Here is a 288,358-nt window from a genome sequence, read left to right as displayed (position 1 = left end):
CACAGAGCTCAGTCTTGGAGTGAATGAATTCATGAATGAAGTTCAGTTTTTAGTGCCAGGAGATTTCATACATTTAAATACCTCTGGGGACAATTTCTTCCCTTGTTTTTGTTTTCTCTCCTATTATAAAGGGCTCTTCACACATTTCTCTGTGCTGCTGACATCCAGTGTGTCCCAATGTGCTCAGCTACGGCAATAGAGCCTTTGTATAACACACAACCTGAGATCCTTTGTACATTTAGCTGCCAGCTTTCCACCCGTGCCCAACTTCCATTTCCCTCAGTCAAATATCAGTAAAAATTCATTGTTTCAGAACAGTTCATCTTACAGCGAGCTCAATTCTGCTTTCCAAGTCCATTTCATTAGTTTAATCTGCACACGTGTGCTTTAAAATGACCCATTAAGGAGCGAGCTACTAGGAAGTGCTTTTTTCACTCCAAATAGGTGTGTATGTTGCTCACAAGCATGCTCCTCTTTAGCTGATGGAAATTTTGTTCAACTAGTGCTGCACCTGAATCTTAACTACTCGAGGCTTTTAAAGTGTTGTAGAGACAAAAGATGAAGTAAAACCAGTCAGCGGGGCTTTTCCCTTCTGGATTACACAAGAACTGAGGCCTCTTCTGTAATAAATTTACTTTGACAGCTGCTAAAAAATTTACCAAGCTTGACAACATGCGCAGAAAGCAAAATAGGACAGAGAATTCAGTGGGCTTTCCTGCCGACCCCAGGAAAATCACTACTTTAAGGAAACACGTACTTATATTTCTGTGGTCAATGATAGATTTGTTAGCCATATTCTACTCTCCTACAGATGCTAGTTTATGTATTCATTTTGTAGACAATGTATTTTTCCCCCATATATAACTCCGAGGAATAAATGAGCTCAGTTTGAGCAAATGCTGGATTGCAGTTGGAATATAAAACACACTGCCTTGTCAGGAAAAGTAACTTCTCCTCTTCAGACTAAGATAAAGCAGAAAAACAGTGCTTTGATGATTTCTACAATGAATTTGGAGAAACGACTTTGAAGAATTCTGAGCTTCTCAGAATTTCACATTCAGCTACAAAAGAAGCTTACTTTGATTTTTTACCTATATGGATTTGAATCCATCTCACTTTCCTTCTTAATGCTTCCAGAGTGCTAATGGCAGCGCAAAAGACTTCAGTGGTTCAACACAAATGAAAACAAATCTCAGGAACTGTGGCCAACAGAAGTGCTGGGACTGCTGCATGTCAGATGAGCGTCAACTGTTTACTCTGCCGGCATTCAGTGCGGAGTGCTGCATCGATTTGTCCTTGGCTCCATCAAATTTTGAAGGCGATAACCCACTATATTATAGGAAGAACATGTGCTTTCAAGTAGAGCTTTAAATGTGATTGACTGAAATACATTGATTTTGCATGGTTGGGCTTGAAATGTAATTTTGAGCCGAAGAAAAAGGGACATAGATCACTTCTGCTGCAAAGATCACATGTGAAGCAACACTTGCTGCTCTTGGATACATTAAATACACCTTTCCAAAATGTTAACCACCTTGGAAACGTCCCTTTCTTTTGGTGTTTCTTTGTATTTCTACACACACAAAGTGTGTAACATGATAAATAAATTATGGCTAGAAAGAAGTTCCCAAGCAATATTTATGTCATACCTTAGGAGGGCACTGCAGAACGCAGAGGGACGCAGGAGAAATGTAGGATGTTAGCACTTTCTCTATGGAGTTTACAGGTAAAATTAGCATTTAATCTTAGATTATTCTTTTCCTGGCTGATAGGAGATAAGCCATACCCAAGTACAGCAGGTAGACACACCCCAGCCAGGTGATCTAAGGATCTAAAATACCCCTCACCTAATTTCAGAAACTGATGATTAATGATACACTGAAGTCACTTTGCTACATGTGTAAGAACCATATATTCACTTCGGTTCACTGTGAAATGTTATTGATTGCAGCACCCCTTCGAGATCGTATCAGTAGAACCAGGAGCTTCTCCTCCTGACTGAACCCACGTCAGGAATTTCTCCCATCCCCACACAAATCAAATCAGGAATGTGGGCTGTTCTGCAAAACTGACAGCTTGGAATGAGAAAATGACAACAGGATAAGGGTTTTAAATTAATTTCTACAAAGAAGTAAGTGAACAGAAATGGGTGGTTTTTTATCTTCTTTCCTCTCAATTCATGTGAAATATCTGAAATAAAAGCATTCCCACCAGCTGGATTCTCAGTGGAACGTACTGAATAGAATTTAAGAACATTGGGAGTTACTTTAATGTACCAAGTAGGACAAGTTCACTTTTTTCCCCACCCTTTTCTCTTTCCCCACCGCAGCTCCCTGGACTTGATGAATAAATTTCCAGCCACAAAGCCAATTTCTGAGTGCCATTTTGTGACACATTTTCACATCTGCTTTCTGAATTAAAGACACTGAACAGTTTTTGTCACACTGCTGAGAAGTCAACAGGAGCTGATACTGACGTGCTGCCATCCAGAACTGGAAAAGAGGCAACATAAATCACTGAAGTTTTCATTTTTTTTTCCACCTTTTTTAAACCCATCTATGCCAGATACATTCGCTGCTGTCCTCCAAAATTATTCCACATTGTCTTTTTTTCATCCTTCACATGCAGCAAACTATAGCTCAGAAGATTAAAAATACTCCTAGGATTAAGGATGCTGTCTGTACTCTTGCCTAATTTAGTTATTCTGTTCTTTCACCAGCTAAAAGCTGGCTCACAGTTAGTTCATTCATCCTCTAGCACAATGGAAAATAATATTTTAAAGATTAATTCCTTCCCTTTACGAATACAGCATGTTTAAGTTTGTTTTGACCTCACATTGCTATCCAATCAATTACAGATTCACTTCTTGCCCCAAAGCTTTTCAGATTCCTTAGAATATTTCATGATCTCAGTGTGGATGCAGTCATTATTGGGCTGTTACAAAGACATTGGTTAGATTGCAAAAAGAAAAGAAAGAAAACTTGCTTATGCAAGGTGTCACTCTCATTATGGCATTAACCAGTTTTGCATTTACTTATGGTTTTGCAACCTACCTGTGCTTAAAGGAACACCAATCCATTATTCATACTGACTGCTGTGTTTAAGACGTGTCCATGAACATCCATCAGACCCCTAGAGGTTAGTATGCACAAGGGTTCCCTGATTGATCGTTTTGATTCTGACAGTTGTCAGAGTTTAGTCAGCTTATCCCAATATCTCTCCTTTCAATACTTCAGCCTCACAACCCCATAGAGAGTATGCATTATCTCCTATCTGAAGTGTGTGTAGGGAGAGTAAGGAGGAGATGATGCTTTTCACCACCAGAGGAAAAAGTTGTTCTTTATGATTTGCTTAGGTTGTGTGAAGAGAAGTAACACCTCAAAGGCATGGTAGTTCCTGTGTTTTTAATGTAAAGATGTGTTTTTCTGTAATCCAATGTACTACTAGTGCATGCAGGAAAACCCATGCTAAATACATTACCATCTTTCTCCATACCATTTCATATTTCATTAGGCAACCAAATAACACAGAAAGGGGAGCAAATTGAATAGAAATTCAAGATGTTTTTTTTTTCCACTGTACTATATAGGACACTGATCTCTGCTACTCAGGCTAAAAGCCTCTGCTACAAGTCATTTGGTGAGCTAGTTCCGAGGAACAGCTGTCTGGAATTAAAGGAAGGTATTATGTCAAGGTGTATTACATTTCATAGGAACGTGTCCCTAAAGCACCAGGTTTTCATCTACCAGACAGAATTGGATTCTAACACAGCATATGCTTGTCCTTTCATCTTGTTTGCCACCAAGTCAAGGGCTGGCTGGCAGATGACCATTGCCCCAAGTGTGCCACATGGCTCCAGCACAGGTGGATGGAGCCCAGCACTCAGCTCAGTTACCTACAGTAACAGTAACACCTATGAAAGGGAACTTCTCAGAAGGCTCCTTATTTCCTCTACAGATACCACTGGATCGGCACAGTTGCCAAGTACTGGGTTCTGTGCTACTAGGCTGAAGGACTTTTTTTTCCCCCTTCTTCATCAGGTCTGGTTGTTTTTGTGCAAACTGTTTTCCATTTAGAGATTCAGCCATTAAAGGTGCTGCTGGGAGCATCTTTTTAGCTCTACCACAGCATCTTCTGAGCTCTAAGTGTATTACAAACTATGTAGTGGGGGCAGACTACTTTTTCCCAAGTAAAAGCATATTTCAATAGCAGATTCTTGCTGGTGACATACTCTGAAATTATGAACTCCAAAACGTACCCTTTTTTAATGTGGGTAGAGTTATAATTATGGGACTGAGCCAAAAAACACCTACGCAGCGTAAGCAGAAAAGCTGAAACTGGTGGGTTATCTAAATAACAAGGAACAGCAGTAAAAAATACCAAGCGAATCAAGGAAACCAACATTAAAAAGTGTAATAAAAGGAAAGTGACACTTGAATTGACACTAACAAAGAAGCCACAATGAATGACCACAATTTTTGAAATGAAAATGCATGGTCAGTGTGAAGGGATTTGATCCTATCAGACAACTGTGGACAACTGACCACACCACCAATGGCAGGAACTGACACTAGGATATCTCTTGTGTATTTCTTTTGACTGCCAAGGCATCTGTTGTGTGTACAGACCACCCTAAACCACTTCAAGTACTGCTGTCTGAGCAGCACCAGGCACTGTAGCATTTTGCACATGATCCAAGATCTGTGTGAGTCAACTGCAAGGCCTAAAGCAGTCCTCAGGTAAGGACAGCTTCTCACACATAGAATAGCTCCCCCTTGTTGAGTCACAGTAAGGTTAGCACTGGGAGGCTTATAGCAAAGCTCATCTCCAGACGTTCCTGCAGCAATTTTCCACCTTGACATCACGTCAAGCAAACTGAGCTCCTGAGCACCTGTATCACTACTCAGAATTACACAGGTCTTTCTGGGCATTAAAACAAGCACGGCAGCAGCAGTAGCACAGCAAGGTTTGTTAATGTATGCCTTTAGCTTTCAGATGGCAGCCCTAACTTGAAATCACCTCTTGAGAGCACAATCTTGTAAACCTTAGGTACCCCCAAGTGCACCTTGCTCAAGGATGCTGCCTGCATCCAGGCTGGGCAGCAGCAGCAGGAGATGTGAACAGTAGCCCAGAGCTGGGCTCTGACAACAGGAAGGTTGTTCAGCAGCACCCAGGGAGACGTCTTTGTACATCCTGCGTAACAGCCTGAACAGAGCCCCACAAGCCAAGACACAATCAAGCAGTGCTACCAAACAGAAGTCTTGCTCTGTTAAGCACATCTAGATTATAGAGCTGTGACTGGAAGAAAATCGATGATACGCACATTAGGTAATTTAAACTTTCTCTGAGTTGAGCATGTTATTTCCAATGAGCAGTTTCCCTGTGAAAACAACTGCTTTTTGTCAGCTAGGAATTTTTCCACATCTATTCACTTTTCTGGTTCTTCTCTCGCACTGTCTATGCATATGACCCATACAGAGAAAAGAAAAACTAAAAATAGACTATATTCCACATCTATTGTCTTATTTTATTGCTCACATAGTTCCCAAAGAGAAGGAAATGTTTTGAGTGCTTTTAACTTGCTTTGACATCAACTTCTATTTAGTTCAGATGGGGGTCAACAGGAAGGCACGTGCCTTTAGCAACCCGAGATAGACATTTAGCATCTTGCACAGCTGTAACTTGTAGTTATTTATATAATTTTGCTAGCTAAGAGCTATAAACTCAGGTGATACAAAAAGAGTCTGCTCTTGAAAGATGCTGAGCATACTTACTGCTAGGGAGACCCTGGCCTCATGCCCATGCAGGGCAGCACAGGTACTTCTACTAGATTCATACCAGTACAGTATTCTCTCTTTCTCTGTCACCGCTAATACATTAAGATTACAAGCTCAAGGATCTGCCAAATGTACCAGAGTGACTTCTTCTCTAAATCCAATAAAATTAAACAGAGGTTTTAAGAGAAAAGCCATTTCTAACCATTGGCATTAGGTTGAGCACCAGTTCCTTCTGAAAACATGGCCATTGCTATGCCTCTGGTGCTCTGATGCTTGCTGCACGTCACAGTTCCATCTGATTCTGCACTCAGACCCCGTGGATCCTTGTGTTCCTGAAAGGCAGGGAAAGCTCTCCCACATTCAAAGAACAGAATATGACTTAGACACCTCTCTGCTGTTTATCTCCCTTGGCTCATAAAATGTACATGGGATGCTATAAGCACAAAAGAAATTCTTCCATTTTATGGTCACATAAGACCTTCATTTTGAAAGAACAATTCTTAAGTGACAGTGCATACAGGAATCATATTCCAGCACCATGCATCTTAAATTAAAAGGAAGGCTCATGGGTAGCTGTCAATCACAAGCACTGCTTCTACCCATACGCTACAGGCTTCTTTATGGCCACTGAGCAATAGAAGGACTATGAAGGATCCCTGGGCAAACGTCTGGAAATTGAATTTTTGTCCTAATAAAAGTCCACAGATCTGAGAAAGCAATTCTGTTCATTCCAGACGGGAGCAGTTTCTCTGTCAGGCACCTCTTCTTCCAGAGACGGAGCTTTCATGGAAGGTTTAGCTACGTTGTCAATGATGAAAAATGGCAAAATAGCTGTTCTGCTTTTAGTGTGTTGTGTCTATCCCGCTTCTGAACAAGTAGCTGAAAGGGATGTGTCAGGCAGCAACATGGCAATATTCAAATAGTTGCTTTCTTAATAAAAGGGAAAAATATTTTGAGGACACAGCTTATCTAAATGATTATTTTGGTTTAGACAGCCTCACATTTGACTGTCAATTACATGCAAATTTTTAACAGGCTACAAATACCAAATCAGCAAAGGAAAGAAGCACTATGGAATAGTTCCCTCTGTTTAAAGATGAGAATGATTGAATAACGAGGCTGACGCCTACCTCATCCACAGAAAGGCTTTAAATACGAGGCTGCAGAGGGGAATTAAAGGAACATGAACAGTAGGGAAGGCACTGATATTAAACCAGTATTAAATGCATGTGTTGAAAATGTGCTGTTTTACAGTGCTGTGAAAAGCCACCAAGGTAAGGATTAGGGGTTGCCTCAGCTCTGAATCTCTCTTTCTCAGTGCCTTAACTTTGCAAGTTGTTTTTGCAGAGGGACCAACTGGGGTTCACTTCACACTATTCATTTCAAGAGGAAGTATAACTCATATCTCAGAGCCTCACAGAAGCAATCGGAACACTGCTGCTAATGAGATTTTATAGTCCATGCCAAATACCCTCACATCAGTTTTCTTATTTCTACCATGAAATTATGAATAATGTATTTTGCTCCGCATCTCAAACTAATTCTCTTTCACGGGGACAAATGCGAAAAAAAATCCTAATGTTAATTATTTAAAATTTCTATTTATTTTTACATGCAAAAATGATAGCATTGACTTCATTACGTGTCCCTACAGTAAGATTTCGTTCTCTATTGGAAGAAAAATTGCGTCTTTAATTTCCATTTATAAATATTTAGATAATGAGCAAAACTTACTGGTTGCATAAGCTTGATCTAAAGGTACATTGAACTTCTACATATGGGCTCCTAAGGGAAAGCACACCACAGGAGTTTGGCCAGCACAGGAACAACACAAATAGGTCTCAGCACTGCAGAAATGAAGTCTTTTCTAAGTAACAGAGAAGGATCCATTAGAAAGTCAGGTTCTGTCCACTTGCAATGACAGACTGACACACAAGTTACATGACGACTCTCATCTCTGCATACTGTACTCTACAGCCAACTTTTACTGTAATTTCAGTGCTGTTCTCACACAGAAATCAGCCACTTCATCATCTGTAGCTGTATTACGAGCAGCACTCCTTAACAACTCTCCATAGACGTACAAACAGAATAAATGAGCTTCACCCTGCTCTCCTCATTTGTACCCTCAACATCCCCTTCCAAGATGTGGACCCAACAAAGATCAATGCTTGTAAGGGCTGGCAAAGAAGAAAATCTGGTATTGCCTTGAGGAAGTCCTGCAGCGGCTCATTCCCAATCCATACCTTTAATTGGGGAACTTCCTCTGTCAGCTCCTCAGGATTAAATGGGGGGAAAAAATGTACCAATGTGAACACTTTGAACTGGGAAGCAGATTTAATGAGGTCTCAGTTGGCCTTAATTCAAACTTCTTCTGAATGCAGAAGCTTGAATCCACAGGCTCATTTCTGGACAAACATTTAACAGAGAATGGCACTGTTCTAGTTAGAGGTGATAGCACTGGGTTTCTATAGTTCTCTTTTCCGTTACTTTGTTTTTCCATATATGTATAAGTGCATATATATGTGTGTGTACGTATAGGCTTATTACGTCAACCTTATTACAACATTATTACCTTATTACGACAACCTCTTGGCAGTTTTTCTCCTCCTCCACATGGGAAAGGCAGCAATAAACCCAAACACCAACATGTTATTGAGGATAACAAATCCCTTGCCTAGCTATGAAAATAAGTTCAGTTTGAAATTTGTTGCCCTTCTCCAGCAAAGCATTCCTACATGATTCAACTCACATTCATTTACAGAAACAATTATAAAAGCAATAGCATATAAATCTCTTGGACCCCAGCGTATCTTCCAATCCTGATGTAAAAAAACAAATGCCTGCCTTGTGAAAACCATGTTTAATAATCTTTGTGGGCACCGTGCAGGGAACTGCAAGCACTGTAGCTTAAGGCACATTTTGCACACAGATGTTTTTACTGGTCTCCCTGAACAGGAGTTTAAAACTGCTAGAAATAAAACCAACATCTGCATTTTCTCCCACTTCAAATTCTATAACTGGCAGAGGGCCGCATTTTGTTCAGGCATGTCATCAAGGGAGAGGGGGGGGGAAAACTGACCTTTGAAGCAGCAACAAAATCTTATTAAAAGTAGTAAGACGTACAAGAGATAAGCCTGAAACCATCCAATGTGCTGTTGTGCTTAAAAATAAAGAATAAAAAAACCCCTATCAGGCCTTCAGGAGGGTGGGAAAGGTAAATATTCCACCTTCAGTTCTCAGCTGCAAAATTCTGGTCCTTTCCTTTGAATGCTGAAGCTTTTGTTCTAATGAGAACACAGCCGAGTTCTGCCATCGTGCAGTACTGATTTATCACGGGAAGCACAGGACAGTTATCTTCATAGGTCATTTGGAGCTATTAGAGACACTTTCTATACTAAAAGCCATTCCCAAAAATAGCCTTTGACCCACCACACCTAACCTTTTATGACAGAAATTACTAACCCCACTCCTCCTCTACATTCAAGAGCCTACAGAGTCTGAAAATAGGCACTTTCAGGCAATCAAAATACATCCTAAAGGGAAGGAAAACTGCATGGCTGCCTTCAGGCAGTGAGAGATGGGGACTGCAGCCGAAGATACAATTCAGGAAAGCTGGCACAACTTTGCAGACTACAGCAGAACTGCCAGAGCAATGGTTCTATAGACAAGGCCATTAAAATGCCTTCACTGTCCAGACTGTCCATCCCCTGGCTCCTGGGATCCTGAAGATGGACACCTCAAAACCCAGGATTCAGTCCAGATTTACATTCAGAAGTGATGCTCACCTTGGAATGCTTTTACTCAGCACTCAGATTACAGAACTGTTGCTGAAGTGCATTCATCTTGGTACTACATAAATACACCTAGTTTTCAAGACACAAATTGCTTTCTTTAAAATTATCTTCTAGTATAGTTATTCAGGACATATTTAAGTCAAATAGAGTGCTTGTTCTGAAGAAGATTGTTTCCCAGTACTATGGGGACAATGTTTTCTGTCAGAGAAGAGAGAACTGAAGCACAGGCAACGCATGCACAAAAACAAGCCAGGGCTCTGGGAGGTTTCCCTGTGCCCAGCAAGTTCCTAACTCTGCTCCAGGATTTAACCGCAGCAGATTCCTCATCAGACACCACTGCAGGAGCAAGCACACCAAACAAATGCTGCAACCCCACTTATGCAATCAAGTTCTAAGAACTTAAACCAGAAGGGGCAATCTAGGCACCCGTGGTCATAAAATGGCTTTGAGAAAAGGTGTCTTTTCTATTTCATAGTGCTACTGAAATGGCACGGCGTGCATCTCATCTTGCATGTATGCGAGCAGCACCAGCAGTTTCTGACAGAGTCAGGTGCTTCTGTTGGGAGCCTCATTACCATTTCCCAGGATTTACCTGCAAGTATTTCTTCAGTCTCATCATTAAATATACAGCTTACACTATTCAGTGTATTTCATATGCGCAGCATAAATGCCACTTAAAAATCACATCAAGGGTGTGGGATGAGACTTTCAAGGTGAGACTGAGAACTCTAATGGAAGTAGAAAAAGAATTTAATAAGTCACAACAAACCTGTCAAACTTTCTATTTCACTGTCTGCCAAGTGCAAATATGCATAATAACCATTGCTTAGTAGATGAACTCTAACAGACATTAAAAATCAACTATTGGAATAGCTGCACACACACTTAAGGTAAAATTGGTAGAGTATGTGCCTCTGAAGGCTTATCCTTACGAGGCTGTTTTAATACTCACATGAAGGACTCTTGTTGCTTTCAATTCTCTATTTATTCATAATGTACTGAAACAAGAAAGACTCATTTCAGTTTCCAGATCCATTACTTCAGGCAAGCAGAATCAGTTTAGTCCATGTTTCTTTCCCCTGTACTTAATTAAAACTCCACGGCAAAGGGAATTATTTTCTCTGCAATATTAATCTTGTTTTTCTCCTTCTTTTTAAATGGGAATAAACATAACAAAGCATATCATTAACTAAATTCTTAAGTTAAACCTCGTGCCTGCATGGGATCTCACTGGCAAGCGGCACTTTATGTTCATTTTGTTTTGACAGCTGTGCTTCAGCTGTGATTATACACAGTTCTGTACCAAGAGCTGCTGTCTGCCATGCTATGAGCTCTGGATAATCAAGCCGCTCAACATCAGACTCAGTAGCTAAATATTTTCAGGAGGATGGACTGAGAGCACTAAAGCACGCGCAGGTTCTTAAAACACAGATATTGCTGCAGCACTGAGCAGGCCTCATGGTGTTACTTGGTGACTGACTGGACCAGAAGAAACCAGAACATCTGTGTTAAAAAACAAAGGACCTCAGAAGGCGAAGCTCAGAGCAGCTCTGCTGCAGCTCGCTGAGAACATGAACAACAAGCTAAGTAGTAAAAATACACAACCCGTCCCCCTCCCAAACAGTGATCATCATTCACCCAAAATGTTATTTCCGCACTGAAATCCTGACCTCCAGCTCCAGTTGCTTGACTGATGGTGCTGGCAGAGGTGGCAGCTGATGAATTGAGCCATCAGAATATTCCCAGCCTGAGGGCAATTCTCGGAGCATGTTGATCCGCTACAGCAACTGTTATGCTTCAGCAACACTTCCCAGTATTTCTGGAGAGGGGCTGTAAGCAGGACTCTGAAAAGAGCTGAGATAGAAATGTCACAGCCCAGCAGCAGAGGAATGAGTAGTTTGGAGTGCGAGAGGTGTTAAAACAAAACCAGGATCCAGTGCACAGCATTTAAGGACATCCAGTTTTGTGAGGGGTATTAGTGATGGTAATTGGGGCAGAATGTTGCACACTGTCATTTCTACATTCTTGACTCATTTTAGGAGGGTGCAACTGTCCCACAAACAGCTTTACAAATGGGTCTCCTTCATTCTACTGAAATCAAGGCTTCCCATTGAGCTGTTGGGATGCCATCACCACAAGAGTGGGACGGACCAACACCAGAGTGGGGAGGTCAGCGTGAGAAAGATCAGCGTAAACCATTCACCTTCTTTAGTAATTCATCCCTCCAGTGTTGTCATGCTCAGGTATTAAAATCTAACTTGCTAACATGAGCATTGCAGCGTTCCTCAGCTGTCATAATCTATTGTCCCTAGCCCAAGAGGCAAATAAACCCTTTTCAAATAAATTTCAATTAGCCAGTCTTTCCTACTGTTAAAGATCAAGGAAAAACCCTGGAGAACCCCATTAACATGCAAATGAGTAGGTACACAAACACAGCTCCTATGTGAGCCTGTATCAGCAGAAACACAATTAATTCTAAATACAGATACATCCAGTGAGATTAACATTGGACAGCTTTGTAACAGACTCTCATAACCTATTAATTTATACCCATTGCTACCACTGAGCCCTCTCAAGAGACAGAAAAGCCTCCCCATATCTTTGCTGCCAAAAACATCAAATCCTTACAGGTAAGTGACACCAGTTCTGCTGCTGCCAGCCCCAGTGGAGACTGGGATTGTAGTTTCTACCATAATGCAGCTATGGGATTTGCTTTGCAGAAATGATATAGAGCCCCCTTGCTTTGGAAGTTGAAGTTTATGCCAGTGCTGTGTCTCCATTAGGATTTCTTACTGAGATTCACCATCTCACCATGAAACTACACTGCAATTTTCTCTGCTTTGTGCCATTCCCCCCAGCTAAGCTGACAATGTCTTTATGGCCTTTCCTGAAGAGTATTTCCTGTGTGCAAAGCCACCACCAAGCCCCAGCCTTCTGGACAGTACAGGAGCAGAGAGTTAGCAACTTCACCGCAACTCAAAACATCATTTACTTCTTCCTTTTGCAGTAATAAACCTGACCTGACCCTGTGGTTTGTTGTTTTTTTTATTCCCACTGGCTTTAGACAAGTTATTTAACATTGCAATTTCTCGAGGCAATAATACTTTCCTTCCTGAAAGAAGAATTTTGATAATTCTTAATATTTGCAAAATGCTTTTTAGAATTATTATGATTATTTCCATACTGAAATGCAAGAATAATCCAAGTCCTTTATCACATTTTGCCAGAACAGCGTGAGTAAGGCCCCCTGTACACTTCGTACACCCAAACAACTGCTGCAAAGCACTTTTCATTAGAAATCATTCAGGTCTTTAAACAAATTTATGTTGCTCAAGATTGCTTGCCTGCAGCCTTCCCAAGACGTGTGGTCACTTGTTCATTTTTTTGCCACTTTTTTGTCCTTCTTAATATATATATATAAGTTGAGACAATCTACAACTTGCTCAGCGTATATTTCAACATCTATTTCCACAAGATTTGGCCCCTGCATTAGTGGTGGGTTTATTCAGCCAGGAAGGAGGAAGAGCATGAGTGTAAGTGAGCCACAGAGCACAGGTTCAGCTTTCTGAATAGAGCTGTACAGATTAAGCATCTTTTTAAATAAAAGCAGCATATCAGCTGAAAAAACGAACAGCAGCACAAAGAAAGCCAAATCGATGAGCAGCATCAGCTTGTGCATTTCCTCAGCTCTGAAATTATGTCATTCCTCCCTGACAGGGAACTAAGTTGTGCCATACCACAGAGTTTCACAGTTATCACACAGAGCTGTAGCACTGAGATGTACCGGCTCTCACAAACCAGATCACTGTATGGCCAAGAGACAGCACAACAACACTTGTAGGCAGTCCTGTGTAAGATAAGAGTGTGCCATTCTAAAAGCTGGTGCATCTCTCATATCCACAGCAAAACTCATATGATGCAATTACATGTCAGGCAGAGCTGGTCAGAATGCTCAGTTTAATGGCAAATGAGCTGCCTGAGAATTGCTTGTGCCACTTGGTGTGAGCTGATGTCCACTGGGGGACACTGCTTACTGAACCCTGTATGATACGAGGCAGGAGAGCATTCTGATAGCCTCTGTCGTGGAAACACTGAGCAGACTCCTGACACCATATTAACGATGTTTTCCTTGCCAAAGATCTGCAGTATGAAGACACTGATAGCCTTGTGAGCCCTTTGACACAACAGCTTTGCAAGGCAAAGCTTCCCAGTACAATTGTATAACTTTGCTTTCCTGGAGACACAGAACAGCTCTGGGGTCAGTTTTTCTCCCCATCACCCTTTTGTTTTTCCCTAAAGAGCTCCCCAAATGACATTCCCAGTGAAGCTACAGGTCCGACAGAGTTCTGCTTTGCAGTAACACCCTTGTATCTGAGGAGTCAGTGCTCTGGCAATTGAAATTCCCTGCTGTACAGGATAGCACACTTGAGACCTATTTTCAGGATTTAAGAGGCACATAGATCTTGAGCCAGCCCACTGCACAAGGATGTATTTCTTTCCCAGAGCCGAAGGTCTCAGAATAATGGCCCATTACCTAGATACATTGAGAGAATTACTCAATGAGTGCTCTAGGAAGGGAGTGGTCCTGATAGCTAGAGCAAGGGGTAGAATATAGAATCAATAGGTTTAGGGTCAATTCCTCAAATTGAAACGTAGAGAAAAAGGGTTTTCTTCGAATTTCCTGTCTAAAAAAAAAGAAAAAGAAAAAAAAGAAAAAGGAGAGTGGGTAGAAAATTCAAACAGAGGATTTGAATACCTGCATACTGAGAAGGAATAGCTTTTTTACAGCCTTAAAACTGCACATTTAGATAGAGCTTTGCCCCAAATTCTCAGCCTGGTTTCTACTACATTTTAGTTTCCCTCCTCCTGCCTATATATAATTAACTGGTAATTTACACCTACATTCCAAAAGCACTCTGAGAAAGGCCTTAAAGTCGCATTCTACACGGTTAAACTATTGTGAAAACAACTGAAAACAAACATAAAACTGAACTCCCCTCCCCACCAGGTTTCCCATTCAGGGCTTTTTCTTATTTATTTCCATGCTGAAAGGAAGTGCAGTATAACACAACTTTCATCAGATTCATGATTACGTCTCCAAGTATAATTCCAGATAGCTGTGATTCAAAGATAGCAGTTCTGTGTAGTTCTAGTGTTCATTACCCATATTTCTATACAGTGATTGATTACAGCAGGGAAGGAAGTTGTTTTAGTGCTTTGGGGTTATTCTACAACAAATAGATAACCTTGTCCTTTGCACAAAGAACTTCAGCTGGTATTGATTATATCAGGGTGAACACGAGAAGAAGAGCGAACAGCCGCACTCTCCAGAGATGCAGCACATGTCAGAATTATCACGCCAAGACATGCACAGGCCTTTCAAGCTGCTTGAATCAAACTCTGTGACATAAAGTCTGTTTGATCCCGTTATTTCCCCTATTGGACCATACAGAAAATATTCTCATCTTTATGGCAGTCTGACACCAGGATGATGCAATGGAGGCCAGAGCTTGATTTTGTACATTTAAAAGCCCAAAGAGATACCAGTGCAGGTTGGATTACTGGCAGCAGCTGGGAGCAGTCATGGAAGGACATGCCTCAGAGTCATGCAGGCCGCTGTGCTATCACAACAAATGAGTCAGTTAGCTGAATCTATCCTCATCATGTTAATTGTCAGTGCGAAAGTACAAGCACATTTACAGCAGGGTGCACCAGGCAGCCTGGCTCGATGTACACTCGCACTCCCAGAAGCCTGCCCTAACTCCATGTACAGCACTTTGCACACTACCACTCAGATTTCCTACTTCTCAGTTTAGTGTCACTGAAGCCCAGTTATCAAGCCCAATTATTATCCAGAAAGCTGATGTATTTCCTGTCTGAAATGATACTGCATGTCCATGTGAGAGAGGTGACAAATGTGGTTTGCTCCTCACAGCTTGTTTGGTGGCACATGGCTGACGCCTGTCGACTCAGCTGTGTGGTCAGCCATGCCACGCTGGCAGTTTGCATGGGATTAACCACAACACTTGTGGGATATTTCTCTATTTGCTGGCTACTTTTTAATTACTGCTTGTGAAGTATTTTGAAGAAAAGAGAAAAAAACAACATGCTGGATAAATGCTGCAGATTATTGCTGTCTTTGCTCAGTGGCTCTTGTTGTGAGATATTTGTTCCTAGGTTGCCCAGTTAAGTAACCAGAAAAAATTACCCATTTTTTACTGATCAAAGAACACCATCACCACCAAAAAAAGCAACACCTGGCATAGAACTGAGGGGATACAAGTTTCTGCTGACACCCTGCTGTGAATGAAAGGAGCCCAGGACTAACAAAGAAGCTCAAAATATTCATCTTTGCAACACAGCTCTTAGAGGCTTTGCCCCTCATCTCACTGCTAAGATACAGAAAAATCCTGTATTTTATGTACTTGCCCAGCTTGTGGTGGATGTCATATCCAGAAGGATGCTGAAAGAGGATGCTTAGCATCAGAAGGATGCCATAGCATCAGAAGGATGCTGAAAGAAAGATGTGGCACAACTCAGACAAAAATGAAAACAGCCCTTTCTGTTGCCCCACAGTATGAACTGTTTTTTAGTTATAAATGCATAGTCTAGGAATCTCCAAAATGCATCAACCACTGGAGTGACCAGCTGCAGGCTCTTAGCAAACACAAACAGAACAGAGAGGATGGGAGAAGTCAGTCTTCACTAATTCTATCCCGTTTCTACTGCAATGGGAACTCCAGCCGTGACCAAACTTAGAAAAAAGATGAAATCTGAAGTTACAAACATGAAAATGCTACAAAACCAAAAGAGAACACAGACTTTCAGCCCAAAAAATACTTTAAAGGAAATATACAATAATAATGAAAGTGGTGTCTTCTCAGAGAAGGGTGGAACACAGACTGCACATTTCTCCAGTGTAAAAGGTTGCAAAGCAACTCTCTACAGAGAGCTTGCAGAAGTGTCTCAGAAATGCAAAACTCCATGCAAATGCAAAGAAAGGGAGAAAGAGATCTCATTAGCTACGTGGGTCACGCCACACTGACTATAGCTGTACCTTAAGAAATCACCTTTGGTAGAAGTAATATCATAGTTTGAATGGCTCAGATTTTCATTACGCAGGAGCTTTGCTGCAGCAATATAAAGGCCTTATAAGAAGTAAAGAATGGCACCATACTTAGAAAGAGCTACTCTTGCTATCCCTCCAATTATATATATAAAAAAAAAAGAACCCTCAAATTATATGCAAGAGGTATTCCACAATGCATAGAAAAGTTCATTACATAAACCAACCAAATCAGTGTCTAGACAGGAAATATGTTTGGGGCATCTATGTACTATTTTCATTTCATGACTTTCATCAGGGACGCCAGACATGCCTTGTATGGTATCACACACAACATTAGTTGTAATTATCTGAACACAAAGATAATCAATAATCCATCTCTTCTTGGGAAATCTCTAGAAGCTGTGAGGTCTGGGTTTGAATGCCGGTTGTGTTCAAGTTTCCTGCACAACTCTCAGCAAGTCATTCACTATGCAGCATCTCCCTTTAAAAAAAGTTGTTATACTCTGCATTAGAAATGGCTTTATGGATACTGCGTATTATTTGGATGAGCTGAGGAAGTGCCTAGTCTTCACTTATGGAACAGGACTTTATTGTGCTAGGCACTGTAGATCACTGATGATTTTTTTTGTCCCTGCTGTCTCTTGATGGTTTCTCATCATAGCCATGTTGGGTGGCAAGAAACTCACTCAAGGCCTCTTCTACTTTAAATGGGGCAGAACTGTTGTTTTTTTTAACTCTCTCACTCTCCAGCATGGGTCTTCCTGGTCTAACTTAACAGCAACACAGAGCATCTAATTAAGGATTTAATATTTAATTCCAACATTACAATGTCAGTTGCAGTTTCAACAGCACTGAAAGTTTCTGGGCTAGGTAAAACTCTCCCAGGGAACATTTGAGGAATATACCCCTCAACAAACACTTTCCTTCAAGGCAATTATTTTGTAGATGTGGCATACTGAGCTCTGGTTGGGGAACCATAAACATTACTGAAACAAGAAACAGGCTGTCAACTGAACAGAAATGTAGCTCTGGTGGTTATTTCAATGATACCATCAGACACCTCACAATAGTGTTTCAGGAGAGAATATGCCAACAATGATGAACATAGTTTTTTTGAAGTCTTCATCCCCCATTCACAAAGAACTGGCACATCCCATTCACAAAGAGTGGATGTGATTCCTACTTGCAGTCTTGGGAACCCCAGTTGTTTTGTTCCAAGCTGTTATATCATCTAGAGATGATGAAAGAGAAAGGGCACACCGGTAGTAACACATGTTTGAAGCAGAAGAACATTATGAAGAGAGCAAGGTTCAAATTAGAAAACAACTTGTTTGGAGGATGTGATGAAGTGAATGGTTTTGACCTGACCTCCAGTGAAAGTGATTTCCAATGAAACACCACAACAAGTAACATTTATTACAAATAAGAGGTATGATGTTAGCCTCTGAATTAGGTAAGACCACAGCCATAAATCTCTCAATGCCTGCCTATCATATTCAATTATAAACATGGACTGAAATCTTAAAGTAATTACAGTAAAAATCTCTAAATGCAAAATATATGTTAGCACACCTTGATGAACACTTGAAATCCTCACCCTCATTAAACATCTGAAAGCAGCCGACCATCAGGTTCCTATATTTGGTTAAAAGCCCCATGAAGGAGGCAGGCAGCGGTCACTTATTTCTGTCTTCAGAACAAACCTGGGATATCTGAGCACCATTCAGGACATAGTTCTCTAGGTCACACTGCCTCCCCTTTAGCCAGCCACTTATTCAAACCTGTGCTGTAACCTCCTTCTACAGTCCCTCCAACAGTGACATCTCAGGTCGTAATTACTGCGCTGCCTCTGCAATAAGCAGAGTATTCATGATTTCTATTAACGTAATGGACACCTCGGACAGGCTTTTTTTTTCCTTATGGAAACACATGCTATTCTGCTGTCTTCAGGGAATGTACTGGGCAAGCTGAGACTGCATCAGTCAAAAAATATGTCCTTCACAGGGAGCTGTTTGGAAGCAACAATACAGGTGCTGTGTCCTTGACAGATTTTAGGTGCAATCTCTGCTGTAGTTTCGAAGAAATATTGAAGGTCAGAAGCACTTAGTAACTGTGGGAGAGTTAGCAATTGCTCAGTGGCTAGGAAAAAAATAATTAGGCTTGCCAGGGATTTCTGAGGTAATCCTGATGTGCTACGGGACCTATTTTACATCCTGCCTGCTAACAGGATTATATCATCTATCAGAGGTGGCTGCTCTACAAACTCGCTTTTATCATACACACACCAAAGATCAGGTGAGAGGTTTAATAAAACACTAAGTGGAACAAAATGCTGAAGAAATAGGTATAATTACCTTTGAAGCTTTTTTTCTTGCCTAAGGACGTATTTTCGTTACACAGCCTGAATTTTGGTGTCACCGAGTCCTTCCTTGGACGGTGTCAACTGAAAAATAATAAAAGATACCACAAGTTTAATGTGCAAAGGTAAGACAAAGCCATCTCATCAAGCTGCTGATACCCTCAAACAGCAGGGTGGAGAGAAGTAGAAATATCTTAGTCTGAAAAATAGGCTGTTATCCCTCCCTCATGGCAAGGGTAGACCAAATCTTTACATGGGGAACATTAACATAATTTCTTTCCAGTCAACCAATTAAAAAAAAGAAAGAAAAAAAGAAGAAGAAAAAAGGAGAGCTTTGGAGTCCCAGCGGCTCTGATTAATTTATGCTGAGCTACCACAGCCATTTCTGCCACCGTGGGGTAAAGTTACCATGATGCATGTCGTTCTAGATATATTAATAGTGAAACACTAGTCCTACAATTTAATAGGATTAGCTGAAATTGCTGTAATACATTTTACAGATGGGGAAACTGGGACACAGGCAGACTTAATTTTAAGCAACTAAATCCGTATTTTGGCACCAAAGCAACCTGAATCTCAGTAGTGCAGAACACTTAACTCCCACATAACAAAAGAGCTACAGTTTCCACTGTTCATTTTTCCTGGGGGCAACCACACATCTCGCTAACTCACCACATCACTGGAAGGTGATTCAACCAGGGCCAAAAGGATCTCAAGACCAGAGGCTGTGAACATCACAACAGACCCAAACTAAGGCATGGACCTGCTTCTCAGATTCTTCCCACAGCTGCTTTATACACTCTCATGCCCTGCATCCCATCCTTGATACCACCTCTTTTTCCCTCCTTCTAATCTGTAGAGGAGCATCTTTCCCCACACTTTCTTCAGAATCCATGTCCAAATTCTCTCATCTATACCAAAGCCGAAGTCACTACAGAGTAAAATTTGTCTGCCTGCTGTGGGCTGCTTTTATTAACTTAGTTTTCCCCCCCTTCCTTCCCCACACACACCCCATCAATTCCTTGATTCCTTTGTTTTTATTCACTATGAGAAAGCAGCACCAATTCTCAGCCTTGCTATTGTAGATCTATACAGCTCAGCAAAGAAACCCACCAGCAGCACAGGGAGTGGCCTAGTTTCCGCTACCACAAATCTAAAGCATTTTTTCATTACTATAAAACAAGGCTTACCATCCTCATTACATTACTGCTGGAGCTGTAGTACCTTAAGCTGTCACAGTTTGTGCTGGTCTTCTTGCATTCTTATTTACTAAACTGGAGAAGGAATCCTGCCTATTTCCTGGTGCAGCTTCAGGACACAGCACCTGCACTGCCTGCTGCCCACTCCTGGTATCCGGGGTTCTGATACCCCCTTCCTCTATTTCAATAGGCCAGATCAGCATTTTACTTCTCACCTACCAAAGCTATTATAAATCTGTTCAGCTGCAGAACATCCACGTTACCCACTAGACCAAATTTGCCCACTGCAGTTCTATATGTGGAGGATAAAGTGCTGCATCTCTCCTCATTACCAGCCACCAAAGTGGGGCTCCAGCATCTTCCCTTCCATAGCTCCCAGCAGCTGGATCAGGGAAGAATCTGTCACACTTTGGTGACCTCCTCCCCTGCCCTCCATCAGAAGTCCTGCTGACCATTGGTGACATCTGTCAGTGCTCAGCTCCTGTGACAGTGAGGATATACCAAGTAAAACACTGCATCAGTACCACTTTTTGTCCAGTGTTGTTACAAGACTGATCACCTGCTGAAACAAACCAGAACCAAATCTCTTGCTTACGGAGGGTTAAACTAGAATGGAATTTGATCACTCCTTTGCTTTAGAGGTTTTCTACACCAGATGGTTAACAAACACAGTAAATAAGCTTACAATTGCACTTTTTCTTTCAACTGTCATTTCTAACTCCCCTCAAGATTAAGAAGCAGGAGGTTAATTGTATATTCATTTGTTACCATCTCCTCTTCTCCAACCAATATTGTGGGGTAAGAACAGGTCTTACAACTCCTCCATTCCTGCCAGCTCCTGCCAACACAAATACCTTACTCTAGTGCAAACAACCTGGAAGAACACTGCACGCAACTGTATCCTCCACAGGCTTCTCCCAACCAGAGCAGACACAGTCCCCAAAGGCAAGCATTCCAGATGGCTGAAGGCAGTGCTGCTCACACCAACCAGCACACCGCAGAGCAGCCTGCTGAGTCCTGCAGAGAGCTTCACATCCTCCGTCAGTAACTCAGCTCCAATGTGTCAACATATTTAGTCATGAATAGTGTGCATTAAATGAACACACTCTCTTGTCAAGCAGTTAAGAGAGCTAATCCTCCTACAAAGTAACAGCAGTTCATGCAAATACATATAAAGCTAAATGACATTTTTTTGCACTCGTGTAATAAGTATAGAGAAAAGAGAAAGTGGGATCCTTCCTTGTAAGTGGCAATTAATACAATTATTGCAGATAACCTGTCAGGAAAACCAAAAGCAAATAAACACACCCCAGCAGTGATTATTAAAATCACCATGCCTTACATGCACTGGCCTTGCAAAGAGGAGCCAGCAGGTGCTCCAGGTTACAGCCCCAAAGTCAGAATCATTGGAGCTCCCATGGATGGAGGGATTTAACATCACAGCAAGGTTCCTCCCAGAACAGACCCCAGGGAAGGGCTTTTCACCAGATGAGAAATCTGAGCTGGATGAACTTTCTCTAACCCTCACAGAAAATTCCCTATTCCAACACAACGTACTGCATTATCAGTTTCATCTGGCATTTCAGCACAGCTTCCATCCTACTTAAATTAAACCCCCACTCATGTATGTAAAGTCAGGTTCTTCACATGTAATTTACAAAGTAGTCATTATAGGAAATATGCATCATCAAATAAACTGATCTGTAATTGCAGATTTACCTACCAATAAGTCCTTATTATACTTATGAAAAATCAAATCTGAAATGCAAACTCCAAAAGAGAATAAGAGGATATACTATATAAGAAAACAACCTATTAACAGAACAAATATAAAGTAGAACAACACAGAGGAATAAAAGCTCTCATAAGCTTCCATTTTACCATTAGCATTTTAATAAGCAAAATATCCAATTTTAGAAGAGCACCATAACATTGAGTTTTCCAGTAATGTTATTCAGCAATTTAAATTGTTCCTTACAGTTTTAGAAAGAAATCAGCTGGAATTTGGTTCTGAACTTAACGTGATTCAAAACACTCCCATTAAGAACAGAGGATCAGCCCAGACTCCTGGAAGCACAAAACTATTTGGATCCACCTTCATACTACAAAGCAAATGCCACTGATGTTGTAGAGTCCAACAGCAACCTCAAACTCTGCTGCAAAGTAGCAGTGATCAAATCTGTGCAAACAGTACATTTTATGGAAGGTCAAAGCTTCCAACAAGAACTCTGAACTTTTATTAGAAATGAAGGTGAGACATCATGGGGATACTGTCTTACACTGCAGTATTTAGACTCTCCTTGTATTTTGCCACCAATTCTACAAATCACTTTGTTTTAAACACGGTGATGGTCTCCAGCACCTAAAGCACACACTGACAGCCCACCTGATGCCAAAGCACTTGGCTGAACAGCACAACACAAGCAGATTAGCTTACAGCATTAGCGTGTGAATTGCTGCATGTTTCCTCAGGGCTGTGCAGCCCTGTTAGAGATGCACTCAGCAGCATGGGCACTCACATACTGAAGAGCAAGTGCTCATCATTTAAGGAATCTTTTTTTTGTGTGGGTTCTTTTTTTGGCCTTTTTTAAAAAACCAAATCAGTATTACTTTAGATAAACACTCACAGAAAGATAGCTGTAGCAGACAAAATAAACCTGTTAAATGTGATAGTGATGCAGTCCCCTGCCACGCTTACTCATGCCAGCAAGTCCAATTGAAGCCCACAGACATTGCTGTGTTGTCCATTACAATAGATGGACAGACACATCCCTTAATCTTTTGAAAAACTGTTTTGTTTTTTTATCCTGTAAAATGGCTGCCCAGCCTTCAGCTCAGGCTTTTCTTTAAGTGAGTTACTGCTGTTCTAATTGCAGCTGTTCCTATTAGATCAAGTGAAGTGCTGTTACAGTTATAAAGAGAGCCTGGGCATAAGGACTACTGATTTGAATCTCATGATGTGCGCGCTATTACCCAGATCTGAAAAATTATAAGAACATATATATATATATATATATATACATACATATTCACCTTTCTCAGTTTGGGTTCTCTGATTTTCTGGAGACACTCTTTGATGCTGAAATTCAGTTTGGTTTGAGTTACGTTTCTCACTTGCTAATATGGCAAAAAGAACAGCAGTAGCAATGAAAGCAGCACCCAGTCTTCTTGATTGTTCCATGTACTCACTGATCTCTTAGCTCGTTACCAACAAACCAATGCAATCACAAATGTGCCCCCTTCTCCCTCCATTCTCCCCTATGTGTTACTAGAGTTTGTCATTACATGTTTACAAAACCCTGCTCCCACAAATCCTGTTCACAATGCACGCAAATCCTAAAGGATTTGAAGTAGACAACACTTTACTGATATCAATGGAAGAATGCTCTACTTTCCTTCTACAGCAAACCCTGATTTCTCAGTGCACCTAATTAACAAAGTACATAATTACATAAGGCTCCAATAAAACACTGGTTTCAGAGTCGAACGAGGAACCTGATTAATAAAGTACCACTGCATCACAGAACAGCTGCAGCTGGAAAAGCCCTCTTGAGGTCACCTGGCCCAACATCTCTGCTCCAGCTCGGCACCCTGGAGCTGCTCTTGTGTTTGCTTTTGAATTTCTCCAAGGTTACTGCATACCTTCTGAGAACTTCTGCCTGTTTAAGAACTGCCTGCATTTCAGAGGGAACAATGCATATCAGATTTCTACAGACTTTGCTGGGTCATCTTTTGATTTCTCTTTTCTCACACAAGAAAGGCAGTTTGCAAGTTACCATTACAACATCATCGGAAATTAATCTTTTAGAAAGAGTACAGTCTAAGCACCGAAAACTCTCAAATAGGTGCAAGGAGGCACAAGCTGCATATCAGAATGCACTGGGAGAAATCCCAGTATTTTAAACCAGACTGCTTCAGAATGAACAGTGCCTCAGGATGTTTGCATCACACCGGGCTCTGGTTCTGAAGTTCTATTTTTATGGATTTTTTTCATTGCTTGCCTCAGCCTTGAGATTCTGCAAAGGAACTTGGTAGAAACTGAATTTTAAGCCTTTATGACCCCCCTCTTTAAAACTTCTGAAACTCAGATCTCCTTAATACTGGTATATGATTTATGTATAATTTATGTGTGCAAACTCAAGTCACATCTACTCATTTCTATGCTTAAGGCCAGAGCAGTAACAACATTACTTTCATTTGTAATCTAGTAACAGAGAGAAACAAGGAAGAAATGGGGTCTGATAGCACTGCACAATGCAGCTGTGCAGACAGCCCTTTCTTTTGATTCCCATCCATCAGGCGACAGAGAAAAAGCCTATTAATGCTTTCAGAATAAAGCAAACATGACTGTTACAGTCCTCAGAACTACCTCCAGTATAATAATGACCAGAAGAAAAATGCATAGGTTCATTCACACCACTGTGGTGACAATGCAGGTGCTACCTATGCAAGGATTCACCATCTCTATAGATTGTTCATATATAAAACTTAAGAACTCATACCTGCAAAATCCACCTGATGCTTGTCTGGATTTACCATGTCCTTAATTGGATTACAATCATTTCTCCTCTCTTATTAAAAAAAGACTTAAGATTTGCAAGCTGCAGATGAACAATGGATTTAGCTGGGGAAAAGCCACAGCGCCAAAGTTATTCTCTTTGAATTCCAAATACAGATCAGGTTCTTTGCTAATTCTGCTTGTCACTATAGTACCAAAAATAGCCCATGGAATACTTCAGACATATGCACAATGACATCTTTGAACGCATATCATTTCCATTCAATTGCAGCTGGATTAACATACCTGTAGTGGCTGCAAATTCTTTCTTAATCCAGTTAAGCTTCACTGTCTAAGACCACATAAAATAGGAGAGATTAAATGGTACAAAAGCATAGGGTTATATTCACAAGGTAGTCAATGCAGCAACAGAGACCACGCCAGTGATACTGCACCACGTGCGTCTTAAGGAATTCCAGCAGAACACATTGAAATATCAGCGAGAGTTCAAATACTCAAAGCAGAGCACAGATCTATTGGCCCAGGGACTGCATTTGCAAAATACCCATTCACAACTGCAGGGGAATCACGGTGGATGATCCAACAGTGATGGAACTGAATGCTGAAGAAACATGCAAAGTTCTGCTGCAACTCCAGTGTTCTTCAACACTTACCAATAGGCTACACAGGCCAGAGAAGCATTCTTTCCTCAAGGCACAAAATCAGAAATGCAGCAAAACAGCTTAAGTTTGCAAAGGCACATTAAAGCAGAGCTCACAAGCTGTCTGTCAGAATCAAAATGCACAGATGTGGGCAAAGGCCACAAATCAATCTAGACTGCACTACCTAAAGAAGAGTTTTGAAGGAATAGGAGAAACAAGGTGGGTCATTAATCTTGCATGTGCTAGGCTAGAGAAGTGCTTGTGATTCTGATTCATATTAACAAGGTGATAGAGGCTGCTGTGTCCACACGGCTGCAAAGACTGGGTCCCTAAAACTCTAGTTCCTGTGTCAAGAACTGCTTGAACATTTTACATAAAAGAGGACTTTTAGTGTAAGCAGCAAGAGGAACAGAACAGTGGTCGGTTGTTACTGCCCTTGTCCTCACATGAGCACTCTACTCACCCAGCTGCAGGGCCACTGCCTGCTTTGTGCAGTCCAAGGAACTTCAGCTTTGGCCACTGCCTCAGCTTGCTGTTTTCCACAGTGGAACTGGGTGAAAAGAGCTGAAGTGGGAAATGAAAGAGCAGCGACATGCAGGGAAAAAAGGCTGAAAAAAAGCTATAATGGCCAAACAGGAAGGTTTTGAACAATGCAGAGGACCCTTCAGGGCAAGGGCAAGAGAAGTTGTAGGCTAGTCTGCTAAAGAATCTGGCTTTCTAAAAGAGGTGAGCCCAGGCTGTCAGATGTCAGTAGTGACTTGGTTACCAACAGCTCATCTGAAAACCCCACTGCTTCCTTGAACTACAGGTGATTTTCTCCAGAGCTCACAGGTCAATACACTGTCTTGCAGATTCTTATACTTTTACAACAACAACAAATTTAAAAACAGTTAGTGGTGCACAGCTTAAGTGACAGATGAGTATGAGGAGATGATTTCATAAATCATTTATGATACATTACGGTCATTCTTACGCTGCCACAGATTGCAAAAATGTTAACAATAAGTTAATGTTGATAGAAAGGTTGTGGGCACATTTGAGTGATTTTATTGTCTTTATAATACACAGCAGTAGTAACATGAAACCAGCTATCAATGTTTAATAAATGTTTTAGCAACATGTTATAAATGATAAATGAGTGACTATATATGCCATATAAAATATGCATAATGTTTTCTGATGTTTGCTAATCGTATGCTACAACTGTTTTAAAAAACTATTAATAACGAGGTGAGCAGAGATAAAAGTTCCCAGATATGTTCAGGAAGTAATTTCTAATTAAACAAGTAAATCTTAAAAAAGCAAATGCAATTATATTGGTCTCTGGCATACTGTAATTGTTTAATAAGTCTTACACTCTAAGCTGCACACAGAACCCACACGCTGTAAGGGCTGGATTCTGAAACACTGCATAGAAGATTTCCAATTCCTATTCTCTGCTGCTGAGTGGCTTCTCATTCCACATATAGCATCTTAAAAATAGATTTTTCCAAGCATTTTATTGAAAGGATGCCATGATTCTTCTCCAGTCTTTGTAGGACAAGATCTTAACTGCTTCTGAATGCTCAGGAAGCAGCAATACTTTTGTATTGTAGATGAATGCCTCTGCATTATTACCACTTGTTCTGAGTGCGTGTGTTTGTGTATGATGTGTTTGATACATACATATGGATGTACAATGATATCTGAAAGGAGGTCAAGTCTGAAGTATTAGTTTAAAATCATCCCTGCAATGTACCAGTAAAGAAGTCCTGATCTTCATAGCTGGTAGCACTGTTGATCTCAACTCCAATGTGGCTAATGAAGAAAGTCAAGTACACAAACATGAGGTAACTTATTAAAAGCAAACAACTTGCATTCTTTTTCTATTAGGTTAGTGACTTGATTGCTGGTATTTTCAGTCCATGGGAACACACTGTGTTCATTGCTGCTGGTTCAGGTAGCCAAGGGGAATAAAAAGAAGTTATGACTGTGGACGAATGGACCAAACTGTGTTTTTATTCCCTAAAATCTGTCCTCTTTGGACATCAGTATTTTTCTGAAAAATCACAAACAAACAAGCCAAAAATAAAGGAGAACATTTCATTTCTCTAATGTGGAACATGAATATGTGCACCTGCACACAGCTCTCTCCAAGCCCTCACAGCAAATAGACTTGCTATTCAAAAATGGAACTTGAATCCCCGTACAGCTCATGCATCATTTTACTTCATAATAATTCAAGCTTGTTACAGCAAAGCACAGATTCAAGTCTTTCAAAATAATTTTGATTGCTCTCTATAAAGTTCCAACCTCTGCAAGGCATTATTAGTAAATGGTTATGTGTGCCTTTGTCAGCCCCATCCATTTGGCTCAGTTTGAACTGTCAGCAGCAGAAGAAAAATTAATCAAGAGGCCCAAGGCCTTTGAATTTACCTCAGAAAAATATGAGTCATTCTCAAGGATGCTTTCTTCTGCCTGCTCTCTCGTGATATTATTGCAGAAGTTTGGACCCGCAGGTAAGAATTGGAGTAACTTCACAAAATAGACCTTAAAGTAGCTGAATTCAAACATATGGAGTAATGTAGACATTGTTTGCAAGCATGAAATTTCATTTTACTCTGATCTACTGATTGTGCACTTGCTCCAATTTTCAATTAACCTGCTGCCTGCAATGGCACTACAGAAGTACGTAAAACCAAGCACGTCCGTAATCGTTTGTGAGATCAGGTCAGAGATTCATCTGTATTATTAAGCTGCTCACCACTGAAAAGGCTGCACATGTATTAATTCAAAGGCTTTACACCTCCCGTATATAATCACCATTGACGCCTCCCGGTTTGCCTTCACTTGTTCAGTGAAGAACATGCATATTTACATAATTTAAATGGAAGCTAATGCATCTTACACATTAAAATTATACCGGCTCTGTATCCTCCCATCTGGGTTAGAGCAGGCAACTCCATTCATGTTCTATTTATATAAAACCTGCTCAGGAAAATGTCAGGAAGAGAACCAAAAAGGGAAGGGATTGTACAACAGGAACTTTTTGCACCTGCTCCATCCCAGAAAAGATTACAGATGACTGAATGACTGCTTTAGACTAGCAGAGTTTTATTTGGTTACCTTCCCACCACTAATATTACACCTGGAAACAGCAACATGAACTCTTCAAAACAAAACAAAAGCTGAAAGTGAGGAGTTAAGGCTGTGGTCTCCTTTCTGTACATATCATGAAGGAAAATGTTCCCTCTGCTCATTTACCTGACCATCTCTTTGCACCATCAAAATGATCTGAGATCTTTGTCTATACAGTATGAGAGTGTTCAGCCCTCACACTGCAGCACTGATCAACTCCTGGGCAAAGAACATCAAAAACTCCAGACCACGAGGCTAAGTGAAGTGCAGACTTCTGCCACTGCTATACCAGTGGACACTCAGCTGCGGATGTACCTGCAGCAGAGCCACTGCTATGAATGAGCAGCAGTTCCTAACAACCACATTAACAGAGTAACTATGAGAACACCACTCACTTTCTCCTGAAACAAACAAAAATTGGATGAAGATGGTTTTCAGACTGCTGACGTGTCTGCACTTACATGCATTCCATTTAGAAGAGTTCTACGGCACGCAAACATATCAGCATATTGCAGAGGAATCAAATCAGAGCATCCTGTATCTACAATTTGTATCAGACAATGAATAATCCAAGAGGAATCCGCATTTACTTGCTCAGAGATATAAACATCATACAGCCTTTTCCTAAGTTAAAGCTTTGCGAGTCTGTCATCTTAATGTGGTCTGAGAGAATCAAGCCAGATGCATGTGATTGCTTATTATCATTATTAAATACACGAATTTTAATAGACTGAATATTCTACTTTAATACTCAGGACCAGTAAACAAACAGTGATTACTGCTTATTGCAGTGGCAATTCCTAAACCGGTAAGAGAATTTCTACCTAATTTCAGTATACGTTTATTGCTTGTATCACCACTCATCTAATCAGAACTGGGAAACATTTGATTCGAAGAACACCACAAGAAAGAGAAGATAAATATCCAAGTGGGATGACTATAAGAATCAGCACAGCTCCAAGAATATACCCCACAGCTTCTGGATAAGTAACTCCCACAGTTATATCCGCATCCCATTGGTAGCACAGCCACCTTGCAGCTCCCATGTCTCACCTTTTCCTTCAGAGGACAGCAGGGCATCTACTCTGTCTCAGACTGTGACCTTCTGCAGTGTGAACAGAACTCAAAGCAGATGGTGATAAAGTCACAGAGAACATCTAAGTTACACCCTGATCTGGAGGTCAATCTTATTTTCAGTAGCTGTCTCAGCTTCTCACGAGGAAAAAATTCCACTTCTCACAGAAGCTAATGGAAATATTTCCACTTGTCTCCACAGGGGCAGGGCTGTCCACAGTTTACTTATTTGTTGCAACACAAAAGGCATCTGTAGCATGCTGTAAGTTAAATGATCTTCAATATACATCAAAAAACATGCAGTAAGCAGTGCTATCTTTTGCTGGTGCAGTACATAGATCCAGGTACTGCAATGAGAAATGTGTCTAAAGTAGCTGAATGCCAAGCCAGGCAGCTACAAGAACACCTCCAAATGCAGCATTCTCACTAAGAAAGGTGACTAGGAATAAATTGCCAGAAATGAATAGATGAAAGCGACCCCCTAAGAAACTTTTGTGATGGAAGGAGCCAAGCCTTTAACTTGGTTTTACCTGTGACATTGACACAGGAAGGCAAAGTCAGCCTGAGTTGCTAAAACCACTGCCACAGACTGGAGCAGCCAGGCAGGGACCTGTGTGTGACTGTCATGGTTAAGAGACAGAACATGAGTATCAGGAAATGGCTCAGGCCAGATGTTAGGGTAAGAAAACCAAAACCAGAATGCAAAGATGTGAACAGTCTACTGCACACACGTATCACATTCAACCATTATCAACCTTGTTTAATTCCTCCCTCATCCACTGTATCCATTTATCTTTTCTGTTTGAAACAAGATAGCTTGTCTATCATTCTTTCAAGCACAAAAGCACACCACCACCACCAGCAGCAGCATAGCTGTGAGTAACAGAAACTGGATGCTGGAAAATTGCTGCAGGCCTTTAGTTCCCCAGCACCCAAATTTTCTTGAGATATCCTGTGTGAGCAGCTAAGATCTGCTTCCACCAGCCATCCACAGCCTCCTGATCCCAAACCAGACATAGTAATCATGCAAATCTTATTGTCAATTTCTCAACACAAAACCTTTCCATAAAGGCAACAGTATGTACAATATTTAGAACACGTCACTAGAAAACATTTGTTACTGATCTCAAGTTTATAACAAAGGAACATTTTTTTCAGTTAAAATGCTTGTGATCAATGATTCATCTTTGGTTTTGGAACAGGTACATTTTACACTTATCTGAAACAATGGATAGCTTTATAAAACATATTCATTTATCTTGTATTCAGTATTTGCTTAGAAAATCTTCTTTATACAATACAAATTCTTCCTGCATATCCGCTAAGTATCATCCCGTGTCTGATCTGAAAACACACTTTCCTGTTTATACCAGGTGAAAACAAGAGCTGTGCAAACTAAATCTTCCAAACTTACTCAAATCAGTGCAACTGGTGTTCTGGGGAAATCTGCCTGCATAAACAAGATTGAAAGGTCAGCAGCAAATATTCCTGGAATACAAGGCAAAGAACTTTGCAATAGCTTTGGCTTCAACAGCCTCTTTCTAGTCATTTAAGTCATCTAATAGCCAGTCTTTAAACAGTCTTTAATCCTCCTTTTCCCCCCCTTTTACCATACACTGTGACAAAATACACTTTTGTGAGTACAATGCCAAGGTCCAAGTTTCCCCAAGTAACAGCCATTCCTCAGACCTGACCACTTGTTTTCCTTCCATCACACAGGGCTAAAACCAGGATGGCTTTTATGCTCTCCATAACGCAGTTCCAAACTCCACACAAATCTATGCCTTTCACCAGTACTAATCAATACAACACTAAAAGGCATCACTGCTCATATACTTGTGCAATCCTCTGCTGACCTCCTTGTTATTCCATTCTCCTTTGCTTGAAGAACAGTCCCCTTAAATCCATTATTTATCAGGCCCACAAGGACTTCAGTAATAAGTGCACCAAGATTTGTGCCTTCTGGGCCAACATGAAATCCCATAACACAAAAAGTTTTCTGTTCACACCTCATTTTCCAGTTTCTTTTGAAGTCCTTACAAAACATCCAAAGCTTTGGGTGAGCTCTTTGTCAACACTTAACTGAAACTGTCCCATTCAAAATAAAAAATCCATTGTTAAAGGCAATAAGATGGCTTTGTCTCTTCCATTAGTGCCAAGCTGCACTAGCTAGCACCTAAACCTCAGAGGTTTATTTTCAACCAGCTGCAACACCTCTATCTAATTATATCCAGCTCCACAAGAATCTTCACACACCATTTCTAATGTGCTGTAAGTTCATCTCCAGAAATGAACTAAGTTATCGACACTGGACAAAACACTTTGTATTCGATCCTTCAGAAGTGTTAGCAGAGCTCAACATTTCTGGAAGGAAAAGTAATTCAATAGAGAAACTTTAGTAGTGGGAATGAGGAGGCTTTTAAAAGATTCAAGATAGCAAGACAGATTCCCCATTGTATTCTTCCATTTCTCTCTGGTTGCAGTAGCAAAGAAAACGGTCTCTGTGGTGAATTAGGACTCTTATCTGTACAACCCCTATGTGAGAAATGTATTTTTTTATCAAAGCCTCTTTGGCACTGCTGTGCTAGCTTCGAGCAGCCTCCAGGTGCAAACAACACAATTAGTCAACAGGTTGTCTACAGCAGATATCCGTGAGCAGTCCGACAGCAGACAGAAAACTATGATTCCTGCATTGCCTATTAAAGCAGCAAACTTTTCCCACTTAGTTCAAGAGCTTTGACACATTAGAAATTATGAAAGGGAATCTACTGGGGAAAAAAGAAACAAGCAGCAAAATAAAGCCAAGCAAAATCTGCAAATATGTCTTTTTTGGTTGGTTTTTGCTTGTTTGTTTGTTTTTTTGGTGCCCCACTGAAGGTGTGATAGCCTAAAGAATTGAGGCCGTGCCAATCCCTCCTGCAACTCTCTGTCTCAAAAACCAAAAAAAAAGGCAAAAAATCCACAACCAAGCACATTTTGCAAGCAAATAAACCCAAGAGCATTAACATAAGCAGTAACCAAATAAAAACCTTCAAGGGCTGCAATGGAGAGCTCACGTACAACTCTGCTGAGATTGCGGTTAGAAGCTTGCTTATTTACAAAACATTTTTGTGTTTCAGCTAGAGTACGAGTGCTGGCAGGGAACAGGCTTAAGGATCAAGTGGATGCTCAACTCAGTTCCAAGCAACTTAGTGTGTTTCTTCTCCAATGCCAATGTTGCAAAAACATGTTTACTGTATACATTTCCAGCACGGTAATGTTTCTAGGAGAAAGCAGGGCAATTATGCCCTCAAGCAGTTTTGCAATTTCATATTTAATCTTATGAAATACACTCATTCAGTTTAACAAATCAGCTCTAAATTGCCAATCAAATCACTCCAGGAAACAAGGCTCTACATCTCAGACTTGCAAGAAGTAATTTACCAATTAAAGCCAAAGAGTGACAAAAATAATGCAGGGAAGCTTTCTTGGAATATATTCTTTTGACTGTGCAAAAATCAAGGAAAGAACCATCACCATTTTTCGCTGAATCTCCTATGAAAACACTATGCAAATAAGTGTTTAAATAGCACAATCAAGACTGCAAAGCCAAGCTGTCCAAGCTACAAAAAGCCAGAAGCAAGCTGATCTGAGCAGCCATAGCTCAGGCCCTTTGTGATACAGGAAACACTTGCAGTTTAGGAGGACCCTGCTGCTCTAATACTTAATGCCCAGCCCTTCAAGCACTGACATGGGCAGCAGTGCTGCTGATTGGAGAAACCTGTGGCCATGGTTGTGCAAGAGTCAACTGGTGGGCACCACTCCAGTTCACTACAACTTTAAAGAGAGTAAACTTCTTGCTTTGACTTAGAAAACTAGGATGACCGAAAGCCTGTTTTTTGGGCTATACAATACACTCCTCCAGCCATTACCAAAGATTTGCTCTAGAGACTGCACTGACATAACTACAGCTGCCTAAAAAAGCAGCTAAAAATAACCCCATTCTCAAAGTTAAAATTTCTCTGTAATGGAAAAATAAAGATAACATTAGCAGCGTTACTCTTGACCTTTTACATTATGTGCCTGAAGGGCACATGTTACCTCACTCTTCAAAAGAAGAAATTTTTCAGCCTCCTCATTTGCAGGTCTCTGAGCACAACCTGCAACCTGATGACTGAACAAGTCAGGAGGCAGAGTGACCAGGCACTATGGGACATGCAAACCACTTTCAGACTGGGACTTCATCTGAAGAATTCCTCTCACTCCTCACAGAGGCCATACAAGGACCACCCTTCAGTGTTTTGCCTGAAAGATGGAAATTCATATTCTTTATTTCCTTGGTATTTAATATGTCTCAAACCACTATGAACAGAAGTCCTTGATACTGCTTAACGTCACACATTTTCATGACGGCAGAAAATCTTTAAAAGGATCACAAAGGGAAGAAGGGGCTGTGTTGGTGCAGAGAAAAATGAACAAATGGGATGCAGACTGAGCACAAAAGAGGCACTGCCCCCCACACCCTGCACAGAGGATACAGTTAAGAACTCCTCACCATAGGACACCATCAAGCATCCATTAAAATCTTAGATGAAGTGAAGGCTCCAATTTAAATCTAACCAGAGTCCAGAAGTCATTTACCATCCATGAGGTTTGAGTTCCAGCTAATTAAACCTATTGTTATTGATGCCATGATTGAGCATACTGCCAGTACCGTCAGGTTGCTGCTGCTGGTAACTGCAACATTAATCTGCCTGGGTAGCTTAAAATGATTGAGCTCTGAAACACGTCATATGCGTGTCAAAGCAGAAAAAGTAAAGGAGATTAATCCTTTACCAAAACACACACAAAAAGCTTCCACGCAAAATCATAACATTTTTTTTTATTATTATTCTTAACTGAAAGCACTAAAAAGGCAGATATTTATTCAGGCCATTTCAGAGATGACTAACAGCACTCCAGCGCTTTTATTCATCCTTGCTAGGCATCGCTGTATATTTCCACATTCAGGTTACAGCTAAAAGAGAAGTCTGACAAACGTCTGTTATGACAGAAAATAAGTTTGACAGAACATCCCTGATCATGGTAATTTCTCCATAGCCAAGAAAAATAAAGGGTCAATCCTTCAGAAAGGTTTATTTGATTATTATTACTTTTTTTATTTTTATTTTTAAATCTAAAAAGCTTGACAGCCTTTCAAGTATTTATGCAGGTACAGTTTACGGGTTACAACACACGACAGTACCGATGTGTTCTGCCCTTTGAAAGAACTCTGCCTTATTTTTACAATTTAGTATTCACTGCTGTGGTGTTATTGCTTGTAAAGGATTGTCAGGTTCAAATGAGGAACTAGATGGTCCAAGACAACCTGTCTCTGGTGAATAGAAGTTCTGAAATATTGAAGCCTCCAGAAGAGTATTAAAGATGCACATTCTGTATCTGCAGACTATTATCTATATTTCAGTGTTATGTGAACTGCAATTTTTACATGCGGGATTGGTCTTTCTTAGCCTAAAAAAGGCAACAAAGTATTTCTATTTATTATTCCAGTTCCTGTGTATAAGATTGATTTTAAATGTTATTAGCAATAATTAATGCACAGAGCTGAAAAAAAGGATCGCAAATTATGCCTAGTTATAACATTCCCATACCAATTATTGTTCAGTGGCGTTACCATGGGCAGCTGAAAATGCCAAGAATAATAATGCTGTGTCAATGAAAGTGTTGGATGGAAGTGAAGAATAAAAATTAGCTACATAACATGGATTAAATGACAGTGAAATAAAGATTTTCAGTTTCACAAAGCTCCCAGAACTCTGGGAACTTCTTGTATATTTAAACAAATACTCCTGGTACCTGACAGCGAGCTACCCCCTACTTCATCTCGATATTCACTGAGAGAAGAGAAGCATCGTTCACATCAGCTATTCCACTGTAAAATTCTATCAGAAACTCTGGTGTAACCACAGCGAACACAGATGAGAAACCCTGTGCTGATAGAGCATCAGTCTCAGCAGAAAACTTCTGGGAATGGAGTCAGCACGAGAAGAACAACTTTGTTACGTGCCTGAATTTTCAAGCATGCCCAGCACCAGCCTTTTAACGGGTATACTGCAAAATTTATTAAGCACCATCACTCGCTTAACAGGAGTTCGAGAGACATAGAGGGTCCTTGCAACGTTTTCCTTCTGGCCATTTCCCTTTTGCCACACTCTATGTTCTGTTCCTGTTACTTGACTTAAGGACAAAAGTGATAGAGATTTTAATTCTTACATTGTTGAAAATACATTACGTGTTCCTACCAATGCACTCTGTAATGGGTGACTTCTGTTACACTTATGGAGAGCTTAAAGCTACCCATTTCATTCCTCCTGCACCATTACCTTAAACAGCTTCCTTCCCCTGCCAGCCAAAGCAGTCCCAACCTGTTTACCTCACTGTCTCCATCTGTTTGCACAGACACTTCCAGATTTCCCATTCACCTGCTAAATCTACACAGCATTTGCACAGAGAAGAGCAAACATGGGAAGCAGGAATCAACATCAGCTTTACTGATGTTTTCCAAGTTTGTGTTTGTCAGAAGCACTTTGGGTAATGCATTTTTTTCAGTCTCATCAATGTCTTGTAAGTACAAAAACTGTTACCTGAAAATTGCTCACTTTGAATCCAGCTTTCATGCAGAAATGAACATCTTCAGACACAATTCAAAAAGCTGTGCAAGATCTTCTCAAAACTTATTTGTTTAGTTCTTATTAGTAATGGAGCCATCTCTGCAATACCCACCTTGCAAGAAGGCAGCTAAAACCCACAGTGATATCCAGCATCCATTTCCACACACTGCCCAAGTTTGAAATGAATAACCAAGATGGTGGTGAAGCAATACAGTTAGGACTTCATAATAAGACAAGAGTAAGACATCTTTATTTGAAGTGTTTTGATTTTGAAGGAACTATACTAAAAACCATTGATAGGTAAATAAACATTCAGAATTCTGCAACAATAAAAGTCATTAAGAGTAGCTGAAGTACTGAGCAAGATGTAGAAGCTTATGATACTGCTTCAGTTCCTCTGAAGCTCCTTAAGCCATTAAACTTACTTAATGCAGAGAATAAGCATGCCATGAATTATATATGTTTAGGGAAAATTTAATTACGGTTGCCAATACACAGATGTAGGAGAACTTCATGCCCTTTTTCATGTAAGTGGAAGTGTTGCACAAGCTCAGACCTTTGAACACTCTGAACTCAGATTTGGAAACCTGTACACTGATCAAGAGCAAAGATGGAAGCCACGCACCCCTGAGAAGGGAAACATGAGATTGCCCAGTCGGTGCTTGTGACATTCCAACCACTTCAGCACTGTCAGTCATCAAACGTATCCCAAAAGTCTGAAAGATATCTTGGCAGATTTTCTACCAAAACACTTAAAAGAAAATCAGTTTGGCTGCTTACAGAAAAACTTACTGGAAATCTGAGGAAGAAACACAACCCCCAGTGCTAAAATAATGAAGCCAAAGACATGTGGAAGGGTTAGAGGGAGAAACAACGATCCCATTTTCAGTGTTTACCATTTGAGCCTTGCTCTGCTGTATTGATTTTATGTTGCAACAATTTAAAACAAATAGCCTAAAAGTCAATGGTTGCAAAATAATGGTCACTCTGGAATAGATGTTCAGCATGGGACTGAATGCAATATTATTGACTGGATCTCAACTATAAGATGGTATAGCTCTATTGATAGGAAAGTTGCTAGGCCTCCTGCACTAGTGGACAGGTATTCTCAACAGGAAAATCACACACAGCTTTAAAGACTGCTAGTGATAGAAACTCCTTGCAGTTAGATTTGATAGTGCACTAAGACATGCTTGTCAGAAATTGATAGATGTGAATTAAATATGTGTATTAGCTCCATGACGGAACTCTCATTGACATAAATCCAGTTTTGGTCTTCCAGTTGAGTTGTTCCAACAGCAGGGATTAAGACATATGCACTTTCTCTGTCCTTGCTGTTTGTTCCATCTCTATGCTGCAGTGAGCTGCCCCCTTAGAGTTATCCTTAGAAATATTGGGACCTGGGAGGCTGTGCTGGTAAACAGGGTGAGGAGGAGAGAAGGGCAGGGAAGAAACTGACCCCTGTGCTGACAGTTCTCATGGCACAACAAGGTGCAGGAGTGACAGGACTGATATTCACTGACACGTGAAGGAGGAAACAAATGGAAACCACATTTCTTAAACTGCATTTTCTAGTAGGAAAAAAAACACTTCCTAAACTACTCTGGGCATGCCGGTGTTAACTATCATTCTGAACTCTTTCTTAACACTCAGCACATCTCTTCCTAATACTGCTATTGTTCATTTCATTAAGGTTAAAGTAATTATGGATTTGCATGCTTTTCTCCTTACCTTTATTCACAATTCTAGCAGTTACTATGAGGTGCCAAACCACCACTAATTGAAAATTGATTTTAGGTTCAATTAAATGGCTAGCCCAGGAGGTGAGCCTACATGGAGAAATCTCATCAGCTGACTCCTTCCTGGGAGCACCCATACTGAATTTCACTGACACAGTCAGTATCTATAATAGGAACAGTAGCAGCTGTAGATAATGTCTAAGGAATGCACATAATGAAAACTTCAGCATTTAATTGTTAAAGAACAGAAGATACACTAACATAATCTCAGGCATTACTTAACATTGTGAAGGCAACATTCATGATGGTCAAGCAGTGTTAGACTTGGAAGATGAGACCAAACTCAGACTTGCCTGCTGCTTTAACAGACAAGAGATAGAAAAGTGATGTATGTTCCATAGGGAGGAATGCAGTTCACCTTTTAATGAAGTTACACAATACTGCTGTATATTCTGATAAAACTGCTGGTAACTCTGCGTACTTTAATTATGTACTGTACCATCAGCGGTGCTCAGTAGCTCTATTGTGAAGAAATGAACGTGGTTTACAGCCCAAGGCAAGTCACTGAAAATTCTGTAATATTCATCCTTTAACATGTGGAATAAGGTTAATGTATGTAGCTCTTTAGACACTGGGGAAGCCGCTCTGCTCCCAGAATGATATGGAGATAAGTATTCTCATGAGCAGTAGTAAATACTTGGAAACCAACTACAGAAAAGCCTAATCAAGGCACCCTTAGTGGTGAAATTAAAGCTATTGTCATACTACTCTCTGTCTTATGCCAGCATCTCTTCACTTATGAATTATAGCACCATAAGGATGGAAAAGGCTCATCACCAGATGAACTTGAGATTCTGCATTTGATTATAGGGAGTAATTACATTAATCAGTTCTAGACATTATACACGACAATGGAGAGCTGTAGAGGAATTCTGGACACCTACATGAATGGACAGTTCAGAGCAGAACGACATGTGAATTCCAGCTTCTGTAACCGGAAGGCCAAGTAGCTTAACTTGAGCACCTAAGTTAGGTTTCTTTGCACTACTGCCATTATTAGACATTTAGAAAATAAAAAAGGAAATTTATCTCCTTAGGAAACAAACAAACAAACAAACAAACACAAAACACAGCCTAAGCCTCCTTGTTTTTTTGCATGTCCTGGTTTTTAGCTGAATCTTCCTTTTCGCATAGTGTCTATAGTATAACCCATCCCATAGTTATGCAGCACCTAACACAAGAGGTGAGATGAGTTGGAGGTCTCCCAGTGCTACTGCAAAATCAAATGAAGTTGCAGGGGAAGGAAAGCAGATCAGACACGCAGCTTCTATCACAGCACTAGCACCAGTAGGATCCGTTGCAATTTATTACAATGGAATGAACGACATTCATAATGTCTTAACCACTTGCCTGCTGTAAAGCTGCTCTTCATCTACATTCAAGTCAATTGCAATTCACATAATTTCTAAATCTCACATTTCCCAGAGTAGCTGTGCATTAATAACCTCTGTGTTCTCTTCAGCTGCATTCCCCAGTCTGCTGTTTTTGCGTAGTGCCAACCACCCTCCCTTTATACTGAAGTAAGGGAAAGTATAAATGCAGGAGAGTGGGAGTTTTCAATTGACATGGGCTGGGATTCAGGACAGCTGGCTGCAGAAGGTGATAAAGCAGTCAGAGGAAAGAAGCGAGCATGGAGAATTCTTTGCTCAGCAGAAAAAGGGAAGAACAAGTCAACTGCAAAAAGCTTTTGCACCATTCCCAGTGCCCACAGCCCTCCCTGAGCTGAGATCCACATATACACATCATACCTTGATATATACATGTCAAATCTTTGTGAAACCATTCGTACCAGGTACTGGCTTTATGTTTAATGACTTCACCACAAGTGTCAAAGTATCAATCTGTCTCTCTGTAGAGGATTGTGTTGTAAAGCTTAATCAAGTCTAACTGCCCTTCTTGAGTTAACATCCATATAGAGCTCCATTGTGGGATGAGCTCCTGTACACAGATTCATAGCTGGCATTATAGGTAGTCACTTGTCTATGACTGAGAATATAAAATGGAACAGCCATTGGACAGAAGAATCTTTCTGAAAAAATACAGGAGAAACAAGAAAAAAATAGATAAAATCAGAGTACTTCAGTGCACCTCAGTACTACAAATAATTACTTTATCTGAAAACTAAATAACATTTGGCAAATTACTGAAGTCATTCAGTGGATGCCTCTGATAATTGCCCTGGGCTCTCTGTGTGGCACAGAAAGCTGCGTACACAGCAGAGTATGCCAAATTGCAACAAGCTCATTTCTATAAAAATAGAACAGATTCCCAACTTTCAAGACAGAGATGTACTCTCTAACATGGCTTAAATGGATATAATAGCTGATGCTAGGAAAGCTGTGTGCCCTAATGTACTTATTTCCCAGAGTAGTGCTCTCTCATATCCATGATGCAAAATCTGACTTGTCCATGCCTACCTTTCTGTGGCAATGATGTACTCACATCATATACTTTGACCAGTGAGGAACCCTTCATTTTCCTCAGTTTTCCTCAGTACTGCCCTTCAGTTCTATTTCTCAGTTGTTTGTGCTTTTCAAACCATCTAACAAATGTTGGAATTACATATTAAGACTCTGATGAATAAAAATGCTTTCTGATTTCCACTTGAAATGGGAGTACAGACAAAATTGTGACAATAGCATTTTATTGATAGCACTGCTTAAAACCTATAAGGGTGTATTTCCACAAGTTTGAGGATGAGGACATTGCCTCTAATTTCACAATCAGAGCTTTGCACACCAGCTTAAATTTTCCTTTCATGTATACTTGGAGACTACAGGATTTGTGAGGAATGTAAGAAAAGGAAGAGCGCAAAGCCTGCCAAAAATTACACAGGAAGCCCAAAATCAAATGGGGGTCTTGAAAGATCTTTGCAACTGACAAAGTGATTGCATTGTTCGCTTACATCAAGATACAGCTGTTGCTTCAGTATATCTGTAGATTTATTCTTGTAGAACAGTAAACAACTGAAAGAACACCCAGGCTAACCAACAACTCTTAAGGCAATAAAGTCACTGTGCAGGTTGCCTCTTGTTAAGGGCCTGAGTCCCACATCAAGCCAAATTTGTCAAAATAATAAAACCTGGCACCACCACAAGGCGTTATTCCACCTACTCACTTCATATGGGTTTCCCACTCTTCAGGTTAATTGCATTGAATAATGTTATATAACAAATCAGATTCCCCTAATAATTTAAGATACCTCGCTGCTGGAAATTCCAATTTAAATTAATAGAAACTGTGTATCTTAATCCTCTTGAGACCACTTCAAGTACCTCAGAACGAATCAATGAAATCAAAGTCCTCTATCTGCAAAATTTTGAGAGGCTGTCAGTAGTACATTCTGCAATTTCCACAGTAGCAGAAATGTTTCTCCCATAGGTACAAGCAAGTCCTTTCCCAGCTGTGTGCACCTCACTTCAGAGAGAAGTTTGTCTCATTCTGACACAAGAGCCAGGAAGCCTCCTTTGACTAATTACTGCACACAACTGTGACTACTGATTAAAACAGCCCAGCATGGAAGAAACTTAGCTGGATGTATAGAATCCCTACAGGAATGTGCTTGTTTGAATTAAATCATCAAGTTAAAATGTTGAGACACAAACTTCCTTCCTAGATCATGAAAAAGACCAGCTACGCTCAGAGATCCTAACTACAAAAGCTGGGGGACAGCAAACTCAGAAGGCCTCGAAGACCTCAAGCAAAGGTCAAGATTCTACTTAATAATTTGATATTTGCGTCAGAGCCTCATTTCCTACAAACACATGAAATCTTTGCACATTGTGAGACATTGATTGTATGATATCAAGAGAACTCCAGCAGCCAACAGTTATGCTTTCAACAGTTATGCTTTCCTGAAGTGTAAACTGTTACTCCATCTAAAGAAAGATGAGAAGCAGCATAGATTAATGATGCAGAGCTAATTAAAGAAGTAAATAATAGTGGTGGCGTACCCTGAGCCAAAGTGGTAACAAATAATGCAGCAGGAAATAAGAAATATGAGGTCTTGATTAATTAAACTACATTTCTAAAGGTAGGTAGGACTATAAAATGTCAAATATGATATTAATGTAGAGTAGGTTTATTAGAAAAATAAATTATAGCTTAATATAAATTGCATTAAGAGTTTGTTTTCCTTAGCCTTACAACTGTGGTACTTAATTGTTATAGCTTACTTCTGCAGAGGGGGAGAAGCTGCCCATGACTAAGGAGAAGACTGATAGTGTTCTACAAAGATGAGATGCTGAGTTGAAGAATACAACTCAAAAGAACCCATATTCAGGAATGGGACTGACTGACATCCTTGAGCAGCACGCACCTTGCTTAAAGCTACTTCATATACCATTATGGCTCTGAAAGAAAGATGCCCATCAAACACCAGAGGTCAGTGTGTGTGCTGAAGACATAATTGGAGTAAGATATATCCCATAGAAAATGGTGCAGTTGCCCTGAACTATATGGGCTGAAGAAGCTGCAAAGTGCTACAGGAGGTAAGTTTGGGGAAGCACATGCTGTGGGCTGAACATACAGCACTCGATGCCTTCCACCATCAAATGGTGGGGAGTAGGATTAAGAGAAAGGTGGAAAAGAACCTTTGTAAACATTCTTTTCTACACTTGGGTGCTTTACGTAGCTTTTTAATCTACAAAACATGGCATACCTGATAGTATCTCAGGAATATTTGTTAGAAATTAACCTAATATTCTAAGACTAATTCCAAGTCGTTACATCAATCCTAACTTAACAGCATTACCATGGTTACATTATTATTACAGCTTAGCCTTGTAGGTATCTTATCAAGATGCCTGGTAACAAAACAATTCCAGTATTCTTTGTATATGTTCCAGACAATCTAGTTATATCTACTCTATTAACATAAGGCCACAATCTCTATGCCTTAATTAACACAGAACCACAACACTATAGTCTGAGTAAAAAGTAAGCTATTGTATAACATCCTTCCTACAGTCCAACTCCCAGTACAAAACAGCAAAGCTCCTAATTAGCTGCCCATCTTAGGGAGCTGGTTCCCCTCAGCTCACATTCATGAATTACTAAAACCGTTTTCCTCATCAACATGGCCATTAAAGATATAAAAACATCCACAACTCCATTGTAGAAAAAAAAGAATTAGTTTTAAAGAGCTTTGTCAAAGAGGCAAAGATATACTTCAGAAGTTATTCTAAAAATAAGGAATAGCCTTCAAATACTAACAAGGGTTTATAATCCCAACGGAGGCAACGTTCTGTTAGTTTCCATGCTCTAACACCACACATCTTCCTGCGCCATTCCTGCCTTCTTATTTCTGTTGCTCTTTCCAAAAAGCTGAGCATATTTCCAGGATATACCATTCTGTGTTCCGGAGAAATACAATGATTACAGCCACCACAGTATATTTAAAAAGTCATTATCAGAAATATTTTTGTAGCTCATTAAGAATAATTATTTCTAAGCCAATTTTACTCACAGTATATAGTAGATATTGCCATTTCTGTACTAATGAGACAAACAAATTATTCATAATGACAATATCCCTTCAGAAACGACAGTGTTTTGCTTTTTAATTGTACCTGAATAGAGCTGATTTTCTGCAATTTATTTCTTATTCAAAATGAAATTCATTTGTTACATCATTTGCAGAGTAGAAATAAGACTGTGATCCATAAACAGGGTTACTTTTCACTGAAATTTAGCTATGTGACACCCTAACCCAAAATATTGCTGTTGAATCAAAGGGGAAACAGATTCAGCCCCCTTAATTAGCCTTGGGACTTTGACATGCTGAGAAGGTACGGAAGGAGCTTCCTAATCACAAAACACAGCACGTATCCTGCAGTATGAAAAAGAGAACCGGCTTCTTGTCTCCACGCTACAGGAGAACTTGGACACCAGCTATATGTTACAACTTGGCAGTATCATCTTTGAGACCAAATTCAAATATTGCTTTAGTCATGGCAATATCTTTCATTAACTGCAGCTGATATCAGTGGGAATGGCAGCATTTCCTTTCAAGAATAAGTTGGTCGCCGTGACTCAGTCTTGCCATTCCCCATTATCCTCAGTCTTGTGTAACTATATGTGCCGTTTTAAGGATAATACTAAGTTCAGTGGAATGGTAACACTTATGCAAATGAGGGTACAAAGAACAGGGCAGCACAGATCTATTTCAAGCCATCAGAACTGTTCTACCCTCTATGGATGATAATTTCCTTTATGTGTCCTGATGGCAGGATCAGACTATTAACTTCTGCCATCTGTGCTCAGCTCATTCCTCCCCACAGAATTTTGACTAAAGGCTGTAAACCTCTGACTCAGGGATAATACTTGCTTTCTTGTGTCAGCAATGGGAGTAAATGGTTTTCTTTCTGTGTATACACAGTGGGTCAACTTGCATTCAAGATAATAGAGAAGCAGCTTTCCCTTTTTAATAAAAGTCAGTATTTTGTATATTCTCATAGGCAGTACACAAGGGTAATTTAAGATAATACAGGGAGCAAGAGAAAATACTCTCATTGCCACTTAGCACAGTTTGGCTGAGGGGCCTCTCTTGAACTCATCTTCCATAAATCCTTTGTAGCCTTATATCTCAGCCTCAGGTAAAGATTTTTTATTTATTTATTTATTTATTTTGCACAAATACTTGATAATCCTTGAATCTTTTCTAATGCAGTCCCTAAATCTGAGGCTTGAGCTTGTAATCTCAGATTTACTCGCCTACAGAAAGAGTATCACAACAATCACTACAACAGAGCATGTATTAACACCTTTTTAAGTTTAAAACCAACAGAAAGAGATCAACCACCTTTTCTGGTCAGGTTCAAACAGAAAAGTTCTTTGTTTCAGATGATATAACCATCTAAGTGCTTTTCTGTATTCTAGCCTCAACTAACAAACCCTGCTATGTCATTTACAGACACCTGATGTCTTTCTTCGACTCTGGGTCCTGCAAATGCTTACTTACAACCTTAAGTGCTAAACAAGTGGATTCCAAATTATCTGATCTGACTGATAATGGAATGGAAGTAATGGAAAATTCCAGTGCATGGGTCATCTGCACAGCCCGTACAGAAGCTCCAAACCTCAGTTTGGCTTTGGCAGCACGTTCCACAGATAAGAAGGTCTCAAATAATAACCATCACAACACCCAAGTGGCAAAAGCTGACATCTATCGTAAGGGAAAGTAACAAGCCACAGAAATTCCATGGGCAGCACCCTGCCCTGCCCGCAGCCCATCCATCTCAGTACCCACACTGCATTATAACAACACCAAGCTGGCCCAGGGGAGCTCATCTGTCACCCTTCCATTTGCACCTCAGAAAGCCTGGGATGCATTAGGCTCATCCATAAAGCTTGCTGCTTGTCAGATTTCCAGCTGAATGTAGCAGCATAACAGCTGCATTCATTTTGCTTATTACATTGTTTAAAATCATGGTTCATTTCTATTTTCTCCCAAATTAGCTTCAATGACAGCATGGCATTTAACTTCCATTGATAACCAGACAGTATTTAGCCACTGTTTCTTTCAAAATTTCCCTTTCCTATTTTCTATACTTCTTACTGAATTTGGAAAAGCTATACATTTATTCTCGTAGGTCACTAGTGCAAATGCAACTCCTACTCTAGTTACTTCAATGAAGTAGAAGCCATTGGGCCATTTACCTAAAGAGAGGAAGCAGCATTTGCCCAACTGTTAAAATTAAGCAAGGTTAATAAAATTCAGCTCTGACTGGCTATTAATTCAGGGAGCTGTGACAACACATCAACTGATTTAGAGCTCAGTAGTGCAAGGTTCTCCATGCCTAAGACATGAAGCCAGTGGGAGGTGAAAACATTTGGTAGTTTAAGCATATGCAGTTTGTCAGCACTGAGCCCTGCAGGCTTCTCGCATAGGGGCTAGGAAGGACTGCAGTACCAGGCATGTTGAACTGAGGACATAAGTTCCACTCATCCTAATCTCTCAGGTTAGATTCCTACCTCTCCATAAGGAAACAAGCTAGCAGTCAAATGTATAGCCTGTTTTCACCGCAACATAGTGTAAGAATGTCCATTTTTACTACTTTGCTTTCTACAGCAATGCCCGGAATGGCAGCTGAGCACCAATCAGGGCAAAAAGGTAGCAGGCAGCCCTCCCCTCACTTGAAATGGACTTCATCATCCAAGTGTCAGTAATTGAACTCAGACGGAGCAAACAGGCAATTTCCCAGGTAATTCAACTTAAGTGCCCAATTAAGTAGCCTCATCATTGTTGTGCATATTTGACAGCATGTTAAGGATTCATTTGAAGATAGAAAGGGCTCCACTTCACTGTTGGATTCCTGTGCCTCTTTCTTTCACCCCTGAAATCAACATGTGCCATTTCAATATCCTTCATACTATTTGAAGGCTACATCTATCTGCAAAGAAAGAGGCACCAGAAGATATTTCTGAATCCTTATGCACCTTTTCATATATTTTTTCTTTGTTTCATTACTCCCCACTGTTTCCTTCAAAAAATAAAATCAGAAAATCCTCCCCTTTGGCTTGGATCCCTTTGAATCTGTGAGGCACGTGATAGGAGCAGCATCCCACCCGAGAAAACAATAGATCAAACTCATCCATTTACTTGATGAATGGCCAATAACTGGAAAGTCAAAACCAGAGTCTGTGCCAGCACTAAATCAGACCTGAAGGACATTACAGGACTTGGGTCACACCATAAATCAGGAAAAATCATTCTTTGCTCCACTCAGATTTGTATTTACATAGGAGCCAAGTTTTACGAAAGAGCTGACCTTGTCTTCTATCAAGATAGAATGTCTGCCCTTCTATCAGTAGACTAAGGAAGTTCAGAGCATGGATTGATCTGCAGTTTTGGGTATTATGCCAACCTGGCAAGAATAAGGGTAAAAAGTTATTTCTTCTTAAAATAAACATCCTTAAATCATATGAAGAATTTTCAAACAGTTAACAGCAGTCAATTCTTCTTAAAATTGAACTGGTGAATATAGCAGTCCTCACTTGGCATGAGAGTGACTGTATGGGGAGCAGGGTACAGCACTAGAAAAGCTGAAAGAAAGCTGAACCCTTTATTAGAGATCCTGTCACTTTGAAGCTCTTTCAAACAAAGCCTTCTTACTTACTGGACTCAAATACAAAGCCTGTTTTATTTCTGATCCCCCAAAGGATAGGACGCCTAGTCAAAAGTTTCCAAAAGTTGATTATTATGAATGTTTGTTTCAAGGCATAAGGATCAAGTCTTCAAAACTCATAAAGGAGCTACAACCCAAATGATGTGGGAATCAATCTCTCTCTTGTCTCTGTCAAACAGCTGACATTAAAAAGCAGAGTTTCAACTAGGAACACTTGAGAATGACAACACATGGGTGTACAAAGGTGTACACAAACCAAACTCACAAGTATTTTGTACTGTCTACCTTCAGAGAATTTCCTGATAGCTTCAAGTCAGGCTTGAAGACATGCAGATGTGCAGCTCATGAAGCCATGTAGCAGGAAGACTTCGTAGTAGTGAACATCTCTTCAATTGTCAGATTAAATGCATTCCAACTAAGAATTTACTAGATAAATTAACTCTGAGCAATTACCTCTGGGCTCCTGAGATACTTCGGTTTAAGGGAAAGTATATAAAATGTTTTCACAGTAGTGGTTCCCAGCTATATTGAGATGTAGTTCAAAAATAAGCAGTAGCACATACAGTTCCCCTGTTCCTGTTCCCCAATTGTTCAACAAAGAAATCAAATTTTCTTTGTCATGAAAATACCAGTCTGCCTCATTTTTCTTGACTGTTATTGAGAAACATCAAGACAACCAAATGACAAACGTTACAAGTCCCCAACCAACCAGATTCTGGCAGCACTTTCATATGTTTCTCTTGAATCGCACCTTCTGGCAAAAGGTGAATGCATTCTGACATTTGCTCCATTACTGATCCTGCTGTACCAACCGCCAAGCACGCCTTGCATTCTTCATGTCTGTTGCACATCTACATACATCAATACAAGGAGCAGACCACCAGGAGGAAGGTATTTTTAGAACCATTTTCCCTTGCTGGGATCTCTAAGATATCCTCACTCAGACTCAAGCCAAGGAGCATCGAACAGAGCAGGCAGAAACCTCCGCAAAGGTATCACTGTGCAGCTTTTTAGTGGCACTTGGGAAACCTTCAGGTGTGACACCCCAGTCAATAGCAATGCTCAGTTACCTTTGCAATAGCAAAGGCTTTGCTCACAGCATCTCAAGTGCTTACAGCCATCCCTTTCACTCTGTCTTTTATGCAGCCTTTAGGGAGAACGGGTTTATGTAAAGTTACCATTTCTGAATACAAAACATTACCAATAATTGCAGCCACGATTCAGCTTATAATTTTATAAACCAGAGAATTATTTCAGTAAACTCCTCTCCAAACTAATCACTACTGGAATTAGACTCCTTGGGTACCACGGAACAGCATTCAGATACGTAACTGAAAATCAACATGAGAACAGGGGCGCAAAGCTGAGCTTGGACAAAGCTACAGTAAGGAGGGCATAATCCAAGGGAAATCTTAATCCAAATAAAGAAAAATAGTCTGTTCATGGTACATTTGTGAATTCTACTGAACTCTGTGTTAGTACTTCTTAATAAAAAAGTATTGTTGTGTGAAGTGTGAGAAGTAGACAGAGAAAATAGACGTAATATTCTAGCTTCTATGGCTGTTATTCTAGGAAGAATACTTCCACGTGCAATTAACTGTGTTGCAATATGCTGGAGATAAACAAAGGTAAATTGAAAAAAAAATCCAATTAAATTACAGAAGCACAAAGGACACATTTAGTGGCCAATAAATAACCCATAAAGCACTGCTGGTTATCAAACGTGGAAGGGAATTCCTGGAATAGTAAGAGGAGAAATGTAATACTCTGATTCATTGGGGGGTTGCAGACAGGACAAACAAGGGACTAACAGCAGCTTGGTGACACGTGTTTCGGATGTTACTTAGAGCAGCTGTGCTCAGGTCCAGGTTGCTGCATTTCAGTTGCTCAGCTGAACAGTAGGGATAAACTCATAAAATCCTGGGGTTAACAAATGCTATTAACTCACAAACTAGTTTCCAAGAAACCCTTTCTATGCAAAAAATCACCTTCAAGTGCAGTTAGGACTCTGCAGAGCTACTGCTTCATGTCAACTAGACAGGGCTCGGTTGCAGCTGCAGGTTTGCACGCGTTGCCTCTGCGTGGTGAGAAAGCAGGATCCCAATCATTCACATACAGCACAGGATTGTTAATGTTTAATGCTACAAAAAGCCTATGCTGAAACAGAATTAGTAGCTGTGTTTCTTGTAGCTTTAAAATAGAAAATAACATTATCACACAAGTCTCTCTCCAAAGTCTCCTGTGTACAGCAAAGTAGCACCAACCGCAGCCATCCCAGAAAGTAGCAGAAAGAAGAAAGGATTCTCAGAATTCCACTAAAGCACTTTTTCAAGATCTGATTGGATTTCCCCCATCAAAAGGACTCTGCCTATAGCAGATAGCTTTTACTATGACTCTGCCTCTAAAAAAACACGTTCTTCTAAAGGAGCAGAGCAGATTATTAGTTGTTAAAAATATTCTGCTATCTCCAAACTAGCAGGCAGTCTAGACAGAATTTCAGAAACAAGCACAAGACTTTTTAGAAGTCAGGAGAACTGAAATCTACGGAACCAACTGGTGTGATGAGGAGTGTGGGGAAGCTGGGTGTGGTAAGATAGTTCTGTTCTTAGAACTGCTACTGAAAACCCACGTTAGTCCAGGTTGGCAGCTGGTTAGTGCTTGAAAGATGCTCGTTCCCTTTATAACATAAAGTCAGTTGGAGTTTTTAATTTTTTTTAATCACAGAACCACATGCAGACTGGGATTTATCCTCTGTGAAATCTTTCCAACAGCTGTGGTTGCACACCTTAGTATAAATGGGCAATACTAAAAGGTGCCCTCAGGCATAGCCCTAAGCTACGGGAAATAGAATACTGCTTTTTGAGCAGCCTGTGGCAGAAGGGAAAGGGGCAAAAGAGAGCGGCCTAAAATCCGGGCTGACTGCCTCCCTGGTTTTGCCCAGCTGTCACAAGGACAAAACAGACATGATGCAGAGTGCAAAGAGCCACTCATCTTCAGCTCCTAGGCTAACTTCAGATTGCTGGTTTTAGGACACAAAATATTTAGCTTTGTTACCCCTAAAGCTTGACAGAGGATTCTTTAAAATTTTAAAGAAAGAGCATAAGATTTTATGAGATAGTTTCCTTTCAAATGAGTTTTTTTTTAATACATATTAGAATGATACAGCCTAGACATTCTATTAATATATTTTATGAGATTTAAAATACCTAAGATGTTGTTTTAATTTAAATCCCAAAGAATTTTTCCATTAAAAAAGTCTGTGCGTGGCAGGAGAGGAAGACAGAACAAAATTGCTATCTCCTTCCTGCTGCCTCACCACTCTCTAACTGGAACAGGAGGCATCTGAAAATGTATCTGGCTCATTTATTTTCTCACCAAATTTTCTCAACATATTGTAATATTTCATTTTCACTTGTTCAACAAAGAAAAGGAACCCATAAAAAGATGATAGGAGAGAATTCTATGCAAGTCTTTGAAGTAATGGTGATAATATATTCCCAAGAAACTGAATTTCCATTTGCATAATTAAATTGGCCAGAACTATCTTACTGTCCAGCTTGCAGGAGTTCAACTTCTCAGAAATGCAGAATCTATACTCTTGAGACGTTGGTCAATTACACAGGTGAATTGATAGAAGAATTCAAGGTGCAGCATGCTTGATACACATTAATAGGAAGTCTAATGCAAGTTACACACTATGAAGCAGCAATATTTAATTATTTCAGTAAACAGCATACAGCTGCAGGGGACACAGAACTGTGACACTGCAAAATCAGACTCAATAAGGAGCTTTTTTTGTCCTGTATTTTTAAGTCATGTATGAGGCAGGCTTAAAGATGTGTTGAAATGAGTTTTTTAAGAAGTTGACTTGATCTCCCTATCCATAAGTAGTATTTTTTCATGCAAAGTATTGCTCCCACATTTTTGTATTTCCAAATCACAGAAAACATAGATCTCTACATGCTGGTTTACTGGAAGCCTAATTTCCATGTACTTTACTACAATAACTAGAGGACTTGTGTTGAATTGCAAAGAATGAAACTACTGCCTGGTGGGTGATTGCTGACCTCTTGACACATCAATTTGGATAAAGAAAAGCTGCTATGTTCAATGACTGCCTTTCCAAACTTGCAGCAATAACTCAGCCATGCATTACATCAACACAAAGTAAGGTTGAGAATGGAGAGGAAAGGATATCATGGGACACATGGGACAAGCCTTTGTTGTATCAGTATTAGCACCTGATATCCAGCCAACTAATTTTCACTTCCCTTCTGTTACTTGGTTATGCAAACATTTTTCCTAATCATTACTCCCCAAGAAAAATTAAATTGTTCCTGCTCCTAGAAAACATGAATCTGGCTGTCTCAGTCCTCAGAGACACCACAGCATTTCCTCAAAGGTCCTGAGCACAAAGAACTTCCCTTGAGAAAACAGTGCTTGCAGTAGGAATCTTGAAGTACCAACAATCCTATTGGTATGAAAATGACAGTGCTCTGTAGTGAGCATTAGACTTCAATTCCAACTATAGTTTCTGTGGAAAGACACTTCATTTCTCAGTTCAGGAAACAAACGTGGAGTTTAAGATGTACTAATAACTTCCAAAAAACAAAACACTACCATTACTACTAATGAGTTTAATCAGTCATGAAGCGGAAGAAATCTATTAAAAGTATTCTGCTTGACCATAATCAAAAGGTGACCCATACACTGCCTGAATATCAATTTATCATTGTATCCATTTATCAAAGACAGTTTTCTGTGAGTAATACAGCACAGTGAACCTAAAAAAGATTATGGACCATCTGTCTGCCTCCTTAGTCATTAACATTCACCTTCAGTATATTCTTGGCTTGTTTTATAACTACTTGAGTGACAGGAGAATTAGTTCATTCCCGTGGATTGCTTCTTGTTTGTTTGTGTTGTGGTTTGGGTGATGTTTTTTTGTAGACTTTGTTTTTTCTATCATCTATGCATGCATTTGTTAAACAGAAGGTGGGGGGGAGAGTATGTGAAATCTAAACTAATTGGAGAAGCCAGCAAAGCTTCTGCTTGCAGATGTCGTGGTGTTGGCATCTTACATATTCATTGCAATGATTCTCCCTTTTCAGTGGTAATGAAAATGTATTTTTACACTGCCCTTGAGTTCCAGGTACACCCTCCTCAAACTGTAAACATTTTCAAGTTTTCCTTTGTTTTGAAACTGTTCCAAAACAGATCCAGCCTTCACCACTTTCAGTACAGCTACTTCCTTGTGGCTCAGCTTGCATTTCCTTGCTGAATACTATGAAGCACAGAAACTAAACGCAGTAGTCAAACAAAGTCAGTGAAATCAAATAATTGAGCTATCACATTCATTACTATTGATTAGTAATTCTCTGCCACCTGAATAAAGCAGGAAAATTCAGTGAAAAAATACAATGAATTGCTGTTTAGACTTGAAGTTCAAATGCAAAAGGAAACAGTGTTTCATGTGGTATCAATGACAACATTTTAGTGATCTTTCATTCTTCATTTGAAAATGAACAGTGTCAGTGACAAGCACCAGCTGAGAAAAAGCCTGAAAACTCTTCTGGTATTTCTCAAGATTTCCCATATCATCTGTTTGGTTTATTGGATCTTCCATACTTGTTCCTCTTACTGTCACCTCCTCTCCTGCAGTATGGCATGCAAAGGGAATGCCATAATTAGTTGTTTTATGTGTTTTTGCCAGTTGGTTATAAAGGAGCCATTAGAAATCTATGTTTTCCTTCCAGTGGCACAGAGCACCTTTACTTACAGCAGTCAGTCGCTTTTAAATAATGAACTGAATACAGCTCGGAGGAAGAAATGACACCTCAGAAAAAATAAAAAAAAAAATGAACAATTAAAAGATGGTGATTAAATACTGGAGTGAGATTCACAAAGGAAAATTCTTTTTTAGAGACCATCCATTCAGAGCTGACTGTAGAATGGTAGCCAATACAGTAAAATCATATTGCTGTAGGTTTCGATCTTGCTTCAGTACACTTACACTGACACTACCCCACATTCTTGTCAGCTTAGAATAGTCATACAGGTCATAGGAGTCATAGAATTCACTCTTTTAGAAGCTCCAGGAAAATCATGCATTGTTGTCTATCCGCTGTCTCAAAGTTTGAGCAGCACAGCTGAAACATTTACAGTGTGCTTTATCAACCTGCTGTGTACGTCTCTCCCTCAAGATGTATGCATGTACATCTCTAAACCTTCCTGTCACACAGCGTCCACTAATAGGCAGTTTTACATGTAAACTCTCTAACACACACAAGTAAATCCGAAAGAGAAATAAAAGCCCTTGACAACAGTGTTCTTGATCCTTTGCAAATCCCTGTGGATGTATGGTACACAATAAGTCAAAAATAATTAATAGGGTCAGCTCCAAAAGATGTCAGGTTTACTGAAGCGTTGTGTGTTTCTTTGAAAGAGAAACAATGCTGACACATTTTTAAAACTTAGGGTGAACTCAGTATTATCTCAGGAGATTGGCACTTCCATAGTGCTTCTATAACTTCCTCTCATTGCTACCTGTGTTTATTTCCTCTTAATCACATTGGTGTAATGCTTGGCTTCTTTCAAGGATGTGGGAAATTAAACGTAGAATTCAGTGGGAAAAAAAAAGTCTGCTAGGAGTGTTATCAAATTGTCAGCTCTGGAAGTATAAATGTGATGAACAACATAGTTTTAATCCATTTCTTTAGTTTTTTCACCACGCCAAGAGCTTACTGAAAAAAGGAAGAACCTGGCCAAAATCCAGTGAACGCTCCAGAATTTAAACCTATGTCAAAAATCTGATTCAGCAAAGATTTGGTATTTGTCTACTTGAAAACAACAAAACCAAGCACCAACTGCCCTCAAAGAGTGGAAGTCAAAGCATGTCATAAATCCCATTATTTGGGAAGCCATAATATCCCACACAGACAACAACGTCGTATGATGCCATTGACGTGCTACCCTGATAACTTGGCCAGCTTAGGAACTTCCCTTCCCAACACTGAAAATTCTTCCCCTAGAACACTACAACATCAATCATAATAGTTTCTCTTGTCAATCTGGAACTTAAAACAATCCCTAAAGATCAGTTCATTTGTGTTCGGAATCTACAGAGGGTGCAGCCAACTGAAGTTCCTTTTTATTTTTATTTTTTTTGGCCATGGTAAGTTGGTTTATTGGTAAACATGAATTTTAACTAGCAAATAGTAGCTTTGGTTTGCAGTTTTGAGAGTCACAGGCAGGACTCTTAACTTCTTAGCGACACTCTGGAGGCTTGGAACAAAGGCAGGAATCATTAGGCAGAGCACTGTCAGTTCCAGCAGCAGCTTTCTCTCGTGGCTCTGACAAGTGACCTCTGCCAAGGCAGGTCGCTGCTGCGCGAGAAGCCGTACAGCAAGAAGAGTAAGAAAAGGCAAAAGAAACTAGTAGACTAATGTAGCATGATTTAAAAGCTGACCCCATACACTAAGGCTAATGGAACTAAACAACTGTAATCCTGAAAAGAAAATGGAACGTTATTGAGAAGGTAGGTATGGTACTTGAAATCCAATTAGTTGTTATATCTCCCTAAAGATTTGAGTCACGCTTCTTTCTTTCATGAAGTAAAATCTGTTTTTTCTTCAATTAAGTTTAATATTAAATATGAATGAAACCAAACAAAACAGCACAGTAATCAAAAATACGTATTGTCATTTGCATGGTACTTCAGCTGTGCTAGACTCACTTGGAAGTAGCCTGTCAATTAGCAAAGTCCTCCTCAAAACCAAAGCTTCTGCAGCTCCATGCTGAGTGTATTTCTGCCTTCTACTGTGTTTTGACACATTAAACAGAGAGGACTCAAATGACCTTTCAAGCATATCCAAAATCCAAACTTACACCAGATATAACATATCTGAGAGTAATTGTTATTGATACAATTAACCTTTTAATCCGTGATACAGTTGGGTTAAATTTTCTGCAGTGAAATAAAATGAAACAGCAGTAGACAGACTTTTCTTTTTACCTTATTAAAAAAAGAAGTCGTCTTAATGTCTGGGTTTGATTTGGTTTTGGTTCTGTTTTTATTTGAAGAAAGCCAGAATTAGACCACTGGGTACCTTCAGAACAAGAGAAGTGCCAACACATTCAGTGGTCATAAAAGAAATGAGGTATGTGGAGAAGTATCTCAGCAAGTAATGAAGGACAGACATTTTCTCAGACCCCTCTGATGTACTTAGGAAAGGTACCAAATCTCAAGTAAACCCCGTGGATTCTGACAGTGCACGTCTTCTGTATTTCACAACAAATTCCCAAACCAAACTGTAAAGGCATTAAAGAAAGCAAGATCAACATTTCTCATCCTACTTCTGTTCTCCCCCCTAAACCTCAGGGCCAAACAGCAGTCCCACTGCTCCCTCATTGCAGCCACCATCATCCCCATGCCCTGGGTGCACAAAATTAAGTAAAGTAACTTCTGAAGCTGAAAATAGGATAGGCAAGATTGTTTCCATTTTCACAGCCTGAGAGATGCAGAGCTGGCTTATCCAGCAGCATCTTACTGTTCTCATGCAGTTGCACAAATGAGTGAACTAGGAATACTCCTGCAGACAGACATCAATTTCTGCTAAGAAGCAGCAGCTTCCCTTCTCTCAGCTAATGATGGCCATTTCTAAGCTAAAAGAAGTGCCTCACCATGTGAGTGCTGCTTTATAGTATAAAAGAACTTAGCTTAAATCACCAGTGGAACAGATATCCAGAACTAAAATTGCCAGCCTGTAACTTCAGATAAAATTCCGCTGTTGATGTGAAAACTATAATTCTGAAGATGGTTGCAGAGCTACGTAGAGAGAAACTATCATAATTCTGGAGACAGGCACAAAGCAAGGAAGAGATGGGACCAATTAGCATATGCTTGACTTGGAGTGCAAGGCTCCAGGGAGAACCAGTGGTCCCATTCCACACAGCTCCCTGTGTATCAGTCAGGATTCTACAACCAGGTTCTACCCTTAGCTTCAGCATCACGTACCTAATTCAGCTCAATTAGCTGTGGCTGCTACTGTATAACTAAAGACAGGTTTTGCTGAGATTACTACTCTGTACCCACCTGTGGAAATAACACCTATAGGTAAAAGACTGTTAATCTCCACGTCTGTTTGTTACTTAGATACAAGATGAGCCAAAACACAATGCATTCATGCTTTTGTAAGAGGGTTCTGTGCATAATGTAAGTGATTTTGAAGCATTTTATGAGAAAATTCATTATTTTAGTAAATTCTTACTTGGTCTTCTATCAGCGAGATTATGGAAAGGAGATGATTTCTCTTCTTCTAAACAAGAATAAGGAGACAGCAAAGACTTGCTGATTACATTTGAGTTCTGTGCTGCTCCTTTTTAAGAAACAAATAGCTGGATTTATTAGGTAAGCAAAAAAATTGTTATTTTTTTAGAAAAAAAAAATCAAAAGCTTATAACAGAAACTCCTTAAATAGTCTGAGTAGGTCAAAAGCTGTGGCTGTGTCATTCCTGAGCATGCCTCAGCAGTCAGTCATGCTTTGGTCCTTCTAGCAAAATAAGCGGAACTGTGCTGGTGCTAAGCAACTTGTAGTCAGAAATGCATTTGAGCTGGGCCAAAGCTGGAATGTGTCAGCTTCCTTTCTAACAATAAATTCCACACAGCACATTTGAGGCTCTGTTGTGAAATTTTGGCAATTCAACCTCATATCAAAATGATCGAGCACAGGAATATTTGAAGCCCAAGAGTGCAAGTGAAATCTGGAAGCTAATTTAGTATAAGATCACAACCTCCAAATTAAATAATAGATGTAGTCTGCCTGCTGTAACATCAAATTTTAATTACAGTCTTTGCAGCTGTAGAACTTTGATCTCAGCTAAATAAATCATAGCTGTGTTGTGGTTTTTTTGCTCATTTTTTGTGTCATGCTAAATTCACATATGAAGCAGAAGAGTGTGCTCAATCCACATTGTTACAGGGAGCGAAGGAGAATTCTCCCTGACACTTTACCAAAAGCACCGAATAACTTCAATGCCTGCTTTTATCTTCATCCTTGTTTTTGGAATTAGGTACAATTCATACTTATTTTTTTCTCAAATAGCAGCACCACAGTCCAACAACTGCACTGCTGCAGTCTGTAATGAGAAAACAGAAGTTGACTCCAAGAGTCATAAGGGCACCTACTGAACTGAAATATGAAACCCCTTTTTTTCTTGACATGGTGAGATACTGACATGCTTTTTTGGTTTGACAATTCCAGTCTGAGTTCTTCAGGTTTTTTTTTCTATGCAGACAAACTGAACCAACAGCACAGAAGAACAAAACATGTAGAAGTTCACAGTCCCAGTCCTATAACCAACCATTGCTAACAATTAGGGCAATTTGACTATATGAACTACAAAGAAAAAATAGTAGGCCAAATCCTGAATTACAGGTAAGGGCACTCAATAATTTATCTGAGGAGAGAATGGCTTTTACTGCTGGTAACTTGCAGTAGGCTTTGGATTTTGAGCATCACAAGATTTCCAAGAGCTCTGAACACATATACACACCCTTAACCTATTTCCAAATGAGATAAAACGAAATCCCTGCAGGAGCTGCTGCTGGGGCTGCAGGTTCCGAGAGCTGCACTTAAAGGCACAGAGATTCCAGAGCACTTTTTAGGCTCTGTGTGGCTCCTGGTCTAATAACAAGAACTGATTAAAATTCAACCCAATTAAAATGCAACCTTACTGAAAGAATATATGATTGCATGAGATAAGCTTCATCTGCTAATCTATTGCATGTCAGAGGTCAGTAACAATCCAAAAACAATGAAGGAAATCATTACAAGGTCAGATTCTCTTCATAGTTATTAGTGTTTATGATGAAGTTGCTTGTTTTAAAAAATTCAAATTACTTCCTGAAACAACTGAAATCAGTTACGTCTGACCCACAATTTATTAGCAGCACTGACATTGTTAGCCTCATAAATACAAAATACAAACCACAGCCCCACTATAATGAAGGCAATTTAATTCTTTTATTGCTCATCTGTGCAGTTATGCTTCAAAAAATACTAATATTCCAGCAGTCAAAACGCTGTCCTATGATAGCTAAAAACTCTCAATCCGCACATATATATAATTCCTAAGGGAATGTACTGAAGTTATTTTACATATAAAAATATACCAATAAAAGATAACTAATCCAATTACTACAAATTTCTGCACTGAAGAGAAACTGTCATTTCAACTCGGTGGCAGCCATTTCAACAAACCCGCTAGGAAGAAACATGCTCCCTTTGCTGTTCCCCACAGAGAAAGTTTCAAGGAACACTCTTCTAACTCAGGTAATCAATCTTTGCATTTCTTTCTTGAACAGAATGGGTATCCACTCATTTTATTTACTGCTACTCTACATTCCTCACAATGGTTGCAATATAAGTTTTCTGTTACTTCATTTAATGAAGGATATTTTCTCAAATTAGATTTGCAAACAGTGAACAAAGTGACATTGATGTGGCGGTCAACCTTCCCCCAATCTCCATCCCTTGCCATTCACTGGAACCAGTTCCTTACAGCAGAAGGACAAAATCCTTTCAGGGAGGTTAAGATGGGGTTGGTTTACTTGTTAAAATGTTGCACATCCATTCACACACTGCACTTCTGCTTTGTTGTTTTACTCACTTCCTCCTTCCAACACACACACACACACACCAGTGCAGACAGCAGTATGTTCCAGCAGCCTGGTGCCATGCATACAGGGGATAAGGACAGAACATAACGATTTCGATACACACAAACACCAGGAGATTTATTTGGTTCAGAGCATCTTCCTTGGTGAGCTGCCTAGATTTGATATCAAGTGGTTAGGCATAGACCATTTGTACAATTTAACCTTCTGCATTTGTACAACTCTAAAGGGAATATGGTGTATTTTAATGTCCCACAGCAGTACATAAAAGGAATAAAAAAATGCAGAGTGGATAGAAAAGCTTTCAAAAAAAAAATTTAGACCCTGTTCTTATGTTACTGCATAATGGTGTGTAAAATGTACTCTGATTTTTTTGGTCACAGGACACAGAGTGTAGGATGACAGCAAGAATATTAATCACTTAAATTTTGCCTATCACTTGCCTTGAAACCTTCCTATGTCAGGCAGAAATTTAATGTTCTCTCTGGACTAATTCTTTCTATTCTTTTCTCTCTTGAAACAAAGCACTTTGCATAGAAGAGTATCTTGATTACCTACTCCTGTGGAAAAAAAGCACGCCTGCAGGCATGTTTAGTTAAACTAATGCACTGGATTCATTTTTGGCTTTAGAGCTCTGTCATCATCTCTGCCTTCTCCAATAGCTTCTCTTAAAGCTATTAAAGCACAGAGTGCAGTCTAAAAATGCCGGAGTCAATCCATCTTTGGTAAAGAGAATAACCATGACTGGCTAAGATACTGAGCTGTTTATTATAAAACACTTTATTTCTCCCTTTGTTTTGCTTTTTGAAGCTGGCTATTAACTGTAATTCATTCCTTTACACAGGAACATGGAGCAGAGCTCCACGCAGGTTATCACACCCCTATGCTGCAGCTGCCTTGAGTGTTACTTCAGAGCCCTGTGCCACATGGACTACCCTGTAGGCTGTGTTCAAAATGGGAAAAGTGGGACGTTTTGAAGATAAACACATTGAGAGGCACTCAGGAGCAGCCCGAAGCTTCTTGTTCCATCCTCTGACCAACAGGCACAAGGCACACAGGCACACACAGAAGAAGCAACAATTTGCTACTCCCCCCCTCTTTCAGATGGATAGCAGAGACACAAGATGAGAGTGACTTCCCTTGCTGCAGCATTCTCCAGGAGCTGATTTACAAAGCAGTCCCTCACCACTCTTTGCTAAGATTAGATTGCAAACTAGCCACCAGTCCCCGAATAGGACTGCACACCTGCTTTCTGTCCAGCTGTTACTGACCAAACACAGTCAAAAAGCAAAACAGTTCACGCAGAAAATCCAAAGTATGAAACTCTTTGTTCATCTCAAAGCTTGTTTGAATTACAACTTCTTCAAATAGAAAGTAGGCTTCTAATCAGGTTGCAGAGAATTTTTCATTTCCTGGACTCCTAGCATTTAGGAGACAAAAATCTCTTTTTATTATGTGTGTCACATACACTGCCATATTTTCTGAGCACCTCAGAAGTATTCTTCAGGGCAACCCGGGTCAATTAACATAGTCAACACTTACATAAATGTCACTTACAGTTCAGGTCTCAGTCCTTACCCTGAGAACCAGACGATGCCCATGTTACCATGAGTGCATGACTGGGGAGACTGAAATCATGACTGTTATCTGGGGAAGGAAAGTAACGACATGAAAGGGGAAACAAAACTATATTCAAAAGATCTAAAATTAAAAGAATCAATTATCTGTTGTTTTGGCCTTATGTGCTCTTTAATATAAAGATCTTTTGTAAAGAAGGTGTTGGAGGTTGTCACAAATAACATTTAGAAGGTGCAATTTATGTTTTATAATGTAAGGGTAGTCAATGCTGGCACATGTATTCTGTATGAGCTGGAAAACAAAAGAATGCTTTTATAGTTGATTGCAGCCAATTTTCTCAGTCTGAAAGGGTCTATTATTCCTCCGTGTTGTAACTCCTCAAGACCCTGAGTCATTCTTGAGTCACATGTTTTCAAAGTAGGGCATGCAAGATAAGATGGCTCAAACCATTTGGAGAACAGATTCTGGGAAGCCTAAAATAGACACTTCAGTCATAGAGGTGAAACGAGGACAGGTATTAAATAAACAATGCACGGAAGAGTACAGGCCATGTTAAAGATGACACAAGAAGGACAGAAAGAAAACAATTCTGCAAAACTTTCCAATAGACACGGAACACTGAAGATTTACAACAATACTTTAATCTCTATTTTCACCTCCAAGTACTTCACAAAGGTGAGGACCAGAGGGACATATATGGAACCATTGATTACAGAAGTTTTGTTCAGCTTTGCCAGCTGGATTATGAATAAATCTTGTTTTACAGCTGACAAGAACATCTTCCTATGGATATCAAGAGTACGAGTTACACTGCCTGCATTCCTCCCCAGCTGAAATACAAAGAAGTCATTTCTATTTTGGAAGAGTCTGGCTTAGAGTATTTGAAGATACTCTCTCAGTAGTAATACTTGGGTGGCTAATGCAGCCAAATTACATCCTATTTCATGGATAATGGAGGAAACATTAACAAATTAGTCCATACATGGAGCTCAGCAAGATTTGCTGAAGATAAGCAGCAACTTTCAAGACCAGGAAAGCCTTGCAGAGATTCAGCCTTCACAGCTAAGGTTCACATGAACAGAAGTTTATCAACAGCAACAGTATCAACAGCTGCTGACACTGGGGGTTGCCATTTGTGTCTCAGCATGACTTCAGCTGGAGCACCATCTTGCTACTTTCTGTGGTAAACTAGGAGTAATTCAGCCATAAATCTAACACCAAGAGGCACTGGACTAAGAGGACACTGGCAGGACATTCAGTATCTACCTCACAGAAGCAGGTTCAGAACATAGTGAGCAAGGCTTTTACAGAATCAAGCAGAGCTCTATGTTGGTTTTGTATTTAGCACTGTGACAGATAATACCCACGAGGGGCATATTTCAGTTTCCTTGTAATCAAGCTGAACAACAGCACTTAACTTAATTCATGCAACTGCCATACCCCGATAGGAGATGTCACAACAATATGAAAATGGAAAACGTGATTGCTGAAAAGAACAGTTCGCAATAGCTTTCCAAAAATAATACCACATTTTTAATTGTACTCTCATTTAGAAAAAGCTAATAGAGATGAAATAAATTAGTGTTCAACATCTTCACTATCCTAAGGCTCATAAAAATTAGCTGTCTAATTCTGGAAAGGCATGTTCTCTTGTTGGGAGCTGGCATTACAGGTCTGTCTATAAATCTCATACTTAAAGAAAATCACTTCTGAATGTCTATAACACTTTTATGTCAGTTTAAGACTATAATTATGTTTACATTCACACATTCTATACACAGCAAGCTTTATCCACGTGGTTAAGGAAAGTTCATCCTCAATAATAAGTCAACTGTCAGTACTGAAATGTGCCTTCTGAGACACAGAATTTGAGGAGCATCCCAGGAACTATCCATGAAAACAGGAAGAATAGGGAGCTGAAGACTGGGTTCCCAGTGCAGCACCAACTATTTGGTTTTTTTTAGTCAGTAGGGTGTTTAAACTCCTATTGAACCCAGGCCTTAAGCACTGATTTTCATAATTATCTCTTGCATTGAAAATGATAATTTGTGTACAAATTGCCTGCAAGTAAAGCAAGATCACACAGAAATGAAAGGCAGGGTTACATCCCATGCAGTTATTCTCATGGAAGGCATCATACAACAAATATTATCAGTAAAGCATAATTGGGATAATCTCACTCAGCTAAGCAGTGTGTCAAAACATCCCTTTGACAAAACAAGAGCCCAAGGAAACAAACCAATTTACAACCAGGAATAAAAAAGATTAATCACTCAAAGACAGAGGAAGAACTAGGTAGGCAAATATTGTGCAGTTGTCATAAAATATATGTATAATGATGCCATGAAATAGAAAATGACTACATTTATAATCTTTTTTTCCAGGAGCTCTTCTGTTCATTGAAAACAGAGTTCCCATTATTCTGCATGCAAGAGAAAGCAGAGAAAATTGGTTTTAAAAGGTTCCCCACAACCACCAATTTCTACAGCAGCAGATGTAAAAATTTACCTTCTGCAAGCCCTACCTTGCTGACTCCTGATAATTAGCGTAAGCTGATTTTCTCTCTCCCTGGCCACTAAGCTTCTGGTTATTTGCATAAATACAAGTGTTTTCAATCCTGTACCCACTCAACAATAATTCAGGTAGCTAACTATGGATGCTGGAAAAGGAAATAAATGCTGTAGTGCACATCACAGCCTCTAATGCAATCTAAGTAGAGAAAATCCAGATTCTATGTCAGTTTCTGCACAGTATCAGCTATCAGTATCTATTATACACCGGTAATACACCCCATCCACTGTCTTCTCTATTTCCAGTGGATAAATATGGCTCAAAAACACAGGCTGCACTTTTACTTCCCCTTGCTGTGGAATGCTGAGATAAAGCTTGTTCCATGGTTTTGAAGAAGAGTGAATTTCGCTTTCATCCTCTTTTCTTCCATCCCCAAACATTACCAGGGTATCACTGGATCCTTGTGCCCAAGATCTTGGGGCTTATTTCTTGACTAACTTGCAACAAAATGTAGCTCACAAGAAAAAAGTAAAATAAAATGAAAATGGCAATTACTTACGTATGTGGGTATAAATATATGCAATTTCTTGCTGAACAGAATTACTACAAGGAAGTTTTCAAGAACTCATATTGTCAAAATGTTTTAGTTTAATTACACAGAAATTAGCACAGGAAGCAATAAAATCCCAGCCTTCCTCCTGGGGCTACACAAAAGTCTAGAAGCTGGAGAAACGGTTCCTGTTTCTATCAAAGGACTTGGATTAATCAATTCATTTCTCTGCGCCCAAAATTATTCTTTGGTACTTGCATCTCTATTATCAGACGTCCACAGATAAGACACAGTGCAAGGATTAAATATTATTAGCAGAAATGAAGAAATTGCACAGTGCTTCCACTCTGTCCCTCTTCTCCTTCCCTCCAGAAGTGTCAGGGTTTTTTTCACCTGGCATTTATCAGAAATTACTATTAGCAGACACGCTTCTCTCTAGCCATAATTCTTAGACTCAATACTGGGCACTTGAAACTCCCATTCAACACACAGGGAGTTTGGAGACAGCAAGTGTTATGACCTTTATTATGGTCTGTCAGTATGCCAGAAATACTACCCTGTGCTGCAGACACTGAAAAAATAACTCCATTACCTGAGAGCAACAGTAGGATTTCATTCTTTTTAAGCTTCGGAAAGAGATCTCAGCATTCATTTAGTACATTCTGAGGACTACAGAAGAAAGTGGCTTATTTATATATGTTATTCATACAATGTTTCAAAATTTACATAAAAATAAGGATCTTATAACACAAGGTGCTAAACAGCAACCTCCCATTTCAAATATACTTTTTGAAGATGGGGAAATAGATTTATTTCTTTAGATAAGATCTCCCCTGAGAGTAACTGTAGCATCTGATTTGATGAGAATGGGCAATACCTGATAACAATCCCCCAAGGGACTTCACACTTCCTGTGCAATTCCATTACACAACAAGAAATCCCTTCAAGTGCTGCCGATCAACGTGCTGTGATCATCAGTGACTCTTGGCAAGGATGGTTCTGATTTCCATCCATAGACTGATGCTTTGCAAATTCTGACTCCTAAATGCACGTGAATTTCCTTGTTTCCAAGTGCACGTTAAAGCCTTAATTGCATTTATGGCAGCTTAAAAAATTCAAGGTGTATCATAACAATGATTTTAACCTCATTAAAAGCATTTATGTTGTATCTGTCCATTGGATCCATCAAACCCACTGACATGCCTGTCAACTTTGGAGGTTTGGTAAGTGGATACTGAGCTTTTCACCCAGAGAACACTGTTTCCAACGTACACTTTGCTGGTCACAACTGAAACTCATTAGCACTCAAGGGCTCCTCAGTGGTCTGCAAAACTGGATCTTTAAATTCACCTTTTCCTGCAAAGAAAATTCCTCCAGACAGGATCAAATATCCATAACAAAAGCAGTGCACTACTCTTGCTGACACATAGGACACATTTACTTATAAATGAAATTTAGACACACGCTTATTTCTGTCCTTGCTTGTAGCCCAGAAATAACAGCAATGCTCAGAATCAAGGAGGTGTCTGCCTTAGCACTTCTGGAGGATGCAATAAGGGAGTGAAAATTGCCGTTGAGGTATTTCCTTTACCATAGAGAAAGCTGAGATGAAATAGCAGATGTACTCTCAGTTGAGCACAGCCTGCTCCATGAATAAACAGAATTTCAGTCTCTAGAGCTGTCAGCCCAAGACTTCTCATAAGCTCTTAATTCTTCTATGAATTACAGAGATATATTCTTTATATACGAGAAGCATAGGTAATAAGTGATGGTTACAGTGCCACTGACTTTAGCAGCAATAAGATCAGGGCCTTCATCAGCTACTCATAGCCAGTTTCCAGAGACACACATCAGCCCTGATAGCGTGTCTTCTGCTCATTAATGCTTCATTAATGAAATTTTAAGTATTTGCAAGTTCCATTTGAATGGAACTGTACAGATGCCACCATTTTCACTATCCCACAACTCTTCCATGGTGCTTTATTAAGTTTCTCGAGTCAATTACTTGATGGAAATGGAGAATTATTTCTCTTCCAACTTCCCAAGGCACTCTTGTTTTTGCTGTCTTAATGTCGCATGTCCCTTTTGATACCTGGAAGCAACAGAAATCTAAAGGAGCTGAGAATTTCCCTTCCCTCAGGGTTAGGTCCTATAGCAGTATCTCAGAGCAAGCTCCTAATTGTGAATACTGTTTATTGGAACAGATTTGCTCCATGAAATGAAAAAAGTATTGCAGAAATATCTTGAATGCAGTTCTACAGACACTTGAACATTTGAATCAAGTTGTTGAGGCATTAAAAAATAGCGAATAGCAGACTGCAAATCACTGGAATAAGTGTTTCCATTAATCCTTGGAAATAATAAATTTTTGGCAGACAATTTTTCAATACACTCAAGGCTTTATCTGTTAAAATTTCAGTGAAATGCTTCACTGTAATACTTGAATTCCATGAGGAAACCATACCATTCTGCTCTTAAATGTTAGGTAAGAGAGGAAAAATAAATCACAGTCAATAAGGAAAAGTATTTCTGACTTAATTAAAATGACACTATTTAATGTACTGATTTAAGCTAGGTGGGTTTACTTTTAAAAATGTACCCCTTATAGACTTAGAGATAACTAAGATCAGTTTGTGGATGCTGTTTAGAAGCAGATGCAAGTGAATATGCATACAGTGAGAAAATAATCACTGGAATGAATGGTTCTCACCCTATAAGCAGTTGGAAGTACATTAAAAGCCAGCTACTGCATCATACTCCTTCCTACCCATTTCCTTCAAGTATATACAGAACTAGGCTGGACATAATGTCCTTATACTAACAAAGAATATAATTTCTCCCTATTAATTAAATTCATGTTCACAACCATATTATACATATATTAAAGTATGGATGAGTCATAACAACCCCAGGCAACCCTACAGGCTTGGGGAGGTGTGGCTGGAAAGCTCCCAGACGGAAAGGGACCTTGGTGTGCTGATGGACAGTCGGCTGAATATGAGCCAGCAGTGTGCCCAGGTGGCCAAGAAGGCCAATGGCATCCTGGCTTGTATCAGGAATGGTGTGGTGAGCAGGACTAAGGAAGTCATCCTGCCCCTGTACTCAGCATTGGTGAGGCCTCACCTCGAGTACTGTGTCCAGTTTTGGGCACCTCAGCATAAGAAGGACATGGAGGTACTGGAGCAGGTCCAGAGAAGGGCAACGAGGCTTGTTAAGGGCTTGGAGAATCAGCCCTATGAGGAGAGACTAAGGAAGCTGGGGCTGTTTAGTCTGAGGAAGAGGAGGCTGAGGGGAGACCTTATTGCTGTCTTCCAGTACCTGAAAGGTTCTTACAGTGAGAGTGGGGCAGGTCTATTCTCACTACTGACTTGTGACAGGACGAGGGGAAATGGCCTCAAGTTGCGCCAGGGCAAGTTTAGGTTGGATATTAGAAAGAACTTCTTTACAGAAAGGGTGGTTAGGTACTGGAATGGGCTCCCCAAGGAGGTGGTTGAATCGCCATCCCTGGATGTGTTTAAGAGCCGCTTGGATGTGGTACTCAGGGATATGATTTAGCAGAGGTTTGTTGTTGTGGTATTGTTTTGTGGTTGTTTTTTAAGAGATAGGCTACTGGTTAGGCTGCGGTTGGACTTGATGATCTTCAAGGTCTTTTCCAACCTGAGTAATTCTATGATTCTATGATTCTATGAGGCTCGAACTACTGATCCTCAAGATGAAGACTTTAGAACATGTTCAGCAAGTAGCTTCTACACCAGCCATGGCATCAGGGACAGCCTCAGTGCCAGATCTTTAACTGGAGTTACTTATTAAAGAATCTTTTGTTTTTTTCACATCACCAGAGGATCTGTCCCTGAGAAACATTTCCCTTCCTCCTGCCTTTCCCTCCCTCTTATCCCTGTGCTGGATATGTCATGCTGTTAGGTACAAAAAAACCTGCCATAACCACTGGCCATTTGTTAATGGAGCACGTGTCCTCTGAAAGGATCTTGGGTTCTTTACAGAGCATGTTTTATGGAGTCATTTTGCTCATGGGTAAAATGCAGCCAGTTCTGGAAGGACACAGTGTGTGTGTGTTTATATGTATATATATATATATATCAGCAGAGAACATCTGCACAACACACTGAATTAGGAGACAAAGATAATAGTCCATACTCGCGGGTTTATGGAGGTAAATGAAGCCAGGCTAAAATATCTGATTGACAGCAATCATATAAAATAAGTGTAATCACTGAAAAGTAAAGAAACAAAGCAAAAAGAATTTTCTCTTAATCTGGCATCAGAGGATCCCTATGAAGCTGCACAGGTTTATGTGGTTTTATTCACTCCTTATCTGATACCAGAATAAAGTTCTGCTTTAGATGAGCCTTTAAAACAACAAATACCTTGGGGAACAGAGAGCCTTCTTCTCCCAGTGTGTTGGTGCCACTATAGCAAGGCTTCATTCTTGCTTAGCAGCTTGATACCACCACAATAAACATTGTAATTCTAGCCTGGGCTTCGTGATTCCCATACAAAGATGAGAAATTAATATTTAACTTGTATTTCAAGGTACCAGTATTCTTCCAGCTGAGCAACTGAAATTTTAGACACAGATGACACAGATGAGTCACATAGTGCACACACAACACGCACACACAACATGCAAGCTGCCTGGTAAGCCCATAGTAAAGCCATGAATCTAATTTACTTCCATCAAGCTGCAGTTCAGCATTCAAACGCAGCCACCTTCCCAGACTGCAGCTATACCTCAGAGTGAAAGAGCTAAATATAATGCTGCACCTAAGAGCTGTCCCCGAGCACAACGTTGTGCTAGTGGGGCACGACTGATTTAAAGCTGACCCATATGCCTTGCTCCCTACACACTGGACTCTGCCAGTCTCTCATACAGACTTCAAATTGCTTAAGAAATGAGATTTGACAAGATTGTTGCCCAAGTGTCTGTATTGATTCAATTCTCAGACATCCTGGGCTATATTTTGCAAGAAAACTGCATTTCTTTGCAGAGCTGGAACTTCTGTTTGGAACTCAATGAAACATAGCTGACTCTATCAGATGACAGAGGCTTATTAACTCTCAACTCGCTGACTGGCAGCCAACAAACAAGTACTTCTGTGCACTGGAGGACTGAGTTCTTGAGGCTTGACCCAAAGATGAGCCTGATTGGCTTGATTAAATCAATAACAATTTACAATGCCTGATCATCTTGATAGTGAATCCACCAATATTTATCCATCTTTTTATTTTCATTGCAGCAACTTCAAGATACATACACTAAAAACACAATAGGAAGAAATAAAGATCTATCCCTCTTTATACAGAACTGTGACGTGCTTGTGAACACAGGTTTTCCTACATCAGCTAAAATCCTGCCATATCAGGTAAAAGAAAGCTCTCTCCCTTTCCCTGAAGCCACTCACAACTCTCTGTATTCCATTTTATCATTCCTGTGGAGAATAATCTGTAGAGCTCATAAAATGTTTACAGGGCACTTTTTCCTTTGCCTGCCCCATGAGGCAGGTTTACAAACTTTCTGAGAAGAGGCCCAGTTGCCAACATATCAGGGAGTTATGGTTTCCTCCAATAGATCTCCCTCCAGCTGCTCACATCAGCCTGGGCCGTTGGTACACTCAGCTTTTTGTGCAAGAAGTGCAGTCCTTTCTACCAACGTTTGGCAAATTACTTGTTTGTCTTTTAACATAAGTCATTCAAATTGTTTAATGACCAAACAAAAACCAAATTCAAATATTATTATAATCTCATCTGTCACTTTATGACTGGCTGATCCTTTACCACATCTATTAGAGTCTCTTTTGCAAATAACACAGAAAAGAACAGCTACATTTTGGACCAAAAAAGCCAACAGCCCTGAACATCTCCATGAACAACTGACCTCTGAAATGATTGTAGTGTGGATTTAATGGGCTCACTCATCAGATACAATAAGCAAAAATGCTCTGGGGAAAACAAGCAGACTTTCCCAAAGTTAAAGAAGAAATTCTCATTAGAACAGATTTCTGAGAGTTGTGGCTATCAGACTCGTGCCCAAACACCTTCTTGTTCTTTATGGCGGCTTTGTTAAATTCACTGAGTGCTTCAGAGACAGCCCTGCATTGCTGGGTGCACATTCTTTGCTTGCAGGAACAGATTGCACAAACTTTTAGGAAGAGCACTTACCTGAGTAGATTTGAAACAAAGGGTGACAGTGCTGACAATTAATGTAATTGCCACCTTCCATCAACATATGTTAAAAGGGAGAAACATAAATAAACCTGCAAGTGCCAAGAGAAATGGAATAAACGCACCCACTGACGCCTAGAAGTTTCAGTTATTAAATAAACAAGAAGGTGTTTTCTGTCTCATTTCCAAAGCATTCTGCACAGCCAGCAACAAAGCAGCATCTGCCTGCAGGCAGTGCTGGGATCTGCGCACAGCCAGGTCTGGGCAGCATTCAGGGTGGATCAATTTAAAAGTGGAAACTAATTTGCTAGGTGAGAGCCCTCATCTGCAGCAAGTTGATATTCCCCAAGTGCCAACCACAAAGACTTTGCAGCTGTTGAGCCTAATCCCAATTTAGCGAACAAATCTCTCCAGCGCTGTGTTGCAGATCTCTTATTTTGGATTTGGTGGTGGTGCCAGGACTGCCTGAATCCACCATGTGGATATTGGCTGCCTCGCACAGACCCTGAGGAGCTTTAATCACAGGCAAGCCAGAAACAAATGCATTGCTTCTCAGTCTTCTCCGTCTACCACCTATGGAAAACTTTCCAGGCTCAGACACAGGAGAAGCACTGCTACACAGTGCACTGATCAGAGCGCCAGGCAGCTGCCTCAGTATTTGCTTTATTGGGCTCTTTAGTTAAATTCCTTTGTCCCCGAAACCCAAGTAGCTTTTTTTTTCCTAGAAATCTCAGAGAAGAGTGAGGAAGTTCCACGTACAAATGCCAGCACAAAATCCTGCTTAGCTTACCACCCCCTCCTTTAGAAACCTCAACCTGTTATTTCTCTTGCTTTGGAGATGCAGCCATCCTTCTCAGAGCTGCTTCCATGAATTTTCAGCTATTTAAAATAAGCAGTACCTCCAGGTTTCTCACTAGCTTCATGCTTCCTGATTCATTCTCCTCCATTCACTGAAGCTAAACTAATAAGATCTCCATTACTGGAGTGATTCACTAATCCGAAGATGCTGTGTGTAGCTCCTACTGCAAATTCTTTGCTTATAACAGCTTCTAATGGCCAGAGTTTCAGTTTTTCTATCCTTACTCCAGTCCTATTTGACCCGAGAAGCTTGTGAGCACTATAATATAACTCTATTGTTTTAAACAATTCTCCAAACGCATTTTTTCTTTCTGTCTAATTAATTTTGCTTGCATTTTCTGGATTCTTACATCAGGTGACAGCCTATTCCCTATGCACTGGCTTTAGTTAGCCTTCTTTATCTAATCAGAAAGCCAGGCTCTCTGAGACAAACTTCCTTATATTTTATCCATAGATGCTGACTGCCCCACTTCACCATCATCACTAATGGAATTGCCAAGGGGGTACACAGCAAAACCTCATCCCTCCACTGGTAGCATTTGCACTTTATTATAGAGCAGATAATAGGTTGTGATACTTCTGTATGAAAGATTCAGTATCAAAACTGATAGTTTAGCATACGCACAGTTTAATTTGATTTGAGTGGCTTTTGAAGAGTTTCCTCAGACACTTCATTGTGCTGATGGTTCCAGTGCTGGGAGCCTGGATTTCTTGTTTATTAGAGCTGGCATAATGAAAGTTTGCCACCTGATTAATTTTAATAGTTTAGCGAGGAACCTGAGGATAATGCATACTGGCTGCCAAGCTGTAGATCAATTTTGCCCATTTGGTTGCAAAGATTTTGGCAGAAATAAAACCTGCTCTTTGCTGTTGTACAAAAACATTTTGTTGGGTAAAATAGTGTTTTCTAAGAAAGTCCCTGTCTCAGTTGACTTTGTTATGCACTGAGCCATGGCAAGCTCAAACAAACAGATTTGAGATGATACAAAGGAAAATCCTGATACCTCTCACACTGCTGCTGTGAATGACTTGGGAAGACTTGGTGGATCTACCATCATAATGCTTACAGACTGTTTGCCAGGCAGCATTCAAAAAGACCCCAGGGCAAGAGGTCAAGAAATCTGAGTCCCCACTCCTAGTTTCGTAAATTGCCACTTTATTCTTCAGTGCCTCAATTTCCCCAGCTAAAGTGCACATTGTACCACTGACCTCACTGGAAAAGTACTTGCAGGGCTACTGATGAAGAACACTACGCAAGTGTTCATTGCTATCAGTCACTGCATGTTCCAGGAGGATTTGAAAAGGTTCTCATGATCACTGGGAGACCGGCTGCAGGTAAAAGTGTTAATTGCTGCTGGACTGTAATGCTCAACACCCAAATTGTCATTCAATCCACAGGGAGATGTTTTCAGACCCTCCGGGAGCTGCCAGTGCCCTGGAGTGACTGGCTTCATACGTTGTGCTTTTTCCAAAATGGAAGTTCTTCTCCTTCAAAGATATTAGAATGGGACTGAGTTTTCTTTACATGTAAATTTTGTTCTTAGATAGCACTGCTGCCTCTATTAGAGATGTCTGACTTCTTGGTTTGCAATGGGGCTGGAAGGAGGAGGTGCCTGCTGGGTGTGTGGGGTGGACAGGTGCTGACATCTCAGGCTCCAGCAAGAGGAGTAGAAAAAATAAACAATAAATGTTCTCTGCTCTATTTCCGGACACTTAATTTGGAATATAAATGATTTACACTGAAATGATTAATCAACACATTCATTATACTTGCATGGTTACTGTTTAGCACCAAAGCAAGTAAACAACAGTCTGCAGTAGAGCAGAAAAGATGAACAATCAGTGTACTCAAATCTACAGATTAGTATATTAAGTGAACATCAAAATCCCTGAGCAGAGACCTTAAGTCACCCCCACAAAGCAGCAGGCACAATGCAGGCAGCAGTGTTATCTGTTCTAGTATTCCTTGGTGCAGATCTCCACTTCCAAGCAGAATATCATCTATTACAATCAAAGTGAATCACAGAATTTGTTGTTGGGATAATGAAAAAGAATATTTAATTTATTTAAGAAGCACATCTATTTAATGTAATTTATATGAGTGTGTGGGGTGACAAGTTGCTTGGCTGTATTAAATTCAAAGCTGTTTTTTTTTCCCCTCAACTGTCACCTAAAACTTTCAAGTGACTTCAGAGAATTGTCCTACTGAAGGCAGCAGAAATATTCTGCAGGGAAATTTTTCCCCATCTCCTACATGTATTTTTATTCCAAAATCCTGCAAACACTCATTTGTATAATAATAATTCCTATACAGTTTATCTTTTCTCCCTTCCCCTCAATTCTTTCTCTTTTGGGAGGTGAATTGCTACGTTGTTCCAGTAGCGCCTAGTAATGAACACACTAAAACAAGTAACCTGGATGAGAAAGATAACAGGAAAATGCGAGGTTGGACCTTCGGTGAGGAATAAATTGTCACTAACTGCAAAAAAAATGAGAAGACCAATATCACACCTCACCTACCTAGAACAGAACAGAAAGGAAATCAAATGGAAGGATACACTTCACAGCTATGTCTGCTTGCGTGTGTATCTTGATGTGTGAGAAACACACAGTCACAGACCACACGACACCCACACGTGTGAATACATGCATGAAAAGCAAACACTCATTTCTCACCGTTGCCGCTTAGGGCACTCATTCCCTGGATAAACGTTTGAAGAAAAGAGGTTCATTAGTGAAATGTCAGGGGAACTGGGCAGACACAGGGGATAGTAAAGCAGAACAACACTGTAAGCCTCAACTTACATAGAAGATAAGCAATAATTCATCAAAGGGCTGCTCACTTGAGAATAAGCATTAAAATAAGTGGCTATCTTAAAATAATGTAAAATAAGCACTTTCTCATATTAGTGTGACCAACCATGCTGGGTAAAATCTATGAACGGCTCCCCAAACCACAAAATTGTCATAACATCCTCTTCAGAAATCCTTTTAATTTCTTTTTAGCCATTGATCAATTCTGCTTCCGGATCCCCAGCTTTTAGCTTACAGCCTGTGCCAGGTTATGTTTCTGAGACTTTGGGCAGAGGAAGGGAACAACCAGAAGGGAAAAGAAAAGCAAAATAGCATCAAATTGCCAGGAAAGCCATGACAAAATCCGTTTAAAACAATTAAGCCCATATTCACCCCCACACACAGAATATATTGTGTCCTTAATCCTTAACTGGCTTTGCTCTAATAATAAGCCCTTGTGTATACAACTCCTCATCAAGCTTGGGAGGAGACTGTGGCTCATCAAACCTAATAAGAAGGCAAATTTCAGAACTCCGTCCTGTATTCAATATTTAACATGTTACCCTGCCTATGTGATCACACCTGCCTTCTCTACTCCAAATGCCAGTTCAATAAGCCAGCTGTATAAGGATGCAAAGAAATAATGACTCCAGAGCTTACAACAGAAAACTAAAAGCAAGGAACACTGCCATTACCTCACTACAGTCCCCAAAACAAAAATTATAAGGGGAAGTTTCCATAGACATAATGAACTGCAGCACGGCTTCTTCAAGGTTGGTTTATCTTTCAAAGATCAAGGATTTTGACTATACACAACTAAACTGGGGTGCTTTGGAGCCGAAGCTGAGTTTGAGGCCACAATGATGCTCCACTCCCTTCTTGCAGGCAGCAGAATTCATCTCCTCCCAAAGGAAACTGGTGTCAGGAAACCCTGGTGCTAGCAGTCCTTGCTCTTAGTACCCAACACAAACACCATTCCAGCACAACTACTTATGGTGACATTGCTGAGATGCTCAGCTTCCTGGAGGTGATCTCTCACCCATTATAATTACAGGCAGAACTATGGTTCTTTTACCCAGTGAGCAGAACCTGGATCCCCAGAGCCTGGGCAATAACAAACAACACCTAGCACATGTCATTGCCCCATCTTCCACAGCAGCATGACTGCTTTCTGACTGGCAAGAAAAACAAATGTTTGTTCTTTGCATTTGTCCCAGTAGGACTGGAAATGTGAAATATTTGCTGTAAGATTTGAGATTGTGGCACAATTTTCTCTGTCAGAAGAGAAAAGATGATTCATGAATAATCTATAGCCACTGTAGACTGAACCCTTAATCAGAACTACTCAAAACAAAATCAAGTCTCTTACATAATTAAAGGAGGGAGGGGGTTCTCTGAGGTATATATGGTAGGAACACGTCAAATCACTGCTAAAAAATATCCCTGCTCACCCGCGAATTATCCAATTAAATATCTGACAAGTACTGACAAATGTTATCCAGCACTTTCGCATCAGCTGAATCTTAGCACAAAGAGCTGCGTGCCATGGATTTGTAGTTTTAAACATGCTGAAAAACGTTTATCCTCACCAAATCTCTTTTGACTCATGGATCTCTAACCTCGGGTTACAAGTGTAACGTTAAAACAATACATAATTGCTGTTTTCATTTCTTTAAAATTCAAATACGATATCATCAGATCTCTACTGCTTCTTCTCAAAGAAAGACAAGCTGATCAATACACGCAGTATGCTAAAGTCACCCTAAGCTCTTTGCCAACGTAATTCCCACCTATAAAGAGCTCTAGCAACCTTGCTCCCAACTGAGGGCAAGGTGGGGCCTACATCCAGATCCTCTCTCTGCACGAAGCAGTGCACATCCATCCATCTTAACAGCAGATCCTCAAGCAGAGGATCCAAACACATGGCCAGACAGGGAAGGAACACCATCCCCTCCTTCCTGCCAGACACACTGTGCTGCTGCAGACACTCACTCATCCCATGGTGTCGGACCTATTTAGTGCTCATTTAATGAGTGGTATTTGGGCCCAATTAACCAGTGAGTGTTAATTACTTTATTTGAATTATAAAAGCAACGCATAAATCAAATATCTGGCTATTCTATCAAAGCTGTGGTTGGCTCCAGAAAGACTTTGCCTAGCCCCAGAGACCTCAGTACATAATGGCAACCTGCCTCTGAAACTTCCTATTTGCTTCACAGCGCACACCCAGAAAAGAATAGCTTTGTGCCATTTTCCAGTTTCATTAAAATCTTTGTGTTTGGAATGAGACATTAGGAATGAAATGCTTAATATATTCTGTGAAATACAATATAGCTGTTTGCCATGGTGACCTTTTCAGTATTCTGTATTTTATATTTTGATTAGCCATGCACTGGTAGAAAATCCCTTCCATGGCTTTTGATAGCAGAGCTAACTACTGACTCTCAGTGCATGCTTCATGTAAACAAAAATAACGCAAGAATGTCAACACCTAAGTATTGCAGAGCAGTACTCTTTTGTATGTGAAGCCCTATTTCCTAATAAACTTTACGAAAGGCTCACATTCAGGCTTTACAGCATATAGGAAATGCAGACCTGGAGTTTGAGCAGCCTTTATGAAAAACTACTTCATCCAAAACAGTATTAAAGTTGACCAAAACTAGACTTATTGAAAATAACAAATAAAGCTACAGTGCGCACATGGTTCTATTTTCTCACCTAGAATTTTGTGCTTGGGAATATTTGTGCTCACTTCAACCTACTCTCCATGTACAGGAAGAACAACAGGTGGGTTAAGTAAAGCACAAGCACAGATCAAAAAGGTGGACCTGCAGCCTCCAAAAATTCAACATACATCCTGGCTAATGTTATTCCTGAATCACCTGGGGCTTGGTTTGGACCGTTAGAATTCTATGATGAAGTAGAATCTGGCTTTAAGCTCCAAAAGAATGATACAGTACAATTAAAGAATTCTGTTTATGTGATGTAGATGAGTACAGGAATTCCAGATGTAGGTGCTTCTTGCATTATAACAAAATGACTCTCTCATTAGATTTTGAAGCTGGGGATTTTCAATGGCTATAGAAGTTCTGGGTATTCTTACAACTCCTAATGCTGCCTCACTCTTTAAATGCCTGTAATCAATGTCGCCTTATGGTGATGTGTTCAACAGACTGCTCAGAACTGCATTACGTTCCTGAATTATCATTCCTGTTCTAAAATTTACATCTCCCCAACACAGACAACATGAGCTTAATACAGAACATGTCCTGAAAGAGTCAGCAGCTGCAGTACAGGAGTGAATAGGCACAGCTTTCATGTCTATGAAACTATAAAATCAATGTTCTTACCAAGGTTACCACACTCACCACCAGATATGATACATGCAACACTTATTTATGCATGTAGGTAAAGCATATGTGCAATCTTTTTTTTCTTTTTTGTATAAATTTCAGCTTTAGACTGCAATTGTGCATACGTGACTTGTGTATATTCAAATTCATAACCCCATAAATAGTATCATCAACATTTTTTCCTATTTAATTATATGTCACACACCATTATCTCAAACACCCCCATGTAGTATCACGTAGTTAAATGTATGAATGTAAACAAAACTACACTAATACTGAAAGAAATTGCAATACTCAACAAAGGACTTTCTTATCTAACAAGAGACTATATTACAAAGCCACAATTTTATTATTTAGTTTTATTGTTATGAATTAAATAGAATAAAGCGAGTGACTATTTCATCTTGTTGATTTAATAAGTTAATAAAGTCTACTGGCAAACATAAATTTGATGTACAGTGGAACATCACAGCTCCTTGAGATGTTGAGGGAAAGTATTAGAAAAATTCTGCCTAGGAGATGTGGAATTTTGCACTGACTTTGATGAAGCCAATATTTACCAGTGATGAAGATTTAACTCATACTCTGACAGCCTTTTCTCTCAGTTACTTGTGCTTTGACTACATCATGGCAACTCCCCTCCATCTTTACAGCATCTTCCTTATAACCCTGCCAGAACTGGCACTCCATTCAAACAGCTGCATTCCTCTCCATCAGGCAAACACTGTAGCAGGAGATGCAGCCCTCCTCCCCCATCACTCAGAGAATGCTAAGTTCCCAACTTCAGGATGGCAGAGGGATCAAAGCATCCTGTTCAATTCTCTGCTGACTTTATTCACATGTTATTAGCTAACAAACCTCACAAGGATGCTATCGTGCAGGTCCACATTAAAAGCATGTCTAACATGATCTTACAGACGTGCGGAAGCCTGCAGGTGCTTATATTTTTTTCCTTTAAGAAGGAAGTAATTTTTGCACAGCTAGGATTAAGCACACCATGTAAAACAAACATGAGATATAAGTCACAGCCATATATACAGAGTACAGCAATTTGAAATCTGTGAAAACCTTGCAAATAAGTGTTTGCCTCTGTACCAGCTGGCGTTCATGGAAGCACTGAGCACCACTTGAAAAGCAGAGAGCACCCTGACCATGACTTTTCCATGGGCACCACATCCTAGGGTCTTTATTCTGCACAGTACTCAGTAGGCAATGAAAATGAATCTGCTATACCACAGTAGAACAACAATGAAAAACAGTACAGAAAAAGGAAAAACAGTCTTATATAGCTACACAAGGAAATTAAAACTTGACTGTAAAGGAGCAAAATTCAGCTAGAGAAAAAATAATCAGTAAAAGAATTTGGATCAAAGGCTTCCATTTCCTCTGACATTGATTTCAAACTCTTGAAGGGACAAGTACAGTTTTAATGGATGTTATTTAACAATTATTATTATATCACAATCAGGCATGTCAGAGAAAGATGAACATTATAGGCTGATAAGTATTTCCTTCAGCGCTTGATATGCAGCTAGAAGCCACAGCTAGAGGGAACTAAAAATAGTTGTGAGCTCCTTAATAAAATAGAACCACAGACTTCTAAGTTTCACTGGGGTTACACAATACAAACGTTTGCATTTGCAGTACAATGACAGAAATGGAATGATATCTGCTCAGTAATCATCCAGAAAGAAATATAATTTGGTTAAGGCAGTTTTATGTGCATACGATAATTAATTTCTGTGCCATTAATGACTTCAGAGACAGGCCAAAATTAAAACACTTTTCTGTGGACAACTTGGCACATCAATTAACCCGAAAAATTGGACTGGGTTATTTACTTCCCAAAGTGATAGGACTGGACTATGGCTAATCACCAGCAGCATCCTGAAGTGACAGAAAGGAGAGGCTGCTGAAGCACACGCTGCCCAGTGAGCTCCTTCTGCAATTCAGTACAATTGCCACCAGTCACCAAAGCAATAAACACAACAGTAAGGCCAGGGTTGGCCACAGAAATTCCCCTCAAATCATAAGAGATCTGGGAGTCTGGCCAGCATGGAGGAGAGAGATGAACCAGGAATGAGGGGGAAGGGAGGAAGTGGGAAAATTTCAAAGCTGAGAACGACTATTTAAATATTAAAAAACAAAAAACAACCCGCAAAAAACCAGGGATGTTATAAATACTTTTTTGTTGTTGTTGTTGTTTTTTAATAAAAGAAACAGCCTAAAAGTGCAAAAAGTGAAAGAGTTGACTGGGGGCGATCAGTGGATTCTCATCATTAAATAAATCATAGATGCTGAAGACCACAGCTAATTAAAATATGCTGAAAAACACATGCTCTTTTATCTCACACAAGTTGAAATCGTGACTTCTGGAATGAGGCTAAAGAGACACGGGACTCAGATCTTCACGCAGCTTCCCCTAGGCGAGAGATCAGCTCTGCGGTCTGGGCAGGCAGAGACCAGTGGGGGGTTTGTGATGGCTTTTTTCCCTTTTTCTTTTGTTTTTAACTCCTACCTTTTTTCCTTTTCCATTTCCGTCATGGCTGCAAGATGTGGTTCCACATAAGTAATTATGGAAATGGGCTGAGGAGATGACATCTGAGATTTCAGAATTAACTGAATATATGCACAAAACCTTCCACTTCTCAGAGCAGGCAGCATAGGAGGCTCCCTGTGGAGCATCCGTGAGGCATGAAGAGACCAGAAGCTGAATAAGAAATCTGTTTATTGCAGCTATTGTAGCCCCTTTCCATTGCAGAGGAAAAATCCAGCCCTGTGCAAAGAGCAGCAAACAACCACAGCACTTGTATTCCCATATTGCCCTCAGCACAGTGCTGCTCAGTGTCTCTGGAGCCAAAGCCAACACCTCATGGCCCTCCTCCACCAGCACACCTTTCCCAAAGTCATTCTCATTTTTTGCTTTCACTGGAAAACTACTGAATAATCAAGCTGTGTGGGTTGATTTACCCTAGGCACAGACAGCGGATGTAATGAAGAACACTGCTGTATGTACTCAGGTACAAACAAACAGCTCTGCCCATCTTCCTGTCGGGTCCTATATCTGTAAGGGTGCACCAGAGCAGCTGCACTGCAGCTCTACTAAAGACAGATTAAGAATGAGTCATGATGCACACTGGCTGGATTATCCACAAAGGCATTTTTAGCAAGATAGCCAAATGCAGTTTTATTTCACTGAGCTGCTTGATGAAAATGTTTGACTACTCCCACCCACCAAGTGAACCCACCAGTAAACGTGTAACAAACTAGGAATGTCTGGAGTCTGGTGCCCAAAATACTCTGCTCAATTGCAGTAGAACTCAGAGCAGATTGAGCCTGAAGTTTCTCCTTTGCTCGTGCAAATGCAAAGTGGTGCACAGATCACAGCCAGCAGCAAGGCAGCCAAACAGCTTTGGGATCTTTTCCTGTAATTTTTTAATATTTACAGTTCACTTACTGGCAATTCTTAACTTGCACTGTTAAACATTTTCTATTCCACATACAGTCTTTTTGACAGAATAAGAAATCTACCTACAGGACCAAATGGCTCTCAGTCTAAGAACAGTACCTCCAAAAGTTGAAAGGAATTGGATCTGAGCTTATTAGATACTTGTCAATAAAGGGGAAAAGCACCCGATCCAGTTGACAGCAAGGAAAAATGATGACTTTAATATTGCTCACCTCCCAGAAGCAATCCAGTTAGTTGGGAAACAAATACTGCTGTGAGCAGCAACACCACACACTAACTTAGTCTCCAACCAACCTTCAGTTTGCCTACAGAGTTCAGATTTTTTGCTACCTTAGGCACATAACTACCACATGAGACATGCGAGTTACCCCTGAAACACAGGTAAATCGGATTTTGGGCATGCAGCTGCATTTAACCATCCACACCAGCTCGTGTATATGGGAGTTGTAACTCACTTTGCACAGGCGTGTCAGACAAAGCAATGCAAATCTTCCTACATGAACACAGCTTTTATAAGACCATTATTATTGCTGTAGTCCTTCTGCAGATACTTTTCACAGACACTGTCTCACACTGCTTTGAGCTATTGGATATTGCCCTCTCTTGCCTCTGAAAAGGCCCAAGACACTTTTTTCCCTGCAAGCTGGCACAGACTATCCTCCTCCACAGTTGTCAGTTCATCCCCTTACCTGCCTTCTTACTTTCTCCCCTTCCAACTATTTCTGGGTGGTTCCACTTCTTTGGCAGGATAAATATAAAAACCTCATAGAAGCAGAACAAGTGCTGTTTTTCCTTAATTTCAACAATTCAAAACTGTGGATGTTTGTAGACTATTAGTGACAGCCTGCTGGATTGAAGAGCAGGCATAATAATAATTAAACAATATGAATATTTGAGCAAGCATATATCATTGAAGCTGGGAAAGCACAGAGCTGTTGCTGAGTCACCCATCGCACTGCTCTGAAGCACTCCAGTAATTACTGCTGCAGATGTGAGGGCAAGACAAAAATGCAGAACAGAATGGGATAATCCAATAACCCCCAAATCTGATACTTTATATTTTATTCCTCCCATCTCATTTTTATTTTAAAAGCATTTCAAGCTTAAACAACCTGAAAGGTACGGCTTTATGCAGCCCGTGAGGAACCGGCCCTGTTGCTGGTTTTACCATTGCTGGGAGGTTTTACCATAGAGGAACTGGGGCCTGAATGAGTTACATACTGACACATTCATTATTATGAATTTAGAGCTAATGCTTAGCAAAAGGAAAAATGATGAAATGTGTTCCAGTAAGATTGGTGACATTTTTTGCCCTTCATTTGAGCGAATAGTGTTCTTTCCTCTCTGTCAGAGATCTACAATTGGAATTGTACGGAGAACGCACACTTAATTATGATCTTGCTCAAATTCAATTGAATTTCTTTCTGTCTCTATTTCTTTCTTTTTCTCCTGCTGCTGCTAATTAAGATAAATACGTCAGAAGTGTCATTGCTGAAGGGAAGGCTGCAGCAAGTGTCATTGGTCCCCCTGATATTTCCCATTTTGCCATGGGCTGTCGCCAGTGATTTAGGACCAAGTGCCAAGGATTACATTAATCGTGATGAAATTAGCAAGTGTGATGTTGACGCCCCTTGGTGTTAAGTGACATTCCCCTGCTTTTACTGAGGGGGAAAAAAAAAGAAGGAGTCTTTCTTCCTCAGAGCGTAGCAAATCTGGGCATTAGGTGAATTCTCTCCATTTATTTTTTTCCCCAGAGAGGACAAACTCAGGAGTTACAGCTCTGAAGGATTTGCTGGGTTTTTTTTTCAGCATTATTGGCAAAACCTGCAACATATTCTTTAAAGAGAGAGAAAAAGCTCGTCTGAGGCTACTGGATGAAGAAGAAAAGAATCCTTTTCTATTTCTGCTGAATAAAGGATCATTCTTATATAAGTAATTACTATGTAGAATAGATCATAGCTAGCATGCAATAAAAAATTCTATTTGAAATCTGTTCTCTTTGCACCAATAAGAAGCCAAGAGTTCAACTTGTGAGATTTGCTCCTGTGTGATCATCTACCCTCATTTATGTGCTCATATATGTGTCTCAAGCAGATATTTCTGCTTCCAACACGGGCACATTTGTGCCCTTATACAAGACCAGAGCCATTACGTACAGGACCAAACTCGGATAAGGTATTAACTTCTGTACCTGCAAAACTGACCCTTAACCTTTTAATGTGGTTCATGTATGACCTGGCACAGTTGAATTATGAGTTCACCTCCTACCAGAACTTCATTCCCACTGAATAAATACACTCATATTCTGTGAAGACTAATGGTCAGCCCTGTCCTTGGAAGAACTCCATAACTTCTCCAGGGCTTCAGACCATTGCCTGTAAGCATGGCCATTTACAGGATCGGGGCTGAGATTGCTGTGCTCATGCATCTTAGAACTGATGTGACCCTCAGTAAAATCTAGAGTCTATGGATTTGCTGCCACTGCAATTTAAAAGTAGACAGTTCTCAGCAAGGTTGAGTTAACATGTGTCAGCACAGATTTACACAAGGATAGCTGATAACTTCCTGGTAGGAAAGGAGGAGAAAGTTATTTTTAAATGAAAGTCTGGATGCTGTAAGGTAAATGCAGAATAAAGGGAAACATGCAGACACCTCTCCAAAATAAATGCAGCACTTCAGTCTCATTTTTATGCCATTGCTTTCTATCAATCCAGTATCAGCAGGGATTCTGTTAGTTCTCAAGCAGTCAATACATTACTCCATAAAAGGTGGAAAAGCTGCTTGTTTCCACTCTTACAGGTACTCCACTTACCTGACAACCATATAAATTGTTTTCTGCTTCACATCTCTAAAAAAGAATCTCAAATTATTCTGCATCTTAATATCAACTTGCAATAATGCTGTATTTGTTAGGAGCCTGAGTAGTATATATTTTTACTTTTTGCTAAGGCTTTAAACATATACAGAGAGAACACAGTCTATGTAAAGGTAATGGAACATGAGCATGTAACCCACTGAAGCAGACTGATCAGAAGTAGTAAAAAGGATCAGATTGTGATGCCACATAATCACTTAAACCATGAAATGAGATGCCTGCTGTATGACTATTCTTAACAAGCAAGACGACCCATGACCTATCGGGTGAGGTCTATGTGCTCCCTCAGCTAGCTGCTCCACAGTATGATTTTCACTTAAAATAGTTAACTTGAAGTAAAATCTCTCACCCTACTTGCAGCTTTCTGCTACAACTGATAAAGAATACTTCTTTTGGGTTCTGAGTACATTAGAGCCAGTGATGATAATTCTTTCTAGCAAGATTGTTTTAACTCAAAAGAATTGATTTTTCAAAGCCATGCACTACCAAAGGGGAGAAATCTGTTCAGAAAACAAGCATTCAAGGATACTCATATACAGACACAAATACGCACATCAGCATTTAAACCTGAAGTAAATTTATGCATGTCTTAATACATATGCAGAAGTGTTTGAAAATAAAACTATCCTATTGTCACACTTATTTTCAGTGGGAAAAAAAAAAAATGTGTGCATGTAGATTTTGTAATTCCTACTCAAATAAATGAACGGATCACACAAGATTTAGATTTTGGGGAGCTAGGCGCTGCTGGAATAAAGTTTCTGCCTGCAAAGAAAAGAAATACCTTCTCCATAGAAAACAAATATTATCAGAAAGAGCTCTTCATCTGAGGAGCAGACACAGGAGCTGGACACACAAAGACTCCCCAGCAAACCCCACAGAAAGCTGTGCCACCAGATGTGCTCCATGCTCCACCACAGCAGGATTCAGCAGAAGGATCATGTTACTAGGGAGGACATTTAGGACATTTCAAAAGTGCCCAATTCATTCTGTTAACATCTCAGTGAAAAGTTACAGTATTTCTTAACTACAGATGATGTCAGTCCAGTCCTGAAAGAGACACTGCATCTGAAGTTGTATCAGAAAGAATCTCTGTCAATTTGAAGACATTGCTCAGATAAAGGAGACTCACTTTTCAGTCATAACAAATATTTATGCTAGAGCTCTCCTTGCACCCACAGAAATTATTTAATGCAACTAAAAGCTATTGGAGAATCCAGTTTTAAGACAATTTGTCAACCTCTACTTGCAGTTATACCATGTGATGCTGCAGCTGCCTTATGGGGCCATAGCTCACACTGCCTCACATGAGGAGCAGCCATTCAGCAGACCTCAGTGGTCTCAGAGGCTGCACAGCCATTTGTGAGCACACAGGTAGGAGCAGGCAGCTCCAGCAGAAGCATGCATGCATGCCATCTTTAGTTGATGATCAGACTGCACAAGGCAGGGTAGCAACTAATCCTGTAGCTTTCTCAACGTCAGTCACTGCTAATTCTTGTAGTTGAGGCCAGCAGCAGCTCAGTGAGCTGGCTTATTCTGCTATTAGTCTGCAGTGCATGCAGCCGCCTCACAAGCAGCACACATTTCACTCAGTGAGATCAATACCATCGATTGTGTACGTAGGGGGTGCAAGCACAGTCACTCCCAATGAGCCCTGGTGCCTCGCTGCATCAGCACCAAGCCCCGCTCATTCCCAACACAGCAGTGCAATTCTGATGCCTTGAAGCACCGAGTTCATAGACCTGGTTGGCAGCAAAATCAAAACGTGTTGTAGTACAGGCAGTCCTGTTAGTAGGGGATCACTCTAATGATTTGAAACACTGATGTCTTCATCATCACTATAAAGGGCAATTTGGTTTTCCTACTGATTAAAAGCAGAGAAATAACAACAAATGCCTTTCTAGTCTGGATCCATTAAGAGCAGTGGTATGCAAAATCTCTCACTTAAGTTTTATCCCACTATCAACATGAAGAACCTGTTAGAAACCTAACCTAAAATTCCAAACCTAAATTTCACACGAGTACACTTGGACATGGAAATCCAAACTGATGAACTGTGATAAGGAACACAAGAAGTACGGAAGAAGGAAGCACAGTTCAAATGCAGCTTACAGCTTTCACTGCCAGAACCATGCTTTAATGTTTTTTATTTTAATTATCACAGCAATAAGAGGGGAACATTTTCTAAGACTCATCATTTCATTTTCATTCATAAAAAGAAATCTCATGCTGACTAACTTTGTTCTGCATGTGAGGCTTCGGTGAAGAAGCAGAGTGAAAGGTAAATAGAATTAATGGCAGGTAAATTAGTTTCAAGCCCCTGCAATGAATAACCAGGTGACATCCATAATAGTCACAGCATAAATGTGGCCTCAGTGCCAGGTTTTCTTTTGCTGTTTGAGTGCTATCTTTTGCCTTTACAAGCATCATCATTCAGAATTGCCCAACTGAATTCTGAAAAACTACACAACCAGTAAACAACACGTGAATAAAGCCAGGCAGATTTAATAATGGGCTTTGCTCCTTAAGATCTTAATGAGCCCCAAACTCCAAAGCACAGACAGCAGATGTACAAAAGGACTTAGAAGAGGAAGGACAAAGCCTTTCATCTGGGACTACTGGCACAAAATGCAGGTTTAAATATTTAAGACTGGGAAAAGCAACTGCTCTCCCATCAGTACCAGCAGCAACAAAAACTAGTGGCAACCCATTCATTCTGCCAAGAGAATCAGTGTTAGGGCTTCAGTACAAAGCTGAGTGGCAACTCTGACATGAAGATCGTGCTGAGAACCAAAACTGCAGTGCAGTAACTGCATGGACAGTTGTGATTATGATCCTGGTTTGTTTTGCAAAAACAAAATAACCTTATGAAATGGCTGCATCTCTACTATCTGTAATATAACAACTCCTACAGAACTTGGGAACTTTAATTGCTTAAATTTACTGCTTATCAATTGCATCAGTGATGAACTTTAAGCAGACTGGATCGACCTGTGAAGTTATCTCCATGCTAGTAAGCATTCTTGATTCTCTACACCTGGTGCTTTATATTGGAGAAGGCACAGACAAGGAGCATGCCCAGCATGTCTCAAAAAAATCATATAGAATTTTATTATTTATTTATTATTTTGTCCCAATATCAATTCCAAGGTGACAGAATCAAGAATGCAAAACTTCAGCTCCAGTCAGATAGATTGATTATTTCAGCAAGCTGCAAAACAAGATATTGAGCTATTCTGATTAATCAAATTAGACTTTGTCATTAAAAAAAAATTCTGTTCCACAGGAAATCAATTTCAAAGTATCAAATCAATATGAAAAAAAATGGATGTTTATCACAGGAGTGGAACGAAGAATAAATTCCTTGCTAATCTCAAGAAAACACAAAATGAAAGTGAAAAATTCTAAGGGAAATCTTTTTATTCCCTTCTGTTGAAAAATCAACGTGCTTCACACTAACGTTCCTATTTCATCAAACTGCTGCTTGTGTTCAAACCCAGTTATATTAAAATTTTCAGTCAGCTCCAACAAAGATGTTTTCAAATATGTTCTCTGCTATTAAGCTCGTTACTTTGATTTTATAAGATGACAGACAGTAAAATTTAACAAATTATTTAAATTAGAAAGCCTTTAAAATCAAAATGACATACCATCTTGGAGTCGGAAGAACATTTCAGCTTAATCTTTTGAATACCATCCATTTTGCTATTCGGTTTAATGTAACTATCAAACAATTAACATACCAGGGATTACTCTGAAATTTCCATTCATTCTACCAGATTTCCACTGACATATTCAATTCATTTCATTTATAGATTACCATAAAAAAGCCATTACAATTACCGTAGAAAAGACTGGTAGGGGCCAAGTCTTACATCAGGAATTCAAGTTCAACTAAATATCACTAATTATTTTAGCAGCAGTGATTACTGTTTGTAAGCAGTGTAAGTGGTTTCAAAAAAATATTTCATTCTACTACATTAGCAGTAATTATGACACATTCATCGAAGTGTTGGATGTGCAGTCAGCACACACTGCGTTGTATCTGGGCCCCATTAGAACCTTCTTTTGTGACCTGAAGGCCTAGGTGTCTGATGTTGATGTTCATGGAGTAAAGAAGGAGAGCTTTACTTCACCCTAAATAAATAAATAGTGACAACATAGGAAGGATACAAAGTCTCTACAGAGAAGTGCCTATGACTTTGAGAAACAAGGCGTGTGAATGAGCAATGCTTCACACCCTGACTGCTGTCATCTTTGAGGCCCCTCTGTAAAATAAAAGTTCTTGGAAAATAACCACAGGTTGGTTCTTCCCATAGTCACTGGTAGAAACAGTTCAGAAAGCTCTTGTTTCCAGGCTAATGCCTATGCCAGACATCACTCAATAATAAAGCAAACCAACAGCACCTGAATTATTATCATCACAGTCATGGCCTCAAGCACAGGAGCATCCCCTGCCCAGAGATTAGGCTCCATACTACATAGACAACTCCGCATGCCTTCTGCATGGATGGGCCAGTTTGCATCAGCGCCAGGTCAGTCTCTAAATCCAACTCTATGGCAAGATGAGAACACGATAATTCATCAGTGCTGCCTTGCCTTTCTCCAGCTAGGTGTCCCTCCCCAGTCCCATGAACCTTCACGAGCCTTTCCTCAGCTCCATCTTTCACCCTTACCAGGGGTTTCACTCTGTGCTGTGCTTTCAATCTTGATATTGTCAGCCTGTAAGACTTGAATGAATAAAACACCAAATAATCTCCTTTAATATCTCGCTAGACAACAAATGCAGGAATACGATTATTAGTTAATTTGTGTTTGTACTTTAGGCACACGCAGATTAGGAAAACTCAGTCAATATTAAAGACATTTTCAAAAAAGATAAGACGCTGAAACATAGGTGGGTCTTATAGATAAGCCAAGAGATATTTTGACACACACATTGATTTAGCCCTCTCACCTTTACCTACTTCGAATGTGATACAACACAACCTTCTTTGCTACACAATAATGTAGGAGAGGCATTTTTGCCATCCAGCAGACTTCCAGACACGAATGCCTAGAGGGAGTTTTTGAGGTTTTAAAAATTCTTTAAAAAAAAAAAAAAAAAAAAAAAAAAAAAAACTTGCAAACTCCTCCACAAAAACAGCATATTGTTACAATCACAGCTACGGTACAGCATGGTTTTACAACTGAGGCAAATTACCATTGCCCTAGGAAAAGAAGAAAGGGTCTAATTTTCAGAAGAAATGAACACACAGAATTCCTGCTGAAGTCAAGTGTAGCTGTGGGCACTTCAGGTCTCTTGAAACAAAACCTATCACGCTCAGCCATTGCTCACAGTGTTTTGCCTATTTATGCACAAACAGAAAAGAAAAAGGGCTACTCCCACGGGATGGACTAGTTTCCTTTTAATACGAAAGAGAACATTCAATTTTTTAATTATTCGATGTGAAAATAGGCACTTTTCCAAGTCCAAACAAAAAGTCAGAATTCCCTTGAGTACAGCCCCCTGAAAGGAAGAAGAAGAAACAAAACAGTAACTAAAAAGACGCACCCTTATATTCATTCCCACTCTCCAGTGCAAAGCAGGGAATTACAGCACTATCCAAATGCTGTATCAAACCTCTGCCCTTACCATGGGCAAACAACCACTGCTGCAAGACTCGGGGAAGCACAGGGGGTCCTTCCATCCACCCCCTGCACCACGATGTTCAGACCTGTGCTGCACTGCCTGAGCTGAAGCAGCAACCTTTGCAGCTTGCAACTGCAACTCCCATATTCCCAGTCAGCAAAGCATAGAGGCGGATGCACACTATTCACTGTCCTACCAGATGAGACAGCAAAGCATCATTGTTACAATTATTGCAATTTGCATCCATTTTTTAAAGTGTAGTTAAAACCAGTGTATTGTTTGCCAGGGCCCACCTGTTCCCAAATACAGCATCTCACCAGGGCACAGGCTTTTATCAAGCACCCTCACAGCACTGAGCATCATCTCAGTAGCAGTGTTAGCACTTCCAAGTGTGTCACGTATTAATTGAAGGAGGAGAAATAAAGTAAAAGTGTTGCATTTGTTAATTTCTGTCAAGTAGTCTGAGTCCTTGCCAGATAAAACCACTATAAGTAGATATAACATTGAGTTGGAACAGTGATGGCTTCTTGAAAATCCCCCCAACTTAATGAAAAGGTTTACCTAGCGGTTAAATATATATATATATATACAAACAACTGGAACATCTTTCATTGTTTCAATATGAATTGGTAAACATGACCTGTATTCAGGCTCAGCTACTTTAAAATAAGAGCGCATGCCTTATTTTTCTGGAGAAATGTAACACCATCAGTTTGGGGGCAGGGGAAAATAAGTACACACACCCTGCCCAAAACTAACAGTAATGCCTTCCATAAATGCAAAGGCAGGAGCTGAGTAAATGGCAGTGATGACCTGCACATCCAAGGAGGAGATCTTTCTCTGTGTCAGTAATCAGGCCCTGTTTCTCCAAGGCAAAAGCAGAAACTCTCCTCCAGGAGCTCAGAAAGCTGACTGCTGACCTACGAGCTGCGCGTGGAATGAAGAATGGAAAGGAGTTTAGATGAACTGCTTCAGTAGTCCATGGATTTGCCTCCATCACCCTTCTCATAGCTCAGGCTATGAGTTCTGGGGTTTTCTTTAGTTATTAAGAAATAGTGGTTAGTGGTTTAGGTTCATTTTCCCCATATTCCTCCCAGCATAAACCCAAGGTACGGACACATTAGTAGCTTATTTACTAGAAAGATGAAATACAAATCACCACAGTTCAGTAACAAAAGTACTCACCTTATTTGTAGTGTACACACAAGATGTTTAAAGTGATGAGGAAAAAAAAAATAAAAAATGCTGAACATGATTTGAATTGTCCTCAAACTGATTGTGTTAATGGTAATTAAGAGTATCAATCTAGGATGACTAATGAACTGACTCCCATCGAATAAGACAATTTCTTGAGCAGGGACCAGTCAGAGGACATTGAGGTGGAACAAAGATGGCACCATGAGCCGAGCAGTGTATAGATGGGGGAACTGTGCTACTCAGAGGCGCAGGAGGGGGGTCTCTGCCTTCTTTTCCTTTACTATCTTTCCCCAGAGGACTGTGCCCTCAATTTATTGCACAACAGGATGTTGAGGCAGTTTCTTCAGATTGATTCTGGCATCAATGAGGGTTGGCAACAAGGAACAATAGAACCTTTTTAAGGATTTGTTTATTTGTTCATCTGGCATAAAATGATGATGTGAAGCTAAAAATAAATGTGCTGAGAGAGTTGAATATCAAAACTGCAGGTAGTGTTCTGCAAATTCCTGACTGGTGGAGGGTGCCTGGGGAGCAGCGCTGGGCCCCACTCAGTGCCATCAAAAGGAGATGGGGAGACAAGGAGTGAGAGCTGGGCCCCCTCATTGCCACTCACGGAGACCGCAGAGATTATACAACACTGCTGTAAGCACTGCTGCCATTCTCCTGAAATAACAGTTTATCAAATGCTGTAAATAAGAGTTTCTCAAAAGAGCTGATAATGCAGTGTAATGATACTTCTACAGATATTTGTGGCTGGTATGTATTGCTGCTCGCAAAACTCAAATGCTGGGTGGATATCAAAATAGAGATCAGAGAGACTTGTAGAAGAAAATGCAGCCTTGAGTGTCCAGCTACATTGAAAACTCTTCTTATTAAGTTATTAATAAGTTATTAATAGTAGACTCTAGGACCTGTTCAAAAACAGAAGCCCTGTCATCCCTTTCTGGACAATGTTTCATTTAAACATATGCTTATTTTTCAAGAGTTTATGCAAAAATTGTGTGATTTGGTACTTCCAGTCACATTGCTTCCTGCTGCATTTTCACTCAGGATAAGCAGTGGTGTGCCTACATCCAGGCAAAAAAAAATCTGATTATCTACATTTGGACTGAGATTTAATATAAGCTACTCACTTTAATTAGTGGAAAACAGCCATTGAGCCCAACGTGCCATTATAAACAGAAACTGTCTTTTTTATAACACATTTGTTAGATATATTCTGGAGGAACTGGGTCAGTAAATATTAGCAATTAACATGGAAGTGGGTGTGAAAGGCAAGTGGGAAATCAAAATATTTTTCAAGACAGAAAGAAAAGTTCAAGGCAGTGCTTGGTTTAATTCCTAGTATTCCTGGTAGGTTACTGAAGTTCATTGTATTTTCATTTTCCATCTCTGTACAATAAAAAGTTCAATATTAAGTTCTACGCTGTTTTTTTTTCCCCCACCAAAATACCAAAGTCATGCGGACAGAAGCTTGTGGAACTTGTCATTAGTGTGGGTGAGGACTTTCTGTCCACAGAGTGAGAATCCATCATCCTCTCCTGACTGCTCAGCTTCAGTAACCGTTACGGTGTCACCTGGTAATCTTTCATATCATTACCCTGGGAAAGAGGTTGCCAAATACAGAGAGGAGCTTAGGCTCCTTGTAAGGGAAGAGTACAGGAACTGAGCAAAAACAGTACTTTTGCAGAAGCGCTTCTAAAGGAAACCCTTACTTCAATAGCAAGAAGTTAGTTCACATAATATGAAGTAATGGAAACTGTCATCTCAGTACATTTCCTCCCATTGCTCCATTTGCTTTTGTAATGGAAGAGTTTTTGGTGTGGTTTGGTTTTTTTTGCAATATCAGCATCAGGTTGACAGCTTCTCTCCTTGCATGCTAATAAACTCATTTTAAGTCTAATAAGTGAATTCACCCTGAAAGTGCAAACATTATGAGGAAGGTCAGGTCCTACTTAGGTAATATTTGAATAAGGACAGAGCAAGCAGTATCTGCTGATGGGAGCTCGGCACACGCAGGCAGAGCATGAGCCTTACTGTGCATTACTTCCCCCATCCTTCCAACACCTTCTCCATTTATTAACTTATGCTATGTCTGCGTGCAGATACCGATTTCAAGAGCAATTTACCGGAACTTTGGAAGCACAGACATCAGGGATTAGATCTGATAAAGTGAGCTGTGCATTCAGTTTAACTCTTGCTTGGGGCATGTCTGATTAACAATGATTAATAACTATTGCAGGGATTTCTATAGTTCAGTGTTTGCTAAGTGACTGGGGAGCAAACACTGCTCAGCGCACTCTTCACAGGGCAAGGGAGCAGGATGCAGGCAATGACAAGGCATCACTTACGCCTTGAATTCTGCCTGACTCAAAAGGCACAAACGCTTTCAGTAGCTAATGGAAAACATTAGTGAAGCCATAATTTTATCTTACTATGTGAAGGTTGGCGGAGCTTCATTCCTAAAGGGGGTGAGATAGAACCCTGCACTCATTTACACTGCCTGGTTATGAACATTTCTGTTGTGCTTTATTGAGATGGAGGACAATTTGGAGAACTCCAGACTGCTGGCTCAGAAGTCTATTTAGTACTAGTACTTAAAAATACATTTGTGCTGAACATTTCTGTTGGATCTGAAAAGTTTGAGTCCGTGGTCCTGCTGGCAAGGGCCTTGCAGGACTTAAATTGATTTTTCAGATAGATGTGCCTTCTCAGCTAATTTATATTTTCTGCCTAGTTTGCTAAAGGGCTTTCATTCAGTTACTGTGCAGTGTGCTCCAGGAATGTACTGTTTGAGGCAATACAACTGCATCATGTCGAGATGATGTTGTCTCCAGTTTCCACTCTGCTGGGAGCTGTTTTACACTGCTTGTACCAAGAGCTTTCTACTTTGCTCATGGGCTGTTCAGTACATTAAGCCCACCTGCTAAGTATTGCAGAAGAGCCAAGGAGTCACAGGGATTAATTGGATAAGCCTTATGAAGCTAAAGCTTGCAGAGACAATACTGCCAGCTCCTGTGCTCAGTTTCCCCCTTCTCACTGTCCCATTTTTCCCCTGAAGTCCTGAGGATCCCAATTGTAAATTGTGATTGTTACCACAGCTGTCTGCTCCCAGGGAGGTTTGTAACTGGCTTCTTAATCTAATCGAAATTGCCAAACTAATCACCCTGTTTGGTGCAGGGCAACTCCCGCCCACCACATTCCCAACTCCAATGAGTTGTGATGTTCTTGGTACTACAAATTGGATGGCATTTTGAGTTTAACTTCTGTGCCAAACATGTACCATCTATTATGTATGTCTACCTGCTGACCCAAATGTTTGCTATTACAAAACAAAAAAAGCAAACAAAAAAAAACTCACACAACATTTTCAGGCAGCAGTTGTGTCATCATTTCACAGGAGCTCCTATAGGTAAATGTCAGCACTGCTGTTAGCCTCCCAGAAAAGCCCCATGTGAAATGAGTTGACTGCTGGCCATGGAGCCAGCTGGTACCACCTTGTGCTCAGCATCAGCAGTCTCAGCAGATGCACTCCGGGCTCAATGGATTTAACGTTCAACTCCAGCTCCCAGACAGAAATGCACCCCAAGGCCAGGCAGCCCAGGGGGAGCAGCACAGCCACATCCAGCCTGGGAGCTGCCCTGCACTACCCAGAAACAGCACAATGAGCTACTGGACAGTCCCTGATTTCACACATGAAATATTATCAATAATTGGCAGCAAACATCACCATTTAATTAACAATCTCTTACTTTAAAAGAAGATATATTCTTTTAATGAGACAACAGCCCTGCTGCTTTGAAGAATTCAGAGCAAGAGAAAGCTGGCACCTAATGATAATGCGAAGCAGCCTCATTGCACCTTCTTGGAAGAGCTGTTCAAAAGCCCCATTTCATTCCCCGCTCTGATCATGGCACTGCATGCTGCTTTCAAGCTATAACACACGTTTTGCTTTTTGATGATGCAATGAAGTTGATGTAAATAAGTAAAAGGCGAAGTCTTCAGAAGCCATACTTTTAGAGAACTCCAAGATCACTTTGGAGGAAGTTGGAATGTCTTTAAACTAGCGCAGCACAATATCATAACAGAACTGAAGACAAATTGTCAAGAGATGAAAGTTTCAAAGTCATAAAAATATTACCAATTCGATTTGTAAAAGTGTTTGTGAGAGATTATGCAGCAATGCTCTTTTGGTTTTTTGTACTTTCAATTAATGTATCATTAAATACAGAACTTTTCCTTGGTCTGTCCACCAGCACTGTTATCTCCAGCATTGCAGGAGCCTTAAAAGAGATAACAAGATAACACTGAGGTGATGGCGATTCTAACAAAAGCAGCAGAAAAGCAAACCAAAACCCAGCACAACAAAACCACAGCCCATGAGATGCCAATAAGCAGTGAGATGCTTCATGCTCTTTAACATTTAACTTCAATATGGATGAAAATTCATTAGTCTAATCTTTTGATGAAACCAAATTATCACAGGTTTCTTTCATAATCACTACAGCAGATGGCTTGGTTCTCCTGGATAGGGGAAAGCATTAGAAACATCGTAAGAGACAAAGCCACACACAAATCTCTCATCATCTTCATTCTAAATAAGTTTACATTCTCTTTATGAGCTGCTAATAACTTCATGAAATTTAAGAAATGAATTATAAGCTACAGACCCCTAAAGGTAAATCACCCAGACTAATTGTAATTGCAGTGTTGCACTATGGCCCATATTAAAACTTCCATCTGAATATGGATTGCTTTTAGGCTTCACATAGAGCCTTTTTTTCTTTTTAATATACTGTAATTAATTGGCACAGCACTGAATTGGCTGAAATTCATATAATCTTCCAAACCATTTTGCCCATATGCTGAACGGTTACAGTTACCATAAAACTGTCGTAAAAGGTGCTTTCTCATCCTCCCTTTGGAATAAACAAACTTCAAATCAAGATCAAAGCCAACGGGAAGGTCTCAGAAGCCAGTCCTACCTGCCTGCTGCATGCCCAGTTACAGCAAACACACACTTCAACTCTGAAGCAGTTTCTCAAAAGTTCGTATATACACTTAGCATGTGTAAATCCAATACAGCTCTATTTGGATCCTGACAACAAAAGAGCACCAGCATTTTGCATTCAGGGTGGAAAATCCCCACTCACAGAAACATTAAAGTCACCTTCTTCCACCACCACTGGCCATCCCCACATGGAGCCAGGCCCCCCAGCCCCACACACAGCCAGGTACCCGTTGCTCTCCTCAGGAAGGGCAAAGCTCTGCAATGCAAAGGATTAGAAGCAGAAGGATGGGGAAGCAGAGAGGTGAACCCACACCATAACCGCCCAGCAAGGAGTGTGCAATAAATTGGTTCTCACCTCCTCAGGTAAGAGATTCTCAGTTACAGCAGTATGAGGATTTCTGGAGGAGAGAAGAGTTTAATTTTCAGCTCTTACTAGAAAATCCACTAATTTGCCATAGTTTCTTCTCATGGGTATTTGCATTATAGTTCAATAATGTCAGGGCACAGGTCAGTCACTAGTGCTCTGCAGAACATTTACCATGAGACTACTAATTAAATTAAACAATTTATGTAATCTCACTTTCCAGTTCTCAACCTGAGCACAAAGGCAAAGCAAAGAGAAAGAAATTAACTTCAAAACAAATGCCTCATAATTAAAATTTAATTTTCATAAGCATGAAGAAAGTTAACAGCATTCACTATCCCAAATTAAGAAGTCAGCTTATTCCCTTCGTTAACACACATGAATCTACCATTAAAGTTTAATGCTAATGCAAAGCAAGCAGTTCTCATATGCAAGGGCTGTAATCCGTGCTGCCAGAGCCATCCGCTGCAGCATGGCCCCCTCTGCCCCCACCCAAAGGGTGTGGATTCCTTACAGTTGAGAAAAGCAAAGATAGTCTTACATGGCTCACTTAATTTGCATCCATCATCTTCCGACAACTCAAATTAAGGATTAGTCTGCTTAAAAATCATCTTTACATTTCTTGCTTTTCAGCAAACTCGTAAGTGGGAGAGATTGAGGTAATTACAGAAAAGCTACAGGTTATCAGAAACAGGAAAGCATCTCTCCAAACCACAGCATCGCAGTGTAAAATCCAGTAGGGCTCCCCAGACACACAGGCACTGCTGGGTAACTGTGTGCTGCCAGAGCAGGGCATTCCTGTACCCAGAGCATCACTCCAATGGGATGCACCACTCCTTAGTGCAGGTAACAGCCAGCATCACCTGCTTAATCAACCAGCTCATGATGGGATGAACCCAGAGAAAATCCACCACCTGCATTTGTCTAGAAGGGCAGTTCCACTTAATATGCTCACCCACTGTAACTTCCCAAATCAATATAAGCAGCCAGGCAAAGCTATTTGCTGCAGATAGAGACTTGCCTTCCAGCTCAGAGCCAGGAATGTGGCACAGAAGTGAAATACCGAACAGCAGAGAAGTCAAGCTGTGCAGAAACATTTTTCTTGGTGAATATAGACAAGTTCCATAAATCTCAACACAAGTAGACAAGCCAGTTTGCCTCAATAAGAAAAGCCATACTTGATCAAACCACACTTCAGATTCCAAATCTATAAAAGGGACTGAAAACAACACAGGTTGGCAATGCAAGGGGAGTTCTTCAAAGCTTCAAAGTCTCCAGGGGGTTCCTGTATTGATATAGAAACTGGACAAGGAAATCTAAAGATGGTTTAAAAATGTCAGCTGTTTCACTTGCAGTGAATGAAGCTGGGAGGCAAACTGAGAACTCCCTTAGTTCTGTACGTGGCACAGATCGCTGCTGAATGCACAAACATCAGACTGCTAAAGACACAGCAGGGATCACCCTTAAGTGAGAGCATTTTTAGTGTTTTGGTTATTTTGTCATCATAAGAAGATCAGGAAAAATGTTCCCTCCACTACAGAAAAAGACCATCAGCCAAAACTCCCTAATGGAATTGTTATGATAAATATTTTGACCTTTGCTCCAAACAGTTTGAGGTTTTTATACAAGAACAATAAACCAAGCAGTCCCACAAACCCTGACATAAAATCTTATTCCAATGACTGAAAGCTCTGATTTTTGTTTCCAGTTCAATCCATTCAGACCATCTGAAAATGTAAATCCATGTTCCACCCTTTGGGGATGCACCATTATGTACTGGGAAATTAGACTGTAATGGTCTCTACTGAATGCTTCTGCTGCAGCCATCAGCCTTTTCCTTGCACTTTATCTTTGGCAGAACTACAGCCCCTGATAGAATTCTGCACGAGTCCCTGAGAAAAAATGGTTATAATAATTTCTCCCCCCAAAATGCAGGTAGCAATTCAGAATCAGCTGATTTAAAATTTATGAAAAGAAGCAGTAATTTAAGTGTGAAATAGGAGCAATTTTCTTCCCATTTCTACTAATGCTAATGGTCAAATTTTAGTTATTAAAATTAATTTGCTTCAATTATATTAAAATCAGTGGGATTGGGTGCTACTATATTGATGGATAATAGCAATAAGCACTAAGTGTGATGCTTGAAACCAGTACTCACTGTAAGCAAAAAACATAAATGTAGCCACAAAGGCAAGAATAGAAAAATGAAAAGAACACTCATTCTTTTCTGCATAGAAGAAAATAGAAAACTGCACATATGAAAACTGTAATCTGAAAAGTAAACTTTCATCCACATTTTAGGGGAATCATCTTTTGATACTGATCTCATATTCCTGGACTTACTGGAGCTTGGCCAGATCTCAAAGTCCACCTCCTGCAGAGTCCTCTGGTGCTCACTTTAAGACACAGAGCTCATTAAATTCCACTATGCAATTCCTTTACACAAGGTAGAGCCAAAGAGTCTGCCTTCCCTACCACCCCCCAGCATGCAGGGAGATGCAGCTCCAGTCACTGCCAGAAAACAGAGCCTTAACTTTCCAGCAAAACTTAAGGGCTGGGCTACAGAGAAATAATTGGGAAAAACATCTTTATCATGCTGGTAATCTTTAAAGGAACCCTGATTGATCTTATTTACAAAAAGCTCACGTGGATCGTATTTTACTTAAGATTGGAAAGCATGTAACAGACCATAAAGCTAATGGAGGTAAAATTCTTCAATACTGTGATCAATTACAAACCACCTTACATTTATCACAAGTGACTGTTTTTCTTTGAGCTGATTCTAAGCCCTTTATCTTCCAGATTTCCCTTCTTCCTTTCCATTTTAATATATTTATTGAATAATTAGAAAGCCTTCAGTAGAACACAGGAGAAATGAGCTGGTAAAGCACTTGCGCATTCAGGCATATCCAGTTGAAAACCTAAACTCCTCCACCTTCTTGACACAAAGATCCTTTTCAGTTCTGGTATGGAACAAAACTGAACATACATAAAAGACCTGCCACAGGCCTAAGAGCCCTGAGAAGAACGTTTATTCAGTGTGAGCTATCATACGGTATCAGGCACAGACTGTGTGAGGAGGGTGATGTTATTACCAAGCAGTCATATCACCTGCATTGCTCCATCTTGAGTTCAACAGCTGCAGGGTAAGAAGCAAACCCTTGTAGGATTTGCTGGGAAGATGTTCACAAATGTAGCTAAACAGTTGCAATTCAGCTGTTGAGCAGGTTTTAGATGACTTGGAAGCTCTCAGCACTACAATATCCATATGCAAAACCAAAGGTATTTCCATGGCTGCACATATCCTCATGGTCCACCATCCATCTAGACCAAGCAGCAATTTCCCAGCCTTCCCACGCTTCCTATGTTGCCTTGAAAACATGCATGGTACTTGAAATACAAAGTATGACACCAGTTAGCAAATCTTTATGGGAGGACAACAAAATAGGAATAAACTTACAGCTCATCTGAACGGTCAGGAACTTGTTCCCATATGTTTTCATACACTTGGGAGCCAAGACAACCATTAGACAAGTACTAGCCCAGAAAAGAGTTTCAGAGTCTGCTGTTCATTAACAGAATTACATTATTTTAGTTTTAGTTTAGTGTTTAAACATGCTGATTGTTCCTAAGCAACATTAGTCCCTCAGCCCCTAAAGCCTAGAAAAGATCTGCTAGGATGTAAGTGTCCCCTTTGAAACAGTTACTTCCTGCACAAAGCTTTTCAGGCATAATAAATGATTCCAGTCCTTAGGTTCATGCTTACCTCTATTTGTGATGCCCTTTACTTCATCACTGTGGCCTTAGAACATTCTGTTTAAGACTCCATTATTATAAGCTAACGTAGATCTTAGCTTGAGTTTTCATTTACTTCCAGTGAATTATGGAGCCCTTCAATAATTTTGAATGGCCAAAAACTAATGCCTATCTTACGCCAGACTGCATATGAATCTTAAGTGCTATCATACTTCCACCATACTATGTCTTTTATTTTTATCTTCTACCTTTGGAGAGGACAAGACAGTCATTAATACTGTGGGGGATTCATCATACAATAGGCAGGCCTTTTTCAAGCAAGGAGTTTGCTAATGAAAGTATTGTAAAATGATCTGTACATCTTAATGGACCTTGAACAAAGACTTGAGCTTTGCTTTTTTTTTTTACTTTTTTCAAACACCACATGAATTTTTATTAGTATATTACTCCAGACTTGTTTTGAATACTTGGGGGTCACCTTAGTTAAAGCCAGTATAATGGCAAAAAGGGCAAAGTGGAGTGGAATGAATAAATAAGGAAAGATTACACAGTAAATTTCAAGGGCAGGGGCTACAAATAAAGTTTTTCATTTGGTTGCTTTTTGGGTGTCCCCCTCCCAGGTTTTAGGGTTTTTTTTTCTTCTTTAAAACTTGACAACACCTCATGTGCTATTACACATACAGAACATCTATACTTCAGGGCTGGCATTTCATTTTTCTTCTTTAAAATGGAATTGCAGGTTGTTAAGTTGTTGACTTTTTTTGTCAAGCAAACTCAGTAATTCAGGCTTCAAATAAAGTTTGCCTAGGGGTACCAAATACAAGCTAATGACAACTTAATTGCAGATATCATTAAATACTTAACCTTATCACAAAATAAAGCTCATCCCAAGTTTTTCACTGCATTCCCAGAGCATAATATGCGTAATGCTTCCCAAGAGAGTTCAGGTCTGATGCAGGGGCACATGCAGCTGTACCACAGTGAGCCAGACAGCAGCCACGGAACCCTGCCCACCTCATGGACATGCAAAACGTGTGGAGAAACAAGAGCAGAAATCAGCTGCCAACGCACTGAGCACCATTGGATACTACTGGTATGTGTGTGAAGATCCACAGGACCTCCACTACAAGGCTGAGCTAAGGGGTGAGGTGTGCCCAGCTTCATTCACTTTCAAGAGCATGTTGTGCTTCCAGAGCCTGATGGGATCTCAGGATCCAGGAAGCACCCAGGGAAGTGATTTTTAAATGATAAACCAGATTGCTAATATCCCAGCTGTCTCCATGACAACCAAGCTGGATTGCTGTTGGATGTGATGGTGGACTGCCAGTTTTCAACCCTCATGAATAAAAGGACATTGGAGAAATCCACTCAAGTGGTTTCCAGTCTGCTTTTCAGCAAGATCACAATTTAATGGCTGTGTACTTTTTTTGAATCAATACAACAATAACAATACAATCTTTTTCGAGGACAGATCCACTACATTTCTAAGTGTCTGGCTGCAAGACAAGAGAGACCTCTGGAAAAATCGTTCTGGCAAGTAAAAGCCAGACCCACACATAGCAGAACCCCAGCACAAGTCAGAACAATGCTTCAACAGTCCCTGAGTCCTCACTTTGCTCTGGACATGCCTCAGCTATTGGAAATCTGCTTTGCACTCAGAGATTATCTCCATTAAGAGAGAAGTGTCATTCAGTTTTATCCCCTTAAATGTCAAAAAGAACAAGGATCAAGTTTCTGGTTTGCCAGATTTTCATTTTAGCAATTCACTGAGCATCTCAATGCTCCAGTTTTATGGAAAGCAAGTTGAGATTTTCCTGACTCACGGACACAATCAAGACACAGAGCTATCCATCTTAACTTGGTCTTGACATTGATGGGAATTGCCCATTTCACTCCACTGCTGTCAACAGATCGGCAGCCACTGGCACTCAGACAGGGATCTGCCCTCCGGTAAAGTCACAGATTCCTGAAATTCTTCAGCAGTGTAAAATGAACTAAAATACAAATTATTTCACATCATAATGCATGTGTTCATCAGTATTAAAAGGACATTATCAGAAAAGCCACAGACCACGACATGGGATGCAGTACAGGTCAGTGTGGTGGTAATAAAACAGTCATGACAGAATAAGTACACAGTAGCATCAGTCAACTTTGCCTTACAGTCAATCAGCAGGGGAAAAAAAGGGGGAGAGAATAGCAACAACGAACACATCCTATAGGCATCTTGTCACCCTTAATGAGCTGCAATTAGCAAAACTGCCTTTTCTAGCTCCACAAGTGTCAGAACTCACAACTACCTAGATGTGCTACGTTTAAAACACTGTCATCACCACATGGCAGCCTCTTATTTTATACCACTTATGAGCAAAATATCATTTGGCCCACGCTGGGCAGCAAGTGGCTGTAAGGCTTTGTACTCTTCCTGCATCATTTCGCAACTTCACAAACAATCTACCTCTATTACAAGATCTTCAAAGTTGAGCCCATTTTATTTTCCAAACAAAATGAGCCTGAAAAAATCCTCTATAAAAATAACTGAAGATACCACATAGAATTATTTAAGACTCCATTTCCAACTTTTATAGATTCACTTTAAGACACCTACGGACAACTACTAAAACCTCTCATTCTCATCAAGTACCATCTTAATGTAGATGGTGTCTAACTGAAGTCCACACAGATGACACAGTACTTACCCTGGGAGTAGAAAAATGACCCTGAATCTGCAACAGAGCTGCCCATACAGAACTGCCAGAGCAACTTACACTTCTTTTGGGCTGCAACAGCACTGTCAGCCCACAACTGCTATGGATTCATGTCATTTTTCTAGCAGTTTTGCATGTTAATTTGTGTTATTGATTGTGCAGAGCACTGAGGTGTGTAAGGGTTAGCTTTGAAAATGAAATCTATTTAAAATATTTTGGCAATACCCGTCACTTTTTAAGTGCACATTGTAGTACCCAGAGCTTCTGCTGATAGTATTGATCATTCTGTTAGGTTCTGCAATGACTTATTCTTACAGGTGTCTCAGAGCCATAAAATAGGATAACAGTTCAGCCACATCCTACAAAGCTGCTTCAAGAAGTTCACCTTCTAATTCTGCTCAGCACGAGTTACAGAGCTCAGGTAACTCTTCATGTAAAATGCAGTCCTTGATTCTTTAAGTGTGTTTTTTTAGTGCAGAGTTGCTCTAATTCAGGCCATTTTTCACATTACTCCCATTTTCACTCCTCTAACCAAGAACATGAAACCAAAAGCACAATCAGATCTGTCACTCATGTTTCCTATATACAAAAAAGGACAGCATAGCTTGGATAAAGACATGCTGAAATTATCAAGTCCTGTTGCATTTCGCTTTAGTCTCACAATCACTTCTAAATTATGAAATTCCCAACATGAGGCGTACTCCTCATGCCTCAATTAATACTACCTGCATGAGAGCCAGAGGTATTAACGGCGATTAACCACTGATTGCTCATTTTGTTAACATGACAAAACAACTGGCCTTATTAAAGCATGTTTTTGAGTCTCTAACTTCAGTCAATATATTGAATTTTCCTGGGATCAAGGAGTCTGCAAATAGCATCATAAGATTCTTGTGCAAGCAAACTAAATGTAAATAAGCTCCTAAAGCAGACTATCAATTAAAGATATGAAAAAGCCCTTTATTAGCTCTCGATTTTCATATTGTGCACTTGGCTGGAATCCTAACAAGGAAGATGATCAGCAGCTCAATTTAACTAACCCAAGTGCTATCCTCCTGCTGCCACACTCCCCCAAAGAAAAGCAAGCATACTTGTAGGTTGATCAAAGGAAATAGCATTCAAAAAACACAGCTTTGATAATCAGAAATGAATTAATGTTTGTACAGTGCTTTAGAAAGCATCCCACAAACACTCTTTAAAAAAAAAAACCCACACATTAAAAAGTCAGTTGAGCTCTGCTCACGTTCGATGAGCAGGGATCTTTACATTTCAAATCACTACCACTCATTCCAACAGGAACAACTGTAATTAAAAAGGTGTTAAGAACAATCATGATCTGGTTCAAAATTAAATCCATCTTCATACCATGGTTAAAGATTGTAAATTAAATACAAGACTTAACACCTGTAAGATCCACACTAGCACTCATGTCTGGTTTCATTTAAGCTGAGGATCTCATTTAGTGAAAGCTGATGAGAAATACCATGAAATCCCCCTCACCAGATACACTTTCTGTAGTTGAGATGCAAAATGTAGATTGATGCAAAGCAGGGGGATGGGAAAGACATTTACTGAATCATAGGCAGCTAAGAAAATCATGGTATGATGCTTTCTTTCAAGTTTGCCTTATAGCTGTGTATCTCTGGGGAGTACCCTAATCTTCAGAGCACGCTAGCCAGATCAATTAAGACTTTACAAACATTACTCTGAAAAAGAGCCTGCCTTCCCAGTAAACATCTGCTCCAATCTGATGGCATTTGCATGCAAAGGAGGAAAGAAGCAGGAGAATGCCCGTGTTTGATATGTGTACAGTTTTGAGTTTTAGAGATGCCAGCATAAAAGGAGGTGGCTCCATAAAGAACTGAAGCAGTGGGAAGCAAGTGGACGTACAAAACCTTTTATCACTGCATAGCCAGGGGGTCGTTAGTGCAGAGGTCTCAGGGTAGAGCACTGATTACTCCAGTTGTCCAAAGACTGATGCACAAATAAGATTTCCATTGCATATTTGAATGCTGCACCAGGTATATAATTCTGCTTTTTTGTTTATATGCCCCCTCCTGTTGCACTGAAGTACGTTTTCTGGTCCACAAAAAGCCTAGTTTACATAATGTGAATGTAAAAAATTTGGAACAGGAACAAAAAAACATCAGTAATTTTATCAGACTTAAATCTCTTTAAGATGCTCCTTAAGAAAGAAGTTGCAGTGATATTTTGAATGTGTTAGCAAGTTGAGTGGGTTTGCCAAACAGGCATAGCAATGGTCATTCCTCACCTGCTTTCTGTAACTCTATTAAGACAAACACGTCCAGGCACGCTCATTTTTCCCCCATAGCACCAAATGGTTCACTTTAAAATACTGGGGCTATTAAGAAGTTTTCAGTCCGAGTTGTGAACAAACCAATGAGGGCGCTGCTCATGTCCCAGTTCCTTGACAATCTCAAGTTACAGCAAGCAACTGCAAATGAGACCGGGGAAGGAGCTGGTATCACTGCTCTAAAAGCCACGGTCCCCAAAACACACCCTACCATCCAACAGCTTCGTGGAAAGAGAACATTTCTGTTTTCGTATCTGTTTGTACAGATAAGCACAGGCAGTTTGGATCTTCTTTACTGTACTCACATTTCTATGCTGAAGAATGCGCACTGTCAGCCACAGGAAAAAAAATCACAAAGTCTGGTTGCCTGGTTTTTTTTTTCCTTCTTCCTCACATTCACATATAATAATGAAGGAGGAAAGAGACTGTCAAATGCAATAGGATATCGGGAAAAACAGCTTTACATTTCAATTACTTTTATATATCATTAGGACTGCTTTGCAAACGTCTCCCCTGCAACTTCAGGAAGCCGTTTAAATCATTCCCTTCCAAGAGCACTAATTCAGACTTTCCTGCAGCCAGGTATCCCCAGTGTGACCATCTCTGCATTAAGCCTGAAACTGAGCACTGAATGTAGAGCAGCTAAGCTATAAATTTATTGTTACATTGCAGGATTTCCTGTTAAAAATGAAGAGGCTTGTTTCTCTCTTCTGTGATGTGACTGAGCACTGGGATCTTTCAGCCAGGTAATTAACATATGAGCGTAAATCTGTTTCTTGCCAGTCAGTTTCACTCATGATCCCTGTGACACAACGTAATGGCCAGGAATTTTCAGAAGAAAACTGTCAGTTCAAACAATTTTAAAGATTTAGAGGACAATAAGGAAATCTAAAGTGTTGGAACATCAATATCAGGTGTTCTGATTGCACAAACATTATTAAAAATAGTAGATGTAAAATTCTTTCATGCAACACAAAACATTTTGCCTTTGAAAAGATTTATGTGAGGGCTGAGACTCTCATACAAGCAAGACCAAAAGGTCTGTCACTGTAAAAATGTCAGCTTCCCTCCAATAACAACCTACTGTCTGAAATACTCCACCTTTGGGAAGAACAGAACTAAACAGAAGGTTCTGAGTATTGGCCTCTGTCGATTTTGAATGGGATGAGGGAAAGATGCTGCACCTCTCCCACAGTGCTTCCAGTTTCCACTGAATTGCACCTGATCTCTTTCAGTGAGGAAACATTCACATTCAACCCTTTTGACAATGGCACCAGAAGCCACATGACTGTATTTTCATCCATGTTGCAGTTAAGCAAGAGAAATGGAGATGACCATTAGGTTAATTATGAGAACAAGGCTCACTGACAGTAATAAGCAACAGACTGCATGGGGCAAGCTACAATGGATAAAGTACAGTGGCAGCTATCAGCATTGAAGATCTGCAATTATCTAAATCATCCTCAACTGTAGTAAGAGTAAAGTTTGCTCTGATAAAGCACATAACCCACAGACAGCAACCTTGACCTCAATACTCACATGGTAATGCCAACCTCTGGCCTGAAAGGAATCTTCAAAGACCACAAATGACACCCCTGCCCTGAAAACCTCCAAACAACTTGGAGACACCTCCATTATATTTCATATTCAGAATGTATTGTCCAAAGTTACCTCAAGAAGAAAGTAGAAGTTGCCTAACTTACCATGTGTAGCTCAGCTTTGACTCAGATTCTATTCTTGATCATTACATTATGCAAACTACTTCATAAAGCTCCATAATCCTCTTAATGCAGCCCACACTGTATTAAAAATTAAAAATGACTATTGTTTCCATTATCCTTTTAATTGGATGATGGCATGACTAATATACTATATGAAAGTCAACTATTTAATCACACAGAATCACCCTGGTTTACATTTTATTCGTGTCAGTCTTCCCTACATCCCAATGTTAAATTGTCAATTAACAAAACATGTAGCTTTCCACTTCTCAGAAATTAACTCTTGTTCAGTAAGATATCAGTTGAAACCCACCACAGGAACGTGGTGTACAAATAACTAATTGCACACCCAATATTTGGTGGTATAGATGTTTAGCATCAGATGGTGGCAATTTGAGAGCGAGAATACTCAACAGGCACTTGTCCTGTAACAGTGCTCATGGAAATGGAAGCATTCCTGGGAATCCAAGGAATTCCCTTCTGCTTGCCTATATGAGGATGAAGGAAAAAAAGACAGTGATACGAGAATCCATTTAGTAGCACGCAAGAACATCTTACTACAATTCAATGAGCTGATTCCTATGCTAAATTGAGCACCATATACATCTGCAGAGAAAAAAAAAGTATCAGAAATCGCTCTAGCAGTATTCAGTTTACTAGAACAGGATTTTTATTTGTTTCTCATGAATTTCCTGCTCTTGCAAAATTAAAATGAAAACATAAAAGTATTAAAGTTGCTGGAAAGTTGTGTATTGACACACAACAGTTATCTCCACTTATACTTCATAACTGCAGGACATTTTTAATCTTTGTTCTGAATGTAAAAGGTCAATATCTAAATGAAACGCTTTGATTAACCTGGTGCGTGCTGGTTTTAGATTCAGTTCACAGATCATTCAAAGGTTTGAACTTTACGTCCCTGCTCCAAGAAGAGAAATATTTTCAGAGAGCTCAGATGTTCATTAGACAGAAAAGCTCTTATTGCTCATTCTACTCCCAGCTCATCTTCGTACTCACCCTTTAAAGATCCACTTGACTATTTTCCTCACAGTGAAATATTCATGGATTGCAAATTATGCAAAGGAATTAGTTTAAACAATGTTTCAAAGTTGCTATAAAATATGGGAAATCATTTGAATGAGGGAGAGATTGCTAAAACTACAGAGGGCTCATTTCTTCAGAGGCCAATATGTGAAACATCTGCTACACTCATATTTAATAAGAGTGCATTAAGTTTCAGATAATAGTACAGTTTGGTGTAAGAAGGAGGTAATACTTTTCGTAATGAAGTAAAAATATATTACATACAATTTAAATTGTAAAGGCATTAGAGAGCAGTAGATATCAATACCTACATACCACCACTATTAGAAATAACTAGGAATTGTCTGAACTGTAGAATTCCAGAGCAGTCGGTTTTCTCCTTAATCAAATAGCTGCCCCCTACAAAACAGACCTTTCATGTCAGATGTTTAGATTTGAAGCATAATCTGAAAAAGCCAGGAAGAAAACCAAAACATACTATTGGGAAAATAAGATTGCCAGAAATGCCAATAATCTCCAGTATTTGCACTTTCCCCTCCACCCCCCCAGTTTCTAGCATTAGAAGAGGCCAAGCCTATTAGAACTCTTAATAAGAGAAAGACACATCTTCAGCCTGACCATTCCACCTCAGTTTCACTTCTCTACATGTCACCCCTACACCATCTGAAGTTCTTGTTACTTTTTTGGGTGAAGAGGTGTGTTTGAAGTGAACTAGACTTTACTTTTCCAGCATGGAGTCAAGGAAATCATTCTCTGTTCGAGATCTTTGCAGCCCATAAATTAGAGAGGACAAAGTTTAAGGCTTAAATAATCATGTTTCCTCCAAAGCACAGAAGAGCCACACAACCTACAGCAGTCATAGCTTTTGATTTGGTTTCTGTTGCAATGGTAACAGCAAGGCTTCCACCAGCTGCATCTGGAACAGCACAGCTGCCCTTGCCTCCCCATGCCACTACCACTTGCAATAGGTCTGTTCCCAGGGCACGATAGCATTTGCTATGCTCACCCTGCTATGGCTCCTATCTAACAGCAGCAGGTTGTGTGCTGTAAGCAAGCAGAGCCAATTGTTTAGAAGAAACAAGGCTTACAGCAAAGCTTCCGCCCAGCTGAAGAAGCTGATTTTACAATGCAAATGGTAATTGCAGCAATCTTTAAAGACAAGTTGTTGACAAGCTCTAGGCAAGGTAAAAACAGACAGAGGAAAGCAATTAATTTATTATTTTCCCTGTAAAGAACAGTGTATAGATAATGGCCCATTGTAAGCAAGAATAATACTGGAGCTGCAAGCAACAGGGTATAATTTGAACATTCTACAGCCTTTTTTAATCAATCTTATTGATGTTCATCATATCCATAAAGCTCAAAAGAATGGGTTTACTAAACTTAGGGAAAATATAAGATCTCATTTTGAGCCTTTCAGTTTCTTCATTATGTTGCCATAATGTCATCAGTGTAATATATTTCACCCTTTTGGCTCTGTTTTACCATTCATTTTTTGATTCTGCTATGATTACATCTACTTCTTTGAAGCAATGAGAGGTGAGTTATGAATACCGCTTTAACTCCACTTCGACATCCAGGAGGTGAGCACAGTGTGCTGAGAGGAAAATACCTCCAGATACCTAGAGGTAGGACTGGGAAGTCAACACTAACAAACTAACACTGCCCAAGATTAGAGATTTAATTAAGAAAACGTGTGCTTTAAGAACAGAATTGCACTGAACTCTGTCAAAGTGTTATGCATGAACGGAATGTCAGAACTTGAGATTTTTTGTCACATACTAACAAAAGGAAAGAAACAAGATGAACATGCACACACGCAGGGATTTGTCGCTCTGATGTCTGTGGTTTGTTTTTGTTTTACCCCAAAAGTTTATGCTTTTCCTGAAAAGTTTTCAAAGTCATCACTGAACATCTGAAATGAAATTATTCACAAGTTGTTTGTTACCACACGCCTGCCCTCAATCTGCCTCATTGCAGTTTGTAATTCCTTGAGGAGAGTGACAAAAAAACACCCGGAAAAGCAGAAAACAATTGCCTGGAATCTTGCCACTTTCTTATTAAAAATGAGAATCTGTGCCCAATGAGTATCTAGTTGTGTGTAGACAAAAAACTGAATACATAATTTCAAGCACAACAGAATGTAAATGTATTCAACAATTCATCTTTCTTAAGAAGGAAAACAAGCCTAAGGAAAAAGGCTCACAAAACAAAAAGTCCGTGAAGCATTCCAAATGCATCACACTGTGTCTGCAGTGATGACTTAAAGAGTACAGGAAGAGGACTACATTACCCATCCCGTAATTATTTTGTCATGGAGTGATGCAAAAGGATACCGCAGTCAGCCACCAGTGCCACCCACAGTGGCTGAGCAGCAGCTGCCATAGCCGTCCCCTTTATGACTTCATGCGTGCATCAAGTCTGCCCTACAAGCCATACAGGCATAACAAGTCGGGTACATGAAATGTAAATAGATTACAAGTGTGGGCAGATATTTTCCAGTCTGAAATTAGGGTAAAATGTGCATTTAATACATCACACAGAACCACGTAGTCCAGCTTACTGCAGGGATAGCCCTGAAAGAGTGGCTGTGAACAGTGGAGGGCCCATGCTGTTCTTCTGCATCATCTCAATCATCGATTCCCATCAATTCATTTTAATTGTTTTTAGCTTTATTGGATGGTTACATGTATTCATCTGAACAGCATCAAATGCATGAGTAAAACCCATGGCTACAACATTGTCAGAGGCAGCACACAGGACAGAACATGAACTAACCTCTCCTGACAGCTGTGGCTGATTAAATGCTTAACCTCTCCATTTCACTTTCATTCACAGTTGATGCAAAATGAACACGAGAACCTTTGTAACAAAGCCAGAAGACAGAATTCATCCCCAGCTACTGCTGAAGAAAGAAGATGGAAGTTTTCACTACCTTTTTTATCCTGCCTCAGCCTTCCACAACAGAGGGTTGTATCAGCACACCTTAAAAAGCCCAAACAGAAAGTGCTCAAGTAGAAGAGACAAGAAGTGTCCACATAGAAAAGGCCACAAACCTAGGCACAGTCATAGGTGTTTTCAAGCATTGATCGTAAGGTATTAATATTTGAGTGACATATTAGAAAAACAAAAATACCATTGCCAGAACAGATTTTCTAAGCCTTGCCAGATAAATGCTTCAGGTTCTGGTTATTGGCAGCTGCCAACCCGCACCCGCTGTGAAGCTGAAGGCACCAGGCTTTCCACAAGCAGAAAACTTAAAGGCACCTCTTCATGCTATTGCTAAGTGCAGCAGAGCTGAAAACCACTGCAGTACACAAACAAGGAAATGGTTTACAGCTGGATGGCACACAGACTTAATAACTAATTTGCCATAAGTTGTTTAACCACAGAAAACACCAGGACAGTAGAACAGAATAGCAATTCTATTATTTCATTAGCAGTGCTCTTAAATGAGTTTGCATTCAGTTCCAAGGTCTCACACTCACAAAGTATTCTAGGAACCCCAGACATGCTCAGATTTCAGACACTTCATCTTAGATCCTTTATAAACAATCAATGATCTAAATTCCACTTGAGTTATTCTCCACAGCATAATTTATGAAGGATCAAAGTGTTAAATACAGTACAGCAACACTGGTTTTTGTTATATAAATATTTTCTTCTCCATTCAAAAGATTATGCAGGTAGCCGTTACGATAGTGCAGGTTAAATACTACAGCACCTCTGGTTTACCTGCTACAGTTCTAAGAAGGTAAACAATCTCTGTGTTTGCAAGTTCACTGTTTAACCTGTTCTGCCTGATGTTGAGTGTATTTACACGTATTCAAATGAAAACTGAGAAAAGTATGTGACCATGACTGCTTATTAAAATGCATGTCTCACAGAAAATATTAATAGAGAGCTTTTGGTTATTAATATCACCAAGTTAATAGTGAAGGGAGGAGCACTGCTAACCTCACTGTTTTGGACAGGTTCCCAGGCTGGTAATTGCTTTCTACATGGTAGAATCACCTCTGCATTTAAAGTCAAGACCTTGAGTTCCCAAACACCATAAGGCCATCCAGCAGCTCGCTGACGGGATATCATGTGTTAAATGACTTGCCGTGTTACAATAGAGAACAGTGGCACAAGCCACTGTAGTGTATATTGCAGAGATCAGAAACCTCTAAGCATGATTTCGAGGTGACAGTCTGCAATAGAGTTCTAAGAGGAAAAGAGAGCAGGAAAGAAGAAAAAGAAGGCACCTTCACTTCACACAGCTGTCCTTACGATTTGTACTCTTAGAATTGAATAACAGCCACAGAGAGAAGGGCTTGGGAAAAAAATATATATGTCTTACCACTCTTAGTGACTACTACTTTGAGAAAAAATATAAATCAAGTCCCTTTTAGTCTAAACATGCAGATACTTTAAAAGAAGTGGCAGTACCAGATTGGGTGAGCTATGGATCAATAAAGAAAGCTAAACTCTGTTCTTTAGGTCCACTTCCAGGCCACCTGGAGCTACACCTCCAAATAAGACAAGGCATTTACCTAATACTTGGTCATATACCTACAGAAACTATCCTAGACAGACATTTCTTTCATTACTGGGAGAATTCCTAATTTTTCCATTTTGTTCAATCTTCCAGCAAAGTTGATCAAACCAAGTAAGCTATTACCCAACCAAAACAGCCCTTGTTCAGAGCAACAACCAGGAAAAAAAAGCATCTAATTTGGTGCTGATAACCATCAGCATGTTTTGCAAAGGAAAAGTGTAGACACGTTGGAAAAAAGGGGAAAAAAAGCATACTCATTGTCTGCCAGAATGTAACATCTCTTTCCTAAACAGAAAAGCAATTGATAAAATACTGCCTTAGAAGTTTAAGTTGTCAGAGAAATTTGATTATCCTTTCAGCACATCCAAAGGGATACATACCTAAGTCATAAAGAATACATTAATGTGCATTCTTCTGAAGGAATTTCTCTGAAAATACGGAATCTGGGCTATTCTGACTTATATTTGGAATATCTTTTACAGTTTTTATACCTTCTCTAGAAATACCCCAACAATCCATCTTCAGAGCACTGAAAGAATCTGCATCAGAGGAACCAAAATGGGACACTTCTTTAAGAAGAAAGCAATTCAGAAATGAAATGGGGCAAGATTTAATGATGGTGAATTTACAGCTTGGCCTGCCTGGGGAAAATAGACATCCAGGGATGTACGTGGGCACTCCTTTGGGTCTGAGGGAGACACCCCAGCACTTTAGTGCCTGACTCCACTGGGAGCTGATCCTATTTCTACAAACTGCTATAGGTGCCCGTCTTCACTGCTGTGCTTTATAGAAACCTGTGAATTAATCTGTGGTACAAGAAAAAGACAAAAATAAAACAAACCCAAGGCAAATTAAAATAAAGTTTCCAAATGGTGTTTTAATGTCCTTTCTTTTCAGAGAAAGTAGAAGATATAATGCTTCACCCTCCCCAAATGAATGTATTCTAGAAGGGCAAAGTATTGTATCCTATGCTTCTATTGGATTGGATCTCAGAACACTCTCCAACAGTAATTAATGAACATCGCCTCACTGCTCTTTTTTAATCTAGATAAGCATCAGCAATATTTTACACAGCAGGGAATAGGGAAACACAGGTGTTAAGTGGCTTGCCCAAGGTCACACAGCAAAGCTGTACCAAAGCAAGGAATGAAATCAGCTCTCCTTTGCAACACAGCTATCCACAAACTTTAAAAAGAAGTACTGCAGAAGTAATGCTGCTCCTCCCAGTTCACAGAGCACTATGTATGCACTAGCATACACTTTGTGAACATCTCTAATATCACTGTGAAGAGAAAACCTCTCCTCCTGTGCCCTGCTCCACTCAGGTGAGATGCAGAACTGAGGAGAAGTGATAAAGCATGATCTAAGTCACACCACTCAGTAAATCCTCCAAAAATCAGAATTCTGGGCTGCATTAATTTTCTATCCTATCTTTCTTAGAGCGAGACTCCTTACTTAAATGGGATACTAACGGCTAAAGGGCAGTGAGGGATCTCCAGAAATCATGAGGAAATGGCAGATTTGAGGGCTTCATTCTCATGAATATTTCCAAGAAACATCATTTGTTCTATGATCACTGTCATACAGTTCCTCAGCTGCTTGTCACCTGAATGTGCCCAAAGTAGAGAGAACCTGTAATTACCAGAACCAAACCCACTATCCTACTAGTAAATCAGGTAGAAAACAAATTATCATGCATCTACTACCATACACTTAATTAAAGTAGAGGGGAACAAACTAATGACAATATGCCTCACATCAAAGCTACCATGACCACCAGTTTTAACCAGTATTTTTCTAACAGCAGTAGCAGTAAGGAAAGCATATGGATTCTTTATGATCTTTCAGTCACATTTCTTGTTGCTGCACTGTCCATGTTATCCAACCAGCACTGCACTGACAGCGGGAGTGAGGCACAAATGGAAAGAAAGCTTTTTTTTTGGTGGGGAGATAAAGTGAGGACATTAAAAGCCCCCATTTCCAACTGCAACCACACAGATACAATCATTTATTTTGCTTCTGTTTTTAAAAACAAATGGTGTTTCATCCTAATGTGAAGTATTCATGGCTAATCACAGTTAGTAAGAGCACACCAAACTCTGTCTGAAAGGGCAGCCAGAGTGGAACCTTTTACGTACTCTGTACAAAGAATATCCTCACACCTATAATTGATGGCCCAATGTTTGATTTTAAGCCATTTGATTTGCAGAAGTACAATTGGAAAAAGATATTTTATTCTTTCTTACTCCCACGGAAAATTTCAGCCTTCAGACCGCCTTCAAATACAATATCACATTCCTTTTATCAACTTACAATTCAAATAGGACACCCTTTATTCTCTACAGGCTTACATTGCAACAATACACATTAGTTGGAGATGTCAATGTATGTTTTATTACAAAAGTTAAACTAGGTTTTATCCATAATTTTCTAAATCTTATTAAAGGTTCTTTCATATTCCAGATAGGATAAAGTAGCACTTTACACTTTATAAATCTATTTCCGTTAGCGCAGGGAATCTATTGCCATCTATACTTATAGTACATGACAAAGGGAAGCCTTGTGGGTGAGTGTGTTCAAATGCAGATAAGGTGGCCTGCAATGAATCACTGTCCTCTGGAAGTGAGTGGTTTGTTAATAAAAGGTCAGAGATCATAGCATCCCTATTTCTCCAACAGAAAGAAAAGCTGTGCCTGGATTTTCCTTATCACTTTTCTCACTGAAGTACTCTCAAGTATCTGTTCTTGCTCCTACCATCTCTGTTTTGCAGATGAGCACTGCCTTACAAGACAACACAATTGCATAATAAATTTCTAACTAGATGAGGCTACTACAGAAACAGACTTTAAAATTTCAGACTTTGCAGGATATTGTTCAATTTCATTCCCAGAGCAAAACCTCCTTATTTAAAATTAGGCTAATACCAAAAGATATGCTCTGTAAGACATGCTAATCAGGGATTATCCTCCAGACCTGCCAGTGGTGGCAGGTTTATTCCTCTAGACTAATTCCACCAGATTTTCTGAATGGAAATATAATAACAGAAGTTTATCTATATAATGTACCAATTCACCTGTTAACAGCCAAAGTTACATTCCCATTTAAAACTTGTCTAGCCTGAGGCCTCAGTTCAGCATAGAACTTCAGATTACAACTAAGTGCTTTGCAGAGCCACCAGTTTGGTGAGTGTTCCTTGGCTCAGCAGTCAGTTAGTCAATTCTGGAAGCACTACTCAGACTTGGTTAAGCCTTCTTGCTTAAGTTAGCATTTGGCCAGGAGTCTGGTGATCTCCTAGATGCTCAGATGTACTTTTATCATGTTAATTTACCTTGTGACATTTACAGTTAAGAACTCTAGGACAGACATCCTTGTTTTTAGACTAAAGACAGTAAGGCTAGAAGAGCTCAGCTAGCCAGGAAACGTTTCTCAGTAGAACGACATAAAATTGGTATAACTCCATTGAAATCTATCATATATAATCAGATAGGACTGATTCCATAGTAAAACAGTCCAAAACATTAAATAATCTGGTCCCAGAAAAGCTCATTTTTCTGGTTAACAGATTTTTATTCAAAGTGATTCCAAAGAATCGAGGCTGCAGGAGTCAACCTGGTAAGTGGGAAACCTCTCCTGAAAACCTTGTTGACTGACAGATGGGGAAGGAGAGAAGACAGAGCAGTGCTATGATTCTACCTGAAGCAACTGGTCACTACTTAATGGGTTTTATCTATAGTGCAGGATTAGATTCCATTAACTTATTCAGACATAACAGGTACAAAACACCTGAGCAGAGCAGCACATATTAAACAACCCTGCATGTCTGCTACAGTATAAGTGCTGTGTAGGTCTGGTCCTGATATGAATTTCAGCAAAGAAGAGGAAATAAAAGAATTCTGAAAGGCAGTTTCTCTCACTTGCTTTTCAATTTCCTTGTTAGAAACTTATATTACATCCCTGGCTCCTCTGACCTCATCCTACCCCTAGATAAATCTTATGATTTTAAAAGCATCTTCATAGGCTGGTCATCTATACTCACCAATGCCCTGGCTGGAAAAGCTGGGGCAATCTCCACAGATTTCCTATGGAGGGAGATATCCCTGCTATTTTACAATTTTAGAATATATTTGGAATTCAGAAGAACATGCAATCTAGTCCTTTCTGAACTCAATTCTCATTTATACAGTGCTCCATTTATACCAGTCTGTCAACTTAGGGGACTTTTGGAGGAATAATTACAGTTATGTACACTTCATGGCCCCATTATTCTAACAAAGTACCATAAGGAAGCTCTGCTACAGAAGAAAATAAGGCCTACTTACTTTTTAATACAGTGACTTCAGCATAGTTGTGTTTTATCTTCAATTCTGTCTATATATCTCAGTCCTCTCCTGTGCTTTTGTGTGTTATTTCTATTGCTTGATACTACACTCAGTCTTTGTGGAGCATTGCCTCTTCAATAAAATATGAGAACATTAGGGGTGAAGAGTAAGAGCTTAATTCAAGTCACATACTAAGTGACAAGGGAATGAAGGCCTATGTGTTTTGAACTTCTGCTGTTTTCATCCTTTCAGATGTGTTTGTGGTTCTGCTCTGACTACAGGCCTGTTCTCAGTATTTGATTTATCAACAGCAATTCCACACTCACTGTATGGCGAGTGGAGAAGTTATTAAATCAGCTCCTGTGACATCTCAAGTTTTGAACTGTTTTGATTCTCCTTTCTGGCTGTTTTCTCTGCTTTTGCTCTCCCTTGTTTTAGTTACTTGTCAACTAAAGAAAAAAGCCCATTTCTCTCTTTTAATAATGGCTCCCATAAACCAGTAAAAGAGTCATCCTTGTACTTTACAGGACTTAAAAAAGCCAATGGTCATTACATCATATTCCATAAAAGTGTGAAATGAAACATAGATGACATGGGGCAGGCTATAGGTAATCATACTAAGGAATCTAAATGCCAAGGATCAAGAGTACAATTCTAGCAGGGTTCCAGAGTCTTCCTGGGGTTTAAAATAGGATAGCAATTATTCTAGGTAGACATGACAAGATACTCAATCCAGCAGTTCTTGAAAAACCATTGGGAAATATCCAAAAGGCTCTTCAAAACTCCCTAGAAAGATCCTCCATCTGTGAAATGCAAGAATAGACTCACAGCCGGGAATGAGGAAGTTCTAGACTGAGAAATTCCTGTGAAGCATGAAGCATTCCCAGAAATGCTTTACATCAAGGAATTTCAAAGACACAGTGGCTAATTCAAGGAAAGGAACAGTGAATTAATCATTTCTGCATCTTCTGGTGCACCACTCAAAGCAGTATACATCTTTAAGGCAAAAGGAGAACTTATGTACTCATGTAGCAATGAAACTTGGCATAAGAGAGGACAGAAAGGTAAATGAAATGTCAGTAGTCACCCAATTAGTCTTCATCACTGTCATAAGGGAACCCTCTAGTTGCAACCATTTTCATGATGTCTTTCTAGGATCCTCATTTCCTCACCATGGAGTCATCTTTGCTGTGCTGCTCTGCCTACTGACACTGCTTGCTGGTCTCTTTGGTTTCCACCAACGTGGAAGAGATGAGATCCTAAATCAGAGCGTGGAGGAGGCATGGAAGTGCCCTGACAAGTCTTTCATTTGTATCATGCCTGTGTCATGGCTAACCCTTTACAGCGTAAATCCTGTGTAATTACTTCACAATTTATGAAATATTGTAACAATCTTGGAAATGCTGAGGCTGGAAATAGACTTTTTTTCCCTCCAAGAACTCTGCTGATAAAAGGAACTCAACTACAGTGGATTAAAGGCAGAGCAAAAAAATGCCACATGCAGAAATCAGGCTGAAATCGAGAGTTCTCCCTTCCTATTTGCTATTGCTTCTTAAAAAAGAATAACACCCTGTGCTAGAAGCCCATTAGTAACAGTGATTTAAATATCTGTAGGCAACAGGATTCAGATTTAAGAATGACGGGTATGAGTTTTACAAGGCATATTCATAGAAACATTTTTGTGACGCAAATATACTGCATATGAAAGCTTTGCTCTCTGCAGCATCTAAGATCTCATTTCTGACAGTTCTACTAAAGGAGCAGGTAATTAATTATAATGACAAAATACTGTAATCATGCTCCTCATCTGTAGTTCCTGCATACACACAGTTCCACAACACTTATTCCAGTTCTCCCAGTACGGTATTTATCTCTCTCAAAGTGGCCTACAAAATAACAATGAACATTTCAGTTTAAAACTTAAACCTGAGTGTTATTTAAAAGCCACTGATCAGAAGAGATTTCAGGGCAAAATCTAGTAGTATGGCTAGGCTCATTTGGTACAGTGAGAGAAGTCTTCCTTTCTCCCGTGTAATTATGGGTTCCATTCTACAAAGTTTGCTTTCTATATTCTGGAACCACACACAATAGCTGCAGATGTGCAAGAAGGCACCATTTTTTAGAGAGAGATTTCAACAACTTTTGAGAGTCCAGGCTCTGGTGCTCTACTGTGATGTACTACAGTAGACATCTATTAGTAGAATTTGGAAGATTTGCTGCATGTTTCAACTCCTTAAAAGAAATTCAATAACAAAAAGTGTCACCAGTTCTCTTACAGATGGCCACCTGCATGGATGACTTCAACATTGGCTGAACCATGTCACGCATGGAACACTTAATAAGCAGGACAAAAGTGAAGCTGGATAAGAGCAAAGGATTTGGATGCATTAGTCTTACTGGAAAAAAAAGCTTTGATTATGGTTACCACATTCTCTACAGCCTCCTTGTGAAGGGTCTAAAACATAGAAACAATTAACTGTAGCACTAACATTTGCAGCTAGAATGAGTTACCTCCTTGCCTTGGTCTTCCACTTGTCCTCCTCCTTAATTTTGTCACTAAAGCACCATTCAGTTGTTAAAGCCCATTCCCCATAATAAATCGATTTTAAAGTAATGCTTGACTGCATCCCTAAATTACCAGCTGCTACACCTGCTCCTGGATCTCTGGGGTAGACTAACCAGCAAGATTACGTAACAACACTCTGCACACAGGAAAGTGATTGAAACAAATAGATGCAACTTAAATACATTGGTCAATTCCTTTTTGTTTTGTATGTCTGAATTGTTCAGCTCAGACAAGGCAGCAGTTTGCAAGCAGAATTTGCAAGGAGAACTCCCTGCTAGACAACTTAAAGATATCCCTCCTCACCTTGATGTTTTCTTTCATACAGACATTTATTTTGATGAAAGGATCTGTCTAGTGATCAAGGCTCTAAAAGGGGTGATCTCCATGCATATGCAAGTAATACAAAACATTATATGTGGTGTTATATACAGCAATACTGTCATATAAAGTCTACACATTGTCAGATTATTGAGCACCTTGAGAACAATATTTCTGTTAGTTTTATGGTGCATTAAACTTCTTTGCTGGAGTAAATTGGATTTACTCAGGAAGGACTGGTTACTTACAAACACAAAAGTAAACAGAACTCCATCGTTGAAAGGAGATAAAAGAAAGAGATGGAGAGGCATTTAAGTCTTTAGACTAACAGAGATGCAGTGTCAAAACAAAAGAGGCTGTATTTGTCTCAAGGAAGATGATTGTAGCAAGTGCGGGTGCAGTACACAAATGAGTGTGTAAATGAGAGTGGAACATAAATGCAGTAACAGAATAACAGAATTATTGTGATGATGCCAGACTGAATGAAATGTGGAAAATACAAATGAACTTGGCTGCTCAGACGGGTATGACTAATATTTATAAAAATGGGGATTACGTGAAATTCAAGCTTGCCAGCAGAAGATAAAATCCTAGAACAGACAAAGATTTTAGTGCTCTCTTCACTAGCTAGCAGGCCATTCTGACCCATGAGGTCTGTGTGAGCTCTCTGACGATCTGCTTACTCATAGACTGTGTAATCTTATGATGTTGCTTTGTCTTACATTTTCCTCGTGACAGTTTACACTTTCCTATGGTGAGGTAAAGTATGCAAAGGTAAAAATAAAAACATTCAAGGAAGTTTAATGTGCTTTCACTGTATGAATATAGAAATGTTAATAAACTCATTTATAAATTATGCCTGTGATGCTGCTGAGCAATGCATAAAGAAATCTAATTAACCATAGTAAGCCTACCAGCACTTCCACTGTCAGTCAACAGAGCTGCACTATATGATGAAATTATTATGTGTGCTATTTGCTCCATACACAAATTAATTGACATTTTGGATTGTTGCTACCACAATCCTTTTACAGACTGCACTTGAAATAAAGCAAAACACATACTAAATGGAATTAATCTAATTGAATAATGTAATACTAGCCTCAGTCCATTTCCCCCCAATCAAAGATGTAATAGGTTTTGTAATACTAATTATTAATGACTTGCAATCTGTAGAACAGATTTTTAACTGTTGAGTTATGCTACCTACCAGCCTGTAATTTGCAAATTATCTTTAATTTACTGGGATTGCAGATTTTAATATGTGAAGTTTCTTTCCAAAAACTTAATGCACTTAATAAATTTTGGCAATGCGAGGATCCTGTATTCTGCACCTGTAGCTCCACTGAGAGAAGTTTTCTCCTACTGTGTAACAGGCCAGTTAAATAGCATAACAATCTCCAAACCATCTAGCCTGTATTCACAAGCAATTCATATTCAACAAGGCTTTTTGTTTCAGTGATAATAAGCACCACGTGAAAGCAAATTGTGAGACAAAGAATAATTTGTTCATGAAGGAGTTAAAGTGTTCATTAACAGAAATACCTTGAAAGTGTAGAAAACTGTGATCCACTCCTTAGCTGTAGGCTTATGTGACATTTACAACAAGCATGTATATTTTGAGATAGTTGACAATGACATCTTTATGTTTTTGTTATCAAAGCTTCCATCTTACAATCCCCTTTGGTCCCGAGTATAGTTAAAAATGTGCCAGGGTTATGGCTGTTCATACCTTTCCTCTTCTAAGTGCTACAATGATCAGAGATGAGAAAAGTTTTATGATCCCTTCAAGGTATTTGAAAATGACACTAAATGATGTATATAAAGATTTCTAAAAGTCAGAAGAGCGTTATGTTCTCTTTGACGGCTTGTTCTCACCCTTTGAGTTGCGTTAGGTGCCAATTCCTCTATTCTCTTTCTAGAAAAACAGAATACAAAAGTTCCACAGGTCAGTAATCTACTGAAAGCACTCACAGATCAGCCAGCATGTGTTTTGAGTAACAGCTTTCCTTAGGACTTACATGGCTCTTACCAGAGTTTACTGCAAACACTGACTGTAAACCTCTGTATCCTCATGAGAGTTATTTCCATTTTATAGAGAAAAACTAAGAGAGGCAAGACCAATTTAAAAGCAAGCATTAGTACAATTAATGCTTCCCAGATTTAGGGAAAGGAGTTACAAGAAGGTTAGTTTCTTCTGAAGTGCTGTGCCACATGTGAACACAATTTTGGTGCACACTGTATCTGAGGAAACACCATTCAGACCGCAGCTATTGCATTAAGACAGAGAGCAACAGTGTCATGCCTATGTGATTTACAATAGCAAGGCTCAGAGCTAGGAGTATGATAATTTAGTCTGAGCAAATACTTTCATTTTCATGGTGGTCAAGGTCCAGATTTGGAAAACACTTTGGCAAAGTTCCCTGAACCAGGTACTACCAGACTGCTGTTTTGGGATGATTCTCAAGTCCTTGTTTGGATTTGGAGACCCTTGAGCTTCATTCCTCCTGAGTGAACTGCAGCACTAGCCCTTCCTTTGAGTCTGTTTTAGCATAGATTTTAGTTTGTGCTCATATCCTAGGCTGCATCCAGTGGCAATTTGGAAGTTGACTCACAGGCTCTTCCATCAGCCCTGCCATGAGGCCAGCAACCCCTGGGCCAGCTGGAGATGGGTAAGAGAAGGAGCTGTTCCACCTCTCCCAGCTTAATAGCCAGAAACAAGCCTGAAGTTTCGAACAACTTCAATAGCAGGCTTTGCAGATCTGATTTACTTTGACAGAAATGAGCCAGGGAGCACGCAGGCAAGTTGCTGCACCAGATCAGTGGGAACTTTCAGTAGCTCAGCAGTGATGAATGGCAGCAACCTCATCCATCAACACAGCGGGAGCCACCGTCCAACACGTTTTGCTCAGAAGCTGCCCAGTTCAAAACAATTTCTACAATTGATCTTTTCCCATCCCAGCTCATTTTCTGTCAAATGAGTCCGAATGCTGGCTCCTTTGAGAAGGTACAAACTATAGCTTTGTCTTATTGAATTGTAATGTACTTTGTTGGCATAAAAGTATTTAAGCATGTGGAATTTTAAGTATTTTTTTAACAGCATAGCTAAAACAAAATCCCTACCTGTAAATCAGGCCTGAAAATCAAGACATCCAACTTGCAATTAATATGCTGGGTACTCACAAACTGACAAAACCCTAGCAGTGGCTTCTGGATAGTAAATTTCTCAAACTATGAACATGCTTCAGAGACTTGTGTACAGACACCTTGCAGTCATCTTCACCTCTCGTGCATGAGATGTCCATGGACCTCAACACAGCGTAAAGGCTGACAAGATTAAGTTTACTAAGTTTAGCCAATGGTACAAAGATGAAATCAAATGAATGCAGGAATTATCAAACATGTTCACTTTAGTGAGTTACAGAAGGAGATTTGAATTGAAATTCATTCAATAAAACTGAACTGCCACAGCTAGCATTTCTGTCTGATTTGAACTTAAGACTACACCAACGAACACAAGACAGTTATGTTCTGCTCCACAGCACCTCCACCTTCTATCCCAAACACAGTATATCATATTAAACCGGTTCCCTTGGGATCAAACAAGCTGCCAAATTCTGTAGTGGGAGTCTGATCCAAAACTCACCAAAGTCTGCAGAAATATTTCAATTGATTTCTGTGGGCTTTGAAATAGGCCCATATTGACATCCATTCAGCATTATTGAATCAAGTCTTCCTGTGGAACTGCAGCAGCCAGTGTGGCTGTAATGATTTCAAAACCAAGCTTCCAGGCCACTGCCAGTCAAATAACGTCAGACCAAGTAAATGACAGCAGAACAAATTCATTATTATTTATCTACATTTAAAAAAAAATGTAGTCAGTGCTGTTTTCACTACTGCATCTTCCAGCTGAAGGAAACATTCAGCTTTGATTCCTCACAGGTTTGCTAATCTGAACCACAAACTACTTGTTTATCACTGGCCACTGATGTAAGCAGAAGGCTTGCAGAAGGAAGTTTAACGTGCCACAGTTAGGAGATGAACAAAAATGAATGTAGTTGGGATTTCTGGCTATCTGCTAGTGACCAGCATTAACTGTCGAACTCTTTTCCTGTCATTAAACTCATAGTCAAGTTCTACTATCATTAACAAGAATCAAGCATGAGCTTGCTGCATAGGATTTGGCATTCTCTCCTGTCAGCAGTCTGATTCCTCAGTGGCTTAATGGACAACACGCCCTCTTAGAGCAGGTCACCAGAAGAAAAGCTATGGCCTTTTACATCTGCTGCTTGATCCTGCATATTTCTTACTTGCTCAAGACATTTATTTCCCCACATATCATGACATAATTTCAAGGACACTGGTTTAGGAGGAAGGGTGACTGTGTAAATATGAACATAAAAGGTAAGAGTCTTCTTATGGTTTTACGGTGTTGTGGACAGGGATTCTATTCTAAAAAATTAGTTGTGAAGTCCAACAGAGAATTTACAGCCAATTCCATGGAAAATGTTCATCTATTAGAGTAAAGGAGTTTAGAAAGCATCAGCAGAAGAGAATTTCCTAAGGCATGCTTAAATACGTCTAGATGAGGATGGCATATTCTTTTATAATGCCAGAGCAGGAGATATTAACCTGGTTCTTTAAAAGAGCATAAAGAAGAGATCTGTATCTGCTATTTTACATGATTCAGAAAACAAAGGCTACTCAACAAACAAGGTCTTGGTCCCAGTAATAACTGTTTCTTCTGCTTTCTTGTGTCTTCATTTAATGTGATCCTAAAGAAGAGCTCCCTGCAGTTCCTATTTCATTAACTTTTTAAGAACAAGATGTAAATCTCATTTCAACGTATTTCAAAATCTACACTTGTCTGTTGCTCCTGGACTACTTGTCCAGAGCCCACAGGTAATCTATACAGTGACATCCTTGACCAACACCTGCTCACCCACAGGATGCCTTGGTTCCCTAACTCCTATACATTTCATTTTGCCAAAGAGAGATCATTCCTATTCCTTAAATTCCAGTATTCATACCACATCCACCAAGGAAAGAAATCCCTCTTGCTACACCATCTCAGCGCTTACTGAAAATCCATCAAAAATTATGGAAATTCTTTAAGTTAAACTATTTGTCCTTAAAGTCTTGAATAACAGCAGCTCCTGCCCAGCTACACTTTGCTGATCTTACTGGCCAGAGGATGGCAAACACTTCCTTAAAATCCCAAGTCTCTTATAACCCATCGGAGGAGAGAGAGTAAGCATCAGCAGACACTGCTGCAGTGCAAGGAGTGCTTATGCTAGCTTAGAACTACCAAAATCTGTACAAGAAATTACACTGACTACTAAGTGTTTACATTCCCATTCGCTCTTTCAAACACTGATGATTTTGTCCCATTCAGTGTCTTTGAATCACTCAAGAAATGTGTTCTACTGCAAATAAATACTGACGGGATGACTCAAAACCTTCGACTCCTACATGTTTCTCAGAGCTGATGACAATAACAGCCTGTGGTTTGCTCTTGTATAGATCCCCTACTTTCCCACTCAGAGATCCACGCGTTCCCATTTCACTAGAATCCAGGCAAAGGTGCATCTTCCAAGAAGCCCTGGGGCTTGCTGTTTATAAACCAACCTATATGCAATCTATTATGCATGCAGCCCCCGCTGGAGTATTTGTAATATGACCTCTGCGTACCTGCCAAGAGCCGGGATATCTGTTTGAAACCCAAAGCATCCCCCCTCCCTCCCCTTTCCCTCCGCCGCGCAGTGATCAATGAAGGCACCCGCGGTCGGACCGCTTGCAGGAGCACCATTTCACATCCCTCTCAACCGGGATTTTTATTTGCAACCCGAAGCTTCTGCTCCCTCCCCTCCCGACAGCGGCAGGGCGATCCGGGGCAGCCCCCCGCGCGCTACCCGCGCAGCACTGCGCAGCTCCCCAGCCCCTCGCCGCTGCCTTTCAGCACTCAGTTTCCCCCCCACTGCAGAACGGGAAGCCCAACCTCTCCAGGTGCACCTCTTTTTGGATAGGGGAAAAAAAAAAAAAAAAAAAAAAAAAAAAAGATCATTTAAATTTGGACCCATGTTTTAAACAAAGTCAGCGGCAGTTTTTGGAATGTGCCCGACATGCCGGACGGCCACGCGAGAGTGGGAAGGCTGCTGCTTCTCCTCGCCTCCCCCGCTCGGCCCAGCCCGCTCCCCGCCGCAGACCCCCCTGCCGCGGTGCGGTGCGGTGCGGCCCCGCCGCCGCCCGCCCAGGCACCGCCTCCGAGCGGAACGGAGCGCTCAGCCCGCGCCCGTGCGCGCCGCCGCGCCGAGCCCCGCCGTGCCCGGCCCGCGGCATCCCGCAGCACGCTGCGCTGCTCCGGGAAATGGCGAACTAGCGGGGATTCGGGGAGGAGGAGGGGGAAGCCGACGAGCAATGGTACCTCCTTGCAGCTAAAGGTGGTGGTAGGTGGCTGCAGCGCGCGGCACGGAGCTTGACCTCGGTTTGTTTTTGGGACTGCAGGCGAGAGTGACAAATCTGATGAGCTGAAAAACAGTAAAAAGCGGGAGGATTTGGGGGTAAGTAAGAGATTGCCCCATAATCGGCAGTACTTGTTTGGGAACGGGGGGGGGGGGGAAGGTATCTCTGCAGAACTACTGTGGATCGGGGAATGCAATTAGCTGTGCATTGCAGCACAAGTACTTCGCTAAGTCTTGCTCGTACGCTCATGTTGCCCTTCCTACCGTCAAACCTGGGCGAAGTTTGGGTTTGTTTTTCTTTTCCTCCCTCTTTAAATAAGTTTTAAAATATCGCTATCCTTAGTGAAGCCGGCCGGCGATGCGAACAAACCCCGGCTGCCCGCAGCCTCCACTTCTGCAGGTTGGGATGTGGATTTGAGGGGGAGGGGACGAGTGCTGGTGCCCCCCCACACACACCCGGCCCCGATCACAGCCCCTCCCGGGGCGGCCGAGCTGCGGGGCCGCTGTCGGAGCGGCCCCGGGGGGCGACAGCGGCGGGGGCAGCGCGGCCGGGGCCGGGCAGCGCTTTGCGCGGGGCAAGAACGACCCCTGCAGTCACCGGGCGGAAAGCAGCCTGGGCTCCGGGGATTGCAGAACGCCCGGCTGGAGAGCCGGCTGCGTCGCGCTCAGCTCCTTGCCGCGGAGGTGCGGTAGCGTTGGGATGGGGGGCGAAGGCGTTGCAGCGGGTATTAATCTCTTTCCGCTCGTTTTGTAGCAGCAGGAGAGGAAACCCCCTTCCTCCGCCGCCTCCCTGCCCCAGGCATGTTGGCACTGCTCCGCTGAGACGTGCAGAGTTTGGGGTTAACTCGCACCTGATCGCCCTGGAATAGAGACGCTCCGGATCGGATCGGTTGGGGTTTGTGGTCTATGTCTTGTTGGGAAATCCGGCGGATTTTTTTCTCGCTCGTGGAGGAAGAGCCCTGTCCTGGCGGTTGGCTTTTTTGGAGGGCGAAGGAAGGGAAGGGATCTTGCTTGAGCCGTACACAGAGGGAGCTCGGACATGTGTTGTCAGCACATCTGGGGAATACAGTCTGCAAGTCCAGAAGGAAAACTGCTGGGATCGTTCGAACTGCGATATTGATCTTTGTTATTTTTTTTCGCCGAGGGATGCACTTGGCATGAGAATCGGAGGATGGAAATTGTTTGGGAGGTGCTTTTTCTTCTGCAAGCGAATTTCATTGTCTGCATTTCAGGTATGCAACCAGCACAGAAAGGGCGGGTGTGGGTTAGAAATACCCGACAGGGCTGCCGGGGTTTCCCTAAGCGAGGGGCAAGAGATGGATAAATGCAGATCTAAACTGTGTTGAAAAATGCGTGAAGAACATATTGTGAGTGGATCATGGCAGAAACCATCAGCCATCAGTTCCCCTCCTCATATCCAGTACCTGTTTAGTAATTACGATACACTGGTTGCAGTAATTAACCACAGTGAATGTGTTCTGGTTGTGATAATTAATCCCAACACCGCAGTAATCTCAGAATTTCATAGATCTTGAAGTTCTTAAACTCGGTGGCTGGGATTCCAGCTTTAGAGTCCTCGTTTTTAAGCTTGCAAAGCTCTCTCTCTCCTCTAGTATATAGAAATTAGGTAATTTCAGTTGTCACCAGAGCTTGTCCAATTAATGAATAGGCACGGCCGGGTGTCTAGCGTAAAGGATTGGAACAATTTATTCTTGGGGAAAACACTCCCTTTTGCTGCAAAAGCCCTGGCTGCCTTGTTAATTTGTCATGTCGGTCATGCTGGAATAGTTATGTTATAGGAGGCAGTAGCGGGGAGGTGGCCAGTTTTCTAGTTTGGGACACTCCAGGGAACCCCATGGGGATCCAGGCTGCCTGTGTCTCCTGCCGTTCCACTTCCCTGCAGGCTGCTTCTGCCCTCTGGGTGTTGCATAAGTCCAGGAATGAGAATGTGAGCGGCACCAGCCAGTGCACTGCAGGGGGAAGAAGGACATCCCAGTGGGCATGGCAGAGCCCAGCACAGCTGTGGTGATGGAGAGGGAGATCCAAAGCTCCCTTGGGGTCATGCAGAGAACAGCTCAGACCGGTCCACAGCCAGCAGTGCCTGCAGCAGCTCGCCCTGGCAGTGCCTGCCCCCACTGCTCTTCCTGCAGCGCTTCCCAGCTGACCCAGCCTTGCAGCCCTTGGACTGGTGACACTGGTGCTGACATCTGGAGTGGCAGCATCTACATTGATATGTACTGTCTGCATCTGACCTAAAACTTCTTTTATTCCTAAGCAAATTCTGTTGCTCTCAGCCTGTGTGGTACGTCAGTCCTTCTTTTATCCCTTCAGACTGGCACCATCTGCTACCAGGCACTCAGGTGACACCGGCAGCACCCCAAGCTGACCTTCTGCTGGTGCCATTGGTGTCATCAGAATAATTCTCTCTCTCTTGAGAACAGCAAAACCTGCTGCCTCTTGTCATTTAAATCTCACGCTTATCTATTTAGCTCAGCATGATATGCCACCTGTCCAGCTCTCTTCAAATTAGGCACTTCCTTAAGTACCACAGTGAGAATGGAAAAATGAAGGTTATCGCTTTCTTGGCTGTTCTAACAGTAATACCTTGAGACAGAAAAAAGCTGCCCCATTCTCTGCAGGTCCTTATGCCATGCAGTTAGCTGCCAGCGTTTCCTAATCTTCCTCCCTCCTTTCTTTGCTTACCCAAATGAGATCCCAGGCTCCTGGAACTGACAGTGATGTCAGCCCGGCAGGGGTCTCTTCCCTCTCTATCTCTCTCTCATGTTACAGAGGATTCCCATTCTTGCTTTCTTTTTCACTTTCTTTTTATTATTATTATTATTATTATTATTATTATTCTTTTAATTTTGTTGTGGAGGAAGATATGGAATAAGTGAATGATGGAATGCTTTTGCTCCGTGGGTAAAGCTGGGGTTTCAAATAATTTCTTTCAGCCTTTTAAGCAAATAGAGGATGAGCACAGAGGCATTCAGCCTTTGGTTTTTTGGTTTTGTTCTTCCTAGGGATTTTTATTTTTCTCAGGAATGCTCCGGATTTGTCACCTTGGTGAAAAGGATTTAGATCTGTAGATATCTGACTGGCACTAATGCTATGTATCTTTTCTCTGTCATCCTTTTTACACTATGTTTTGTAGCATACTGTATAGCTGGGTGTCTGGATAACAGCCCAAGGAAGGGAAGGTGTAACTGGCTCTTTTAAGGCTTGCCTGCATTTAGTGCTGGGTTCCGGGATCTGTATCTGTTTAGCACTTCAGCACTGACCATTCATTCAACACGTTGCTGAAAAAGCCCCGCTGTTCCAGCACGGTGCTACAAACCACCAGGCTGTGAACTAAGGGATGTTGTCACAGCAGTGAAGAGACAGGACTGCTCTGTGCATGGATCTTTCCTGAACATCAGCGGACTGAATTCAGTGTCCATGTCAACCTGCAGTGGCCTTCCCACTAATTTCAGTGGATATTTGGATTAGGTCCTTTTAAGGGCTGCTGTTCAGAGGGATTGTGCTGTCATCAAACAGAACTGACTATCAAGTTAGCCCATAAGTAATCTATCACTATTAGTAAGCTTATCTATTAAAGATAGGTTCAACCTATGTCACAAAATCTTTTGCTACTTATTTAATGACATTTAAATATAAACTATGCTGAACGTAGCACTTCTGCTGTTTCTTATTTAAATATTGAAGATGTACAATTGGCTTTTTGGTATCTTTCCCATTTTTTTTGTATGACTTAGTTTTGGTAGGATCTTAATGCATGGAAAAATAACCTATTTAAAGAAGGGATATGCATTTTCAAAATATTATCTAACATTATTTTAGGCAGTTACTTGTACATATGTTGCATTGCTTGGTTTAGAAGAAATGGTACAGAGATTTAGGAATATGTAAATATAATTTAATTACTGGCTCTTATGTTTGGCAAATTATTTATCGGTGAACTTTGCAGACAACATTTTAAGATCTCTCGGTGTCCTGAATTAAGGCTTTTGCAACTTGAAATTGTTTGTTTGAAAGGGGAATTTGTGCAGCTGGAAATGGGAAAGAATAGACTGAAGGATCAAGAAAATAATTTGTATCTTTTAGAAAGAAATAAAAGGCCTCTCTTTCCTTCTAAGTCATGATGTATATTCATTCCTTTGAGGTGTAGTCTCTGAAGAAAACTAATCTTGATTCATATTATGGTCTTCAAGGTTTTGTTCCTTTTAATTATGGTGTAACATGAAAAGAACACAGGGTAGTCAAAATGCAGATGTCCTCCAAACAGAATGCTGAAATAAGACCCCTCTGCTTCTTTTGAAGATGCAGATCATGGTGGTACAGAGGCTACAGTTTGTATGGAAAAAGGATTATAGCTGATAGTATGACAACCAAAATTTTTCCTTTCCTGGTAAGAATAACAAGATTAATTACCATCAGTGTTCTCAGCTGTAGGTTAGATGCTTCTGATCCCATAATGGCTGCCATAGTTTGCTTGTATTGCCATTTGTATAAACCAGTGCATTTTATATATATATTTGTGATTCTAAGTATTAATAATCAATTTCAGGGTAAACACCAGGATACTGTTTTGAAACTCCTGCAGCATACTTCATTTAAATAAGAAGAAGATACTATAGTAGGCATTGATTAAGAAGATATCTATGTACATTTTCTGTTAATGCATCAACAAAATGATTTATAGAACCTGTATGTTCAAGAGCCTTGTGGCTTCCTATGAACTGGTACATTACCTCTTACTATTTTGGCTTGCAGGAGCTAAAATGGATGAAATTTGTGCAAGTCTCACAGCTCTCATTATGTGAAAGCATTTTCATCTTTTGCTATCATCTTGAAGTCATGAAGGTGCACGTCCTTTCTATAATGTAATTGCTTTGACCTATTTGGCAGAAGTCATGAGAGTTGTAAATCATGTATCATGAACAATTATCTCCTGTGTATCAAGTGTCTCCTGGTATTGAGGTCTACAGGGGTACTTGGAGCACAGTGCATTTCATTTTCTGTCTTGCTGCTTCTGCAGTCTCTGAGCACTTATTACCTGGCATAACACAGGGATGTCCTATAGGAACTTTAAATTATGCCAGGGCTTGAATTAGTAATTGAATGATGATGAGTAAGGTCTGATAACTCTTCTTTTCTTACTGTTACACAACCTGAGGTAATTCAAGCTAGCATAAGTGGTTCCGTAGAAGAGAAGAATACCAAGGCTCTCATGTACATTAGTAGCTAACACTGAGTAGCTCGTTGTTTGAACAAAAATGCTGAAACCACGTTAATTAATTGAGAATAATTATTTCAGAAATAGCTTTTTCTGGCACGTTTGTTAAGAAAGAAATGTAGTATCTTGGGGGAAGGAATTATTCATTGCACAGATATATGTGAGAGGAAGGCAATCACTAGGCACATAGGCAGGTAGAATGTGCAGCCTGGTACATCTGGTGGCTAAGATCTTCTGGCATCAAATTCGCTGTAGTATTCCTTTCTGCTTTATCCTATCCCCACGGCTTCATGTGTGTGGGCAAACCTTCATGCTTGCATGGCGTTTGTTGATATTACTGAAAATCCACGTGGACTCAGCCCTCCTGCTCACATTCAAACACAGGATGGAGGCCATATGTTATACCCAAAGCTTCTTCGTTTCTTATCATTTAAATGCTTTCTCACTTCAGAGATGTTGCTGCCTTTTCAAAAGGTGTGAAGATGTTTCTGCTTTAAAATCCCATGGAAATAGCCTTGTAGTCCCATATAAGTGTCTGCTTTACTTTTTTTTGTGTGTGTCCTGTATTTTTCATCCTTCTATTTTTGTTGTTAGTTTTACAGCTAAAGCGTGACCAGATAGGCGCTAAAGTGTAAAAACAACACACATATTTTTAGTTCATGTAAAGGTAGTCGAAGGGAACGTTTATGAATAGTTTTGCACATATTATGCTGAGCTATTTTCCATCCAGTAAACTGAAGAGAAGAAACAAGTCTTCGGTGCTATTGTTTTACAGGTCTCAGTCATAAAGACACCCAGTTTTCAAAGTGGCCTTTTGGCCTTGTTGTGTTCCTTGCTAACAGTTAAAGAACTGTCCAAGCTCTTCCACTGTACTGTCTCAAAGATACAATAGGAGGTTATTGTTGTCATAAGAGGGATGAGTGAAACATTTTATATCTGTATTTTGTGTACTGCAGAAGCCTTTCTGGTGATACAGGCAAGCATTGGGTGTCTCACAGGTAGTTTAAAGTTATTTATCAACATGGAAAACATTTTCCATATTATCCAACTGCTTAGCAGCTGACAGTTAAGAAGACATAAGGGAACCTACATTCACACCTACTTTAAAAGACCTCAGAACTCTGAGAATATTATAAATGGCTTTAGTGTTAATGAGATTTAGGCCTTAGAAACTGTGAAAACTTAAAGCTCGACAATGAGGAAGGCTTTTGATGGTGGGTCTCCATGCTCCTTATGAGGGCAGGTGCCACCCACAGAGCTCTATCCAGGGCTGCATCCCTAACATTTTTCCTTTTTTCTTTTATTCTTGTTGGAAAATTATAAATGATCACTTCCCACACATTGAGAGCACCTAAAGTAACAGTCAGAATTAAACAAAATATTCTTTGTTTTACATTATTTGGTATTTCTCCATGCTAAAATATTTCTGGTTTAGTTTGGTGATATCAGTATTTCTGTACTAAAACAAATACCCCACAGTTTCGACTTAACATTATTGCCAGAAAAATATCACAGCAGGTGAAACTCACAGCAAATAATTATAAAATACTTCTTAATAAGATACTTAAATAAAGATAAATATTATCCATAGTGTTATATATTAATTTAAGCATTCTTTCTTTCTTCCTGCATCAAGTGCTTAACTTGCTCAGCATATTCTGTTTGTCATCTGGCTTTTATGTGTGGAACAGACAGAGTTGTGCACTGGCTGCTCCAAAGTGGCTTTTAAGCATGCAGGAAGGAGGAAGCTAAGCAGCATTATCATTTTTTCCTTTCTAAATGTGTTGACATCTCTAGCTTTTGGAAGTAATGTTTGAGTTGATAGATTTAGAGGGAAAATGTGTGGTTTTTTTGCAAAATCATCTTGTCAGTTTTGTGGGTTGTTTCCAAATTAAGTTCTTTCCTACTGTTAGCTACTATAATGCCCTGTTCTGCTTCAAAAATACTCCACAGAATGGAGTTTTTCCATTCTGCCATGGATAGAAAGACTAGCTCAGTAGGACACCTACAGAATTTTCCTTATTAATGCTGAAAGAAAAAGATAACGAGTAATTCTGAAAGGCCTTTTGGCACACGTGACTGAAAAATGGCATCATTTGAAGTGCTGCTGGAATGATCACACTTTCCAGCAAGGTGCCTGATAGCTCTTCTCCTGGCACTTGGGTCAGGAAGGATTTCTACTGCCACAGCTACGTTTCCTTTGGCCAGGTGGAATACTTGGGCTGTTAGAAGGAGCATTAATTTGCATTTGCCACTATGGCAGAGAAAATAAAATGATTATTGGTTTCTGTTTAGGAGAAAGGTAGTAGTGAAGATTGGTGCATGCTGGATGAGAAGGACAATTAGACTTTAATACACTGTCCCCAGAAAATGAATTTTTCTGTCACACATGGGTGGAAACTCACACCATTGACAGGAGAGGCCTGCTGTTTCCCATAGGGGAAGCTGTGGTTACAGAAAAAAATGGCAAATGTTCTTTGAAAGAACAGTGTTTGAGGCAGAGTTGGTCCTAACCCAGCATGGGAGTATATGAGCAACAGATTCCTCTGAATGGGATGGTAGAGTATGGATTTTTCCAAGAATGAATATAATGAATGGGAAGAGACTGAACTACATTTCAGTCAAGAAGGGAAAAACAACGGTGTGTTTCAGTGATAAGCCCTTTAACAGTCTGCAGGCATTAAGAGGTGTAGGCCACAATAACATGACAGAGAAACTGAGGTAAAATGTCGTGTGACAGATCACCCAACAGCAATATAAATATTTAACAGCAGTTTCTGTTCACACTCACTTGCACCTTGCAGCTCTACGATTACTCTTAAGTCTTGTTTCTGGTCAGAGACTGACAGTGAATCACCTCACAGCAATGAGGGGGCATGAGGCCACCAGGTCGGCCAGAAGGAAAGGTATGACAGGCCTGAGGCAAACCACAGCCCTGGCCTGCCTTGGGTCACGTATCAGTGCTGAGCCCACAGGGCACAGTGGCTGTGGGTCAGCCATTTGGGTACCTCAGCCTCCCACCTGCCCTCAGCCTCGTGCCCTGCTGCTCCTTACCTCACTTCCCCTTGCTGATAGGCTGAAGAAGCTTGACGTGAACATGTCTCCTCTCCTTGGACATGTGCCTCACATTCCCACCTGAGGCAGCAGGAGCCTGAGTGCAGCCAAGGCCCTGGTCCTACCTTCCCTGTGGGGCTGTGGAGCTCAGCAGACTCACTGGCTGCTGCAATAACTGGATATGCAGTAAATGTATGCGGGCATTCACCTGGATTCCTCATTCTTTTTTTTTTTTTTTTTTTTTTTTTTCTTTTTATCTTTTTGGTTTTCTTTCATTAGTATTCCTATTTATAAATACTGTCTTATTGTTATGGTAAGTTTTTGTGCCTGCTGGAAAGCAAAGCAATCTACAAGGACTCCACGATCTCCTCTCATTTGCCCAGCTGCTCCTGGGGGTACAGTGTGGCAGTTAGTAATTGCAAGTGGGATTTAAAGTTACCTGCAGATGCATAATTTCTATCTTCAGTAAACCCCTTGGCTCTGTCTCCAAGTTGTTAACAATTCATCTTTGCCAGTCTGTAATTGTGCCTCGGCTCTTAGAGTCACAGGTATTTAGCTCACTGTGGAAAAGGACACAAAATAGAGTAATAAATAATACTATTTACTTTTATTAGGTAGCATAAGTATGTTTTCATTCTTGTGAACTAAAAACAGTCATTCTTTTTGGATTGCATTTGCTACACATTAATACACAGATCCAGCAAAATGCAAGAAGTAAGAGATACGCTGAAGTGTTTTGCTGTATCTGAGTCTTAATGTGAGATTTTGTGAAATAATTTAGATTAAGGATGTACTCAAGAGCTTTGCCAAAGCAAGGTCTGGGAGGGGTATTATACATGAATAATACAAAATCTTTGGAAATACCCAGTTATATGAGCAGAAATTTTCATAATCCCTGATTAAGTCTGATACTTGTAAAGAAAATAGTTTTGATCATATTCATTCTTTGTGTGGTAAAGCAAAGATATGAACTTCCATAATACGAATAACACAGCAAGAGAAAGTGTGCAATCAGAATCGCAATTCTTTGGATTGTGGATAGTTAATTCTTGCTGTATGGATGCCCTGAATGAAACAGATGCCATTTTTTCCCAGCAGTAAACAGATTTCCCCTGGACTACAGCAAACAAAACTAAAACAAACAAACCAAAACAAAACAGAAATAACAAGACATAGGTAACAATCCATCATGATTTTCTTATGTGACGTTGCATTCCACTTTTTCCAGTGCATAATTGTATTTAACTTAGACCAGACCTCAAGTATAGATATAAAGGGGACGTGCCATGGGAAGGCTTGGGCTATGAGGCTTCCTGCCTGAGTGCTGCAGGGATGGCGGCACAGCTGTGCTGTGGGATGAGGAGAGACTCAAAAAACCAGGTGGTGCCAACAGTGGTGCCTGGGGAAACCTCCTGCCAGTTTTGTGCAAGCAGCTGGCACGGTCTAGATTGCATAAGCAGAGTTTAGTCAAGCAGACAGAGGAAACTTCTTGTGGGGAGTGTATAAAAGTACTTGTGGTTCTGTCTATCATGCTGTCTGTGACCAAAATGAGCCAAACTTCACCTCTGTACAGCTGAGGGAAGGTGGCAGCACAGCCAGTATGTATCACTTGGAAAGTTCCTCGACTTTTAAATGAGGTCAGCATTCATACATGGTGTTAGGATTAAATTTCTACTGCAGCAAGAAAGTTTACTTAACTACTGTATTATTTATGAAAATAGCTAGACAAAGCTCCACGTTTACCTCGCCTTTATATATGTTGGCTGTATCTACCAAAGGGCTTGGAATTTCTTCTCCTTCAGCCATTATCGTGCTTTGGCTCTACTTGGTGCTGCACAAACACGTAACTCTCACGCCTTGTGCTTCCAACTCTCACATTTTAAGTTCCTTACTCTTTGCAACTGGGACCTTCTGTGTCTTCATGCTTTTAAATACTTCCTTACTTCACAGTAACAAAAGAGTATATCTGACAAGACAGTCACTGTCTTCCTTCTAATGCTCCTGAAAAAGAACCTGTGACTCAGGTTTCAGAATGCAGCAGAGAACAGTTGAATATAAATCCTTCATGGAAGGTCTCCCTTTCAATGTCTGCTTTACTGATAACCCACTAATTTGCTCTTGAGGACCAAAAGAAGATGTGTCTTCATCACATAATATCATCACACCTCTGGACATCTAAAAATTGATTTTAATCTTTGAATACTTGAGAACACTCCAGAACTTAAAATCTTGAAAATAGAGCATTCTTAGGTGGAAAAATGGAGCACACAGCGTAGTACTAGTGCATTAAAAAAAACCCTAAGTGTTCTGGATGTAACTTTCACTCATATTATATAAACTGTATGGAAATAATCTCCTGGCATTTGCTTGGAATGACAGTCATCAATTCCTACACATTTATTTAAAAACTTACATAGAAACAAACACAAACGTGTTTTGGATGTTCTGCCCAGGGGGAAAAAATAAAACAAGCTTTCCTAATGCAGACTGAAATAAAGCGTGAAGTACAATATTCAGATCAGCTCCTAGTTCATACAGGTAGTATGCTGCAGAATTACTGCACCAAAAAAATGTCGGCACTGAGTTTAATCAAATATTAAACAGAGGTCTCTTGGTGTACGGTCCTGTTAAAAGCACACTGTGACCTCTGCAGCTGGGATTCAGGTATGTGAGGGAACTGTGCTTAGAAGCTTTGCTGGTCATGTGGTCAGAATGATTTTCAATCACTTTGGTCATTGCTGGATTAAAATTGAGGCTGCAGAGATTAATGGTCTGTTGTTACTAATCCACTAAACCTCTGCTCCTAGATCTTTTAAATTGACTGAACCTATAGATTGTTAAGTAACTGAGAGATATGGTTTGTAATGTTTTTAACTATCCCTTGTGATGCCTGGTTTTAGCAGTATCCTATCATTCCTGACTCCTTGAGACACTGATCTGAGCTCTTCCTGAATTGAACTTTATATATTTTTATTTATGTTATTCTATAGCATAATAAAAGTTGATGTCATTTTAAATGAACATGGATGAACTAAGTTTTACTAGGTTTAGATGTGAGTTCATGTTAGTAGAAGCTCAAATAAGAAGAAAGAAACTAAATCTTGTGTTCATTTTCTTGCTACAAGTGGTGGCCATCACTCCTAACCATCAAAACCTCCACTATCTCCCTTCAGTCTGTCTGTCATGAGCAGTGGTGGTGGTCCCAGATAGGTTTCACTAATGTTTGAAGATGTGGCCACGTGCAGAACTGCCACTGAAGCTTCTGGGAAATCATATTTTCTAAAATAGCACAGTATGTGGATTATCAGGGCTCAAGGTTATTTCCATAGATCCAGAATGGCTCATCTTTATTTCAGCACTTAATTTCTATGCAGGCGTAGGAAGTATTCCCCAGATGAAAATCAACGTACAAAAAATAAGCATTTTAACAGGTAGTCATCAGTCAAGAATGGAGGAGACTGGAGGTAGGGGAAAGGGAACAGCGTGTAGAAGAAATCGGGCTGATTATGGCTAGGAGAGTTCTGGGGATATCTAATCTGAGAGGATGGTCTGGTATTAGAAAAGCAGAGTGATAAAGCCCCCAATTAGTGTCTTTTAGGCTCTATTTACCATGTCTGTGCTTTAGGTTGCAACTTGGTCATGTGTAGTTTTGTGAAACATTCCATTCTAAAAGTGTAATTAAAAAAAAGATGTGTTTGGTTTTGTCACAGAAGAATGTCAAATGCCTTCTTTTCAAAATGGTGATTTCCTTTGATAGAAAGAGTTGAGTACCTGGTACATGCCAGATGGGTGCAGATACAACATCTATATCATATACAAAAAGAAACTGGTTTTGGCTGAATAGTAATGAAAACAGGCAAGCCTTAAACAACTAGGTTTTGATGTTTGCTGAAACCACAGTGTAATTAACCCTTTAACAGGAAGCATGCTTAAATTATATCTTGCTTTGAATGCAGCTTTGATTCCTGTCATTATATGATGAAAACAGGCAGAAATATTTTTCTTTTGTGTTCACTGCAGAAGATGTGGAAAAGTTGTAGGAAAGTAAGGTTTGCATTTTAACTGTAGTTGCATTGTCTGCCTGGAAAAAGGAAGTATAAATTAATTACCCATTAAAATCATTGATAAAGAATGCAATTCTGATTTAAAGGGTCAGTATGTCATAAAATTTTATGATTATTAACTTATTATGAGTGCATTTTGCATGTTTATACTGACATAAATGTGCCTTTAACTTTATAATTAACTTCTATCTCTGTGAGAGAATTCTAGTGATTAAAGTAAGCTCTGTGTTTCATGCAGCCATCTCTGTTTTTGAACCCTGGTGTTTTTTGCCTTCTGGTGTCACAGTGGTAGCATGTCTTGATTAAGGACTGCAAGGAGCTTTTACATCTGCTCTTGTTACAAAGCTATGCAGGATAAACTAGGCCAAGATTGCTCATCATGCAAACTATGGACCTCCGATTGCTTCTTTCCCCCTAGATTTAATAATGTGTTCAGATAAAACTGGGACTGTGGAAGTAAACTCAAAGCACTTACATGGATTTTTGGTGATTTCTCAACATTATCTGAAGAAAGACAAAAGCATTAACAGAAGACTTAAATATATGACTGTGTGAAAGAGATGAGATCCCCCAAGAAGTCATTGCCAGTCATTAGGGAGCACAGTTTTCATCCTCTAGGAAATCAGAGTTTATCATCTAAACAAAAAACACAAGTTTCCCTTACTGAGGGGTGTAGGTCAATGAAAATAGTTACTGTGAAAGTGTACAGAAATAGCGACCTTACATATGCCAGAAGTACCTGATACCATATAAATGTAAGGCCAGGCCTCTTGTGATGTTCTGTGGAAGACTGGTTTGGTAGAGCTAGGCGCTAACTGAACTTCCAGTGTAAGGGAGTTGAGTAAAGTTTACAGCTTTGTAGGCAAGATTTGAAGCTTCAACCACATGCTATGTGGTCTAAATTACAGCCTCACAGTGGGATGGAAAACAAGCCTGATCTTTAGCTAGCGCTTTGGCTAGCCACTGGGAGCTCTTTCCACCTGATTCCGTCCACCTTGCACACACTGAGTGAAGTAACACCAAGCAGTTTCCCTGTGTTTGTGTCGGTGTACTGAATGGCTTCATGGAATTCTGCTCTATAGCCCTATATAATAGCTTTCTTTCTTTGTCAAACCTAGCTTCTTCTGTTTAGACTCAAGTAGTTCTTTATAATCCTGCTGAGCAAGTGAGAAATACTAACCTATTAGAATTAGAGCAGTTTTACCCTCTTGGTTTGAGTGTAAAATAACAAGAAGCCAGATCCTGTAGTTATGTAAATCAGTGCAACTCGAAAGCTCTTTTCTACTATGTAAGAGAAAGGAGCTAGCCCAAAGCACGTGTGCTTGGGGATCGGGTCCTGGGGTGCATTAGTGTGGGGAGTTTGTCTTTTGATCTGAAGTAAAATGCCCTCTAGCTCTGTTAACCCAAACGTTTATTCTGTGCTTCTAAGCCAGTTTTAAGTATGACTTAAATATTCTGACAATTACCAAATAAACTTGTAGTTTGCTCATTTGGGGGGATTTGTTTTTACAGCAGTCATACAATGAGGGCCCTATTATCGATATTCCCTATTTTTTTTAAAGCTTCTGCCATCTCTTGCACTCCTGGTATTGCTGTTTTTTTCTCAGTTGCTCTTAAAGGCAATATTAACAGATGGTATGCATTGCTCATTAAATCTGCATCTACACCTCTCCAAGGACTGCAAAGATGTTGGGAAACAGACCATGTTACTGCAGTAAACGCTTAGAAGCATGAAACTTACTGTGCTATTCGTGAGCAGATTTCAAATTTGGTATGTTTTAAGTGCTTTAGCAGTAGGGTTACAAATACCTTGTTTGAATACTTCTATTTTAGCCCAGCCTAGGTATGTTCTGCTTTCTCACAGATTGCATGAGGTATCAGTGTTTCTTTCATGCTTTCCATATTTGCTCTTTCATAGCTTTATAGTCCACAACTACTGCCTTTTACATAAATTAGGTTCTTAATGCTAGACATTAAACCTGGCTATTCCCAGATATTCCTAGATATTTTCCACCTCTGATTACACGAATCATATGAGGTGCTTGTGCTTTCCCTTAAGATCACTTTCCCTGTAATTCTTAGCTCTTCTTTTTGTCCTGCCTGCAGTAATGACCCACTGAAAACAGGTTAGATATATTGATGATACTTTTAGCCCTTCTGATTTCCAGTGTCTGAGGAGTCAGCGCCTTGATGTGTGAGTCAGGAGGGCATTGTGCTGATGTGGAATTTATCTTCCAAGTGTTTCACGTTTGTGGTGAGAGATGCAGAAGCCCAAATAGCAAATAAAAATTACCATTTCACCTTCTTTGTTACTCTGATTTGTAACTGATGTAATCTGCCCAGCAATTCTAAACATGTCAATATGGCCAGAAATGAGGTGCTCCCATCTCGTTTCTCTTAGGTTTTTCTTTCCTTTAGTAAGTGTTGGGTCAGAAAGGTTCAGCTGCTTCTGATTCCAAGGTTAGGATTTTCTTTTCTAGTTGATCCATGTTAAGGATAAGGAAGCTAAAAAGTGAGCAGTACCTTAAGTGGAAATGATAGCTACCCTTACCATTTGTATAGAAAGAACCATTTTAACCCTTCTGTGTTTGAGCTGGTCTAGATGGGCAATGAAAAGTGGAAATTCATTTCCTTCTCCTATAATTTTGCATATTTATTTCTGATTTTCCACAGGCCAAGATTATTTCATTTTCTATAAGCAAAGCTTCAATAAAAAGAGATTTTAAATAAATCAGTTTCATTACTGGGCTACAAAAAGCAGTATAGGCCCTCCTGGGATGAAATGAACCTACTTTGTACACATTTAGGTTGTTTACTTGGAAAGAGGCTAAAGCGAACCTGGTATACACAGTGTGTGTTTATGCAGTATGTTTTCTGAATGCAGACAAAAAGTGCACCTGACCTTCTGAAGAATCAGGGGGAGGAATACAAAGATCCTGACTGTTTTAGTCATCAAATCTTGGCCTTTTTTCTTTTTTTCCAAGCACTTAACTAAGAGTACAGAAGCTGTTGGCATCCTGAAAGACAAAACAGATAATAACTTAAATGCTCTGAAGTTCTTGACTATGCGCTGTTGACCTTTGAGGCATCTGACTACTTACTAAGATTATTTCATTAGTATTTGCACACTGACTTGCTGCCAAAAAGTCAATCTGCTTTTCCACTGCATGGTTTTATTTTGAAGGTCTTCAGCTGTGGAATAAAATCCAGCATGTAAAAAAGAGCTGGCAGAATTGGAAGCTTTCCAGTGAAAGCTTTTCCCAGGTTAAACTCTGGTGATGCTGAAACATTACAAGTGTTTTATGTGGCCTCCTTTCCCTTGTGCCTTACCTAACATAGCTGTTCCTGAAGAAGGGCAACAGTTGTAGTTCCCACTGCCCCCCAGAGAATGTTCTACTTCTTATTTACAAGATGGCATTTATACATCATTTGGACTTGGGTTTTGTCAAGCTCAAAACAGTTTTTTTAGGATATTTATGATGACCTTTACGGTTCCTCTGATAGGGTTGATTAGTTAGGATATAAATCACAGTATGGATCTCATATTTATATGCTTAATCTCCTTGTGTTATTGAAATCACTTATCCTAGCTATTTAAGACAATGTGCGAACAACAATTAAAAAAAGCAGAACGAAAGGCTGTATCAGAAAGGGCTGACTCAAGATCAGATTAGCTATCAGTGGACCACAAGGGAAATGTCAATTGCCTTCAGATGCAGGATAAAGAAGGAGGCACATGGTTGTCCACCTTCTTTTCTTTTTCCTCTTCTTTCCTCTGTGAAAGGAGAGGAAATTCAAGATGTCACCTAAAAGAGCAGGATTAAGCTAGGAAATCCCTATAGGCAGTTAATGGTGCCTGGACTACAAATGTCCTATTTATTGAGCGTACAGGGCTGAGCTAATTTTTGTTTATGATGGGCCAATGCTGATGAGCCAGCCAAATACCTGGAGTCTGGAGGATGAAGGTACAGTTTATACTTTATCATTAGACTTTGAGTTCAATCCCTTGGTATTTTGGCAAGGCCTGCATTTCACAAGGAGTGGACTAAAGTAATTTTCATGTTCCAGTCCAGTGGAGTAAACAAACAACTACATTCTGCAAATGTTGCAGACTTGGGATCTGTTTCAAGGAAAGCCCAATTAGAAGCTTAAGAAGGCAGCCTAGCCTGTCTCCTTGGGATAAGGCATGCATGACTGCAGGTATTTATCTAGTGCCTGACAGGATGGAGCTCTCCTCCTAATTGGAGCTTTTCAATGCTACTCCAGCCTAACCAATGTGCACAGTAAGTCAGCACAGCTCCACTGATCTCACTAAGTATACACCTGACTTGCACTAACTGTAAGCTATCTCCTCCTAGAGATGAGAGCTGGGGATCTTATATTCCTCTTCCTGTACCAAAGAAGATGAGATGGTGTTACTGTTACTCTCAGTTATTCCCAAGTCAATACAGTGGAATCGCTGTCTCAGGAGACTCCCAGGCCTCTGGATTTAAGGGCTGTAAAGTTTTAGATGAAGGATCTCTCTTGTCTGTTTATTCTTGAATTCTTTTTTCCAAAGCTTTTGCTGCTGGCTATTGCTGCAGATCAACATGATTCTAATGCTTCTTTCCCCTCTTTCAAATACACACAGGGTATGGGCTAATGGCAGATGGAGCAGCTCTGAGAATCCTTTGCAGGAGAAAGAAGGATGTAAAAGGTCCAGAGCAAGGAGAGTCCACGAGTATTAAGACTTCAGAGTTTAACCACTAGTTCACTGTCTTCTACATTTAGGACCTTTGCTAAAAAGCAGTGGCTCAGCAAAGTGTGTTTCAACTGCTGAGATCCCTGGTTCTGTTCTTGCTGATGCAGTCCCTGCCCCTTTCTTTTCACTTCTTGTTAATAGGTGCTCACTTCCCTACCCATATCCCCTCTCCCACTCCCACAGATCCCCCAGTAGCCTACACTTAAATGAAGGATTCATATCTCATCTACTGACTGCTTCCCACATTATTTTATCTGCTCTGCTGTTGTTCTTACTTTCATATGTAACACACACATATTTATTATGGTGCCTATTACTATGCAAATTGTACACAGATATATAGCACATCACAAACATGCATATGAATCTTTATGTAAGCATGATAAAAACGAAGTCAGCATCTGAGGGAAACAAATTGCCTCGACAGACTTCAAATAAGTTACGGATCCTGCACCTTCATCATATGAAGTGTTTTGGGCAGGATTTGTGTATATGCTGTAACTGGGACTGGCTGGGTGAAGGCAGCTGTAGGTGCTGGGGTGGGAAGATGAGAAGACAGTTGGTGCGGAGGAGACCGTGCCTGAATGAGGTGCTGTGGAATGGAGGAGGCAAGGAGAGAAAGAGAGGAGAAAATTAGGTCTGAACCAGTTTGGTATGGGAAGGACAGGAAAGAACTGACCTTGTAATCACGTTGGTAGGTACAAAAGGGATGCCAGTTGGTGGATTTTGCTTTCTTAGTTTTCTTAAAAAATAAGAGCAGGGAGAGGCAAGTGAAGAATTTTTATTCTCACAGTCCGAAGTTATCTTAGCACTGAGAAATCATAAAGTAACTGAAGTAGGGTTATGTGCAAAGGTTGTGTGGGAAAAGACACTAATCCAGCACTTTGTCAGTTTATTGCAGAGGTTGTGGGACACAGTGCATTAAAGGGGACTGCAGGAAGAGAAGATGGTCACATAGACTTCTCTGGAGATAAGAATTTTATCCCCGTCTCTGTCAGAGCTTGAGTTGCTTGGCAACTCACTTTAATCAAACTTCCCAAGGGTGGTCACTGATTATATGTTTCCTCATTCCCCCAAGGCTCCATTTGCAGAAGTGCTGAACAGATACAGCTAAAAAGATCAATGGGATAAATGTTTTGTTTGAATCGAGTGAATCAAGTCTAAACACAGTAAAAATCATACAGTGGGTCCACTAATTGGCTGATCAGAAGTTGGGAATATCTTTCTTTTGGGAGTTTGAATTGTGTGCTAAAAGAAAACATGACACTTTTACCTTGAGATGCTAGCAAGACTGTAACTGAAGTAGCCTTTCACAGCACTGCCTGGTTGGTTTCAGATAATGAGCCTTTGAGGTTTTCTCTATCTCAGACCCAAATGTAAGGCTGGGAAAAATAGAGTCAAATAGACATCCTAAGGAAAACACAAATGAGACCCCTCCCTTTGGACAGACGTGTAATTGCTAGGCGCACGTTTGGGGTCAGATCAGAACAGAAAGACCATTGAAGTCTTTCTACAATTTGACCAGACTTAATTGGAAGAGAAAGGGGATCAGGCCCCTAAGAAGACAGCTTTTATTGTCTATACAGAAGGAAGAAATGTCTATAGCTGTTAGAGCTTTGTAACTGTAGGAATCCTATTGTCCACTTTTTCTTAGACTGAAGTTTGGAAAACTTTTCCTTCCTAAAGGCCAAACAGGTATTTCTGTTATCTGCTTGAAGAAAAAGAGCATACATTAAAATTCATCTTATTTTTGTCGTGTTATTATATGACAGCATTAGCTAACCCAAACAAATGTCTATGTTAGCATTTTAAGTTGATTTAAGATTGAGGTTGTGTTTATAGTTGGGATGATGACCTGGTTAGTACTGTACAAGATTCTCTAGACTGAAGTCAGCTGAGTTAGCAAAGCCACTGGGCTTTCAGATAAAACTTGGACTTATTTGGGAAATCTAAAATCTAAAAAAAGAAAAAATAAATAAAAAGCAATTCTATTAATTAATTTCTACTCAAAAGAGAAAATTTGTTCTTCTGTGAGCTGTTTCTGGAGAATGGGAGAGGGAAGAATGTAGATCTCCTATCAACTCAAAAACAAGTGCTCTTATTCCTACAAAGACCAGCAGAATAAATATTGCCCTACAACAACTGGGTAAATATTGACAATTCTTGGACTGTCTTCCAAGAAAAGCATATTTTAAGAAAGTATTAACCCTAAATCGATTATATTCCTTGAGCAGCCTTCTGGTTTTGTGGAGTAAACAGACCTCACTTACTTCCTTAATATCAGAGGTTGTTGTTTTGTTTACTGTCCTGACATCTCCCACACACTCAGGCTGCCTTCTGATGGCAGAAAATAATGAAAAAAAGCAGCGAGTGTTTGAAAAGTAAATATAGCACCATTGGGCCTATGGCAGAGCTGCAGAAGTGAGCAGCTGAGCTGTGCAGCAGGGTAAGCTCAGTGCACCGTTCTTCATTTCTACCTGGGATTGCAGTTGGGGAAATAAGAATTAAAGAAATCCACACTCAGAAATAAAGGTTGGGACATGGATGCATCTCAAAAGCTTGTGTGCTGTATTCAGAGCATATCTGAAGTAGAATAATTCCTCTCAGTTTAAATCTTTTACAATAGGCTACAAAAGTACCATTGATCAAAATACTGTGTTCTGCAGATACTGTGTCAGTCTTGTTAAATCTTATTAATCTTCCCCGTTTCAAGAACAACAACCCTTGACATTACATAAATTGCTTGCATCAGTATGAGTCAGAGACTCAAGCTTCTTACATATACACATGTATCAATACGAAGACCATGTACACCACCAGTTTCAGAACTAGGAGGTGAAGGCAGGATGTGGCCAAACACTACACAATGGAGATACATACAGTAAGGTTTGTCTTAAGGTCTGAAGGGCCATAGAACAGTTTAAGGTAGGTGCAGCTGTAGTTAAGCTGTTTGCTCTCCAGCTAAATAACAGGGTCTCTTAAGCTCATGAACACAGATGGTCCTCTGTGCTTTGTGCTGCTTCCACCATATGACCTCTGCAACTCTTTGGTGCCACAAATACTACAAAAAATAAATAAGAACAGTCTTATCAACATATTGCTGCACAAAGTTGTGTTGGGGAAAAAAACAACAGATGCTGCATACACAGTACCATAAGGATTTAAGAAAACACATGATTCCTTTTAGGTATATGGCTGGATCAGCTTCAAGAATGTATGGAAGGGGAGGGACCGATCTGACTAAGTGTAAAATAAGTTAGCAACTTCTGGTACTATAGCTCAATTGCCTGTGCAGCTGAGTGAAAAGCTGGCACAGTAGCACACCAGTTGCAGTGAACGTGGACTGATATAAAGTTGATTGCTGGAAAAGACTTCTGCTGTAAGACCCGTTCTTTGTATCCAGTTTTATCATCCAATTGTGACTCTAGCATCTGTCTAACAGGGCTCAAAATCCAGTTTTCAGAGTCGGTAATATTGTTTGTTGCATAACTGTATGGTCACCCAGCCAGATGCAATGGACTTTGATTTGTGTGCATTATTCGTCAGCCCTCACTGGATTTCCCTGGTGGTGAGCACAGAGTTTCTCAAACAGCTGAGCAGGCACTTGTGTGAAGGGAAGCACTTAAACGTGCACTCTTCACTCAGTTTTTCCTGGGTACTACTGTGACAATTTTAACACCCAAGAATAACGTCAAAAAGTCTTAATTTTATTTTTCCTCAAATCAAAGTTTTTGTTAGATTTCACTATTCCAAATGTTCTCTTACGAATAGTTTCTCTAACATTCAGGAATTTACAGGTGAAAGGAATGGAAGAAGCTTCATTTCTCCAGCCTGCTGCCACTGTCACTGATTTGTGTGCATTTCCACCCAGACCTTCTCCATTTATGCTCCTCACTGCCCAGACATAAAACCAATCACAGATTGAATCCCACAGCCAGAACCAAGTTATCCCTCTACTGCTGAGAGTTGGAGCTGTCTGTATCTGCTTGGATGTATATACGTCACGTGTGACTTCAGGCAAATTGTAGCAAAGGAAACCTCAACAGACCTGTGGCCAGCAGACTGTGGTTTATAACTTCCTTTCAAGAGTGTGGCTGCTGTGAAGTTGGCACACTGGTTGGCTATGGCTTTTCCATCTGGACCGACAACCCTTTGTGCAAACATAAAGCAAAGACTGGAATGTAGGGAAGGAAGCAGGTACAGGACATGAGGGCACAATTTCTATTAGATGCCATATTAATGGACCAAGTCTGTAGTCCCACATATCCCACAGTTCCCTGTTCCCATCTACAGTGCTCAGCATCTGTGGAAAACATTCAGCAGGCATTTATTTGCACATAACCAGGTACGGATGTCTGTGCCTGCTGGGTTTGTAGTGATTTCTGCAGGAAGCTGTAGGGAAGAATTTGTCGGTTATCCACAATTGTTCTTTGAATCACACTCAGATGAAAACTTAAAATGATAAGAAAATTAACTGAAAGAAGGAAAGTTTATCTCAGCCCAAGTTTCAGGACCTTTCTCTCTATCTGTAATAATTTGTAGCTGCTGTTCTGGGGCTCTTGTGCTCACTGCTAATGCTGTGTGTTGCTCTGTGCTACTGCATTGTGGTTGTGCTGAGAAAGGAATTTGGTGAATATCTAAATGTATCAATAGATGGATAACTGCTCAGCACATTTATAAATGAAATTACGTGGGCAATGAGTACTATGGATGGACAGGAATTGCTGTACTACTGTCATACTCAGTATGTTGCACAGTAGGTGGTAGGCAGCTGGTGTTTATGGCTAAGTTACTGGAATGATCCCATCTGCAGCTTGCCCCACAGGGTGTGAAGGAGGCAGGGATTTCACAGCTCCTTTTTGTTTTGTTCTTCTGTTTGGTTCTTGGGGGGGGTTGGGAGGAGGTGTTCAGTTACGGTCTCAGCAAAAGATAAATCACAGCACAAGAGCAATCACAAGGGTTAGCACAGAAGAAGACCTAAGCATTAATTAATGAATTGGAATGTCGATGCAATACAACATGGCTGGCAGCTGAGATGAGTAAGACATGATCTTTTCTTATCTGCTCTGTCTTATCCTGGCAGCTGATCTGACTCAAAAGACTTTTCCCTCTGGTTATTCTTCTGGTTCCCACTGAACTGCAGTGTTCAGCTTCGTCCAATTATCTCACGTTGTTTAGCTCAAAATTCTGAACAAAAGCTGCTTTTGCACTTTGTCCAAGTTTGGATGAGGCAAAGCACCTGTGCTGCAGTGCATTCATGTACATTGACTCTCCCTCCTGTAGGTTATAAGGAAGATTGAGGCTTAGCTACAAAGTTACAAGGTTTTTGCTTTCTGTTAAGAAACATCTAGTAACAGTAACCAAGAACCAACTTCTGCTGAGGAACTGATGAACTGCAGTGGTGAGGAAGAACAACTGCAACAAAGTCTTACATTATGATGGGTTCTGACTTCAGATTTTCTCTGCCGAGATTTCCAGGCAGACTGAAGGCTGCCTTCATGCTTCCTTCTGTGTCCATGTCTCTAGTTTTAAGACAATGGAACATAATGGCAATCATATTTATTAAGCATTATTAATTCATTGTGTATGATGTAGCCCTCTTAAATGTTTCCATATCACATTCTGGGCCACAGGGTTTCATGAAGCCATAGAATTCAGTGTGATATGAGGCAGCTGTGTATTTTGAAGGATCAAGCACCTAATATTGATGCCATGCCATTTGTCTTGAGGTTAATTGGAAGACCTTTATTTTTTACTCTTGAGTTTGCCTTCGCAGTGATAAATATTAAATCCTGGGCAAGCTCCCACAGGGTAAGACTGCCACAGAAATCATTTTACTGAAGTGAATGAAAAGAATGAGTAAGATCTGCCTGTGGCACTTAATGGGACATTCTGTCTATTTGTTCTTTTACTGATTGGTAACTTCATGTTTAGAGAGTACAAAGAGCACGTAGGGTCACAAAGCCAATGAGATGTCAATATCATACATGCTTCTGAGGAAGGAACTTAGTGGTTTCCTTTTAAAGGAAGCCCTATTAATTTGGCATTAATAATGTATTGAAGTTTAAAGGCTCAAGGATATTGAGGCCATTTCTTTGAAGATGCTGAGTCCTAAAACTGCACTGAAATTAATAGGAGAGGAAGGCATGCAGCACAATGTAAAGAGCTATTCCAAAGTTAATATCACAAGATATCTTGCTTCTTCTAACTGTGCTATGTTATAGAGCTCTTCAGACTTCATATCTAGACATGATTAAGCAGCTCACCAGAGACAAACTGCCCTAACTAATGCAGTGCAGAGCAGACTATGGTGTGTGCTGACAACTATATGGAAAACAGTGAGAAACAAATTGTATTAATGTAGTTTAGGACCCGTGTAACCCAAGGCATGCCATCAGTGGCTGTCTTGAAACACATGGTTCTGAGCCTCTGGCTTAACCCCTTGAATTTCTCACACCCCCTGCTATCAGTATTTCATTCTCATGGCTGCAGTACAGCTATGTATTTTTCTCCTGTGTTATTTGCTTTCATTTCTTACAGTAGTTCAGCTTTGATGCAATTTTGACCCTCGTGCCAAAGAAAAAGAACCATCTCTCATTCAAAGGCAATGTTAATCCTGTAGCTACATGTGGGAACTGAGTAAGAAGAGGGGGGCACCTCTGCAGTTTGTAGGACGTTGTAGCTGGAATCTTCCAGATTCTCTCATATCAAAGGAATCTGCCCAGCTTTCTCAGGTAACATAGGGAGCTTCCATATAAATCTCAATTCCTAATCTCTTCAGAAATTAACTTTTACTAAAGGAAAAAATATCCAAAACAAAAAGGCATTATTTTTAAAAGTGAAGCTAATAACATTGCCACGTTGTGATATTATGCCACGTTGTTTGTCACTGCCAGCATACATATGAGCCTGCTTGTATGATATCTCACCCTTTAGCCCATGATTTTAATTGTAGTCAGATCAGAACACAAAATTACAAGAAGTAGAAAGTACAGAGAGCAGTCAAGTCTCTGTGCCATTGCAGAGTTCCCATGGTAGTGCTTTGCTTTTGCCCTCAGACATGATAAAAACAGGTCACGTCCGTTTTGCTTCTGTTGAATACTGTTTGGAATTCACAACAGCAGTGAGAGCTTTTACACATGGGGATGGTGGAAGAAGGATTTATGGAATTGGAAAGTATTAACTTAATGAAAGAGCATTTGCATGTTTTCTGAGCGAAACGTTATCCAGAAAGAAAAAATATCTGGCATAGCTGATGAAAGCATTTTGTTTACTGATCCCTTTATAATCCTTTGTTTTCTTTTTCCTCTCTCCTCATATGGTGATGCATTCAATGTAGGCTGTAGTATTCATAAGCAAGCTAACCTTTCTTGTCCTGTAAGTATTCAATTATAAATGATGCTTTATATACTGCCTGAAGTGTGTGTAGCCTTTTTAATATAAAAAGGCTGCATAAAACATCTTAAATAATAGCTGCATTATGTAGAGACTTGTTTTAAACAAAGTGAACATTAATTATAGAAGGCTGAACCTTAAGCTAATTGCACCTGCTTAGTTTTCCTGCTGTCTGGTCCACTTCATACATGTGTATTCCATTTGCTTTAAGAGGCATTTGTTGGTATGAGCCAAAAGCTGGTACTTGTATGATTTGCAATGTCATAATGATGGTTTAGACTGAGAAACTCTGTATTGTCTCCCAAGTTTGGGCAACCCATTCTTGGGATCAACACTGTACAAGTGTAGTAACTAATAATTCAAAATCATTACAAAACATAATTGTGTAATTTTTGGAAATGGACTTTAGCAAAAGCATTAAATTTCTACTTACATGAAAAAAAAGATAGAATAAAAAACAAACAACCACATCCTGCACTGTTCTCTGTAAGGCCAATTTTCTATTATATCACATGGTCTTCTGAACCACTGCAAAAGCATCTGATTTTAATTACTAGCAATAAATTAATGCCTTGCACTGTGTTTATTATGAAATCACACCACTTTCTTTTTAATCTCATAACTGTGGAAGTGGGGTAACAGTGCTAAAAATGTTTTTTATTATTTAGTGCCAGAGCAATGCTGATCGCATCATCAAAAGCAAAACCCCTCAGATATGAAAGAAGCACACAAAGTGAATAACATAGCAGGCAGAGGAGTTCAGATCAATACATTCAAATACAGAAAGGCTTTTCTCTACCCTCAGTGAGTCTGACTCTCCACATTTTTCATCCCTGTGGAATGATGGTGAAGGGAATGGAGAACTGAGGTCTGGCAGGATGCTGCTGGCTTGTGCTTGGTTGTGAAAGGCATCACCAACAAACCTATTGTTTGTTTAAGAATAGAAGGTAGATAACTAATTGTTGAACGACTTGTTTACATCTTCCAAATGGGCACGGTTACTGTGAGGTTTTTTCATATTAATTATTGCATTTTCTATATTAGCACTAGCTTCCAACAAGATGCAAATCTTATGCAGATGTCACAGAACCTGTGTTCTGGTACCTGGCTTCTGAGACAAAGTTATCTTCGAGGATTTTAAAGTAGTTTTACTAAAGACAACTTCTCTTTGAATTACAAGCCTACATTTTAACCTCTAAGCCAGACAGTTCACCGATGAGTCTGTGGCACTCGCATCTTCTGGCATTTGCATCTACAGCATATTTTTATGCTGCTGTATGGCACAGTTCCCCTATGGATGGAAGTCACTAAATACTTGACATCTTGCAGGGTTTAGCCTTTAATTTTATGCTCCACAGTAAGATACATCTCCAATAACCCGAAAAAAATGAAAGCAACATGCTATATCTGCTCTGAATAAATATCCTGTCTCATCTACAGCAGCTGCGCTGAAATAGATCTGACATAACACTGTTATATCAGCACAACTACTAATCTCAGATCCTAGTGATTTCCGTACTGAGGAGAGAACACTATTGCAAATGGAGGTCATTTCAATAACCTTTAGCACTTTAGACAAATGTGGTGTTTGGGACTGTCTCTGTCAGTGGCAGAATACATTGCTGGGGCTAACACAGCTGCTGCAGAGCTCACTGTACTCTGCTCAGTCAGCAAAGAGTCTCTTCAGATGGACCTGTTTATTTCAATGCCTTATAGAACCAGCAGCATTTCTTAGAATCCAAAGGTATGTAAGTATTCTATACAGTTTCCTACCCTGGGTATTTTTAAACAAATAATAAAAATATAAGTCTCTGAAGTATCAGAAATGATTTTTATTTATTTATTTATTTATTTAGATACTGAACACCTTCCCATACAGAACTGGTTTCTATACCTTTTTTCCTCCTTAGTGTCTTATGTGACAGCTCATGCTAAAACAAAGGAGCTGCCATGTAGGAGCCTCACTGTTCTGTTAGAAACACAAGAACATCAGAACCCTCAAAAAAGGACGCCTGTCTCTGGTTATGGTACTCAAGCAGAATTGCAATGAGATGTACAATAGTTCTCCTTTAACTCAAATAAGAAGGAAGCTGATAGAATTTTTTTCATTAGCAGTGCCATGAGATGGCAGATATGAAGAATACTTTTCCTTGGCAATAATTCCAGAGCCATAAGGTTGAACCTGCTTAGCCAGGCACAGTGCCTTTCTGTCAGATGGGCATTCATACACCAATTGTACAGACCCTGTGTTGTATATGCATCAGGTGTAAGTGGCCCAGATAGGATTCCCAGCAAGGACTGTCCATATGTCTGTTAATTCTAATTTTGTATTCCTTTGTTCCATTACTAATCTAAGTGTGGGTTTATTTCAGAAATAGGGAACAGCTTTTTTTACTCTTCTGATTGGACTTTTTGTCTACATTCTAAGACTGATGGATGTAATAGGTCAGGAAAAGTTCTCAGAAGATGTTCACTCCTTCCTGCCCTTAGCAGTCCCTTCTCTGTCTGCTCCCAGAGAAATGAGAGCTTTATAGATCTCCTTCCTAAGGAAAGCTTCTAAGGAAAGTCCTGCAGGATCCATCAGTGCACCAAGCTGGATATCACACAAACAGCAGAGTAGAAGTCTGTGTTCAGTCCTCCTGTACTATTTTTGCAAACGTTTTGCTTGAACTGGTATAAAACAGGGCTTAAGGTTCAAACAAGAGCATGGCACTGGGCTTTGCCTGCCCAGCTCCTCTCTCAGAACAACTACATGCTTTTCTCCTTGACTTTCTCAGTGGCCTCTGTTTTCTGTGAAGCAGCAGTAACCCACAAGTGCTCTCACCTTATCTTAGGCTGTGGGAAGGCAGTTCAGCTTACTGTATTCCTTCTTTATGTTTCGTTTTTATGTATATATTGAAGAGAGAAGGATCTACTATCTATGGAAAGTGCAGAGCAATGGCAGGTCATGCTCTTGTCTGATAGTTAAAGTGATTGCACAGACATTCAATAATTTAGCACGAAGCTTTGATAACCTAATTTTCTTTCCTCATACAATCTTTGTTTTCATATTAATGCAACAGATTTGAAAAAAAATATATACCAAAAATCTTAGTTTTCCTGATACTGCTTTTGGAATTAGCCTTACTAAATGTTGGCATAGTACAGCAAAGCAGAACTACAGAGCTGGTGCCTCCTGATTTTGGTTTAATTTGAATTCTGACTATTGGGTATCTTTTGTTTTTTTCTGGACCTGAAATGTATCATTTAGATTGGCCACAGAATGGGAGAGCTGATACTTTTTTCTATAGTATCAGTTTCTACACAAGCTGACAGCAAGCAGTTGCATTTGGAAGTGCTCAGCCTTTCTCACCCTGCCTGCATCTGCACACAAACTTCACTCTTTTCTAAGATGCAGCTGCCTCTGGTTGGGTGTAGCAGCTTTAGCTGTGCATGTTACTAAAGGGTTGATTTTAATGCAGTTTCATTTTCTGAGAAATACAACATAAAACCCCCCAAAAAACAAAACCAACCCTACAGTTCAGTCTGGGTCTGAATATTTTGCTGCTCAGATGTTCAGAATTGTGGCTTGGGATTTGCCATTCTCCAAGTGTTTGCATAGTGCAGTCCAAAGCCAGACAGCTGGAGTTCTCTAGACAGAGATATAAACATTGAATGAAGGTAATGTCCTCTGCAAGCTGTAAAGAGTACACAGTGTGACAGTCCTTTCAGTTTAACGTGTCACCAACCAATTAATGGAACAAGCATGAGTACCACAAGGGAATTTCTACATCCACATGTACCCATTCCATGAGTGTCTGAATTTCTGGTCAGCAGATAGCATTGGTCCTTTTCTCAGTATGTTTAATTAACTTCAGCTTTACCTCTGTTTCTGCAATTCGCAGTTAGTTAAATCATAAATATTGTTTTGTTACTGATAGAACAGTATGTAGCCATCCTCATCTTTTAGTCTCAATGTCACATTCCCTTTGTAAGTTTTAATGACAACAACAATTTTTATTATGTTGCTGGAACTTTTCCCAGGGTAATTGTGCCTTCTGTGTACAATGAAACTGCAGCAGAAGGCTGCTAAACCTCACATCGTTCATAGCTGCGGATTTATGTTAAAAACTCTTGGACCTGGCAAAAGGATTGAAAGTATCTAATTAAAGAAATCAAATTAAGGGAATTAAGCTAGTGATAGAGAAGATAGCTGAGCTTTCTATAATTCAAGGAAAAGATGGCTCTAAACATGGAAATTCAAGCATGTGAAGTTGAGGCATTTGCTTATTGGCTCTGACCTGAGTGTGTCTCTTACTGTATGTCTGCACACCCTTTGAAACAATTATCTTGTATGTTTTTCTGTTACCATTTTATATTTTAAACACTATATTTGCACCAGTGCCCATTTCCCTCAGGATGAAGGGAAGTAACATCTATATAAATCAAGTCCTTTCCACTCTTAGCTCAGGAAGTTTAGAGAAGTTACTTAAGTGACAGTACCAATCTCCAGAGCTTCGATTTTAATCCATATGACTTTCAGAATATTGGTCACAAAAGCTCTCATTGATTCACTGCACTGTGCTATAGAGTTGCACGTCAGACACAGGTTAACACCAGGATGATGGTGGTAGAAAATAACCTGAGGGTGGGATGTTGAGAAAACCTTTATCTCCCTGCCTGAGCATTATGGTGCAGGTCACCACTTGTAAAGCAAGGAGTTATGAATTCCTGTTCTCTTTCTGAAACTCAGAGCATGTTGTGTGATAGGAGAAACATACAAACACAGCTATGGCCTATAGTTCACTGTCATTTCTTCCTGTTCAAAGTGAGAGATTACTGGAGAACCTCACAAAGGAAGGGGGGAAAAATGATTCATCCCACAAATTCAGGCTCAGATACTGACAACTGTGCATGGAGTTCACTCATTTTATCTGCACTTTTATCCTATACTGAATTTAAAGTTGACATATGAATAATCAAGTTTACAAAGCCTCACCTTTTATCTGAAGTTCAGTGATCACTTCTTCAGAAGTCACATTTTACTGCCTGAGAAACAGAGAGAAGGGGCTCCAAGATACACACTTAATTGAAAAGATATTGTTTAGGAACTTGAAGAATGACTCCTCTGTTGAAGATGATATCCTACTTAGAGTCTCCAAAGTTCTTGTAATTATGAGTTTCCTGTGCTCTACCTTAATTTTATGGTGTGTTTATTTCCAGCTCAACAAAACTCACCAAAAATCCATGAGGGCTGGTGGGCATATAAGGAGGTGGTCCAGGGAAGCTTCGTTCCAGGTAAGTGCAATGTGGAAATCCCAGCTTTTCTTAGATAATCTTTCAGTGGAGTAAGAATAGTTGGCTTGAGGGGAAGGAATCTTTGGTTTTGTTATTTAATACATTGCAAAGATGTGAAGTACACCAGAACTCCAAAGCACACTGCAATGAAGGCTAGAAAATAATTATAAATATGTTTCCTTCAAAAATCATGGAGATGTTTTCAAGGAAAGATAAATCGCTTTGAAGTCAGTCCTGTTCTCTCTCAGTAAAGTTAACATCTTTCTACTTTGTGAAACTGTGCTCTACATACAGAAATGAGGCACATGGGTTGGAAAAGCAGTATCATACAAAATAACACAGCACTTTTAGACAATCCTATCTCTACAGATTTAAGAAGCGTGTTCTGAAAGCAATGTGATTAAAACATGGAACTCAGATCTTCCCTATCAATAGCCTAATTACCTTTCCTGGTTGATTTGTGTGTTCCCTCCAGCTGCTCCTAATTTGCAGCTACCATCGGCAGAGCAAAAACTGTATGTAACAGAAGTGCCTCAGACTTCCCTTTATTGTACTGACAAAACCAGATGATGGAAGTTATCTCCTCTCTATTTCTAGCCACAGACAGGTACTGCAAAGGTCAGCCCTTCCCTTTATAACCCATACTGGGCTGAATAGCACGATGCATCTTGCTGTGTTACCAGCTGCCTCGTAACTTTCCTGCTCCTCCTACTAAGACACAAGCAATATCCTCCCATCTGCTCCAGGAATGTGCTAGTATGGAAGAGCGACCTTCAAGGCAGCACTCTGCAGATCCCTGTCAGTTACTGCTCCTCACACTTTACTGTTAGGTCAGATGTCTGCATTTGGGGAAGAAGTCATTCCAGTTGCTTCTTGATGAAATTGATTTACCTTACAGTAACACTATTATGGGTTGTAAGAAAGAACAATTAAGTAACAGTAATTTTTTTATGACAGCTGTGCTTGGTAAAGGCTATCACAATTTGCATGGATGGCTTCTAGTTCTAAGGACATTTAAGAAATAGTTGTTGCTATTTATACCCTCCCACAGGAGGGCAAAGAGAAGTATTCAAAACATCTGTTCTCATGCACAGTGGCATTCTACATGCATTACAGAACCCCAAAGGACTAAAATTACTGTCACTTAGTAACTGCTTTTCTGCAAATGTAATGTTTTTAAATATCATGCCAGCCCACTTTGAAGTGTTTGGAAGTGAAAAGCCAAAAACCATCCTGTTGTCTTTCAAGGTTTCATCATTCCAAGTTCAGCACATCTTCTTAAAGTGTTTAGTTTTAACTCATTTTTTGAATCAGGATCATTGCTGTGCGGGACCTTAACCTTCTCATCAGGGTTTTCAGGGTTTGCTCTGAACAATGAGGCTAATACTAGGGAGGCTTTTCTTTTTTCCTTAGGTTCTTCACTGTGACCTAAAAGTAAAGCCAGGAAATCTAAGTATAGACCTGGTATATACAGGATAAGGTTTATTCTGTTCTTGACATGCTGCTAAATATAAAAGCAGTTGAAACTGTGGTGCTAAGGCATAACTGAAAGCTTATAAAACCTTCCTTATTCTGAAGGACTGTTCAGAACAATTTTAAGTGCTGAGCAGCAATGCTTCTGCACATTGGTGCTGCCGAGTATATGTGATGGGATATTCAAGTAGTTTATCTCATCTTAGGCCTTGACAGGCTGCTCTTCACACAATATCAGCAGCTCATGTCACCCTTTGGCAATAGGGATTTTGGTGATATCTGCGCACTAAAGGAAGAAAACAGAAGCACAAAGAAATCTAATGGAAGAATCAGTGGCCGCTCAGTCTCAGAGATCCAAAGTACTTCTCAGTTCTCTAAGTTAATAATGCACAGTTTCCCAGTGGAGAAAGAAGTCACTGAGAAGGAACAGTGTGTTTCTATGTTAATTGTGTTCTTCTGTAGCAGAATGGTTTTATCATGGAAGGGACTCAATTGTTCAGCTTTTCTTTGCTTACAATTATTTTTTTTTTCCTATAAAATAGTACAGGGAAGCTGAACTAGGAGCTAATTTTAACACTGAAATAAAATTAATGAGTACTTTACACTCCTCCTATCATTATGCTACTTACAAAAACACTCTTGTAAAGCACTTTGAAGAGGAGTATATCTTAAAAGTTACAGTTTCTAATGCACAGGAATACAATTCTTATTTCTGTGAGAGCGTCTTTGGGAAGATTACTCCCAACTACTACAAGGCTGACAGACCCAGCACCACTGAGGAGTTCAAATTAATACAGCAGTTCATACATCTTACTGGTGCAGTTTAGTGCCACGGGGGTAGGATTTGCCAAGTCATATGGAATAAAATATAGTAGTTGCAGACACACACTTATCTACAAGGAAAATAAACTTTTGTGAACTCAGATCACACGACTGCACTGCATATTGCCTGCTGTAGCACACCTGTTACTTGTTGCCAGTGAAGAATTTAGTGTTTCTTATAAGAACTTCCCTGTGAGATCCAGTCTCTTGCCTAATGGAGGAATAGGTCAAAAAGAACAGGAAATGATGCTGTTACCTAAAGCTAGATCCATTGTGCAGTGTGGAAGTACTTCATCTTTACAGACTGTTTTAATTTGTAAATACAGAATCAGATCTGTAATATAAAATCTACCCAATCTTGCAAGAGTTTTATTTCCAAAAATACTACGTGCATGTATTTGTAGAGTTACTCAGGCTCTTCAATTATGGGATTGCTATTGACTTGATAATCTACAACCACTCATTTATACTCAGTGAAAATTCCCTCCTCATGTAACGCCTCTCTAAAAGGATCAGTTGTGAACTCACTGAACCACGCATCCCCTGAACATACTCAGGAACAAAATCCATCCTCAGCTTTTTGTTGTGTCTGCTTGACTAAGAATATGTAGACTGATTATTTGGAGAAGCTTCACTGCTGTTGATTACACATATTGAAATACAGCTATTACACAGCATTGTGGCACCATCTTATTTCTGGGCTCATGCTATTTGCACTCACCAAGACATTTACTATGTCTTACACAAATAAATTCACCTTAAAGCAAAGTCACCTACTTAATGCATTTCCAGCTACCTGGTGATCTTCTTTAGAGCTGTAAATCACATTAGAATTAACAACTTTGACCAAAATAGGAAGCTTTCTGAATGTTATTGATCAGGTGTTTTTTTTTCTTCTAATGAAAATATTACTTAGAGTTACCCCTTCTTCCTTTCTGAATAGAGTGTGGTTTTATATTGGAACACTTTTTCATTTTGTATTACCAAAATGCATGAAAATGCATTAGTGTTTCCAGACCAAGCAGTCACCAACTTTATAGTCAGGACATAAACCCTGGAAATAACAGCATAACATCATAATGGGAAACCTGACAGGTCGTTAACTACAGCTGTGCAAATGGCATCGCTATATTTCACAAGTGCCCGTAGACAACATTACAGCCTTTCAGTAAACATGAAATATGTAGCAGAAAATAAGCAGGTCACACAGAAAGCCATTCATTTGGCACCCCGGAGCAGCACTGCTAAGCACTGCCCCCCAAAACGGGTGTAACACAATGGAAAGCACAGGAGTGGGAGCAGAGTAGCAATGCCCTAAGCTACAGCAACCTGCGCCCCACCACCCCGGGGGGCCCTGCCTTCCCACCAAGTGCTCCATCACTTCTCTAAGCTGTGATTTGGCATTCCCACTACACAGGGGTAATTTTTTTAGGATCACTTAATAACGTCTGATTTATTTTCTGTATCTCTTTAATAATCAGGAGTTTCATTTATAGGGACTTCAGTGGATGCTGAAGATCTCCACACAGAGAAATCATTTTACAAATGTTAAGTGAGATGTAAATAAACATAGAAAAGCCGAGTTCAAGGTAATAGTAGGCAGACATGGGAGAATGAAATAACAAGATAGATGCCTGTGTCATCAGGCTAGTCTGCCTAATCACCACACTGCTGGTTACTGCTGTTCACTATTGCACATTAGGCCATTTGCCAAGAGTGAGTTCTGTTTCCATTTAGATTTTCCTATCCAGCAGTCAGTCATCTTCAAACAGCTCTTCTTCTCACTTCTAAATTAGGCTTTCTTAAAATAAAGAGGAAATAGATGTCTGAAGTTTAATAGGGTTTGGCTGAAATGCTTGCATTGCACGGCCACACCAGGCTCTATTATTCAGATACTGTCATCTTAAGAATTACCTGGTACTTTAATGTGCATTTTAAATTGGCTAACAAGAATATAAATTAAAGTAATGGAGAAACTAGTCTCTCAAGATTTTATTGCTCATTGTAACTTTATGTTTATGGACATATTGCTTTGAGGCTGAACTTGGGCCTTTTTGATTCCAGAGTATATGGTAAGAAGATGGTGCCTCACTTCAGAGCCTGGTGAAATCAATTAAATCAAGTCCTTCTGCTCAACTCCAACAGGCTGTGGCTCAGGGCCATAGTCACGTTATTCTGTCAGTTGTTTGGATATAACTTCCCAGTTAAGCACGCTATTCAGTGCAGTTTCATTTTTAGGAAAGACTTTTAAACACCGTATTCCAACTTGTTCTACGCTTTTCATGAAATTCCTATGGCTAGTTCTAAATAAAATAATAGTTAAGGGGCTAAAAAGAAAAATGAAGATGGTGTTTTTGCTGAGATGTGAAAGTAAGTGTGATTTGCAAGTGGAGATAAGATTCTCTTCCTACATTTCGTAGTCAATGTAATCACAGTGTTGGAATTCTGGAAAGGACCAAAGGAAAAGTAGTGATTAAAGTGGCAAAATTGAATTGAAATAAATGAATCTTTTCTCCTGTATTAATGACTCTCAGGTTTCTGTCTCCCTTTCGTTGCTTCTCCTTTGTTGCTGATTCTGAAGCTACTCTCCCTATAGTCTTCTTTGAATTAATAGTACATTCAAGCAGACGCATATATAGCTGAGCATGAGTACAGGGCTACAAATAATATTTGTTGAAGATAATGGAAACTTTCCAAGCTTTTTACATCAAATCAAGAGGACTTTGGTTATTTGAATCAAGTATAATAAGCACTAAAGATTTGTGAGGGTTTTGAGTCAAAACTCTAAATCAGCACTAAATTGCAAAGAAGAAGATGAGGCAGCTCCAGGACATGAATATTTTAAAATACTGAAAAATGACTCTCTTTCATAAACAACACTTCTTGTGTTAGAAAGTCCCATTTAAAACAGGGTAATTTTGTCTTACAGTTTTCCCTTTCAGAACTGGTTTAGCAGCCTGAGTCCCAATGGCTTTTTAAGACTGATGGCCAAAACAAGAAACTCTTTATATGTGATTTAAGATGCGAACAACTGGACAAACACAAGGAGCTAAGTGATTAAAATACACAGAAGTTCTGAGAATTAAGAATCCATCTTGTTCAGGCAATGAGATAGGATGACCCAGTAGGCACCTACTGTATCATTCAGTATGGTACAATCAGCCTGAGAATGGTTGTAATTATGTCTGCAAAGTTCCAAAGCGTGTGAGTCATCTTCAGTTCAGAACTTTAGTCCCTTCAAGAGTGTTGTCTGTTTATTCTTTTAGGGGTTGGGCAGGGTAAAGTATGAGATAAGTTCCTGTCCTCAAAACTCTACCACATATTAAATGGAAATCTAGAAGAAATGAAATTACAAGAAAGTGAAATGACTGCTATGTAGCAGTAAGGGCAAATGAAATGGTTTCAAGTGAAAGGTGTGCTTGCTTCTTGCCTCTTTCTGGGAAGATTTCTGGTAACCTGACTCTAATGTGTCCTTCAGGGAAGCTGTTACTGAGATACTGGCATTTAATTTTCAATTTCCTGCTTGACCTTGTTCTGCAATATGAGCTTGCATTGGTTTTCATGCATAATGTACATAAAGACACTGTCCACTACTTTATAGATACTGCCATTGCTGGACCATATATTTACAGTGAGAATTTTGTGGAGCAAGATGATCATAATTGGAGCAGAGGGGATTCTTAGTTGCAGAGTCTTAAAATACAAAGCTGTTGAAATAATGTTAGCTGACTTTAATAAGGAAATACATTCAAAACTGTTTAACAGATATATTTTTGCTTACTAGTCACGTTTCCCAAACTGCATTAAACAACAGAATGTTACTCTTTGTGTTAGATTTACCTTTGTAGAGAAATAGTGCACTAAATCTTGGAATAAGACCAGGCTTCAAACAATGAGTCTGAGGGATAAGAAGGGGTGGTGGGTTGTTCTTTGTGTTTTGCACAGTCCTGGCACTTATGCAGAAAGAATAGCTTTGAAAAGCCACGCTGTTTGCATAGAGACCATAAATGAATGTTTTAGTCACACATTTCTGTAGTAAAGGCGAGAGGAGTGGCACGAGAGCTGCCCTTCTGTGTGCCAGTAATGGAAAGCTCCACTCACCTCCAAATTGCCTGCTCCATGGCTCAATATGTTTGCTTTTATATCCAGCTTACTGCCAGAACAGTGCACGGAGCAGTCAAGCCCAGCATACATTCTGCTGTGATTAAAAACACTTTTTACTGATGTAATTTCAAACTGTCTTGAACAGCGCAGAGGTCCTCCATATTGCAGTGTTAAGCATGCAGACACCTTCATGTTTTAGAGATGCACTTTCCTTTTACAGCAGAAGTGTAACACATAGAACCAGCTTCAGATGTCCTTTTCAGAGGAATCTCTCAGGCTGATGATTTTACCACTCCTTCACTTCCTGGTAGGCATTTCCAGTGACCCCAAGATGGCACTTAGCAACTCAGCTCCAAAAGGCTATAGATAATCTTCTCACAATGCCACTTGATTTTATGTTCTCTCCCTGACATACCATATCCTATATATGCATATATAGGATATATATTATATATATATTTGTTCCTCAAGTCTGAATTCACTGCAAAGCTTAGCAGAAACAATCAGACCTCAGTCTAGTCCATCTATGAGCTCAGGCAGAATTTCTTAGTGCCCCTCAGTGCTCATTGCTTCAGCAGCAGCATTCAGCCACCTGGTGCAGCTCATCAACCTGCCTGATCCAGTGAATAAGCACAAGTAACTATATTTAGGTACTGCATTAATAAGTGACGGAATTCTGCTTCTGCTATTTTCTTCATCCGAAATAGCCCAAACCTTCAAAAACACCCAGCCAATGCCCAGGGCAAGCCAAAATACCAAGGAAAAGAGGAGAAGGTCACAATATTAGATTTCGCTAACTCTTAACAATTTAATTGTTCTATTCATGCTGATATTGGGTGTCTGGCTTTTTTCATGTTCCATCTCAGTCCTACCTGCTTTACTGTATGGCTCTGCAGTCGCGCTGCATGCAGACATACATACACTCGGGTGTTTGATATAGGAAACATTATCTGTAGCATTTTTTAGGTAGGACCTACATCTGTGTAACAACAGAAGAAAATAACAAATCTGTGTAAGAAATTAATCTAGTATTTGAAGAACAGCAGATGTAAATTATGTGATAAGATAAGATAAGATGAGGCTTAATTTATGTGTGGAGATGAATAAATTGCTCCTTGAATACTAAGTGGCATTTCTGCATGAAAACGCACAAATAAATTATCATGGTTTTATGGCTTTCTAAACAAGGAACACATTTTATTTATAATCAATCTATAATCCTCTTGAAAACAGAAATTAGAATGGGAGTTATTTACCAGTCTTACTCATACTTTTGATGCACAAGGAAACAGAAGGATAGTCAGTTTTCCTCCTCAGTTTTTATTTCTATACCTCATATTAACATTAACTTGGTTGTGGCGGAGTCCAGAATCCAACACCTGTTGGGAAAATCTGATGTAAAAATTGAGAAGAGTTCCACGAACTCTAAATTTAGAAGCAGAAATACCTACAGAACATGGCAAACTCTGTAGGTGATTGATTTCCTGTTGAAGATGATCCCTAAAAGCTCGAGTATCTCCAGAAGGTCACTCCCACCTCCAGAAAGCACACACAACAACTTATTTTTAGACTTCTGTAGAAATGCCTTGCCCACACAGTAAATTGGACATATGTTCTTGGATTTAGCTGCCAGTTTTGTTAAATTCTGGGCTTACTGTTTTTACTAAATAAAATTCCCATCTATTTCAGTCCAAGCAAAAACTAATTTTGCATAGAACCATTGCTCACAGCCATAGCATCCAGAGCTAAGTCTGCGGCTGGCATTCTTATCCTTCACTGGGAGCTCTAACTTTAGTTACAGCAGCTAGAAAGAACTTTGGATTAAGTGCATGCTAACTTGCGTTGCTGAATCATGGTGAAAATGGCATCTAACTTTTGTGATCTCTTGCACAATATGGACATGCTGTTCCTGACCTGTCCTCCTTTTTCTGATTTGTCCTACTGTCTGTCCATCATGTCTGCTCTAACCACAGTAATAGGAATGTTCTGTTGTTAAAAACATACAGAGCCATTTTACTTCAATTTAATGAAAGAATTTTTTACCCAACTGCTTCCAGTGATAGGATGTTATAACTTCATCCTTAACATCTAAGCCAGACTCACAAACTGACAGCAACTGACTTTCATTTCACTGAAAGCTTTGAATATGTCCAGGAATAGGACCATCATCTGAAAGCTGGGTCTTAGAATATTCCAAGGCTGATCATGAAAAGGGCTGCGTGTCTTCTGCTTTGAAAATAAGATCGCTCTTCATCAGACCTCCAACATTGCATACTTTAAAAGTGCTTATCTCTAATTAGAAGCTGTGACTTTCTCCGCTTTGCATATTGCTTTCCATGTCCTTCAATGTGTGTGCTTTATACTATTTCAGCAAACATAATTTCAGTATTTTACCAACTCATAGCTTCTCTTTGCAAAGGATGAAGGAGAACACTGAAATTTGGCTTCCTGACAATACAATCCAGAGTAACTCCTGTCTCTTGACGACACTGAGGCTTTCCTTGTTCTTTAGAAACCATTGCCACTTTCCTAATTAGGTTTCGCCATGTTGTCTTTGAACAGCTAAAGAGCAGAGATCTCTTTCAGGTGTATTTTCTTTGAGATTAATTGTAAACATCTGCCAACTTGTGAAGACAGTAGTTCTTGTAGTTGTTCAGCAGAGCTCCTGGGAGGATGTCAGTTTATTTTCTGAGCCCATGCTTTGCATTTTCTTTCGATTCTGTGTATGAATTTTTCCTTCCCCTCCATCAGTGTGTCCCTGGTTCTATGTTGCAACACTTCAGAATGATGTAAAGAAGTTAAATTAACAACACAATAAAACTAACACTCAGTGTTGTATTTCACTCATAAAATGGCACCAAAAGTATGTGGTTTTACAATTTGCCGAATACTTTTTCAATTGTCAATGAGAAAAAATGAATCGTGAAGTTAAAGCTTTTCTGTGAGGGAATAAAAGTTCTGCTGTATGACACCAAGACTTTGAAAGCACTATTACAGATTTTCACACCTGCACAAGTGGAATATGATAGGAAAAAATGATTAAAACACATAAGCAACCTGAGCAGATGGTTAAAAAAATAAAAGAGGATTGCTGAGAAAAGGTCCCTCTGACATTCACTGTTAGAGACAACAGTGGCTGTTAATAAAGCAGAGTTAATTCTATAGCAAGGAGTGAAATATTATTTAATCAGCAGTACTTCATACATAATTCAATTAACTGCCTTCACTCATCAGTATTAATGAGAGCTGGAGCTTGGATTAATGTGCTTGAGCTTCATAACAGCACTCCCAGTCTACTTAAATGCTGCCAAAACTTAATAAAGCGCTGCCAATCAAATTACAGTATCTGAGCTCAGTGCATCAATGGACCGATATTACAAATCATCCTATGCTCACATCATTGTTTGCTAATTCCTTATTTATGCTGATCTCTGCACTAAACAGTTTAATTAGTGTACAGTGTTAGAACACGTTAAATTTCTTACTGCTTTCTTGATGATGTTCTTAGGATAATCCATGTTTTTGAGCAATAATATAAATGATGTATGCGTGCGCTTTCAGTGCATAATTTTTCAATATTAACTTTAATCTGAGGAATAGGCTGCCATAAAAGGATTTCTGTTAGTCACAGAAATGAAGACGCTAATTAATTTCTGCTTTTGTTCCTAAGAACATTAGTACTGCGGTCAGTGCTTTTCTAGACATAGCAAAGGTCTCATCCTCATTTACAACAAACCTGACCCTGTCTGTGCCATTTGCTGCTAGCACTCCCTGTGCCATCTCTCATTCCAGGAAGAAGGAAGGGACAATGAAGGTTTCCCCCCTGCCATTGACAAATTTGATTCTCAGATGAGAAAGAAGTGCTTGGGGAACATAGCACATTCAGTGCAACCTGTGGCCAAGTTTCCTAGACAAGGTAGAGCATTGCCCAGCCTTGCAGAACTGCTGAATGTGGAGGCAGCCTGATGCTGCTCATCCCACCTTTACCTATACTGAAATAAATCTCTGCTGCTCTTCAGAATCCTTGGCCATGTTTCGGAGAGGTGAATTAAGGCCGGACTGTGGTACCCAAAGGGAGACTGAATTACTGAAAAATTCTTTGAAATGTGAACTCTGGAAGCACTGCAAACTATCAGGAGAATCAGAATAAGATAAATGGTATTATCAAAAACCTACAGGAAAGCATGCATTTTTTATATTTCTTTTTAATCTCAACAGAAAGAAAGAAATGAAGTTGTCAGTTAAATGCATTATTGTATACAGCAAGGGCCTGCCTCATTGCATGAGGAGCTCACACACCAAGTTTGAGGGAGATTTGGTTTAAAAGTTATTTGGAACTATAGATCGTTCAGAAATGCATTTGGGGTAAGAAAGGCATGTAAAAGTCCCGCGTGGCTGCGTTTTGCCACAATAGATGCTAACCTTTTACTTTGCCTTTTGAAAGTAATTCCTGTCATCTGGAGTGTGTGAAATCCAAGTAAAGAGCAGATGCCACAACCATTTGGTTCCTCGGTACCACCAGGTGAAATACCAGACAAGGCTGAGTGTGAAGAAGTGCAGTTTTTTCAGGATCTGTAGGGCTGATTTTGGCTCCAGGTCTGCTGAGGACAAGGGGGGATTATAAAGCACAGCACAATACATGAATGCAATGAGATTTCTGTCAGATGAATAGAAACCCCAGATCTCTTAAGTATCAAGTAAGAAGGAAAGGTATTTATGCTATATGGCCATCAAGTACCGCCAGCTGGGGATTTGGCAATTCATCTAAAAACATCAGATGGTTAATGCTAAGTTGGATATATTTTAAAAACAGAAAGTAGTAGAGAATCAAGCCCTTACTTTTTAAGTCAGAACAATTCTATTAGTTTAATTGAGCCTGACCAGCTCAGAATCTTTTTCATAAAGTTACTTCTTTCTTTTCTCCCATGATTTTGTCAGGAGTTTTAACAGCGGAAAATGGCCAAGTTGGCAGCATTTCCTAATCCAAAGTCAGAACCCCTCAGGGGAGCAGATTTTCAAGTTTTCGTGAAGTTTTCAAGTCACTTTTGGTGACATTCAAAATAAAAGATTGACCAGAAAAAAATACCAGCAGGTGATAAAGTGTTTGTTCAGAATTTGAGAACAGAATGAGGAGTGCTAATGCAAGCACTATTTCAAAAATGGAAAGAGAAAACTTAATTACAAATAGGCTGCAACAGGATGTTTTCGGTAGAGGCTACGTTTGCCAGTGATCTAAATGCTGGCAGCAAGTTGGGTTCTATTTAATTATGAATGATCTAGAAACACTCAATTTAGAAACTAAAGAATAAGTAGCTCAAGGACTTCACTAATGAAGGAGAAAATGGTGCTTGCAGTGGGGGGACACACAGAAAGCCCTCATGCCTCCATGAATACTCTAAATTGTAATGTTGTCCAGAAAGTCCAAAATAACTAAAAAAAAAGAAAAAGAAAAAAAGAAAGAAAGAAACAAAATACCAACAGCCTCTCAGTGGTAACAGACACTCCTGTCAAGCTTTTCTACCAGCAGGTCTTCTTCCTCCACAGGACAGGCACAGACTCCATGCTGAGTGTCAGTGCTGGCCACAGCTCCTAGTCAGCTGTAAATTCACAGATCTCAAGGCCAGAAGATGCTGCTAGATAATGGGTATGGATTTTCTGTACATCATGACTGTGTCATCCACCTACCACCTGTACTGAACCTAATAATTTGTCTGAACAAAGCACTACTCCATAAACTTTACTGCTGAGCAAACAGCGGTATGCTGTTGGCAACTCCATACTTTGCTCTCCCTTTCAGTTCATCAAAAGATGACTCAATTACCATTTAAAAGTTTATGCTGCCCATGAAGTCAAAGACTGAAGAATTAGTAGTCAGCCTGAATGTGTTTTGAAAAGGGTAAAAGTATCTTAATGTGAAAAACTGACAGGTCTGTATGCAAGTATTACACGATAAACTGCAAATCAGTTGTACTGTTAATTTTAACTAGCATAATGTAGACAGTAAATAGCAAGCAGGTGAAAATGACAGATTTTGTTAGCATTTAAGAGAGAATATTCATTCTGGTAATGAAGAAGACACTCCAACAAGCCTAGCTAGTTTATGCCCAAATCAGAGATGCTGAGATTCCCCTTCCCCCCACACTTGGCATCACAACTTATTCTCCTCCTGGAATACTTCAGACAAGAGGTAGAACTGGTAGTTAGAAGGATGCATGTGAAGATATGGGCCATTTTTACCAGAGTTTAGATAGGACAGCTGAATTAGAAGCTGTGTTTTGAAGTATGAGAGCAAACAGCAGACGTGCTATCTACAGTCGTCTATCATCCATAATCTCTTTTGGATTCTGATTGCGGACAGAGGTTCATCAGCTTAATGAGTTGTAGAGTGTTTTCAGACTTTTGAAAAGTTATGAGGACAGGTCACCTTGGGGGAAAAGAGCTTAATGAAGTGCTGCAAAAACTGCTTCCTCATTGTTCCAAAGAACTGGAAGGTTTATAATCACAGGATATGCCCAGGCAGGTCTGTGAGGGCAGCTGTAGACTTGTCCATTAGGCAGTCCATCTGAACTGCTTTACCCAGATCTTTCTTAAGAACTTTTGATTTAAAATGCATCACAAAGTCCTTCCACCAATGCTAGCAGCGGGAAACTTCAGATGATATCAGAGAAGAAATTTCCCAGAGGTTACAGTTTATGGAGTTTTTCATCCTGCAAATTGCAATGTATTTTTTGAAGGAGAAGCTGGAAATGAGGAGGCTCAGCTGTGTGAGCAAAAACATGTTCCTCACTCCCCTGCAAGTATCTCCTCTGCTTAAAATACCATGTCCACGTTGATTGTATAAGTCAAAATTAAATGGGAATTGCAGAGATTATAAAAGACATAAAACATAAATTTCAAAATACATGAGGATAATTTATTTAGTATCTTTTGGCAGGTGATGTGTATTCAGAATGTATAGACAACTCCAGGAAGCACTTAACTGCAAACACTGCCTGCATTTTAACAAAAAAAAATAGCCCAACAGGAAAGCTAACTCCATTAAGTATGGCTTTCCTGAAGCAAACATCACTAGACAACTAATTGGAGGTTACTGAAACATGCAGAGAAGCAAAGAAGGATGTCAACCTGCAGGATGACCATCTCCACAATTAAAACTTTCCTGCAAAGGGCCAATACTTTTAGCTACTGCTTCTTTTTTTGACAAGAAAAATTCCCCACTCAAATCATTTCCTTTTGAAGCTGGTAAAGTCTTCAAACAGAAGTAGCAAATGTTGTCATTGAAATCACACTGTGGTTTCTAAAGTGATTATTACTCAAGAACCACAATCATAGAAACTCAGTGGAGTAACAAGAACACCGACCCTGGTTATGGTATTGAAATATCTCATGTCTAAATGCAAAAATAGCAGAAAGTAATGGCATCTCAAGACTGGGGAGCAAATCATTGGGCTAAGTCCCAAGCAGTGATGTATAGAGACCATTTTCCAACAAAATTGGCCACAGTTAATGTTACAGAAAATAAATGAATGCTCTTCTTGTACATTAGGTAGTAGCCTAGTGATGAGTGTTCCAGGAATTGTCATTATATTGCTCTGCTGCTTTCCTTCAGAAGCATAATAGATGTATCAGCTGCCCTTGCTGACAACAGCTAATAGTGCAGAACAAAGGAAAAGCATCACTATTGATGTAGGTGAAGCTTCCGATGACAATTACCAAGCTGTGAGACTCAAACTTCGCCCTGTTTCTCTATCACCACAATTAAGCAGCTGAAGTTGTTCTGATTGGTTCAGTTAGAACTTTATGAAGACATTGTTCCTAATGCTAGCCAAGGGACTTTTTTATTTTATGTATTGCCAGCTCTTGTGATTCACATTCAACTTTCTACTTTGAAAAGAATTTGGAAACAAGAACTTTCCTCTCTGTTTTCCTGTAACTCGCTCAGACTTTCCCGTTAAAGCAAAAAGGCACACAGACTGGATTAAGGTTAGTTGTTGCACGCAGCTTATGGCTGCTAAACCACCGTTGCTCCTCTGATAAAATGAATGCAAATCATTGGGATTCTTGTTTCAGCGTGTATCACTACAGCTGTACGACATTTCTACAGCTGCTGGAAAAGCAGGCTAGGAACTCAATGGATTTTACTCTCAGAATGGCCTTCCTAAAGCCTAGGCAGGAAACCTGTTGTGAGTATTGTGAGGTGAAAATAGAAAGCTTTCTTAGAAGAAAAGAAATATGTTTGTCCTGTCGTCCCAAGAAGTCATCCCCTGTCTGCCCAGGCCAGTGCTGAGACTCAGTTAATTAAACCAGGAAGAAATACAATTTTGATTATAAGCCTGGTATTTACTGTTCTTTATTTGGGCAGAAGGTACTGGAAAAATTTGTTGAGAGTAAACTTCATCTGTGGTGAATGGATATTTGTACATGGCAGTTTAATAGGATTTATGATCACCGACTTAGCTTTGGTAGCTTTGTGCTAGGGGAAGTTCAAACAGAAGCAAGAACACTAAAGATGGCTAATCTGTGCTTCCTAAGCCTTCTGAGTAGTGCTCCTACTCAAAGTGCTGAATGCTAAAGCACATTGCCATATATCTAAAGCACAAAAGGCTATTGTACAAAAATAAACCTTATGTTCATGAATAACAATTTGTGTTCATTTTCACAGAAAGAGCAAACTGAAATCACATCAACTAACAGTAAATGTATTCAGCTAATATAATTTGTGTTTAAAACGAGCTGTGCTTTTTCTGCTAGTACCAAGGCTGGGCTGGTGTACTCAGGGAGACTCTGGTCATTTGTGGGGAACAAGTTGTTGTTCTACGTGACCTTTTGGCAAAAGCACTTTCTATGTTGGTACACAGAGCATCTACTCATTACGCTTTTTAAATGAATTCAGCATAAATATCAAGTGGGAACTTCACTCAAAAAATTTTTGCTTCAGAAAGAAAACCAGGTATGAAGAGTTACAAGCTGTGACATCGGAGCTTTAGCTGACAAGTTCAGCTGGGCATATGTCCATGAGTACTCTGTTTCTATTCTGATTTCTAAATATTCATAGGTTGCTCTGAAAGTAGTGCTTCCCACTTATTTCTGTGTAAGCTACAACAGATTCAAAGAGCACAATAACCTCACTTGATAGAGCAAATTCTGAGCATCATTTAACATCTTTCTTCCTAAACCTCTTTCTCGAGGAAGGTGTGATTTTTCTTATACTACCAGAAAGACCATGAAATGCTTTATCCACAGGCTGGAATAATTCAGAAAATAAGATGTATTTGGTTCTGTGTGAAGGTCACAAGTAATAAAGCCTCCAAGGCACTATCTTCTGGCCAATCTTTGCTGCCAAAAAGGCAACATACATTATCTTTTACACGTCTCCCCTGGAAGCAATTGATGCTCATTCCTTCTGAGCTGTTACAGTCCCTGGCAGAGAGAAATAGGCTGTCGGGAGCATTCCAGAGCTACGGGCCCTCTGTTCTCCCTGTGACACATCAGGAAGGAGATTATGGTCTTTGTGCCTGTGAGAGGTTTGATAATTTTACATTCTGTGCGTCAGACTTCTGAGTTCTCTCTGCACTGCTCTGGAAGAACTTAGCAGGTGCTGCTGTGGTGCCTCTCAAGGTGGAGCAGTTACCTTGCAGGATGGACGATGCTTGCACACTGCTACATTGCTCACACGTGCAATGTATTTGCTACTGCCCTTTTTCACGAGCTGAAATCAATTGCTGTAAGCCATGGCAAGAAATGCTGATGGTCTCCTTGAGCTGTTTTCAAATAATCCTGGGTCTGCTCTCTGACCTGATGCTCCATCATGTCACTATGGGCCTCCTGCCAGCAGCTGGGACATAGCTGTGCTGCACAGTCCTGCCTTGTTGTGCAGTCTGCAAGCTCCCCCTACTCTGGTTCCTTGTTTATAGAACTGTTGGCCCGATCTCCCACACCCAACCCAAGCTTCCTGTACAAGGAGACTGAAGATGCTGAACTTGGAGGAAGCACCAATTGGGTCCTGCCCATTGCAGATCCCGGGCTCAGAACGGACCCTGGCGGAACGCACCATCTGCCCTCTGGTGGCTAATCCGAGCTGCAGTTATGACAATGAGCTGGAATTGTTCAACCCTCCACTTCTGACTTTTATCAGTCATTGCAGCATTTGAAAGGCTCTTTCCTCAATGATTTCAAATGTAAAGAAAATCACACATGCCCTGACTTAAATACTTAGATTTCTTACCACCAAAGATGTAGTGACTGTGATGTTTACAAATATGACACATGACACATGCATGGATTTACCTGCTTTTTACAGACTTGATTTAAAATTTAGCCAGCAAAAGAAATGAGAGTGGAGACAAGAGAGAGAAGATCTGTATCATGTGATATATTCAGCTCACTCCAGCCCCTACAGGCTGGATCTGTCCCTTTTTACCCTGGAATGTGTAGCAGGGCAGTGGATCTCTGCATACCCCGCTCTTTTACTCACTGCCCCCATACTTCACACCTTGCCCCTGCACTGCTTCATAGATTCCTGCCCACATCTATTCTCTTCACATCCAGCCCTTTTTCCTTTGAGTTATTTCCTTCTCCACTCCCAAGCAATGCCCAGCAAATCTATTTGCTTTCCCACTCATCATTTTAGATTTCCTTTTTTCCTCCTTTTTTTATTTGGCAGAGGGATGGAATGGGGGATGGAGTGGTATGAAAATCTCTCTGTGGGCCTCCCTAGTTAGCCTGTCTGATGCGAGTGCTGTAGAACATTGTTCTCTATTTGACTACAAATACAGAAATTTCAAAGTAAATAAGAAAATGCTTACTAGTGTCATTAAATACACATTTAGGTGAGTATCTAAGAATCTTCATAGCCTTGTGAAAACCAATATATTTGCAAAATGTTTTCTCGCTGACAGCAGAGCTCAGTTTCATTTGCTGCATCTCAAAAGCAGCCTCAGCGCGCTCAGCAAGGTTGTTTGGAAGCTCGGGATCACTGCAGAATTCAAAATGGAATGCATTAGCAGGCTGAAAGGTTTGAAATATGACCTTGTCATTAATGAAGCTGGGGTGTATTTGAGCAACACATGGCAATTAATCTAATAGTATAACAGTTCCCTCTAATAGCAACTCCATAAAGGAAAGTTGTTTGAATGATGGATATGCAAAACCTTGAATAAACAGAAGCACTTGCCTTGTGTTTGCTATAGGAGGCCATGGGTCTGTGGATAAACTCACTTTCTCAGGTTTGACAAGCAAAGAGAAGTGTGGAATTTGAGGAGGAAGTGTATGTAATGTGAGGTGAGAGGCCCCCCAGCTTTTGGTGCATATTTCAGCCATTTGAGAACGAAGAATCATTACGTTCTTCTCTGGTTTCTTGGGGATCAATTTGTACCAATGCAGTTTTTCTTTTTTAAGCAGGCACTCAGAATTTATGTTTGTATAGGATTTTCCTGGACAGGGCACCATGCTGACTGAATTTTCTGGTTATGTAAGTGGTGCCAGTGACCTTTCATAACTTTTGTATTTTCCCTGATGTCAGAGAACTCAGAGAATGCATTTCAGCATTTCTGAAGATTAAGCCACCAATGACCAGCCTTACGTTTACTATATTAGTTACCATTTGACATTCAGCTGATTGAAGATACAGGGATTTGTTGGATAGAAAACCATTACATTTCCTATGCAGCTTATTTGTCCCTTGGTGCACATGCAGAATACAGAAATCAGATACTGTGGCATCAGCCAGAAGAATAACCTCACAATCAGGAATCCACTCACATCTCAGACAGTAATTCCTACATAAAGAGTTAGTCAAATGTAGAGAGCAGTAAAAAAACAACCCTTATTCTCAAGGAAGGGAAAATACAGTAAGAGGGGCTGTCCTCTGTAAGACCCATAGTAATGGGGCTCCCATGTAGCCAAGTTCACCCTGAATCAGACTTTTCTAAGACTTTGTACAGTCTTTCCTAAGATTTTTCTGTGTCTGCTGCTTGCACAAACAGCTCAGGAGAAGCAACCAGGAATGTTTGAGCTGAAGAGTGAAATTTTTCTTCATGCACTCTGGCTTTCCAAGGTAACTCAAACTGGCTTCAGTTCACAGCAGCAGAAACCTGTCTGCAGAGGCTGTGTGCCACATGCTGCAAGTAGAATGTGCTATCAAGAAAGCAGTGACTGGATTCATCAATGCAACTGCAGTGAGGAAAACGTTCAGTAGTAGATCACGTAGTAGAATAACATTTCCTGGACAGCAGTTAACTGAATTGTCTGAGGTAGTAGCTAATGAGAGGCCAAGGTTCCTTGGCATCCCAAAACACTCTGTAGTAATGGATCTGCTCAGAGTTGTGGCTTGGCAGCATGTTAGACTTCTAAGAGATCGGTATTTCCCCAGACTTTTTCAGCTGGTGAGTGCATCCATTCAGCTGTCCTAAGGACTTCTGGCCCTTCTGAGAACAAAGTTAGAGCTTTGGTAATCTCAGTATGTAAGCAGCATCCCCAGGCAGGGCCAGAGCCCTGTGGAATGGGGTCAGAGAAATGTGATTACTCTAGAAAATAAGACAGCATAGAAGACAGTGTTACTGTCTTGAACTGTCATTACAGATAAGGGCCTCAGCACTTAGTGGTGAACTCTGTGCCTGCTCATCACTTGTCTTTGCAAGTCAGCAGAGCCAGGACATTTCTGCACTACTTGCTGTCATTAGCTGGAGGAGCCTTGTGGGAAAGCAGTACATAGGTACAAGTAATTCTCAAGAGGCAGTAATACACAAATGTGTTAGAGATTAGGAGGAGTTAACTCTTACTGGATGTTCCTTACATATTACTCTAAAGGCAAAGTGCCAGCCTCCTCCAAAATGAGTCCAATAAAGCCCTGCAGTTTCAGAATGTGAAGCTCATTATGTTCACACCAACAAACAAATACAGCTCTAACAGATGCAGACATGTAGTGAATTTGGCAAGAAATAGTTAACTTATGACTTACTACTGGAGCTATGTTTTAGCAACAGTCTGCTGTGAAGCACTGACATACCTAGCACTCCAGAAAGAGCATTTTTTGGTAGAATAAATGCTGTCTTTTATAATGTTTTATGCTCCTTCTTTCATTTATAGTTTTCATCAAAAAGATCGATAATATCCCACAGACATTAAAATAAAGCTGAATCTACAGAACAGAGCTCAAGCTATCTGCTGGATAAGCAGACTTTCACCTCTTCTTAAAACAATGTTTCAAATTACTTTCTCCAACCAACTTTCTCCTGTGTCCCAATTTCACCTATCTGAAGTTTTCTTCCCTTTTTCCCTGGATCTTCTTTAACGCCTTACCTCCTCTACCTCCTCCTCTCACCCAGCTCAGTGCTTCGTTTCAGTAGCAAAAGTCTCCGGTTTTACAGAAATAGAACCGACACAATCAGAAAAGTGAAAGATAAAGAAACATTAAGAGAAAAGATTACTTTTAAAGATACCTCCTTAAAATCAAGCTGTCCTTTATTCTGTCTGCATTTGCCAAAGCGGGGGTTCCAATGGCCCTAGTGGGACTATGGAGATTAGCCCTGGAGTTGCTCAGTCTTGGACCTGGATAGGACTCTGCCTACAGATTCACAAGAGATGTGACAATCACCTATAAGCAGCTGATCTGTTTTTCAGGAAAGATTAAAGTACCATCTGATTCTACAGCTTTATTGTATGCATTCACTGACCACATTGTGCCATATAAAATCCAATTATGTACTGTAGTGTAACTGCTGTTTATTTTATGGTTAGCATAGTTTATGAATGTAAATCAGTCTGCTTTAATCAGTGTAACAAAGAAAATAATGCTGTTTTCTATGCTGGTATCCCAAATATTTTTATGAAAATAAGCAAAAGAGGTCACTAATTGTGATTACTAAATACCTCTTCTCAGACATTGCCCTTATAATTGAAGAAAATGCTTAATTAGGCAGAATTGAGCAGCTACGATTTAAAAGGTAAATTGAGAAGGTATTGCAGGGTGTCAGTATTAAATGTACAGCAGAAAATAAATACTTCTGCAAAGAAACTGTATTTCGGGAATCTTAACCCCTTATGTGCCCCTTCTGTTGTTTTTTCCCCCTTGGATTGCCAATGCAGCTGTGAAATGTTTCTGCCATTGGGAATCCTTCGAGGGATTCTATCAAGGAAGATGGCATTTGAACAGACCCGTCTGAAACTACCAATATATGATCTGCTGCTGTTGACCTCTTTACAGTCTTGACTTTTTGAAATGTTTCAAGATTTATTGGTGATTTTTTTTTATTTTTTTTTTTCATCACATTTTGAATAATGAGATGCTGTCTGATTCTTGGTCATATATTTCAGCTATTGACTTCCTGCTTGTTGAAAAGAAATCGGAATACTTTCAGTTCTTAAGTTTGAAGGCATTGTGATACTGTCTGATGTTAATGCAGTCGGGAGATTTCTGTGACCAATTTCTTCCATGAATGCTGTTCTATGCTGTCATTTCTTTAGTGCCCCCGATTTATCTCTCAGAGCCTTTATGACTTTACGTTTGGCTTTTATGTAGAAGCAGAGCAGGTCATGTGGTTACCCAGAGGCATTAGTATGGTAATTTTCCTCAAGTTGAGTAGGTGGAAATAATTAATGGACCGCTTTATTGATGTACATAGATAGCCGATTCTCTCTGTGGTTTCAATTCCCAGCTTCAATAAAGTAGCTTGAGATTTTATCTGAGGGACCAGTAATTACACGGGACAAGAATAATCACTGCACAAATACAATTTGATTGTGTTTTATGCTGTTGCCAAGGCTGATGTTAATGCTTAGATGTATAAACAAGGAACTGCTGCATTAATAAGTCGACTCCCCTTATTTAAACTCACAGACTCTGGAGTAACTTAAATTCAGAAAATCCGCGCTCTTAGAAATGGAGCAAACTCCAAGAGGAAGTTCCAATCTTAATGAAACACGGAAAGAATTTCACTGTTTCACCTAGACTTCATCTTCTGCTATGGACCGTGACCAGAAGCAGACACCTTGGGGATGATAAGCACCTACTGATCAGTATTTCCTTTTTCCTCCAACAGGATATTGAGGGATTTCCCGGTTCAATTATATCTACAAAGCCATGTTAATTAACATTTGATGGAACGTCAATGAATTTGCCTAATCATCTTATCCTGTTTATGGGTGTGACAGCAAAACAAACTGTAACAAACAGCTCAATTTTTCAGTCCTGTTTTTTTTTTGGGGGGGGGAGGAAAGGTGAAAGCTACTTCCACGTGTCTGTTTGTCTGTAGCCCTGCAAGAAGAAGATCCCTGAGGGACTCTTTAAGGAGAGATCTTTAAAATAAAATGATATTTGGGGCTTTTCATCCCTTTGAGACAGCACACATTTAAATGATGACTCTGATCATTCAGGTCACCACGGTATTCACCCATGATTTCTGACTGACTCCAATGTATTTGTTCATTTTATCAGTTTATATTTAAAAACATTTTTTCATCGCTTGAATTGGAGGCAGTTTCTCAGATTCATTCCCCATAAAGAAGTTCCTGTGTGGGAACATCCCTAGGCACCCTTGTAAGCAGTAAGGAAAAGAACCGATAGAGCTCTGCTCTACTTTATCTTTCATGTGCTTCTATTACAACTTCATCATCAGCTGGCCCTGCAGACATGGGCAGGATGCCTCTTATACACTGGGAAAAAGTTATTAGTGGTTTTTATGCCATTAGCAAATGGTTCTTTAGTATCTTCTTTTGACTTGCTTTACTTTAGTTTTATACCCAACACATCAGAGTTTATCATTGTTTCCACTTTTTCTTATTTGGACACCATTTTTTTTATGCATAGCTTTGGTAACAGCCATCACAATCCCACAGTCCAGCACCTTCATACATCTCAATAGAACTTCTTCCCAGTAAGTTGGAAAAAAAATCTATTAGAAGAAATGTGAAGAAGTGACACTGGTCAGGCCAAAATGTGTCACCTTTTGTCTATGTAATGTGCTGAGAAGCAAGCTTAAGCAGTGTAAGTTTAGGAGGATTTATAAACAAAGGCAGAGATGACATGATCAGTATATAGCAACTTCTGGCAGAATGGCCAGTAGCTTGAGAGCCCTGTTAAATGAGATCATAAACTGCTGTGTGGGCTGCATGCAAACCAGCTTGGAAGGGAGTTCCTGTGCAATGCAGGGGCCAGGCTGCTGTCAAGAATGCTTCAGAGGTCCACATGGAGAGGTGCATTGCATCTCCATGCGTATGTGACTAGATTTCTATGGACATACAGTGCGGGTAACTGTGGTAAAGGAGATACTATTTCACTAATGACTAATGACTCTCTAGTAGGACATTGTCTGATGGAACAAATGCTGAAATAACAAAAGAACAGTATTTTGCTACTTTTCCCCTAGGATAACCTTGTCTGCTAGTTAACCTGGAGTAGTAGAATAATGACTATTTTGCTAGATTCATCTACTAATTTCTTTGGACTACTCAGTTAATTCGGTACTTATTTTTAATTTAAGCCTTGGTTTTCTATGTAAATGCTCCTGGGAATTTTTCATCATGCTCCTGAACACTTTTCTAATACTTCAAGCATCTAAGAAGCAACAGTGATCATGTTAATTAAGTATAATTAGAGATTAATATTGCACAGTATCACCATCCACTAGTTAACTAAGGTGTTCAGTCTTAGGACACCCACAATTAATTAACCTCCAGTAGAAGCATAAGCAGTCTTTATGATCTCAGAGAAAAGTTTGCCAGTGTTGTACCTTTTGTATAACCAAATATACATAGGTGTCTCCAGAAGTAATGCTTCCATATATTTCCATGGAAACTACAAAAGCTACAAAGAGCAGGACGGTGCTGCCTATCTATTAGAGCAGATTCTCAACTACATGCACTGTTTTCAATGCAGTCAGCACCATTAGCTGTGTATTTTCTCCAGCCATGAACAAGAGCTGCATTCCACACTCATAACAGTCTGCAGCACTGGAGGTGACCCCCAGCTGTGTCTGCTGAGATGCACCACCTGCCCCCCTCTGTGCCCACGTGCACTATCGCTAAGTAAATATTTGGTAAAACTAACAGTAAAAAAGCCATTTGTGGCTAAATTTGGGATTATAGCTACTCAAAAACACACCTTCTTTCCAGGTACAAATACGTAGGGAACAATATGTTTCCAATTTTGGTCTTTGTTTATGAAGTTTTAATATCAAGTGTTAGATGGATTTGAGTGTTTTCAGTTTCCATGTGTGCATGCAGAAAGTATGGCAAGTATGATTATCTGGCTGTCTGCCTTGTGTCTATTTCTCTGGGCTGTCCAGACTTTTCTTGACCTTGCACTTCCTTTATATTTTACAGTTCCCTCCTTTTGGGGTTTGGTGAACTCAGCTTGGAATCTTTGCTCTGTTGGGAAAAGGCAGTCACCTGTCAATATCGAAACCAGCCATATGATTTTTGATCCATTCTTAACTCCACTCCGCATCAACACAGGGGGAAGAAAGGTATGTGCTCTTTTGTGTCCTGGTGTAAAACCAAGAAGATAACAGGGAACAATGTGATCCGTATCTGAGCATGGGGCAGGCAGTTAAAAAATGATGCAGTTTCTGTGTAATCCAGAGAGTGCTGGCACTGAGATTCATAAGGATGAATCTTCTACTGTATATATATCCTGACATTAGAAAATAAAATGACATCATTTACTTTAATAGATCATAAGTAAATCTCCAAGAATAGTCGATCAAATGAAAAACAAAGGCTGGCAAAGACTTGCTCAGCTAAGAAAAAAAAGCCTTATTCGGCTAAAAGTAGTGTGATAATTTCTTTTGAAAAGAGATTGCCATAACTGACCAGCTTATTAACCTCTGTTTGTGATCAATAATAGGTGCGTATAGAAACCATGCTCTGTTTACCCAGATTTGGGAAGTGTATCTTAATAAACTGCTGTGTGAAAGCAGAGCCATTCTGGTCAGCTCGTGTGCCATAACACTGCTAAAACAAGTGGAGATTGTTGTCTGAGATGTGCATATGTGCCAAAATGGCACTGATTGGTCCTCATCACTGATCTTTTTTTACTGCATCTGAGTTACCGTAGGAGCTAAACTTTGTCTAAAAAGCTATTTTAAAGATTTGTTGCTTATTGTAGGCAGACAATTCTCTTCTGCTGTTTTCTTTAACAAAGAACAATGCAAATGGAAAAAGCTCTGTGAGTTACAATATTGGAACAAGCAGAAACTCTAACAAAAGGTTATCTGAAAATGATTTATCTTCTCCTGTTGTCTTGACAAATGAGATTTTTGCTGGAAGCACCATGAGATGGGAATATGCTCCATGTTTCCTATTGAGCTTCTTGTGGTACAACAGCACATACAACAGAATTGATGTAAACCTCCTTACAGAAGTGAAAAAAATGGCAGTATTGTTACTTACTGAAGGACAGCAATGCTTCCAGCTGGGGCCCACATTTCTGGGGAAAACGTCCTGTTTGCTTTTTATGCAGAAATGCATTGGAGTTTTTCTTTCTATTAAAAAGAAGAAGACGAAAAAAAAGCATTTATGTAAGGAATGACATCTTTCAGGCTATCCATAAATTGCAGAATGATATAATGTGACAGTCAAGAAAGAAATGACATGGAAGTCATTGACCAAATGACCAAAGCCAGGAGTTTCAGGATATAGTGTCTGCAGCTTCTCTAAGATTCAGATGGGTTTTGTGCTGGTTCTGGTTGAAGGAAATGTCTGATTATTAATAAAATACCAGAGGCACTGAGGGCCTAGGAGATGGTGTATCAGTAATGAGGCGTTCTTATTGCACTCACAAATGCTGTCCTGCTGCTGCCAGGCAGTGATGGCTTTCTATCGTGTTATGAGAACAGGATTTGTTCTAGTTGTGGTTAATCTTTTTTAGAGGGATTTCTGAAATGGCTGAATCAAAATGCTCTTTTAAGGAAAAGCTGCCCTAAGATAATTCTTTCCTCATAGTTAAGGCTTCAGTGAGAAGGTGATGTGGCGGGTAGCATGTTTAAGCTCACTCTTTGTAATGTTTCTTATAAAATGGATATATGTTTCATATGGTCTGAAGAACTTCAGTTTTCAGAGCAATGAACCAGTTGGTTCAGCAGCCAAGGAATTTCTAAGACCAGATTTGACCGTGATTGTTTTGTATGCTAAGGGGTTTTGTGGAACTGATCCTAAGAAAAAGTGATGAATAAATAAAAAAGAATTTACAGGTAGGTGCACATAGAAGCAAAATTATGCACATCTTTTGGGAAGAGATCTGGCAGGAATCATGCCATATGAGAGCAGCTAGGCAGAAGGAAGTCTTCCACCCATCCGACTTCTTCCATCAGAAAGTTTGTTTTAGTATTAGTAATGGAAGACACTTTTAGACCACTTGAGAATTAAAAGCTGTATTTTCTTGTTCCAAAAGAAAAGTGAAGGTCTAAAAGGAGAGTATTAGGGAACAGGAATACCGTCCTTCTACCCCAGTGCCTACAAGGGGAGCAGAGTGCGGACTATGGCCTGTTACAAAGTAGATGACTTAACAGATACTGCTGACCTGAGGCTGAAAAGAAACTTCTTCCCAATCCATTCAGGAGCAAATGGGATGGCAATGTAATTTGCTAAGTAGATAAACCTCTTTGATCCAATTTGCACAACAAAGTTCCAGTGAGCAGTGGTAATATTGCTTTATGTGCTGTTAAACCATCACAGTGCAGTATCAGCTCATGCAATTTACAATTCGAGTATAGTCAGATGTTGTTCTGAATTGTGCTGTGTTATTTTGTATGTTTGTGCTTCTTAATTTCCTGAGAAAGTGGCTTTTCAGGTCCTCAAGGCTGAATATCATTGATACAGTTAATTGGATTTCAAGATCCAGAATCTGAGCACAAGAAATTTAATGAGTTTACATGCAGATAAATTCCCCAGAAGAAATGCTGCTTTTGAGGAAACTCCCCAAGTTCCAGCCCTATCTCAGGCCCAGTTTTGTCTCTTGATTATCCATTTTAGTGAAAATGATCATGCATTGATCATGCAGCCCTTTTCAGATAAACAGCCCTTTTTAATAAACAATATAAACTCTTATTAATATGCAAATCACATTTCTCCACTCTGTCATGAAGAAAAATATAGATTTACTTCTCAGGGATTAGCAGTGCTGGGCCCATGCTTGGTGGCAGCTGGAGCAAGAGTTGGGCGTGCAATATCCTGCATTATAATCATTTTAGGTCATGCTTACAGGCTTAAACTGTAGTTTAAAGAAGGTAAAAGAAGGTAAAGAAGGTAAAGTTTGCTTAAGAGCACTTTGTCTTTAAGGTGAGGAAGAACATTGTGTCTGAGGAAACAAACTGCTCCGTGTCTGCTGGCCAAGGGCTGTGATGCTCTTTCCCAAGCTCAGTGTGCTAAATTAAAGTTGTTCAGTAAAATCCATAATCAGCTTCCTTATACAGGGCATTAATGAATGCAATCACATATTATTTAAATTAATATATTTACAAATAATGGGTTCATACTGTGTATCACAAGATAATGGCAATACTTAGCAATTTCTAAGCTAAAATAGAGTGAGAGAAAAAAGATTTATGAATTGAAATCAGCTAAATGGTTTCTCTGCCAGCTAGTTCTGATTCCACGCTGTTCAATCAATTCAGAGTATTACTAGCATTTTTCTCAAGAGTGCAATATATGACAACCGCCAAGCTTTGCTTTGGTGATTGCTAAAAGGACAGATACTGGTCTGAGCCATATTTCAGCACTGCAGGAATATGAAAAATGAATTGTTAGAAATGGTCCAGGAGGAATGGGTAGCAATAAGACATCAATGTCACCTGTAAACTGATTTGTGATGAATTTTTAGAGAGCTTGCTAATATGATGTATTGATTAAGAGAGGCTTTAGAAAGTCAAAAATCTAACGCAAACATCAACAATCTTAATGAATAAAAAATGTGATACGGTATTGCTGCTTAAATAGTTTTTTGATACTTCTACTGCACTGCATGTTCTCAGATACAGTAATAAGTGAACAGAAAATGAAACTAGCAGGTTGAAGCGGCACTGGCATGCGTTTCTACATCTTCACAGCATCAAGATTATGTGGCTTCAGTACAACTCCTCTGCTTGCCTTTGAATCTCATCCAGCGCCATAAAACCAGCTCACATGTCTGCCATGGGAAACTTCCTCAGAAATGCTAGATACAGCAGTAAGAAGCAATTTAGTGGGCATACTCCATAAGCTATATTGTACTCTGTTTTGGAGCTCAGGATGTGCTCTGATTTTAAGGACAGCCTCTTTTAAATGGTACGTTAAACTGTATCTCAGCCACAATTGTGTATTAATTAAAAGCAGAAAGGGTTTAATAAGGACAAATTGCGTTTCTTCACTTCCTTTGGATGTGTAGGGAAAAGGAATGGATGTATACCCTTTACTCCCATATACTTTCTACTGTGCCCAAGCCAGTGGCTGGTGGCGGCATATCAGCATCATAATTTGATAGTACTGAATTGCTCTACTTGCATTCTGCAGTGCTGTTTGCTGCCACACAAACAGTGTAAAGAAATACACCTTAGAGGTGAATTTAGATCATAGTAGCTTCCAGGGCTACACCAAGGGCAGTACAGCTGTGCTGAGGTGACGCATAAAAGCTCCTTTGAAGACACTCTGCCTTAACTAAGGATTTAACCTTAACCATGTATTTCATCTAGTCCTATTTCATCTAGGACTATTTAAGACCTCTACTCAAAATAGCGTTTAAATGCACTATACAAAAAAGCCTTCAGAAAAAAATAAAGATCAAAAATGTGCAATAGTTTTAAACATACAAATGTGGTTTTGATCTTATCACAGCCCTTCCATATAAGTGCATTTTTGTGTTTAGTTTTGTCAAGCATATTATTTAAATGATGGACATAAATAGCTACTTTGGAGTGACTACAACTTTTGATGCCAACATACATTCATGATCTCTCCTTTCAGTGTGTTATTAAAAGTGACAGTCTGCCATAGTTCCTATACCCTGAAGATGAATTGGGATGTAAATCTCTGCTTGATATATTAGGGGCCATTTACCAGGTACTGCTCAATTAGAAGTCCAGAAATGCCACTATACAGACCTCCTGGGATGCTGCCAAATGACAGATTTGAATGCTGGAGAGAAAAACTCTGCACCCAGAACCACGTTGACATGCACAAAAGGCAGTGCTATGGAAGAGACTCAATTCTTTAGCCATCCAACAATAAATCCGTGTCTCTAAATCCCAACTTCAGGCTTAAACCTCTGTCACTTTATCTTGTTTATTTGACATCTTCTCACTATAAGGAAGTTATTGTCTAGCCCTAGCAAGATGAATGTCCAGGGTCTATGTAGTACAGGGTCTATGTAGAGTTACACAAAACTCCTTGATTCAAGCCTATAGGCACATAAATACATATATACAAAAGGATATTGTTTGAAAGTACAGGGATGTGTGCCAGCATCTATGCTCAAATTACAGATGGAATCATCCTCTATTATTATGTAAACTTTTGTACCATGTAAGTACCCATTTGTCATGACCCAAGTGTCTTCATTCACCAAGGTTCCTATGTATTTGTGGTATTAGCTTGACCTTTCTGGAGGCAAGAACTTATGCAAGTTTTCTGTTAACACAAATTGTTCCATACACTGCAGATATAATGAAGCCACGTTTCCTATGGAATCACATTTTAGCTTCCTTATAGCCTCTGTACCCTGTTATCACTTCACAAATACCCTCCATTACAAAGCAAAGGCAGCAGAGCTGTGGCTATTTCCAAGCTCTTTGTGACAGCCAGCCTGCAAATGCACCTGCTGATTGCTCAATTGACTGCTGCTAACAGCAATCTATAGTACCTTAGTTTTACCTGCCTTTTCCTCAGTACAAAATTAGTTTGGCTTCTTATACCCAATTTTAACAGAACACCTAGATATCTTCTTCTTTGTCAAAGTTGGATGCAGTGACTGAAAGGAAAGTAGAAAACAGGTCACACAATTGTTTGTTACTGTTATAATGAATTTTTTGTTGTATTTTTTGTTGAAAGCATCTTATTGAAAGCCATATCTATGAAGGCAGAAACTATAGAAGCTGAGAATTTCTGCACCAAACAAGGAATTTCACACTCCTTACTACTGCGGTAAATTCAAGTTAGGGAGTCTAGTATGGCAGAATCTTCCAAGGACCATTCCAAACTGTATTGTATCTTAAGAATGTGTAAGAGCTATCGTACTCATTCTGAGCAAGGTCGCAGCTCAGATTCTCTTACAACTCTTACAGTGTTGTGGTCTCACAGACCCAAGGTTCACTACAGGAGAATCGGCTCAGGAGTACCCAAACTAGCTCAGAGAACAAGCACAGGAATCAGCTCAAATTATGAAACCTGGGAATCTGAACAGCTGCTGCACAGCTGGCCTGGAGCTACAGGTGGGCATCTCTGAGTTAGTCTCCATAGTTTGGGGGGAAATTCTGCCTCAACAGCTCGAGTTATCTGAGTGGACTGATATTCTTCCAAATGTCATGTTCTCTAAATGCTGTTTGAAGCTGATGGTTTGCTCAGTTATCCTAAGAATTTCACTGCAAATATCACCAAAATGTTTGTATGTGTCCAGCTGCTATATGACCTCCTGTTCTTGCTCTCCCAGAAAAGTGTAAAGGAAGAAGAAAAACTGTTCCACATGAAAAAGACTTAGACCAGTTTTGTGACAAACATTCATACTAAAGTGTAATGTCTTAATGAAAGGACCAACCTTGAGCATGCTATAATAACCATATTGCATTTATATCTGCCTGGACTGTTAGAAATTACCTCTCATCCTCTACAATATCAAATCAGAAACATGGTTGTGAATGTTTTCTTGAACAAAAGCTCAACATTCCCTCTCATTGAAGCCCATGCCAGTGAAAACTCCTTCAACACATTTGACAAGAACCCAAAAATCATTGCTTGCATCTACATCATTCTTTGGGTAAAAGCCTGGTCTCATTTGCATTATCTCACTGATAAAGCTTATCATAAAATGAGGAGTTCTCAGTCCAGCCTCTTTTCTCAGCTAGTTCTGGGCTTTCTTTCTGTCTCATGGACAAGATCAAACATTTTTGGCCTACGGAATTTTCTCATATCCTCTCTTCCACGTAGGCTTCTTTTCCTCAAAACATTTTAGCTGTAAAATCACATATCCATTTCAACTTCTAAAATCATTTGTTTTGCCCTTATGTGTGCCATTGTCCTCTGCATAAGTAATCACACGAATAAAGGGAAGCACAGTGAGCTGTGTAGGAAAGAGATTCCTAAAGAGAAGACCTACGAGGAAGTGCAGAATGCATGCCAACACTTAACTTTTCTTACTGCTTCTGCCAGATGGTAATCTGTTACCATTAGCCGGCCTGGGACTAATTTTCCTGTGAGCAGCGTGAAGGTGTTTACTGGAGAGATGTGCTGCTGAGCTGCAAGTCGCTGCTCCATGGTGTGGGAGCCTGCAGCAGCCTTTAGCTGAACACCCCTCACATAAATTAGGAACAGTGTTACAGCATCTGGTGTGTGTAATGGGAGAATAAAACAGCTGTACTAGATGAAATATTGAGTCTGGCAAATGATTACAACAAAGTTTATAAATATTACTTTTAGTATGCCTGCTGTCATTGCTTAACAGTGAGAGAAGACAGAAAGAGGCACAAAGAAAGAAGAGTTCTGCACATGAAATTCTATGAGAAGGAGTGATACATCAGCTGAGTCCAGGTTTCCTTAGAAGGTAGATCTCTCGAGATGTGATGGAATGAGTGTCCTGTACAACCAGAGTGTCTATCAGTCACACTGGCACAATGGCAAAGCAATTTCTCAGAGAGCACATATACAATTTTTCTGTGATTGTTCTCAAGTGTTTGATGACGGAGTTTTATCAACAAATCCTTTACTGTAATCCTGGGAGATATCTTGAGATAAAATTGGTGTCCTCCCAGGCGTGCATCACAAACTCAAGGTAGCAGTTTGGGAGAGGTTTCAGCTTCCCTCTGCAGTCACAAGCTATAGAAACAGCTGATGGTTGGACTAGATGATCTTGTAGGTCCTTTCCAACCTTGTGATTCTATGATTCTATGATTCAGTTTGGTGGTTAGGGACTTCTAAAATGAACTGGCAGGCAGAAAAGAATATTATCATGGAATGAATATGAAGAGAAATATAATAAAATGTTTGCATGACATTTGTGGGAAGAGGGCAATTGTAAGTGACATGTTTGGATCAATACATTATCACCCACTTTTCTTCCTGAAACTTCAGAGGAAGAATTGTTGAAGCTCTGCAGGACCGTATTGCATTGTTACGTAGAGTTTGAATCTATTCCAACACTACTTTTATTTCAAAAGCTTCCATGCTTTGGGAACATTCTATAGTGGTTACCATCAACTTTCCAACTCAAATAGCTGTGTTAGATGAGGTATTGAGTCTGTCAAATTATTACAACAAACTTTGCCTGACTGCAATCATTCCTTAATAGCAAGAGAAGATAAAGAGAGAGGAGTTCTGCACATCCAATGCTATGAAAAAGAATGATACTGCTGTACAGTGAGAGTGCATGAGGACCAGCATCTAATTAAAGCAAGCAGAAACTAGCTGCAAACAGAAATAAAAGTGGAACGGCAATTCCGGAATGAGAATGGTTCTCATCTCAGGATCTGCCATTGTAGCAACAGTCCAGATAGCATTGAAGAGATACATTTTGCAACTTCTTTGCAAGATGAAAGTTACATTTCATTACGGTTTTATGGCATTTTGAGCCCAATCAATAAGCTTTACTACCTGCATCCTCCATTGACTCACTGCAGCTCAGTGGGCTATCAGCTCTCTTTCTAGATGTGCTATGGATGTGCAATCACACTTATTTAATGACTAAAATGGACACCTTTGGTGATAACTGGTTCTTCAATGAGATATATAATTGTTCCCAGCTTATGTAGCCTTTATTGAATTATTATTGAAAACATAATTTCATGCTTGGTTAAGTGGTAAATTTAATTCATTCACTATGAAGAGACATTAACAAATACGAATTTACCAGTATTCTTTCTATGAAAGGAGAGGAAGTTCAGTATAGTTACAAGTATAAATGAACTCCAAGCACTTGCTTGTTTGCCTTTCTTTCCCAAAGCATTAAGTAGCATTCCTCCTCTTTAACAGAGGCATATCAAAATACCACAAGGAAATAACCTGCTCTTTTTGGCAAGGAAAATCTAGCTTTTTAAACAGCAGCAGTTATAGAAAATTAATTTTTCCCTTTATTCCTTGAATTTAAATTGGTTCTGACTGTATTTGACAACTCAGTGTAAATGCATTGTAAATAAAAGGTAGCTAGAGAAATTTTCAGTGCATTAGAGAAATGAAAGGATAAAGCATTCACTGGAAATGTGTTTTCTTTATACTAGAATAGAACTGATGGAACCCCAGACTGAATTCACATTAGTTGTTTAGCATGTGCAGTAACACTTACTTCAAATGTCATCATTTTAACTTGCTAATTCAACTAATCGCCCTGTAAGTGTGTGAAGTTACATTGATAAATTTAAAATCTCTTTTTTTCCTTAATAAAGTGATTGAATTGTTTTTGCAGCATTGCCCAATGCAAACACATCTTCCAAGGCTGATGGTTTTGCCCCATGCTGGCTGAGCTAGAGCCAAGTCACTTCACACTGTGAATAACCAGAATTAGACACCAAAATCAAGGCAGCATCTCTGGGCGTCGACAACGCAGCGAGATGGTTTGTGTTTAGAAAAACTAAAATCAGGGGAGTAGCCAATTCACACTTTGCTCCCTTTGAGTGAGAACTGGCAAACTGCTTGTCAGTAGCTGCAATGGGTCTTCTCTGTGGGAATATTCAGGACATTAAAGACAAGAAGGACCATTTGGCCCAATGTTTTTCCCTCTAATTTACAATTTACATCAGTTTCCTCTTCCAATTTTTTTATGACACAGTGTGGGTTTTCTTGTTCTTCTCCATAAAAAACAACGGCAATGCAGAGGTTGGAAATCCCAGGGATACCAGATTGCTGTGTGTGAAATAGAGAGGTAGGTCACTGTCATTGCTTTCATGTTACGCTGCCCACCGCTTCTTATGTCTGTCATCAAACTCACTGGCAGCACAGCTGCTAGATGCTTTGATAATATTTTCTCTCACAAAGTAAAAATACCTGCAAAAAGCTTTAAAGATATCTGAACTTAATTCAACAAGCTCTGCCTTCCACAGGAGGAACAACTATTCTTTTTTATTACAGCTCTTTGATTAATTGTCCCAGGTCTTGATATTCTTTTAGATGAAGGTCCTTTACAAATGCATTGAGTCCTTCTCCGTTAATAAAGGAAGTGCCCTATGTAATAAAACATTTTCTCATTTAAATACTTTCTCAGTGCTTTGCTTTTTTATTGTATTTGCAGCTGTTTTACAGTGCCTTAGTTGAAGCCTTCAGAAGTAAAGCACATATATATGCCCTTTATTAGCCTTTTTATCTTTGTCTATCATGATCTTAATTTTCTTCGAATGCCTATGTCCTCCTTTGATGGTTGCATATGAGATTGCCAGTGTGATCTCAAAAACAACGGTGCATTTTAAAGGCTAAGCATAGTGCCTGTGAAATCATTGCAATGCATTATTATGGCTTATCTTTCTACTTTCATGGTTTGTAGTCCTCGTATGGATTTATTTCATCTGTGCTTGCACATCGCTTTGATAGTGCCTTGTACCCTTACATCATTTGGTCTGCCTTGGCTCAACATAAAGCCTTCTACTTAAAGGATAATGTTCACTATGGGGGAAGTATACAAGGCAATAAACAGCTTTTGCAGGTGATTAAACACGCTGAAGCAAAGCCGAGGCATTTGAAAACCCCAAAAGCAGTTTATTGTAAGCAAGGCTACACATCACAAAGAGGAGCTGTGCTCAACAAGCCACAACATTAAATGAAAGCTTTTCTTCACCTTGTCTTGCAAGACCTGCTAAGTTTCTTAGCGCTGCCTTCATTTACTCAAATAGATCGTTCCTTCTCCTTTTTAATAACCTGGGTGGCTTTCACTGTGTCAGCTGTGGTGTAACAGGAGATAGTTCCAGTGTAGCTGCTCAAGATAAAAGCAGCAAAATGTCTTAATTCAAATTGCAGTGGAGGTTCTGATGATAGCCCTTTCCTCCTCTGCTCACCCTACCGGAGGGCCCCTTTCTTCCCAGCTCATTTTTTGCTCTTGCTCCTACTCTCTTTGTCTATGTTCCTTGCTTTCCTTTTCTTGTTTTTGTTTTTCCTTTTCTCTTTTCAGTGGTGTCTTTACTTTCCTCAGTGCATCAAAGTATTGCTCACGGTGCTGGAGCCTGGAGCTGTACTCACTGTGAGGAGGAAGTTAGAAGCAGGACTGCTGTAAGGCACAGCCCTTGGAATGCTAGGGAGTCTGCTACATAAATGGCACTGCTTTTGAAATGCTCGGTTAACAAAAACAGAACTGCATTTTAAGCAAATGTGATCTACTAAAGCACACGATTATCAAAAGTCACATTTCATGTTTGATCTCTGACTTCATTGCGGTGTACAAACACGCTAGAAGTATTTTAAACTTCAGAGAAAGATAAAAATAAAGTTCTAAATAACAGGTTGTAAGTTCTCGGGCTTTTTGTAGGCGATGTGCTGATGGTGGATGACTTCTTCCTCTGACTGCAATGCTTTCAGCATCTGGCTTTTGTAAACAACAAAGGCTGCCCTGAAATGATTGTGTTTGGGCTGCGGCCGAAGCTACGCGGCTGCTGTATTTACAGTACAGTAGATGTCAAATAACAGTCAAAGTAATTTGGGCATCATGGGAAATAATAGGAGTGATTCCAGTGCTTTCTGTGAAAACCTTCAAATTCCCATTTCATTAAAAATTCCACTCTGCAGCTGGTAGCAGAGATTACTAGGTTTCACCATCTGTGCAGATTAATGTTTCCTAAAGGAGAATGAGTGCAACAGATGAGATGCTGTCTTTTCAGATAAAACAAAAACCCAAAGTAGAATCTCTTCTCTGACTCTTGCATCTTACACCTGTTTCCTTTAATCACATGACTGAATTGTTTAGGACTAGCAGTTCCAGCTTTCCTTAAAGCTGATTAATTTTAAGACAGCAGATCACCAAGATGTCTGTGGGCTTGTAACAGTGTAGAATTGTTGATGGGAAGAGTTAGATTACTATTAGAAATGAGCTGAGCACTTTCTTTAGATGGTATTCTGCTCACATCCAAATAAAATGCCCTCACCCAAACATGTCAGGTGACTCAAAGGCATCACCATACGTGATGCAGGCTGGATTAGCAATGACAAACCAACATGTGGAGGATCAGTTGCTTAAAATCTACGCCCTCGCTGTTTTCAGTCTCATCTCTTTCTTTCTGCTGGCCATTACTAATCTTTCTGGGGAAGCAAGCATGTGATTCATTTAAATTGTGTTTTTAATCAATTCTATGTCACTACATATCTTACAATGTTATAATTTTCAAATTACATTAGCTTCACTGCGCACCAAACACTGAAATAAATTGTTGGCAGTGATCACTGTATTAGGACGAATCACTAAAATTAATAGAGTTTCTGGAGTTGCCCGGAAATAGGATCATTAATTTGATTATTTCTTGAGGGCAAAAAAGGAAAGCAGAACAGGCAATTACAATGACCTTGAAACATCCACCATTCTTACCAAGGCTGAGATTCCCAGTGTGCAAGAATGTCTTGCCCACAACAAAAGGTGTTAAACCTGCTGGTGGGTAGGCAGAGGCTGGTGTTGGACACAGGTGGTGCACAGCAGTGGCATGCAGGCACTGCCCACTGCTGGGGCAGCTCACATTTGTTCCTGGCAAAGGCGCTCACCCATGTGAGGAACAGCCATGGCGTGGGGTATTACCATCCATATGGATTAAACATGAAAAAAACCAACACCCCAGAAACCAATTACTAATACAAACACGAAAAGTGGATAATTAAACTCGCTGGCAACATTGGTCCTTGCTCTCCCTTGCATTTTCCTTTTATTGAAACCCAGCTGTTCTTCAGCTGTTGCCAAGGGTAACCAGAAGTGACATTCAAGGTCATCGATGAAAAGAAAGCCTTTTTCCCATAAACATTTTCCACTTTCTCAGAAGCTTTTGCCTCAGAATAAATTCCTTTAAAACAACAACTTTGGGTCATTATAAAACTCTCTTGGTTTGGTTTGATTTCCACTCCCCGCACTTCTTTGCTCAGACTGTTTCTGCTCTTCACGCTAATTTTAAGGAGCAGCAGCACCCCAATAGCTCAGTGTTCAAACTGTGTCTCCAAAGCATCACCAAAGCCTCTCTCTCTTCCTCTAAGGCAGTTATGGGACTATGGAGAAGTGCTGCCTGGAGTCACTACAGCACCAGAGCCACGTGGTGCCAGGATCCCCTCTCCCATTTCTGTGTATTCTTCTTGAACCACACAAGTCTCTCTTCATTTTGCTGTTTTGCATATGCTACACTTTTCCCCATTCTGTATAGCTGGTGATCCATTTTTAATATCGTTTTCTTGCTAGGCAAATAATTTATAGTGTTCATTATAGCACTTTCAGAAGAATAAAGTTAGAGTTTCATGGGAAGACAGGGAAAAAAACCATTTTTTTAATGTGAATTTTGCAGTGATTCATCACAAAATTCTACTTCATGTGATTCTGAAATGGTTACAAGACTCTGTATGGTTTATGTTTGCTTTTTATTTGGCCTCTTATTTAACCTGCATTTGCCCATTGCTCATTTTACATTTTCTATGTAAATCAGATGCCTGATGATGAGCGAGAGAGAAATCAATATCTTCAAAAGTTTCATATTGAATGTAAATTTCCTGCACATTTTTCTACTCTTTTGTTAACTTTCCTAGACAGTATTTTTCTCTAAAAAGATGCTCTTAAGACACGAATATCCAGGGGTGGGGGAGGCAAATCTCAGCTGTGCTGAGGTGAGCAGAACTCCTGTTGATGCAAGGGGGAACTTCATTTGCTTGTGTTGTTTAATTTGGAAATGTGTGTTTCACCTCTAGTTTGACCCAGATTTTCCTATATGGTATTTGGAAAACAGAGGGAATGAGCACAGCAGACATCAGAGCCTGTATTCAATACCAGCCCTGACCTGAGAGCCTGTATTTTAAAGTTTCATAGCCACCAACTAGAAGGTGTCAAGAGACCTGTCTGCTTATCTGGGAGGGAATTCTCTCTTCCAGACACTGCAGATCTTCTTAAGAACTGCTTACTTGGCACCTAAGAGCCCTGGATGTGGTTTAGGCAGGATTATGGGAAGTGCAAATGACAGTACATACCTATTTTTTTAATAATGATTAAGTATTAATTACTTGTAGTGTAAGTAGAAATATTTTTGAACTCAACAGAGGGCTTTATAGCTTTCCTATGAGGCTTCTTCAACGGATAAATGTCAGATCCCATCTTAGTAGAACAGCGTTGCTGAGAGCTGCCGTGACAGCAGACATTGCATCCCATTGCTCTGGGATGAGAGATGAGGTCTCAGCTATAACAGAAGCAGCTGCAGGCTCACCTGCTCTGCTCAGCCGCTGCACCAGGGAGTGTCAGCAGGGGGAGCACGGCTGCATCACTGCACGGGCTGTGGGTAAGAAAAGGCCCATACACACAGCCCAGCAACCTGGAGGAGTGTTTGTGCTTCACTGCAGCAGTCGTGGCTGCTCTTCTCTTCTGTTTTATCTTACCTTCTTTCTTCACTTTGCAGTCTAAATAACTGCAGCAGCTTTCAGACTTAATTTGCATCCTGCACAAAGTAGATGACAGAAACTATTTTTTACATTACTGCAACTGAATTGATTGTAGGACGTTTTGCAATGAAATCTCCTCAACCCTTTTTTTCTATCAAGAGGGAGAATATTACATTCAAATCCCGTTCCTGCCTGCTCCCCATAGGGCAGCATTCTTCTGGGCTGCCTGCTCTCCTGCTGCATGAGAAGGACGTTCACACCTGTCAGCATGAGCTTTTCATTTGGTGAAAAATAATTAGGGTGATGAAGAAGAGACTCATTGTTTCACATTTGCATGTGTGATAAAGGATCCCATATGCCTTTCTTCCTAAATGACTATTTCTGGTACTGGGACTTGGGTTTGGAAAATGACTGATAAATCCTCTTCTAAAAGCATAGATGGTTTCAGAACAATGGCTGAAATGAAATTTATTTCCATGTCTAGGAAATAAAATGAACTTGCACCTTTTGATGGTCAAGGCAATCATCCTTGTGTGCTCTTCTAATTTCTGGAGACCATTTGCATGTTCCGTTTTGTTTTGCTTATGGTTTTGCCCCCCCACTGACATCATAGGTAATGTGTGTGAGAGCCGCTCCTCTGGGCGGACTTTGGAAGAGTGTATTCAACGTTTATATAACCCCAATTAAGTCTAGAGCATTCAGATTTGCAGATTAATGGAACTATATGAGGCCCTAAAGATCTTTTTCCTCCTTATACAGATTATTGCGTTTGTTTCCATGCACTGTTCAAATGAGTATGTCGGGATGCAGGCCATAAACATCCTGCAGTTAGCTGTGAATGGAATAGCATCAAAACCTTGCTCAGTGTTACAGACATTCATTAGAGCTGTTGTTTTTTTTTCTGCAATACACCTGCAAGTAATTGGGCACAAGGTAAGTCTCTTTGCTGCCTGGTGAAATGAGATGTTTCTGCATACCATGCTTGTGTACCGCTACCCCTTTCTTAACAGGAATAAGAAATCCATAGTTGTACTGTCATGGGAGCATAAATATTTCATAAGATACTGTGGGATGCTTCTACCCCATACTTCAGTCAGAAAATAAAAGTATGCTGACCGTGTTTCAGGTTCGTAATGAGTCGGAGCCATTTCATGTGCCTAAAATTCATGGAAGAACTTTTTAAAATATAGGACACATAACTGAAAAATAAAGTCCATAACATGAGTTAAGGTTGCAAAGGAGCAACAAAAACACTGTGGCTTTCTGTGATGTGCTTGGGACATGACAAAGGCTATTTGAAATCCCTGATGTTTAGATGTTTACTGATATAAATCCAGAGATACAGCACTGGAATTCTACTCTGACAGTATCGGCTTACTTTGTTCATTGAATTAATATCATGTTAAAAAGTTCCCGGTGCAGATGTGTTTAGAAACACTTGGGCTGAGCATGTCAAGATGCTGAGCTGACAAACGTCAGCTTTGTTGAATGTTCACAAACCAAACCTGTTTGCTCACAGCTGTCTGGAATGTCAGAAATTTGTGTTTTTAGAATATTCCCATAAGAACTTGTTCCACTGCTCTGTTCATCTTTCCACTGACTAGATTTTTTCATGCTCAGTTTCTTTTGGTAGACAATTGACTGATTAGCTGCTCAGAGGTTGCAAACGTGCCTGCTTGGAACTACAGGCACTCGTAGAACATAATATTCTCTCCTTTTTGATAGTTTTCCCTAATATTCCAGTTTAAAATTGGTGAACCAAGTGGTGAGGAGAATGTCAAGGGAGCATTTATATTTCTTATGGGAGGGCTGCAAAGAAATACAGAGAACAGGTATGGCTCAGGGAAATGCAGAGGAACAGGAAAGACAGTGTTCAGATAATAACAGGGAAAGCTGGCTTAAGCAGCAATATAGCCTGAAAAAAAACGAGTGCCTAATGGAAGTGGTCTGCGCTTGGTGTGGAGCACTGTATTCTGTCAAGACAATCTTGACTAGAAAAGTAGTCCTTTATACAACAATAGATGTATCCTGCTCCACCTGTGCTTGTGTGCAGCCTCTGCAGGAAGTTGTTGTTATGTAATCCAGTGCCACATCAGCACTTAAATGCCAGGTGCTGTGAAACTCATGTTAAACATTCACTGCATGGGCTGCTTCTGCTGCCTGTATCTTGGATCAAGGTTAAGACACAACATGAGTTTGCAACAGGCAAACTATTAATAATCTCTAATAGTTGGGAAGAAAAAAAAACAACCACATAAAGTCCCTTTGGTGTCATGTCATTTCCCAGCTTGTTCTGGAAAATCTGGGAAAGGTGCAAGAGCGGCTGCCTTGGTTTGGAGGGGTACCAGTAGGTTTATTATCCATAGACTTGCCATGCTTATGGCAGATGGGCATCAACTGACTACTCTTGTTTTCTTCCGTTTTAAAAGCAAGTTTTTCCAAATCTTTCCTAATTCGTCTCACAAATAATGAGTGCAGAGCCTACCCCTCAATCTTTTCTGAACCTGAAACCTTAGAAAATGAATGACTTACAGGTTTTTTGGTAGAAGAAACTCTAGATTTGCACCTTGAATCCACCCACAGATCCCTAAACTGGAATATGCTACCTTACAAGCGTTGAAAGAGAGCTACCTGTTTCTCAGCTCTGCCCGCTGCCTCTGTTTCAACCTGAATTTTGAAACAAATTAGTTGAGAAAACAAAACTGAAAAGCAGCAAGTACTATAACTTTCCAAGATAAAGCAGCTCTGTTTCCAGGTTGCACCTGCTCCACTGAGGTGTAAAATACAAGCATTAAAGCAATAATCCTGTTTATTGTCCTGAAGAGCATTGGTGCCTGATGTCAATGCTTTTCCACTGGGGGAAGAGGAGAGGGAAGTAGGTGCATTTGTAGGAGTGCACTGGCTGGGAGGGGAGCCTGCTGGGGGTTGGGATTCGTGGCCACATGCCTCAATTTAGTGCTATAGCTTTACGGCAGAGAATAACTGCAGTGCTAGGAAGATTCACGCGCTAGGAAGTAAACTGCTGATGAAGCAGAGATAAGGAGGTTGGAGAGATTTTTGTCTGGATAAGTGCTTAGCTTGTTCTCTTACAGGCTTCTACCTTGAGCTACAAATTGATCCCAAACCAAATCATCCAGTCCAAATGGACCAAAGTCTAAATGACTTAAAATCAGGTTCCATTGAGCATTCATAAGCAAAAAGTATCACTCATATTCTATGACAGTTTCCTTTGCTTTTAGTTTAACAAGAACTGAATTTTTATGGGACATTTTTTAACTCAGTTCTCTTACTTGCTATCTAGGATGGCTGAGTAAAGAATGCTGGAGACGCACTGCAACCGTGTTAGACTTTAATGAATAAAGTGCTGGAGTACCACGGGTTTAGTGTGAGGCTAAAAAGGTCAGGTCTGGAAAGAGGATATTTCCATTTTTATTTTATAATATAAGCACTAGTATTAATAATTAATCTGTGATTCTATTAAGGAATATTCTGTTGTTCAAGGAGAGGATAAAAATGGGAGCAGCGTGGAATGGCCAGCAAGACAAACGTTCCATGGCATCGGTTTGCTTGGTTACCAGTAAAACCAGATAGTGTAAACATATTCCTGATAATGCAGAGACTCAGCAAGTTGTATTAGTTTTGCCAAAGAATCTCTACTGCTGTTTGTTCATTTTTAATGCCTGAACTGTATACCTTGCCAGCAGAATGAGTAATTATTACCATTCTGCTTTTGTTTGTATTCCCTTATAGTCTGACATATTCTGCAACATCAAAATGAGAGTCAAACACCAGCAATAAATTAAACTAGCTGCCATGGAACCTTTACTGTTTCTGAAGATCACATCAGTTGACAGTAGATGGATGATACAAGATAAAGAAAAATGTCCATGTTAAAAACCATGAGTGGGATTTAAAACTGTCAAATTCAAATGCAGATCCAGGTTTAAGGCAAATTAAAATGTTACTTGTCGGCTCCAAAACATCACCATAGCCCTAAGTACTGCTGCTGCTCAGTGACTTGGCTTCTGCCATGTTCACACACACCTCTGAAGTTGGAGGCAGAGTCCAGTTTAGCCCCAGATGTGTATTATAACAAAACATACACGCCATCCATGGGCAGAGTCACAGAGGCAGATCCCAGGCTCAGCAGTACACCCTTACTCAGAGTAGCAATAAGGAGCAGGTTATTTTGTCTGGAGTAACAATCCCAAGGCACAGAAATCTCCTGTCTTTTTGGATAGGTAAATAGAGTATCTCCTCAGAGAATTTTGCAAATTGTTAATTATAAAAAGGCAGTAAAATTCTAAAATGAAAAGCCGTGACTGTGATTTTGGGTTACATTGCTGAGCCATAAGTGCCATAGAACTTGAGTTATGGGAAGAAATTAAGGGAAAATTAAAGCTGAAAACTTTCCAACAGTGAGAGCTGCTAGAGCATGAAAAGAGTCTCCCATGTAAAACTGCAGATGCTCTTCTTGCCTGAGTTTCAAAACTAAACTGGACAAAGTACTCTATGAGGAGCCATGTGAGAAGCCTTGCAAAGCAGTCTTTATTCCTGATGTACCCAAAGTACTCTGGGAGAATAAGAAAGACGCTGTGGCTTTGACTGATAGTTTCGGTTGCACTGTTTCCCTTCTCAGTGTTGTTGTCCCACTGGTCCCAGCACCGCAGCGCTCTGCAGTGCAGCACAAATACAGCACTGCACAATGGCACGTGGCTGTGGGAGCAGAAAGGTCCCCCTGAGCTGCACACACATGCTGGTGGGTGCTGGTGGTACTGTACAGCCTCAGGTTTTAAATCCTGGCATAGAAACATCTCAGAAATATTATGTAAGCAGGAGGAAGGACTTACACTGATTGAGTGTTGTTGTGGGCTTTTTGTAAATGATCCACATTTTGTTTATGAATTATTCTACACTGTTGCTGATGCAAAGTGCATCTTTTAAGAAGACGACCTGCTTAAGTTTTCCTACGGTTATGGCAAGTGAAGAAAAGATAGCATTGAGGCTCATCTGATTAACGTATACTTCTATAGTTTAAAAGATTTTCCAATTTTATCTATTTATAAAATTACTTGAAGCTGAGGATTAAAGAGAAAGGTTTAAAGCAGAAAAGCTGATTTAAGACTGAAGATCTTTCTTAGCAGCATCCATTTAAAGTTAATCTTTGATCATCTCTGAAGCTGATTACCTAACATATAAAACCTATAAAAATTATCCTCTCTTTTATTATGCAATACAAATATTGCACTCCTTCAAAGTCAGCTGATTGTGGAATAATATTTAGGAAATCTGTTGATAACACAGTAGTGGTGTTTTAGACAGAGACAAACAGACCATGCTGGGAGGAGGCAGAAGGACAGTGGCAGGCTTTGTCATGGTCACTCCTAGCAGAGCAATACAGTAGGACTATGGAGGGGGCTTGTAAGGCACTGACACTTCTCCCAAGATAACCAAGGGTTTAATACTGAAATGTACTTGATAGAGAACATACAAGAGCTCCATGAATGCTCTTACACTCTGTTAATTTTACTTGTTATTCTGTCCATATGGTAAATATTCTATGCACTCCTCTGTGCAGCTTTGCCAAAGAAAAAATAAATATCTATGTTCAGATTGCCAGATTTTCTACGTGGGCCTCCTGAATACTTGCTTCTTTCATCTCCCTCAGTCACAGTGGGCTGTCAGCTCACTCAGTGCCTGCACTCTGTTAATACCAATGTCTACCAATGGCAGACGCCCTCGGCAGAGCCTCCCAGGAGCAGAGCTCCAACAGCTGCTGCCCTTTGGTGTCTCTGCTGGTGGATTCTGCCTCTCAGAAACTCCCTTAATGCGTGAGGCTTATACAGCAAGTAGGAAAAGTTTTGCCAAGCTTTCACATGAACAGAATTATTGTAAATAGAAGGTTTTTCATATCATATAATATCATTCCTTCTATGCCAAGAGCATAAAGTTATTGGTACACCCACAACAATGACGAACTTTTATTTAAAATCGATCTGTGTTTGCTAAATGACTTGGGCCATTTAAGAGTTTCTGTTTTAAATAACCCAAATAATTCTGTTTGTTTGCTTTGAGAAATAAAATCTAATTTGCAGTAATTAAAGCACATTGACCTGATTAAAATTTATCTCCATCATCCTGTATTTAATACCTAGCAGCTTTGTTGCCAAGACAGTATTGGTTTATGCTGAGAAGGGATTGCTCTGTCAAATCTGCATGTTAGCAGAAAATTAAATAGGGGAAACCTGAGAGCAAAAAAGGAAGCGGTCATTTTAGAAACTGTTCTTTGATTTCTTATGTGTTTATCTGACCGGAGATCACAGCTCCTTGGGAGGCAAGGAGGAAGGTCCTTGGGAAAATACATGAAATACTGAGTGTTCTTCCTCTGAGGTGATAACTTGGGGAAGATTTCAGCTTTGCAGTAACCTTAGAAAGTCAAAAGCGTTACAAATATAGGAGTGGAGTTCAATCTACCATCTAATTAAGTTGTTAAAAAATCTTCTTGGAGGAGAGACAGCCAATAGTTTGAAGACATTTTTCCTACCTACAGTTATCTACTGACACTATAACTCATGGTTCATGTTTCAAAGCAATGGAAATTGTGCATTTTGAGTGAATCGAGAGTTCATCATTTAAAAAACAACACACAGTTTCCTGAAGTCGTAGATCTCTGAAACACAGAATGCACAAGGCATTGCAGAGCCTTATGGGTATATACTTGTCTCAGGCTTTGGTTTGAAGTGAGTGAAAAAGAAAGTGCAGTGTACCATTATACCTTATAAACTTGAAGTGTATTAAATATAAATCATTCTCATGCATCGTATGCTACTTTTTAAAGAAAAAAATATGCATTAAAAAGATTTGTTCAATCTTATGTCTGCCTTGTAGCATCAAAGATCAATGTGCAGTCTGATTAAGTTGTGCTCTATAGATTTCTGCAGTCAAGTTCATCAAAGAACCCATTTCTCTTCCTCTAATGATGCTTGAACCTAAAGTTCTTCTCTGAAGTACTTTAATTTTCACTTGGTCATTACAAGAAGACAGTGACTTAATGAACTGCAAATAGGAGAAGAAAGTAACATAAATCATTTTTGCATCCTTTTTTGTGGTATTAGCATATCTCTTCCTTCATCATTTTAATGCCTCCAGTGATTTCCCCACATATGATGGTGAAAATTAAATTATACTGCATTTTTTGCAATCCAGTGCACCAATAAAAATATAAAATCATTAGAATAATCAAGATAAATTAACGTCAGCAAACTGTAATATTGTTTTACATTGTGCCACAGTAAATGTTAGAATGAGTTTCCTGCTAAGATCACAGTCAGAAAACATTAATCACAATCATCAGGAAAAAAGGTAAACTGCTCTCCTGTGGAAGGTTACATTCCTGTAACACTGCTGTGTTTTTTCCACCTTCTCAATAATGTAAGCCAGTAATAATGTAAGCCTCACCCTTAAAATGCTTCTGACCAAAGGAAGCATTTGGATCACCAATGCGTGACAGTGATTTCAGATAGCTTTTCTTTCTGGCTTCATATTTCTGGCTTCTCACTGTTTGCATATTGTTAGAATTCATTACAAAATCACGTTCCTGGAATATTTTTCTAAAGCAGAAGCATAAATCCATCAAGAGAAAGAAAATACAGGAAGATGTAAAAACAAAACAAAAGTATGAATCACTTCAAAAGTCAGTAGGAAGCGGTCTGAAGGAGAAATAATTTCTGGCACCATTTTTCTCTGTTTGGTGCACCTATGCTGATCATGACTATGTTTGAGTGTGTGTTCAGTTTGGAGCCAGCAGGAATTGAAGCTAGAAGAGGATTTGCCTGAGGGCAGCTGGATATACGTAACAAAGCAGCAGAGAAGCAGCACAAAACCACCATGAGCTCTGGGCTAACATGGGGTTATAGGTAGTTTTTCAAGTTTTCTTAACTCGGCATTGCTGTATGAGCATATTTGTCTAACTGAGCAGCCTGTTCTTCCAGGTGATGGTAAGCAGTGCAGCAGCGGCTGCGCAAAGGGTCAGCCAGTGGCTTTAGGCATCCATCACTAAACACATAGAAAAGCTTAACTTATTGATCAACTGCAAAATGAACTTCAGAACGAAGGGAGAAATGTTTAACCACTGCATGATCACCTCTACAGGTAATGCTTCAGCAGTACAAACTGTTTAGCTTTACATGCTTCAACGTTTTTGATCCATTTTTTATTCATTTATTTTAGAAAATGATTTTATTTCCGCAGTAGCTCCAATGGGAGCTGTTGTACAATATCTGGCAATGTTAACAGCTCAGTCTCAGTAACACACCTTTGGTATTATGGCATTTCTGAACAAATGTAAACCTACTGGTGGTTCACTGCAGTAAATACAGGATAAAGCAGCTCTTTAGTGGACTTCTAAGTTACAAAGAGCCGAATGCTGTTACTCATGCAACCAACCGGGATTTGCTCGAATCACTCTTAGAGAAGGAGATCTTTTCCCTGCCTATTACACACAGTCCCAAATAACTGGCATTATCCAGCTGCATGTTGGATCAGAATTTAATCCTAAACTCAGCAAAAACTGATTATTATTGTTTTGTGAAGTTCATGCAAGAGAAGATTTTACATCAGCTTTATGGTTTCAGTACCAGAAATAGAGACACACCTCAAACTTTGTCATGCAGTTGCTGCTATTTTATTCATTCACCAATGTTGCCCTTGAAAAGAATTTGAGACACCATTCTGCTTTATGTCCCTCTCTACTCATTTTTAAGTGTTTCACCTCTGAAATGCAAATTGAGCTGGTAAGGGATTAACTCAGACCTTACCGATTCTGTACCAACTTCAGCTACACAGAGGTAAAGTCTTTATTTTCCTGAGCAGCCTCTGAGGTGCTGGTATGGCCAAAGCAGAGCCCCCCATTTCTTAGCAGTTATGGCACACGGGGCAGTGCTGAGGCTGTGCACACTGTGCTTCTCTGCCAGCTTACAGATATTTCCTGTCAGTAAGTCAAAATATGAACTAAACAAAATGCACCTGCTTGTGTGTGATTGAAGACACAGCTTGTCCAGCTACAGCTGTAGCATTTGTAGCCATACTGAAGAGGAAAAATTCAGCTATGGACCTGGATCCCATTTAATATTCTTGGCAGGTTCTTAAAGTAATGTCTTATTGAGATAGTAGAATTGAAATGCAAGAAGGTAGAACTCCAAAATGTCTCATTGTGCTGACTGTGCTATGCAATCTCTGTTATCAAAATGAAAATAAATTAACCCATGCCACTTTTGTTGTCATACTTCAGTATACAGACTTACTTTCAAAGCCGCTCGGGTCCTTATAAGCAGTATTGATAGAACTATTTAGAAAATGCCTAGCTGGGATATACTGGGAAGGTAATAAATTTCTCCACCTTCTCTTATGTCTCTCTTGCATCCTTATCCAACAAGCTGACAACTTTTCTGAGCAAATGCAAGCCTCTCCCTTATTTTCCATTCCTCCTCCCTGAGAGCAAAATCCCAGCCTCTTCTTTCTGGGGAACAGAGCTTGCATTAATTGCTGCTTCAAACAGCATATACTTAGCCATGGAAATTCAGTCAGAGATGAGCCAGTAATGGAAATCTTGCCCCCAAAAAAGGCAACAGCTTTTCTCATAAGAATTCCAGCACAGAAGAAAAGAAACAGAGAAAATACGCTACAGGCCACATACAGAATCGATTTCAAACAAGATGTGTTTGAGAGATTTCCCACAAGGCACCAGCAGCTTCTTAATGCAGTTCATTCACAAATTCCTTCAGGGAGCTCAGCAAATAACACAGCTGATTCCCCCTCTCCACAGGAGCACATTAACATGCACTGGAAGACTCAGAGAGGTGCTCAGAGCTTGCAGAGCAGCTGCTAAGCAGTTGACCACTCATTGCCTTTGGTCCTAGCAATTTAGGCTGAGTTAGATCAAAAGTCCCTCGTGGAGCTGGGCACTATTTTGTAATTGAAATTCAATGGCAGCTGAGTACCTTGCTCCCTAGAATGTCCAAATCTTGAGTCAATGATGGCTAAACAAACAGAAGCAATTCTCATGGCACAGCACTGCGTTTGTAGCTATACAGCCACCTATCACTCTAGTGTCCAAACTCATCTAAACCATCTAAATGCAGTAAGTGCTGCAGAAATCCTAATGGATTTCAAGGACTCTCAAGCAGTACCTCAAGGCTCTGGCTGCCAAAGCCAGGCTCTGAGCAGTAACATCAGATTTGAATAAGGTGTTTTTCAGTTTTCTTTATGCTTATTAAGTCATTTACACAGGTTTAAAGAGGAATTGTGTGTAAGAGTGAATGAGAAGGACCAGAGAAACATCAAATCCAACTACATTAAACATGGAATTCTTTATACAATAAATAACTGTCTGTGTCATTGACTGTGGAGCAGGAAATGTTTTGTTTGGCAAGACTGTTCGCAGATCTTTTCAAAGAGAATTGAATATACAGAAAAATAGTCTTTCAGTAAACCTCCTAACATGAAAACTTTCCCTATCCTGCTTTCCGAGAGCTTTCCAACAAAACACGTAACTTGCCCTAACAACTAAAAGAGCGCAGCATATAGTGTGAAACAGCTTGTTTCTCCTGAGAACTCACAATAAAAAACCCATACAAACATGAAACATGCAGTCATACCAGACTCTTGTGCTTGGGGCTTGATCACCCACATGTATTTCCTAAATCTTTTAAGGTTTTGGAGTAGATATTATTGAAACTATTTCTATTCCCCGCAATACATCATATGGGATATCACAAGGTAAACTTGCTCCAAATGGTGTTCAGAACAAATACATGAATATCCTGAATGTGCTTTTTGTTCATCAATGCTACAAGCTGCCACTGCATTGGGACTCCTGCAGACAGCCTACAGATTGGAAGTGCACATAAACCTGAAAAGGCCCTCTTCTGAACAGGAAATCTGTGTTGGCAGCCAGCAGCCTGATTCTGCCCAGCACCAGCTCTGACCCGATGAAATTCCCAGGGCCAAAATATCAGGCAGACACTGGGTATTCTTGTTGCATCTGACTGCCAAGAACCATTCTGTAGTGCTTCTAGACCTGAGCAACCAGCTGTGCGACATGGATTCAGATGACCTGGAAAAAAAATTTGGCTTCTCTAAAATCGATGGCAGAAGACATTTACTTCAGTGATGCCAGGATTCATTCCTGGTAGTTGCACTGAAATTTTTCCTGCTGTTGAGTGATGTTGGGCAGAGGGGTGGAGTGGGTGCCTGTTTCTCATGGAATGATTTCTGTAGCAGTGCCAAGACCTAGAGGATGCATCTCAAGCAAACCACTTCTCCTGTCAATTTTCAAAGGACTTTTCTTACTTAGTGCCAAAAGAACTGTATCTTTTTTTTTAATCAGAAAATCTGAACTTGGATATTTAAGAGCCAAAATAGGACATTATTAATAAGGGTTACACAAGAAGGAAAATATATAAAGTTGTAAGGTATAGGTGGAGCAATAGACAGGCCCAATGAAAAGTTTTTGAACCCAAATCTCAGCGCAGACAGTGTCAATTGAAACGAACACTCTGTGACATGGATAGTACTTACTGATGGACTTGTTGATGTAGAGGCAGCATTAGAATTCAAAAGCTCATCATGTGAAGCTTCTCTTGCTGGCCATTACCAGCTCCACTGCTGCAGGCTGTGCCACTGCTCAGCTTGGCTGCTGCCATGTGTTCCCATGCACTGACACAAGTGGCACAAGTTGCTCAAGTGACATTCTGGTTGTTTCTCATCCTCCTCCAGCAAATCTGCAAGACAAAGATAAGCAGAGCCCAAACATGAAAATGCAGGTAGGTATGTTTTGCAGTCTGCAAGCTTCCCCCCCCCCCCCCAAAAAAAAAAAGCCCAAACCCAGATATTGTTTTTAAAAGATTTTTAAACTTTATCAGAGGTCATTTGATTGTGAATAGGCTACTTTTCTAGGTTTGGGTTTAATCCTGAAAAAATGAAGGCTATTTGCATGAAGCTGAGATTTCCTTATTTCGTTTCCTGTTTTGTAATTCAGATGCAGATTTATATCTGCATGTAACAATTCCCAAGAAGGACGCTGATAGGAACGCTCATTACTCCTAACAAATAGGATATTTATTGCTGGATAGAGTTACACAGACTGAGCAGACAACGGATCACACCAAATCACTGGGGCTGACTTGACTTTTATTAGTGTATTAACCTCAGAGCTCTCTGTATCGCGTGTCATTCCAGCTGACAGTAAAAAGGGAGAGCTTCAGCCCTTACCTTTCTTTAGTTGTACCTGTGGTGTATTTTACAAGAATGTATTTGCTACTGAATGCAGTAACAAATCTTCAAATTTATTGAGCAATTTATGGCAACAACCGCTCTGTGAGGAAAATAATCCTCTCCACAAAAATAAAGCACAAGTTCAGAACGTGTGAGCAAACTGATTGCAGTGCTTTAGTTGTCATTGGAACTGTAATTATAATTACAACAGATCACTTTAGGAGTGTATGAAAGTTATTTTTAAAGCCCTTTAAATGATGAAACTGGTGGAGCATACCCTGCACTGACGTATATGGTCACACTGCCCTAACACACTGCCTATGAACAGCATCTAGCAATGGTCGCTTCTGCTGGCCGTCATTTCCCGTATGTGTGGATATTTGCATAAGAGTTGCAGGCTGTCTGCAAAGCTGCTTGTTGGGAACTGAAATTTATTGTTCATTTAGCTCCTAAAAAATAATCTAATTTTTCAAGCCCATAGAAAATTGAGTGAATTATTCACCTTGGTTCATTATTATGAGATATTTTATGGTGACACCATGGAAGTCATTATTTATAACATATGGGATCATCTTTTACCAAATGTTTTCTCCTTTCTCTTCTTGTAAGTGTCTTGAAACTATGAAGTAAATCTTGAATCATCCAGTTGAAAGTGCCAAACAATGATAAATAGTCACATTATGTACACAGGATTGCAACTGTAATGTTTTTCCCAACACTGCATATTAGTTTTTACTTCCCAGAAACAAGACTTTTGATATGAATTTTTCCCTAAGTACTTCACTTTATCATAACATTGAATATCTGCCCTGAAGTTTAGATGCAGATAGAGCAAAAACTAGAGCTAGAGAAATGGTAGCCTACTGGTTTTGAAAGGGACTGAATTAAAATTAAAACACGGAGCTAAGTGCAAAGGAAAACCCATTACTGGCCAGATGTAAGCCAGCTGGAGTGCTGTGTGAGTGAGAGGGAGGGAGACAGACTGTGTGTGTGCATTTGTGGGGACGTGGGGGTGATAAGCTGTGGGAGGGAGTTTAGATGCAACAGTCAGACTTTGGCAGATTAATTTAACAGAGAGAAGGTGGCTTTTAAAACACCAAACCCAAATTCTTTTTTTTTTTTATGGAGATGGGGCTACAGCACAGCAGGGTGCTGTGACACTGAGTTGGAAAGTCCATTTTGTCCAAAGAGAAAATGCCCAGCTGATGCATTATTAGATATGAATAAACCATAGGAATATTGTTAGAACTTGCTCAGACCTTCCTGTTTCATTTCATCTGCAATCCTGGTTCAGGTAAAATCAGAAGCAACTTTCCTATTCCCTGCAGAAAATATTTTCCATGAAATCTCTGTTTGTACACAAGCAAGTAACTGCATTTCGAAACTCATTTGAAATACCAGAATTCCAAATATGACCAACTGTTCTCTCACAGACTCACTGTTGCTGAAATCATCTCCTTAGCTGAGGGCTAGGAAAGCAGAATGAATGGATTGCTAAAAGACTGGTGAAGGAAACTGGCAAGACAAGCAGGGAGGGAATGATGTGGCAGCAGCAGGAAGGATGTTTCTATCATTTCATAGCTTCCACATGCATTTGGTAAGGGCTTGGAAACAATCAGAACCACAATATAAATCTCACCTGCTCAGATACAGCTCACACTGCGCTAGTGGCACAGAGTACATGAGTAGTTCCTGATCCAAAAAGAGCCTAAATTGTGAAAGATTTCTGCCTCAGATTCTGGAACAGATGCACTAACTCAAATTTACCCTTTTTCACATAAGGCTTAATCAGCACATCTTTCTTCTAGCTTTAAAATCCTTGAGTGAAATCAATTGGGACTGTGTATTTTATGGTGACACCATGACTGGGATTCCATTCTTTGAACTTTCTGTTTTCAAGTGTCCTTAGACACAGAGGCAGTGTTTAGATCAATGTTGCTGCACTATTACCGAGAGCAGAATCGGGTGCAGCAGTGTTCCTGCTCTACGTGCGTGAAATATTTTGGAAACAAAACCAACAGGGCGTAAATAAGAGCAGCATTTAGTTAATATTAGACAAAAGATTTTTGTTACAGTAAATGAGGAGGCGATGTCATGTTGATTTAAGTCTCGGAGGAGCACCATAATTGTAACATTACGTACTACATTGACAGGTTCATGTAAAATTCAGTACTGCCTGCCTCCCCTTGGCAGCCACTCTCTGCAAGAGCGGAGGTGTCAGCCCCATCAGCGGCGGCAATGGTCGGTGGGAGACGTGCCTCACAGCTCCTGGAATTTCCTCCCTACCAGCTCAGAGTGGGTGCTGAGCATCCCTGTCAAGCAGAGGCAGCTGCTCAGGGTGGAAAGGCCTTCCCAGAGGTATTAGTGCTGGCAGATGTTTTCAGTGTTCCTTGGAAAATAGTGACAGTTTAACTGAAAAGAAAAGACAGCACAATGAGCTGCAAAACACCGTCCTGAAGGAGAGATGTTAGGCCTGCAGAACTCTCTCCATCAGCACAGCATTGGGAAGGCAGGGGGCTCGATGGTCAGTGCTCAGTATGGATCAGAAGAACCCCAAAGTGTGGGCTGGCCCATTTTTACAGCTCTAAACTATGCATCCCTACTTACTGATGAGACTTCAAAGTCTGATGAGAGCATGCAGCAAAACAAGACATTTAAATGTTGTTTAGACTTTCTCCCTGGATGCAGAAAAAGCTTTCTTATAAGGAAGCTATTTTTCGAAGACGGACTGAAAATACCTGCCTCTTCCAGTTACCATCCAGAAATCAATAGGCAGGAAAGCAAATCACTGCTTTTTCTCTTATGTTTGTGCTATTATGGTTTCTGTGGAGTAAAATTACTTTACAGTTAATTAGATTTTTAAAAAATATAGGATGGCTTCTGTATAATTCCCTTGGGTGTTTCTGTACCGCCCCAGCTTTTTTAATACACTTCTGGAAGAAGAGGCATTGATTTGGAGGAAATTTAATAACCCATTGGTAACCATATAATCACCTGTAGCTGCCAAGCTAGTGTTGCCCAGACTTTCTAATAGCTGTGAGCAGCAGGTCAATACTTTCAGCAAAAAACTGTATGTTTTAACAGCCCAGGCCTATAGACATCATCTGGAGTTTTTAAACTGTGCATCTCATTTTGAGCTTTTGTTCAGCTCAGGAGTGTGCTTTAGAAGCAAATCTGTTCCCTTTTCTTACTGAGCTTTCATTCCCATCACTTGTGCTGTCAGAGCACTCTGACTGGCTCCTTCAGGCTGGAGCAGAACCCAGGTGCTCCAGAAGGACACGCAGTGCCCTGCTGCACTCCTGACCTGTGCACACCACTGTGCCTTCCAGACAGCTCCTTTCACACTGTGTTACTTACTGGTACTGACTTCATAGCTCTAAACTACTGTTCTACTTAGTATTGTACACACACACACATACACACACATACACAGTGCTGCTGATGCACACATTTGGGTCAGCTGATCTCCACCTGGTTTGGCTGCACCCACATTCCCTGCTGTCACTGAACTGCTGAACTGAGCAGCCTGTATACACACATAACAGCATGGTTCACAGGATCTATCACTTCATGTAAACTCATCTTTCATTTCTTCAACTGCTCGTGTACATATATGTATCTGGTCACAAGTGCATTCTGGAATGACCTGAAGGTTACAAAGTCAGACAGGGATGTTAAGATACTCCATAAAAGCTGATATGTATTTTTCATTTTTCAAGAACTTTAATGCCATCTGACCACATACATGGCCTTTTACGACAGTCTGCAGGATGTGACATGGTTAAGCATCCCAACTCCTTAGCAGAATGCAGCCTCTCATGACCACCCTTCCACCATCTGGTACAACCACCATCCTCAGCTGGCAAGAGCAGTGCACACGAGGGCTGTACTGCATACAGATCCTCACCTGCTCTGCATGACCTCACTGCCATTCCTGACAAATCAGTGGCCCAGAGTGAACTGATGGCAGAACTGGATCCTGTGGTCACTCACAGATTTTAAACAGTAAAAGAACTTCAGCTTGAAACAAAGCAAGCACAGTGTGTGCTTCGCAGTCAGCATGCATGCACATCCACAGACCCCACCCACGTATGTGTAACACTATTGTGCAATCACACGTACGTACTTGGAGCCTTCTGTCATGTTATTGCTCATTTTCTTATGCACACAGGCCTAATTAACAGCTATCACTCAATTTGTTCTCAAGTTGAACATAATTAACAGTGTGCTTAAGTAATGATTTTGTTTATGTCTAGAGACTGAAGCCAAACTTGTCAAACTATTGCTCCATTAATTTAATTCTTCCTCTTGAGTTAGGGAAATTCAATTGCCCTGATGCACACAGTAAATGTTTTCAGTTTTCTTCTCTGGCTTAGATGCTTCCAGAGGATTTTCTAGGAGGGATTTGACCTACATGCATCTCTGACTAATTTGCTCACCTGTCTGTTTTAGAAGATTTCCAATGTCAGTCCTCAATCAATATATGTAATTTCCTAATAGGAGCTCAGAAATTGCTCTATCTCAAACAATATCAACATATTAGCAGTTGTAGAAATGTCAGTAATTAGCTTTGAACTCCAGTTAAGTCGGTGCTGCACATAATAACTACTTACAGCTTTATTCTAGTATTACTTCAGGCCATGATTTTATCAGACACTGGATATCACACAACCCAGCTGAGTTAATGTGCGTAACAACTGCACGGGAAGACTATCTGCCATGCCCTGTGTCTACAGAAAGTACTACTCAGATCATTACTGAACTCCTCCCCCACATTAGCTAGAGAGGAGTCAATGTCTCAAGTAGGAGCGCCTCACCGTATTATTGCCTTACAGATGAAACAGTTACGCAGTCTGGTTACTGACCTCACTTGGAAGTTTAGAAACAGACATGAGATCTTAAGGTCCATCAGAAGGCTATGCTGAATGACTGGTGCCACTCGTTCATAAAATCCTGGTTCTTTGACTCTTTTTTAGCTGCATTTCCCTATTCAGCTGCCTGGAACAAGGCAAGGCAGGGATGCTGTTAGGATGTCTCTTAGGACTTGAAAAGATAGTCCAGTAGCACTATCTCTGCTGATGTAGAAAGCTGTCTTGTGAATATTGCTGGCATTTAAGTCCCTAGCAGTTCAAAATATACCCACAGTAAGAGAAAGAATAGACAAGCCTTGTAGGAATGAGAACACAAACGCTCTGCCCTAGAGAGCAGCCTGTTTCTAGCTGCCAGCTTTTGAAAGGTCTGTGATCGTTTGTGGGTAATCTTCAGCCATCTACACTCTAATGCTCCAGGAGAACCATAATTCCCAGGCAGGTGGCTGCACTGGTCTCTCACCCTCCCCAACAGCCACCCAGGGGGAGGCTCAGGATATTCACTTGTGTCCTCTCTCCTTTATGGAGCACATATCTGGACCTCTGCTGAGCACTTACCCACCAAGTGGATGACACAAGTGTCACTGCTAATTGCTGCATGTTCCTTTTGTTACTGGGGGGACCCGATGTTATTTCCCCAGTAATGGGTCTTTCTATCAAAACCAAGTCAGATCTTAAGCTTTGCTTAGCACAAGAAAAATCATAAGAAGTTGGGACAGAGTGGTACCTCTCTCCCCAGAAGAAATAGGCCAATTTCAGCTGATCTCATTCCAGGTTTGAGTCCAAACCTGTTTTATCATTTAAACATTCTCATCGATAAACTCCAGATCTGATTCCCCTCTCACAACAGTGTAATCAGAGGCAGCTATACCAAAGCCACTGGATTAATACTAGAGCAAATTCAAGACAGAAGATCCACTCTACTTCCCATTGACATGGGTAACAAGAATGCCAAGCTCCATGTAAACAACTAGAAAGAAGCTTCCTGGAGCCTACTGCAGCTGATAGAAGTTCTTTGATAAATACATTTCAATGAAGCCCATTTAAGCTCTGTTATATTTCATGGGATGCTTATATGGTAATTCTTAGAAACTGGTTTACGGCATGAAATATAAGATATGTTGATGCACTCGTATGTATGTGAGAACAGGAGGTTGGGTGTGCCACATATGGAGAAAATGTACAATTCTGGGATCCCAAATGGCATCTTTATGTAACTGTTAGAAGATTTAGAGGTCTGAATTGCTGCTGTGATGAAAAAAGAGAGAGAAACATAGAACTAATGGTAAATAAATATTTTCACACTCATACACACATATGATGCACAGTAATTACTAAGGACAAAGAACAACAGCTGCTAGCTGTATTTTCCATAGTGAATAAGTCTGTGAGAATTTAAATGTAATATGAAAAACAGATTTGAATCCCTTCCCATATTTTGCAGGTACTGTAAATATTCCCTGAAGTTACCCATTCCCATGTATTTTTAGTACTAAGCAGATGTTTTTCTTTTTAAAAGTGTGTAGGTTCTGAGTAATGACAGGTTTCTCTCGAAACAGGATTTTGCTTCAGAAACAATAGAGATTTGCTAGTTATCAATCCAGCACATCGCAGAGATTACAAATACCATATATTGTGGTCTTACAAAGATAACACGGTTTGACAGCAGTTTGAAAACTGATCTCTTGCATTTAAGAGTCAGTATGAATCCACGGCTGTGTAAATCTCAGCAAGGACAATTTTTAATAAGCAACTTTCTGGTTTTATTTCGCCATGGCCAATTAGTTGCCAGCAGGATCGTATTGGGTCTGGCTCCGGGCCACCCGTGTCAGAAGCAGCTCAGAGATGTCTGTTTGAGCTCCATCACACAGCACAGACATGCCCACCATTGATCTAATTTTGTTCCACTCAAATGCTGCTGTTTCAATGGAAGCAGAGGAAGCACAGTGCTGCTGCTCATGGAAAGCCAGCCTGAAGGCTTCAGTGCACCACTTCAGAGTCGGACACTTGTGCAGTGAGCTGAGCAGAGGGAAGAGAAGGAAGGCCTTGTGGGATCTGATCAGCATGTCGGTGTGGATGAAAAGCAGACGTGTCCTGCTTTATCCCCAAACACTGTGACAGAGAAGTAAGAATAGAAGAAATTTCAACTCTGCTAAGCAGCCCTTGGCAATATGGAAATGTGGTAACCTGCAGCCGAAAATGGAAATTTAAACAACCCTTGAGATGTGTGCAAGAGATGGTAGGCTCCTCCTGAGGATCTGCCCTGGAAAAGGGAGCATATAAAGACTGCATAGCTGAGCGTGACAGCTGCGTGGAAGTGTTTGTTCATTAAAAGTTTCTGAGAAGAAATGGATCCTTGGGTTTTGCCTCAATTCATGCTGCAACCTGTTGCATCCTGTAATAGCCAAAAGCTATTAGTAGATGCCATTAACGTTGGCTTTTATAGTTTGATACATTGATGCCATGAGTTTCAGGGGGCATTGTATGCTTGTGCTAGAATACACCTAAGCGTCCTGCTTGTCCAAGTCAGCTCTTTCCTGTTCATTTCTAGAGTTTTCATTTGAAATGAAACTCATCTTTCTCAAAAAATTGTTTACAGTTCCTTTATCTCTACTTGCTTTCATAAGTGCTGTCAGCATCTATGATTCTCTCTGTACTTCAGAACCTGCTCATATTTGGGTATTCATAAAGGTGATAAAATACATTTGATTTTTCCCTGAAACAAGCCTGAGGGCCCTGTTTATAGGATATCTCATAGTCATGCTGTGTTAATTCCATTTATGTGCACGTTCAGCTGCAGCTTTCAAACAAAATAATGATCACTCTGCCTCAGCGGGGTGAAGATTGTATTTTTCAGTATAATCAAGTTCCAGAAAATAGAAACACTCCATGTCATAAGCGAGAAACTGTCTGCATAGTAAGTACCATAATTCATTTAAAAATGATTAATATTAGCGAGAATTAATGTTAATCAGAACAAATGATTCACTGCTGCATAATCTTAATGTATACGTGGAGCACACACAGATCAAAACTTGCTAAGGACATACCCACAATGTTTAAACAAAACTTTTTAAGATGAGGTACTTTTCATGCTAACACCTCACTTGCACAGTGTGTCCACACTGAAGGATGCTGAACTGAGCCCAGGAATACTTCTGCTTGACTTTGAAAAACCATAGGGCCTCAGCTGCTCAGATTGCTCCTCATGCTTCACCACCACTTTGTCTGTCAGCTCAGGGTTCTGGCTGCTTCCCTCCCCATAGATGGGCCATTTCGGAGCTTTACTGCTCTGAAAGGTGCTTGCCAGCTCTCTGTTGCAGTCCTGCAGCAATGCAACACCCACCAGACTGCTTGCTGGCAGCAGTGCAAGACCTGAACATCTGTGTCCCTCTGAGCTTCGAGTCTGCAGCTCTCCCACTGATCCCTGCTGTCAGTCGGAAAGCATGGAAGTGGAAAATAAGCCCCAAGCCACAGTTCGTCCTAAAGCATAGTGATAATCCGCCCCAGTGTTTGTGGTTCAGACAATCACTAACAACAGCATCAGCAGCAGAGACGCCGAAGATAGGCTGGTAACAGATCAGAAGGATATTGGGAAACATGAAGAAGCTCCTTAATTAATTTCTAATCCTTTTTCAGCCTTAATCTTCTTTTTCATAGTAAGATCTGGCATTACACATTTTCTGCACACATGCTTTCTAGATGATGTAGATTAAGCCTTAGGTCTCTGATTTGCTAGAAACAGCATGTCAGTAGGTTAGCTCTTACTGCAGCCACGATTATTCTGTCTGGGGTGATATATCCAGCTGAAATATTAATTAACAGTATGTGGAGTTCATCTAGTCACTCAAGATTTTAAGCTATGCTTTCTTCTGTGCTTCTCAAGGTTTTGTTCAGTCTTTTTGGTGTAACTGGTGCTGCTTTCCTTGTACATTAATTTCAGAATAAGACTTTGCATAAGGAAATGCAGGGGTGGGGGAATAAGGGTTTCTGAATGCTTCATGGCCAGGGTAGGGGGCATCTTTCTGTTTTGAGTACATACAGGTTGTCCAAATACAATCAATGGGCTGTTTCATATCAGTTTGTGGTACAGTGGCTTCTAATTTATGATGTAAATACAGAAAATAAATAGGTAGGAGCCACTGATATAACAAATAAAAGGCAAGACAGGTAGTCAGCAGTGTGTGCTGAATGGCAGACCCTTATATTCCTGACATGACAAATGTCAAATTTCTCTGCTAATCTTTTCTATGCCTTCCTCCACGCACATCCTATAGCAGAATCTGAAGCCTTCCTGTTTGGGATGTTTGAAAAGTTTATGTTAAAAAATTCTATTCCTATAAAATACTGTAGCAAAATAGCTTCAGAATCCTACAGAATAATTACAATGGGCTTTTCCTCAATTCTTTCTATAGAACTTTCTAGGCTTCCCTACAGTTAATAGGAATTTTCCACAAGGACAGAGTGTAAGGGTTTTTTTTAATAAGGAGTTAGTGAAATTTACAACCGACTCTTTGGACATTTATCACCTGATCTTGCTTCTGCTGGTTTCGACAGGAAATCTCACAGTACAGATACAGAAGGATAAGTTCATCCTTTTAAACTCAGAAGCAAAGGTAGGTTAGTGCTGACAGTGAATATTTTGTTCCTGTGTTGTATGCTCTTACAGCACTGCTAGAATTTGCTGAGCAGCCTTGGTCCAGAGAAAAATGTGATTTTGGATGATGCCCTGCTGTACAGCAATGAAAGGCTGGACATTTCCTGAATATTATTAGTTAGAAAAAAAATCCATACATTCTTGTGCTACAGGTCTTGTCAGAATTTAGGTACCTTTCAGGAAGCAAAATGCATTCAGAAATTCTTCTGCAAACACCACAAAGATGAGACACACGGAACGAAGTACGATTCTACACAGAAGAACACAAAACCCTTGGACCTTTCTGCATGTGTTGAACTGGTTTCAGGGGTACGTAGGAACAGGTATCACAGGAAAAGGAGGCTTAAAATTATAACTGAGAGCTACCCAAATATATAGAAGAGTAAAAAGGAGACCAAACTAACCAAATCACCGAACAACAAAGGGAAGAAAATCTCAGATGAAAACATTAGGATTAGCATTTTCCTGATGGCCTGAGGGGTATATTTAGGAGTTTCCTAGGATGTGAAGAGCAGCCCTTTCTATTGAAATGTTATCATTTCTAGATTTCTATTTACTCAGGGCTTCTGAGAATCAGGTCACGTCTGCTCAAGCGCCTGAATGTGGAAAAAGCTGACCTAGATCAGTACTTCTCAGCTTTCCAGCATATATGAGCCACTTCTGGTTCATGTGTGTGCAGGTCCCTCAGCTGGGCCAACAGTTGGACATCAAGGGCTCCATCTGTGTGAACATCAGACCTAGAAGGTGGAATTTTTCTGCTAGAAGTTGTTGGTTTCATTTTGTTTTGCTTTTGCTTGACAGGGTATACGAGGGATGAGAGGCATGGATTTAAGAGTACTAAACCTTTTTTAATCTATAAATGAAATAAAAAACAGAAACCACATCAACAGCATCTAAACCAGGAGCCCAAAATCCCATAAAGGTGATTTGGCCATAACGTTTTTGTTCAGATATTTACTCTGTACTCATTACTGCACTGACAGTTGCCAGCTTGAAAATACCACAATTTGATCAGTAAGCACTTTATGGCCTGAAAGAAAGCTTTTGTAAAATACCAAGCATTGTACAGTGAATGCATAACCCTGGCACGACGTGCAAATAGGTACCTGAGTGTCTGGATAATTGCGGATGTGCTTTTAGTCCAAGAACAGCTTTGAACACGCACAGAAATATGGTTCTGATATACCTGCTACTGCCACTTTTGAAGTGGAAGTTAAAATATCAAAAGCATTTCTTTATCACAAACTGAAACATTTTAGGATGTTCGTCCTTATATTTATCTCATTCAAGTTTAATGCACGGAAGAATTTTGTATTATTTCCAACTTACATACTTCCTGTAGTACCAGTGATGCCACCATCATAGCAATTTTCTGCCCCTTTAGCCAAAGAGAACTACTGTCAGTCAGGTACGTAACTTTTTCACTAACAGACTGAGCAGACAGTGTCTAAAGGCAGCATTATATTCCTTGGCATGCGCAAAGCTTTCATATGTTCAGAGAAAAGAAAGATAAATTCCAGCAGTAGATGAAATACACTTCTGCAATTACAAGTGACTTTTTGAATGCTACGAGTTGACCCAGCCACCGGGTTTCACCTTTTCTCTCTGTGATTAGCCACAATGCTATCTTAAAAGTTTGGTGTGTGTACTCCAGGCTGGGAGTAAGAATGACACAGTGAAATCATTGCACCAGCACTGAGCTGTAGGACTGCTGCACAGCTTCTGCTCACACTGAGCAGCACAGTGTGTTGCTGGGGGAGCAAGGCTCCCTTACCCAGGGATGAGGCTGATGGGGCTATCAGTGAGGCTTCCCATGGGCAGAACTTTATTTGGTGACTTAAGGTGTGGTTGGGAGGATATGGCTTTTTTTTCCTGAGAAAAGGAAATCTACCACAGAAACTTCAAGGTAGACATATCCATCCATTTTTTATATGCTGCAGGTTTGGTCCAACATCCTTACTGCAAGTGAATGTCGACAATAAAAGAATAACGGAGTTGAGTTCTAGCAAAAAACTTCCCCTATAAATTCAGCCATTTGCTAAGTCAGTTGATGCCCTACTTTCCGGGCTGTCATAGCAGGCAATTCTGAACGGTCTCTGCTTATTAAAAATGGAGTACTAAAAATCAATATAGCAATATCTTGTTGGAGAAAATTCAATTTATCAACAGGTTTGTCATTTTAAAGATGATTAAAGGAGTTGTTTATTAGGCATCATCTAGACTTTAGAAATAGTTGGTGTGAAAATAATAAGACATAAGCCACAATAGACTTACAAATCTTCCAATTGCATTAGAGAGTGGATATTTTTCTGTTAGCGCAGACCCGTAAAGATTTCCTGTCTTTATGTTAGACTCCATCGGTCACCCACTATATGTTAAAAACAGGTGCTGCCCTCAGATTTCAGTAGCTCTGGGGCAGACCCATTATTCAGAACCCAAGTGCATCTAAAATAGTTAGAAATACCAGAAGTCCTACTTTTTTCACTAATGTCATGTATTAAATACTTCTTCTGATCTTCATTTCAGAAAGTTCCGGTTCAATTTCTGCCTATGTTCTGTCTAGTTAGTAAGAACATAAGAACATTTAAAACACTTCTGGTTATCATTTTTGGTTTAAGAGTGCACTGTTAGAACAGAAAAATAAGAGTAGGATTTATTTCTCTTATTTTTCTGTATTTACTGCAGTTCCACTTTTCTCAGCTTAAAAAAGTACACAAATGTTTTTGAGGTGAATAAAATGAGTAAAGTAAAACAGACCTGTGGTAAACAGAAACAGTCATATTTGTTACTGGGAAAATGAAGCTCTTCACCTTCTTTAAAGAATGAGCAAAATCAGGACAAAGCAGCTCTCTTCTATTGCTCAAAAAAAATGAAAGTGAAAAATGCTACTGGGCAGAATAGTTTATGATTTTTGCATGTCACAAAGGATTTGCCTTGACAAGTAATGAATTTTATTGAGGTCAAATTTCAAGTTATCTAAATACTAGTTTACCCCCAGAGATACAAGGAAATTATTTTGCAGTAACTGTGCATTTTTCCCTGGCAGTGATTTGGGAAGCGACTTGTGAAATGCTGCTCCCAAAAACTTGTTACAGTTCTGCTAAAAAAAGCTGATCAAACTTCTATCCCTTTCACAGTTAAAAGCTGAGCTGTACACATTCTCCTCACCATCTCCACTGACTTGGAGTTTCAGGGAAGCATTACTGCACTTCTCAGGCTGTGCCACCATCAGGCACTGCCATTTCCCTTCTCAGGTGTCAGTTCTTGGGCCTTGCAGGAGCTTTGTGGCTGCAGAGATGTAACCCCTCAACAGCTCAGCACCACCCAGCCTTGTGCTCACCCTCGCACTGGGATAATGGAGAGAACTGGAAAATGTCAAAGCATCAGAACTGCTGGATTGACATAAGGACAGTTTAATAATAACAAAAGAAGTGAAGCACAGAACAATTGCTCACTACCAGCCAAGCATGCCCAGACACCAGCAGCAGCCCTCTGGCCTGCAGACCTGGTGTCACTGCTCAGCATGCTGCCATGTGGGATGGGGAATCTCTCCAGTTGCTCTGGGTCAGCTCTCCCAGCTCTGTCCCCCACCAGCTGCTTTGCCCCCATGGCAGCTCAATGTGGGCAGTATGGGAAGCTGGCAGTCCTTGACATGAGAACTGCACAGCAACAACTCAAACACTGTGTTTTACCAGAATTATTCCCATCCTGAATCCAAAGCACAGCACCATACCAGCGCCATACTCCATCCAAGCCAAAACCAGGACAAGTGCTCAAAGGATTTCAAAAATCAGCAGTGGCCACTTCTTTATTTTAGAGGGTTTATGAAAATTTAATAGGCATAGAAATGCAGACCTTCCTGACAGAAAAGAATTAGAGAAATGGTGTTTTCAGGCTCTTGTAAAACTGTATCATTAAACTTAATAATGGTATGTTTTGATTGTGGCATAAAACAGATGAACTTTGTATGCACATCCTTCACCCTGCTCAGGAAACCATATGCGTCTCAGTCATTCAGACAGCAATCTAATGCTCTGGATGCACAACAGCAGGAAGGTTTTGCCAACTCATTAATCTAAGCCTGTGTGTGCGGATGGGCATTTTTCTTTCTTTTTCTATCCACTGAAATTAGCAAAGAAAAGAAAATATTTTATTTCTGTATATATACAGATAAATGCTTATTAAAAAAATGTGTATCATCTATATATGCATAGGTAGATGGATGGATGGATGTGATGAGAGCATTAGAAATAAAGTGGTGACTGTACTAATAATCTTCACTTCCCCACAGTGTTATTTACTTCTGAAAAATACATAGGTCACTCCAAAAGTAATGCCTTCTATTTATTTCTGTGGTTACCACAACAGATACAAAGAGCACACTAACACCCTCTTACAGAGCAAATCCTCAGCTGCAAAACATGATTTTTCAACATAGCCATCCACCACTGTATATTTATGCCAGAGATGAACAAGAACTGTGTGCCACACTTAGAACTATCCACATGGCCATCCAGAACATGGTACATCTTTCCTGTTGCTGCTGCCATTGCTGAAACACACCACCAAACCCTCACAACACTCACGTCCACTGCTTGGACTGCACAAGCTTTCAGCAAGCACCAGTGAATGTCAACAGGTGTCAGTTTTTCTGCAGGGAGGAATTCAATGACATCCCTTTGCTCCACATGCACTTGCCAGTCAGATGGTCCCTCTGCTACCATTAGAAAGCTGCTGGCATTCCAATCAAAGAATGTTTTGAACATCAGTGCATCTTAAGATCACTCATTAAATAACGACTCAATTAGAGCCTCAGAATTTTGGCACTCTCTATTTTACTTTTTAAAGCCCTATATAAAATGAAAAGAGTAACTTTTCCATTTGTGTGAATTTCTCATCAGTTTGTAGGCTTCTGTACCTTTTGAAAATGCACTTAAACCTTCCAATTTAAACAGGCAGCTCTGACATCCTTTCATCAGAGACAAAAATTATTCTTAACACAGGTTTTAACAAGGATTCTTCAAACTGAAATCTTGTTACAGATCACTAGATTAAATTAGGGTAATGGGTTCTCTAAGCCTCAGTTATTCTCTCAATTACTTATTGACTTAGCCTAATTCTAAACTAAGGTTAATGAACGAAAAAGAACATGCAAACATAATTTTTCCCTCCACTTTCACATAATGCTTACAGCTGTCAGGCCAAAAGATAAAACTTGTCATGAGTGGTAAGAACGTGGCTGTGGAAGCACAGGGTTGTGGGCACATAAACAAGTATTCTAAGGCTATACTGCAATGTAATTTGTACTTAAACATTCCTCTGCCATGCTCAAGTTTGCCAGCAAAAATTCAGGCTGTAGGTTTCAGGACACTTAAACAGTAGATGATGGACATTGATATCCCGCCTGCTTTCCTACAGCAAAACATCTTTAATGATTCCTTGTTTTCACACTAAACAGCATGTAATGGATCCCATCATGTAGGAAGTTCTCAGTATCAAGATGTATCTCCCACTTAAAGTCCTTACCAGTCCCTGAAGGCTTTCAGACACTACTGATGGAAGCTGTCCAGTCACAGAAGCCAGTTTTTCTGCTTGCTTATTTCAATAACTCAGTTTTAATTTAGAAATCTAGAGAAAGCTCTGGGATCTAATTCATCTGCTACACTTGGTTTAAATGTATTTGGAATATTATAGATGAACGAGAGCAGTAAACATAAACACACACGCAGCAATTATTAAGCGAGTTACCATAAATTTTGCTTCATCTGCTTTAGACTTCACAGATAATAACAGGGAAAAATCATTGCATTAATGTAGTAGTGGAAATGTAATAAAGTGCTTTATTATCCCTAGAAGGCAGCATGCGGCAAATAGGCTCTGTGGGGTATTACCAATGTCCTAGGAGCAGTTTCACTCCTTCCTATCCATGGCATGTAATTATCTCAGGCTAACAATGACCCTGCAGGTCCCCTATTAAAGTTATATTTTTGTTACAGAACGGTGTATACATTATTGAAGAGCATTATTTTGATCACTGAGAAATTGACATATTGTGCTCATTAGCCAGTAAGCCTGAATATTTAATTTATGAAGTTTGTTTCAAGATTTCTCAGATTAGTCACTTAAGAAAAGTAAACAGGAGAACTGCAGCCCAGTGAATGGGAGGCATTCGTGCTGGCTGTGGAGCCTTAAAAAACGTGTGTCATGTCACATTCTGAGACATGCCACATGACATTAAGCAGGTAAATGAGTTAATGAGACTCATTAACATCATCTCCTTTTCACAACTTTTCAACAAATAAGACAAAAAGGTTATTTTAATCTTTGCCCTTCTCTCTTACATTTTCCCATCCATGTCTTTCCCATCAGATGTTGTGATGGTGGGGTCTGCTGTTCCTCAAAGCTCAGCAATTATGTCGCAGCTCCCCAGTACTCAGTACTGTATCAAAAATCTGGTACTTCCTTATCTTTAATTTTCTCTGCATGCCAGAAGTTTTTTTGTTCAGAGATACAGAGCTGTGCTGCAGCCAAAGTGCTGCACTTTGTGTGCTGCTCCTTCATTTCTGTCCTGCTTCTCCAACCACCCTTTCTGAACCTAATGACACAGAGTAAGGCTGTGGCACAAACCAAACCCAGCTAACAAACTATTTCAGTTTCAGTTTTCTCCATGGCTGTGGAAATCCTCCTGGCAGAGGTGATGGCCAAATGGGATGGGTCAACAGTGCTCTCTGCTGGCAGCAGGGAAAGGCTGCAAGAAATAGCTGCAATCTAAATTACAAGGCATGAATTACTTTGAATATATATCTATGGCGAGATATTTTTATACAAATGTATAGAAGATGATGATTTAAAAGGTCAAGAGGCAACTTTATCATAAACATAATTTTGCAGATGTTGCTATGCTCACAGTGTTTCAATGGTTTCCTTACATAAGGCTACATAAGTAGAGTTTAAAGATGAAGGCAGAGAAAAAGTATTATGAAGAATAAATATTCAAACATACAAAGGTTTACCAAATGTGCTTGGATGCTACACAGGAAAAAAAAAAGAAAAAAGCTGTTTAAAAACAAAGTATTAATGTTGTTATGTGTGTGTACAGAAACACAGCAGGGCAAGGACTGAGCTCTCTCAGTCTCCTCTAATAGTTTGGACAGTAGAATTGTTGTCTCCTACTTAATACTAATCTCTCCTTTAAGAGACAACTTTAAAAAACAGTTCTATCCTTTCAAACAACCCTTAAATATCTCCCAAGAACAAAACTGTGATATCATCCTTCTATTTTCTAGTGTATGTCCCCTATTAACAACTGATAGAAAATCAAGGCAGCAGCATAAAACTAATTCTAAAACCAACCAGATGCTGTAAGCACACTATTAAGAAAATGTACGTTCTTGTATGACCACTGCTTTGAAGGAAAGGAAGGTAATTCTGCAATGCAGAGAACTAAGCAGAGTGCCTTAGAGGGTTACATCTGAATTTCTTGTTCAGTGTGATGCTCAGTCATGGTCCCTGAAGTCAGACTGCAAAACACATGCATGCCCTGAAGCCTATGGAAGCTCTGTTTTCCAGTCCTAAAGAAGTCTCTGCTTTGTACCAGAGACATACAAGGGATGTACTACAGCACGGTCATTCCAAATCCATGAGAACAATATTTCATATTGCTGAACAAGGTTTGGTCAAGATACTATGAACAACAAAAACAACAAAATCATTAAGAGAAAGGGCTTTGTTTGGAGTACTCAGAAAAGCATTATTTGTTTTGCTGCTGTACTTAGAAACTCGGACTGAGGTGACCTGAGCTACAGCACAAGGTACTGCATGAGAATGGGACAATGCTGTGTAAGTCTGGAAGAAAACCAAACACTCTGCTGTTAATGCTTACATATCCTTGTGAGCCTGAAGATAGCTGTATATTTGTTTTTGCATTTATGAAGCTCTTTGAGTCCCTTAGATGGCAGATGCTACTTCATTCTTAGTATTCGTATTTTCATGTTTCCATGGAAGCCTGCTTCCTTCATGGACCTCTCAAAGCCACTGGTTGAACAGAAAACTGATGGCTCCGGCCCATAGAATCTGGTCTGTGGTCACTGGGACATCTACTGCTCTTGCTGTGTTGATAAGCAATGGCAGGGAGCAAAGGCAATGACAAAGCAAGTGCTATTAACAGCTCAGGTGCTGTTAGTGGGGCAGAAAGCCTGCTGCTCCTGGAGCCTGCAGAGCTACAAGAACATAAGACTTCAAGGGGAGGATGTGGAAGCCATGCAGTGGATGATAAAAGTGTGGTTATTGCAGGATGTAAAACCAAGGCATTACAACATCTTCAGAACACCCTTCAATACTTAGTGTTTTGCCTCCCTACACAGTGCTAGGCTTTCTTTGGATTGTATCTATTTTCATCCCAAAGAAAAAAACAGTTAAAACCCCAGATAAGATCCAAGGACACCACAGCAGGCAGCCATACACAATTGATTTTCTTGCTTCCTTACATTCAGTGCTGCTCTGCTGACAGGTACTGATACAAGTGAAAAAATATTCTTGGATCTGATCTTCAGACCACTGTTACCTGAATAAATCCAAACTGCTGAGAGACTATTTCACCATTTTGTAAAGGCCCTCGGGAAGCAGAGAGCTGCTGGAGAATGGTGACAATGAGCCACCGACAGAGCACGGGATGAAGGGCACAGAATCCAGCTCAGCTCCCTCACCTTTCCTCTTGCAATCCCTGCCTGTGATACTGGCACAGCTTTACCCCAAAACACGCTTCATTTTCCGATGCTTTTCCAGCACAGCCTTTTGAAGGCAGTTTTATCACAGACTGTAATGTAGTGATGTAGAACATGAAGGTCTGACAAATATTTAGTTCAGGACCAGCTTGGGAAGAAAAGAGTAAGCAATCAAGATATGTGGTTAACAAGGACACGATGGAATGCTTCCCTAACTGCAGGGCTAAAGAGCAATATCTTCTGTGCTTCTGTTGACCTTATATTCTACAGCCAAGCAGCAGAATTTGGACTTTTTGTGATTGTGGGGCTAACAAGTTACACACAGACAAATGAGCACCCCAATCTCACTTAGAAATGCAGCACTGCATATATTAGTGTGCCTGTGTGGCTGCCGTGCATCAAGATAAAGAGAGAATAATGCTGCTGGGGAATTATGTGCACAAAGCTCTGTGAAGCAAGAATTAAAATGAATGAGATTAAATAGAAAATAACACATCAGGAATATGTTAATAATTTAATTAAAGTCTACCAAAGTTGAAATATTGCACAATTAAGGTTGAAGCCCATCAACATTCTCTGTTCTACTTGGGGATTTTGCCATAGGTAAAATTACCAGTTCAGAAACATTTCTCAACGTTTGAGGAAAATTGGGTCAACTGAGAGCGTGGTGGGATCATTCACTTTGAAAATGGTGGATGGAGCTGTTTTCTCAGACTTTTAAGGATGCTTTAATACACTCCTTTAGCACAGCATTACTTCTAGCACATAAGACAAATGTGAACATTGATTATTTTGAAAAACAGAAGAGGGGCAATAAATGCTTTTTTTCCCCAACCCGGTTTGCTCTTTTCACCTTTACTTAACACTGTTTAAATAAAACTGTATACATTTAAGTCAAATAGAAACACAGAACAAAAATGTTACTCAGTAACAGAGCAACAGGAGGCTGTGACTGTGAAGGACAGCACCGAAGGTTAATCTGACTCTTTAAGGTAACAGTTACACAACTCACTGCAGAGCTTTGGCATTAGCCTTTCTACATCATCCCTTCACAGTGCTCTGTAACCCTTCATGCAAACCCCAGATAGCACCACACTCCCCAGCAGGAGAAGCTGTTGCCCATCCCAGGCAGGGCCAACTCCTGCCCCTGGGAGCCCTCCTAACACCTACTCTTTATCAGAGCACGCAGCAGACAGAGAACGCTGGCTACAAAATCACGCACAACTTCACAGTCTACAAAACCAAGCGAAGTTTTACGATTCACCATCACTTTAAAGGCTCAGCAACACAATATATAGAAAGTCCCTCTCTGGTCAGAATCTTCAGTATCTATCTAAGGAGCAGGATCAGAATCTCTTTTTTCGCCTCTCACAGTGAGAAGTGTAGATGGAGAAAACACAACAGGAAGTTTTCTGCTGAAAACGATGCCAGACAAACTTCTCCTATTTCCTGCACAGTGCTTTCCTACTGAGTATAACACATCTGTAAACTATGAGCTTGCAAACAGAAGGTGACTGCACTGTGCCCTGTAACTGAAAGTGGTTGTACTTGAAAAGTACGCTTTTAAAGGTCGTAAGATGTTCAGTTTGTACACAAAGCAGACAATCATGCACTGCAACAATTTCAGACAGCAGTCTGGTGACACTTGCCATGATCAGCCACAGCCTTATTGTACAAACATGGCAAGTTAGAAAGTCTCCAGAAATTAAAAATAAAATTCTCTAGCCGTTCCATCTTTCATTCATATGTAATCTGAGCAAATGGCAAATGTAAGACACTTTTGTTCTTGTAGTGATCAAATACCCGTAATAAAAATGCCATTAAAAGCCTCAGTGGTAGAGAAGAAATGGCACAGAGATGTCAGAGGCCAGTTGCCCAGGATCTGGATTGCAATACACGGCTCTTCCCATGTGCACACACTCAGAACAAGGGAACCAATGCCTTAAAAATGCTGAAGAAAAGACACTGCATTTTTGCTACTGAACATCTTGAATTTTGTCCTTCCTGGTGATGCGTCCATAAGCCTGTATGGGAGGTTCTTATGGTTTCAGTTCAGGTGTTCAGCCCTCGCTGCAGGTAGGAAATGAGGCATGTCAGATACTTCAGCTCATTACTAGTATTTTTTTATCTGCAGTTACGTAGGGAAATCCTGTTTTAAAATGGTCAATACAATCTCATTACAAGCACTGCCTCTTTATGAAGGGGAAAATGAGAAAGACAAATGTTACTCCTGCTCATGAATTTCTCTCTTATCACTTCCCCTCTCTGCTCTACAGAGAGTTATTTCATTCATATTAGAGGTTATTTGGGTCACTTTTACCTAAAGAGAGAAAATAATGGTAACCTAATTTGAGATTGGTGGCAATTTAAGTAAGAAAATGGATTCAGAATATTTTGCACTGTGGCTAAATTTAACTGAGTGCTCAGTGAAGTGTGAGCTTTCGGATGTGAATAAGAGGCTTTCAACCATTTCCCCCTATTTGTTTTTCAACAGCATTTCTTACTCATTGTTAGCAATTCCATTTCACCCATCCACAGCGTGCTGAAGCTGCTTCCAATAACCTGACCTTTCACATATTAAACTAAACTTGGTATTTAATTATTTGGCATGCAAAGCCAAGCAGAAGACTAAGGAGCAGTTACAAATAAAGTCATTGTGTCCTGTTGGAGATAAATAGGAATGTTTGGGTTTATTGCTTTCCTAAAACCATTTGAAACTGTTTTGAATTGGAATAAACACAATACGGACGACGTATGTCAAAGTTCAAAGTAACCACGACAGTCAAAACCTGCTTCATCTCATTCATTTGGTTGCATCACACAGTCTGTGCAGTAGAAATTTTTTACAACATACTGTGCAACAAAACAGGTCATCTAAATTCTGTAATTACTATTACAGATAAAACGACCCTGCAGCAATGTTAATTACTATAGTACTGATGTAATATAGGATATAATACATAATAGTCATGTCTTTAATTTTAAATTGAAGTGCAACAAAGCATATTATTGCTATCCTTCCTCTTCTTAATGTAAATGAATGCTATTCAAGTGTAGCATTTGCATCCACGCAGAACATTCTTAAATAAATCACTCTTCTACTTTAAGTCAAGCTGGCATATTTCACTTTTCAGTGACGTGTAACTTAAGGAACCTCTTGCTGTGGGAACTTCTGTGACAGGAGTAAATGTGACAGAATTATATTCCATATGAAAAGAAGATTTCTACAATCATTTTCTTTTTCATAACATAAAAGATCAGTCAGTTTTTAAAAGAAATGTACCATTCAGTCCTTTTACAAAATAAAGCTGAACCTCAAAGATCATTACAGCTACTTGAGGTGTAGTAGGAACTGGAGATACTCATCAAACCAGAAGTAATTTTGTACCACTATGGCCAAAACATCTGGCATCTGTAAAAGTAGAATATCCAGAACAAAGAGCCTTGCAGAAGAGGACAGTGAATGGTTTCACCTGCAGCATCAGAATGAGCAGGGCTTCCTGTTTTATGAATAACTACCTCTCTGCTTTTAGTTACTCAGAAATATACTAAAAGCCTGTGTATTTAGAAGTATTGGAGTCACAATCATTGTGCTAACCACGTGCCCCTGGATAGAACATCTACATATGGATTTACAGAAATGTTTTAATGTACAGTGTAAAATCCACACATTTAAAGTATGTCCTCAGGTTGTGTATTTCATCACATAACAATAACAAGATACTATGCTGCATTTAAATGAAGACGTGTAGGATGCAAAAACTTGCATTGTGTGTAATCGGCCTCAAGGAATTACAAATGATATTGAAAAAAACACTTTTTATCCCCTATTTTGTTTAGGTCAGCGGGACAATGTACAATACAGGGAGACACGTTTCTCTACGATTAGACAAGGAGCATTTGGTCAACATCTCTGGAGGGCCGATGACATACAGTCACCGCTTAGAGGAAATCCGGTTACACTTCGGCAGTGAAGACAGCCAGGGATCAGAGCACCTTCTCAATGGACAGGCGTTCTCTGGGGAGGTACGTCAGCATGTTCTGGATGACAAATGAACCAGAATGCAATGGTACACTTTTCATTTCCACCTGAAGGTATTTGCAAACCAATTTGCAACAAAAGAACTGTTTCCCTTAATCCAGTTTGGAATTCAGCTTTTGGATTATTTTTATTCCCAGCACATGCATGACTAAATGTGTGAGTCGTATTTAGAAAGGAACAGTTTAACTGCACTTGTGGACACCTTGTATTCACAAATACGCTGCTTATGAAGCAAACAAATATGCCTTAGTGCATCCTTTAACAGCCAAAACCTCTTCCTTAACAAATAAAGCAATGCTTCGGAATAACTATAGGGATTAATTATAAAGATACTCAGTGAGTATCCTGTTACCTTTCTTTTGGAAGATCAAAATGAATAATAGTTTTTTCATAGTAAATAACTTTGTTGGGGAAGAGTGAATTACCATCTGCAATATCTATCACAGATTCTGGTGATCAGACAGTTAATGAGTGTTATTTTCTTTGGTGTTGTGCAGCAGCAGTTACTGAAGAGTAGGACATTAACTGTAGGACTGTCAAATGATGTTATAACTGATGGCAATTATGTGCTTTGAAAAGCTTCACAGATACATAACATAACCAGCAGCAGCTTTTTCATGAAATTACTCATGTTTTACACAATTGAGTTCTGGTTGCCCTGTTCAAATTTTGTGATAATTGGGCATAAAATGTACTACTCCTTTAAGAGCCAAAAGAAAGAAAACAGAGGTGGGAGAAGGAGGCTAGAAATTCTTTCAGCCTTCTACTACCTCATTTTCCACATGGAATCAGGGAAATTTTACATGAGTGGGGATCTTTGAATGATAGTGAAGGATTATTTATCAGAGAGATCAGTGTTGCAAATCCAACTTCTGATATTTTTAGAAGCAGGACTGACAGATAAACAGCCTGTGAGAAGCATCAGGCCAGCTGAAATAATTTAATCCAGTCTGTTGAAGAATTAGAACGATCTCAACTGCTAAATCAGGAACAGTGATATTGTCACGGAGGCTTTCTGCACAGCTCTGATTTGCCTGTGTAGTTAGGAACAACCTCTCCCAAAATGCTTCTGTTGGTATTCTTATTTTCTGCCAAGCATAAAATCTTTACTGGAATAGTTTTGATACAACCATATATGTGAATTACAACTTCAGTGATGCTGGTGAAACAGACCAAGTCACAGCCCATCAGCAGATCAGAGCGAACTGTAGGCACAATGTGACCATAAACCGGACCACTTCTTCCAAGCCGCAAGCCAGCCACATCTCCTTTTATTTGATAAGGCCCTAACTTCTTCCAAAGGTAAATGTTGGCCATGCCTCTCTGTGACATTTGGCTCAGGTCTCTGCCTCCTTTTCTGAATGATGGGCCCGTTTTTCACAAAAGCATGTTTCCCCACACATTTCTCTGTGCAATATTTACGTTCCTCAACCCAAGCCTGGTTTTCTGTTTGCTTTTTTTCCCCATTGGATCCTCACTGATGTGAGGCTTTGGGATTCTATCAAGGCTGTTCATCAAAATGCAGGGTTGTACATTGTCCTTCCTCAGGAAAGGAACATTAATGCAGCAGGTGATGTCCATTGCCATAGGTCATCTGTATTTTGGAAGTTTTATTGGAAATGATATGGGTCATTTTTAATGTTGCAGCCAGGAGATAAGTTTACTGTATTCCAGTGCCGATTAATGTTGAAAAATAAGCCTCTGAGGGTAGTCCGGATGAGGGAACACATGTCTAGTGGAAGGGTGGTTTAGTAAAATCTCTATAACCTTCAGATTAATGTTCAGCTTCAGAGGAGAAAGTCAATAGGATAATGAATTAAACTGCTAGAGGAATAGAATATAAATCAGGAAGAGGTGGAGGTATTGTCATCACCGCAGCATAAGGAGACTATTCACGTGAGTAAATCATGATCAGTGGGAGATGAGCACGAGTGTTAGGAGCAGGAATGCACCTCTGTCTGCCCCAGAGACTACAGGAGGGTTTCACCAGAAATGCTACACGACACTTATACACACAAAAGCAGAGTTACAGTTCAAAAGCTACTCCTACTAACATTGGCTACTGTGTTTTTCTAAACCAAAATCAAATTCTGTATTTTCTGTTAGGTGGGTTTTATTGCACTAATTGACTTTTAACTTCCATAGATTACTGCAACTTTTGCATCAGCAGTGCAGGTGGAAATGCTAGGTCATCATCACATCAAATAAACAGAAGACCTTCTCACATCTATTTATGTCAGCATTTTGATTACTGACACTTAGCCCAATACAAATTACTTCAAATCTTTCTGGTATAATTGAGTAGCTTAACATTCCAGACAACAAGCAATACTGAGATCACCCAATTCCTCTACATTAGTAACTGATTTATAGAAAGTGTGTGACTATGCATTGTTAGATATGCATGTACTTGAAAATGTCATATATGATATTAGAGGGAGTTATTCTTCAAGCAATCAGTGCAAGCACCAGCTGTGCATGGCAGGAGCTCCCCCTCCAATGCTGTACGGTTGGACTTCAACTCTCAGGTCAGTCAAAGCAAAAACTGGAGACGTTTATGTGTTTGCTTATCTATCCCCTAACTCTGAAAGCACTCACACTTCCTACACCTCTCAGAGCTTTACAGAAGTATATTATTCCCATATATATCCCATGCAGAATATTGTGTTTGATACAAGGAGCTCCATTCTGGATATCCAGTATTTTTTGCTTCTGCAGAGTGCTTTTTTGGAGATACTGTGACATGAACTCCCTACGTACTCTTTGCTAGTTACTGAAATTTAAGAAATTGTATGTGCAGATATTAGTGGGTTTGGGTTTTTAAAATAATAATTATTTATTTATTGTCCTCTACACATCTGTGGGTGTTTCCTTGCCAGAAAACTTTTCTCCTTTGGAACCTGCTTTTCTGTATCTTACGGACTATCCATCCTTTAACAGAATTGCAAGAACTGCCTGAGCAAATTACAAGCTGTATGAAAATGTCAGTTTGTGTTCATGTAGCAACACAACAAAATATCTGCTGCTTGGAATAGTAAATGTTGGATTTCTTAGGTATGGAGCGAAACAGATCCCCTTCAGTAATAAATATACTTTTGCACATGTTTAGTTTTCAGATACCAACTGTTCTCATTTCTGGAGGGAGGGGGAAGTGGAAGAGAGTGTCAATGTACTGAGAGCACAGTCTGTCACATGCTATAATCTAAATCCCCTTGGTGCCTCAATTTTAAAATCCAGCATCATAAAGCAATAAGGTGGAGTTTTTCTGCTTAGAGTAGCAGCTGTAGGATTTGCTCTTTTAAACCACTGGGACAGTAAAACATTCAGCCCTCTAAACCTCCAGCGTCGCTTATGAAGTATTCACTTTGCCTTATTCCAAACGATTATAATTTGCTTGGGATGACTTTACTTGCTATTGGATGATTCTTCTTTAATTAAAGAGCAATTTACCTCCGCAGCCAAAAAAACTACATTTGTTCTGCAATGGGTTTTATGTTACTTGTGAATGAGTTTTCAATTACACTTCTCATAAACTTTAACTTTTTTCACAAATGTATTTAACATAACAATCCAGAGAAAGGAAGAATCAAACTAATTCCTTATTCAAAATTTCCCACAGCCACGTTCCTGGACAAACACAGAGGAAAATAAAAAGCAAGCTTATATGAAGTTTTATCCCCTTCATAACTTACAAAAGGAATGAAAAACAGTGATTATTGCTATCATATTCCTAGACAAAACTATCATGAAAACCACGGTGCTTTGTCTAGAGTAAGACTGCACAATCTACTATTTATATATGACCACTGACCTCAGACTTTTGTTTAACATTTCTTATCAACATATGAAAATGTCACTCCCTGGAAATCCTGCTAATAGTAGCATCAGTCAATAACAGTAATTCTACTTAACCTTCAGGATAGGACTGATCAGCAACTGCTGTAATATTCCCTCAAGTACACGATTCCTATGGATCAAAAACGGATTTGTAAATTTTCGTTCTGAAGTCATATTCAGTGTGAACACTATACACAGGTCATATTTTATTATGTGATTTTTTTGTCCTTTTCTCTTTATCAGTTTCTCTCCTAGTTCCTTGGGTCTTCCAGCAATGTAATCACAAAGCATTCGAGGACTTCTCTGCTACCTAATATGCTATTACCAACCCAGCCAGTTACACTGAATTCTACGCCCAAAGCAAAGCTTGTGGGCATTCATTCAGGACTTAATACTACAGCATCTGTGGCTACAGCATCTGTGGCTCAGCCACCCACTTCTCATTTACCTGATGCTTTTTCTCCTACCTAACACACAAGTCTGAAATACTCTGACAAAGTTGTATAGGGAGTTTTCCATCAGACTATCAATGCAGCACTTTTTCACTAGACTAAAGCAGCAGAGGAACACGGATTTCAAATTTGGTTCTAAGATTCTCCAGAAGAAGCAAGAAACAAAGCCCAATCCTTTTTTGCTTTCCTGAGAGAACAAAAAAAGCTTATGGTAATATACATAAAAGATGAATTGGTGCACTTGTCTGAAACAGGGAATCGTGATTCAGAAAACAATAAAAGGCTTCTTAGAACCAAATGTACTCCAGCTGTCAAGTGATTAGAGGTTAGAGCTCATCTCTTGCTCTCTTCACATAAAAAACAGGGAAAGGTCAATAAAATATCGTAAAAATATGCTACCAATAAAAGCATAATTAAAATACATAAAGTATTTACAGAAGCACCCATCCTGGGTGAAACTTAAAACCCTCTATAACACACTTCCCCTTATCAGGAAACGCCTATTCTTCAAATACACAAACAAACAACCAAAGAGACAGAGCTGTAATTCTAATTCTGCATGTTGTGAAATCTCTTTGTTGATTTGAGGATTGTTTCTAAACAGCAACATGGCATTGACCTGCAGGGTCAGTTTCATCTGAAATACAAGTTACTGCACCAAAAGTCAGATTTTGGCACATATTGTTCCATCTTTAACTTCAGAGTATTGGTCAAAGTGAGTTGTTCCCAGTGAGGTGGGCTAATGGGCAAGCTGGGAAGAAAGGCACTGCTGTTGCTTTGAACAGTACAATTCATCTCTGAGCATGCTGGTTTTCTGCTTCAGGCATGATAGAGCTGTAAGAGAGGCAGTAGACAAGAATATTTCTATGTGCATCCAACTCTGCAAATCACAGCCCAACTCTAACGGTTCTGGTTTAAGGCAGAGTTCTCTACAGGAATCTGGAAGCTCCCAAGCAGTACGTACCCAGATTGTCCCTTTGACAATCTGCCTCTATCTACAAACAATCCTTTATGCACATTTATAGTCTTGCTGAGGAGAGGGACACCAAAGGAAAAGCAACAAATTGCTGTAAGGTAAGCTAGGGAAATAAAACCCTGGGTGTCCAGACTCCTGACTAAATCAGCAGACATGCTGGCAGGAAATCAGGCAGATATCCAACAGCCTGTTTGTTTTTCAGCAAAAGTTCTTTGAAATCCAGTTTCCTTCACAAGGTACTTTGGTTTTGACATGTAAGCATTTTCCAGCAAAACCCTTTTTCAGCAAAAAATAAATAAAAAAAAATCCCAGCTAGTTCTGCTTCTGATTACTGCAAGGCCTTATTCTGCGTGAAGCCCAAGGGTGTGTTCTGTCAAGAGGATTTTCACTGTTTGATTTGTAGCTTAGAGCCTCCCTGTCTGCTGTTTCTCAGTTACAAAAGGTGCAATAGAGGAACTGTTCTCCACCCCAACCAGCAGTTATTCCTGAGGGTAAATAATAAAAAAAAAAAAAAAAAGTCCTATTTATTCTCTCAGATTCTAATGAATGTCTGTTTCATTCTCATAGAATTATCTTTTAGAAACCCAGGCAAACCGTGAAAGGAAAATTAGCAGGGTAAAAAAATAAAACAAAAACTTTTGGAAAGGAACTATGAGCATGTCACTGTATATTTGAACTTCACATTTACTCAGAATAAGCCAGAAGAGGAAAAAGTGCTGTACTATTCAGACCAATTCCTTTGTTTACAATAAAATAGCCTTCTTTGCTTCTAGTGTGGAAGAACTGATCAGTTTTTTGACCCCACCCATCTTTCATGTGATTTATAAACTAATCAACATTTTTCATGTGGTCATCAAACCACCTCGGGACAGAGCAAAGTGGGTTGATTTTACCAGTGTTTTGCTAGATAGTGTTCTGTATTTGTGCTTTAAATATGGCAGCTGGTATCTCAAAGTGAATGCCCATGATTAAATCTAAAGACCTGCATGGTTTAGAATTAATTTTTTTTTTTTAAGTGGGAGAAGTCCAGAAAGCCAACAAAATTTCTGAGTTGTATTTTCTTATATCAGCTTTAAGTCTGTCCTTTAGTATCTCTGAAGAGAAAAATAAAAACACAGTGAAGAGCTGGAAGAGACTGTCTGTCTCCTTTTAGTTCAGTGTTTGTTTAGAACTGAGCCTGAACCAGAAATCTCATTCAGGTATGTCCGTCTGGATGTGGTCACTTCATGTTCCCTGTAGGTATTCTGAAAGGCTGATAGCTGCTCACAACAGGCACTAATGATAGCCCTTATAATGCTTTTTGTCAAATGCTTTACGGTCATTAACATGCTCCCCATTAACCATCAATTACCTTGCAGCATAATTATTTTGCAGATTTTACAAATGGGTGGGCAGAGACAGAGGCTGAGTCAACTGCAGTCACGACAAGGGGCTGTGGCACAGCAAAAAGCAAAGCACAACATTTCATGGTGTGTTCAAAGTCCCGGGAATGTTGCCTACCTGATTTCTCAAAATTAGCTCACAGGTATCTTGAATAGGCAGATCTTATCAATCTTATTTCCATAGCAAAAATTAATCACCCCAGTGCACCATAAACTACAGCATCCAAACACATTAATGGATAGTCGTACAAATTTCCCATCGGATATGCTCAATATTCTGCCTAACAGAAACAGAAATTGCCAAACACTGAAGTCTGTCCTGTAGTGAGCATGCCAAGCTAAGTAGATCTCAGAGCACTCTCCTTTGAATTGCAGTGGGGTTATAAGCATTAACAGTATTAAAAGCCACTGAAGCAGTGAGAGTAATTTACAAAGATACATCTTCAAAGATGAAAGAATGCTGTTATGGTAAATATCTTTTAAAATACTTCTAAATGAGTAGCAATTATTATTTGAAATCATAGTCTCCAATTTATTGAACCATCTAATTTTCTTGACAGAGTTCAAACTAAGATGTTGATTGATTCTGATCAGCAGATTGGTAACTGAAGAGCTGTTTTGTCACATTGCTGTTAATGAAGCAAATCAGCTTTTCCTTAATGTGCAGATATTTCACTCCTATACACTGTTTATGCTAACCATCTCTGCGGAAAGAGAAACCATCACAGTTTCTACAAAACAAACTGAGCTGTGGTAACAACAGCAAAACAATGAGTCTTCCCCTGTAATTTAAATTCAGATCAAAAATACGAATTCTATGACAAAGGCAGGTCCTGTGCTGCTGTTTTGTATTGGTTTTGTTTATTTCTTATTTAATGCAACCAGCAAATGAACACTGCAGAACTTCAGAAAACAGAGAATTAACTTTGCTGTAATAGTACAGACTGTCATGTGCTCCGAGGCTAAGAAACGGGAACAGAAAGGTTGGGTGTACACCCAGGAGTTGGTTTGCCTGTACAGTCTTGTTTTGCCTCCCTCTCCACTTTCTCATCAAATCTATTCTCTCTTTATCCTGCCACAAAGAGAGATCAAAAAGGTCAAGAAAATTCAGATAGCTTTTTATTGCAGCTGTAGCATCATCTCTGCTGAATTGCAGCACCACCCTATACGCTTAGATTGCACCTTAATGTTGTTCTGCTCGCATGATAAAAAGCTAGAGAATAATATCTTAAAACCACAGTTAATATGGGATTATATATAATTCTGTACATCAAAGCTAAAAAACAGAATGCAGGGACACTGTTTGGCAGCACAGAGATGTGCAATACAGTGACCTGCCTGAGCATCATGAACTCATATATCTGTGCTTTCAGAAACTCTTGCACAAGCAACCTGTGACATTCTCAGAATGATGCTGACAGCAGAGCAGCAGTGCTGCCCTTTCCCACTGCGATAGCCCCTGAAAAAACAGCAGTCTGTTTTTAGACATATACTCACTAACCTTTTAACACCACTGTGAAAGGAAACTAACGTGTATTTATGGACCGTTTTGCTACTCTGGGAAACGCAAAGTGAGGAATGGCACAGCTGGACAGCAGAGCTAACGTTAGAAGAATGACATATTTTAAGTGACAGGTAGAAATAGGACAGAGAAGGGCAGGGGATATGCTTGTGTTTACAGAAAGAGGAGAATGCACAGGTCTGAGTATGGGCAAGGAATATGTTGTGAACACAAGGAGTGCATGCTGCATTTATAGGGAGTATGGAAAGAGCACAGCTAATAAGGAATCCTGCCATTATGGGACACATTCAAACTAGCATATTTCTGGTTATATTTTTAATTCTGCTGGCAGTATCCAAAGGTGGAAGAGGCCAACAAGGCAAAATTTAACTCTATTAAATGGATGGGGACATTTTCAGTTCTGTGCAGAGATACAGACTGACCTGATAAAACGTCCAGCTTCAGCAGAAATTACAGGATGAAAAATAGACAAATTGAAATTTGGACTGGAGCACAAGAGCCAACAGCAGCTTCACACAGTGTGTCTGAGAGCTGGAATGCCCTCAAGTAGTAACAAATGCGTTTTTACGTCTCCTCCTGAGACTCTTACAGGTTTGGCTTTTTTTTTCTGGAAATGTCCTAAAAATCTCAACCTTGATGTTCAAGTTCACAATTATTTTTGAGCAAACCTATTTCCCCAGTGGGTTTCCCTCTTTTCTTCTGAGGTGAATTTCTACTGCTTGACTTCCAGTTCTACCCAGGATGATCTATTAGAGAAACTGTATTATTTTCTTTTTCCTTCTGGAAAGTGTTAGTTTTTGAACAAGATCAAATTATCTCCTGTGCTTCAGTATTGAACTAATTTTAATTATTAAAACCTTTGTCCCAGGAAAAAGTCTTCAGGCTGTTTACTGAGAAAACAGCTATTTTTAATGGGATTTGGGAACGTCTTTACCTGAGGAGATCAGGGACCACTGGAAACAAAATTCTGGCTGTGAGCTGGGCTCAGAATTCAAGGACTTTTTTCATGTCAGAAGAACTTGCTTTTTCCTACACCTTCTTTTCTGTTTATGCCTCCTTCTTAATGGGCTTTACAAAGGCTATAGTATTGGAAGCACAGAAATCAAGATGCAGTAAAATTTAATATATATTTATATGCATAAAAATATATGTATGTAATATATATATCATATATATTTAAATGAGTTAAAAACCCAAACACATACTATGCAATTACATCATATTTATAACAATCAGAAATCAATCTCTTGCTAGATGTCATTCTGGTAATATGCAGTCCCCTCTGCCATAATTTTATATGGGATTCTCTTCTCAGAACAGTCAGCAAATTGATATTGTTCCAGTATTAATTCATACTATGATTTCTCACATTTAGGTTCACTGTTTTTTGCATCACTGCAAAATAATTTGATGTTTTAGCAAGGTAATGGGGTAAGCACATTGTTGCTCCATAACTCAAAATCTAAAGACGGCACTGTCTGCGTTTAACTTACAATGCAGCTTCCCCAACAGTCATTACAAACCAGCATATAATCACAACAACAAAATTGTTTACCGCAGTGCAATGAAATCAAATACATATTTAACGATGTAAGCTTGACCAAGTAATAATGTAATATAATATACAGAATCAACATTATCTTCAATTAGGTGCCTACAGTGGTTGAGGAGTTCCCAATATTAGGAGTTCAAGGAGACGAATTTTTATCTGCTCTAATTTTCAGCTCCATTTCATCTGTGCACTAACAGAAAGGTTCTCTTTTGCTGTATGAGAGCCATGGCACAGAATAATGAGCACAGCAAAGAAACGAAATAAAGGAAGAGGCGGCAGGTGCAGTATCAGAACTGGTAAAATCTGTGAAAAGAACATTTTGTGGGGTAAAAATAAGACAAAATCCACAAGAGATACTGCTGGTATTAATAGATATCTTCTCACACTTTTAACAAAGAGCAAGACCAATCCAGCCACTCTGCCCCAGCATTTGTAAATATTTGTGCCTGCCTGATCGCATGAGGTTGGGACAAACGCAAAGCGAAGAGCAGCACTGCACAGCCCAGCACTGCTGCCTGCTGCATGGGGAGAGCAGGAGCTGGGATTCACTCCTGAAGGTTCTCCTCCATGTGCCATGGAGCAGTGTCATGGCAGGTGGAGATGCTGCTGTTGGGGGGTGGGCCCCTCTGCAGCTCTTTGCCTTTCATACTCACTTATGAGAAACTGAACTGAAGGATACAGTGCTGCACTGAGGCAAACTGAAAGCCAGTCATTGCATAGCAGCTGCATCTTTCACAATCTCTAGCTTAATTCAAATATTATTTCCCTATGGAAGTGATGCTGCTGAACCCATTCCATTTGTGCTCTTCTAGTGGGAACTGGAAGCAACAAGAAAGAGTGGGATCTGCACGGAAGTCACAGACATTTTGAAAGCCGGGCCCTTTGCCATCAAGAATAAGGAGCTGCTTTCACATGACGGAGGCCAGGCTATCTGCCAGCACTAACTAGTTTACTACACGGACAAAATGAATTTCAGGGCATTTAATTGGATCATCAGCCAAATTCACCTTTTCTAATAGTAGAAAATTCAACAGACTGAAGATTCCTTCAGGAGTTCTGCATTTTGGAGTGTGGCAAATTCCCTAGTTTTCTTTCATTAAGGGAAAATATGTCTGGCCTTTCAGGTATTCCCATGCTGGTACTTTCAGCATTGCAGCTACATAAATTACCCTGTAAATGAATACAGATTGTGTTTTCTAATGGGAAATAAACTTTGACTTCTGTTCTCCGATGCGGAAATTCTACTGATACAAATTACAAACGTGACTTTATTGCTGCTCCTTTTCTCACCACCACGATGACCATGAGGCACATTTTGAGCACTGATGACACTTATGACTCATCCATGTTTTAAGGAGAGGCACATAAAAGGCTTATGTAGCAAATCTGAGATGGTTTCGCTGTGCTCACCATCACTTCCAGTGAAGAGATCAATTGCTGCTTATTAGTTTCCAGGATCATAATGAAACCGATTACATCTGAAAACACACACAGGAGATCCAAAGCAGTCTGCACTCACAAACTCCCATTCCAAAGACCTCCAATGCGGGCAGATCTGCTTTCAAGGTTAACAATATTGCATCGCAGCTCCACCATCTAGGCTCATTTGCCTTTAGCCTAATTTCTAGTCAACGCACTATTCACTTTGTTATGATGAAGTTGGCTGCATAACTGATTTCCAGTCTTCACCCTTTTGTTTGCCTAGCTCTGCATCTCACTATTCCAGCAGCCCACAAACAGACACAGCAATAAGCATGTTTCTATAGAATCTGAAATTGTTTTGTTTTACTGGCCTTCAGTTATTAAATTTCAAAACTTTTGAATAAGTGTAAATTCAGGGCATATTCACAGCTTTATCTCTTAGCATTTAGATGAGTTTTCAGGTGACTTCCAGTATCTAAACATTTGTGTTATACAGGCAAAAGAAACTATGTAGTAGAGGTCACTGGTATTTAGCTAGACTGGGTGACGATTACCAGTGAGTTTGGAAAAAGGTTACTTCTGTGCTGAAATTTACAGCCAGAAAGTTTGAGACAAATAGGAGAGGAGAGGATCTTCTATTGTTTGTGCAAAGCCGAGGCTTTTATTTGTGGATGCAAGGAAGCAGCTCTAAGAGATGACATAAAACAGGAAACTGCAGAAAGTAACTTTAACAAAGAAAACTGCTGTTAGATCCTTGAACTTCAACCAACTGCAGCACAATCAAGGCTAAAGGAAAGGTTTCTGTATGATGATCTTTCTCTGTTTGTAAATGGGACTAATCTGCAGTTGTGTGGCTGTACTGAACTGCTCTTACCACGTGGTAACTCTAAGAGCCATTTACAAGGTACCCAGAAGAACATATTCTTATGATAGACAACTGCTGCTGTGTGTAATTTCATGCCCTTCTAATTTATGCTGGGCTGCTGAGTAGTGTTTGCCAATATCCTGCTTTCCTCTACCAGATCTGCAGATAGAACTGAAAAGCTTACTTTATAACCAGTACGTGGCTTAGAATATAAATTCTAAGTGCCATTTGTTGTATAATGCCACTCAATTCATTAGCTACAAGATAATTTTGTAGTTGTCTGCCTTAACTGTATTATCTTATGTTCTTATATAATTGATGCATTCTTGTTCTGGCTGTACTTGTTGCTCCTCAACCTCAAATTCACCTTTTATACTACAAATAGGAAAATCTCTTAAGCAATTTACATAAACAAAAGCCACTTGTACTTCCCTCAGATTTAAAAGAAGCTTCCAGTATAACTTATTTCCAGGGTAGTTCTGTGCCATCTTTCCTCTCAGTCTTTGATTCTACACCTTAAACAGGAAAATCTGATGTGAAATTTCTTCAAATAGTTTTGAAAAACTTCCCTCTGTAGTATCATCTCATCTACTGTAGTATTAATATCCTAAAGGAACGTCAATCAGTTAAGAAAACATTCAATCCAGAAATGCTTTTGGCTATTTTGTGTCAAGCCGAGCTTCCTCAAACATTTCTGTGTTTGAGTCTTCAAATTACATTAAAAGATTTAACAATACAATCACTGACAATGAGATGCATCTCAAAACTGTCTCCTCCTTGCTCAGACTTTCAGTGTTTCCCTGCTGTTGTTCATTAAGATGCTGGAAATCCCAGAGTCACAAAGTTTCCTGCCAAAACTATTTTATCCCAAGTTTCTTTTTGTACCTTTTAAGGTGATGTGTTATAAATTATCATGAATCAGTAACACAAATTGAATTTGATAATCTGGCACTCATTATCCACCTTGGTAGTCCCTGTACTTTCCCTATTGCCATTAAAGTTCAACCTGGGCATCTCACAATATTGTCCCTGGAAAGTGCAGTTATTTTCATTTCAGAGATGGCAAACTGGACAGAAATGGTTGGCATATTTCCTTAAGGGCAGAGAAGGCAGTTGAAACTGAATTTATTAGGTCACAAGGGAGCAACTAAATCAGTGCAGAAAAACAAAGTATCAGTAAATCATTCAGAAATATTCCATAATACTGCCTGTGTGCTTTCACATATAACTTTTAATGAATATACTATTTAAACTACTGGTTTCTACTCCACTAGTTTAAAAACAAACTCTGATCTCCCTATGTACATATATACCCCCCTGCTCATTTGTAACCTTAACCCTAAGCGCTACCTTGACTGCTGGGTATATTGCTATAATGGGCATGTTAAGCTTCACCATTATTCCCCTCTGCATTCTAAGGACAAAAGGGAGGATAAGCCTGGGTTTTCAGTAGCCAAATTGTAGTAACACATCTTTTCCTGTGATATTTTTCTCCTTCTACCCAACATGCCCACTCTTTCAACTGAAATGTAGCTGTGCATGGTACTTTGGTAAGGTGCACAGAGAGATGGAGTGGCATCACACACTGTTAGGCTTGAAATGCAAATGCATTGCTGCAGTGCCTTTGCACAAGCATTCTTTTGACATTCTATCGTGGGGTAACGAGTCAAATGACAAAAAACAATTGATCTCCAGTTCACCATGACTCTGACTTGTAGGAAACAATTTCTGCTGCCTTCTGGACTGGTTGTGAAAGAAATGCACAGTTATCCCAGAAATTCAGAGCACTATTATGTAACTGAATCTCTCAGACTGTGCATTTATACTGAATTCATCATCATGGTGCTTGAGCATCTGTTGTATTTTAAATGAGAAAACAATTTAAATGTAGTGTTTAGTCAGAAATCCAGTACAAATCCAGGAATGATGACAGGCTCATCTATGAGCCTTTTTTCCCCCACATTACCTCTATTGTCTCCTAAGATGCAGCTTTTATAGATGATGGATTGGGTCAGTACCAAATTATAGCTTGTAGTGAAATTTTACATCAGCCAAGACATAATCAACATTAAACATTTGAGTTTAACACTTCATTTTGATTCTCACACAAAGTGAATTGCAGAACAGTGCCATTTATTTATGTTTACCAAGTTCATGCTCACCTGCTAACAATAACTGACAAGAGTGGTTGACTGGCAGGTCAGCCAAAAATACCCCACATTCAGAGCAACCAGCAGCAGAAAGCTGCAGCAATGACTGCCCTGTCAGACTCTCTCCCAGTGTCACACAGACACATCTTTGTAGCTTTGGGGCTCAGCTTGGGTTTTCCATCACTGCATTTCCTACTATCTGTAAAAGGGTGCAAATGATTACAATGCTTGGAATGGTTCTGGAAATACTTGGGTAGCAATAATCCATCATCTCTTACACTCCATAGTCAGCCTGAACTGGTACATTTGTACTTTTCTACTATTGTAAAAAAAAAACCCTAAGTTTAAAATATTGGCAAAAAAAAAAACAACCCAATTTTCTTGTTTCCAAACAAATTAAGATGAGTATGTTTTCCTGTTAGCAGCCTTATCAGTGCAAGACAGCAGGTCAGCAGCCACACAGCTGTCCTGCTTCAGAGCTGATTCACACAGGCTCTCAGAGAACCATAACACACCCAGCTTGAGCACCTGAGAGCAGGTGCCCAGGAATCTCAAACAATTACCCACTTCTCAACTTCATGCCTGCAACTACAGATAAGTACTTTAAGCCTAGAGGAGCAGATGTTGCTGTTTCAGTGTAAGAGTTACACGCTGAAGATAACACTCAGTGCTAACTACTTGGCAGGGGAAATCTGGATAAAGCTCAGTGGACCCCATTTGCTAACAGAAGTACTACATGTTAGTTCTTGTTACTAATTGGTCTAATGAAGTATTAGGCACCATTTGCTGTTTAAGTGCTAATTCCTAGCATGTAATCGTGTCTAGCAAAGTAGATTTCACAGCCAGGTGCAGTTAACTCTGAGCTGCATTTCCACTGTACTGCACAATGCACGGCTGCATTTCTCTGCACATGCTTCTATGCAGTTTTTTGCTCATAAGCAGAAGAAAGCCAAGCCCCTTTCCCACATTCTTAGACTTATTATTTTAAATAAAAGAGAATTATAATCTTTTTTATTTATCTAGGATACAGCTGCTGGAATTGCTATAAATGTGGATGACAAGCCTTTCTATCAAACTGGTGTTTCATAGGCATATCTTTTAAATCATGAAATAACTGTCAAAAGCAGCAAAGCAAACAACAGCATCAACATTTGTCAGCAACAGCCGAAAGAACCTGAGTTTTGACAACAATGAAGAGTCAGAGGAAGTTATTTTAAATAAATGAGTTTGGCAGTTCTCCTTTATTGCACTAAACTAAGCCTTTTTAATTGACTTCAGTCTTAAAAATCGCAGTGCTCTGATAAAACACTACGTAAACTGCTGGAAGTCTATGTGGTCAAATAACACTTATTTTACCAATTTAAAAATGATATAAGAACAACCCACACTGCTGAGGGCTCAGACATCTGAAATAACAGGACGGGTGGAGCTAAGAGTTAATTAGGAAGTATGTGGGTAACACTGTTTCGGCAGATGCTACATTTGTTGGTAGAGCACTTTGTGCATGAGAAAAAGAAAGTTTCATTTTTCAAAGAGAATTAGCATAATTCTTAATTTCTATTTTCTTGAACAGTTGCAGCAGCATTCTTCAGAGCTCACCAACAGCCCAGTTCTCCAGCTGCTACTGTGAACACGTGAGCTGAAAGAAATAGGCCACAGAACTCAACCAGAGTTCAAGTTCTTGCCCCTCTTTGGTCCACGAGACATTTAAGGTCAATTTTTAAGGAACGCACTATGATGTTCCTCAGCATTTGCCAGAGATAGGAAAGCTGCTGCTTCATCACTGTGTGTTTGTGCAGTGCTGCCAGGTTCTGATCCAATGAAACAAGACAAATAGGACTGCGGGTTCTGAGGAGCCCGGTTTACGCTCTCACAGATGGTGCTATGCCTTTCCATAAAGTACAAGGTACATTTAATTCAATTTAAACATATCTAAAAATATTTTACCAACCACACAAATTACACATCCTAGATGTAGAAAAAATCTAGCAATCTGGTTGTTGGACCAAATGATCTTTAAGATCCATTCTTACCAAAACCATTCTACGATCCTATGTCTCATTCACAACAGGAGGACTTCAAACCTCATACCATTCTGCTCTGATAAAATTAATGCCACAAATAACTCTAAGGTGATATGTTCTTATTGCTTTTCCAAAATGGTTTTACAAGACCTGTAAGGGCAAATATATTTTAACGTAGGGTTATCAAATGTTATTAATGGGCTTTAACTCCCCAAAAGTATTTTACTCGCTGGATTCCTGACAAACAGAAATTGCATTACTTTTGGTGTTTTTATTTAACTCTATAAAAACAGAACTGTATTTTTTTCCTTAATGAAATCTTGGCCACACTCGGCAAGGACTCTGAATCAAAACAAACATCGAAGTCGTTCCCCAAGCAATTCCATTTGCTTTCATTCCCTGCTGTGCTGGAAATGTGTTTTGTGCTCACTCTCAATCAGGTTTCTCAACGGTCTATCAGGTAGCCCAGAATAATGCAAATATTAGAGTTACAGATCAGCCATTCCCTACTGCTGTTCGCTTCCTGGTTTATATGTCTTGTCACTTACAAATCAGGATGTTTATGCGCTCAATTATAACACTTCCAGGTGAGGATAAAGGGTATTTCCATTACTCCCAACAGGACTTCAGGAAAAAAAGAAGTGTGAAGTGCCGTGATATTCTGAATTCTCTTAGATTGATACTTCTCCATACCTCACTGCAGCAGAACATTTTGCAGCGAGCTGATATTTATAAAAGTGTTAAGCATGCACACTAGATCGGAAGATTTTTCCAAGTCAGAGTAATTCTTAAAGACTGCCAAAAAGAACCTCCAGAATCATCACCAGCACAGCAAACCACCTCCTTTTGCTCAGTCATAGGGCACTGAGCAAAGGTCACACAGAAAATATCCTGCTATTTCCACCTGTGCAAAGGATCATAAACCACCAAAAAGCACTGCAAATGAAAACCAGCACTTCCCATAGTAACAGCTCAAGTACTTTGAGCACTGGGCTGATCTTCAGCAAAGCACAGACAGAGCACAGGTAATCAGCATAGCCAATCCATGTACTGTGCGCTGGGAAAGAGTTAAATGCTTTCCCAACAGTAACCAGAGCTAAGCCACAGCACCCACCTGAAATGCTTTCCCCCGAGGGCACTGCCTGCTGCCCCAGGGCTGTGTGCTCACTGTGTGAACCCCAACACGCTGCTGGCACTCCCAGCACCACCTCCATCAGGTATCTGAAAAGTGCTGTGTCTGCTCCTGGGCCACTGCATGTTTTTGGGTGATGGAACAAGAGCACATTCTGGATTTTTATCAGCTAAAATGAGAGTAATTAATCTTAATTCTCTCCATCTCCCTGAAACATAGAACTTCTATTGCTTGAGGAAAACAAAAAGCTGTAAGTTGTTCAGAGGCAAATTAATCTTAAAGGGGGAATCTTCAAAAAAAAAAGAAAAAAAAATCAATATCTTATAACAAGATTCTTTATTGCATTGGAGCCTTGAAACTCAAACCAGAACCAAAGGGGACTTTAGCCCTGCAAGTTTACTCTTGTTATGCTTTGCTTTTAATACAATGCCATCATTTGGAAAAGTGAGATGTTCAGATATGAGCAGTTTTAGTTGTGTGGTTTCATCTCCCTGGAAAAAAACTTGTACTATTTAATGCAGACTGTAGGATTAAAGGTATTTCAGGCAGCTTTAAGGAAGTTATTCCAAAAAGAAGAACTTTTATAGGGAAATACATCTTTAATCCTGCATGTAGTATTCTATATCTTAGATATCTTTATTCATTTGTACCTTTCTAAATCAGTCTGTTCCATGTGAGAAAGACAGAAATTATGTCTCTTGTTTTTACAAAGAAAAAAAAAAAAATCTAAAAAAACAGAAAACCATTGAATTTCACCATGGTGCCATGGAAACAGCTTTAAAATTGATTTGGCTGCAGGAAAGAAAGATACAACTCTAACATAAAGCAAGTGACAGCTTTCAGAAGAAGAAAGAAAATCTGTCTTCATTCAGCACTGGGTGCTCTGAGAAACAATAATGCTTAGTGAGGTGAGAGGGTCTTCTCAAAATACAGGGAAACAAGATTTCTCAGAAACACTCTGTTCACAACCATTCTGAGGTGTGATAAGGAGAGGTGGTGTGGGACAGACATGTACAGACCTGCAGGAACAGAAAACTTGAAATGAAAACCACGGTGCAATATAGTGGGAGAGATCATTTATAGATCAGCACAGGAAATAACAATTCCACTTTCTAAGCAGCTCAATGTGTTAACTCATTCCCACAAACACTTACATCTGCCTGCAGTCTGCATGCCGGTTTTGCACAGACAGAATTGTCTCACTGCTATCACAGGTCCACCAGAGCCAGGGCACCATCACAAGCCCATTGCAACATAACGCATTACACCAGGGCAGAACTGCACTGCACATCAGGCTCCTTCCTGTGGGTCTGAGACAAATATTCTCTATGTGCTCATACATACTTGAAGAGTTTTGTTCCCAAAAGTCCCATTGGTAAAAATTAGAGCTTCACATTGACACATTTCCAGTGGTGGAAGGAGAATTTGGAAAATGCACTTGATTTTTAAAATACAAGCATCAAGCTGCTGTGATTGCTAGAGCAATGACCTCACTTTTCTAACTGACGTCTGAAAATTAAACAACATATCTTAAAGCAAAGTAAAACTAAATTAATAGCTTTTCCTTGGAAAGGAAGTACTTAGCTTCTTCACATCGGTTTGTTAAAAGCATTCATCTTAAAAAATGATATTAATTTTTAAAAGTCGCTAATAATTGCAGTATTAACTGTAAAACTACTCAGTGGTCCCAGAAAAATATAAATATCATTATTCTGGGTAACAAATATTCATTTACATGCAGAGAGAGAGATGAACTCTACCTTTGTAACTTAAAACGCACATTCTGATGAGCAGAAGTGAAGCTGTAGGCACTGAGTAGATCCTGCTTAGCAGTAACACAGCAAGCACTTCACTGTGGGAGCTTTTGTAACTGAATTTGTTAAAATTGAAGCCAATGGATATCAGTATTTTGAATCCTGCAAGTCCTGCTTTAAACACTTCCAATCCTGCATCCCATATGTTTCTACAAATATTTCAGCCCCTGACTCCCTGTGCTTGGCTCGAGGCTGAAAAGCACAGATTACTTGCTGCCCATGGCAAGTGCTTTTTCACTGGAAAAATGATGTCACCCCCTGCAGTGCAATTCATAACTTGATGAGGGTAAATTCACTTACTGGCAATTTAGAAGAAAACATGTTGGTGCTGTACCAGCTGAAGCCAGATGGTAGCTGGAATTATTAAAATCATGCACACCACAAATCTCTGAAAAATTGCACTGTTAAAAAAATTATCCTAAACATAGATGGGCTCCTAATATAAACCAATCAGCGTATAGAGAGTATTTGCAAACAGTGCATGGTGCAATTGCTACTGTTCAACTGTAATCTTTCCTTTCTCTGCTTTCTAGGTTCAACTGATCCACTACAACCATGAATTGTACACAAACATCACAGAAGCTGCAAAGAGTCCTAATGGGTTGGTAGTAGTCTCCATATTTATGAAAGTAAGTATTTAGTGCTACCAGCATCTAATGTACAGGTGGTGGACTTGAGTTCCATGAACTGTAAATGCAGAAACGGGACTCCTCGTTATGGCAGGCTCTGGTCTGGAATTCTAGGAACTGAACATACAATTCCTGCTCTGAAGCAGTTAAAATGTAGTGGGGGAAAAAAAAAAAAAAAGGATAAAGAGAGAAAATTAATGATCTCATAAACACCACTCGTAAAAGTTTAGTGGCTATGACAAAGGTTATTGATTTCTTAGATTTGGTATTCTTGTACGAAACATGAGAGGAATGGTTCAATTAGAAATGAACATCTCCCAGTAGGTCGAGGCCCTGGGATGGAGGGAATGGGCACAATGCAGGAGCAGCCCCAGGAAGGGCTTGTCTGAAAGTTTTGACACTTTACATTTTCTCTTCTCTAGGTATCTGAATCATCAAATCCATTTCTAAATCGTATGCTTAACAGAGACACTATAACAAGAATAACGTATAAAAGTAAGTTTCTTTTCATTTATGATAGTCATATGCTTTTAGTATCAAATACCGTACTTAGCGACTCTCTGAATTGAGAGACATGTTGCTATGAGAAAAAGTTACAAAGCTTGCATTGCCAGCAAATCTGCACGATAAACTTGGGAACTTGAAGGCATCTAATAAGGTCACAAGTTCATAAAATTATGATATGTTATGTTTGAACAAACAGTAAATTGGTGAAAATATATTTAATAAAATATATTTGCACAGAACGTGCAGGTAAAAGTGCTTATTGTTAGCAGCAAAAGTACCCTATGTAGCAGTCTGAATTTCTCCAATTCATTTTACAACAAGATGCTGCATCACTGCCTGTTTTAACATGCAGCTGTGGATTCAGGATTCATTAATGCTTCCTTTTTGCACAGAAGTATGTCATTTCTATTTAACTATTACTGCATGCAATGGGTATATAAGGAGATCATCAACATAGCATGTATATTTGTTGTATTCACATTTGGAAAGCCTTTAACTGATAATGCTCGATACTTCCATGTTAGCATATTAATTAAGTGGAAAACTGGAGCTTAAGCATCAGTCAAAATCAGGGTACTTCACAGAAAGCCATGAAAAATACATAGACTTCAATGGAATAAATTAAACCTCTACACTGAAAACATTATTCCCTTTGTCAAACAATCACTTGAATTCCAAGCAGCCATAAAGTTAGTACACTAAATGATATCAGATTATGAAAATATCATAGACCAGCATCTATGAAGGAAGAGATACAGTTGTTTGTAACTGCCACAAGGCAGGCCCTGGGGTCTATGTGGGGTTCTCTAAGTGAGTCACTGCTGCTCCCAACTGCATCTGATCAGCTCCTGCAGGCTGATAAACAGAGAAACTCCAGTGCTGAATTTAATAACTGCAGAGCTTGACAATCTTTACCCTGTATTATATTTAGACCTGTACTGTCCCTTTCTGAGTTACCATGATACAAACTCAGAAATCGCATAAGGCTACTTTAATTCTGTTAATGTATTCTCAATTTAGTACTACTTCCTTAAATTTTTTTACTGTGAAAGCAGACCTCACACACCTGTTACAAATCTAAGGATGAAAGAGCACTCCCATTATTTACTGAGAAAATTATCAGAGGCCTATATGTAAATGAATTTGAAATCTAAATAAATGTAATTTGTATAGAGAAGAGTTCATGAGTTCAGAAATCACCCCAAGGCACACACAGAACAAGACAAACAGTGTGGGCTGTGGAGAGGAATGATGCTGAGAATCTAATAAAGGCTGCACTGGTCTACCAAATAAGTTTATTACTGGCAGGAGATCACACTGTTTTCAACCATTTTGATCACATACTTCAATAAATATCATCAAAAGAGACAACACATCTAAGTGCAGCCTAGTATTAACACAATCCCCGCACCCAGATCTGTTTCAGCTCCAGGACAGATTACTATTACTATTTTATTTTATTTTTTTTAAATCAAGATGTGGGGAGAGAGAAAGAACAGAGCTGTTCATGGGAAAAATGATAACCAAATGCTTACTCTGAGGTCTCCTCAAGGCATTCCCATTGAGCTGTCTGACTTCCAAGGGAATATAACCCACGTACAGCCATGAATATTGCGTTTTCTTGGCCATACTCTTATTTTGTTCACACCCATCCTCCATTTTCCTGAAGTGATATTTTCTCCTCCAGTTTCTCTTTAACTACTACTGATGGATTTTGACATGTAGTATAATCCACCAACTCTCCTTAAACATACTCCAAGTGAACACAGAAGCAATGAATCAAATTTGAAGCAACTCCACTGCTAGGTGCTCATGGGGAAGATGCACTGTATACTTTGCAGGTCCTCAGTATGTAAACAAGGTAACCTAGCAGTTGATGCAAAATTCAGAAGGGCTATGAGCAGCACATCTCCTGACCTTCAGAGCATCAGCACACACTGGGCTTGCCTGAATGAGTGGGAATTCCATGCCCCACATTGTGCCCATACTGCTAGAAGCCACAGTACAGTACATCTGTAGGCAACTTAGAAGCTCACATCAAAATAACACAGTACGTTCTCTATTAACACTATGCAAGGCAACTCCAAAATCCCCACAATTACCTGCATTAATGTCAGCAATAAACCAATTTCTGTATCTGTATCTGATATTCTTTATTAACAATAACCCTATTGTTAATTACCTGTGCACTTTTCTGAACATAAATTAGTGTGGCATGCACTAAAAAATACATATTATCAATATCCCTCCTCTGCATTAAGCTTCAGTTAGCTTTCCATCTCCTAGCAAATAATTCAGGGCAAACTCATTCTTGTTAAAACCATTTTAGTCCAACTGAAGTCAGCGTGGATGTGACAAAGCAGATTTGGTCCTTTGAGCTTGAAACCATCAATTTGGATGGAGTTCATGCCACTCACAGCTAACATATACCACCCTCCATGGTTCATAAATAATGAACAGGATGTGCATTTGGGAATGGGAAAGAAGTGTGATGACTCATGGAAAGCAGGCACTGGCTTGAAAAAATGAATTCACTCTCTTCTCATGTAATTCTAGCAAAATTACTGCTGCACTGCAGATAATGTTTATAATGAACGGGACACGGGTGCATTCAGCCACCTCTAGCTGTTAAAATTCAACAGCATTTTGGCTCCATAATACCATAGCAATGGTTTTGCACTTTCAAGTGGAAAATTGGGGGGCTAGAAACAGACTGTAGATGCCAGGCCATGAGTCTGTGATGACTAAGAGTTTTTACAAAGATAACAGAAGATAACAGTCACCTCTAAGACACTGAGAAGTACTTTCTCCTCTGAGGCTCCAGCTACTTTGAATAGCAGTTAGCCTGGGAAGACAAGAAGGTGGCTGAGACCTGTCTTGCTAACAGTCTCAAAGGGACATGTCAAGATTTTCATTCCTCAAATAACAAATACATTTTAAATACAAAACACCTGTAAGGTACTGGCCAACAAGAAGTGAATATAACACCCTCATCTTGGACCTTTAACTGACGCTATAGTCACTTATACCCTGGAAGCAGCATGGTGAGTGTGCTATGTCAAAATGAAAATAAAACAAATCACATTTGCTTTGCCTGAATACTTCGATCTTTCTGTTGTCAATGCAGTAGTTCTGTTTTCCCTATTAGATAATATGAGACAAACATTTTGACAAGTGAAGACATGCAGAGATTTCACAGCATTGCTGCTTGCAACCAACACAGCTTTCTCTGAGCACAAATACAGCAAAAGTTAAATGCCAACTCTGAGTATCCCTATTAAGGAACTCCTATTGCCTAAGATCCAGCTTTGACAGTACTAGAAAAATATTAGAGGCCCAGCCTTACAAAAGGGAAATGTACAGAGAATAGAACAGGCTGAGGAACTCTGATGACATGAGATCTATCCCTACCTCATTTTATTTTGGTAGATGTTGACAGACTGAATTCTATTACACAGGGATACTTCATTTACTCCCAGAGAGGCTTATGATATCAAAGCAAGGCCCCCAGTCAGCTGCTTTCCAGCACACTTTTCCACCCTGGTGTTAGCATTCTGAGTGAGCTAGCAGCACATCTGCCCCTGCTGTGCACTTGAAAGGCCACCAGACTTCAGTGAGAAGGTTTATTATCATGCATTAACCTCAACTTCAACTTCCTCCCCTGTCAGAAAGCAATTAAGTTTTAACACTCATTGTTCAACACAAGACCTTGGGAAGGCCAAAATTGTTAATCTTTCCAAAATATGGTAAGTCTTCTCCAAAGACTGCTGCACCTAAATCAATGACCTCAAGAAGGTTTTAACCGCTTCTTAAATGAGGTTCAGAGTTTCACAGTGAATACTTGAGCTGACTTCCCAGGGAAGGCGTGCACCATCACCAGGAGAAGAAGCCAATCCAAGATTAGTTTTTATCCTAACTGCTTTGACAGTCATTACACTTCCCATATCAGTAAACTAGAGATGACTTTTTGAAGTAAGGAATGCAAACCCTTTTTTTTTCCCCCCTCAGAAACATTGCTTTACCTTTATTTTTTTTCTTCTCTTAATTCTCCAGATGATGCATACTTACTACAGGGGCTTAACATTGAGGAGCTTTACCCAGAGACCTCTAGTTTCATTACATATGATGGGTCAATGACAATTCCACCCTGCTATGAAACAGCAAGTTGGATAATAATGAACAAACCCGTCTACATAACAAGAATGCAGGTAAAAATAATAATAAATAAATAAACTATTATCTAGTATAGGAACAAGAGTAGAATATTTTAAACATATTGCTAGCTTTATGTACAAAATTAGATTCAATCGTTTGCTGCATGGATCTCTGCTTGCAATTTCTACAGCTTACAAAAGCAATGAAGAGCATTTTTTCAAAATAAAAATCCTAAATATTTAGAACTACCAAAATAATTTCACATACACACACTTTGAGGTGGATTCTACTCGCGGTGAGCTTGAACCAAATGATCTCCAAAGGTCTCTCCTGGTAAGATACTTTATGATTTTGTGAATAACTGCACGGGGATTCTAAAACATATACAGTAATGTTGTACAAAAATAACGGAAGTTATGAAGTTTAACCTTTCCTTCAGTTGCCTACTTAAAGTTTGGAAGATATTGTTAACTTAAATTAATTAATATGCTTATAGCACAGTAACTACAAGAACCATTGCTGTCTGCCATTTGCATCCTACCACTGCTGGACAAACTGGAATAAATGGGAAATCCTGGACCATCCACCAATACCCACTCAAATGTTCTGTTAAACCTTCTCAAAAAAAAAAGGCCAGAGTCTAGTAGAACAGGAGAGAGATTCCACAGATGATCAAAATACACCTGTCTATGGGCAGAGGTTTTAATTTTTAACATTAATTTCATTATTTTTGTAGCATCACTGTTAATTATCCTTTCCATCCTGACTAGCCACACCTGGTTCTCAAGCAGCAGCATCCAAAACCATCTTCTCAACTGAAGACACACTAATAGCTACAGAACTTATAGGAAATTATCTTGTCATTCATCAAGTTGATTTTCTCTACACCAGCTGCTGCCATCCAGCATTCTTGGATAGCAGAGTATGGATTGCATCCACTATTCTACTCCATTTGTTTCCTTCTCACCCAGGGACACCTCATAAACCATTTTCATTTAACCCACACAGAATTAACTACTTTTGTTTAAAATGGGGCTTAGAAACAGAGGACTGCAGAAGAAACAGTTAGATGTCAAGTTGACACTTCCAACCCACCTCTCACTTACAAATCACTGAAACTGTTTAACTTTGATTCTCTAAATATCATATTTAATAGTGTTTTATGACATTTAATTACAGGAAGACCAGTACTAAAAATCCTTGTTTTGTATTTTGTATAGATGCATTCCTTACGACTGCTAAGCCAGAATCAGCCATCACAGATTTTTCTGAGCATGAGCGACAATTTCAGACCAGTCCAGCCTCTCAACAATCGATGTATCCGAACTAATATCAACTTTAGTTTACAGGGAAAAGATTGTCCAAACAATAGAGCACAGAAACTACAGTATAGAGGTACGTTCTACCTCCAGAATAATCCTTTCTTTACTTACACTGAGCTCTTTTCTTTGGGAAACTCAAGCACATAACAAAATATACAAATAAACACAAATGAAACTCCTAATCTAATCTGGAGGATTAGTGATGTGAGTCAAAGACTGCATATTAGACATAGAAGAGGAAACTTGCCCAGAAACATCCATAAAAAGCCACGACAGAAGTCATTCTGGGACATCTGATATTTTTCATAAGCAGATGGGACAGGCCTTCAGCTTTCTAGCCTCATTTTAAAGTCTTAAAAAGTGTATTTTATTCTGCTGGACAGAAAAAGGGGGATGAGCTAGTCCTGATAAGAGCTAATCTCAAAGAAAAGAATAAATTTCACTTTGGAGGTGTACTAATATAACAAATATCCTATGGACACTAAACAAATGAACCAACTCAGTCTTATACTGGTAACATCTTACACTGCCACAGCTGGGGCTCCCTTCTGAGCTGGTGTGCATCTTACGCATCTTTATGTCCATGCACATACAGTTATATTACAACAACAGCATAAAACTTCCATGTTGACTGTAACATTATGGTTACGCTGAAGAGTGGATAAGAACACACTTATTCAACAGCAAGGTCAATGACTGAGCTGCAATACTGCTTAAAAAAACCAAAAGCCATTATTGTACAGATGCAACACTTTCCCAGGAAAAGCAGCAAACTGAGCCTCCTGGCTTTTCCAGGATGTTTGAGGTGCTGAAATGATTTAAATTCATACAGTTTCATTTCTGGGGTTTATTAAAGCATAATTATTTTTTTCTTGTTTGTTTCTCTTCCAGTAAATGAATGGCTCCTCAAGTAAGACAGAGCAGGCAGAATCCATAACCTCAGTGGAATGCTACTACTGTGATTGACATAATCTAGAATGCACCCAAACTCACTCTCTCTTTGGGTTCGTGACAGCATGTGCAAGCATGCTGTAGGAATTAAGCTGCCATGTTGGAAATTCAAATTAAAATTCATTCATATGGTCGGTGGTAATAAAAAAAATAAAAATAAAAAGACAGTATTACAGTAAACGTGATTACAATTTTGATACAGTTTTCCTGAACTAATTTAGAGTCACACACACACACACAAAGAAAAAAAAAAAAAGGAAAAAAAAAAAAAGGGAAAAAAAAAAAAAAAAAAAAAAAAAAGAAAAAGAAAGAAAAAAAAAGACTTTTCAGCCTTTGTACATATGAAATTCTTCCTCTTTTCCCCCCTTTCCCTCAAAGTAAAAGAAAAAAGAGAAAAAAGGTGGCTTGGTGCAGCATCAAAGTGGAGTTGTGTTCTGTGTGCCAAGTAATCCTTGGAAAGCTCTCATTATTTCACTATCATTAATGGATACTGACAAGACAGAACAGGAAGACTGTAGAGCAAACTTATTTCTAGATTATGATCCTTCTGTTCATTAAATTAAAAAAGGGACAGACTGAGAGATAAGTATTGTAAATATATCACTGCAGAATACAAAGGAAATTTAAATATTTCCCTCTGTCACATATCTGTAGTAGGATTTGCCAAAATCAGGATTGATCCATTTTCTGTTTCTTGTTTTACAACAGGTCATACGTTGTGTTGGTTACTAATAACAACTCAATAAATGTGTTTAACAAATTAATTTAGTAAACTTGCTTTGGTTTATTTTTTTTTCCTTTCTGAAATAACAAGTCTATAAGTATTTGTGGCTGCGCTGTTTGCGTTTTTGTTGACTTTTTTTTGTTTTTTTAAAATTTCATTTATTTATTTGCAGCCAATTTAAGTCAGTTAATGGCAATTGTGAATGCAGTTAAATCCAGTATAACTTTAACTCAGCTTTACGGTCAATCATTAACAGAAGCCGGGCTCAGAAAGAGATTGCAGTTAAAACATCTCAGTTTCAAACTGTCATTTCCCCTGTTCAATTCATTACGGTGACAAACAAATCCAACCCAGTAAATTGGTAGTGGAAGCAGATATATTTTCTTTACAGATAAATCAGGAGCTGACCAAGTTAGAAGGAATGCCTTTTTTCTTGTTTATAATGGTCATTCACTGTGTTTGGTTACTGTCAAGAACTAAATAAATGTGTTTAACAAGTTCACATACTGCATGTTTAGCTTTCTTGCACACTGAGAAGTTTTGAATTGTTTCTTTCTCCGGAGTGTGAACGGACTTCACATTACCCAGCTCCTTCCTAATGCTTACTTTGTCATGCATGACAAGATGTACAAGTTAGCACAACAGATTATGAAGCCAGAAAGGACCAAACAGGAACAATGAATTATTCATACCAAGTTGAAAAATACACACTACATGAAGTCTGAGGAGATGAAACATGGTAAAGAACATAGAGAACTCCCAAATAAAGTAAGCACATAGCATGGCGAAATCTGTAAGGAATCTGAAGCTGCCAACAATTCAACTGTTCGGTGAAAGATGTAGAGGAATCACCAGGTGGGACATGGCACACTGATATCATACTTGCAGAAAAGGTTTTGGGCTTATGATCCTGGTCCTTACTTCAGTCTGAGCGTTTCAAATTAATTAAATATACTAGCTTAATATTGTGTAGTTATCTGAAAAATCCACTAGACCACCACAGAAATGGGGCACAGTCACTACGACGTTAGCTCTGCTGAATTCTGCAGCGGAAGCAAAACAAAATTGCTACCTTCAATTTACCTAGCTAATAAAGAAGAAGAATACCACAAGTCTCGTGCATTTAATATCTTTTAAATGCCACAGTCATCTTTAAATTGACTTTTAAACTTGTGGTATTGGGATTGCTTCCATGACTCTTTTGACTGGTTGTGGGTTTTGTTGTTTGGTTGCTTTTGTAGATTTTATTGCTGTTGTTTTATTTTATTAAGCTTCTCCCAAGATCGTTAAGGTTGCACAGAGAAGTTACAGAGAGCACAAAAGTCCACAGTGGCTCAAACTATATTTCTGGACAAATACCTGACAATTGTTGACCCAACTATGTCAGTGACAGAAGGTAGGGAAGATAAGCAAAGCCGCCATTATAAAACTTTTAGTAATAAAACCTATATACTATTTTAGTGAAAGCTGGTTGAAGGGATTTAAGAAGAGAGAGAGATATGATAGAAGAGACTAGTCCTAAGGAAGGAGTCATGCTGTGCTTTGGATTAGGTAAGGCTGCAGTATAGAAACCCTGCAAACAGAGAAACACGACGATCATGCTGGGACATTGCAAATACATTTGTCAACACTCCCAAGTCCATTTTGTGAATTAATGAACTCCAGCTTGCCGTGATTCGTTTGGGTGTTCGTTTTATTGCAGTAGAAATAGACCAAACCAAAGTTTAGAATTAAATCTGAGGTGTGTGGACGTATCTAATATCTAAGTAGCACTTGTATCTAAACATACAGTTTCCACTTTTTCAAATCAGACACTTGCCTCCGTGTGAGGACTATGAGCATCCAAAGAAACCCACACAAAGCTTATTACTAAGCCTTTAATCAAGAAAGTGAAGAATCTTTATCAAACAACTGGCACAGAAACGATCTTCTGTTATCCAGAGTCTGTGCAGCACAGCAACAGATGCAAGTCTCTGACTTAATCAAGTGTTTCCTATCCGTGTTGCCCATGAAAAGTCAATAATTGGAGAGCAAATTGTCTGCTTTTATTCCACAGTAAACACTGATAATGCAGCAAAAAGGCAGATATTTTGCATGTTCTCTACTACAGCGCACAGTTTAAAGTACTGGACACTGTCCAAAAAAATACCAGATGTTTTTTCCTAAGCAGTGTGTTTTTTTTCAGGGAGATCAGCCATAACTTTTCCATGCTTTAAAATGTATATATATATATTTAATTAGACTTTAATTCCTAGATGTGATGGATGACAAAGCATGGAGAATTTTCTGTAAGAAATGTTGGTTTACTAGTAAATGGTTCGCCACAGTTCTCAGCGGCATACTGCAAAATTATTCAAGGGGTCTGTTTACATGGTGAAGAGCAAGAACCATCTATAATGTGAAACTTGATGCAGGCAAATATTCTCTGTTTCCTATAGTGTCAGGCTTTTTCTCCAGTAACTAAAAATGCATCTAGGTTAGCCAACACAGAAAACCAGGAAAACAGATCTTACCCTAAAAGTAATTTACAAGGTATGGAAATATCAAACCAGTAATATTCTAGAAAAATATTGATTATATCCATAAAAACAATTCAGAGTATATACTATTAAAAAAAAACTGGACGAGCTGACTTGTCTTAGCAGACATCAGTATTTTTCCTGGGGATAGGAGCCCAATAAAGGCCATCTTAAAATATTCACACGTAGTGTCATTTATGACACAAACTGAGCAGAGTGAGAAGCTGACAGCACAGCAATAGGAAATACAGTCATTCAAAAAAAAAAAAAAAAAAAAAAAAAGAAGAAGAAAAAGCAATCATCTTTCTAGGACTTCCCTGCAGCCTGAGGCTTCTGAAACTTTTGTTCCATCAAACACTGTAATCACAGCCTGCAACAAATCACTGCCCCCTCTTTATGGCTTTGTGCACACATAATAAATGCAATAGAAAACACGAGCACAATAGGGAAGAGTTGGTGCAAGCACAACCACATAAACAAATCAGATACTGCAGTAATGAAAGCTCTTATAGAGTTTCAGGGAGATTCACAGCACAGCACACAAAAAATACCTCCAGGGAGATGAGACAGAAACCTAATCCCAACTCCATGCCACAAGGAATTTAATCCCCATCCAACTTCACAAGAACTTGCTTTATCTACACAACCGGCAAGATCTCAGCTATCAAACTGCAGTCAGCAACGCTTAAATAACAACAGCTACCACTTACATAATGAGGTAAATTTCCCTTAAGCCTTGGAAATAACACACCAGCTTTTGTAAGATGAGGCAGCTGTTTTTTAGTATTTAGTAGCCTTGCACTAGCCATGGAAGTGACCACTCAGGCTGCACTGTTCATTTCCAGTTCACTTCAGTGCCCGTATATTTTCTCTGCATCTCCTGCCACTCTTACCACAGTGATCACAAAGATAAAAAGATAAGTGTGCTGAAAAACTTGCTGAGCAAGAACAGGGTTTAAAAAATAAATAGCAAAGCATACCAAGGCCTGTTCCTTCAAACTTCAGAAAAGACTTCAGTAAAACACACCAACAAATGTAAACAAAATATTGTAAGAAAAGGAAAACGTGAGAGATTCTCCAGATCCCACCAGAAGGAAATGGCAGAATCACATTAATTCATTTCTTTAATAGCAAATTTTCTTCTCCTTGCATTTTCTAATTTGCTTCTTAATTCCTTCAAAGTAAAGTAAGTTTATTTCCATAACTTGGTGTATCATTCTAAAGAGCAAGACCAGCAGGACTGTAAAAAGCTCGTCAAGTTATTTCCTTGTGCTTTCAGAGCTATACAAGTTAAAATTAACCACAAATTTCTCTTCAGACTGTGTGCCTTCTTGCTAAGGAAATAACACGGAGCTAATAGTGTTAAAGGGGAGATGCCAGCTCTTCTCTCCCCTACCACTCAAAACATTTAACCACACACACGCAGACGCACAGTGTGCCATACACGCAGCAGCCACTGATCTTTCTGTGACTGTTAGAGGGATTCGTACATCACAGCTGTGGCATACAAATGCTACTGTCTTCATCTCGTGCTTTTGGAGCCCTGAGGATTTTCATTTTTTAGGTTGGTACAGTAATTTCTCATGTTGTCAGTTCCAAACTCGTCTATTGACAGGACTGTCAAGAAGCTGCCTTTCACACATTTATTTTCTCTCCCTCAGTTATTCACAGCTTTTCAAATAATGAGAAAAATTATCTATCCCTTAAGATGTAAATAAACTCAATGCAGACAATGCATTTAAACTCCTGTAACGGTACAGTTACCTGTTCTCTTCCAATGAGGGTTTATTTTTTAAATGGCTCATTAGCATTCAAATAATAACCACCTTTCTGGTACAATACATTCTTACTACACCAAAATTCAAATTTTGAATTAAAAAAACATATCTTAGCACTGTTAGTTTACTCTTCTTTACCACAGATATCACCATAATGGAAAATACTATGGGTGAACTTCTAGAGTGAAAAAATATCCATTCTCCCCTTTCAACAGATAATAAACAGCAATTTACATGATGCTTCGCAAAAATCTCTCTTCAGACTAAGAAGTGTTCCCACATATAACCATAGTCAAGATATTGTCTTCACAGTGCTGACCAACATACACAGTATGACACCCAGGTAGCAGGGGGAGAAAACTGTAAAATGATTAATGAGGGAAGAGAATAATTTAATAGCAAAATGGCTTTTTAGTTCAAACCAAATTGGTCACAATGACTACAAAACACTCAATTTGTTAACGATCCCAATCTCCTTGATTATACATTTAGCAATGTAAAAAGCCTCTCCTGGGATGAGACTTCACACTCAATCAAATCTTCCCATTTTGCATTATTTATTTTTTTTTATAAGATGTGGTAGAGTTTGTTCTGACACAACACAGTTATCACGGAACAGCTTTTCTCAATCTAAGAATAAACCTACTGCAAGAAATGTTTCTTGAAATCTGACTTCTATTTTCAAGAAAAAAACCTCAGCTCATAGGAACTTCAGTAATGACCACAGGACTCTGCTGAAAGGAAAACCTGCAGAGTTACTGGGGATAGTTTCCATCCATTTAGCATCCAGCCATGGTAGGCTTGTACACACGTGGTGCAAATTTTGCCACAGACAACTATGTTTGTAAGAAACAGAAGTTTCTGATATTTATGGAGGAATTTCCAATACATTGTAACCACAAGGTGACAAAGCTTTTATGTTTTTAGAAGAAAAGACAACGGACGCTTGCTTGTTAGTTTGACTAAATGTACCAATTTCAATGGGAATGATTCTGCTCATACCAAAGGTCCTGTTTCACTCACAACAAACAAGCATTTTGATCAAAAGCTATTGACTACGTTGCTTACAAACAAAAGTTGTTTTCTCATACAAGGAAAAAGCCCATCGTAAAGGCTTCATCTCTTGCCAGCTGTGACATAAGTAGGAGAGTTGGAAGTACCAAGCAGCTCTCCAGCACTTCTTTATGTCTTTCTGCTTGCACTCAGGCACTTACCAGGATGCCATTAAAACATCACATGCTCTGCTGCAAGCACAGTGCTGCTTCCCAGAGCTTCCTTAGCACCCACTGTCTTGGATCAGAGCTTAGCACTTTGGCTCTCCCCAGCATAAAAGACCAGATTACTTTCATGGGTACAGAAGTATCCTTTTGTCCAAGAACCCCTAGGTCCTCATTGCTTTGAATCAATAGGAGAGGTCATGCTCAGAGTTTCCATTGAAGACAAAACCTTCACATAGTTGTAACTTATTTATCCATTATTTAAAGAAAATCAAAGGGGAAAAAAAAGTACATGGCAGTTCTTTCAAGTATTTAAAACTCTAGAAAAAACCCCACAACTTTTATGCAATCTTTAGGTGAGTAGTGACCTAAGTGACAGAGGGGGCTTGCTGGTTTAGGACTATAAACAGTATAATCAGTAAAAACAGTATAATCAGTAAACAACAAGTTTTACTTTCAAACCCCGCTCCAGTTCCATGTTGTTATCCTGTTTCACTTGGCAATTACAAAATTTGTCCAAGAGGGTTTTCAAACACAAACATTATTGAATTAAGTGTAACTTTGCAACATCCTCAGATGTAGTCTTTATTATAAGAGGATATTATATTGTTTTAGCGTTTCCAAAATATACATGAATATATCAGCACATTTTATTAAACAGAAAGCCTCATGAAGTTACTATAGCAATTGACTTCAAGTTTTCTCTTATTTGCTGCAAGGCAATAATGATTTAGTATGCATCAATTTGACATTCAGCTGTTCCAAAGCTACTAAAGAAGAATTCATACTAAAGAAGAGCATCAGTTTTCATGTGGGGTGCCATAACAGAGCTCATGGCATAGCTTAAATGAATGGAGAACAACAGCAGTGCAACAAGTCTGCATAAATTATTGAACCAACGTATATGGTGTATTGTCAGTACATCTGTCTCAACAGCATAGTATTAAAATTCACCATACGGTAACGTATGACACAAATTAAATACATGTTGATTTTTCCTACAACTTATTTGTTAAATATTCATCAAGCTCGTTTTCTAGACAACAAATCATGCAAACAGCTAAGCATTATGGTTTGCTAGGGTTTTTGATAGCCATCTGGCTTCAAAACAGTAGCATTGGTACAGAAATTGTATTGCTAAACTATTGTCTGTAATGATCATTTAAGTAACTTACACATTCCTATCCTTATTTTCAGATTGTCCTAAATAGCCCAGATACAGAGGTGGGGAAAAAAACATGAGCTGCAAGAAAAACCCACAAGTCCAGTGTGAGTTTGATAGCACTGGCAACATATTCCAATGAATTCTATGGTGCTACGATCCAAACAAGTCCCACAAAAACACTTAGTTGTGCTCATAACTTGACAAGTTACCAGCACCATTTTTATATCAGCGTGCTTAGTCTTGTTTATTATCTTGTACCCAGTTTTGCTCATAAACACGTATAAATCCGCATACTTGAACAAGGCAATTAATTTATAAAGTAGCTTCTACAGCAAAGGAAGTAAAACTATATTGCTGCAAAGGGAAATTTAAACTGCTTAGGAATAATTCAAAGCCTAGTTTTCTGTTGTATGTAATAAGGTTCAGAGGTGTTTTTGTTTTTTTATAATAAGGAACATGTAGATCGCAAGTCAGCACATTTAAACATTAATTTCATAATTTCAGAAGTATACATTTTAGTTTTTTAAACAGTAAAGGAGATTAGAAGGGGTAGAGGCTGATCACACTTCACTGTCAGTCATCAGGGTTTGCATCTTAGCTCCTAATAGCTCTACATGGATAGCACTTCTGGATTCTATTTTTCTACTTTTTCATCACCTGGATCTCTCACCCTGTGCTGGTACACAAGTATCTCTCTAGTTACAGCAAAGATCTGGCCCATTTGAGCTCAGCAGGTTTCAATGCAAAAATTCTGCAAACACCTGAAGATGCAATGTTAAGGTTACAGGAAGTTTTCAACTTTGATCACAGCCTTTTTCCTGTTACCTTCTCCACAAACTGCTAACTCTTTCCCTAACCTTATTATGTAAAGATACATTTGTGAGACATACAAACTAGATAAGCAAACCACATCAAAACACGTCCAAGAAAAATATTTGCCTAGCTTTAACCTGGCTCCTCAAGTAAATGCTGCTTCTGGCACAAAATGTGGAATAAAATGAGCATGGAAGCAAAATAACAGAAGTGCCACCTACAGTATTTTATAGCATTCATGAAACTACAGCTTTAGTAAGTTAACAAACAGTACATACACTGGTTTGCTCAATTATGAATGTTGTGTGATGAGATTAAATGGAGAATACTCATTTTCCACTTCTACTGAGATCTGGCTCTTTCTCAGGTTGCTTCAGACTGAAATAACAAGAGTCAACATTGATATAAACAGACAAAAAATAGAAAAGCTGAGCAATGTGATCTAAATAAAATGTAAGATGTTTGATACCTGTAAAGAATTCCCATTGATAAAATCTCTTAGATCAAATGCTAGGACAAGGTAAAGATCTGTATTAAGTCCTAATCTGTAATATCCTTCAGAGGGTCATTACACTTCCTTCAACAAACACTAAAGATGCTTCAAGTGCCATTTCAGGAGCATTTTAGTGCTTCTTGGCACCCTGCTATCAGTTCTGAAACAAACTGTTGTGACAGTATACTTTAAATACAACACGATTCTTCCCTGAAACCTTTTAGTGATAACTATAAATGGTTGGAAAATAAGACTACATCTAGAAAATGCCAGGAGGAGGTGACACTGGTGATGGAAAAGAAAATAGATAAGAAAAAACAAGAGAGTTCTTGGAAAGTGAGAAATCTTTTGAAGAATTTTCAATTCTACAAGCACCTCCTACTGCTGCGTTCAGAAGTTCAGTGCATCAAGCACTTGGTTTTGCTAAAGAAGGGAAAACCCATCATCTAGATGGGGAGAATGCCACACAGCGGGGTCATGAGATTTTAGTAATACCTGTCAGGTATCTGAACTTCTCAAATCAAATGCTTCATGTAAGCACTGAGTTACTTATAGGCAGAAGGTCACCTGTTTTTCCTTGGCTTTACTACAAGAAGTCGTGACCTTTTGTGGCATCTCAAAGCAGTACTAAAGGTGGCATCTTATCTTTCCCAGCAAACGTTTAGGCTCTGACATGCAGTTCAAAATCAATCACCGCAATTAAAAATTCCATTTTGAAATCTATCTAGCTTTGAACTAGCTAGTTCTTTCTGTTGTTTTCAGTCACATACAGCATACACCCAGTATGCCCTATCACAGTCACAGCATGACTGAGAAGTATGTGATGAACATTTTTAGGCTACAGACTAGCAAGCATTCTTTTCCAGTATACTCAGCCCTTTTTAAGAGTAAATTGTTATGCATATAAAGGATTGAAAGCTGAAGAATAAAAAGTTATGAAGGGTTACCACAGGGCAGGAAAAGCTGTATTAATAATAACTTAGATTTTATATGTCAGCTGGGTATTAGTTCCAAGCATGGAAATATCTACACTATTACAGCTCCATTGCCTTCCTACCACACCACACAGTTTCAAAAGAGCTATTAACCACTTGAAAAATGTGATCCAGTCTGAAATACTGCACTCTGCAAATTCATACTTCTTGGATACTGGATCCTCTGCCCCTCTCTTGATGTCCACAGCAATCAACCCGGTTCAGTACATGCCGTCAAAGAAATAGTACACATATGAAAGACCTTGAATAAATGCACTTTTCTCTGAAGATAATAACTCTCTAATTTAGTGGGAGTTAGATCAGACTCAGAAAATTGGGGGAACCAAATTTCAAGCACAACTTGAACTAACCAACACACAGCCACAGAGGTAACCACTAGAGAACTCCAGCTCTCATAAAAATCTTCCTATGCTGGAAAGCTGATAATATTTTATGCATCCAAGTCATCTACAAGACTGAAAAGAATAAATTACTCCGCCACACACTGGCAGCAAATTTACCCTAAAACTCAACTGGCTTCAGATCGGATAGTTTCAGGTGGCAGAGCAGGAAAAACTTTGATGTTTTACTAAATTTTAAAGTTTTGCCATCTGTTCACAAGTAATTTGCCAACAGGAAGATGCCAAAATTCATTTAATAACTGTCAGGAGTTACTTGCTGTATTATTGATTGTTCATGACTCTAAGACAGAAGCAGCTCGTGACCTGCCCAGCATACAACAGACAAATAACCAGACTCACACATACAATTTACAGAGGAATTCAAGTGGAAAAACCAAGAGCACAGCAGAAACATCACTAACTCCTATCAAATTCAAATAACAAAAAGTTTGACTTTCGCATCAGAACTGGAAATTGATCACTTCAGAAATTAAAGAAATACACTAGTAATGTTACTTATTTCAGAGGAGCTGCTTCTATGAATTATGGGCCAGAGTCACAGGTGAAATCTTAACAACCTGAACCACAGCACAGAATCCATTTGCTGATGCCTCCACTGAGCTGAATATGACTACCCAATTCGACTGCATTTTTGTCACAAGATCTCCTTTTATTCACAAATTCAAGCCAATCCCATTCATGCAGGTTGTGTCAGGGCTGTCCAACAGGGGGGAAAAACAAACAAATGAAAAAACCCAAGAACTGGCAAGTAACAGCATACCTGGCACACAAAAATATCACCAGGTGAAATTAAAAATAAAAGAGAGGAAAAGGAGGAACAAAGCCCACTATTTCAAGGTTTTCCTCATCTCACATGTCAAGATGAAAAAAAACAAACAACAGTTGCCAATTCAAAAAATTTGATTCAATTAAAAGGGCTTATGTGCTTTATTATAAAGGAATTAGAATCCTAAGAAACCACCCAAACAGAAGAGAGGAAGTCAGCTGCTTCCAAGAGCATCACAACAGATATTCCATGTTTATGTTTTTTGCCAGTTGGCTTATTCACTACGTAATCTTTTAAGCTGTTAAAGCATTTTAAATGGTTCAACGTTCTTAAAATTGAATGGCAGTAATTATAATAAAGACTGAAGTTATAATTTTGTTGCAGAACAAAACATTACCCAAAATTGGATGCAACAGGCACTTCAGGTTTCTAGGCTCAGGAAGAAATTCTTGTTCATTGTAATACAAACATAACCAGCTTCTAATGTTTGTCACCCTACTTGTACTTGGTAGCAATACTAATACTCTTCCATACTGCTGAAGAGTTGGAAAGCATCTGTTTTAAGCTCCTTATCAAAAAAACTACTTGATTTTTGCTCAGGTTTCCCCAAGAACAGGAAATGAATGCAGCACCATATACATCTTTGAAAGAAACACTCCTTAGCAGTACATCTCAAACTCTCCCGGCTCTATATTCATGAACTGAAATCAGGTACAAGTTTAAAATATCTGCCAAATGATCTTTGGTCTGTCTACAGGCACTACCAACCATTCTGAACATGGCAATTCAGCCCTTGCACCTGCACCAACAAATAGCTATCTTTGCACTTGCTGTATGTGTAGTAGTAATGCACAGTATGGGTGGATTTCTAAGTGTAATAGATTAATAGCCTGACATAAAATGCATGAGACATTTTGCAGATAGCACTTTGTGTAGAGTAAGTTCGCTCTCCCCCACATGTACAGAAAGAGTTCTAGTCTAGGATTAAAAAAAATTAAACAGAAAGACAGAAATACAGGACTACTGTTTTAATGGAGGGACTTGGGGTGCCAAGGGGGCTTTTGTTGCCTTGTTTATTTTTGAGGGGGTTTTTGAAACGTTCAAAGGTTGGGAGAAACTTCCAGCAGGCTGGATCTTGTTCTAAACTGAGCACTGAATCTGGAAATCTCTGCACATAGCTGTATACAGGTGTATGTATGGACACATACACACACAAAATCTTACTACAGAACCATTTAATATAACATTTGTAATTTTCTGAGGTGAAAAAAGCCACTGCTGATGATAAATGCATCTGTGATATTGGCCTACCTTACCAGAACTACTCATTGCTTTTTCATTCTCTTTCCAAAGCCTTCCTGCAGAGGCAGCTATTTATATATGGCTTTCAATTTGTTGAAAAATCTTAAAACAAACCTATGTACAGCCTGCGAATGGAGAACATCCTTAATAAAATGGAACAAGAATAAGGTCTAGATGTACAGCCTGTTTTTAAAGTAAATTACAAGGTCAGAGTAATTTACTAAAATGGTCTGATTCATCATCTGGAAGCACCTTACATCTTAAGTAGAAAAAAAGTATTGCTCTGAAAGTAATGCCTCCTGTTTGCTTCCATGAAAACCACAATAGATACAAAAAAAGCAGAATAACACTTTAATAGAGCAAATTCTCAGCTATTCAAATTTTGTATTTTTAAATTTCCTTTGGTAGCACTTGAAAATATTTGTGATATAGATATCACTTCCTAAGGATCAGTTAATTATTTGCACAGTGGCACAAGACCTCAAAGAATTATTGATTACGGACACGGAATCCTTCCAACACTTTCATATTATCAAGGTTTCAGTTTCCAGATGGTTCATCAGGAACACAGACATCACAGATCTGCTCAGGCTTGTAGGCAGACTGGGAGAGCAGCAAGTGAAGCAGGGCAGCACGAGCACAATTGGATAAAGTGAGTTTAGATCTTTCAGTCACTGACATAACTCCAATGTTTTAGATTGAACGGTGCTCAGAGATATGATTTAGCAGAGGGTTGTTAGAGTTAGGGCATTATGGTTAGGCTGTGGTTGGACATGATGATCTTCGAGGTCTTTTCCAACCTGGGTAATTCTATGATTCTATGAATAAGGCAGACACCCCTTCAGAGGAACCTACCCACTGGCAAATGCATTATGGCATTGTATCAGCATTCAGGTGGAACTAATCAGAGCCTCAGCAGCCACAGTACTTTGTAACCATACCATGTTTCACTACGGTGACATCCAACCACAGTGTGTCAATGCTGCTGAGATGCCTGTCACTACCTGAAATGCCAGTATCATCCAGACCTTTACAAAGAATATGTAAATTGCCTAATTTTGCCATTAGTAAGTCAATGCCTTCACCCCCTATTTTCTTAATTTGTACAAGACAAACTTGTATTATAGGAGTGATTGAGACTACAAAGTCATCAGCAAAAGATTTAAGCTAATTGCCAGTGACTAGACAGGAAAAGCTGCCAGTCTTCATTGATTTTATTTAACAGGTGAATGACAAAGCAATAAATCTGGCTGCTGGTTACATCTAACAATGACAAATAAGATTCACATCACACTTAAATAAATAAATAAATAAAAGCCACAATATGTTGACAAAATAATAATTCACTGTTTAACCATATCGTCCTATTTATTCCACGTGACTAATATTTTAGTCACCTAAATTTAGACATTCAGCACACATCAAACTCGTGGGACCAAGGCACCTTTCCTTGGTCTTCTTTGGAAACTGTGACCAGTGACAATGAACAGAAAGCCTTCTCAAAACAAAACGTTCCTGTTTAGAAGTTGTTGCAAGACAAAGAAAAAAACATTAAACTATAGCTATCTCCCTTTATATCCCATGTCCTCTCAATCTAACTTAAATATGCTCTCCTTTTAAGTTACAGCCACGTAGCAGTATTAATTACCTAATCGGGCATAAGGAGCTTGGCTTGTCAGGGTATATTTTCCACTGCAGAGTTAATTTAGATCTGGATTTACCTACTCTAGGATTGAGCAGCCTTATAACAAAGAACAAAGATACGTTCAGTGATAGCAACATGAGGCACCCTCAGTGTCATTGCTCTGTGCCACGCAGAATACAGCCTGGTGAACAGAGGGAAAAACGTAGGGAATGTAGTATTCAAGGTACAGCATTAGCTACTAAAAATGGCTCTGTCATACCCAGGTACCTCTACAACACAGCTCCACACTGAAACTCCTCCATCAGGGAACAGGAAACATGTACTTTCAGCTCCAAATCCTAGTTCCTAAGATAGCGTTCAGGAATGAACACAATCATATTAGCATATGGCTAATAAGAAAAGATTCTCACCCCCAAATGATTCAATCCTCATAAAACGGGAAAGCCAGTAAATATCTCAGCTATTCAGACCACTTTGATGTTTCAAACATACTTAACTGCTTTGGACAACGTATTTTATATATTCATGCTCTCGATGAAAAATTCATCTTTCCTTAATCAAGTTGTGTGCCTAATCAAATTATTAAATCACTTCAGCAGTTATATGAAAAAATCAGTGATTTGTGCACATATTTAAATATGGAACACTACGAACTACAGAAGTTTGGCATTAAAAAAACCTCAGGACTTCTTTATTAACTTCACACAGCCAGTCTGACACAGACACGTTACGATGACAGAGGAGGAAATTGCTCCAAGGAACTCCATGCAACTGAGTTCACACGAGACCAGCCTAAGCAGCAGAAAGGATTTGTCTGTTAATCTTTTAAGTAATGTATAGTGGACTAATTAATTCTTTCTTCTTGGATGTAAACATAAATAGGACTTGGAAAATAAAGATACAGTGCCAATTCAAGAAATCCTTCCCAGTCAGCAGAGTACCATGGCCTCCTCCACAGTCCTTACATTCACTGAAGCATTCTCCACCAACTTTGATTAAGAAAGAAAATCAAGGATTTAGAAACTAATTTAAAATTTTAGATGCATGACCAGCACAGCCATTAAAAAGAGTTCAAAAAAATTGAAAAGTTGAACTGTTATCCTGCTCTGTGGGAGAAACCTTACAGTAAGGGACTTCAAGGTTTATATCTGTTCCCACAGCTGTAAGCTGCTGGGGAAGCCTCAACGTGTTTTGTCCTCAGCATCATCAGGATTCATTTTGAAACACGGTACTACAGAAGTGGCTAATTAAAATAGTTCAGGTTAGACATTACACATATGGATTAGAAAAATGCAATTAGAGCACAATGCAAAATAGGTTTCTACATGTAAGTTTCTGTACTATCCTAATCGCAATAGTTTGTAAAAATCTATGTGCAATAACAACTATAAAGCTGGGCAGGGCTAGCATAGCTGGGCAATTAGACCAGTGTCTAGGATTTAAAGTCAATCCTGTTATCAACATCCTATTGAAAATCAAGTTGTCAAATATTCCTGGAATGAAAATCAGTTTCCATCACATTAAAGTTAAAAACAATACAGCAGAAAAATAATGACTGTTTGTGTCGATTTATGTAATAATTATGATGATTGACAAGAGCCTGAAAAACAAGAAGAAAGCTATGAAAGTTTATAATGCTCTGACATTTACAGGCAAGGATGACTGCCACAATTGTCAGAACTTTAATAAATATGTTAACTTTCCAGCTCATGCAATAATGAGATCGTTCCTACTTTCTGCTGTTTTGTTATCAAAACTCCATTATCTGTCCTTCCCAGCCCAACATACAATAAAGCGTTCAAAATGAGTCACCTTTTTAAATGTGATCAAAAAAAATCTGACATTTAAAGTCCAATTCTAAGGTAGGCTGAAGACCAGAAATACTTACCAAAGTAAAGGGAAACTTTAAAAGCTTCAGAGCTTCAGTCCTGCCCTATTTCACACAGGCACACATCCTGTGACAGATCAGCAGGAATTACTGATGTAGCAAAGCAGAGCTTTCTTCCGCAAATCTAAATCTGAATTCTCCCTGAAGCTGGATGGAGTTAGGACCTGGATTATGTTTTGGTTATTCCTCATTTACAATAAAAATCCAGCCAGAATTTTATAGAATCCCTGTAGCTGTTACACCTCCCTAGTGAGTTCTCTTCTTGATTCTTCATCCTGCTCTGAAAACCCACCTGAACTCTGCAGTCAATCGCTGAGGAAAAGCTGCCAAGCAGCAAAAACAAAAATTTGGAGAAAAGCTTATATTCCATCTACTCACCCTTCAGATGGTTCTTGATTAAGAAAATCAGATCACTAAAGATATCACAAAGCATTCAGTAAGCAGATGGATATTCTCTATGGCAAGTTCCTATTCCTATCGTTGCTTTGTCTAATAACCTGTCACAGAGGGTCCTGACTGAACAGGCACAGTTCAGTCAAACCTTCCTGCCACCAAACCCTTCCCCTTTTTTTCTGCTGTAAGTCTTGGCCCAGAGCAAAAAGATTTCACTTCCACACATGCTTCTTAGAGGGTAGGGAAAAAAAGTTCCACGCTTAAGCAGATGAAAATCAGAGCTCACAAGAGAGGAATGGCTCCCAACAAGAACATTGTTACTGTTGATTGCAGGCTACAGGAACTGGAGCTCACACTGGAGCAAGGCGAAAGCACCCACTTGGAATACAGCAAAGGAAAGCTCAAGTACGGGAAAATCTAATTCAGAGACTGTAAATAAGGCAGAGATGATCATGGCAGTTCTCCCTGTTTTCTGAGAATTTTCTTCTACCTCAGTAACTACACCACTGCACCTAGTCTGAGGATACTGACACACCGCTGTCTGGGACTCATTAGCTGACAGCACCCAGATGCTTGTCAGCATTATACCCAGCACTCAAGGCACATTTGAAAGGAAAACAGAAAGGGGTGAAATTTAACAGCAATTCAGGCCCTAGAAATAAATAACATCCTTTTATGCAGTTAAAGGTTTCTCCTAGCTGAATTATTTCCAAAGATATTTTTAGCATACACAGCTGCAGAGCCAGGTGAAAAATATCAATACAATCTGTAAAGCCAAACCTCCGCATTTGGCACCCAACAGAAGGAGCTGCCCCATATCAGGGTGCTTATTTATTTTGTTTTGTTTCGTTTTTGCATAAAAGCAAAGGGAGCATGCAGCAAAACAGTACTCACATTCCTTTAGAATAATAGAGTAATGGGCAGCTTATGCAGCACAGTAAGCCAGGAAAACACACACATGACATACACACACCCCTTAGATCAGACATGAACACCCCTTAGATCAGACATGAGGAAGAATCTGTTTACACTGAGGGTGGTGAGGCACTGGCACAGGCTGCTTAGAGAGGTGGTGGAAGCCCAGTCCTCAGAGACACCCAAGGTCAGGCTGGATGGGCTCTGAGCTCCTGATCAAGCTGTGGGTGCCCCTGCTCATTGCAGGGGAATTGGACCAGATGGCCTATAAACTTCCCTTCCAACTCAAACGATTCTATGATCTTAAAAGAACATTTTTAAGAGCCTCATCCACAGTCCCAAGGAGGTCCAGCCATGGGAGGCTGCTGTTGCTAGGCAGTGCCCCCAGCCCCACAGCTCCTCACGGCCTCTCCCTGAGCTTTGCAAGCTGCCAAGCAGCAGCCACGTGGTTATTTTCAACCTGAATATTAAGAACTGACCAAAAATCACACTTATTTCAGTATTTAAGCACAGCTATGTACGCACAAACAACCTACCTTTCAGCTGCAGACGGAGCCAGACCAGGAAACAAAGGAATGCATGATCCCTCCCTGCGTCCTTACAGAAAGTTCCAGAAAACCGCCTTCTCCAGAGTGATTTTTGTGGTTTAAAAACAGCCATGCCGTCCTGATAGACTTCATCTACCCATCGTAATGTTTGTTTGGAGGACTGAGAGTGGATTTTGCTCTGCTGTGAGGTGACAAATCCTTCCCCACACAGCTCTGAGGATGTTGCATTTTATGGCAGGAAAAGGTTCAGTCCCATACCTGCATGCGTGGCAACCAGCTGGAGGTAAATTGCATGAGAAGCATCAAAAAGGAGAATTTTCCTGCCCCAAAACCACTTGAGAAAAAAAAACCTGGCTGTTCTTTTGTTCTAAAGCTGCACGAACAAAGCCAGGCCCTGCTCAGTCAGTCCGAGTGCGGCAGGACAGCCTCCATGTTGGGCGCCATTTTGTCAGCGCCCCTCTGCAATGGGACTGCATGGAAACCGGATCCCGGAGCAATGCCCCCGGAGTGGCTTCACTTTTAAGTGCTGCTCAGTGCTGAAGTTATGCTGCACTTGTTGCACTTCAGTTTGTGGATGAGGAAGCAGCTCTTTCTGTGGCGGAGAAGCATTACATTCCTGCATTGAATTAGTGTAATTCCTCCAATTTTCCTGCACAATGAAAGAAAACGGCTCCGCTCCAGAAATTATTTTGAGCAGCACCCACAAGTCTCTGCTACGCATGAGCCCAGCGGCATCCAAGCCCCAAAGCATGTTGATACATTTCACATTCAAACACCATGCACTGTGCTGTGCTCTTCAGCCACTTCCTACCACAAAAGGTAGAAAAATGACAAACTGGACAGATGTGAAGATGGGGAGCCTTTTCCAACAGTCACCTGGCAGCAAGGAGCCCCAGCTGCATCCCAGCCACTGCAGCTGTAGCATGGTGCACAAAGGGAGCTTGGTTATTGCTGAATGCTTTCTTGTATGACTTTTTTCCTAGAACAGTTTCTTCATGAAGCCTTGAAATATGTTAAAGCCTGACGAACCTCGGTTATTTTTAAATTATCATTCAACAGTAACTGCAAGAGACTTTTTCAAATGGCCTGAACGAGTCATTCCAAAAAGAGGCAAAGATGCAGAGAAATCACAACTTCTTTTTGTTTGCCTTCAGTTATACGCAAAGAAGCCTGAAAGAGAAATACTCTGAATACTCACACCTCTACTTCTTGTCTTGTATGTTTGTCAAAAACAAAAACAAAAACAAAAACTCCACAATCTGACATTCCCCGTTGATGATTATCATTTTTAATAAGAGAGGTGATGAAAAAGCAGCACAGTGCAGATGCTGATCAGTGAAAACAACTGCATAAGGATGCAAAGTGCTTTTCCCTCTGGAGGTTTGTCACACTGCAGCGTGAGACCTTCCCACAGAGGAGCAGCTGTGGTCTGAACATCTATGGGAAGCTCTAGCAGGCCTGCTGCTGCTAATGAGAAAGGGGAAAGAGAGCAGAAGGTCTCAGGCTTGTAATATTGCATCATCTGTTGCTCATAAATTCTTTACACTTATAGGAGCCAGGAATCACTAAGGCAATGGGGTTAGAAACGTACATTTTACCATTATTTGCTAAGAAAGAACAACCGCTGACGCGTGCAATAATGGATCTTGTTGAGGAAAATTCAAACTACTGTCCTCTAACATCTGTTAAATTGCCTATTATTATTTCAAATATTTATCATACTTTCCTGCCTGAGACCCAGCTTCACCTGCCTCACAACCCAGCCATGTTATGTGATCTATTCATTAAACTCACACCTGAGGTTTAGTCGAGCTAGATATTCTGATGCTGTGACCCAGACCAATGACAGCCTAGTCCTGGCCTCAGTCTGCCTTCCTCTCTGCCATGCTGTGCACAGTTGAGCTGATGGTTGATCAGAACTTGGGCAGGAAGCATTTGGTGGCTTGTCTGGTGGATGTGTTCTATTTCCATGCAAAGTCTGAAAGCTGTAGTACCTGTGAGAGCGAGGATGGAAAAACCTGCTGAATTGTTGCACAAGGTAAAATTCTGTGCAGGATGAGTTCATCCAAGTGCATGCTCATGTTTGGTGGCCCTACTTCAGTCTTCTCTAGGGGAATATTTATTAACTTCCTGTCTCTGGAAAAGTTCGACTCCACCTAAATTGCACTAATTATAGAAATACAGCTTCAGAAACACACAAAGTATTCACGTATCTTTCCAGTCATTATATTTGTCACCCGAAAGCAAAGCAAACACATAAGGGCAGCTCAGTATAGTCCCCGAAGGAAAAAGATAACAGTCTCAGAGATAGCAGCATGAGCACAGGGATGCTAAAATCCTCTCCGTTCTCATCTTCCTCTAACAAATCTTTCTGCAGCCTAAGAAAACAAGGATAAATCACACAGCGATTTTGTTCAACATCTGCTGATAGCACGAAGTACTCTGCACGTAAAAGAAAAAGAAATATCCCATGTACAAAGAAAAGTCCATTTAAGCATCATTAATCTGGTGGCTGTTCCAACCCACTCTGCCAAGACTCAATAATAAGCAAGGAAATGTGATGATGAGAAAGGGAAATACTTGTTTACCTCAAATTCCTTCCCCATTCACAATTTGAAATGATACTGGAAAATAGTGGCTTATCACCACTGCCCCCAGGATAAAACAGAGAGTTTTAATGGATTCGTGCAAGAGATTCACAGAATTCTATCTGCAGTAAACAGCTCGTCTTCCTATTCTATCAAAGGCTATTTCAACATCAAGCGCCACAACCACCTCCCCTGGTGAATCCAATTTTGTATCTGCAATCACTGCTCCCAGATGGTGGATATTATCAGTCTGGAATCTGTTTTTAATAACAACTCGTTTGATCTGTCCAGCCTATTGCAAAGAGCAGATCCCTCTGGCACTAAGTATTTTTCACTAATATTTTGCAGTTACCATAAAGGAGAGCCATACAACCCCATCTTGGAAGGATTCTTCATAAATTTGATTTAAAAGAGCAGAAAACAAAACCAGATGCCAGATTAGGACCAGAAGAACTGGATGTCTTCCAAAGCTTTTTTAGCAACAGTCATATCTAAGGGGGAAAATAACAAATCCACGGAAACCAATAAATGCATGAGACCCAGGACATCTAGATTTTTGCCCTCCAGTTTTCCCAGTGCAGGTAAGAGCTGTAGTCCATTTTAGAGCTTCAAACATTTGATGTTCCATCAACACATGGAATTTTAGCAGCTATGAGGAGGGCCTCATTACTCTAAACCAGCTATGGCTACTGAAGATAATCTGTTTTATACCGGCCCTTGTTTTCCAGATTCATGACTTCTTTATCAAGTCCACTATCCTACTGTAGGCAGCATATGAACACATCTTCACAGAGCAATCTGCATTTTAATGCAGGGGTTTTGTGTTTATATGTACAATTTTTAATATATGTATACATTATCTATTTTTGTATGTGTGTATATACAAGTAAAATCAAATATATAAAGAAAATCAAAGCCAGGTCCCAATTTCATGTTTGAAATCTAACAGTCTGGGATCAGCATGCTTTGAATTTTAATAAATCCCTTCAGGACAGTGGCAGGTTATGAATACAGAAGACAAGTCCTGTGCACTCATTTCCAGAGCCATATTCTGCTATAAGCATTATTTCCTGCCCCTAGGATTCATGGACAAACACCCTTTCTGGCTTAATTTTAGCCTCAAGTCTTGATCAAAGCTGATGACCATTAAAACAAAGCATTTACCCTTCTATGGATCAACTCTCTTTATTGAAGTGTATTATATGCCAATACTCAGCAATGCCTAGTGTGAACAGGCAATATAGTAAGAACTGTATGGACAGCAACAAGATGAATTCAGAGCACCTTCATAATACCAGGAATTGGTAACTAAAACCTCACAGGCAAGTTTGAGTCTTGTTTTTATTTGTTGGGTTTATTTTGGTGTTGTTTTTGTTGTTTTGGTTTTTGCTTCGTCTGCAATCCCAAGAGTGCAAAGAGCTCCATGGAGTAGGATAGTGTAGGTGAAGGAGGAAATGTCTATTTATAATGTGATGCACTTTCTCAACAGGGAAGTGTATCAATGTTTTTATTTGTGAGTTCTCAGCGTAGACTTCAGAATTCTGCCATGACAGACAGGTTAAAACAGCACCAATGGCCACCTCTGTCTATGAGACTGAGCATCAACACTGGCAGAAGTATCAATGAAGCTGCAGACCTCTGCGTTCATAAGCTGCTGTAGTTATTTTTGCAACTCAAGCTCGAATGTGGGCTTTGGATTAGGGGACAGAAATGGGATCAAGACCTGGAGAGCAGCTTTCACAGCTCAGTAGATTCTCCCTGCACCACTGGTCATATTTCTTAACCACTTCAGGTCTCACTCCTGCAACAGGGAAGACTGCATTTAATAACCCTTAATACAACTATGCTAAAGGCATAACTGAGGTTCTTCGAGGTCCCTGAAGAGACACTCACAGGAAGTGCAACCTATGTGATTACTTGGCTAATGGCATCACAGTCCTCAGCATTTATTGTCATTACTATGTCTGCCAGAAATGTGACCCAGCAGGTTTAGGCTTTTAGAGCTCTAAATCTACCAAGACACAGGAAATGGCACTTCTTCTCTCAGTAACAGAGCAATAAATGTTCTGTGCACCAGAAATTAGACTCAAATCCCTGGTTGAGATGAGATCCCCCAGCTAAAATTGTGCCATGGGAGTCTGGTAGTGGCAGAGTTCTGGTGCTTGGCTGGACACAACGTAGTTTAGCAGGATGTAGAGAGATGCAGTCCCAGGCTCCCTCCCCTCCATTCACTGAGGCAGCTGGCAGCACAGCAATGAACTTCCTTACTTACAGCACCAAGCCCTGAGCTGCTATCTACTGCCAGTGTAAAAATAGCAGTGGTGGTTCCTCCATACTGACAGAACACAACACTTCCTTCTTGGGAAAGGAAAGCTTACCCCCTTCTTGCTGAGGACCAGCTATTGCACCACTGGCTGAAATGACACATACAAGGTCACCAAAGGAAAGTGAAAAAAAGAGTAAGGGCATGAGTGTAACTCTACCATAGCCTGTTTTTAGTCTTCTGAGTCTTCATTTAGTCTTCACACATGGAAGAACTAACACCTTCTGAAGAGAGCTCCTTTTTTTCCCCTTGGCTTTACCTTATATACAAGTAAAACCCACATGGCAAGCATGGTCCTTAATGCAGGAAGGAACAGAAAGCCCATCCACTGCCACAGATCATCTTTTTTGAAAGCAAATTTGATTGACTTTCCAAGTCACCAGTAACGAAGCAGTCTCACTGCATGCACATCTATATACTGTTGGCTCTGGTGACTACCCTGCTTACGAGATTTGGGAAGCTGCTTAGCCTCGTGTGAACCCAGACTGTACAACGGGTAATGAAAGACGGTGTCTAAAGTCATGCAGAAAAGCAGGTGCAATTTCTGAAGCCAAGTCAAATAATTTGGGCCAATTTTCGTATTTGAAAGGATCCTCAAGGGAACTGCTATAGTTATTGCAAATGTAAGTCCTTATGGTGAAGCCATGAGAACCAATGGACCTCTCAGACATAGTTTAATGTATATTTTAATTGGACAAGTGGAATAACAGAAGTCCTTAACTGCACCTAAAAGCAACACTGGCAGAACACTGAGGAAACATAACATTTTCAGGGAGGGGGAAAAAGGAGAAAGACTGCTGATTTAAAGTCTCTTTTATAGCCATGCTCATTGTCATTCTTACTGTAATGTCTAAGCTTGCTATTCTGCATGAGCCTCAGGCTTCTCTTCTCATCAGCTTCAAACTGGGAACTTATAAAGTACGGCTTTGGCCCAAAAGAGTTTACACACAACACTGCTCACCATGCACAGACAATTACAGAATGCTCACAGTAAAACACTTCAAAAAGATAAACCAACAGAACTAACAAGCAACCATCTTAGTTAGTTAAAGCATCCAGCAGCACATTTTCTCTTTACAAAGCTGCAGATTAGTTTTCAGTCACTGTGTCATAATACAGAAAAAAGTCTGATAGCCCTGCAGAGTTTGGTGTTCCTCTAACGTCAGAAGGTCCCTACCCTTTCTGTGCATCTGGTAGAGCCCTTATTAATGGGAAATGGAACGGATTTCAAGTCTGCTGGATCAAGAAGAAAAACAGGAATAAATGATGTAGCATGTCTAGGGAACAGGCTTCCTTTCAAGCCAGTGACAGACGAAGCAGGCTGGCTTTAGTACCATAAAGGGTCAGGGAGAAAATGAGCCCGTAGCAGCTGGAGAGGAGTCCCAGTGCAGATGATGTTTTTAACCTCTGCTGTAAGCTTCCAACAGAATAAAGCAGGAGATGATAAAAACGAGTATGTAACGAGCCGCTGTGCCTTGATGGCTCAAGCTAGACTTGACACTGCCAGGACAGCCATGTCAACCTGAAATTGTGCCAACTCTATTAGGGAGCATGAGCCATATTCCACTCAATGTCAAAAATGAAGCAAAATAGAGATGTGCTCTGAGTAGCTGCTACAGTGAAAGATACAGATCAAGTGTGTTCAGCATTCAGATTTTATCTGCACTTCTCACTCTACCTTGTTTACAACTTGGATCCCACTGAGAAGAGAGGATTTAATGCAATAACAGACTTCTGTAATTCCATTCAATCAACACAAGGAAGCAAAAGACAAAGACTTAGTCTTCCCATACCTGCCGTATTACAATCACAAAAAAGTCAGTTCTTTCAAGACCTTCCTGCTTACTGTGCCTTGATTCCTATCCTACATGGCCTCATAACTAGTTAGATAGGAGATATCAGCAGGATTGGATGGAGACACTGGTGTTATCACTCCCTGTATTCAGGCTTTGTAGAGTTCAGATTACATTTATTTAAAGAAACAAAATACTTCCATAACTGATACTTGTTTGGGTTGCTGCTGTTTGTTGGACACTGCTAATTTTTGTTTGATTCAGTTTTCAACAAGATGGTATCAGGGCTTCAAGGGATCCCCCATAAGGAACCATACCTATCAAAGTTCCTTTCTCACACCAGACGATGCCTGGCCTTTGCAGACTAAGAAGAGCAGATGCAAAAAGGATAGAGATGTGTTTTAATGCAGTGACAACCTGGTGCAAGTCCTCTACTCAGGTCCCCACAGAAGGGGCTAATGCTAACTCTTGTATCTATAACAGTTCCATCAAAGTCACGCACAGCACCTCAGCCAACCTGGGTAATACTTCTATTTCCACTCTCACAGCAATAACAGTGGGGAAAAAGGATAGGAACTATTTCACAGAATGTGAGAACAGAGCCTATAGCAGAGACATACTGCAGAATGTTATTTTCTCTGTAGGAATATTTCACGTCATGCCTCTGACCCATGAAAATAGTTTAACAGGAAACGTTCCAAACCGATTTTTTACAGTGATTTTTTTTTCCCCCTTGGGACTGAAGTATGAAAGTAACCAAACGATCTGTGCAGCTTCTGCTGAAAAGGCTGAAATAAAAAGGCCACTATTAAACAGCTTTAAAGCAGCTACAGCACGGTGAAATCATCACGCACATATATATTCCATTCGCCCCAGTCCTAAAGTGATGAAGAGAAAGCAGGAAGAGTTATCCCTGGTGATTGCCTGAATCAGTAAAAGACATTTACAAAAGGCACTCTGTATTTTAGGGGCTTTGAGAAGAAATACCATTTAAATAAACACACGCACAACTTACACATCCATTGCACAGCACCTTTCTCACCTGCTATGCTATTTTTACTTTATAGGAATCTGCAGTTCAAGGAGCGAAGCGCTCCTTTCCATCAGAAGCTGCAGAGAAGCATCACAAGTTTGCTCTGTGATTGCCATCTTGTGGCCACGTAAACCTGTCCTCTTCTGCATTCACTGCTCAAAAACAAATCCATCTTAGAAAACATAATGCCTTTCCATTCCTTGAGCCAACAGGGATCATTCAGGGCTGTGGCTGTTACAGAGCCAGGTTGCAGTATCCTGGCAAAAAGCTCAGTCAGCTCCCTGAGACCCCCCCAATTTCTTTCTCCTCCAGCATCTTCCAGCAGTGCTTCCTCAGTTACACAAAGACCAGAGAGGCAGAGCTTGGCCTTTGGCTGAGGTCAGCACTGCCCTGCCTAGCACAAAACAGTACAGCATTAGGTCTTCAGTTTCACCCTCCTTCACCTGCCCCACAGCAACGAGGGAACCAAACCTACTCCTAGGTCAATTGCTGAGGAAGGGTGATGACTACACATAGACTTTCCTCCTCACTTCTGCCTATCCCTACAGAGATGAGCAGCCCTCAGGTTCCAGCCAGCAGCTTCTCTCTCTGCTGCACTATTTCCTTAGAACCACATTGGTTTTTCCCTCACGTTAAAAGCTTGCTTTTAGTTGACTTAGAACCATAGACTTCAAACAGTGGTCTATGATACCCTCTTCCCTACAGCACAACCAGAAAGTGCAAAGAACATCCGCCCCTCTGCTGCCCAGCACATCCCTCCTATGGGGGCACAAACAAACTGCAGAGCACTTAGGGCAGACATCATCCATCAGAGCCCTGCTCAGAAAGATCCCTGCAGCTCAGGATCATCGAGGGCTCCAAGTAGAAAATCACTGTGTGAGAACAAGCTTTAGAGGCTGTGGATAGCTGGAATGAGAGCCAAGGCCACCCTCCTCAGCCTCTCCCAGGGGAAAGAAATCTTGCATTCTTAAAGCCATGCAGCAGCAGGAAGCCAGAAGGAGATCAGCACAGCCTGGATCATTGGGTGAATCCCTAAGCCCAATTACAACAGTGACAGTGCAGCGTCTGGAGGACTTACCATATGTAAATGAGAAACACATTAATGAGCACTGTTTAAACCAGAAAGCAACGAGGACCCCTTTGGGGGGACAGCACAAAACATAAGCTGCCTTTCTTAAGAACATTTGAAGTGCAACAACATAACTTTTATCAAAGAAGATAAACAACAAAGTGGGATTAGCAGCGTCCAGCACCCAGATACGACATGTTCCAAATCAACACGATTAGCAGAGACAGTAAAAGAAGTCCTGAATACAATGCACCAGGCAGAGCCCTGCTGCAGCCCCAAATGTGACAGTGTTGCTGGGGACCGTCCCACAAAGGATGCTGAAGGACTGCCCCAAGCAGTAGGGTACTGCATAGAAGAGAGCACAGAAGCAAAGAGTCTTCAGCAGTAACAGACACACAACAATTCAGCCTATTTTTCTGCGCAGATGAAAAACCAGTGCAATTAAAATTAATTGCAAGCAACAAAAAGCATTAGTTGAAAGCATTAGAAGTTTGTTCAGTTGTTTTTATGATCAGTTTTCCCATTATCGAATGGGAAGTTATGACACTCTGGTTACAGCTTCCAATTCGGCTGTTGACATCATTAGTATTTAGAGATTACTTAACATCTCCCCCAGCCCTACTCATCCCACCCTGCCGATGGTGCAGCGCCTTCCAGCAGTGCCTCACAGGCACAGCTGTGCTGTGGACCCAGCGCCTGGCCCAGCACCACACCGACCCCAGGATTCTCTTCTAGGAGAGCGTTTGTTTTGCTGAAACATCATCTTCCTCTTCTCCTTTTCTAATATTGATTTCTTTCAGTTGTTCACAGCATTAGAGTGCAGCATATGCACACACAGCGCAGAAAGAATACGTCATCCTGCTGCCGTGCGTGCGGAGCCATCTCCAGAGCTTCACGTCAGACGGCATCTGTTACCTCTGGCATTAAATGGCTCTGATAGTGCTCATCTAAAAGGGGCAACCCTTAAAATATTTGGTTTTAATAAATGTACTTTCACCCGTCCTTAAAGGGTTTGTGTAACAAAGAACAGATCCGTTTTTCATTATTTCATTTCACTCCTTCAAAAGAAAAGAAACTAAAACACATAGCAGTGCTTTGCCTGGTGTTTGAAGACCCCTCACAGCGAGAACGTTAACAACATTTAGTTTTACTAACCCGAATTTACACTGGCCCTGAAGATGCCCGCGTTCTCCCAGGTGTGCTGCCCTTTTAAAGGCTCTATCATTATTAGCTTGTTACAGTTGAGTGATGGTAAAGCCCTAAGTTTTGTTCCTGCTGCTCTATCATCTTTAGAAGCAAAAGGACAGAAAGCCTACAGAAGCCCATAAAATACCATTTACTCAAGAGATGGTTGGTTTCTTTCAAGCAGTTTCTACCTGTCTTCCATACAAGATAAGAACCTCCAGGTAATACTTCTGAAAAACACAGCATTTCTGTGCACGGTAACTACCTTTGTTTGGTGCTCCTTTACTATTACTATAAATGCTTTCATTGCTCTTTCTCCTTCCAATAAGGTGGGAAAGTCCATGTGCCACCCTGTGTATCAGTACAAGAATTCAACGTTACTGAAGCCTCTATGTTTAATTTCAGAATTAACCAACTATGGCATAAAACAGCAAATAAAACCAACAAATAAAATGAGTCAGAAGACAAAACCTCCGCTGTCATATGCCTCATTGCTTTGTTAAACTGAATCCTGAGTAGAGATGCACACCCTATGATTAAACAATACTCATTATTCATCAGAACTCTTTAAAGGAACTTGGATACAAAAGACCCTATGTGGATAGGAAACATACATTCTACTTAGCTCTGTGAAACACTCAGGTTGAACTTACCTCTTAGATTCTGGCCAACAGATACCACTGCAAGCTGCTGTTTGATCTACATTGGCTTAACATTACACTAATACACAAAGTTTCCAAGTTCCAGCCATCCTAACAGCACAATTTCAACAAGCAGAAAGGACTGTCTTGCCACAAGAGCAGGCACCCTGCACATAACCATCACCTAACTCATGGGCTGGCAGCATCTAAGACAGGACAGTAAGGGCACAGAGATGTCCCAGGGGGGCAGAGGTGCACCATGCTGCCACCCAGCAGTCCTGCACAGGGCCCTTCCAGCAGGAGCTTGGCTGCTTCAGTCCTAAGCACAGAATGCTGATATCCACCAATGGAAGCCTCTGTCAAAGCTGTCAGAGTCTATTAGTAATAAATTAGAAGTTAAATACCTGCCGAGGCTGGGAATTTGACAGGGGGACATGAAGCCTATGTTCCTTATTGAATGAATGAAAATTCATAAGTTCTGCACATTTGGTATCATGCTCTTACAGTTTTATCTTTAAGAAATAGAACTAAAGATGATTGCAACAGGCTAAAGTAGGTTTACTTGCCTGGTGCTGTTCAGAATGGATATCTTGCATGATTGAGCAGAGCTTTGTTCAATTCTCAAAGCAATTTACTAGAATTGAGAACAGAACGTGTGGTAGAGCAAGTTGGTCAGTCCTGGATGATTACTTCTTATTCCAAAACAATTACAATAAAGGAAAAATGGGTTACGCTGCTGTAAAAATATGACTCCTTCCATATAGCAGAAAAAAAACATGTGGCTGCAAAATCACAGCCAGAGAAGACGCTACAGAAAACAGCAAGCCCATGTTATGTCGTAAGTGCCTAAATAGAACAGATCAAGTAAGATTTTTCATATATATTCAAATGCTCTGAAAAGTAAGATGCACACCCTGTGGCAACAGCAAATGCGCTGCCCCTCCACTTCTCACTGCCAGCTCCTGATGCATGCAGCCACACTGCAAGGGCACTGCCTGCACCCACACTGCCTTCCTGCACCTGAGACAAGCAGAAGCTGTTGCTTTTCTCTGTCCTCATCCCACTGAGGGATGAATGACTCCTCCCTAGCTCTACAAACAGGGCTTCAGATGTGCATGGGTTGCGTTCTTCATACCACTGCACACACTCACTCTCTGGGACTTCAAACAGGAGAGCAAACAGCCTCCTCAGGGGTTTCTGCACCTACAAATAAGGCCTATTTGGAAAAGTGAGACCTCACCAGCTTCTGTTTGAGGAAGGAGAAAGCAGGATGAATTCATTCCAGTTTGTGATAAGGTTATAACATGGAGGAATACAAACACCCCGGTGGGTGCATTGGCTCCAGCAGAGCTTGCAGAGTCCACCCCACAGCAGGTGTTCAGCACAGTTTGGGCCCAGTGGGACCAGCAGATCACAAGACTTGGTAAAAACATCAGTATTTGCAAAGCACCTTTTACCAACACAAGAAGTCTGATGCCTTGAATGCAGAGCAGCAGTCACATGAACTTGTACGTATTGCCATCTCCCTATGTCTCTCCTAGAAACACCATGCTCAGCCCCACATCTTTCAGCACACGTACATAAACGACAAAGTGAAAGAGACAAAAAATGAGCAAATGGAGGACAAACAAATGTCTTCACAGCTGCTCCCCTCTCACATCTTGTCTCTCTGGGCAAAAGCTTCCAGTGCAGCAGCTGATCAGTGCTTTTTTGTATGAGCATACCTGTCTGCTAAAGCACAGCATGAGACTGAGAGCTCCGTTGGCAGCCAGCAAACAGAGATTATTTTCCATCTACCAACCAGAAATCCCCCCAGAGAACCGACCTCCTGGGCTGCTCTGGAGCCATAGACCCTTCCCTGCACACCTGCCCCAGCAACATGCCAATACTTTGGGGGCTGCAGTGCAGTGCTTAGAGACATCTCTGCTTTACAGTACTATCCTCTCTAATGGCTGTATCTATCTATAAGCTAATTAGGTGCTGTTGAAATGCTGCTGCTTGAATACTAAAACAAAATGTCTGTGTTCAGTGCCCATTTGTAGTGAGGGGCACGTTGTGGTGCTGGGCTGCAGCAGCATCAGGTTACCTTGGTTTATATGCCAGCCATGTACAAAAACAATTACTTCCAAATGAAGCTGACATCATTTGCCCTTCTGTACTGGAGCTGTTCATCAGATGTCTTACCTCTGCCACGGAGTACTTGATTCCCTCTGAATTAATCTGCTGGGTCACAAAACCTGCTCATTTTAAATTTTTGGAAGATTGTTACATTTTTTTTAACCCCCTTCCACACTCTTCAAATGACTTTGGAGACTCACAGTGGGGCGAGCAGCAAAAGAGATCAACTGAGGCCCCCAGAACAAGAAATAAAAGCAGCAGGACCAGATTGGCTTTTGCAAAAATACAGTCCTGCAGGACTTCTGCAGCAGATGTCACTTTGCACTGGAGATCTTTAAGTACAATACAAATATACACAAGTAGTGAATCTGGGGCAAAGCCAAGGGGACTTCCCACTGGGAAGGACAGGAATGTGTGGCACAGAGGACTTGGATGTGTGGGGAGGGAGAAGGCAGAGCAAGAGTGAAAGGAGGCAGGCAGCCCCCCCCTTGAACCCATATCTTCCTTCCCAGACTTGGGTATAACTTGTCCCAAGGTGAATTCAGCCATGCAGGAGCCTCTGCTCTGCGCCCCTGGGTTGCAGCTCCTCCTGCACAGGTGTCCATCACACCCAGGTTAACACAGGTATGCCCGATCAACTTAACAACTGGCAGCCTCAATGAGCCCTTGTCCTTACTTTGGGATGAATCCACCTACACAGCCATTGTGAAACACCATGGAAGGTTACCTTTCTTTTAAGGGATGTGTTTAGTGGAAAGTCTGGGGCAACAATTTAAAAACAGCTTAAAATGAAGAAATATGCACCTGATCGTTCTGTGGGAGGAGGACACAGCCTCATCATTCCAAAGGCATGTTACGTTTTCTCAGAAGACCTGCTGAAACTCTGCTTCATCTGGAGGTGAACAGCCAACATGTAGAACTCGGGTGGGGAACTTCATGAATGCTCTGACATGGGCACATCCCACTGCATTGGCTCCAACACCAGTGCTCAGCATCCTAAAGTGAAGTGGTTCTGCAACCCAAGGCCATGACCCCATGTAATGTTGTAACTTGATGCACAGCAAAGATAGAAGAGTAGCAAAGTCCTAGGCTGGAGTAAGTGAAGATATATGAAATTGCAGGCTGGGAAAGTGGTGGATCCTGGCTCCATCCCTTCCAGTCAGTCAGGTTTGTTGCATCCCCTGGGCCCTGCCTTCCACCAGGTGCTCCATCACTGCTTCAGGCCAGAACTCAGCATTCCCACTACGCCCCATGAGCCCCCCATCCACACAGTAACATCCAGCACAGCCAGCTGGCACTTCACCAGGCAAACGCTTCACAATAAGGCCTTCATACACATGCCAACACAACACACAGATCCTCAAATTCCTTCAAAAGCTCCCAGAAATTCAGGAAATTGTTTCCCGGGAAATAAATACACGGAGTTGCTCAGTGTGACCTCACAGACACGGCCGTGTGCTCTGCTCTTAATGGTGCTCATAAATGCTGCACTGGCACCGCGTGCAGGGACTGCCATGTGATATTTATGGAGTCTGAAGCAATTTTGCCTAATAAAGTTAATGAAGGATAAGTTACTGTCTGGAGTACATCAATCTCTTGGTTCTCACTGCCGCCATACAGAAGCATACAAAATCGTTGCCATAAAAAAAAAGTTAATAAACATTTTTCTGCAAGTTTTCTCCCCCACCCCTTCCCACAGGCCTTGGGGTGGAAGCAGTGCAGGCGCTCAGGTGCGGAATTGCAGCCATGGGTGCATTGCACACACCAGAAACGGGAGCTCCAGCCACGTCCATAAGAGCAAGTGATCATTTGCTAACGAAATGCAGGAAAACAAGGAGGGGAGAAACCTAATGAAGCAATGACACGCTCATCAGGAACATCATCTAGCTGCAAAGGACCTCCATTAAAAACATGGGTAACTTTCCATGGACTTAAAACTGTTATGAGCACTAACAGCAATGATGTGCCTCATATTTTTAGATTAAGAGCGCTGGCTGAGCTGCAGATTTACTTCAGTTCCTTCCGAGGGATTCCTCTGGGGGGACCAGAAAGACATGGAAAAGCTTCTCAGAGGACAGAGCAGGAGCAGGCAAAGCTCAGAAGAGATGGAGCAGCTCATGGTGAGGAGCCAGGAGAGGTCCAGTCCCGGCAGCACTCCAAGTCCTTAGCAGACACTCGTTTACTGAGGCACTCCAAGTGTGCAACTGTATTAAATAGTTTAGCAATAAGTATCATTCTGACTGTATTACCAAACACTTCTTGGTTTTGTCACTTGTATTTCCTGCAGAGCACCCGTGTGGGCTATAGAAATCATGGCATGCAGCTTCTTTGGGACATGCTGCTGAGGGCTGGGCTGCTTACTACATCACTACCCTGATCGCTGGGACAAGTTATACCTTCAGTGTCACTGCAGTTTGCTTTACTGACAAGAAAACTGATGGTTGATCTCCTCTACCTTGTGTTAGAATGCCTCAGAGATGTAGGGAGAAGTTTGCTGCATAGCTCTTAAAGGCTTTATTTAACATCTCACATAGAGAAAAGACAGATGGTCACAAAATGTTTCGGACCTCAGACAAAAACTGTTCCGTTCAAAAGCAGTTTGAGCATTATTAGACATGGAGACAGCAGGATATTTATGTACATTTATAATTAAGGTGATTATTTTTATGTGGCTCCAGCCAGTTTCATTTCATCTTTCCCCCCATCCTCCTGGATTGCCTCCTCACTGACTCCCAGAGCACCACAGAACTGATGGAGTTCTGCTCAAGTCTGACTTTCCTGCACCAACCCGAGCCTTGGTGTGCACCTCTGCCAAACCTCCCAGAGCTGCACATCTTGGAGATTTCCTTTCTAAGCAGAAGCCTAATTGCCTTTAGATTGCAAAATTGGACAAGATCGCAGCCTGAAGGGGAAAGGCTGCGGTGATAAATATTTAATGGGTCACATCAATAAAAGTTATTTTGCCAAGGAGAGCAGCAATAGGGGAAAAGCAGAGGAATAATTCATTAAAAGAACTTCAACTGAGCAACGTCAGAATAAAAAAAAAAGCCATGCTAGGAAGAAAGGAATTAAACACCAATGCTTTAAACAGGTCAGAAGCACAACTTCTACTAACACACAGCAAATGGGCAAGGCTGCATTTTTCAAAGTGAGATGAAAACTGCGGCATGAACAGCCCAGGTGTGGTAATTGGGTCCCATTGCAACACATCAGCACGTCAACTTCTTGCAAGAGCAGCACCTGTTAGGAATCTGGTCAGTATGAGGAAGTGCCATTACTCACAACTCCTCACAAACAGCAGCACAACCACCTCGAGGATTCATCTCCCAAAAGGCAAATCTTCACTATTCCGTATTGGATGGAGTTGCAGGTTATGCTTCGCAGACACAATCACAGTTCTTGCAGTTGCAAGAAGATACTGAGTGCGAAGGTTAAAACTTCTGTTCTTCAGCGTTCCCATTCCCCAACTCATTATAGAGTTTAATGTTTCCCACTTACATCACAGAATTTGTTAAAAATGTTTTAAGTCTTTTTCCTTCCTGGCATGACTTGAAATCACCTTTTCCATTCACCTCCATTCTCAGCCTTTTACCTTAACCAGAACTCAGCACGATGTGTGGAGAAAAGCATCAGAAACTGCTGGACTTGTTAACAAGGCCAGGAATCCCACAGCTGAGTGCAAGTTCTAGACTTGTTAATGACTCACTTCGTGGCTTTTAGTTGCCAGATTCAGGATTATTTCTTTATGGGAAAAGCACAGAGGAGACACACTGGGAGAAAAGGGGCAGAGCCAACCAGGAGTAGATTCAATGGTACTAAAACAAACAGCTACTTAAGAGAGACTGATCAAAGACAACATAACTTTTTATTTTTAAAGCCTACCCTCTTAAAAGTCATTAGGATTCCAAGAAGAAATGATTTAATGGTCTCATGGACTATATCACACTACTTAAACCTAATAGGGAAGTACAGAACGGATTAAAAAAGACCCGAGTCATGT

General features: G+C 40.0%; 1 protein-coding gene across 1 annotated transcript; it reads left to right on the top strand.

Annotated features, from left to right (window-relative positions):
• The first annotated feature begins 124,763 nt into the window (after window positions 1–124,763).
• On the top strand, window positions 124,764–255,277 carry CA10 (carbonic anhydrase 10). Its single transcript, XM_072351973.1, has 10 exons — window positions 124,764–125,023; window positions 125,679–126,156; window positions 154,617–154,691; window positions 178,410–178,552; window positions 227,153–227,338; window positions 247,016–247,111; window positions 247,534–247,606; window positions 251,672–251,826; window positions 252,994–253,168; window positions 253,987–255,277. The coding sequence occupies exons 2-10, from the start codon at window positions 126,096–126,098 to the stop codon at window positions 254,007–254,009; spliced, it is 987 nt and encodes a 328-aa protein (XP_072208074.1). The 5' UTR covers window positions 124,764–125,023; window positions 125,679–126,095; the 3' UTR covers window positions 254,010–255,277.
• The last annotated feature ends 33,081 nt before the right edge of the window (window positions 255,278–288,358 follow it).

This window comes from Excalfactoria chinensis, chromosome 17, assembly GCF_039878825.1.
Source record: "Excalfactoria chinensis isolate bCotChi1 chromosome 17, bCotChi1.hap2, whole genome shotgun sequence".
In the NCBI taxonomy this organism is placed as follows: domain Eukaryota; kingdom Metazoa; phylum Chordata; class Aves; order Galliformes; family Phasianidae; genus Excalfactoria; species Excalfactoria chinensis.
Note: the sequence above shows the minus strand (reverse complement) of the source record. Positions and strands in the feature narration are given on the sequence as shown.

What these genes read in the sequence shown, in the direction of transcription:
- CA10 (XM_072351973.1), top strand. Translation starts at nt 126,096, where the DNA reads ATGGAAATTGTTTGGGAGGTGCTTTTTCTTCTGCAAGCGAATTTCATT. An exon ending in CCAGGGAAGCTTCGTTCCAG is followed by an intron (nt 154,692 to 178,409) that starts GTAAGTGCAATG and finishes TATATTTTACAG; the next exon opens with TTCCCTCCTTTTGGGGTTTG. An exon ending in TCAACACAGGGGGAAGAAAG is followed by an intron (nt 178,553 to 227,152) that starts GTATGTGCTCTT and finishes TATTTTGTTTAG; the next exon opens with GTCAGCGGGACAATGTACAA.